Source organism: Onychomys torridus, chromosome 6 (assembly GCF_903995425.1).
Source record: "Onychomys torridus chromosome 6, mOncTor1.1, whole genome shotgun sequence".
In the NCBI taxonomy this organism is placed as follows: domain Eukaryota; kingdom Metazoa; phylum Chordata; class Mammalia; order Rodentia; family Cricetidae; genus Onychomys; species Onychomys torridus.
This window is the reverse complement of record NC_050448.1, coordinates 30461736-30750093: the sequence shown is the minus strand read 5'-3', so window position 1 is coordinate 30750093 and position 288358 is coordinate 30461736. Positions and strand designations below refer to the sequence as shown.

At 42.9% G+C, this 288358-nt stretch overlaps 5 protein-coding genes and 2 non-coding genes across 11 annotated transcripts; 3 read left to right on the top strand and 4 right to left on the bottom strand.

Annotated features, from left to right (window-relative positions):
* Positions 1-8561: 8561 nt before the first annotated feature.
* Naa15 (N-alpha-acetyltransferase 15, NatA auxiliary subunit) lies at positions 8562-79688 on the bottom strand. Its single transcript, XM_036189647.1, has 20 exons — positions 79336-79688; positions 54065-54149; positions 51260-51364; positions 48531-48688; positions 47581-47715; positions 45999-46152; positions 44274-44393; positions 41097-41192; positions 40872-40978; positions 38508-38580; positions 34176-34345; positions 32544-32696; positions 30879-31007; positions 29212-29425; positions 24552-24745; positions 22071-22179; positions 19494-19592; positions 15393-15536; positions 13996-14093; positions 8562-11245 (listed from the first exon to the last, which is right to left on the bottom strand). Exons 1-20 carry the CDS (start codon positions 79387-79389, stop codon positions 11045-11047), a joined length of 2598 nt encoding a protein of 865 aa, XP_036045540.1. The 5' UTR covers positions 79390-79688; the 3' UTR covers positions 8562-11044.
* Positions 79689-79789: 101 nt separating this feature from the next.
* Positions 79790-89555, top strand: Ndufc1 (NADH:ubiquinone oxidoreductase subunit C1). Its single transcript, XM_036189648.1, has 5 exons — positions 79790-80128; positions 85833-86090; positions 86719-86822; positions 87580-87659; positions 89401-89555. Exons 2-4 carry the CDS (start codon positions 86024-86026, stop codon positions 87637-87639), a joined length of 231 nt encoding a protein of 76 aa, XP_036045541.1. The 5' UTR covers positions 79790-80128; positions 85833-86023; the 3' UTR covers positions 87640-87659; positions 89401-89555.
* A 5655-nt stretch (positions 89556-95210) lies between these two features.
* On the top strand, positions 95211-102547 carry LOC118585911 (mitochondria localized glutamic acid rich protein). The gene is made up of 4 exons (XM_036190903.1): positions 95211-95335; positions 99598-99701; positions 100012-100105; positions 101564-102547. Exons 1-4 carry the CDS (start codon positions 95254-95256, stop codon positions 102205-102207), a joined length of 924 nt encoding a protein of 307 aa, XP_036046796.1. The 5' UTR covers positions 95211-95253; the 3' UTR covers positions 102208-102547.
* Positions 102548-142498: 39951 nt separating this feature from the next.
* Trnap-agg lies at positions 142499-142570 on the bottom strand. The gene has a single exon. It is a non-coding gene; the product is annotated as a tRNA-Pro (tRNA).
* Positions 142571-143566: 996 nt separating this feature from the next.
* Positions 143567-143638, bottom strand: Trnap-ugg. Its single transcript has one exon. It is a non-coding gene; the product is annotated as a tRNA-Pro (tRNA).
* Positions 143639-161934: 18296 nt separating this feature from the next.
* On the top strand, positions 161935-249661 carry Elf2 (E74 like ETS transcription factor 2). 5 transcript variants are annotated; one of them, XM_036190413.1, is made up of 10 exons: positions 161935-162131; positions 175171-175257; positions 178299-178533; positions 191842-192007; positions 235997-236110; positions 237898-238035; positions 241177-241263; positions 245303-245495; positions 246917-247261; positions 247965-249661. In XM_036190413.1, exons 3-10 carry the CDS (start codon positions 178462-178464, stop codon positions 248587-248589), a joined length of 1740 nt encoding a protein of 579 aa, XP_036046306.1. In that variant the 5' UTR covers positions 161935-162131; positions 175171-175257; positions 178299-178461; the 3' UTR covers positions 248590-249661. The 5 variants fall into 5 exon arrangements, with proteins under 5 accessions (XP_036046306.1, XP_036046307.1, XP_036046311.1 ...); XM_036190414.1 differs by lacking the exon at positions 161935-162131 and adding an exon at positions 162313-162518; XM_036190418.1 differs by lacking the exons at positions 161935-162131; positions 175171-175257; positions 191842-192007 and having other exon boundaries at positions 178510-178533.
* Positions 249662-253313: 3652 nt separating this feature from the next.
* On the bottom strand, positions 253314-275235 carry Noct (nocturnin). The gene is made up of 3 exons (XM_036191452.1): positions 274633-275235; positions 256748-257017; positions 253314-255254 (listed from the first exon to the last, which is right to left on the bottom strand). Exons 1-3 carry the CDS (start codon positions 274817-274819, stop codon positions 254419-254421), a joined length of 1293 nt encoding a protein of 430 aa, XP_036047345.1. The 5' UTR covers positions 274820-275235; the 3' UTR covers positions 253314-254418.
* Between the last annotated feature and the right edge of the window lie 13123 nt (positions 275236-288358).

The following is a 288358-nucleotide window of genomic DNA, read 5'->3' as shown; positions in this document are numbered from 1 at the left end:
GAGGCGGCGGTGCAGTGGTGGCGGCCAGTGCGGGCAGTTGGGGCCAGGGTATCGGCTGCGCTCGCCACTTCCTCCAGCGTTTGCGGAGCGGGACCGAGTGGGCAGGGGAGTGCGAGGATGCTCAGCCCAGCCTTCCCCGGCGCCACCATGGCCCCTTGAGGTTATCCTGGGATCTTGTCGCCCAAGCCTGGTTTGCTTTAAATACCCCCGATCGCATAGAGCAAGCAGATCACTGTGGGCCTCTTGGGAAGTCCAAACCCTTTACGCAGCTAGGCGTGACAGTCCTAGAACGCCTGCTAGCGGGAGCTGAAGCAGAAGGATGGGAAGTCGGAGTCCTCAGGGAAGGGAGCCTAGTTTTTAATCCGAGCACTCAAAAGGCAGAGACAGGAGAATCTCGGTGAGTTCAAGGCCAGCCTGGGTTACATCGCGAGCTCCAGGACAGCCAAGACTTTAACAGACTCCCACAACTTAGCACAGCTGACACCATGATAGAAGTACCATTCAGACCTTAGAACCCAGCACTTAGGCAGCAACATCTGTCCCCCCCCCCCAAAAAAAAAAAAAAAAAAAAATGAGACCAAAGACCTAATCCATCAACATTCATAGTTCTGGGACAGTTCCTAATCTAGTAACCTTGCTTTTTGGCTTCTGTTTTTCTGCTTCTGGCTAACTGTTCTTGTTAATTGAAGTATGTCAACCTATGTGATGTAATGTGTGTGTGTGTGTGTGTGTGTGTGTGTGTGTGTGTGTGTGTGTGTGTGTGTTTAAAAACTCACCCTGGGAAAGGCTTGGGACTGCACTCGGTCCGAAATAAATATTTACTAGAACCCATGTCCAGTTGGTCTTCTCTGGTGGATGCCTCACAACAAGACTATAGAGACCCTATCTTCAGAAAACAAAAAAACAAACAGGGTTAGGGATGTAGCTCATTTGGTAGAGTGCTCTACTTGCATATAGGAAACCCAGTTTCAAATCCCAGCACCTTAAAAAACAGGTGTACTCAAAAAGTTGACAATCTAGCTTGTCCTGGTGGCAGAAAAACAGATTACTCGGAAGTAGAAAGGAATTACCCAATGATGAAAGGCTGAATTTAGTACGAAGAATAAACTTGTTTAAAACTAATAAAATGGACTTAAAATATATATAGGGAAAAATTTGTAAAATACAGGGCTAGCCTTGGCTATGAGATTCTGCCTCACCAAGTGAGATGGCATACACCTTTAATCCCAGCAGGTGGATCTTGAGTTCAAGGCTAGTCTGGTCTACAGAGCTTGTTGCAGGACTGGCTACCCTGAGAAAGCCTGTTTTGGAAAAACAAACAAAAACAACAACAAAAACCAGAGAGATCCTGTCTTAAAAACAAAAACCACCCACACAGAGAATAAATAATACAAACAAGTATAAATCAATAAAATGACTTTTTGTTTGTTTTGAGACAAAGTCTTTCTCTGTGTAGTACTGGCTGTCCTGGAACTCTGCAGAGACTAGGCTAGCTTTGAACTCCCTGTCTCTACCTCCCCAGTGCTGGGATGAAAAGTGTGCACTACCACGTTCAGCCCAATTTGTTTAAAAAAACAGGTTTGGGCTGGTCCAGGTGGCATAGACCTTTGCTTTAATCTCTGCACTTGGGAGGCAGAGGCAGGAGGATCTCTGTGCATTTCAGACTCTTCTCATCTACATAGAGTTCTAGGACATCCAGGTCTATACAGATGCTGCCTTTAAAAACAAAACAAACCATTTTTCTTCACATCTTTGTCGATTTGGTGATTCATTTCTTCCCTTTTTACTCCTTTTCATGTGTATGTATCTGATGAGTATGTAATACATGTTTGCATAGGTGGTGGGCACATGTATAACTACTCTTTCTCACCTTATTCTGTGAGGCAGGCTCTCTTAGTCAAAGGCAGAACTCACCCATGTAGCTAGTCTTGGTAACTAGCTTGCTCTGGGAATCCTGCCTCCATCTTCCAAATTAAGAGTTACAGAAGCGTTGCCATGCCTGCTCAGCATCGCCCTGAGTTCTAGGGATCCAAATTTGGAGCCTCTTACTTGCTCCGCAAGCAGTTTAACCACTGAGCCTTCTCCTCATGCTCTGATCCCCCACCAAACGGTCTCATATTGTAGCTAAAGCTGGCCAAGAACTCACTATATACCCCAAACTAGTTCTGAACTCTGACTACTAGGGCTACAGATGTGAACACTATGCCTAGCTGAACTTTTCCATTGTCTTCAAACATGCTACAGAAGTTGAGTGTACTAGCATATGCCTATAATCTCAGTTCTGAGAAGACTGGAATAGGAAGATTGTGAGCTCAAGGCCTGTTTGGGCTATGTAATGCTAGAGGTTACATGTAGACTTTTTTAGAGTCAAGAATTCTAAAGGATATGTTAACTTTGTAAGTTAACAAGTTTTGAGCGCCAGTTGATGAACAGGAGACATGAGACTCTTGGGTGAGAAAGGAGGGGCACCTATTACAAGAGGCAGAGTGTCAGCACGTATGCCGCATCCCCAGCGTGATGCCATGAGGCCCCGGGGATGCCTATCCCATGTAAGTCATGGCATTACAGTGGTTGCGCACACCTTTAATCCCAGCACTCAGGAGGCAGAGCCAGGAGGATCTCTGTGATTTCGAGGCCAGCCTGGTCTACAGAGCAAGATCCAGGAAAGGCGCAAAGCTACACAGAGAAACCCTGTCTGGGGGGGGGGGGGGGGGGGGGGAAGAAAACTGGTCTTCATAAGTGGCAGATGAATCTGCCCAGTTTTATCCTGAAGAGTGATAGTGCCTTTTTTTTTTTCATCCTGAAGAGCAAACAAGACTCCCCTTGGAACAAGAAGAAGTAATTATCTTCAGCATACAAAGATGATTGCTATACAGATATCCCTGGGAAAGACAGACCAGGAAAAAAGCTGTTGATCCCTTTGCCTGAACCTGCAGATGTGAGAGAACAACGAGGATTAACCTTCACTAAATGGTTAATGCTTCATGAGATAATGCCACCATCTCTGTTCAGAGTTGGCATCCTCGTTCCTAGAGAACTGAGATTTTCCTCATTCTTTGTATGCTCAGTAATTTGGGGTTACATCCTGGACATTTTGAACATTCTGTTTGGAAGCTTGGGTCCTATTTAAATTCTATTGGAAATGTAGACCTGGATATGGTAGTGCATGTCTTAATTCCAGAACTTAGGATAGTGAAGCAGGCATGTTTGGGCCACCAACCACTCCCAAATAAAGACATAGAGACTTATTATGAATGATCAGCCTTAGCTTAGGCTTGTCCCACTAGCTCTTTTAAGTTAATTTAACCTGTTTCTTTTCATCTACGTTTTGCCTCAGGGCTTTTTACCTTTCATTCTGAATGTACTATTCTCCTGCTTCCTTCATATCTGACTGGCTGGCCCCTGGCATCTCACTCACGTCTCCTCTTCTTTCTTTCCTTCTTTCTACCCCAAGCCTAAATTCCTCCTTCTACTTATTCTCCCTGCCTGGAAATTCCACCCATACTTCCTCCCTCGCTATTGGCCATTCAGCTTTTTATTAGGTCCATCATGGACCTTAAGAAGGCAAGGTAAAATAGCAACACATCTTTACATAATTAAACAAATATTCTGCAACAGAAAATCATGAATTTGAGGTCAGCCTCCCTGCTGTCATAATGATATGGATTAACCCTCTGAAAATGTAAATGTAAGCAAGCCCCCAATTAAATGCTTTATTTTATAAGTTGTCTTGGCCATGGTGTCTCTACACAGCAACAGAACAATAATTAAGACAGAAGCCTTGTCTGTCTCTCTCTAAGGAAATAAGCTTACATTTAACATAATAGATATCCTTTCCCTTGGGTGAGAATGAGTGGACACCAATGTTTGATTAAAAAAAAAATCTCAGAAACTCTTAATTTCATAGCACTTCTGTTAGCTGAGGCATGAGAAAGTGATACAAGGTACTGTTTATAACAGTGTTGGTGTTGCACTGGAATGTCATATGCAGTCTCAAACTTCAGTTTCTAGTTTGACAGGAAAGTGGCAGGATATGAAGGTGTCATAGGCAGAAGCAAATCCTGTAGGATCCCAGTTTAGCTAACTTGATGATGTCAAGGATGATGATGGAGAAGACAAGAGAACATGTTCTCAGCTCCTTTCTCGATAGTTTATACTAAAAGCCTTTTCTTGGAAAAAAAAAAAAAGTACCTGGTCTTTGCCTAGGCATTCCAATTCTGTAAACACTCCTAGATATGCAACTAGATAAAATAGCAAAGGTTTTTTTTTTTTTTTAAACTCATATATGCAACTAGATAAAGTAGCAAAGACATTTTTTAATATCTGCAAAGTCAAGACGGTGGTGGAACACATGCTTAACATATAAAAGGTATGGAGTTCAACACATTGTGTTAAAAAAGAATGTGATAAAGTTTGTCAGCCAGGCTAGGTGGCACATAGCTGGTCCTTGGAAGGGTAAGGCAGGAAGATCCCAAGTTCAAAGTCAACCTGCTGAATTTAATAAGATCTGCTCTAAAATAAACAAACATTACACCTAAGAGTGTCCACACAATAACAGTATACCTAATGTGTCCACATTTTGTCAAATGAAAAACCAATATATATATGAAGAAAATGTTAAATGCCAACACAGAGCCAGGATGTAGCTCAGTATTTAATCCCCAACACTGAAGAAAATGCCTTAAAAATGTCAGCCGTCTTAGAGTAACGTTTGTGAATGACTAAACTTGTTTTCCCACAGTGGATTTGGAGAGTGAAAAAAGTGACTTCTCCAAAATAGGACGATAGGATGGCCGCCAAGCTCTTCCCTCACACCCTCTGGTGGCTACACGGGTTAGATGCTCTATTTTCCCACTGCCATCTTTAGTAACACTAATAGAATTGTAAAGTAATACCGGGCTGAATGGTAGAGCACATGATCCACATGTGTGAGGCACAGAATTATCTCTAGTACCAGAAATAGTTATATTTTTTTTAAAGTCACTAAGTAATTCAAGACACTTACTTGGCTGAGAATGTTGTTCAATCAGTCCAGTGCCTACAAAACATGTCCAAAGCCCTGGGTTCGATTTGTAATCCCAGCCCTTGGGAGGTGGAGTCCGGAGATCAGTCATATAAGACCATCCTCTGAACTCTGCCCTTTCCTGTACCAAGCCCCTTCTCATACTTCTTTCTGGCTGAAACTTCCTTTCATTTACTTGGTATAAGAGAGGTCACAATATCTGTACTTCCAGTTTTTCTTGTTCTTAGAGACAGCACTTCTCTGTGTACTCTTGGCTGCCCTGTAGACCAGGATATCCTCAAACAAGAGATTCACCTGCTTCTGCCTCCTCAGTGCTAGGATTAAAGGCATACACACACACTTGACTGAGACAGTATCTCTTAACTTTGCATGTATTTTAAAATCTCTAGGAAACATCAGGGTCAGGCAACTATCAATACTTATTAATACTAATTGCAGATCATTTTAATCAAGTTTCCTAGTGGGCCTGGGAAACAATAGGTGTTTTCAGATTTCTCCTGGGACTTGAATACAGAACCAGTGTTAAGCTTATATTTTGAAGGGCTGAACTGTCTCCTCCACACAGAGAAAGGCACTGGTGGACTGGAGCTGATGGCTATCATTGACTCTGACTCCGAATCCATAGTTAGAGAAGCTAGAAAATTAAAGAAGCTAGGCCATTAAAAGTCTAGGTGTGTAGTATGTCTGTCACCAATGTCCCTATATTTTTTGAAAGACTAAAAACTGAGTGTCATCCTTTGCCATAAGCCAGTTCCAACAGGCATGGCAGTACCTGGGAGGAGACTGCTAAAGATACAAGATGAGCCCATTCACTGCCAACCAGTATCACACTGATACTGGAGAAAATTAGACGTGGTACTTCCAGCACCTGTGTCCTACAAAACAAAACAAAAGACACAGCCATTTCTGACTAACTACAAAAAAGAGTAAAGATTACATTTGAGGAAAAATACTGATGACATCAACAAATACATATCTGTAATATTTTGAGATGATTACTTATGGCCAACAGATAGGACCAAGATGTACCTTCTATAACCACACACAGACCAGGGATAGGAAATTTGAGATTTTGCAGATGACCGAAGTTCATGGTCATTGCTACTTCCTACATTCTGTGGGGCAATGACATTCACACACCACTCTCAACAAGGATGCATTCCTTTCATCCCTCTGTCTTTTAAGATGATCTGATTTCAGATCCTGGGACCCACTTGGTGGGAGAAGAGAACTGACTCCTGCAAGTTGTCCTCTGGTCTCCAAGTTCATACTCAATATACAAATAAATAAAAACAAATTAAAAATGGACATACAGGGATTTGAGCCAAAGCATGTCATGTAACTTCATGCTACAATTGGACATTTCACTCACACAGTTCGAGCAGGTAAGCTGAAAATACTATGTTCAATAGAGTGCTTAAAACTTTTTCAACTATAATAAAACAAAATAAAACCAACAAGTGAAGCAGTTGGCTTATTCTTAGGTCCTTTTAATGAACTTCTGAACAAGTATAGCCGAATACATGTTCCTAAATATGTCTACTACTCTCACGTTTTTAAAAAACTAAGTTAACCAACAGAAAAGTTACTAGTATTTGGTATTCCAGAATCTAGGAGATAGTCTTTTTACCATCTACTTTAAATGGCAACTTTTTCATTTTAAAAGACACAAAGCAGCAATGATTACTTGAGGGCAGCTAAGTAGAGCTCCTAAGAAAAGCCAGTTTGGAAGAACAATGCAGCCAGGAGCGTGTCCTGAAAACCCTCCAATGACAAAGGAAACAGGTGGCAAATTGATTCAGGAGCAAACAACGGAAACCCCAGGGACAGCACAGAAGGTCCATGTGCCTGTCATGTACAGGTCAACATAGGAGACAAGCACTCCTAGTTGAAACCAACTCTAGATCTACAACACTCTCAAAATCACCTCACTTCTTGTTACTCCTAAATGAGAAGTCAAGTTTGTCCTCAGAAGAGGCCAGACATCTTTACACTACAATGAGATTTTCAACATGTAGAAATATGCCATCTGCATGAAATACAGGTTCTTGCTTGGACTAGAGACCAGGGCCTCACTTATGGGCCTGTGAAATATTCCAGCAGGTGAAGGCGCCATGCAGCCTTGTAACCTGAGTTTGATCCCTGAAACACATGTAGGGTGGAAGGTGAGATTCCTATGCAAGTTGTCTGGCCTCCACAAATGCTCTCACACAAGTATGCCCCCCACCACTCATCATTTTAAGCCTTCATAGTTAGGCATGGTGTTTAATCCCAGCACTGAGGAGGGAGGAGGCAGACCTCTGTTTGAGGCAAGCAATGGTACACAGTGAGATACTGTCTCAAAAATTATGCAGAGCTCAGAATGGTTTTGCTGCACTGCTAGTGACACCCTTACATTTGGTATAAGCAGCCCTGAAACAAAGGCTGGTTTAGGTACATAGAAAACTGAGGTTATAACCTCAATACATGATGGTGCCTCAGTCAAGTGCATGAACTAACAAGCTGGAGACGTTTAGACTCTTTCCTTCTTTTTTTTCTCTTTCCTTCCTTTCTCTCTCTCTCTCTCCCTCCCTCCCTCTCTTTCTTTCCAGACTGGCCCTCAACTCCATCTCCCAAGTGCTGAGATTACAGGCATGCACCCTCACACAAAGCACCCTTTTAGCACCCTTTGCTTATTTTTAGGATTACCATGAGTATGTCTTCATATATCTACTATATGAACTAGAGTATACATAAAAAAATATTCTTTGTTAAATACAGCATTCTCCAGAATCTCCTACACACTACAAAGACGTTCCATACTCAAATCATAGCTGTAGAACAGAAAAGTGAAACTTGATAAATAACCTTTTCCAAACTTTTTATTGCTATAAATTGTAATTTCCATCCAGCAAAAACTGAAACCATTTCTGCTTCCTGTGGTGTGACATAGCTATCTCATAGGGTTTGTCTTAGATTTAACAACTGGTTCATCAAAGCTTAGACAACAGCAAAATGGTATTAAGAATCTTTTAATTAAAAGATCAGGAGCATGAGGCAGAAAAGGAAGACTCCTTCCATCAGGAAGGCTGGTCTGAATTCTCTCACTATCATTATCTTCAGAACTCAAGGACAATAATTATCTAAAAGAAATGCCTACCATGTGCAACACTCTGTTTAAGCTTTCCCCAAAGGGATGCTGCTATGCATGGCAATGGAAATAGTCTTGCCAACTGACCAGAAGGGATTTCTGTTACAACCCACCTGACTCAAGACCAGGGTTCTCTGAGCTCTTCATACAGTCACGGCTTTCATTCCACAGCTCAGGGCAGTAGAGCATCCGATACAGTCATGGTGAAAAAACAGGGCCTGTAAGACCCAGAAAGCTTTCCAGTGACATTGGCACTACTTTTAGTCATGCTATTAGAGATCATTTTATTGTTGTGCATAATAAATACAGAAAAAAGTGAAAATGTATGACTCAACTATCTAGTTAAAGCTAAGTAAACTAAGCTAGTCAAGAGTTTAGCTTTTCAATGAGAAATGACAATAGTGAATATAAAGAAAAACAAAAGGATCTTTACTTTCCTATATTAATTAATACAGGCCGAGGGAACCCCTTCTTATTAAAAGGGTTGGTAACACCAGTTCTTAGCAATAAACATAAGGCACTTGTTTAGATTACAACATCACACTGCATTTTTCCATCTTGTTTATCTAACCCTGTTTTCCCCCACAGTATCACTGGAAATTAACTGAATAGGGATGGGGTAAATGTGAAATGATCCAGTTGATATACTCAAGAGTACAATGTTTTAGGTGAACCCAATCAAGGTTCTTTGACACCAGACAATGTATACACTATCAAGTAAACCTGAAAGAAAATAAAAGATTTATTCAATAGTTCCAGTAAAATTGGGATGGAATACAATATACATGATAGGAATTTAGCTCCTCTCGGGTGGCATCTGCATTAGTTCTGAGTACTTCTGAGTATTCATCCTAAGACAATCTACATCATTTGAACATTGCCAAGACAAAGAGATTTCATTGTGATATACAGTAGAGTTTAAACAAGTCCACACATAAACGCCTACAATATGGCTGGTGCTTCCTCCAACACTAATTAGTGGCAGAGGTAGCACTAGTGTTTTTTCCAAACAATAAGAGCCTCAGTTGCCACTCATAGGAGAAGTTTTTTTAAAGGTTACTTTTTTTTTTTTTTTTTTTTGCCATCTGTTAGATGTTCCTGAGACAGGGCTGGTTAAAGCAAAGCACTGGAGTTCAGACTGTAATTATCTTTGTATCACTAATGTCAGACTGGGGTGTGGAATGCAGATCATGTCTATGAAATAAAAGAATCTGATCTTCTGAAAATTCCCTTTAGCGTATGAACTATCTATAACTAAAATACTACAAAAGTTCAATTTTATATACACTTAATTCATTTTACTTAAACTTAATTGTTCAGACCTTGCAAACATAAAGAGAATATTGAGCCTGAGGCTAGTTCTCAGTGTACAGGTTTGACGTGTTTAAGGCTCGTTTTTCCCAATCAAAATAGTCGTGTTTAGTTTTCCTTTCAGATTATGAATTACATTCACAGGACCTGCCACAATCCTAGCCCTCAGTGAAATATGAACAAAGGAGCAGCATTCTACTTCATTCTTGAACTTTCCTGACACCATCCTCTACTCCACTCTAAAAAGCTCCCCTCTGTGCTAGCCCTACAGTGCATTGCATTGCCTCTGGCTTGCAACCTCTGTTTCCACCTGTGTATTTCACAGAAGCCCAACTCGGATTAGTGGAAATATTCACACAACTGTTTTTCAAAACAATTTATTGCATCATATTTGGTACCTTATGTTTGACAACAAAAAAAGAAATTACATTTGTAACTGCAGGAAAAAGAAGCTGGTCTGTTATTGAAAAAAAAATCTTGGGCCCTTTAAAAATTACAAAGTCTTGGGCTTGCCTGAAACAACTGAGCAAGAACTATATTCTTAGAAATGAAGGGCTTCAAGTATTACAAACCTGTGACACTGTGGAAAAGTTCCAGAGGTATCTAAACTGCAGCACTTTCTCTGCATATCGTGAACAAGGCCTGCTGAGGTTTTTAGCTATTAGTCTCTTGATCAGTCATAGAATGGTAGTCAGGAGTTCTGCTCTTTAACTTCAAGCCATGGTAGATTTTCTTTTTTTCACTCTCGGGTGAAAATTTCATGCTTGCTAATTAGTTGGTGCCACATCACAGTGCATTTGGTTCTTGCATTACAGTTTTAACAAGTTTGGCCAAAACAATGCTAAAGGTTTGCATTGTTATTTTAGTTCTTCAAGTTTTAGAAATTGAGATTGTTCCAACTGGTTCCTTCGGTTAAAAACTGTGGTACAAGAACACCAAACTGATCATGTACAGCAAATTTTGGAAACACAACACGCATACTGAACACCTTCTAGGTTTCATATAATCTGCTTGGTAGCTATGTGTCCCAGGCTCTACAACGTCAAGCATCTGTTGTAGATGGCCCTGTACATAGTGATTCACATTGCATACTTCCTATGGTCAAGAATCAACCCCGTAACAAAATCAGTCAGATGCTAAAGCCCCAACAACTCTTTGTGCTCAGTGAAAGAATCCAGTGCTAAAACAGCATTTATGCTGTCTGAGATATAGTAAAATCTCACAAGACAAATTTAAAGTAATATTTCTGCCACACACCTGCTATGTTAGCTGTAATAGCCTCCAGATTTTATATAAATTAGTTTAAAAACATGGGCAGGGAAGATAGGAGTAGATATGGCATTATTTTAAATCCTTCAATTTTAGCAGCTTTTAATTTTTAAGAAACTGAACCTATATCCTGTAATGTTAGATGTTTTATATATAGTTTTCAGCAGGATACAAAACGTAAAAGACTATTTGAAGGCAAGAACATTTACTCCTCTCATTCTGTGTAAGTTAGAGCAATGCAGCAGGTGCGTGACAAAAATATTATATACTAATATGGTCCAAAGTCATTCCATTTGCTTGTTTAATGATGTTCAAATTTCATTGGCCAGTTCTTCAGTTTCTGCAGAGCTATCTCCATTAACTGTGATCTTCATATCCTCTTCATATCCAGGGGGCATGAAAGCCAAAGCATAAGGGAAAAGCTTATGACAATTTGCTCTATAAGCTTCAGCAGCTTCTTTACAGTCTCCTAGGCTACCATCACACAAGGCTTCCAACACCTCCATGCAAGTCTAAAGAAAAGAAAAGGTCATGTTAGAACTCGACACAAACCAGATCTTAACATGAGACATGATGTTCAACCATTTCCAAAATAAGAACAAAACAGACATTTAAGGAAAACAACAGCATTTCGTCCTACCTATAAATCCCATTAGGATGGTCTTTAAGGCCTAGTTCAACCACTTCTTTAGAAATGGAGGGTTTATACCAAAATTATACAAAGAGAAGTGTATATACATTTGATGAGATACATAAGGGATTAAAAAAGTACTGTGGGTTTTTTTTGTTTGTGTGTGTTGGGGAAGGGGCTTTGAGAAAAAGGGTTTCTCTGTGTATCCCTGCTTATCCTAGAACTCACTCTGTAGACAAGGTTAGCCTCGAACTCACAGACATCTGCCTGCCTCATGAGTGCTGCTATCAAAGGTGCATGCCACCACAGCCCAGCTAAAAAGAGTGTTTTTTAAAGGGGTACTTTGAATAATCACACACCTTATGAAATAACATTGCCTCAGTCTAGTTTGGCCCAATGCTGATTTCTACATGTGGGACATTTTCTTTCCTTCTTTTGGGGAAGCAATGAGCAAGCAAAATCAAATACTGGCCCGGACATGGTGGCCCATATTTAGTCCCAGCACTTGTGAGGCAGAAGCCTGTGGACCTTTATGAGTTCAAGGCCAGTCTGGTCTATGCTACATAGTGAGTTCTAGTCCAGCCAAGGCTACTCTCAACAAACAAACAAAACCAAAATCAAATCCTGTTATTAAACTCCAAATTCAAATTAAGGAACCATGAGGCTGGAGAAATGGCTCAGCAGTTGAGAGCACTTGTTGCTTTTGCAGAGACCTCATAAGAGTTTGGTACTCACCATCCACCTGGTGGTTCACAACCATCCCTAATGAGTTCTAAGTGATCCAATGCCCTCCTCTGCCCTCCAAGAGCACCAAGCATGCATATGGTGCATATCCATACATGCAGGCAAAACACTGACACAAAAGTATTTTTTTAAAAAGCGCAATCCTTGTTGCAGAGAAATCCTACCTCAACCCTCCCCCACAAAATAAATACAAGTAAAAAGGAGCAATCTTAAGGAATGTCCAAGAATTAAGTAAGCAGAAAAATGTCTAGTAAAAAGTGATTAGAAAAACAGGTTCTCTCTTTCACACACACACACACACACACACACACACACACACACACACACACGTCTTTCACTCTCTCCTATATTTGTATCTGCATTTTAAAATGTTTCATGTTATGTGCATTCCTCACATTTTTAAAAAGATTTATTTATTTCTTGTGTATACAATGTTCTGCCTGCATGTATGTCTGCAGGACAGAAGAGGGCACCAGATCTCATTACAGATAGTTATGAGCCACCATGCGGTTGCTGATCTTTGGATGAGCAACCAGTGCTCTTAACTGCTGAGCCACATCTCCAGCTCCCTCACATTTTCTTTTCAGTTAGACAACACTACTTAGTTTCCATATACATAGCACTCCAAAAAATCCTGCCAGGATACAAAATACACTACATTCACACTCTACCCCAATGGTGCATTACTTGACAACCTCAGGTTTCACGACTTTCACTCTTAAGCTGGATTGATGGCTCAGTCCAGATGACTTCACACGTAACAAGACAAATGTCCTGTAAATGCCCAAAACTCCAAACCCATGGGATCTGACACCATCTTCTAGAATGCACACTTTCACAAATGCACAAACACATACAAATAAATCTTTAAAAGAAAAGATATATTGCCTTCATTTGTATTGATAAACACATTAAGCTATTTTTCAGCAAGCACTCTTTTTTTAGACAGGGCCTTACTCTGTAGACTAGGCTGGCCTCCAACTCACAGAAATCTACCTGTCTCTGCCTCCTAAGTGCTGGGATTAATAGCCTGGGCAACACCAATTACTCTCTTTATTGGACCAATCATAATATAATGTAGCTAACTTTTCTTTATAGTTTAAATTAGAATTGACATCATATTCTCATAATATATTACTCTAAAAAATTATTATTTTGTTTTTTCAATTTAGTCTATGCTAAGAACATCTTTTGTTTTTTTTCAAGACAGGGTCTCACCATGCAGCTCTGGCAGTCCTGGAACTCACTATGTTCGCCAGGCTGACCTTGAATTCACGGAGATCTGCCTGCCTTTGCCTCAGCCTCCTGAATGCTGGGATTAAAGTTGTGCACCACTACATTTGGCTCTAAGTACATTTTAAATCTGTCAAAATCCTTGCTGAGAGTAGTGGTTGTGAGATGTATAGATATCCAAAATATAACTGAAATCCAAAACAACCATGTTTATTTTTTAAAATTTCAAAAGGTTTATTAACTTTTAAATAAATGTTTGGATGTACGGATGTTTTATCTTTATGTGTGCTCAGTGTCCAGGGAAGCCAGAAGAGTGTGTTAGATCCTCTAGAACTGATGTTACATCTCTGAGCTGCTATGTGAGTGCCGGAAATTGAATCTAGTTATCCTGCAAGAACATCCAGTGCTCTTAACTGCTGAGCTATCTCTCTAGCCTGAGTACATGTAATTTCATTATAACATATTTCTAAATAAAGTTATTTGAAGTTATATACATGAAACTAGTTACCAAGTACCAACTAACCTGGTACACTTGTGTACAAGAACACAAAGACAAACATATGCACACAGCCCCTCAACACTTTTAGAGAGAAGTGGAAGAGTAGGTAAGTTTCTTAGAGTGATCACTTAAAATCAATAAGTAGACCCCATTACCTGAAGGTTTCTGTTGGTGAGGGACCCATCAAGTGTTGTTGCCAGCTCTATTGCTCGTTTCTGACTAGAAGAATCTAAATAATATACCATTTTGGCAGCTAAATGGGAGGAAAGAGGTGTCTTAGTTTAGAAACCTTGAACCAAGTCTTGGCATCTATTTATTCAGATATAAAATAGAAGGTGTGCTCAAGCAATGCAACATGATACAGCCATGGGAGACACTGTTATTACAACACCCCCCTGAGGGTTGGATTGTCTAAAGTAGGAGAAAAGACTGAGGTACATAAAAGATCCACCCAATGGAATAAAATGTTAGTAAACCACGCATAATAAGAAACATGAAGCAAAACAAATACTCTAATACTAGTCTTGGTGTAATGAGATTGTGAATCATTTTCCTACTAAAATAAATACAATAATTGGTAGCTAAGGGGAAATGGTTCAGTACTTCATGTGGGAAAAGGCAATGAAAGAAACAGTCACGAGACAAAAGCTGGCATTCATGCCACAATGGCATATAAAGCTTCTAAGCCTTAGCCAGGTTTGCCTTGTTTTGTACGAGAGAGAGCTCACTGTGTAGCTCACTGGTCTGGAACTTGCTAGGTAGACCAGGCAGGCCATGAACACACAGAGATCCATCTGCCTCTGCCTCCAGAGTACTGGGATTAATAGTGTGCACCAACAGCCTTAACCAGATATTTTCAAAGCACATGAATAAAGCCCAGACTTTGGTGCATGGTGACTGAGTCTTCTGGCCTCACACTTTCTGAAATGTAAGATGTTTTCAGGTGTTTAGCTTTCCAAGTCTGACAAAACACAAAAGCATGAGAAATCAAAATCACATTAAGAACTTTCTAATCACAATAATGGAAGCACAAGGAGGAGAACACAAGCTCTACCCGCACAGTATTGTAGTGTACACTTAAATGCATTTTGGGGTGGGTGGGGACTAGAGAGAAAACCCCTTAACTCTGATGTGGTTCTGGACGAGGTGCCACATGCCTTCAGTTTCAGCACTTGGAGGCAGAAGCAGGCAGATCTCTGTGAATTAGAGGCTAGCCTTGTCTACATAGTGACTTCCAGGTCAGGTACGGGTACACAGTGAGTCCTTACCTGCGCCCCCCCCCCACATTAAAAAAAAAAAATCAACTGTATTTATTTATTTATAATGTTGGTTCTGAACTAGTAGAAACAATGTATCTGGTTTTACTGTAACAATTCTGTTTCACAAAAATTTTAAATATAGAGGTAACTAAATGATGCCTGTTTTCCTAGTAATAAAAAGTACAGTGCACATTGCCATTTTGAGCAAAATCTATACCATACATTGACAGTGATTCATTAAAGCACTAAAGTTGTTCAAGATGGCTACCAGAAGGACCAAATAAAATGATTACCTGATAATCTATGTGGCAATGAATCCGAATTCCTTTTCAGGAAAGTTTCATTAAAATTCTTTGGATTTGTTGCTCCAAAAAGACGATTCATTTCTTGTTTTAATACTGTTCTAACTGTTTCAGGTAAGTCTTTACTTTCACACACTGTTGAAGAAATTACAAAGACACTCTCTCAGCAGTTAGTTAGATACTCTGATAAAGCTTATAGTAGTTCTTCGTCCTCTAAACCCAAGGAGCATTTACTAGTGAAAGCAAAAATGAAACATGACCAACTTCACCAACCTTAATCTTCAGGAACTGTGGATGGAGCTACTCACGTTAAAATAAACTTGAAAGTGTGTAAGAAGTAACCTAGAAGATTCCTTAAGGAAAAGCTACTGTGTGTCAAAGTTCTAATTATGTACATGGTATTCAATAAATTATACTTATTATTTTACTATACTTTTGAAAACAGTAAGTAGATTTTCCTCAGTTAAAAACTCTGCTGATCGCCGGGCGGTAATGGTGCACACCTTTAATCCCAGCCCTCAGGAGGAAGAGCCAGGCAGATCTCTGAGTTTGAGGCCAGCCTGGTCTACAGAGTGAGATCCAGGACAGCCACCAAAACTGCACAGAGAAACCATGTCTCAAAATAAAACGAAACAAAACAAACAAAAACTGTTGATCAATTTCAATTTTTTACTGCAGCTAAACATTTATGTAACATACATATATCCCATATCCTCAATGTGTGCAATATATACTGACATTTTCTATGTATTTATTTCTATTTGCTTTTCAAGTGGTAGTAATGCATTCCATTAATGAATTATTATCTTAAGTTTGAAAGAAGTGAACACTAAGAAGTTAAGAGCACTGGCTGCTCTTCCAGAGGTCCTGAGTTCAATCCCCAGCAACCACATGGTGCCTCACAACCATCTAGAATGAGATCTGGTGCCCTTTTCTGGCATGCAGGCATACATGGGAGAAGAACATAATAAATAAATAAATCTTAAAAAAAAAAAAAAAGAAAGAAAGAAATAGCCTACACATAATCATAAACCAAATAATTCACTGATAAGCTATTGGTTGGTTAAATAGCATTTATTTTATAAAGCTAAGAGGCTCGATTAAGTTACTAAAAACTTTAATTTACCCTTCATTATAGTTTACTTTTAACACTTTCTTACCATTTATCAAAGCTTATTTTTCAGGAAGGAAGAGCAGAAAAGGAATAAAAGCTATTAAAATAAACTTAGCTAATTTCAACGAATACTATCTTCTGTAAGATAAAAAGTAATTTCTAGCTGGGTGATGGTGTTGAAGGCCTTTAATCCCAGCATTTGGTAGGCAGATAGGCAGATTTCTCTGAGTTAGATGCTAGCCTGGTCTACAAATCAAGTTCCAAGACATCCAGGGTTGTTACACAGAGAGACCTTGCCTTTATATACACACAGAAAGCAACTGTACAGCTTGCATTACTTTTGGAAGGAGGGTTAACTGTTTTCATCATTGTTTTTAACTTATTTTCCCTCAGGGGGGAAAAAAATGGAAGAAAATAAAACACACCATAAAATTTAAAATGTATTATCTGTACACATAAAAAGTACCCTATCTTCAGGCCTGAAAGATAACCTGCTTGTTGCAAAGTTAACAACTTAATGATTTTCAGAGTATACACAGCTCTCACAATTGTCCCCTGGCCTTTGCATGTACACTATGGTGCTGGCACACATGCACATAAATTTTTGAAAGTAAACCCCTAACATGACTAACAGCCATTTGCAAAAACTATCCTCACTTAGTAATCTTAATCTCAATCTCTCTCTCTCTCTCTCTCTCTCTCTCTCTCTCTCTCTCTCTCTCTCTCTCTCTCTCACACACACACACTCACACACACACACACACACACACACACACACACACCAAACAAACAAACCTTGAGGCCTATTCAGTTTTAAAATTAGTAAGCTAGGCGTGGTGGTGGCTAGGAGGCAGAGCTTTTTGAGTTCACGTCCAGCATAGGAAATTTCAGATGAGCCAGAACTACCTAGTAAGACCCTGTCTCACAAAACCGGCAAGGGAAATGAGAAAAACGAAACAAAAAAAAGACTCCTGTATACTGTAGCTGTGTTCTCCACGAAGGTACAATTATCTGGTTCCCTCATGCACCAAACTATGAATAAGCCAAAGGACACAAACTAAAAGCACCAACAGCAACAAAATCCCAGCTACTGAGCAAACTTAAAATGATATTTGGGAGCCAGAGAGATGGCTCTATGGTAAAGCACTCTTAATGTTTTGCAGAGAATATGGGTTCTGTTCTTGGCATCCTCTTCTGGCTTCTATAGGTACCAGGCATGCACAAAATACATATACATACTTATGCATACATACATGCAAAATATTCCACATCAAATATAAATAAATGAGTAAATAAACAAACAAACAAATAAATACAAGTGGCACATGCCTTTAATTATAGGTAGGAGGATTTCTGTGTGTGTTTTAGGCCAGCCTGGTTTACACAATGAGTTCTAGGACAGCAAGAACTATTAATTAATAAAATAAATATTTAAAGCAACAATAACAAAAAATTCTATGAATTCAATGTAATGAAATTTTACCTATATCTTAGGTGAAAGCTCAATCGTTAGGCTTACTACACAATAATTTATTGCTAATGTTTAGTGGACAGAATATATATATAAAACTCTGATTACCTTCCATGGTAGGGCAGTAAATCTCATGAATCAAGGAAAAGTAATCACCAGTAAGATGTCAGGTAAAAACAAAAAGAAACAAACAAACAACTATTTTCTAATGAACTTTGATTTGGTTCCTTTAATATCCTAAAACTGAAATCACACTTGGTTTATACCATTAGCTTCTCAGCAGATGGTAGAATTAAGTATTGGAGCCTCAGGATTGTTGGCAATGTTAATATGGGCAGAGAACATTCATATTTTATGTGGGATTAGTGAGTATTCACTTTAAGGTTGTAGTATAAAATATTAAATGATTACTGTTAAAAAGAGCAAAATAGGGGTTGGGGGTTTAGCTCAATGGTAGAGCACTTGTCTAGCAATCTCAAGGCCCTAGGTTTCATCCTCTGCTCCAAAAAAAAAAAAAGAAAAGAAAAAGAGAAAAGAAAAAAAAGAGCAAAATAAGGCGGTGGTAGTACATACCTTTAATCCCAGCACTCGGGAGGCAGAGCCAGGCAGATCTCTGTTGAGTTTGAGGCTAGCCTGGTCTACAGAGTGAGATACAGGCACCAAAACTACAGAGAAACTTTGTCTTGAAACACGCACGCACGCACGCACGCACGCACACAGAGAGAGGTCCAGTGATAGAGTGCTTGCCCAGCAAGCGCAAGGCCCTGGGTTCGATCCTCAGCTCCACATAGGGGGGCGGGGAGCGGGAGGGGGGGGAGCCAAATAGAGTCAGGCACATCTGGAACCCTAACATTTCTATCCCAGATGGAGGCAAAGAGCTTCAAAAGTATTTTTTTCTATGAATCTAATACACACTGACACTAATGTATTGATCTGATTGTCAAAATAACTGAAAAGCACTTTTTTTTTCAGATGACTATTTTAAAGTAATAAAGTTACTTATACATGGGCTGCAACTCAGTAAAGGGTGCTTTGCCTACCACGCACAAGGTCTAAGTTCAATCCCCACTACAGAAACAGAGAAAGAGAGTAAAAAATAATTGTCAAATACTTGAACCAAACAATTCTATACTAACACTACATAGCATTTAAGGCCTTAAAATAAAGATCTTTATCACAAAAGAACCCCATTTTTCCTCTTAGCTAACTAAATATGTAATACCTTTAAAATGACTTTGAGGTTGTGTTCAGATTCTTTTTACTTTTAATATTTATTATTTGTTTTTACTTATGTATGTGTATACATAGGTGCCACTAGACGCCAAAATATGGCACTGATAGCCCAGAGCTGGAGTTAGAGGTATTTGTCTAATGTGGGTCCTGTAAATCAAACTCAAGTGCTCTGGAGTAACAGCAAAATCTCTGACCCAGTGAACCACCCACTCCCAGTCCTACACTCATTACCAACTACTAGTCAAATATGTGCAGTACAGGAATAAAAACCTACCAGAATTAAAGAGTCGAATCATGCATTCATGAAGCCAGGGATGACTAGAATCAATAGCAAATGCCCGCTTTACTGATTGTAGCATCAAAAGAAACTTTTCTACAAAAAGAAAAAATAGTATTTTGACAATTTGATAAATAAGTTGTCCTTCCTGGAAGGGCCATGGACCTTAGAAACACAAAAAGTGAATTTAGACTCAATCACATTCAAGCTCTAACACCTTTGATGCAAACGCTCTTCTTCCAATTGGCTACATGTCAGTTATGTTCATATGCCATTCTTCAAGTGGCTCCACAAAACAGAACTTACACAACATTCTGTGGTATATGAACTAGCATCAGATAAACAGAGAAACATTTCGTTTCTAGCTTCCTTTAATCAAAACAGACAGACATGATCTGTTACTAAGAAACTCTTGTATCTCCTCCCTTCCTGTGTTCTGAGACACACCGTTCCTTCCACCTGACCATTCCTCTGTCCATCCCTGACTCCTCTGCCACCTCTGGATGCATCTATCTACCCAGGCAGGCTATGTTTTCTAATTGCTCTACACTATCCCTATTCCCATCTGCTTACCTTTCCCAAGTCTCAGCAGTGTCTCCACCTGTTAAACAGAAACTTACACTGAGTCTTCTTAATAGTCACCTCTTTGTTGAGACTTTCCTAATTTGGTATCATGCTTCAAATATCAAAGTATAAAACCCTAAGTTCTTCTAAAACAATTCCTTTCCCATGGCCTCAAAACTCAGAAAACACTAAAATTCCTGCCATGCTCTTTATCATTATCTACTAGATAGCACTGCAAGATGCTGAGGCCCCTTTGAGATTAGAACACAGCCAAGAAGCCAAGTGAACAAAGCCCTTCATTGCCTCTTTGAACATGGCAATTTTAGTGTATCTCGGGGTGCCACCTAAAAACATTTTTGTTTTTTATTTACATTTTAGACACAAGGATCTCACTGTGTTTTGGCTGGCCCAGAACTCATGAGCCTCCTGCTGAGATTACAGGAGTAGTTGCTAGAATGGACTAAGAATTGTATGGACTGACTGACTGATTTTGTGTGTGCTTGTGGAGGTCAGTTTTTTTTTTTTTTTTTTTTTTTTTTTTTTTTTTTTTTTTGCAGGAGGAGTCAGTTTTCTCCTTCTTCCAAATGGGTTCTGAGGTTGGAACTCAATTGTCCAGCTTGGGGGTACCTGGTGAGCCAACTTGCTGGCCCTCCAAGATTAATTTTAAAAAGAACTGGGTTAGCTTGGCATGGTGGTGCACCTCTTTAAGCCTACCAATCAGGAGAAAAAGCCCGTGGGAAGTCTATGAATTACAGGCCAGCCATGGCTCATAGTGAAATCCTATTCCTCCCCCCTCACCTCCTGCAAGGGGGGAGGGGGGGCAGTTTAACTGTTAATTGTGAAAATTACCTATTTGAAAAACTTATTTAAATAGGAAAATAGGAAATATAGTTAAGATAAATTTTAACTACTTAAAAATCTATCAAGAAACAATTGTTATCTTTTGATATATTTCTTCCTATCCATTCTATATTATGTATCTATATAAATATAGTAACAGCTGGGCATGCTGATACAAACTCATGATCCCAGACTCAGGAAGCAAAGGCAGAAGGATTGCTGCCAAGTTCAAGTCTAGCCTCTGATCTACAAACTGAGTTCCAGGCTAGCCAGGGGGAACACAGGGACTTTCTCAAAAAACAAATAAACATTCAACTAATACTAAGTTTTGCATCCTATTCCAAAATAAAAGTTACATTACAGTCTATTTGTTTTATCCACGCTGGCCTTGAACTAATGGGCTATAACTCTCCTGCCTCAACTTCCTAGTAGCTGGGACTACAAGTATGAACCTCATCCAGCTTCATAACAACTACTTTTTGATGTAACAGCCTTACTTTGATCTGACTAATAATCAGTTTCTTTTCACTTCAATTCGTACTACCATAATAAACTTTCCCAATGAACTGAGTTACATAAATTCAACACTGAAATTGTGTGTGTGTGTGTGTGTGTGTGTGTGTGTGTGTGTGTGTGTGTATGTGTACACACATGAGCATTCTAAATGTGAAAGACAAGGCCATTCTCCTGGCCCCTCCAAAAAATACAGATACCAACACTGCTGACACTTTCTAGTGTTTTTAGTGGATACTCTTTCCTTGAGAATCATGAACTATCCTTTAAGATCCAGCTCAGAGACTAGTTTCCATTTATGACGTCAACTCATAATAGCTAAAACTTATTTGCTGCTTAACTGTGTCACCCACTGTTCTTCGCTTTCCATTTTATGAAGTATTTCTATCACAAACTCCTCAGTTCTCTCCTTGAATCACACATGATGATCACTGTCTCTGACTTCATCCTAGGTGTGTATGTGTGTATTGCTGGGCTTTGTGCTCCCTAAGAGGTCAAATATATCACTGCATTTCCCCACAACATTCTGTGTACAGCATGTATTTCTATGAGGAATCTATACTGGCATCTGCCAAAAAAATGCAACAGTGGTGAGTGACACTAACCCTAAGCAATGGAGTGACAGTTTGATCAGGCCACCGTACCCTAATAGCCTACCTTTCCTAAAGTAAATCTCAAAGGCAAAAAGATGAGTTTCTATCTTGTTCTTCACCAAATTCTTCAACGGTGTTAAAAACTTAATAGCTTCTTCCAATGGAGTTTCAACCTACCAAAATAAAAGACATTATAAAAAAGGAAGTAAGATTCTTGAGGAATATGAATTTAATTTAAACTGCTGTTTTCTTTTGCCAAAAGTAAAAAATAAAAAAGGCACTTACCAGTTACCCAGAAATATACTGTCAAATTTTAACCTCCCACACAAAGGTAATTTTCAACTCTAGAACTCTTAATTTTTTTAAAAAATCTTACTATTTTTATGAATATTGGATTTTGTCTGCATGTGTGCCTGTACATCATATGCTGCAGTGCCCTCAGAAGCCAGAAGAGTGTGGGATATCCTGGGACTGGAGTTCAAACTGCTGTAAGCCATTGAATGGGTGATAGTCCTCTAGAAGAGCAGTAAAAATGACTGACTAGGGCTGGAGAGATGGCTCAGTAGTTAAGAGCAATTGCTGTTCTTGTAGAGGACCCAGGTTTGGTTCACAGCACTCACATCAGGGCTTATAACGATGTAGTAACTCTAGTTATAGGGGATCCAATACCACCACCTTCTTATCTCTGCTGACACCAGAAACTTCTGTGGTGCACAGACATACACACACACACACACAAAAATATTCATACACATAAAATAAATCTTAAAGAAATGGTCTACTTATACAGAAAGAACACTACAGTTTGGTGGTCCTTGGAAAGGATGAAGAGAAATACAGTACACGAAGAAATCATGAATACAATTTACCAACCCATGCTAAACTAGAGAAATAATTTAGACTTTTTTTGTTGCTATGCTGGAAGACAGAAAGATATACCCCTATACAGTATGCCTTATGAAGATTAGATTTCAAGGCAATTTATAAATTTGAAGATTTTATGCTGGGTATGGTGGCTCATGCCTGTAATTCTAGCACTTGAGTCTTAGGAAGGAGGATTAGTAGAAGCTTGAAGACAGCCTGTGCTAGAGTGAGCTCCTGCTCAAAAGAAATAAACAAACTTTTATCAAAACTGATTCAGATTTATCCTGAGCTGAATGACTATCAAACTTATTAACTAATCCCATGCCATTTTCCATTTCTCTGTGGGTAGAATTACTGATGATTAAATGGATTTTGTTCTGTTATACATATGATACCTTGAGTTAATCAACACTAAATTTCTGATACACACACACACACACACACACACACACACACACACACACACACGGCACTTTAGGCTATTTGCCCAGATTTGACAGCGATTTTTACAATAACCTTCAAGTTGCAACTAATAATTATGGCTTGCTGTAATCTGACCTTGCCACTACCAGGTAAGTATGAATGCTACTGGATAAGGGCATCTTAAACTAGGAAGAGAGGAGTCTTACGTTCCTAGCAGGTAATAATACTATGAAGTGAGGAACGATCTATGAGAGGGGTTCCTTTTACCATGTTTCTCTCAAACAACGCACGCAGAAACACTCAGTTCTGAAACTCTACAACCCTAACTACTAATAATCATTAGACCATATTGTAATATCTGGTACAAAAACAACACTGCAGTCCAGACTCAGGAAAACCTTCTAAAAAAGGCCTGGTACAGCAGTTCTGCTTTGTAGGGAGCTCAGAAAATGCTGCTCCTTCCCAGTAGTTACATACTGTAAAAGCATGCAAATATTCCCATGGAAGAGTCAAACCACATTGTTCTTTCTTATAGCACTTTTGCTACATCTAAGAGAAGGTACTGACCACTTGCACTGTATAATTCTAAATGTAGGGGCTGGAGAGATAACTCAAGAGGTTAGGAGCACTAGCTGCTCTTCCAGAGGACCTGGGTTCAGTTCCCAGCAACCACAGTGGCTCACAACCATCTAGAATGAGATCTGGTGCCCTCTTCTGGCATACCTGCAGGAGGAACACTGTATACATAATAAATAAATAGACAAATAAATCATTAAAAATAATTCTAAATGTATTCTCTAACTGTTCCTTTCATATCCTAATTATCTTACATAAGGCAGTGAAAAAAATGATTTCAGATTTCAAGTGATTAGTGATGCTAAAACGTGCTTATTCTATTCATTTAACACAATGAGTTATACAATTACTACCCCCATGGAATATTAATCCTCTGGTCAAAAGTAGGTTATTAATCAAAATAACTCATGTGATAATAAGTATCTAGGTTTGGGCTCAATGGTTAAAATTCACAAATAAGAACCTGGTTTTTTTGTTTTCAGACAGGGTCTTGGTTAGGTAGCCTAGCTGAGCCTGACTCCAAGTTGTCCTCTAACAGTCTCTCCCCCCCCCCCCCCCCACACACACACACACCCTGCACAAAACAAACAAACACAATGAACACATAATGATAACTAAATCTTCAATGCCAAAAGCCTGCCGTGGCACGCACTCACTTGAGCTGCGCACGACTATGAAATACCTTGGCCAGTTTCTCTGGGATAAGTTCTTCTTTGGGGCCTCCAATTTCCTCATCGTCATCGTCCTTTTTCTTTTTCTGATTTCTCTGCTGCTTTTCTTTTTCTGCATTTTTTTTCTCTTCTTCTATCTGGGCTTTCTTTTGAGCTCTTCTTTGTTTATTACGTAGTTTCTTTAACTCTTTGTCAGACATGTTTGCTGTGTTAACAGAATTATAAGCACATTAACTAAGTAAGTCATTTTAACTACCTTAGAAATGTTCACAATTTAATTTTATGGGTATAGGTGTGGTGGTTCCAGTAAGAATGGCCCCCGCAGGCGCATATATTTGAATGCTTAGTTATCAGAGTGGAACATTTGAGAAGGATTAGGAGGTAAGGCCTTATTGAAGGAAATACATCACTAGGGTGAGCTTTGTGGTTTCAAAAGCCCATCCCAGTACTAACCTCCCCTCTCTCTGCCTGCAACCTAAGTATCAGGATATATCTCTCAACTATTTCATGACTATGCCTACCACCATACTCCCCGCCATGATGATAATAGAGTAAAATTGGAAGCAAGCTCTCTTAAATGTTTCTTTTAAAACAGTTATCTTGGCCATGGGGTCTCCTCACAGAAATAAAACAATGACTAAGATAGGATATATTGTCTATATTTATGTTATGTGTATAACCAATGCCCTCGGAGGACAGAAGAGAGCATTGTAGCCCCTAAAACAGGAGTGGAAATAGGAACCAATCTCTGATCTTATGCAGGAGTAGAAAGCACTCTTAACTGCTGAGCTACCTCACCAGGGTCTAATAACTATTTATTTAAAATATATGTATGTGGAGGGGGTGGAATGTATGTCAATGTAATTCCTACAAAGGTCAAAAGACAATGTCAGACACCCTGGAGCCAGACAATTGTGAGCTACCCAACATGGGCGTTGGCAAGCCAACTTGAGTCCTCTCTAAGAGCAGCACATGAGCTTAACCGCTCCCTGCTCTTAATTATTTTATTTATTCTAAATCAACTTTATTTTGTGACAGTAATATTGTTTACATATTAAATAACACTATACTAGAATGATCTGACAAATTTTTGGTTTTTTCTTTTGTTGTTGTTGTTTCTTTTTTTGAGCAGAGGGTGGTGGCACATGCCTGTAATCCTAGCACTTGGAAGACAGAAGAAGCAGGAATCTCTGTAAATTCAAGACTAGCCTGGTCTATACAGTGAGCCAAGCTAGCAAGGGCTATATAGTGAGACTCATATTTAAAAAAAAAAAAAAAAAAAAGACAGAAAGAAAAAGAAAAGAATAAGAAGGAAGGGGTAGAGAGAAAGAGAAATAAAGGGCCTCAAGGAAAAGCAGGCTTAAGTGAACATGGTGGGAAGCTTTTCAATACTGCTACAAAACATATCAAATAAACTAAGTGACCTAGCTAAAGTGATTTCTAATCAAAACACTGAGTATAACACCTGCTTCTTCTTGCTGTCCTAGAGAATTTGAGAAAAAGAATCTAAAGTACCAGGGAGCCAAAACAAAAGCAGAAGGTTGGGACATTAAAATCCAGAACTCAGAGAGTACCTAAGAGGACCACTCACCCTGAAGAATACAACAAAAAAGATGGTAAAGGTATGTGTGGACTTCAACAACAACATTTACACAAGTAGCCACCATGTTCTGAATAGAACTATATAGGCAGACTCACACTGAATCAGAACCCAAAAGAAAAGAAACCCTGTAAAATAAAGAGATCTTTAGATTTCCATATTTTTTGTTTATTTTTGTGTTGGTGATTTCAAGACAGGGTTTCTCTGTGTAGCTCTGGCTGTCCTGAAATTTGCTCTGTAGACCAGGCTGGCCTAGAACTCAAGAGATTCGCCAGCCTCTCTATCTCCCAAGTGCTGGGATTAAAGGCATGTGCCACCACTGCCCCGCTAGACTCTCATACTTTTACTAGCAGAAGAAAGATGGTGAAACCATTTAGTTGCAAATAGATGCTGTTTGTTTATATGGGAATTTGTTTTTTCCTTCTCTCCAAACAATCTCGCTTTGCAGCCTAAAACAGATATTTTTGTGAGTTCCAGGATAGCCTGGGCTAATGAGTGAGATCTATCTCAAAAAAACCAAAAATAATAAAAAATTATGTTTGATACATGTAGACTTTTTCCTTTGCCTGCAATCCCTAAATAAAAAAACTATTCACAGTACATCAGAAATGAATCATCATACAAGGTACTACAAGGTAATCCAAAGATAATTTAAACCAAGTGAATGGGTTTTATGCAAATACTATGCCATTTAATATAAGGTATTTAAAATATTAAGGACACAGTAGTAAAAGAGGGCCTTGAAACAATCCTGACAATATGGACAGACATTAGAAAACTAAGGATCTGGAGATTTTGGGGAGGTAAGGGAGTTAAAGAGACAATGAAAGACAAAGCAAGGATTGAGGCCTACTTCAGGCTGACTCTAGACTCTTAAGATTTTCAATGATGCTGTACATACAAGCTATAGATAATACTATGCTAAGATCAGCACATTTTTCAGGCAGTAGGCAAGATACCAAGTATTTTCAGTTTTGTAAGTAAAGCTCTCATAACTAACCAGCTGAAACATGAAAGCAGCACAGATGACATTAAAAAGAACAGATTTCAGCGCCGGGTGGTGGTGGCGCACGCCTTTAATCCCAGCACTCAGGAGGCAGAGGCAGGTGGATCTCTGTGAGTTCGAGGCTAGCCTGGTCTCCAAAGCGAGTTCTAGGACAGGCGCAAAGCTACACAGAGAAACCTTGTCTTGGAAAGAAAAACAAAACAAAAAAACAAAAAACAAAAAACAAACAAACAAGAATAATTTCATTATGCTCTAATAACATTTTATGAAAGCCAGATCACTATGTAGATTTGACAGATGGGACTACATTTTTTGGACTATATTTTTATAGTGCCTTAAATATGCTCGAAAAGAAATCTATCAACTGAGCTATGATCCACTTTTGGCTCTTCTGGCACAGGGTCTATGTGTGGTGGTTTGAATAAAAATGGCCCCAACAGGCCCATGGGGAATGGCACTACTAGGAGGTGTGGCCTTATTGGAAGAAGCCAGTCACTGGGGGTGGGCTTTGACATCTCAGAAGCTCAAAGTAGGCCTAGTGGCTCACTGTCTCTTCTTGCTACCTAGGAAACCAGATAGAGAACTCTCAGGTCTTCTCCATCACTATGTCTGCCTGCATGCCACAATGCTTCCTGCCGTGACAATAATGGACTAAACCTCTGAACTGTAAGCCAACCACAATTCAATGTTTTCCTTGTAAGAGTTACCTTGGTCATGGTGTCTCTTCACAGCAAAGGAAACCCTAACTAAGACACAATGTAATCTAAGCAATCCTTGAGCATGCTATAAACTAGCCTTGAAATCCAAATTCTCTTTTCTGTCTCCATGCCTGGTTGTAGCCATATGTATCTGCCATTATCTTAAAAGGACTCATGTCAATTCATACAGTAAAACTGTCATAAGTTAAAAATATTTATACATATAATAAATATCATATATGAAAGAGTACTTTTACTTTGAGATGGGATGACTTCTCCCTAGAAATCTTGATAACTAACTAAACAAAAAGGAGTGAAAAGGATGAGTCACAATTTTTCTAGGCTTCATTTTTTTTTAAATCTTATTTTTTTTTTCACCGGGTGGAGGTAGCACACACCTTTAATTCCAGCACTCAGATAGCAGAGGCAAACAGATCTCCGAGTTCAAGGCTAGCCTGGTCTTCAGAGTGAGTTCTAGGACAGCTGGGACTGTTACACAGAAAAATCCTGTCTCGAAAAAACAAAACAAAAATCTTATTTTTTTTTTTTTCAAGACAGGTTCTTATTCTATAGCCCAGACTGACCTTGAACTCCCTAAGACTTTCTTCCTAAGTCCTTAGATTGCAGGTGTGAGCCATCTTTCCTGAGAATTTTTTCTAGTTTAATTCTAAACTGGACTTTAATGTTCACGCAAAATGTATCTTTCACTGGGTCAATTACAAACTGCTACTCAAAAAGGAATGACTAGATCAAGTGAGGTAGCTCAGTGGGTAAGAGAACTTGTGCCAAGTCTTATAACTCACATGGTAGAAAGACAGAATCAACGCACACACAAATGCATGGACCAAATTAATAACTGGATTGTTTATTTTTTTTAAGGAGTACCAAGTTATACTAAAGAGTCAACACGAATGTAGAGTTTCCACTCTAATTATATGGCCAGCAATTATAGTATTATAGTTATCTGAGTAAATCTGATATTAAATGTGAAACTTAGGCAATTCAAGCTTGTTAGATAAAAACATCTAATCATAAATTAAATGCCTGGCTGAGGAAGAAGCTCAGTAATAGATGCCTGATAGGAAAAGGCACTGGATTAGATCCTTAGTTGCCCCTCAAATACCAAAACAAAACTCTAAAAGCAAACACCAAATTAAGTCTATGCCTAACTTATTTTGGAAGCATAAAAGTGGTATTTTCCTTCTATTGCTTAGACAAATTAACAAAATACCCATCGTTTTCTAGTCTTGGATAACAACTTCCCACCAAGATACTTAATCAAATCTCTGGGGATGGGAGGAACTACATTATTCATGAACATAAGTTCCCATAAACAGTAAATAATGATAAATCTTTGAATGTTATACCTGTATCAGCTTCGTGTTCTTTATTTTCATCTGTAAGAGGGTTGTCATGAAGCTTCAAATAGATCTCAATAGCAATTCTTGCTGCTTTGAAGTAAAATGGATGCTGCCGAAGTACATCTTCTAGTTTTAATAAGTCCACATATGATCTAAGGGTAATCTTCCTCATACAGTATGTATGAAAATCAAACTGGTCATCGGTGATTTCTATAAAATGCTAACAAAATTATCTTTTTATTATCATACTGGAGTATAGCATTGTCTAAGAAAACAGTAAAAGCAAAACCTTGGAATTACTTGCTTCATTAAAATGAAAATTTAATAAAAAATATAAAAATTACAATAATTTAACATAAAATAAAAAAAGAGCTGGCAGGGGTTGGAGAAATGACTCAGTGGATAAGAACACTGGCTGGTTCAATTCCCAAAACCCACATGGCGGCTCACAACTGTCTGTAAACCTAATTCCAGAGGATCCAATATCCTCACATAGACATACATGCTGGCCAAACACCAATGAACATAAAATTTAAAAAAATAATAAATAAACAATTCACTAAAAAAATAAGTTGGCTACCACTTAGCAAAGAACATACCAGAGGAACTGAATAATTTAAATAAAAGGGGATAACACTTTAACTATATTCATATTTATTTCCTCCTTAATCATACTTAAGTAAAACTATTCTGACAAACTACCCACTAATTGGTATATATGATGAGGCTATATAGTTTGCTATAGAGATTTTATTTAGAAAACTTATGGCAGGGATTACAGCACATAGTATTTTGTAATTTTTTTTTGAGTCTCTAAATCTGAACTCTATGTAGTATGCTGTTTCTATGTAAATGAAAAAATCCAGTAGCCAATAAGTCAAGAAATCAGCAACCTCAGAGTTCAACCAAGCACTGATAATCTGCACTTGATATTGCAAATGTCAACTTAATAATAGAGCCTATCTACAAAAACCACACACACACACACACACACACACACACACACACACACACACACACAAACTCATGGAAATGAATATCTACAGTGAAGACTAACAACAAAATGACTTTTATTTGGGAGGTGGTGGTGTAGAGTTCAGACAGGGTCTCATGTAGCCCAGGCTGACCTCAGACACAGGGTGGTAGGAGGCCTTGAACTCTACATCTTCCTGCATCTACCTCCCAAGTGCTGGGATTACAAGTACATATTACCATACCCAGGTTGAAAAACAATGACTTTATAAAAAAATTATTAACTGTACTCTAGAGAAACACAAGAAAAAAGCTTCAAAGCTCAAATATTTATCAAGGGTAGACAGCATGAATTAAAACACAACAAACAGGACTCGGCAATCAATGAGCTTTTATGTATTAGGGAATAAGCAGCAGCAATCCAAAAGTTCAAACTTCACTAAAAACATCACCAGGACACAAAAGTTTCCTCAAGTCTTTGAAAATGGTTCTTAAATAAAAGATAATACAGAGGATGGCTAGAAATACAGTGCATAATATTTTCATTTTTAGAATCTGAAATATGGTATTTCTCATTCTAAAACCACATGCTGTGAATTATAAATGCATGTATGTGGGGGGCGGGGGGAGATCATAGATTTCCCAAAGGATTCCAGATCTAACCAAACAACATGAGAAGTTCACATATGTAAGATACTTACTCTCTCAATTTCGTGACACTTTTTAAGTGCTTCACCGAATCTGTTCATGGCTCTGTATGCCTGGGCACACTCTGTTTGGAACCACATGCACTGCATTTCATTCAGGTTCTCCACTGCTGATGTTCCTTCCTAATGAAAACCACACAGTGACTCCAGACGATCCCCACCAAAGACAGCACGGTATTGTAAGATTTAAAAAGGAGTACTAGTCAATTCATCACATTTCTGAAATAATTTTCCAAGACAGGGGTTTCTCTGTGTAGTCCTGGCTCTCCTGCTATTTGTACTATAGACCAGGCTGGCCTCAAATTCAGAAATCTGCCTGCCTCTGCATCCTGAATGCCAGGATTAAAGGCATGAGCCACTACTATCTGGCTCTCTTTGTAAGCACTAGAGATAATAATTTTGCAAATGACTCCACAAAAGGTATACAATAACTGGCTGGCAGGGACTAACATAATAAATAACAGCATATGGCAGATAATAACTACTAGTCCCCTTAACCCCTAAAACATTCTTCTCAACAGTTTTTTGGTTTTGTTTGTTTGTTTTAGTTTTTCGAGACAGGGCTTCTCTATGTAACCCTGGCTGTCCTAGAACTCCCTCTGTAGGCCAGACTGGCCTTCAACACAGAGATCTGCCTGCCCCTGTCTCCTAAGAGTGCTAGGATTCCAGGTGTGCAATACCATACCTGGCTTTTCTTTTCTTTTGGCATCTTGAGAAAGGGTTCCCTGTATAACTAGAGGCCTCACTCTGTAGACCACGCTGGCCTCAAACTCAGAGATCTGCATGCCTCTGCCTCTGGAGTGCTGAGCCTAAAGGCGTTTGCCACCACAGCCAACTACAAACCAGTTTTAAAAATCATTGTCCAGTACAGAGAGTGGTGGTGCACACCTTTTTTTTTTTTTTTTTTTAAAGATTTATTTATTATTATGTTTACAGTATTCTGTCTGCATGTGTATCTGCAGGTCAGAAGAAGGTGCCAGATATGATTACAGATGGTTCTGAGCCACCATGTGGTTGCTGGGATTGAACTCAGGACCTGTGGAAGAGCAGTCAGTGCTCTTAACCACTGAGCCACCTCTCCAGCCCCAGGTGGTGCACACCTTTAATCCCAGCACTTGGGAGGCAAAGGCAGGTGAATCTCAGTGAGTTCAAGACCAGTCTGGTTTGCAAATCGAGTTCCAGAACAACCAGAACTGTTACACAGAAACCCTGTCTCAAAAAAAAAAACAAAAAAAAAAAAACAGCAAACAAACAAACAAAAATCATTGTCCAACAATATAAAAAGAAAGTATTTCATCAAATGTTGACTATTCTTTCCTAATACAGTAATTTAATAGCTGGACAACTTTGATACTGACAACAAACTTCAGGGGCTGGAAAAATGTCTCAGTGGTTAAGAGACCTGAGTGCTCTTCCAGAAGACTCAGATTTAATTCTCACCACTGACATGGCTGCTCATGACTGTCTCTAATTCTAGTTCAAGAAAATGCAATACCCACTTCTGGCCTTGGTAGGAACCAAGCACACACACAGGGTTTACAGACACATATGCAGGTAAAACATCTATCCACTTAAAAGAACTAACTTTGAAAGAGAGAAAGGTATGAGTACAAAGTCAACTATGTTCTGTTTACACTCCAGAACATTAGCCATACAAACCCTTGTAAACTTGGAGCACATTTCTTCAGCCTCTTTAATCAGATTGGCTTTTAACATGTATTTTGCACACTTGGAATTAATAAATCTGTCTGCTGTGTCCAGGGCCTGGGCTTCATCCATCCACCTGGCAGCTTCTTTAATATTCCCAGCATGCTTGAAGATACAAAAACAAAATTAACTAGTAAATGTGATAATTTTACTGTGTTAAGGTCATTGTTGACCTATAAATAATTAAAATAAACAAATGAAAGAAAGGGTATTCTTCTGAATCCAGACCTGGGTTCGGATCCCAGCATCCATGTAAAAAGCCAGTTGTGGTAGCTTGAGTCTCTGATCCTATTACTGGGAGAGTTCAAGACAGAAACATTTCTAGAACTCACCAGCCAGTTAGCCTCGCAGAACTGGCAAGCCACAGGTCCGAAAGCTATTATGGACATTCCTCCACTATCCTAACTATAATTCATTTATCTAATACATCTGGTAAATCCACAAAACTGAGTAAAACTTGGCAATAAAATATTTGGGTAGCAAACTAGATGGCTCATTCAGCAGGTAAAGAGAAACTGCCGCCAAGTCTGATGACCTGTTCAAACCTTTCTACCCATATGGTAGAAAGAGAATACGCTCAATAAGTTGCCCTTTGACTTACATGTACATGCTATAGTATAGAACACATATGCTGCCTCCATCAAAATAAATAAATGTTATTTTATAAAATTTCTTAAAAGTTCTGGGACACAGAAAGGTGGTATACACTGGTAATTCCAGCACTAGCAGGCCGAGGCAGGAAAAGGTCCACTTTTGAGGCCAGCCTAGACTACAAAGACCATGCCTCACATAAAATAACAAAACCTGCAGGTGGGTGCAACTCAGTATTAATGTCTATATAGTATGTATGAAGCTTTGGATTCAATACTCAGTATAGTTAAAAAAAAAAAAAGGGGGGGGGAGCTTGCTTTGAAATACTATTTAATTCCATTATTCTCCCCCCCCCCCTTTGAGCTGAGGATCGAACCCAGGGCCTTGGGCTTGCTAGGCAAGCGCTCTACCACTGAGCTAAATCCCTAACCCTATTTTCTTACTAAATATATTATTAGTTTACAATAACTCCTTTAAAAGGCCTGATTACTGGATATACTGGCAAATAAGACAGAGAAGAGGCAACTTTAAGATGTCAGAACACATAACAGAAAATTCTTATGCATTCATGCTCAGGAATTGAGTCAAAAGATGGTAACATGTACATTTAAAATAAATTTCCGTTTCACTTCATTTATCAGATACTTACATGTGATCATTTTCAAGTATTAGCAGAAACACGCATTACAGTAAATAACTATAAACAGAATTATACATATAGTGATAATGGGAGCACAAGTGTGCGTGCGTAAGCGCATGCATACACACACACACACACACACACACACACACACACACACACACACACACACGTATTGTTTATATAGTTATTGAATAATGACCAAAAAAAACCATGACCATGACAGCTCCAAGAATAAATCAAACTGGTATTTCTCGTAGAATGTTATTTTACTTACTCTACCTAGAAGCTAAAACAACAAAAATTATGACTAATATCATTACAAAAAAGGGGGGGGGGGTAAAGGTTTTTACCTTATAGATTTTAGCTTTTACAAGAAAGAGTTCTATCAATGTTGGTGTACTTTCAATAGCAGTATTTATATATTCCAGAGCAATAGATGGCTGACCAATTTTATCATAATGTTGCGCCAAATAGTATTGGACCCAAAGTAATGTGGTTGGTGGCTCCTCCTTTCCATCATCTTGAAAGGGAAAAATGAAGAAATCAAGATTAGATATTACAAATATTAAGAGAATATCCACTCCCCCATATTGGTCCCTCCATTTATAAGAAAAATAGCTTTAAACTAGTTTATGTATCTAAATATAATCTACAGCTAAGCACATTAAAACCTACCAAAGCATGTTTCCTATTCTGTATCTTAAGTGCACTTTAGCATAATACCTTGCATATATTAAGATTTTAAAAAGAAAAGCGTGACCACCTAATTAAATTTCTAAATAATTTACTAACCCACATATATATTTGTGATGTGGACATTTTATTTTGGTGACATTTTTAGGTCTTAATATTATGTTGAATATGTAAAGATCAATTTCATAGACTGAATAAAAGCTAATATCCAAAGAAAGACAAAAAAAGTATTTTTTCTATTTTAGTTCAAGATGTAAATTTTTCAAGAAGTAATTTTAATGTAACAATATGTGAAAGTTAAACACACAATTCACAGAAAATTCTGCCCTTAAATATAAATTTCTATGACCTGAGATCTCTATTTGCTCATTTTCCCCTAATAAAAACAGGGTAGCTTAGTGGACGAATAACAGGAGTGGAACTCACCAACTCCCCATCTAGATCTGCAACAAAAGTGCTGCATATTTGTGGGCATGTCACTGAGCCTCTTCCACATTTGTAAACTATGTAGAAAAATGCTGATAATCAAAGGAATATCATGACAATTAACCAATGAAACCATGGTATGCCTTTTTAAATGTACTGTAAAATTACTCTGAGACCTAGAAACAATGGCCAGCTTACTAGCAATGTGCACCCCAGGTCCCACGGTGGGCTATTCCACTATTGAAGCCAGAACTCTGTGGGAAAAATGATTCCAGATCTTCAGTGGTAGTGCACAAGATAAGTGCTCAAGATCTTGTCAGCGAGTAAGTTATCACCTACCACCACAGCACTTGAAAGATGGAGCCACGTGAAATTAAATAAATAAGTATCAGGCATGCTTAAATAGAAATGATTCTCTTTTAAAACATTTATTATATTTATTTGTTGTGAGTGTATGTGTCTGGGTGTATGCCTGCCACAGTGCACATGCAGAGGTCAGAGGACAACTTATTCAAGCAAGTACAGTTCTCTATCTACCATGTGGGATCTGGAACTAAACTCAAGAGTCAACAGGCCCTGAATTCATCTTTTTAACTAAAACTACTTGCCAAGTTTAAGGATGCAATGAACCAGTCCAATCTTTTGAAAACTGGAAAAGAACCAAAGTATAGCATAGGGAAAACAAATGTGTTTTTCTCCATACAAACAGAAACTTTTGGAAATCACGTAGTAAGTGAAATAAAATTTAGCTTTTATTGTTTTTTTATTTTTCCAGAGCTGAGGACCGAACCCAGGGCCTTGCACTTGCTAGGCAAGCGCTCCACCACTGAGCTAAATCCCCAACCCCAAAATCGAGCTTTTAAAATAGCAGTATCTGCCTACTAATAGAAGAAAATCATTTTGGCTCACTCAGTTTATGTTTTAAAAAGACAAAGAAAAAAGAAAGCCATATAATCAATCTTCACCAAAGGATTAGCTAGAACCTGTGCATTAGAAGGTTCTGCAGCAAGAGGTAAGTTTCTCTACATGCCCTGTTCAGCAGAACAGACATTAGCTATATACATGTGGCTACTGACCACCATTTGAACTGTACTGTAACTAAAGAATTAGACCAGCAGTTCTCAAGCTGTGGGTCACAACCCCTTTGGGGTTCAAATGACCCTTTCACAAGGGTTGCCTAAGACCATTAAGAAAGAGAAATATTTACATTACTATTCATAACAATAGCAAAATTATAGTTATGAAGTAGCAACAAAATAATTTCATGGATTGATTGGGGCCACCACAACATGAGGAGCTGTGTTAAAGGGTCTTTAGGAAAGTTGCGAACTACTGACATACTTCTTCTATGTAGCTAATGGTAAGCAGAGAAGACAATCTATTTCTACATCTAACTACCAATTTAAAAAAAATTTCTAAGGGCAGAAAAATAGTATACCTAACAATATATTCATCAGAGTCTAGACTAAGAAAATTCATTCGCCAATAAATAAATCACAGGTTCAAGAGATGATAGGGAAACATGAATTAAAACAGACATAAAAGACAACAACCAAATTCTGTAAGTAACATGGAACTTCAAACAAAAGGAAAGGGCTGGGTGTGGTACAATCCAAGCACTTGGAAGACTACAGAAGGAGTACTGCTGAGCTGGCTAGTTTTATGCCAACTTGACACAAACTGAGTGATTTGGGAAGAGGAAGCCTCAAGTGAGAATACCCCCCACCAGGCTGGCCTGTTGGCAGGACTATAGTGCATTTTTTTAAATTAGTGATTGATGTGGAAGGGCCCAGACCACTGTCTGTGGCGCTACTCCCAGGAAGGTGATCCAGAGGTGCAGAAGACATCAGGCTGAGCCCTAGGAAACAGGCCAGTAAGCAGCACTGCTCCCTGACCTCTGCTTCAGGTCCTGCCTCCACACTGCTTGCTACCTTATTCCTGACTTCCCCCAGTGATGGAGGGTGAACTAAGAGCCTGTAAACTGCAATAAACCCTTTTCTCCAGAAGTTCTTTTTGGTCATGGTATTTACCACAGCAACAAAAATCCTAACTAAGACAACTGTCATGAGTTCAAGAACATCTTAAATTATAAGGTTAAGCCCCTAATCTCAAAAATCTGGAAGAAGGAAAAAGGAAAAAAAAGGAAAAGGATGGAGAAAAAAGAGGGAAAGGAGAAAGGAAGGGAAGGATGAAGGGATTGAGTTAGAAGGGAGGAAGACAGAACTCAATACAACTGAAAATGTGACTGTCAGCTGGTTATTAAGAATTAAAGACGTATTTGTTCTGTGTACATGTGCACCTATTTGTGTGACCCAGCAGCGCACATGTACGTGGAGGACAGAGGACAACATCAAGTGTCATTTCTCGGTTGCAATGGATCGATCTCTCTCTGGGATCAGAGGCTTGCTCCCTAGCAAATAAATCCTCCCCAGCACAGGGAATATAAACACATCCCACAAGGCCTTGCTTCCCCCCCCCCCTAAATGTGAGCATTGAAATCAAACTTGGGGGTCTTTACACTTGCCAACAAAAATGTTACAGACTGAGCTAATCTGTAAGCATAATGATGGTATCATCCTGGTTTGTACGTCTGTATGTAGGGATTTTTTTGGGGGGAGGGGGCATGGAATACTTGAGATTGAACTCTACGTCCTGGCAAGATACACCAAGCAAATACTCTACCACTCAGCTGTATCAGCAACCCTCTTTATCTTTCTTTTTTAAAATTTTGAAATAGGTTCTCACTTGCCCAGAGGCTTTGAACTCCTTAAAATTCTCCTTCCTCAAATACACAGAGTAGATGGGATTACAAATCCATGCTTTGCTTGAAATGAAGTACTTCACTTAAGATATGTTGAAAAATTCATGAAATAATAATTAAAGCTTGGAATTTAAGAATAGAGGGAAAGCCAGGTATGATGGCCCACACCTTTAATCCTAGTACTCATGAGGCAGAGGCAGAGGCAGAGGCAGGTGGATCTCTGGGAGTTTGAGGCCAGTCTGATCTATAGATCGAGTTCCAGGACAGCCAGGGCTACACAGAAACACTGTTTTGAAGAACTAAAAAGGAAAAAGAAAAGTAAAAAACAGAGGGAATTAGTTAAGGCTATGATTAAATGTTTGGATACAAATTTAAAATTATTGCAGCCAAGTGATGAGTAAATGGAGGATCATTTTATTACTAAATCAAGTTTTACTGATCCTTTAAACATGACAGCTTTCTTTCCAATAAATTGATATGAATCTTTTTTCAAAAAAGATTTATTTATTTATTATGTTTACAGCACGTATGACTGCACACCAGAAGAGGGCACCAGATCTCGTTGCAGATAGTTGTGAGCCACCATGTGGTTGCTGGGAATTGAACTCAGGACCTCTGGAAGAGCAGTCAGTGCTCTTAACCCCTGAGCCATCTCTCCAGCCCCCATGATTCTTAATAAAACATTATCATGACACTGTAATTAATGGATCATCATAATAGGAAAAGAAGTTAAATGCACCATATCAAAATAATGAAGACTAACCTGAATAATTTCATAATCTATTAAAACATGTGTACTTACCATTGGGGTTAAATAAGCGACAGCTTTTTAGAGAGGTTTCATAACCAACTACTAGTTCTTCTACGATTGCCACCTAAAGGACAAATATGAGCACATTAATGAAACCAAGTTACTGCTCTTGTGCAAAATGTGTTCCTTATATAAAAGACTAAACAAAGATTCCAACACATATCCCCTCCCTTTATGAGTATTTTAACCTCTGGACAAAAACCTAAAAAGTCTCAGCCAGGTAGTGGTGGCATACCAATTTAATCTAAGCCTTCACGACGCAGAAGCAAGTGGATCTTTGTGAGTTTAACGCCAGCCTGTTATACAGATTGAGGTCCAGGAAAGCTAAAGCTATACTGAGAAACCTTGTCTTTAAAAGTAAGACAAGGGGTTGGGGATTTAGCTCAACGGTAGAGTGCTTGCCTGGCAAGTACAAGGCCCTGGGTTTGATCCTCAGCTCCAGAAAAAAAATCTAAAAATGAAGGTCCATATTGATACTCAGTCTCCTAAAGCCTTACTTTACTGCTAAGTTCCTTTCCCTGACAGAAAATCAAGCATCTATTAAAGCAGCAGTCAGTGAATGTGGGATAAAAGCAATGATACAGATAACTTACATCTAAATTAACTTTTGATCTTAAAACATATAAAGGATGCCAACAGTTTTCATCTGTTACGATCAAGAACTAAGTGCCATAACCTAGCATGGTAGCACATGCATGTAAATGCCAGCATGTAGGAGGGGAAGGCAGAAGGATCTGAGTTTGATCAAGGTCAGCCCAACTATGCAGCAAGCCTGAAACTTGAGACATGAAGTCTGGCCTCAAATAAATAACAAGAATTAAATGCTATGTGAAAGGGGCATTTTCCTAATTGTCTGGTAAATGAACTCTTCACAAAATCCAGGAGAAACATCACTACCCTGAAGCCCAGCAAAGTGGAGTGCTTAAAGTCCAGGAAAATACCTGTCTGACCAGGTTGTACTTTATCCTAAACTTTAACTACTTCCTCAGAGGCATGAAGTACTTCTATTTCATTAATTCCCTAATTTAAGCAGAGCACAGTGGCAGATGTCTGTAGTCCTATTCATGTGTTTGAGGCAAGAGGATCAAATGAGCCCCGAAATTCTAGCCAGCTTGGGCAACATAGCGCACGCAATACCCACACCAAATCTAAAAACAAAATTAAACAAAAAACAAAAAAAAAACAGGATTTATTTATTTGATTTTCATTACTAAAGAGACTCTCTTAAATAGCCCACAGATTATTGCTGTTCTCCTTGTGAGTGGACTACAAGCATGGAAGGGTCACAGCTAGGTCATTCTAGTATACCTGTGCTCTCCTCCCAAGTTAGTATATACACTTGTACCAAGATGCAATGTCATCCCCAAACTGTTTGAATTAGGTGCATTTAATAACAAATGAACTATCATAATGCAGAATTTAATCCAATATTAGATAAACTTAGTAAAAGTAAAAATTTATTTCTGTAAGTTGGATGCTAATAAAAGACTAGAAGAAAATTGTAAAAATATAGGGCTGTATACTTAAGACTGCTTCGCAAACAATTCTCACTACTCCAAAACTAGAATAGGTTAGATTTTATGGATGTGCCTTATGGTAAGAAAAAAAAGAAAAGAGTGGCAATTACATGTACATTATATGTTATGCATGCTTAGTTTCTTTCACCTTTCTAGTACTTTCCAATGTCTTTCATGTTTTTAACTCAATATATCTTCTTAAAAAATAATTTATTTACATAGAGAAACCCTGTCTAGAAAAACAAAAACAAATTAATAATTTATTTAATTTTATGTGCACTGGTGCCAGGGTGTCAGATCCCTGGAACAGAAGTTACAGACAGTTGTAAGCTGCCATGTGGGTGCTGGGAATTGAACCTGGGTCCTCTGTGGTGGGGTGGCGGCACACGCCTTTAATGCCAGCAGGGACAGGTGGATCTCTGAGAGTTAGAGGCCAGACTGGTTTACAGAATGAGTTCCAGGATAGATAGCCAGAGCTGTTACAAAGAGAAACCCTGTTTAGAAAAACCAAAAGGAAAAGAAAAAGAAAAAAACATTCTTCTGAAGAACTGAATAAATATGGTGGGTTACAAGGTTAAAATTTAGTTTCAAGAAAAAGAAAGAAAAAAATCACTTCTGACAATAAAAATGGGTTAGGAAAAAAGTTAGAATGAGCTAAAAGGAAGAAAAGAAAGCAAATACTGAAGTCACTAAAGCACCAAAGAGCAAACAGATTACAAAGGAAGAAGATCTAGAAGCATGCCCATTGCAGGCCAAGAGACTAACAGGTTCACAAGACAGGTAGTACTGGGCCCAGGTAATGAATGGAGAGCACAGAGGACATCGTGGTTGACTTTACCTTCTCTTTATCTCTGTATAACGACCTCAAAGTATTGAAGACAGGTGGACAACCCTTACTGAAATTCATCCTTAAGAATCTATCCAAACACTCCTTAAACTTCTCTCCTGGAAGAGAAAATTCTGTTGACAACTCTTAACAATGCATACATTAGCCTTCATAAACATATGTATTCATACTTAAATCACGAAAGCATTTTCTTTCCTTTGCAATTACTCTACTTACCAGACAAAAAGTTTAACGGCAGCCTTCTTGGCACCAGTCCTCTGGGATATTTAGTCCAGGCCTCCTCATATATTTTTAGCCGTTCTAACATATTAGCTGTAGACAAAAAAAAAAAAAGAGAGAGAGAGAGAGAAAAAAAACTTTCTATTTGTAATTACAAACTGCATATTTCTACCCAATTACATGTTTTCTAAATAAAAATTACAATTGGCTGGGTGTGATAACACACACCCTTAATGCGTCAAGAGTCAGGTGGATCTCTGTGAGTTTGAGGCCAGCCTGGTCTAACAGCAAATTTAAAGCCAATCACAGCTACATAGCAAGACTGGTCTCAATCAGAAAAATAAAAGGGAAAGTTGTACAAGAAAATATGTGTAACCTTGTCAATTAAATATAACAACTGGGCTGGAGAGATGGCTCAGCCGTTAAAAGCTAGGCTCACAACCAAAAATACAAATATAACAATCATTTTTTCTGTATTTCCAATGTTTTCATACTTTAAATACTCACTAATTTTAAAGTAAAGAACTTAAACTCTGAGGACCTGGCTGTAAGAACCTGGCTTGAGCTCCTCCTGTGATTTATTTGGAGCATGTGCACCTGCCCCATGGCCATGTCTTCAGACTTTACGTCTCCTTTACTCTCCGCACGAAGCCAGTCGGCAGTTTAATCTGCCATGACCCTAATTTCCCTTTGTCTCATGCGCTCTCTGTCCTCTGTTCAGATCTGTATTTCAGGAACAAAGGGATGGTCTGAGATCTACAAATCTCCAAATTGAGATCCCAGCACCCACTTAGGCTGCTATGTGTCATGGCTCTAATTCCCTCTGTCTTCAATCCCTCCATTATCTAACACGGAATGATGATGTTCCTATGAAAGTATAAGTTCCCAGTTAGAGTTACCACCAGCAAGGTTTCTCCTGAATGCATCAGTAACATCAGAAATGGCCTACTATACCAGCCTTAAGAGGAACTGAGTCAAACCAGATTGTGTACGTGAAGTTTTCTGATGTGGTATTTGTTTGTTTTTCAAGACAAGGTTTCTCTGGGTAGCCCTGTTTGTCACTCTGTAGACCCGGCTGGCCTTAAACTCAGATTCACCTGCCTCTTCCTTCTAAAATGTAGGATTAAAGACATGCACTACCATACTCAGCTCATGTTTTCTATCTCATTATCATTTCTATGTTCAGTATTTAGAACAACTGGTTCTCAATTACCTGTACCCAATAGTACATGCTGAAGTTACCCAGCTGGCAGTTTAAATGCCTCTACACCTTTCTCCTTTTTGTACTTTTTAGAATTTACCTGTTCTCTTCCCTGTGTGTCAGCTTCTGCTTTAAGGAGTGTAGGTTATGCAAAGCTGTTGCTGATGTAGTAATTTGTTTAGCCCATTCATGGGAAAGAGCAAGAGATGGAAATTTAACACATCTTCTCACAAAACCATGCTGCATGTGAAGCATGCCAACATTTATACGGATGTAGGAGCTGCCCTGCCTGCTACAGCCACAGCTGACCGGAGATTCTGCTTGTCTCTTTCCTCAGAGATAGGTCCATTACAGTAAGGACAAATTTACACTTCCCTTTTATGATTTCAAAGCTACTATACATTTATCATTTTTTTTTTCTGAAGTTATTTCTGGCTGGGTATGATGGTGCATGCCTTTAATATCAGTGCTTGGAATGCAGGGGCAGGTGATCCCTGAAACTGAGGCCAGCCAAGGAGACACAGTAAGATCTTTTTCAAAAAGTTATTTCAAATCATTTCTTTCTTTCTTTCTTTCTTTGAAGACAAGGCCTCACTATGTCACCCTTGCTAGCCTAAAAAAAAAATCACAGTGTAGACAGCCTATCCTCAATTTCACATAGGTCTGTCTGCCTCTGCCTCCTAAATACCAGGATTAAAGGTATGTGTTACTGGGCCTGGCAGTTTTTTTTTTTTTTTTAAGATTTATTTATTTTTTATGTACACAGAAGAGGGTGCCAGATCTCTCATTCCAGATGGTTGTGAGACACCATGTGGGTGCTGGGAATTGAACTCAGGACCTCTGGAAGAATAGTCAGTGCTCTTAACCTCTGAGCCATCTCTCCAGTCCAGTTTTTTTCTTTTTTTAAACTAAAAAAATTTATGGAGCTGGAGAATGGCTCTATGGTTGAGAGCACTGGATTATCTTCCAGAAGACCTGACCTTGATTTCAAGCAAGCTCACAGCCATTTGTAATCCCAGTCCAAGAGGGCCTGATGACTTCTGGCCACCATGGATATCAGACATGATAAAAGTGGTGCACATACATGCATGTAGGCAAATCACTCTTATACATAAAAACTTATATAGCATTTACTTATTTGAGTGTGGTATAGTGTGTGTTGGGGGTGGGGACACACACATGCATTTGCATTCCACTGTATACAGTTTGAGGTCACAGGTTGGAAGTCAAGTCTCTTCTTCTATCATGTGCGTCCCAGGTATCAAGCTCAGATCACATTCAGCTTGATGGTAAGTACCTTCACCCACTGAGTCATCTCACTGGCCATTTTCAAACAATTCTATCATCTTGTAAAAGTAGATTTCAGAATATTCTCAATCTTTTATATGACTGAGAAGTATACTTATACATTTAGATTTTGGACCTACTGTTTCATTGTTATTTCTGGGTATCAATATATAAAATCTGATCTTGAAACTACTTTTTCAACCCAGGCTTGCTTCAAACTCAAAATTCTCCTGCCTCATCCTCTCAAGTACAGAGGTTGTAAGCATGAACTAACAAAATCTAGCATGTTAGACTTGAACCAATTTCTGCTTCTTTTTGTTTGTTTAGTTTTCTTGAGACAGTCTCACTATGTAGCCCTGGAATTCACTTCCTAGGTGCCGATTACAGAACTGTCTGGCTGCAGATTCTGTACAGCCTTACCCACTGTTTTTTTGGTTGCATTTTACAAAATGTTAATAAAACATACATTAAGAAAAGGATGAAGTAAAAAAAAAAAGCTGGGCTGTGGTGGTGCATGCCTTTAATCTCAGCACTCAGGAAGCAGAGGCAGAAAGATGTCTGTGAGTTTAAGGTCAGCCTGGTCTATAGAGTGAGTTCCAGGACAGCCAGGACAACACAGAGAAACTCTGTCTCAAAAAAGAAAAAAGAAAAGAAAAGAATAAAAACAGTGACTATGAGGACACTACCTGGCTTCAGTGCTTTCTCTAAGCCTTTGTAATAGGCCCAGTTTTCAGGGTTACGTTCTTGTAATCCTCTATAAACATCAGCAGCATCTTCCAAACGACACAGCTGCAACAGAAGTTCCCCTATTTAACAAAAAGACAGTAATTAAAATACCCAAGGAAATTTTCCCACAAAAATTCTCTTTAAAGTCTGGTTTTGAATTAATATTTTTGACAGTGGACAGTCTCCTGAATTCCCATCGTCCCTATCCTGCTTCAAATGATCAAATAAGTCACTACTATTTTCAGTATTTTAAAGCAGACATAACTTAAGTAAATTTGTGAAGGGTCTTTCAGAGTGTTGTAAAAATTAAGACTTTGAACCTCAACATGTGGCTGGGTTCTCAAGGTACATCTGACAATAATTAAAGACATTTTGTTTGCTCTTCTAACAAGACAAAACTCTGAATACTATAAAAAATACCGCACAAGGCACACAAGAGACATTCAGTCTTAAGAAGCCAGGCCAGAACACCAACAGAACAGCTGGAAAGGCTAACCTATCACAACATAAATGGACTTGGTCTCAAATCAATCAATCAATCACTCAATCACTCACTCACTCACTCAATCAATCAATCAATCAATCAATCAACCAAAAAACCAACCAACCAACCAACCAACTAACAAATGAGTAAGAACTATAAAGCTCTCTTTTTCTCGGCCTAGGAATAAATGGTAGCATTTGGAGACATTTATTTAAGGACCTACCTCTTCTATCACAAAAGAATCCAAATCGAGTTCCTTTGCATCTAGAATTTATGGTTTTTCTATTCTTTCAAAGAAATTCAGATAAACCATAGAGATGTGGAAATTCTTTCTCTTTTAGTTTATTTTTGTTGTTGAATTTTGTTTTTGGGATTTTGTTTTTGTTTTTGTTTTTGTAGGGAGCAGGGGGTCCAGTTGAAACAGGATCTTGCTCTAGAATCCAGGCTAGCCTCAAACTCCTGACCCTGCCTTAGTCCCTTCAGTGTAGGATTGTAGGAGTGCACCACTACATCCAGCTTCCTCTACATATTTTAGTAAGGACTAACTAATTTATAAATATATACTACTGGTAATAAAATCTGGCATACAGTACTTACACTGTAATTTTTCCAATGAGTTATTTCTAAAATAGTTAATCTTGTTTTATAAAATTACAACTGTCTCCTGTGTTTTGACTAAATCCTGTAGTGATTTCTTTTCCTTTTTTTGCAGTACTGGGAATTCAAACTCAAGGCCTCATACATGCTAGGCTAGTACTCTACATCTGAGCTATATCCCCAGCCCTGTATATCAATACAAGGGTTCTTTACAGAGTGAATACAGTGAAGGGTTCTTCACTGGGTGCTAGCTTAACCTAACCCTGTAGTCTCAATTACTCCCAGCTAGAGAATGAGGACCACTAAGCCCAGGGTTTGAGACCAGCCAAGAGGACAATGCACAGCCCCCTTAAAGACAATGAAAAATCAAAAACAAAAACACTTTACCAAAGTCATTTTATTAAATGAATTGTTGTGGATTTTTCTCCTCAATCAACAATGTTCATCATTTAATGTATATTTTCCTACATCACAAATTATTCAAAATGCATGAATGATACACTATTTCCCCATCAACAAACTGAATTATATGCAACTGTCAGCAACAACTATGAATTTTCAGCCCACTCTTGGCTCTAATTAAAAGTTACAGTTTTTAAAATACCTTTGGTTTCTTCTACAGCAAGTTTATCACAAATCTGCTTTTCATATGTACAAAGATGTTCCAAGGCTTCTCTATAGAGACCTGCTTCCCGAAGAACTTGATTTTGATATAAAAGGAGTTCACTATACTCATAATCCACTTTATCAGGAGATGTCTGCATGTAGATACAAGGAATGCTAACAATAAGAATTTTATTTTTTACATTAGAAAATTATTTACACACCCCAAACAAAAAGATAATACCTTGTTAACAGCAATACTTTTACAATTCCTAAATATCTGTTTATGAAATGTTAATAAAAGCTTATAATAAATTGAATATAATAACCCACAAGTTAAGATATACAATAAATAAATGGAAAGAGGGAAATCTGTTAGCAAGAGGATGCAAATAAAAAATCTAGAAAAAAAATGGTGCAGAGAATCCCTACTTAATAGCTACAATTTTAACAGCTGAGTCACGCAGTGAATACTAAGGCTAGTGGTCAAAATCTGATGACAGATGAGCTGTTTGGTCTTAGGTTGTTCGTAAATAAAAAGTAAAACAAGTTTACAGTTACAAATACCATCCTAACAGCAATAAAATGGAGTAGATAAATTAGAGAGCAGTTGATGTGCTGAACTGAGAAGCAACCATCTTCTCTGTGGATTTCTGTGAGAAGTGCAGGTTTAACTAACAGTAAGGGAAGGCAAACAATCCAAACTAAGGAACGTTCCAAAACATTACTGTATGCTCAGCAAAATAATTAATAGCAGAAAATACAAATCCTTTTTATTTATTTATTTGTATTATGTGCACTGGTGTTTTGCTATGGTGTTGGATCCCCAGGAACTAGAATTACAGACAAGTGTGAGCTGTAATGTGGATGCTGGGAATTGAACCCAGCTCCTCTGGAAGAGCAGTCAGTGCTCTTAACCACTGAGGCATCTCTCCAGCCTCAGAAAATACAAATTATTTAAAATTATTTCATATAAACTCCAGAGAAATGATCACTACATGACAGTTATGCCTCCAAACCAGACAATGGAATTGAAAAAAAATTGTTAGAAAGAAAGAAATTAAGACCATTTTCACTATGTACCACAGCTTAAAAATAACTCTAATTTTGATAATCTGTGATACTATCTGCAGTTATAATAATTACAATAATTCTTAGGAGCACTGTGAAGTATGTAGAGAGTATGTCTGTAATCAATAAGCACAGATATTAACCGTAAACATTTTAAAGTACATGTACCACACATGTTTACCATTAAATACAGGTGGCTCCTGTAGCTTTTTCTGCTACTCTCTTTTTTGTTGTTGTTGTTTTTTAAGATTTATTTGTTATGTATACAGAAGAGGGCGCCAGATCTCACTGCAGATGGTTGTGAGCCACCATGTGGGTGCTGGGAATTGAACTCAGGACCTCTGGAAGAGCAGTCAGTGCTCTTAACCTCTGAGCCATCTCTCCAGCCCCTCTACTACTCTTTTAATTGTGAAGTTTGAAGCTATTTCCAAATAAAATGTTAGCTAAACTATATAAATTTCTTTCTTTTAGTTATACTTAAAATCAGACACAATAAACTGGCTTGTTATTACCTGCTGTGTTTTCCTAAATTCTTCTAAAATTTTTGCTGCCATTTCATAGTCTTCTAATAAATGGTAAGCAATAGCATAACCAATCCATGATGCTCTCTGTGCAGGTCGAAGCTGAAGCAACTGGTATCTTGTTTCCTTCACAGGGTAGAAAAAACAAAACTCATACTCAGGTTTACAGTTAAAGCAAATGCTTCTCCACTGACTAGCACACAAGGCCCTGAATTTAATCCTCAGGGCCTAAGAAAACAAAAAGTCATATTAATTTGCTTCACAATTATTCCTTCTGTTAACATAATTCTGTTAACTATTTTAGAAAAATTTCAACATCTAATATTATATAGCTGTATAGGAACAAATAAATACTTTGAAGCCTCCAGTTCTAATCTTATGGTATTTTTCTTAACTTGATACCAGATATCCTTCTTTATTTCCTGATCTCCTCAACAAAAGCAGCAAATGAAATTCTTTAGAAAGTTCACCCCAAATGTTTAATTAAAGCATGTAAAGAAAGCAGCTTGGCAAGCACTATCATGAAGAAATAGAATATTAAAGAGGAAATAATAAACCTACTACTGATTTAAGGGTTAAACAGAAGCTACTAAACTGTATTAAATCTCAATGAATATAGAGACAAACAAAAAAATTAACTTACTTTACAAAAAATAACAAAAGACTATAGTTATAAAATATTAATAGCAACATTCTACCTGAGTATCAATGTTTAACAAAGTAAGTAACAACGTACATAGTACTCCTACTCTATCTCAAAACAAAATGATTGGTTTTTAAGATCTAACCGTTCCAATCACTGGTGTAATCACTAAGGGGGGCAGTTAGTTCAATTTCTTTCAAAAAATGGAAAGAAAAATTTCTTTACCAGAATATATTAAATATTCTAAGTGACAAGATTTTTCTCTTGTGATAAAGACAAAAATAACTATTTTACTTACCCTATAACCCTCAAGATCTCGCATTTGAATCTGAAGTAGGGAAAGATCTCTTAAGATCTGAAGATTGTCCTTGTCCCATTTCAGTGCATTTCGGTAGCACTTAATGGCTTCATCATATTTCTTGTCTGACCTCTGAAGAAGGCCATAAACATGCCAACCTAAAGGAACTTAGTTAAGGATATATCTACATGTCAAGAAATACTATTTCCAGACAGGTGTGAAAGCACATGCCTTAAATTTCAGCACTCAGGAAACAGAGAGACAAACAGACTTCTGTTGAGTTTTAGGACAGCCAGGGGCACACAGTGAAACCTTCTTTCAAACAAAAAAAGAAAAAAAGAAAAAAAAGTTTTTACACATATATACCAAACAATATCCCAAGAAATCTGAAAAGCTAACATTTGTAAATTTCTGAATGTAAACGGGGACACTGGGAAAGAATACACAGATAAAGGAGAATTTAACAAACAAAAAAAGAACACAGCATTTGAAGCCAGATAATTAGGTCTAACCTACTTTATTAACACTATAACCTCAAAGAAATTAGCTTTAGTTTGTTTCTCATTTACAAAATGTAAATAAAAATATCTACACAGCTGAGGAAAACAAGGATAACTAACTGATATAATATTCATGAAAGTACTCACTGGCTGACACAAAGCAAATACCAAGTAAATGTAAAGAACAATCTTTAGCATTAAAAGGGAAGAACTAGCCCAAGATGTATACTTATATGATATCCTGAAGGGCTTTCCTTTGGCTAAAAGGTCTTTAGGACAAGGCACAAAGTTCCCAAAACTCAATCACATATAAAACCAAAATACTAACTTAAAAAAGAATTGATAAAAATTCTCAATAATTAGGGTTTATTTCCTATATTCAGAGATCTTATAATTTACTAAAGGAAATAGATAAGCAAGGAAATTGACAATTGGTTATAAGAATATTATATAGCCAGGCATGATGATACATGCCTTTAATTCCAGCATTCAGAAAGCAGAGGTAGGCAGATCTCTGAGTTCAAGGACAGCCTGGCCTACAGAGTTGCAGCAGAGCCGGGGCTACACAGAGAAACCCTATTGAGAGAGAGAGACAGAGAGACAGAGATAGAGAAAGAGACAGAGACAGAGAGACACAGAGAGAGCTCCTCTAGCATAAGCCCTTTTTACTGTATCACTATAGTCGCTCAATCCTACTACCCCTTTGATCTTTTTTATTCTATCCTCTACTCTTTTAAAACCCAAAAAATAAAAACCAAAATAATGTGTCTTTAATCCTTTCTCCTAAACAGCCTATCATCTTCAAAGAGTTAAACTTTCCTAGAAAGTTCATCAGAGAACTAGAGAGGCAGCTCAGTGATTCAGAGCACTTGTTGATCTTGCAGTGGACCTGGGTTCATTTCCCAGCACCTATGTAACTCCAGTTCCAGAAGATCTGACACCTTCTTCTGGCTCCCAAGGGCACCAGGCAGCCATGTGGTATAAATGCATACATGCAGGCAAAAGACACATAAACATAAAAATTAATCTAAAAAACAGTAATTTAAGCAAGTTACATCAACTGTGAGTAAGTAAACCCAGAGCAGAATGGAAGGGCATCTACAACTGCACAGCTGAGCCCTGGCTTACCTTTCTAGTCCCCACCACTCTTCTTGACACGCTTCTGCTTTGCAGGACTAGCGGTACTTCTTTGAATAAGCCATGTTTTATATACACTCAAAATGTTCTAGTTAGGTATCTAGTACTTTCCTTCAACAGACTATTTAGTTCACCTGTACTATACTAATAGACCTCTAAACATTTGAAAATGTGCTAAATGACTCAGCTCTTAAATTATGCTAGCCCACAAAACAAGTACAGGAATCCTTACTAGAGACTGAAAACTACCAAAGTACATTTTTTCCCCTCTGTTTTCCCTCATACATTTCTACTCAAATACAGCTCTTATCAACCCCTTAACACAAATTTTGTTATATATTTCAACATTAAGTCACCACACCAGTAGAGTATGAATATCCCCATTTCACAAATGAGAAAATTGAGTCCTAATATAACAGAAGAGGCTGAGTAGGGCTTTGGTCTAAGTGAAGTTCGTCACACGCTAAACCTATACTTCACTGCCTCTGCTCTTACTCAATATAGTATAGGTTCTTTAATATTCCTTATACTATAGCCTTTCTAAAATTATCATCAGGGGTGAATGAAATCACTGTCTTGGACCATTTAGTCTGCTATAACAAAATACTTACTTAAACTGGGTAATTTATAAACAGAAGAAATCTGCTGTTCATACTACTTCTGAATATCCATTATCTAGTGACTCTTGCTCTCTCCTTCATAGATGGCATATACTAATTGTATCCTCATGTGGCAAAGGAGTTTTTATATGAAAGTACACACTACTCACTTTTTAAACAACCCTACCTCCTAATACCATCATTCTAGTGACTAGGCTTCAACATGTGAATTTAGAGGAATATAAATATTCAAGCCATAGCAATGGCCCCTCCCAAAATAAAAAGAGCTTCCACAAATACAGTTTATCTAACAAGTATTGTTAAAATGCAGTGGTTATATGAAAAAAGCTCCCTGAATCATGACAGTTGTTTTCAGTTTAAGAAAAAAAAACACTTCCTCATGGTAAGAGGGATCTCCATTTCTTGACTCAGTCAGTTTGTTTTCTTATATCAAAACAGCCACTCAATCTCTCAATACTTTTCAAAAGGATACACACATGACTCTTCAAGTCATTTCTCAAACCTCTGCGAACCAATTCATAAGCTTCTTCCTTCTTTCCCAGACAGTTCAATGTTAATCCTTTCATAGCCAGAGTTTCTGGTTTAATAACAAAGAAAAAAAAAAAGAAGGTAGAAGAAAATAATCAATAAGAAATAGCTATAATCTAAAAAACAACCAGCACAAACATTTCAAGATTAATAAGATGTTTCCAGGCTTGTACAGAATTAAAATATTTTCAAAAACCAACAAGGCAACTAAGCAAAAACCTCTAGATTCTGCTCTTGCAGGTTCTCACCAATTTGTTTTTTAAATGAATAAATGTAAGATAAAACCTAACCAGGTATGGTGGCATTTGTCTTTAATCCCAACACTTAGAAGGCAGAAGTAGACAGACCTCTTGTAAGTTTGAGGCCAGGACATACACCTACATATAAAATTTTCTGGTTGGCTAGAACAACACAGTGAAATCCTGTCTCAGGGGGAAAAAAAAGATAAGAACACAAAATGCACCAACATCGGACTAGGCAGACTATCTAGTAATAATCACTCTGCTAGCATTCTTAGGGAAATTCATGAGATTGACTATATACTTATTCCTGTAAAATAGGAAATACTATCTTGAAAACAGACTTCATTTTTATGAATCTAAGCTGTATGAAGGCTAAATCAATTATTCATTAAGACACACATAAAAATTATCTACAGTTCTGATTTTGTGTGTTTATGACTTGTGTATGTGTATGTGTTTGTATGAAGGCACTTGCATGCACCAGCACATGTGTTGAGGTCAGAAGAGAACCTTGGGTTTCTGTCTTTGCTTTCAATCTTTTTTGAAGCAAAGCCTTACTGTTATTTGCAACTGTGTATGCCAAAATAGTTGGTCTCTCAGCTTCCTGAGATTCTCCTGTCTTTGATTCTTATTTCCCATAAGTGTACTGGGATTACAAGGGTGCACACTGCCTTGTCTAGCTTTTCTTGTGGTTTAGAGGAATTTCAACTCAGATGTCCATGTTTGCTTAGCAAGTACATTACCACTGCCACTTACACATCCCCTACATCTCTGATTTTCAGAAATTTATTATTGAGTCTTTAGGATTACTATGACAAACACAGTTAAAGACGTCAGAAGCTCACCATTTCAAATCACCAGTTTGAGAGCACAGGCAGGGAAAGAGGGGCTGGTGAGATGGCTCAGTGGCACTGACTGCTCTTCCAAAGGACCCAGGTTCAATTCCCAGCACCCACAAGACAGCTCACACCTGTCTGTAACTCCAGTCCGAGAGCTTCTGACACCCTCACGCACGTAATATACATGTAGGCAAAATGCCAATGCACATAAAGTAAAAATAAATTTTAAAAAATAGATTTAAAAAAAGAGTATTGTGGGAAATAGTAACTCTTCAAACAAGAAAAGGTATTCCAAATTTTTATGATGCATAATCCTATGAATTAAAAACAAATACTGTGATTTTTAAGATTGAATTTTAGAACTACAGCGGGTGGTGGTGGCACATGCCTTTAACCCTAACAGAGGCAGGCTGATCTCTTTGCGTTCAAGGCCAGCTTGGTCTACAAAGCAAATTTCAGAATGGCCGGGGTTACACAGAGAAACCCTGTCTCAAAAAAAAACAAAAAAGAAACAAAATTGGAACTATATCTAGGAAGGAAAGAATAAAGATATATGTGGGACCAGATGTCGTGTGCACCCGTAACCCTTGCTCCTAGATGAAGATGGCAGCACGGCCATGGATCACAAACCAGCACGAGTTCTGCTCTCACAAACTAACAAAATAAAGCCCTAAGGTATCATCTGTCTAAAGTATCTCCAGTGAAGTTGTGATACTTCATATTCAACCTAATTTCAGTCTGTTAAACTATTTCTTCCTAAAATGTTTTAGATAAAAAGAGGGAAAAACTACTCTAAAATTATGAGCTATTACACTTTCTGATAATGAAACTATCATGATTAAATTAGAAGCTCCATTACCAGAATGCCTATTTCAGCAATGGAATAAAAAAAAACCTACTATCCAGATAACAACTGAAGAAGGTTTTCAAGGAAAGGAAATCAGTGTAAGTCTTTTGACTTACTGCTTCCATCTCCAGACTGCAGCATGGTAAAAGTCCAAGCATAGGGAATCATAATACATGAAGAGAAGGAAGGATGAAAACTTCATAGTGAACTGTCAATCTCACCTCCTCAACACACAAGTCAATTCATTACTAATGAGTCATGGTTCCCAAAGCTATTGATATCAGACCCACAAAATGTTATTTTCCTTTTATTCTTTCAAGTTTAGTCACATACTCATCAACCATTCTACAAATATCTAATCACCACCATTATCTAGGCAAAAGCTATACATCTGACTTTAAATACAAATGTCTTAACTATGACTCAGTGGTGATGAGCTAATTAAGATACAATATAAACAAGAAAATAAATGGTCATCTTCTGACAAACTTATGGTAAAGAATAAAGTTCTTCCAGCTCAAAGTTCTAAAGTAAAATTTTCTTATAAACACATTAATTAAAACAAGCATCCGGCCTAAATGGGCTCTTCTGCCTTTCCATTAGCACTAGTAAAAGAGCTAATACTGAAAATAAGAAGAAACCAAAACTTCAATTGAGTGTGCTATCATTTTCTTGGTATTTAACCCAAAATCCATTATTAAATTTTATCTTCTCATAAAGAGTTAATGGTCTACAGCTGAATACCAGAGCAAAATAAAGGAAGCCAGACAGTCATTCAATAATGCCAAATCTAGTTAAAGGTGCATAGTATTTGTCCTTACCTCCATGCTCTGCAAATTTGGGATTGGAAAGGATTTGTTTACAGAACTTCAATCCATTTCTATACTGTTTATGTTCATAACATCTCTGTCAAAAAAAAAAAAAAAAGTATGTTAGTTTGCCAATAAATGCAGAAATTTTCCAAGTTCATTATTAAGTTTTTAGGCTATTAAGCAGAATGTTATCCTCAGATTCTTCTAAGTCCCACTAAATGGTCACCAAAAGAGGATGAAAATGTAATCTAGTGGCAGAGCACTTGCCTACCACACCCAAAGCTCTATCACCAAAAGTTGAAAGGTTTAAATACAATACAAAAAAGTAAAAGCAGGACAAAGTGAAAGATAGATCTGAAAAAGTATAAGCTCATTTTTTAAAAATCTAATAACTGAGTCAAAGGAAAAGTAAGTATGATTTAAAAGGGACAGACCAGGCATGGTGGTGTACGCCTTTAATCCCAGCACTCAAGAGGCAAAAGCAGATGGGTTCTGTGAGTTTGAGGCCAGCCTAGTCTACATACTGAGACTGTATCAAAACACTGTACAAACAACAACAAAGAAAGAAAGGGAGAGGGAGGGAGGGAGGGAGGGAGGGAGGAAGGGAGGGAAGGAGGAATCGAGGGAGAGAAGGAAACAGGAATTATGTTTTTATATTACACTTTCTAACCTAGGTAGTCTTTTAAGCTAAGTGGACCAAATAAGTACATGCCAAAAGACTGAAAAGCAGAACCTGCACCACAGCATATTGGGGTGTCATAGAGAAAGGGAGCGGAAGAAAGAAAAACGGGAAAGGGGCAGGAGAGAGGTGAAGAAGAAAAAAAAATCACAAGAAAAGGACTTTGATTCTAAGTCTGTTTTGTCAGAAATAAATACTGCTACACCTGCTTGATTTCTAGTTCCATTTCTTGAAATATCTTTTTCTGGCCGGGTGGTGATGGCCAATACCTTTATTCCCAGCAATCAGGAGGCAGAGGTAGACAGATCTACTATCCAGAGAAACTTTGATTTGAAACCTCCCCCTCAAAAAAAGAAGTATCTTTTCCCATCTTTCATACTAAGACAGTGTGATTCTCCTCCAGTGAGATTTCTCTTAGACAACAAACAGATGGATTCTGTCTTGTAACCTGGTCTGCTAATCTGTGCCTTTTAGTAAGAAACTGAAACCATAAACATTCAGAGATATGTATTCATACCTGCCACTGTGTTATGTTTGTATTGATATTTTCTTAATCCTTATATTTACGTTCTAGCAACACTTTATCCTTCTTGTGTCCTCCAGGATGTGCTTATCTTTCTCTCCAATGTTTAGGATTCCTTTAAATATTTTCTGTGGTGCCACTAAATGGTCTTAAGTAAATTCCTTTAGTTTATGTTTATAATAGAAAGTGTTATTTTTTTCCCTTCAATTATGAAGGATGACTTTGCTAGATCAGCAGGTATTGTCTTTCAGACTTTGATATATATTGGTTTGTTGTGCCCTCTGGATTTTCAGAGCTTCTGTTGAGAAATCCACTGTTATTCTGATAGATTTGCCTTTATGGATGACTTGAAGCCTGTCTCTTGCAGCTTGCAAGCTTTTTTTTTTTTTTTTTTTTTTTATTATTATTTTTTTCCTGGCTTTGAGATAGGGTTTCTCTGTGTAGCCCTCTCTGCTCTGGAACTCACTCTATAGACCAGGCTGGTCTCTGCCTCCTGAGTGCTAGGATTAAAGGCATGAGCCACCAGCACCATGCTAGTTTTCAACCTCTGTTCTGTGTGCTTACACTATATTGTAAGGAGGCTCTTCTCACATCTTTTCTGCTGAGGTGACTCTTACTCTCTGACCAGCTCTTCCCTGGGTTTTGTACATTTCCTGCTGTGACTTCACTGGATGTGTGCTCTATGCCTTTAACTTGACTCTCTCTCATCTACGCCCACGGTGCCCAGATGCCCACACATCTAATATTCCCACACTCTATTTTATTCCCACTGTCTGACTGTTCTAACTCCTCTCCCTTGTCTTTAAGCCCTCATAGTCTTTCATTTTGCTTTGCTTTTTCAGACAAGGTTTTTCTATGTAGTCCTGGGTGTCGTGGAACTTACTATGGAGGCCTCAAACTCAGAGATCCACCTGCCTCTGCTCCTGAGTGCTGAGATTAAAGGCATGGGACACCACACCTGGTATGTCCTCATAGTCTAAAGTTATTTACTCTGTAAGTGAAGCTTTCTAGAATTTTTTTACTCAATTTACCTTTTCACTCCCAAAACTCCAATTTTTCTAGTATTTATGTTCAATTCCACTTTCAGATTGTACTGGTGCCCTTATCTGTCTGCTTCTGTTCTCTTTGAATTGATTCAGAAATCTGTGTACTCTGATTTTACTGTCTGGTCTTATAATCGTCCTTTTCAATTATTCAGTATTCTACCTTACTCTCACAGAGTATACTCCTGTAGAATTAGTAATTGTGAAGTCTTATGTTCTTATTTTCCATTTTTCATGTGACTCTATAGTGAGATTTGGTGGTTGGCTGGATTTTTTACTTAATCACGCTGTTGTTTCAGTAGAAACATTTGCAATACTCAAGAGGGACTAGATTATAGTAAGGCAGAGTTCCTCCCCACTGAACTGGAGGTGCAGCTCACAACAAGCCCTCAGCTCACAATCAATGCACTAGGCTTGCTCCCAAGTATTTCTTTGAGAATACAATATCATTTCTGACATAAACACAACAACTATGGAAATACAATAAACATTAAAATCCATCCCTTCAACTCCAATCATTTGGAAGGGAAGTAAAGGACAAAAAACAAGATAATGCATGCTAAGATAAAAAACAGAAGACCAGCAATTAAACAAAATGGGGAGTAACAAAAAGAGGAAAGGTGTGACTAGAAAGATGGCTCAGGGAGGCTGGAGAGATGGCTCAGTGGTTAAGAGCACTGGTTGTTCTCCCAGAAGACCCAGGTTCAATTCCCAGCACCCACATGGCAACTCACAACTGTCTGAAGCCCCAGTTTCAGGGGATCTGACACCTAACAACGGACATATATGCGACAAAACACCAATGCACAGAAAATGAAAGTAAATAAATCATGTTTTTAAAAAGGAAGATGGCTCAGTGGTTAAGAGCACTTATTCTTATATAGGATCCAGGTTTGACTCCCAGAACCCACAGGACAGTTAACAACTATCTCTAATTCCAGTTCCCAGGAACCAATACCCTCTTCTGATCCCTGCAGGCACCAGAACCCATGTGGTACACACATATATGTATAGGCAAAATATACACATAAAGTATTTTTTAAATCTAAAAAAAAAATTAAGAAAAAAATGCATAGAATAATAAAGAGGAAGGAAGAAAATAAGGTAGATCCAGCTAAAGAATAAAAAGAGAAAGGCTGGAGAGACGGTTCAGTGGTTCAGAGCTCATATTGAACTTGTAGAGAACCTGAGTTAGGTTCCCAGCATCTCCACTGGGTGGCCCATAAGCACCTATAAACCCAGCTCCAGAGGTATCCAATGTCTGGCTTCCACAGGCACCTGCACTCACCTCTCCCTCTCCAACCCTCCCCCAAAAATATTAATAAAAAACAAACATAAAAAGCCAGGTGTGCCGGGCGGTGGTGGCACACACCTTTAAACCCAGCCACTTGGAGCCAGATGCAGGCGGATCTCTGCAAGTTCAAGACCAGTCTGATCTACAGAGCAGATCCAGGACAGGCAACACCAAAACTACATGGAGAAACCCTGTCTGAAAAACCAAAAACCAAAAACTAAACAAATGAATGAATGAATAATAAAAATTTTTTAAAGCCAGGTGTGAGCCGGGCAGTTGTGGCATCTTTAATCCCAGCACTCGGGAGGCAGAGGCAAGTAGATCTCTTTGAGTTCAAGGCCAGCCAGGGCTATTTCACAGAGAAACCTTGTCTTGAAAAAAAACAAACAACCCAACAAAAAGCCAGGCTTGGAGGTATACTTTAATTCCAGCACTTGGGAGTCAGAGGCGGGCAGATCTCTGTGAGTTTGAACCAGCATGATTTATATTGTGAGCTCCATTTGAGCCAAGGGTTATTTGGTGAGACCTTGTCTCAAAAACATAAAACAAAACAAAAATCTTAAAAACAAGTCAGAAAGAGTGGAGGGGAGGGGAGATAAAGGAAATATAACCAAACAACCTTAAATGATCTCAGCACTCAGCAGGGAGACCCATTCCCAGTTCCAGGATAATCTGTGTTTGGGGCAGGACAAAACCAGTTCATTAAATTGAAGCTGGATATTAAATAAAGCTGCCTGGCACAAGATGTACAAGATTAAGCCAGTCAGCACTTTAGCATGGAGAGGAAAGGGATTTACCAAGCCCCACATCTAGCTGAGAAGCAAACTAAACACCACTAGGGGGCCCATGATAGACTATGTTCCAGTGTACAGGAGAGCACTAAGTGGATTCAGTCGGTTAAGAGAGAAAAGAGAAAGGGGGGGTGGAGGAGGAAGAAGAAGAGAAGGAGGGGGAGAGAGGAGGAAGAAAGAGGAGAGAGGAGGGAAAGAGAGAAGAGCAGAGGAGGGAGGAGGAAGAGAGAGGAAGGAAGGGGGGAGGGGAGAGACTGAGACTGAGACTGTGATAACCACAGGAAAGTGGGGATAGAGGGAGATACAGGACAAATTGAAGGAGTTGCTGAGGGAATATGCATGATCTAAATATATTAGATCATTGTAACATATAAAGTTAGCAAAGAAAGAATAACTTTTTTAAAGAAGGAAAAGAGAATGAGGTACTGCACAACAATCTCTGTGGTCTTTGCCTGAGCCTGGTGGTTAGGTCATCTTCCACACAGCCAGTCCTGCCTCTGGGCTCGGGGGTTGGTGGTGGCGGTGGTGGTAAAAGTGTGCCTCCTCTCCAGTCCCTTGTCAGGGAGCAGCATGAGTAGATCCTATTCCGTGTAGTCAACAGGGAGCCAAGACCATCCTATCTCTTTCCAGTTCCCCACTTAGGCAGGGCAGACCCTAAGCCTGTCTTTGTCCCAATCCTCTGGTAAACAGGGTACAAATGGTAACAATCTCTGTGGTCCACCCAGGTCTATAGCTCAGACCAGGCTTCTACTTCTTGGGCCACTGTACAGTTCTCAAAAGCTATTCCCCTTTCTTTACCCAGAGACATTTTATAGACCAGGTCTTAAGGTGTCCACGACACCTGCTCTGCCTTCTCAGACATGCAGCGAGAGCCTTCTGGTTCTAAGTCACTACATAAGAAACATCTGTTAGCAGCTGTTGGACAGCAAACAGCACAGACTGTGGTCTAGGAAGGAGGTAAATGCCCTTTCCTGCCTAGGGCATTTTATTTTTCTGACTGCAGCTTAGGGTGGAAAAGCTTTCAGCAGTGTCACAGTCTGAGCAGCAATAGAGTGAGAAACTGCTTAACAGCTAGACTCTCAGGAAGGGTAGCACACAGAGGTCAACAGACACAAGCTTGAGAAATGTCCTTAAGAATCTTTGCAAGGCCACACCTCACTTAAGCCATGGAAAGGACAACTCCAAAGCAGTACAAGCCTACAAAGCCTAACTGTCTACCAAGAAACCTTGCCTCAAAATAAATAAATAAATAAATAAAGCATAAAAAAATAAAGACGATCATGAAAAGAATAAGCTAATGCATACCCTCCCCGCCCCCAAAAAAAACCTGCCTGCCAAAACAAAATCCTCTTACTAAAGGCAACAGGATGCACACAGTCACCTGACTGTCCATCGCACCTAAAGTTATGAAGGGAAGGAAGGCAGCACTACTAGAAACAGAAGTACTAAAAAAGTGACCCAGAGCCTGCAAGAGTAACAATCAATGGCATCACACTCAGAAATAATGGTGAAGGCAGCAAAGACTTGCAAAGAAGTTTCTATTATATAATACCTAAGAATTAAAGAAAACCTGGACATTTCAGAAAATAAAAAAACTTCAATAGGAAAATGGAAATCCTAGAATGAAAACTACAAAAAATAGTTACTTATAGAAACTAAAAATATTAGACATCACAGTGATGAAGCCACTGTGATTATAAAAACACTACAGAAACTGAAGCCACAGTAATAGAAACCATCTAAATGGAAGCTTTCAATAGTTGAAAGTAAATGAAAAATAGCATTCCAACAACCTGTGGGAACAATATCAAGTATAACTCATGTGCAGAGAAAATAAAGACCAAATTAATGAAAAAACAACGAAACTTTCTCTCTCTCAAAAAAAAAAAAAAAAAAAAAGCAACAACCTTTCAATATTAAAACACTTAATATTAAAGCTAAGTGCACAGAACCAAGAATCTTAACCATTTTCAGGCCAAGAAAAAAAAAAAAAGAAAAAGAAAAAGCAAACTAAAGTTCTATCACAATCCCACTGCTGGAAAGGAAAGACAAAAAGTTGCAAAAGCACTGGCTATGGGAGCACATACCTTTCATACAGATCTCTGAGTTCGAGGCCAGCCTGGTCTACATAGTAAACTGTAGACTAGCCAGGGCTATATAATGAGACCTTGTCTGGAGAAAAAGAAAAAAAGGAAGGCAGGAAGCAAGCAAGCCAAAGAAAATAATAAAGGTCTACAGAGTGAGTTCCAGGACAGCCAGAGCTACACAGAGAAATTCTGTCTCAAAACAATTGTAAAAGCAATCAGAGAGGAAAAAGCCTATTACTAAAAGTCTTACTTATCTCAGTTTATACTTTAAGAAATTAGAAGAATAAAAGCAAACTAAACACAGAAAGCTTAGTGTAGTGGTTGCACACCTTTAGTCCCAGCACTCAGGAGGCAGAGATGGGTAGATCTCTGTGAGTTCGAGGTCAGTCTTGTCTACATAGTAAATTCTAGACCAGCAAGGGCTACATGAGACCCTGTCTTGAGGAAAAAGAAAAAAGAAAAAAAGGAAGGCAAGAAGCAAGCAAGCCAAAGAAAATAATAAAGGCAATGCAGTCAATAAAATGAAAAGGGAAATTATCAGAAACCAAAAGCTACTTCAATAACAAAAGAAATGAATTAACCTCTGGCCAGAAGCAGTCTCAAAAAGTACACCATACTGTAGACTAATTAAAGCCCAAGCTCTCTAGTCAGAGAGTGAAAAGAAGCATCAACAATTCAGAAAGAACATACAAAAGAACTGGGAAAAGCAACCATACAAAGTTGTTTATGAACTTGTAGGCTTACTCCTAAACTCTGCATGCCTGGATCTGATCCTATTCACGTTGAAGAATTTGAGTTGGAAGAACAGTATGACCATGAGGCAAGGAGGGGCATATGAGGGAGAGACCCCAGCAGAAACACGAGGGTTTTCAAAATGAACTGACATTAGAATCACATCCCATTAAGAGTTAGGCCTTGCAGTTTGAACCTAACTGATCTGCTAACAAAATCAACGTTCTCCACCAAACTCCAACAAGACTCAGCGGGAAAAGCAACATTCAAACAGGAAAATCTTAACTTGGTTATAAAAAGGTAGTAAAAAGAAACCATGTAGAAGTGAGACATCAAATTAAGAATTACTCACAAAGGGTGCCCACAATCTTTTATGCCACGACTGAACAAAACAGCAGTATGGTGCCTTGAAAACAGGGCATCAAAACCCACAATGTGGGCTGGAAAAATGGCTCAGTGGGTAAGATACTTCCTGCTCTCACAGAAGATTTCAATTCAGTTCCCTATACAACCCATATGTAACCCCAGTTTCAGAAGATCTGAAGTTCCTTTTCTGGCCTCCATGGGCACTGCACACACTTACATACATTCAGACAAAGCACTCCTACATATACAATCAAAATAAGTCTTAAAAGCCAGGCACAAAAGCTCACCTCTTTGATACTAGCACTTGGGAGGCAGAGGCAGGCAGATCTCTGTAAATATGAAGCCAGTCTGGTCTCAAAGTTCCAGGACAGCCAGAGCTGTTACACAGAGAAACCCTGACTCAAGGGGTGGGGGTGGGGGAACTTAGGCTAGGTATGCTGGTGCATGCCTTTAATCTCAGCACTCAAGAGACAGAGGAAGGCAGATTTCCCCAAATTCCAGGCCACCCACAGCCACATAGTGAGACCTTGCCCCAAAAAAGAAAAGACCCACTGAAGTAAGATTAACAAATCAAGACTATTTTACAGTATTACTTTAATCTGAAGAGACCTTAAATCCCAGCTGCTGGAAGTGACCACAGCTCCTGCCTGATGCCAGCATTTAGCAAAATAACTTTAGGAACTGATCTAAACTATACCTTTTAACCTCACATTTGAGTCTATCTCTGTAAGATTTGAGTTTCTCCTCTCTTACTCTGCTTATTTCAACCAAAACATCTTTGTTCTTTTAGCTGTTCCTTATATGAAAGCATCTCTCCTTAATTCTCTGAATCACTCTCCGAGGCTGACACAAAGTTCCCATATTTTAAAAAGCCTTATCAAATTTCAAAAGAAAACTGAAGAACTGAAATAACATCTTCTAATTTTTTCTTTCTTTTTTTAAAAAATTATTATGTACACAGAAGAGGGTGCCAGATCTCATTGCAGATGGTTGTGAGCCACCATGTGGGTGCTGGGAATTGAACTCAGGACCTCTGGAAGAACAGTCAGTGCTCTTAACCTCTGAGCCATCTCTCCAGCCCAATCTTCTAATTTTTCTAAGTATAGTTTATAAAAACGTTACTAGTATTTCATAAAATAAAATGCATCTTAAAATACCATATTTCTTAAAGATTTATTTATTAATTATGTATTCAGTATCCTGCAGGCCAGAAGAGAGCCCAGATCTCATGACAGATAGTTGTGAGCCACCATGTGGTTGCTGGGAACTGAACTTGGGACCTCCAGAATCACAGCCGGCACAGTAACCACTGAGCCATCTCTTCAGCCCCCAAAATATCATATTTTTGGAGAGAGTCTCACTATGGAGCTGGCCTAGAACTCAATATTTAGAGCCACCTGCCTCTGCTTCTCCAGCCCTGGGATTAGGTGTGCAACACTGTCTTGATATTTCTAAAGCAACAAGTATATAGTCCCAGAATAATATAGAAGGATCTGTGGGAATTTTACACCAATACTTTCGTAGAATGATGGCATTAGGGAGTCTCTTTTTTTTTTTTTTTTCTTTTTAGTCTCTGTAGGTTTGGAGCTCGAAAGTGAAAAACTACATTCAATCTTACTAGCAGCAGAACTGAGGGCTACAGCTGTCATGGGCTTTTTGGCACTACATTCCTTCTCATGTATCATAGAACATGCCAGATTTCACCAGGCCTTTATTTTTTTAATTTGGCCTTAAATTATGTTAACTGGAAGAAGAGTCAAAAGAATACAAAAGCCGGGTGGTGGTGGCGCACGCCTGTAATCCCAGCACTAGGGAGGCAGAGGCAGGTAGATCTCTGTGAGTTCGAGGCCAACCTGGTCTACAAAGTGAGTTCCAGGACAGCCTCCAAAGCTACACAGAGAAACCCTGACTTGAAAAAAACCAAAAACAAAAGAATACAAAAGAAGGAGGAGGTGGCGGTGGTGTGGAGGAAGAGGTTGGAGGCTCAGCAGTTAAGAGCACTGGCTACTCTTCCAAAAGTCCTGAGTTCAATTCTCAGCACTCAACTCATATGGTGGCTCATAACTGTCTATAATTTTAGTCCCACAGGACCAGATGCCCTCTTCTGGTGTGCAGATGTACATGCAGACAAAACACCCATATGCATACAGAACATAAATAAATAAATCTAAAAAAAAAAAAAAGAAAAAGTAGGGGCTGGAGAGATAGCTCAGTGGATAAGAGCACTGGCTGTTCTTCCAGAGGACCCAGGTTCAATTCTCAGTACCCAAATGGCAGCTCACAACTGTCTGAAACTCCAGTTCCAGGGGATCTGACACCTTCACAACAGACATATATGCGAGTAGAACACCAATGCACATAAAATAAAAATAAATTATTTTTTTAAAAAAGAAAGAAAAGAAAAAGTAATTTAAAAACAAAACAAACACGCCAGGTGTCCTGTAGTCATAAGTATGGGAAAGCCATTCCTGACCTCACCAGCTGCAACACCTGCACCTTGCCAGGGTGGCACAATAGGGCCAACATGGTTAGCACAGGTATAGGTGAAGCAGCCCCAAAATTGTAACCATGGGAGAGCTGTCCCCATTTCCCATCTGGCAGACCTTCAGCTGCCGAGGCCCAGACCCAGGGTTATGACTTGGCCTGTCCCAGCATCCACCCCATCTATGATCTGCTGAAGCCCGTGAAGGGATCTGACCCACAGACCCAAAGCTGAAGGATCTCCACAACAAAGGATGCCAATGGCTGGATGTCCAGGAAGAGTCCTAGTGGGGGCCCAGTATAGAATGTGTAGTGGAGACCAGGGGCCTCAAACCAGACCAACGACTCTTTGTAATGAACACCTGCAAGTAGAGATGTCTGGACAAAGGAGTATAGAAAATGATTGTTGGGTCGCACTGCAGCTTCTATGATGAGATTTTTAATTCCTGCATATTGGCCATTCGATTCTTCATTAGACCATCAGGTGTTTTAGACAGGCAAAGTATCACAGCTTCAAGCCGGGCGGCGCTAGCACATGCCTGTAATCCCAGCACTTGGGAGGCAGAGGCAGGTGGAGTTCTCTGTGAGTTCGAGGCCAGCCTGGTCTACAGAGCTAGTCCAAGACAGGATCCAAAGCTACAAAGAAACCCTGTCTCGAAAAAATAAAAAATAAAAAGTATCACAGCTTCACAGAGTTGAATAAATACAACATAAACAAACAAAAAAACAACCACAACTTAAAATAATACTCCCCAACATTTCCCTTTTTTTATTTTTCTCATTTTATTTTCTTCTCTTGAATTTTGTTTTATGGGGGGGGGGTGCAGGGACAAAGGGCAAATTCAGAGGGACTGGGAATGAATGGGATCAAGATACATGATATGAAAAACATATAGAATAAAGAAAGAGAGAGAGAGAAAGCAAGCAAGCAAGAAAGCAAGCCTGGTGTGGTGGTGCAGCCTTTATCCCAGCAGAGGCAGGCTGATCTCGAAGTCCCAGACCAGCCTGGTCTACACACAGAGTTCGTGAGTTCTAGGACAGGCAGGGCTACTCAGAGAAACTCTGTCTCAAAAAACCAAAAAAGGGGAAGGGAGGGAGGCAGAGGGGGAAAGAAAGGGAAAAGGGAAAGGGAAAGGCGAGCCAAACACAGTAAGTGACTTAGAAGGCTAAGGAGTAATAAAAGTGAATTCAAGGCCTGATTCAGCTTCAAAATGAGTTCAAGGCCAATCTAGAAAAGAAACTGAGAATGGCGGGCGGGCGGGCGGGCAAGAGGGCTAGCTAGCTAAAATGGGACTGAGGATTTCTGCATAATATTAGTATTACCTACAAAACTCAGAGTATGATTGAAAGTCAACCACATAACAAAACTTAATAATTACATGAAACTTTTGCAAAAACGGTGTGAAGAACAGAGGACACAAAATCATAAATACAACCAACAATTCAGTTATATATAGAGACCGTGAATTAAAGATTATTTTAAAGCCAACAGCACTGTTTTTAGGCAAAACATACAATAAAGATGAAGTCTAAGAAAATTTTTACCTTCTAATAAACACTCCATAAATCCTCAAAAAGAACTGTCCAGGTAGAGGCTGGACAAAAGCTCAAGGTTAAAAAGAGCTTACTGTTCTTGTCAGAATACAGCTCCAAATCCCAGAACCTACATCAGACAGCTGCTCACAACTGACCATAACTTCACCTGTACACACATGACATATATAAATTCATTCAGGTATACATATATCCTTGCATACACATAAATAGAAATTAAAATAAATCTTTTTAAAAACTAGGCCCAGAAAGAACAAATGCAATCAACCACATGTTGTGGAATAATCTTTTTGTACACTGTGAAGATGTATCACTTGAAAACTGGTTTAATAAAAAGCTGAACAGCCAATAGCTAGGCAGGATTTTTCAGGGTAGAGAAGATGCTGTGAAGAAAGGGGGAGATGCCAAGACCAGAGCAAGCAGCATGGACATTACAAAGTAAAGAGCCATGTAAAAAAATGTAGATTAGGGTTGGGGGTTTAACTCAGTGGTAGAGCGCTTGCCTAGCAAGGCCCTGGGTTCGATCCTCAGCTCCAAAAAAAAAAAAGAATGTAGATTAAAAGAAATGAGTTAATTTAAGTTATAAGAGCTTGTTAGAAACATGCCTAAGCTATCGGCCAAGATTTCATAATTAGTAAGTTTCCCTGTGGTTATTTGGGAGCTAAAGGCAGGACAGAAGAAAGATTCAGTACAACCACAGCTGATCATACAACATAAATAAAACAACTAAAAACCTGAATTTTTCAGGTAAGTGTATATATACCTAAGACAAAGAAGCTTCAATGGCAACTGTCCAAAGAATAATACAGCAGGGTCCTACACATACTGCACCTATAATAGCACCTGAAATTTGCCCTCAAAAAGAGAGGTCCCCTATCAGAGAGAAAGAATGGACAGCAGATCTGACACACAATAGTGTTAGCTTTGGCTACTGGGGAGTCATAAAGGGCTTTGAGCATGTGCTAAAATAAAGGTTACAGCTTTTTAGCAACACATAGCTTCAGAGAGAAAAGGAGGTGCCTTACTTAAAAGGAAGGCTTGGGGGGGTGAGCCACCACAACTGCCTTTGAACCCAGCACTCAAGAGGTGGAGGCAGAGGCATGCAAATCTTTGAGTTCAAGGCTAGCCTGGTGCTACAGAGCAAGTTCCAGGATAGCCAGGACTACATAGTGAGACCCTGTCTCAGAAATATATAAATAAATGAACAAGCAAGCAAGCAAGCAAAGAGACACATACAATTTTTTAAAAGCCACATGTAAAGAAGAAAGGGGGAACTGGCCCTCAGGGGCAACCCACTTTGGACCTTCTATAGGAGCACCTCTTGCCTGCCTTTCACTTAAGCTTTCAACTATAAGAAAACTCCTTCCAAGCCAGGCAGTAGTGGCACATGCCTTTGATCTGAGGACTCAGGTGGCAGAAACAGGCAGATTCTCTAAGAGTTCAAGGCCAGAGCCTGGTCTACAGAGTGAGTTCCAGGACAGCCAGAGCTATACAGAAAAACCCTGTCTCGAAAAAGAAAAAGAAAAAAAGAAATGAAAAACTCCTACCTAAAACTCAGAAGAAGAGAAGGAGTATTGCTTTATCATACATTGGCAGTAGCAACTAAAATAACAAAGACCATGATGACGGTGCCTCCTGTGCTACTTATAAGAGGGCAAAGGCCGAGCTTAGACAGAAGAGCCCACACAAAAGCTATGGTCTCTACAATGTTCTTAGGCAGGGAACAGCAAACTCCAAACTCTATAGTAATGTTTGTTTTGCATATACACATTTGCTCCACTAGAATTAATATATTAGGGGATATTTTAATATCTTCAAATTTTGTGTTTGCTTTAGTGGGATTTCAACTGCCAGAAAACTAAGTGAACACAGAAAACAGCCAGCTGAAACAAGTCCTGTGGGCACACATAGCACACTGCTGCAAAAAACATCAAACATCTACCAGCCACCTCAGTTCACCCTGTGTGATCTGAGCCAAACTATGCCACATGTACCCACATCTGATGCTACCTTGTATCAGATTTCAAAAAACCTACCACTGCAGAGTAATAGGCAAACTATGATCCTTTGGATGCACCACTTACATTACAGTATTTATGTATCTGTTAATTATTTTACATATGTAAATCGGTGCTACTTTGGGGGGGGGGGGAGCTGAGGATCGACCCAGGGCCTTGCACTTGATAGTCAAGCGCTCTAACACTGAGCTAAATCCCCAACCCCACTACTTTTTAAAAAGATTTATTTTCATGTGTGTAAGGTCTTGTATGATTGTTGTATGGTTCCTTGGAGTTAGAGACAATTTGTTAGCTACCTGAAGTGGGTGCCTGGATGTTAATTCAGGTCCTGTGATAGAATAAGCGTCTTAACACTGAGCACCTCTTCAGTTCCCATGTTTATCATTTTTATTAAAGTCCTATTTTGCTGTTACTGGGGACTTGATTTTTGAGATAAGGTCTTTCTATGTAGCACAGGCTAGTCTGGAACTTGGCTTCCAGAGTAGATTGCTGACATTATAGACATGTACTGCCTTGCTTATATTTGTGATGCTGTGCCAGACCCATTTTCCCCACACACCTTGTAGTTTTTAATTCCAAACTTGCACAATGCAATGTCTTTTAGGAATGTGCATGCCCTGATATAGATAGAACATATACAAAGCAATGAGAAAGATACTTTTAACAATGCAATTGCAAGAATTACCTATCTTAAAAATTTCAAAGAAATGTTACAAAGTTTAGACTCATTAACATATAAAAAGAAAAACAAGGGGATGGAGAGATGGTTCAGTGGTTAAGAGCACCAACTGCTTTTCCAGAGGACTCAAGTTCAAATCCCAGCACCCACATGACAGCTCACATCTATCTATAACTCCAGTTTCAGGGGACACGACACCCAAGGCAAAATACCAATGCATGTAAGTAAAATAATATTAAAAAAGAAAAATGAAAAAAAAAAAAAAACGTATCACTCTGGTTCAAAGGAGATAGTCAATGAATACTTCACTCTTCATTTTGAGGCAGTCCTCAACTGACAATCAAAGGAGGTCTTGTAAGAGCCAACGAAATCTCTCTGAAAAACAAACAGTACCACTTGAAGTGGACCCTATCTATTATCAAGAAGGGAACAAAGATTGCTATTTGGTTACTTGGTACAACAACGTGTTTGAAAGTAAAAACAACCCATCCTAAGAGTATGTTCCCCTACCCTTAAAAAAAAGCAAACATTCATTTCTCCTTTTATCCAAAGATAAAACCTCAAAACACTCAAACACCCTTATAGTTTCCTCAGGAAATCTAACAGATATCCCAAATTACCTCAACTAAAGTTTTGTTTACTTTATACTTAATAAAAGATAATCACAGTAGAGAATATGGGAGGGGTAGCCTTAGTCAGGCATAATGGCAAACACCTATAACTCCAGCACTCAGAAAGATGAAGCTGGACGGTTGCTGCAAATCTGATGCTAGCCTGGGCTAAATGCTAGTTCCAGATCAGCATGAGCTATAGAAGACAGTCTCAAAAACCAAATTCAGCAGCTAGGAACACTGGCTTTGACTGCACAAGACCAAGGTTCTTCAATCAACTCCCAGCATCCACACAGTAGATTACAAATATCTACAGCTGCAGTTCTGGGGAATCCAATGCCCTCTTCTTGTTTGCATAAGCACTAGGCATGCATGCACATGGTACACATACATATATGTACACAAAACACTCATACATTTGAAATAAATTTTTTTAATCAAAACCAAAATTTAGAAAACACCAGGTCCATCATTTATTTCTGCACAACTTTTGTTTTACTTTAAAATAGGAAAAAAGGTCTGGGCATGTGACACATGCCTTTATTCATAGCACTCAAGAGGCAGAGGCAGGCAGATTTCTAAGTTTGAGCAAGTCTGATCCACATTGTGAGTTCTAGGCCAGCCGGAACTACATAGTGAGGCCTTACATAAGAAAAAATAATAATTTTTAAAAAGTTTTTGTTTGTTTGTTTTTTAGTTTTCTCGAGACAGGGTTTCTCTGTAGCTTTGGAGCCTGTCCTGGACACCTGCCTCTGCCTCCCGAGTGCTGGGATTACAGACGTGTGCCACCACCGCCCGGCTAATATTTTAAACTTTTTTTTTTTTTTTTTTTTTTTTGCCAGAGCTGAGGACCGAACCCAGGGCCTCTAGCAAGCGCTCTACCACTGAGCTAAATCCCCAACCCCCTGAAAAAAGTTTTAAAAGTTAAAAAAGTTGTTTTAAAAGAAGAGGTATAAATCTCCGGGGGGGGGGGGGGGGGGGGGTCGAGACAGGGTTTCTCTGGGTAGCCTGTCCTATCCTGGAACTCACTCACACAGATCCACTTGCCTCTGTCTCCCAAGACTGGGATTACAGGCATACACCATCACCACCAGTTATAATCCACATCTTAACAAGAAGGGAAGAACTATACACAACAAATTAAACTAGGTTTTGCTTCTGGTTTGGTGTTTTGTTTGTTTCTTTTTTGACAGAGGATGAGGAGGTAGTGCTAGATACTGAAACCATGACACTGGAAATGTGAGGTAAATTCTCTAACACTGAGTAACATCCCTAACCTTTGTGTTCTTGAGACAGGATCTCACTAAGTTAGATGACTAATTCATCAGACACCTAACAACAAACTCCTTTAAGTTTTTTTTTCCCTCTCTACTATTAAAACAAGCAAAAATCAAACAATGACAAAGATTTCCTTTTATTATGCTCTTATAATAGGCCACGTAAATGAACTATGATTCATTCGTTCATAAATGCATTCATAAATGCAATTTCCAAGGTCTTACCAAATAAATAATACAGGCTCTGCCCAATATCCTATAATTACCCTGTATAATAATACAGTCTACAATGCTAAGGGACCAGCACAACTATCTTTTCCAAAAATACTCATGCAAACACAATCCAAAGAACCTTTTCTCTTGATCTGGAAATACTATCTTAACACCTGTCTTATGCCACATTTATTTAGCATATTATAGTACTATATACATTACCCAATATGAACATAACAATTAACAAAACAAAGTCCCTATCATAAAACCCACATTTTAATTACAAGGACAAATTAATTGCTAAAGATATGTGATAAATATACAGCTAAGTATATCAAATGTCATGATTATATAAGAGAAAAATAAAACCATAAAGGAAAAAAGAAATAGGTTGAAAAATAAATATTCCTGATCAAATAAGGCTCGAACATTTAGAGGACTCCATCTAAACACAGGCCCAAGAAAAATGTGACAGATCCATGCAGTTTCCTAGAAGACAAACTTCCCAACACCCAGTTTTTTGTGTATGCTCTCGTACAACGTGGACTTTTATGCACATTTTTATGAACAGAAAATATATATTTGAATCAATCCTCTGTCATACATCCATTCTCAGAAGCAGAAATAGTAAAAGTAAGATGGCACACTAAGTTGAGATCACTTAGTCAGCAGCACTCCAGACCTCCTCCAATCCTGCAGGGTGCCAAGTGCTCCCCTCTGGAAAACTCTAGGCAGTGCTTCCCAATAGCTGGGATGGTAGTTCTATTATCAATGAGTCTATGTGAGCACCCCAAATGACCCTAAACTGTATGGCTTTGCAGTATCTATGAAATGTAACTGTAAGTTCAGTTCCTATAAAGCTTTTGTCTGCTTCTGTAAGAATGCAATATTGTCTATTAGTATTGAAAACTGAGCTGGGCGGTGGTGGCACACACCTTTATCCCTGCACTCAGCAGGCAGAGACAGGCAGATCTCTGTGAGTTCGAGGCCAGCCTGGTCTACAAAGTGAGTTCTAGGACAGCCAAGGCTGTTATACAATGAAACCCTGGGGGAGAGGTGGGGTAAGCAGGGGAAATCAGTCAAGATTTAATTGTTCTTGTAAAAATAAACAAGCACATCCATCTTATTAGTGTATGTCTTAATTTCATTTCTTGTTGCTGTAATAATATATATCATGACAAAAGCAACTTAGGAGAGGTTGAACTCACAATTCACGGTTATAGTGCATTACTGCGGGGAAGTCACAGCAAGAGCTGTCTTAGGGTATCTACTGCTGTGAGGAAACACCATGACAAGAAACAACTTGGGGAGGAAAGGGTCTATTTCATCTTCTTTCCCTGACTAATATCCATTTATGACACAGGAAGTTAGGACCGGAACTTGGAGGCAGGAACAGATGCATAGTCCGGGAAGGAGAGGCACTTTCTGGCTTGTCCCTTCTGGCCTGGTTTGCTTAGCCTGCTTCCTGATGTCACCCAGGACCACCTGCTTATGGGTAGCGCTGCTCCAGGGAACCAGGTCTCTCACATCAATCATTAATCAAGAAAACATACCACAGGACTGCCCACAGGCCAATCTGGTAGGGGCATTTTTCTCAACTGAGATTCTCTCTTCCACAATGACTCTAGCTTGGGTCAAGCTGACAGAGACCTAGCAAGCACAAGAGTACTGGTGACAATACACCCATAAACAGGAACAGAGCAAATGAATTAGTTTTCATGTTTGCACTGGGTTGGAGTTACCCTGCCTAGGGAATGATGCCACCCAGTTTGGGCAGACATTCCCATCTCAATTATCATAATCAAGATAATCTCCCACTAGCTGCCCACAAACCAACTTCATCTAAACAGTCCCGCCCCCCTCGTTTGTTTGTTTTTCAAGACAGGTTTTCTCTCGCTGTCCTTAGAACTCTTGTAGACTAGGCTGGCCTCAAACTCAGAGATCAACCTGCCTCAGCCTCCCAAGTGCTGGGACTACACAATTTCTCATTAAGACTCGTTTCCCAGGTGATTGTAGATTGTCATGTTCACAATTAAAACCAGCCATCACAGTTTACAAGCTACTTTCTTCTTTACTAACTTGTAAAGTTAATGTGTACCTAATTTTCTTGACTGGCATTGGTGGTGCATGCCTCTAATACTAGCACAAAGACAGGTGGATCCCTGTGAGTATGCATACCAAGTTCTAGACTTTCATAAGAGACCTTGTCTCAAAAACAAAACCAACCAACCAACCAAACAAACAAACAAAAACAACCTTAGGGCCACATCAAGCCAGAAGGCCTGAACTGGAACCTTGGGACCCACATAGTAAAAGAATACACACCTGAAAGTTGTCCTCTGGCTCCACATAAGTATTGTACTATGCGCCCCAAACATGCAAAATAAATAAATGTAAAATTTTGTTTTAGATATTTCTTAAATTGTTTTAATGGATCCATTACCTTGTGTAACTAACACATGTTAATAAAGACATCAAATTTTTTAATAAATGTCTTTATGATCAGCTAGTATCTGATCTGAATATCTACTTTATGTATCTCCATTAAGAGGTTATATAAAATTTCTTAGACAAAAGGAGGTCACAGGTGGACAAGGTTTAAGCAGCCCTGCTTTACATGCATGAAGTGCAGGCAGAAATACATTAAAACAAATTTCAAAAAGCAAAAGGGAACCAATTTCAAAGTCACTGTCTATACTCACGTACAAAACTAGAATAATGTCATACTGAAACTTAAATAATAGCTGAGTCTGGCATGGATGTACCATGGGTTTGATTTCCAACTTGGGTAAATGTAATATAAAAAAGGCAGGTGATCTTTCCTGTGAATATGGAAATCTACTTGTTAATAATTCCTAATATGAATTTTATCAGCAACTAAAACTAACCTAATCGTCACTAGTTATAAGAACTCTTTCTTTCCTTTCCCTCCCCTCCCCAACTTCCTCCTCTCACATCTCTCCTTCAAATAGTAAACACTAGATAAACATGATTTAATTGCCCTGAAAAAGTGAAGTCTGACTCCTGACTTCTAGCTCTAGGTGGGCACCCTAATTTAACTTCAGTCTGTTTGCTTAATAAAAACATCTGCCTGAGGCCAGGATAGCTCAGTGGGTAAAGCTGCTTGCTGCCAAGCCCGATGACCTGAGTTTGATCCCCAGAACCCACACGGTGGAAGTGGAGAACCAGCTTCCACAAACTGCCTCTGATCACCACATTCACTGCAGCATGTGTATGTGGGCATGCATGTGCAAGCGTACACAAAATAAATAAATATGTAAGTGAAAAGTCTGCTCTGCAAGCTTCTGAGATTAAGAAAGAACTCTCAAAAGGGCACTGCAGAGAAAGTCATGGTGGCACACACCCACAATCTAGTACTCAAAAACTGGAGGATACTCTGAAAGGTCCAGAGCAGAGCCTGGGAAATGGAAGGTGTTCAGTAACTCACAAAGTGTCACCAAGCTGTCACCATTCTCCCAACTCTTTTCTCATCTTTCTGGTTGTAGGTCTAACCTTCAATAGCTGAGCCATCTCTCTAGCCCACTATACCTTTAGTTTGGTTTTGGTTTTGTTTGTTTTTTAAGACAGGGTTTCTCTGTGTAGCCCTGGCTGTCTTGGAACTCACTCTGTAGACCAGGCTGTCCTCGAACTCAGAGATCCAACTGCCTCTGCCACCCAAGTACTGGGATTACTCTGCCAGCTCCTAACCTTTTTCTAAGAAATATTCTGTCCTTGGAACTTAAATCACTCAAACCAAAGTTCAAAGCAACATTTATAACTTATTTTATTTCATGTGCATTGGTGTTTTGCCTGCATGTATGTCTGTGTGAGGGGGTTAGATCCCCTGGAACTGAAGTTACAGACAGTTGTGAGCTGCCATGTGGGTGCTGGGAATTGAACTTGGGACCTCTTGAAGACCAGTCAGTACTCTTAACTGCTGAGCCATCTCTCCAGCCTCAAAACATTTAGTAACAGCAGTAAGTATTCCCAACTTGGATTTTATATTCTTATGACTCACATTAATATATAAAGAGCAAAAGAGAGGGAAGCAGCAGTACCAACAACCAGCTTGGTGATTTTAGGCATTAAGGAGGTTCCACTTTTCAAGCAGGCTAAAATCTGAAAGGTGTTGAGTTTTGGCCACACCTTTCAAGCACATCTTCCTTACCATAAATCCAAATCCCAAGAAAGTGTTGTAAAGCTGGGCATTGGTGGATCACATCTTTAATCCCAGCACTCGAGAGGCAGTGGCAGGCAGATCTCTGGGTTTGAAGCCAGCCTGGTCTACAGAGTGAGTTCTAGGACAGGCTACACAAAGAAACCCTGTCTCAAACCAAAGAGAGTGATGTAAAGCTCTAAGGCAATCCTCAAACTTTTTCAGTGTTTCTCAACCTGTGGGTCACAACCCCTTTGGGGGTTGAATGACCCTTTCACAGAGGTTGCATAAGACCATCAGAAAACACAGATATTTATATTACAATTCACAACAACAGCAAAATTAGAGTTATGAAGTAGCAACAAAAACAATTTTATAGCTGGGGATCACCACACATGAAGAATTGAAGCATGAGGAAGATTGAGAACCACTGATCTAGATGAGCAAACACCACAAAAGGTATACAGAGGCCACAATTTTCTAATGACTTTAACTAAATATTAAATATTATTTAATCTAAAATATTAAAATAACATGAAATTTTAAAAGAACTAGTAAGCAATCAAGCAAAATCTCACATAATACAATATACATATATTTGTAACATCAAATTTACCTTCTCTCTAGATGAACTAGAGACAAGATATTTTTATCAATTGATAACAATACTTAGAAAACACAGCAATGTGGAGAAAGGGAGTGGGCAAATACACAACAAATGTTACTGCAGGTATCAAACAAACTAAACTAAGCCAGGTAAATCCACTGTAGAAATTATGAAATTGTGCAAAGTCATACTTACACTAGTTTCCACTAAAATAGTGAGCCAGAAACATTTCATCATTCTCAAATTAAGGATAAAAGTTCCTGTGCAATATGAACTGGCCTGTATAAGTTTACTAAGTATGGAACACCACAACAAAAGCAGTGTTGCTGTCACCAACCTACCAGCACGGATTTTAGCACTAAAGTGTGCCCAACTTTCCCTTTACCAGACAGGAAAACAGAGAGGAGAGAAAGCTTAAAAATCAAGAGTATTCCCCAACATGGTGGCACATGCCTTTAGTCCCATCACTTCAGAGGCAGAAGCAGGTTGATCTCTGTAAGGTTGAGGTCAGTCTGGTCTACACAGTGAGTTCCAAGACAGTCACAACTATGTGAGACACCCCATCCCACTCCTATCCTGTCTCAGAAAAAAAAGCGAGAGCTAACACTATAAAAGCTGAAACAGATGCAATTCTGAAACAAACTATTATTTTGATTGGTAACATTTTCTTCATTCCTAATGCCTGTCAACAATAAAAACATTGTATCTCCTTTTCTTCTTTCACTTAGTGATTTACACATTTTCTTGTTTAGGGGTCTTATCACAATAAATCCTTTACTGGGCTAGCAAAATGGCTCTGGTGAGTAAAAGTGTTTGCCACCTAAAGACCTGAATTTCATCCCTGGGACCCCCTTGGTGGAAAAAGAACCAATTCCAGAAAACTGTTCTCTGACCTATACATGTGTGCGTTGTCATGAGGCACACAAACACATTCTCTCTCTGTCTCTCTGTCTTTGTCTGTCTCTCTGTCTCTGTCTCTGTCTCTGTCTCTCTCTCTCTCTCTCTCACACACACACACACACACACACACACTAAAATATTTTAAAATAATAAATCCTTTTGCACTGACTTTAGTTAAAGGTTTTTGTCCCACCACCACAACCAAGAACTGCAATTCTATAAATGGTAAAATCAACTCTACTAACTTTACATTGTGGATTATTACTTTGCAATCAAGTAGAACAGACTACTGATACAAGTGAAAACTTAGATAAACCACAAGGAAATTCTCCTGCACTGAAGAAATGCCAATCTGTAAATTACATACTTTATGACTATCTTTAGTAAATACTCTTTAAAAATTACTCCAATAGGAGACACACTAGTCATGGCTGCTGGAGGATGAGAGGAGAGAGAGGATGAGAAGGATATAGGTGGATGTGGGTCTAAATGGGCAACACATGGCTCCTTTGTGTTGACATAGAATTGTCATATCTACACGTATAATAGCACTGCATAGAACTAAACACACACACTACACTACAAGTAAAACTTGGTAAATATGAATAAAATTGGTAGACATTATCAATATTACAATCAACTATAAGATTGACAAGATATTAATATTTGGAAAAGCAGGTAAATTATACAAAAAATCTCAAGCTATGTATAACTTTATGGCTCTCTCAAAGTAAAAAGAACAATTTTTAGGGGAGGAGATATGTACTCCTCAGTGGTAAAGAGTATTTACCTAGCATGTGCCACGCCCTGGAATCAAAACCAACATGTGCATATACACAGGCACACAATTGATTTTGTCCAACATGGTGGCTTGCACCTGCTATCCAAGTACTGGAAGGCCGAGGCAGGAGGAATACTAAGAAATAGAGGCCTGCCTGAACTACAGATTAAGACTCAAAAGAAAAACAAACCAATAAAAAGGTGTCACTAACAGCTGGAAAACTTGAATATTACAAAAAAAAAAAACTATTAATGGTATTACAACTATACAGGGCAATGGCTTTATTCCTAAGGAATGAAGCATAAGTATACAGTTTTCTTTTGTTTCAGCATATGTACAGAAAAAGAAAGTAATCTTGGCAATATGTTAAAGACTTAAAGTGTATTTCTGGTACTCTCGATTTTTCAGTTTTTCCCCCTAGTCAGTATAAACAGGGAGAAAGGGTTGGGAGCATAGCTCTACTTGTATTTAACACAGGGTCCAACCTCCAGCATTATAAAAATAAGAAGGAAAAATAAAGGGACAAGGGGGTGGGTGGGTAAACATTGCAAGAAAACTGTGCTATAGTTCTACCTACACATCAACTAGTCTTAAAATAATTGAGTGTAGCTCAGTGGTAGATCACCTGCTTTGAATGCACAAGCCCTGGGATAGATCTCCAACACAGAAATAACAACAGCAACTAATCTTCAGCTGATGAGATGGCACAGTGAGTAAAAACACTTGCTGCCAAATCTGTTTTTATTTTGTTTGTGTTTTTGTTTTTCAGACAGGGAGAGGTCTCACAACACAGAAAAATTAAAAAAAAAAAAACGAAACAACTATGCTACAATCCTACTTCAAACGGTCTGAAAACAAAATATCATTAAGTAGTATGGGACTATCTAATATGTTTTTCAACACAAGTTGATTAATCTATAACATAACATGGGTATTTCTGTAAAATCAGTTACCTCGACATAAATGGTTATTTAGGATTTATGTATTTTATGTGTTCTATTTGCATGTATGCCTACAAGCCAGAAGAGGGCATGAGATCCCATTATAGATGGTTGTGAGCCACCATGTGGTTGCTGGGCATTAAACTCAAGACCTCTGGAAGAGCAGCCCAAGTGCTCTAAACCGCTGAGTTATTTGGAAACAACAAAACAGAACAGAACAAATAAAAAACCTAGATCTCCCTATTTCTTTGTCAAGCAAGTGAATTGTAACTGCAAGCTGTAAGGCTAACACCAGCATACACGCTCCAAAATTCAAGTTCAAGTCAGTCTCTCCCTCTTGCCCGCTCTTCCCCTGGGTTTCAAGACAGCGTTTCTCTGGGTAGCCCTGGCTGTCCTCAAACAGAGATGCGCCGGCCTCTGTCCTTCGAGTGCTGGGATTAAAGGCATGCACCACCACCGCAATTCAAGTCTTAAATTTGGCAAATACAGTTAATTCTTTCACAAAGAAACGTTTGTGTAAAAGAAGCGACCCATACACTAAATACCAAACAACAGAAAAAGTGCTACAATGTATTAATGACAGCTTCAAGACTCCTGGGCACAGTTTACAATGTAAACAGGTTCAATCCAGTACCTCGACAAGTAGCAATGCATGCCGTTTTTATGCAAACTGCAAACATCTGAAACACAGCGTCAACAAGATCCATCTCAGAAATTTCTTATTTAGTTATCTTCTACTAAGTTTTTGCATCGGTGTTTTAAAAACTTCACAGTATAAGCAAAGTCTGTACTAGAACTTCCTACCGGACCGCCCCCTAGAAATGAGTCCCACCTCCGGAGAAGGGTGGCGGGGTGGGGCTGTTTTGCTCTCAAACTAAGAAATGGGGTTCCCCCACACACACACTCCCAAAAAAGACACCCAGGGGCTGCAGAGTCAAGTGTTGCAAGTGACTACATGGAGGTGACATACTGCAAAGCTCCCTTCCCTATTCCATCCTTCCCCCCCCCCCCCCCCCCGTCTCGAGTCACACAGTGACCCCGGCCGGGCGGGGACAGGTGAATCTCAGGTGGGGAGGGAGAGGGAGGGACGGGCCGCGAAGGGAGAAGCGCGTTCAAGCAATGAATGAGTCGTGCCTCAGCCACACCACCTGTTCCCTCCGGAGGGTGCCACCCCGACCAGTCAGCAGGATCCCCGACCCGAGCGGGCCGCGACTCCCAGCCCGGACGGCCCGCTGTCCCGCTCAAGGCCAGGCTGCTCCTCCCTTCGCTCTAGGAGGGTAAAAGGCAGCCGTGTGGAAGCCGGGGAGTCGGGGCCTAGTCCGGAACCCAGGCCTCCGAAGCCCGCGGCCCGCGGCGCGCGGACCGAGCTGGGCGCCACTGGGGCGAGACGAAGGGGTGCGCTCAGCCGGCCAGCACTACCAAGGCGGGGTCCCCGCGGGGTGGCCCGGTGCCCGCCCGCCCGCCCGCCCGCCCGCCCGGGCTTGGGAGTGACAGGCCCAGCTCCCAGCGAGACGCTCCCCGCCGCCCGCCCGCAGCCTCGTACTCACCAAGATGCGCTTGAAGAGCGCGTTCTCCTTGGGCGGGAGGCTCACGGCCGGCATGGTTCCGGCTCCTCCCGCGGCTCCCGCCACCGCCCGGCTCGGTCAGTCCGTTTGTCCGCCCGCCGCCGCTGCCGTTCCCAAGCTCGCTTCAGCCTTGAATCCTCCGCTCGGCCGCCACTAGGCCTCGGGTGTCGCCGCGCCGCCCTGTCCTGACACCCCTTTCTCCTCCCTTTTCTTTTCCCCCCTTTTTTCTTTTTCCCCTTGCTCACTTAACGCTGCCGCCACCTCCCCCCTCACGGGTCTCCGTCGGCGGTTCACGTGGTAACTGAAAAGACCGACAGAGGCAGCCAAAATGGCGGACGCCGAGGGCTTTCCCACCCGGGTCACACCTCCCAGCGCGCAGGCGCGGTGACCCGCTCTCCCCACCCTCCCTGCACCGGAGCCTGCCGGGAACGCGGAGGCCGGCGCGGCCCGCGGAACCGCCGAGTCTGGGTTGGCTCTGCCGGTCCTTCCAGTGCCGAGCGCCTGGGGAGGGCCGCCAACGGCGCTGCCGCCGCCGCCTCGCCGCAAACAGCCTTTCTGCTCCTTCTCGCTAGACCGGCCTTTCACTCATTGGGGTAGACTCGCCCGCGTGGTGTAATCGTAGCTTGAGCAGCGAGTGCCAAAATGCTGGTGGCGGTGTGTTGAGAAGAGATGTGTGTAGTCGTTCAAGGTCCAGGTGCCTAAATTGTGAGCAGAGGCGAAGGGTAAGATGAGAAAACCTTCGCCTCCGTGGGGACTTGTGAACCGATCCGAAGAGGTGAGGGCTTAAGCGTCTTTGAAAAGCGTCGAAGAGCTTGACCTATGAAATGGGCTTGGCTGGCTAGGGCATCTGTAATTTTGTTGACTGTGGTTAAGATAGCCCGGATAGGTCGTTAGCCAGATCCGAAGTGGCATATTTGTACTGCCAAAGGAGCCTCTGAAGGTTGAAGTCATATAATGCAGGGTTGAGGAACAGGCTCTGTGAGTCACCTTGATGAAGTGGAGTTGAGGGTCGAAACTCCTGGAGTTGGCTTCTAGCTTGTGCTTAGGATTGTAACTGTCGAACTGCCTGTTGCCAGAAATCCTCAAACCTTAGAGGCCGAACGCACTGAGCAAGATCAGACCTGTGAGTGGAGACGATCCCTTCCACCTGCCGACAGTTCATAACAGTTGACAATAAAACCTTTACAAAGTGACATGCTATTGAGTCACAAGAGTCATTTTATCCTTGGTTATCTCGTGCAGGCCTTGTAGTAGTCTGTGCATCATGAATCATAAAGATGTGCGGGAGTTTGCCTTTTTTGAGTCTTTTTTTTTTTTTTTTAACAGATACTTTGTAATTTTCAAATTGTTCTTTAACTTCCCTGGTCTACAGAATGAGTTCCAGGACAGCCAGAGCTACACAGAGAAACCCTGTCTTGGAAAACCAAAAAGAGAAGGATTATAGCAAACCCTAGGGTCTCCTTGAATACTGTAATCTCTGTAAATTTAGGAACATTAGGTCGGTGAGATGGCACAGTGGGCAAAGGCCCTTACTATGCAAGCCTGGCAACCTGAATTTGATTCCAGAAATCACATAAAGACAAAAAGAAAAGGGCTCCACAAAGTAGTACTCTGCCCTCCATGTTGACACACATAAATAATAAGGGAAGGGATGGGGCAGGAGAAATGGCTCATTGAGTAAGAGCCCTGTTGCTCTTGCAGAGGACCTGGGTTGGGCCCCCAGCACCTCTGAAGGCAGCAGGTGTGCACAGGGTGCACATGCATACATGCAGACAAAACGCTCATACAGACAAAATAAAAGAAATTCCAACACATACAAAGACACAAGTAAATAGCTTTTCTGCGAGTGTATGCTGTTGGAGCTCTAACGTGGTGCCTCCTGCCTGCCAGACAAACGCTTCTACCATTGAGTGGGCTACACCCACAGCACTCGATACCAACTCCTGTTTTTGAGATTCTACACATAATTTTAAAAATTGTAATGTTTTCTTAGCATGTTAATTATACACAATAATGGTTCCTGTCATTTTTCATATATGTACATAACATATTGCAATCTTACATACATACCTTTTTCCTCTCTTGTCTCCCTCTACTACTGTTAATCCCCTCTTCTCACTAAATAGCAATTTTGCTTGTTTGTTGGTCTTGCTAAGTAGCCCAGGCTTACCCTGAACTCACTTCCTCCTTCTCTGCTTCCCAGATGCTGAGCTTGCAGACATAGTACCCCATCCAAGTCTGAGCAGCGGGGTAGGGCGGGGAGCTTTCATTTGTTTTTTATGAAAATCTTGATGTTGCCAGGCCCAGTGGGCACACCTTTAATCCCAGCACCAGGGAGGCAGAGGCAGGCGGATCTCTGAGTTCTAGGCCAGCCTGGTCTACAGAGCGAGATCCAGGACCAGCACCAAAACCACACAGAGAAACTCTGTCTCAAAAAACTTTAATGTTTATGTGTGTGTGTGTGTGTGTGTGTGTGTGTGTGTGTGTGTGTGGCGTGCGCATGCGCACGCAGATACTAGTACCCATAGAGGTCAGAAGAGAGTGTCAGATACCTTGAAGCTGGAGTGAAGTAATTGAAAGCCACCCAGGTCCTCTGGAAGAGCAGTCAGTTCTCTTAGCTGCTCAACCATCTCTCCAGGCCCAAACAGCAGTTTTTAAGGTTCAGTGAATACTGGCCTGGTTGCAACCCTGATTCATTTCTGAGTTAAAATGCACCTACAGATAATAGTCTGACCATAGTCAATGACATGATCGCCTGAACTCAGTAATAAACCGTGGACTCTGATCACACTACGTGACAAATAGAAAGTGAACTGGAGCTGTGCTTTGAGTGCTCCTTGTATTTCCAGGAAGTCACAGCCAAGTCTGTATAGCACTGCAGCTGCTGAGGACCTTGCAGCTTCCCCGTCATTGTGGTTAAAGGGTTTCCTCCAGCTGGGTCTAATGGTGTACACATGTAATCTCAGTACCGGGGAGACTAAGGCAGAAGGACTTCAAGATCGTGATAAGCCCAGCACTTAGGAAAACTGTCTTGAATGAGAGACTAGAGGCCAGTCTGTACTTGCATTTGATAGAAAAGTGACATTAAAAAAGCCTATCACCCACACTTAACAAAACAACAAATAGTCACATTTTAGGATGTTTAATAAAAACGTATGTACATAAGAAGCCATCCTTCAGGTCCTGAATTTGATCTATGAACTTAAATATCTGTGGTTTTTAGGTTTTTTTCTTCTTTCAATTCTTGTTCTTTACCCTCTCCCTTGGACATATCAGTCAAATAAGATGTTTCTTCATGGGAAAATCCAGGGCTAAAACTTGTTTTCTAGCTGCTAACTCAAATTGCCCTTCACCTAGGTCACAGATAAGGTTTTCAGCATTTAAACTCAGAACATGGTATAAATGGATGTTTAAAAAGACATCTACCAAACTATAATAGCTGTTAGCTCTTGGCTGGGTTCTTTTCAAAATGAGTTTCATCTACAGCTGCCTCCTCCAACTATAGGGGTCCAGTGAGCTCCAATATGCTGAGAATGGTATACCCACACTTCATTGCTTCCCAAATTATACACCAGTAAAAGGACACAGGGATCAGCTTTCCGAAAAGGCACAAAATGGACTTTCCCAGTGTAGATCCTGAAGTCAGTGATACGCTTACTGGCTCTGCACACTCTGACAAACCATGGCTTCTGTTTCAACTTGTCGAGGGCTCGCAAAAGCTGTGTCAGGACAAGCTCTGGCGGCGTGGTGTAGAAAGAGTATACAACTGACGGTTTGCTGAGTGGACCAGAAGCCAGGAAGTTGAGAGCCAGCGACTGACTCAGCGCATTAGTAGGCTGGTTTGCTTACTTGAGCATGAGTCCAGGAGGCTCAAACTAGGTTACAAACCGAAGTAACTCACACTTTTAGTAATATGTTTAACCACCATTTGTGTTTTAAAGTGAGCCACAAGCACAATATAGTTATTTTACCTTTCGTCGGTATTATCTTTTCCCCTCTTGCTCTTTTTTAATACATGTCTTATGTAGTTAGTGTGAGTGGATGGATATTTGTGCACACATGTGTGCTTGTTGGAGCACCCATCTGGAGGTCAGAAGAAAACTAGAAGAAGGCTGTCCTCTCCTTCCAGCAAATGGGACGTGGCAATTAAGCCGAAGTCTTGAGGCCTAACAGGAAGTGCCTTTCCTCGGGGTTAACTTTCTGCTCCCACCTTTTTTCCTTCTTTTCTAAGAGGGTTTCTTATACTAGCCCAGGCTGGTGTGGGACTCTTTGAAACTCAAACTACTCTCAAAATTAAGGCTCTCCTGCCTCAGCTTACCAAGAGCTGGGATTAGACATGAGCCACCACACTCTGTTAATGACTTTTTGTTCTAATAAAAAGATTTTAAAATAATATTGCTAAAATAACATAGAAAAATCCTAATACTTATTTTGTTATTGAAGTGGACCTAAACAGCTTCAGGTTTTAACAGATGACTTTTAAGGTAGGTTTCAGGCTGGAGAGACGGCTCAACTGTAAGAGCATACATACCCAACAAAGACCTGGGCTTGGTTCCCAGCACCCACTTCAGTTGGCTCACAGACACTTAGAACTCCAGCTCCAAAGAATGCAATGCTCTCTTCTGATCTCCAAGCCAGCTTCATTAGTCTACCACACCACCATATGCACACAGAATTAAAAATAATAAAATCTTTACAATGTAAAAAGAATGTATTATCTGTTACTTCTACTTTTTCAAATTTTATTTCTTTATTTACTCACTTGTTTTTTCAAGACAGGGTCTCTCCATGTAGTTTTGGTGCCTGTTCTGGATCTCGCTCTGTAGATCAGGCTGGCCTTGAAGTCACAGAGATCCACCTGGCTCTGCCTCCCGAAGTGGAGGATTAAAGGAGTGAGCCACCACTGCCTGGCTACCTATACTTTTTAAGAACATGGTCTTTGAACACCAGGTAGAATTAAGAATCCAGTGAAACAGAATCTCAGTCAATTCTGCAACATAAAAACCAGCTGATGATGGATTGGAGAGATGGCTCAGCAAGGAAGAGTTCTTGATGCTCTTGCAGAGGACCCGGGTTTGTTTCCTAGCACCCAGAGCCCACTGGACAACCCAGAGCTGCCTGGAAGTACAGACCCTGAGGGAATCCAGCACCCTCTTCTAGCCCCGGATGTTTGCAGTTACTGTCAAGCACTTGACAAACAGGCACAAACACAGACATAAAAAGGAAAACGTTTAAAGCAGCTGATCCGCCAGGGTGATCCAATGGCTCTGACCTTCACTGTCACCGTCCAAGCCCCTGTACACATATACATGTCACAATGTGAGCCTACACACACAAACTATAAAGGAAACATTAAAAAACAGAACAACCAATTAGTACAAAGTCTTGCATAGACCAACAGGGTATTTGCTACTCCCAGATAATTCCTAAGCTTCCAACAACCCTACAGGATAGGTTTTATGCTACAGATGTAAAACTGTGGTAAAGATTAAGGAACAACTATCATAGTATTGAGATGTGGTGGACACAACTGCTACCTGAGCCATGACAGCTTGGGTCCTGTTCTGCATGGACACATGTGCAGTCCCACCTTGTTAGGTGGGCTAACAGGACCACTATATCTGGAGTCTGAGAATCACACACTGGTTCCCTTTGCCGTCTGGATGCCCTTCCTGAACCAGTCAGAGTCTTTCATGTAACAACTACAAGAATTCCATCAGGGAGCTGGAGAGATGGCTCAGAGGTTAAGAGCACTGACTGTTCTTCCAGAGGTCATAAGTTCAATTCCCAGCAGCCACATGGTGGCTCACAACCATCTGTAATGAGATCTGATACCCTCTTCTGGTCATACATGCTGTGTACAGAATAAATAGGGGTTGGGGATTTAGCTCAGTGGTAGAGCTCTTGCCTAGCAAGCACAAGGCCCTGGGTTCGATCCTCAGTTCCAAAAATAAAAAATAATAAATAAATAAATCTTTAAAAAAAAAAAAAAAGGAATTCTATCAGGGCTGATCTTATAATTCCAGCTTCTCAAGAGGCTGAGGCAGGAGGATCAAGCTCATGGCCACCTGGGCAACTTAGTGAGACCCTATCTCAAAAAGTGAAAAAGCAATGTGGGGTTATGTAGCTCAGTGGTAGGGCACTTGACTAGGATATAGGAAGCCCTGTATTCCTTCCCTAGTGAATAACAGATCTTGAGAGTCAAGTAATCTTGAATATAAATAGATTTTAGGAACTGTTAAGAGGTCTTTGCAAATATTAAGTTCCCTTAGTCGACAAGTTTGTCTTTGAGACCATCTGTTAATTGATGCTAATAATCACAGCACGTCCTGTAGCCAATGTAGTGATAAAATAGTAAACCTCACCATAAATTAACTCACTGTCCCTGAAACACTTAATTAACCCCAATTTTATTCTTCAGCAAAACACTTCCCTGGGAGTGGACAAACTGCTTTCACCCTTTCACCCTTGTTTTACAGACAGACCCCAGAATCCGGGTTCTAGGAAACCTTGTCCTGAAGCTGGGACTCGGGCGCACCTGCGAGTCCCGCTTCTGCTGCCAGGAGGCGCTGCGGTCCGCCGCCCCTGCCGGAGATGCGCGCGCAGGGAGAAGGCGGTGCCCGCCCGACGAGACGCGCACGCCGAGAAGAGGCGGAGCCTGTGGGGCAAGATGGCGCCGTCCTCGGTCCTGCGCCCGTTCTCTCGGCTGCTGGCCCCTGCCCGGCTGCCGAGCTGCTGTGAGTGTCTCTTCAGGCCCTTTCGGCCCTCGGCCTACTCCCCCTCAGCACGAGTCTTCCTGGAACCTCCGTAGGAGGAGGAGGGTGCGGCGCAGGCCGTCCTGCAGTGACCTTCACCGGCCGCGGTCCGAGGTCCCCACTCCGCATCATCGGCCGTCCGCCCGCCTCCAAACTACCACTTGGCCTCCGAGTGGATTTCGGGTCTTTATACCCCCGGCTCTACAAATGTGCCCAGGAAATAACAAACGGGGACTGGCTCTTATCTTCCCCCTCCCGAGCCTATGAGGGCCGGAGACACCTTAACGAGGCTTGGAAGGTGTCCTGAGTCCCAAGGACGGCCGCGTGGCTCTGCTGGTGGCCCCGGACGAGTTACCTCAGTTCTCTGGACTATGATCCCTTGACTGTTTAGATTGGGGCGGGCAGACAGAGTATAAACGACAATTTTAAAAGCCAGGAATGGTGGGGCTCGCCTGGAATCCCAACCCTGGGGAGGCGGAGACAGGCGATCAGCGTGGTCTACAAGAACCCCATCTCAGAAGAGAGTTTCTTGCAATAGTACGTACACTAGTAAATGTTAAGTTTTCCTCGCTGCAAGTCAATAAGGTATACATTCTCTCTCCTTTTTCAGCTTCAACACGGTCCAAGTTCTATGTCCGGGAGCCGGAAAATGCCAAACCTAACTGGCCGAAAGTTGGGCTGGCCTTGGGCACCTCGGTTTTCCTGTGGGTTTATGTGAGTAGCCTACCCATTGGATCCCCTGGAGCTGGAGTTGCAGACATTTGTGAGCTGGCTATTGTTGGTCCTGGAAACCAAGCTTGGGTGCTTTGTTAGCAGTACATGCTCTTAACTGCAAAGCCATGCCCACAGCCCCAGTCTCGTACTCATTCTTGAAAATTTTTCCTGATGGAAGGCTCAATAGCTGCCGAGAGCAGTAAGGATTGAAATTAGGTCTGAGTCCCATGAATGTCATCGTGTATCAATCATTGTTTCAGTTACATACGTCTATCAGACAGCGGCTCTGAGAAAGTAGCTGTTCTCTGACTTCTAGTTAACACACAGAGACATGAGGGATGGGGTGGGTCATTCACTCACAGTGTCAGGCCTCAAAGCTTGGAAATACATCCTGCACAGTCCGATAAAGTGGACCTATGCCCTCTACAGGAGCATATACAAACAAAGACAACTATACATAGACACACATACAGGTATACTCTGACACATTTGACAACTAGAGTGTCATTATTTTATAATTCTCTGTCATCATATGACTCCCATTGTATCATTCTCAAATTTAATGTCAGGTTGTGGTCAAGAAATCTACTCCACTAATGATTTTTGAATTTGAATTTCTTAGCTTTTTATTTCTAGTAAAATAGTAATTGTTTTAATCTACCCTATTTCTTTTATGAAACCTAAGGATCTTTACTTGGTTTCCTCCTCTTTAAGCCACCAGGAAGATTACATTTCTACTTTTAACCATTAATTGTAGCTCATCCAACAACATAATGAAGACGTTTTGGAGTATAAAAGAAGAAATGGATTGGAATAAACTTTGGCAATGTTAATATAGTAAGTATGTTTCTAGAGTAGATAGATTATGTAAGCTAATTTATCTGTTTGTGGCTGTGACGGGGTCTCACCACTGGGCATGCCTTTTTTAGTGCCAGCATTAGGGTGACAGAGAGGTAGGAAGATCTCTATGCGCCTAGCCTGGCCTACATAGTGAGTTCTGGGATATCCAGGGCTAAGTAGAGAGACCTTGTCTCAAAAAAGAGAGAGATGGGGTCTTACTGTATATCCTTGAGGTCTCTATGTAGACAGGATCCACCTGCCCCTACCTGTGCCTCCTAAGTGCTGGGATTTAAGGAGCAGGCCAGCACTCCTGGCCTGCAGCGTAACTCAGTGCTGGATAAGGTCATACGTACTATAATGCCAATACTGTAGAGATTGTGGCAAGGAGATAGTCTGAGGCTAGCCTGGTCTGCACAGCAAAACCCAGTCCCAAAGAGAGAAAGAAGGAAAAAACAGTAAAACCAAAAGTCACCCTAAATCATACCTTCTTTACGAGTACTTTCCACATTGTGTTCAAAGCACTGAGGACAAATTGGCATAATTTGTATGAGTTTGCCATGTCTTGTACCTAAGTGTGAATTCTGTAATGGCAGAACTCTCATCTATTATATTAATGTTATGTTCTCAACAGTGCACTGAATACCCAGCCAATCTAGGAGTGTAATGTTGCAGAATGAATGAATGTATAGAATGAATGAATGTATAAAAGTGGTGGATTCTGAATTCTTTTTCTGCTTAGTCATTTCATTACGATTGCCACTATAGCTAGCATCCAATTGAGGAATTCAGATAAAGCCTAATATTAATGAGATATTTTACATGCTCTAATTTAAGAGAGAGAAGACTTGTATGTGTGTGCGCGCATGTGTCACACACACAGACATGCATATAATATGTATATTACACAAGTATATGTAATGTATATGCTTTATTTCTGAAAATTATTTGGAAGAAATCCTTTACCCTTTATAAAGTAAAAAATCCCTCATTAAAACCCCTTAGCCTCTGGGCTGGGAGATAGCTCAGTGGTTAAAGGAACTACCACACAAGCATGAGAGGCAGAGCTCAGATCCCCAGAACCCTTGTAGAGGCTGGCTTGGCAACCACTTGTAATTCCCAAACTTTGAAGGTGAGCAGAGGATCCCCAGAATAAGATGACTAATTAGCCACTGGTAACTTCTGGGGTCAATTGAGAAACCTTACCTCAGTGAAAAAGGTGGAAAGCCATTGACGGAGACTCCCAGCATCAGCATGCATACATACCATACACAAAATACTTGTTTCCATGGATTAAATCTGCTAGATAATAAACATAGTGATTACAAAACATATTCAAGAATTCTCAAATGTAACACTTTAGGGTTTATTGTCCAAATCTTTTGCCTCTTTTTTCCTATTAATGCCACTTTGTCCATTTCTATGTTTTTGTTACAAACTTAAAATCAAGTACTGATTCTATTTAATAGATAAGTTTTCTAGATTTTTTTTTTTTCTGGTGCTCTAAGGTGAATTATTCAGAGAAGTCTGACTTTTTTTTTTTTTAAGATTTATTTTGAATACAGTGTTCTTCATGCACTCCAGAAGAGGGCACCAGATCTCATTAAAGATGGTTGTGAGCCACCATGTGGTTGCTGGGAATTGAACTCAGGACCTCTGGAAGAACAGCCCCGAGAAGTCCGATTTTAACATTATCTGATCAATGAGTGCATTGGATTGAATTTTTTCCTCTTCCTTGTAGGTCTGCTTCAGATGATGATCATGGTCGTTCCGCTGGATTCACCCATCTGTTGAGTTATGGGTATGAGGGGAAAAGTTATATATGAATGTGTATCAGTTAACATGTGCATTTTACATTATTGAACAAATAAAAATACTTAATGTTCTTCACATGTAGAGATGAATTTACTAATCACTGCTGGTGGACTCATTCAGCTTTTAACTGTTTGGTTTTTTGTGTTTGTGTGAGTGCTTATATATATGTAAGTGTACCATGTACGTGCGGTGCTCATAGAAGCCCAAGCTGGAGCTGTGCGTGGTTAACAAGGGTCTTGGGAACCGAACTTGGGTCCTCTGCAAAAGCACCAAGTGCTTCTAACTGCTGGGCCCCTCTCGTCCCTTTCCTTCCTTCCTTCCTTCCTTCCTTCCTTCCTTCCTTCTCCTCTTGTCCTCCTCCTCCTCCTCCTCCTCCTCCTCCTCCTCCTTCTTTTTCTCCCTCCCTCCCTCCCTCTTTCTTTCTTTCTTTCTTTCTTTCTTTTCTTTTGATTCAGGGTCTCACTGTGGCTTTCTGGCTGTTCTAGAATTTACTGTGTAGTACAAATTGGCCTTGAACTGACCCCCCTGTCTATCTGTCCTGAGAGCACCATTGTGCCCTGCCCTTGTCAACTCTTTTTCAAAATATTTAGATGCCAAAGTACTCAAAATACAAGAGAGCCCAAGTAATAGTTTGTTGATGAAGAGGTGATAAGTCAAATAGTAAAGATAAACCATGTTATCAGAGTTGCCTCTGTCTCCATTTACTTGAATTTGAATGGATTTTATTGACATGACTGGGTGTTTGTTTAATGTGAATGAAGAGTGTTTGTCTGCACGTGTGTGCACACCATCTGCACTCTTAGTGCCCTGGAAGGTCAGAAGAGGGCACCAAACCCCCTGGAACTGGATTTACAGATGTTTGTGAGCCTCCGTGTGGGTGATGGGAACCGAACCCCAGCCCTCTAGAGCAGTCAGTGCTCCTAACTGCCAGGCCATCCAGCCCCATAGTGACTTTCTACTCACGTTTATGGCCCCGTGGAGTTTTTCCACTGGCATTCATCCAAGTTACAGCAAGCTATAGGGTTTGTCTGTTGGGGTTTTGTTGTTGTTTGGTTGGGGTTTTGTTTTGTTTTTCCGAGACAGGGTTTCTCTGTGTAGCCTTGGCTGTCTTGGAACTCTCTGTAGACCAGGCTGACCTTGAACTCACAGACATCTCCTGCCTCTGCCTCCTAAGTGCTGGGATTACAGGCGCTCGTCCTCGCCGCCACCTCCACCACCACTACCACCATCACCAGCAGCAGCAAACCATAGGTTTTTAAAGAAGGGGACTAAGCTGTAAGAGTCTCAGTGGGGAAACGACTTTCTGGCCTGACAACCAGCAAGGATCTCTAGAATCCTCAAAAAGGTAGAAGAGAGTTGATTTGACCTGATTGTCCACGGACCACACGTACATAGTAGAAATAAACTAAAAATGAGTACAGGTGAGGGCGCTACATGGTGGCCTTGAAACTAGACTACATCACAAGATCCTGTCTCCAAAAGCTGGAGACAGCACAGTAATGAAACCCTTGCCTAGCATTCTTGAAGCCCTGGGTTTAATCACAAGTATCATGAAAATGTTAAGAAGGGAAGAGAGTTAGATATGGTTTAAAATTATCTCTGCTGTCAAGTCTATTATAATTGGTATTGCATGTGTTTGGGGGCTGGAAAAAGCATGGCCTAGTGTCTTTCCATGACACTCTGGACAAGAAAAATTCTTAACTATAGTCTTTGAGAATAATTACACAGATGCTATGAAGAGTCAAATATAATAGTAACCTAGCTTGTATGGGTTTGGATTCCTGCTAGAGTGGGGACACTTGGGAGATTGTAGACCAATTTCATGCAAATGCAGTACCAGAAGGGCAGTCTGTCAGGAAGGAAGTCCAACAAAGTCGTGTCCTCCCTGGAGCACGTGGATATGTTAGACTCCATGCCAAAGGGGGGGTTAAAATTGCAGCTGGAATTAGGGTTGCCAGTAGGACAACTCCAGGTGAAATTACCCTGGAGTATCCAGTTGGGCCCAGAGTCATCACAAGGGTCTTCACAAGAGGCTTGTGAAATCCAACCCACTATTGCTGGGGTATGTGTTCCCTGTAGTGTGTGAGTGACAGATCTGGAGCCTTGCACCTGCCACTCAAGCCCCCTGTAGCTGCACCCTTCCTGGGTTTGAAGTAGAAGGAGGCTAAGAGCTAAGGAATGTCAAGAAAAAAAGTGAATGCTCTTGTTGAATGTAAGCCCAGTGAGACACACCCACAAAGCTTCAAGTTAATAAATGGGTGGTGTTTCAGGTTGCTTCATTTGTTAATACACCTATAGGAAACTGGTGCTGTCACATAAAAATTGAGGCCCAAAAGTCAACTCCATATTAATAGCACTTGTCACAAAACAAAACAAAACACCTCATACCTCTACAGAGTCCAGAAAACAATAGAGTCTGCACCTACTTTGTATGAACCTCTCTCTTGAGTATATCCATTTTAACTCTAGTAGGAGCCCTTCCTGATAACCTGGACTGTGTGTGGTGGGGCAGGGTGGGGGGGCGCTATTTCGAGACAGGGTTTCTCTGTGTAGCTTTGTGCCTTTCCTGGATCTACCTCGGTAGCCCAGGCTGGCTTTGAACTCACAGAGATCCATCCGCCTGGCTCTGCCTCCCAAGTGCTGGGATTAAAGGTGTGGGCCGCCGCCGCCGCCGCCGCCGCCGCCGCCGCCGCCACCACCTAGAAAAAAAACTCTTAATGTTAGCTGTGCTAACTATGTGTCTGCATCATTGCTCAGAGCTACCCCACCCCACCCCACCCGCATGGTAAGGAGAAGCAAATAGTGCCAGGATTTACACCTCAAGTCAAGGGCTGATGGGCGGAGCAAGAATCATTTCATTTTGATTCTAGATTCCCAAAAGAACTTAGATCAAAGGATTTTTTTTTTTTTTTTTTTAGCTGAGGATCGAACCCAGGGCCTTGCGCTTGCAAGGCAAACGCTCTTCCACTGAGCTAAATCCCCTACCCCTAAAGGATTTTTTAAAAGACAGACTCTCTTACTGTGTAGCTCTAATTCTGGCTGGCCTGGAACTCCCTGTGTAGACCAGGCTGGCCTTGCACTCCCAGATCCCACTGTGATAATTATGGGCATCTACAAGCCAAAGGTCATTGGGAGACAGCAAAAACTAGAAAATGCAGGGCGTGGCTCCCCCGAACTGTGCTTTCAGACATCTGGTCTCAAAAAAAATGGTTTCCTCCTCCCCAAAATTTCTTCACTTGTTTCTAGCCCCCTCCCCTGTGGCTGCTGCTGCTGCTGTGTGTGTGTGTGTGTGTGTGTGTGTGTGTGTGTGTGTGTTCGGGAGAGACTGTAAATTACCTGATGTTAGCTTTTTTTTTTTTTTTTTTTAAGAATTCTTTATTATATATACAAGTGTTCTTTCTACCTGCATGTATGCAGGCAGGCCAGAAGAGGGCACCAGGTATAATTACAGATGGTTGTGAGCCACCATGTGGTTACTGGGAGTTGAACTCAGGACCTCTGGAAGAGTAGCCACTGCTCTTAACCTCTGAGCCATCTCTCCAGCCCAGATGTTAGCTTTTTTTTTTTTTTTTTTTTTTTAATGTTTATGTGTGTGCATGTGTGTTCAGGAGAGATTGTAAACTACCTGATGTTAGCTTTTGTTTAATGTGTATGTGTGTGTATGTGTGTTCAGGAGAGACTGTAAATACCCGACATGGGTTCTGGGAACTGGAAGATCAACATGCACTTGTCCACTAAGCCGTTTGGGAAATGATTCTTTTTCTGCAGTACATGTGTTTTGGTGGGGGTATGTGTTTGCGTGCACATGCCATGGATGTGCATGTGGAGACCAGAAGATGACCTCCCAGGGTCAGTCCTTTCCTTCCCATCATGAGTGCAGGGATCCAACTCACGTCATCAAGCTTGCCAGCCCAAGGCTTGCCCATCTGCCTGCCTGGCATTCTTTCAAAAATGATTTTTTTTCCCATTTCTTTTTGAGACAGGGTCTAGGTATGTAGTATGTAGACCAAGCTGGGCTTGAACTCACAAGAAAAAATGCCTTGCCTCTCCCTCCCAAGAGCTGGAATTAAAAGTGTGCGCCATCACACAGGGAGCTGAAATACTTTAAAATTACCCAGCACCTAAGTCATAGAATAATAATTATTGTTGGCACTGGACCCTTGCAATGTTTTCAAAATTAGTGTCTTTGTCAACGACCAAAGATTCGCTGGAGGTCATCTGAGTTAAGCCAATATATCTGTGACCCAAGATGTTTTCCTGAACAGACCAGAAAAATGTCAAGGATTCTCTCGAGGGCAGTGAAGAATCTGAGCCTTCAGTCAGCCACAGCAAGAACTGACCTTAAAATGCACAGGGGTTCTGGGGAACCAGCGGGAAAATTCAGCAAATTTGACAACCAAAGGGCAAGGGTTTTTGGAGTTTTTGTTTTGTTTGTTTTTGAAAATAGCTCATTAAAATATGAAAAGAACCCATCGAAGCTCTCAGAGTGGAAGAGCAAGAGAACATTCCTTTGCCCTGAGACTTGAGCCTTTAGGAAAAGCGTCTAGAGGAGGTGTACTTTGTCACAGTACTGTCTCTCCCAATTGGGATGGCCATGCTCGGCTGATACAACCAACATTGTCATATACCAGACTGAAGGGTGCGGAGGAATCGTGAGCTTCAAGCAAGCACTGCCCCTTCCATCTGGCTGAGCACATTTCACATCTACTCTGATTCAGAGCTCTCCTCAGCCACTTTGCTCAGTCCTGCAACATTTACAACTCTGACCCCAGTGGTGGTGGCTCACATCTTTAATTCCAGGCAGAGGCAGGTGGATCTCTGCATTTGAGGCCAGCTTGGTCTACAGAACGAGTTCCAGGACAGCCAGAGCTACACAGAGAAACCCTGTCACGTAAAAGCAAGATTCACAACTCTGACGGGAGAGAGGGCTTGGTGTTCAAAAGCGCTTGCTACTCCAGGGTATCTTTTACCTAATTGTCCTGTAAGTGGTTTTGTTTGTTTTGTTTTGTTTTGTTTCAGCCTAATGCTCTTAGTTTTTTGTTTTGTTTTTGTTTGTTTTTTAGACAGAGTCTCGCATACCCTACGGTGTCCTAGCTATGTTGCCAAAGATCTTGAACTCCTGATCCTCCTGCCTCCTCCTCCTGAGTGCTGGGATTATCTGCTTGCTCCAGCACGCCTGGTTTTATAGCTGCTACATCCCATGCTAGGTAAGCACTTGACCTGGTATTTAAGGTCTCGGAAACAGTGGCTAGCTTAGAACTCAGCCATCGCCAGGGGGAAACCTTTCGCAGCCTTTAGTCATAAGCCTGTGGCTTGTAAAGTTTCACCCGCTACCTTTTCCTAGGAAAGCTAACGCAGTGGGTGGGATAAAGTGGCCTTCCACCTGGAGGATACACCGCGTCTGCACAAGGAGTCCTGAAACTGGTGCGATTCCCTAAGCGTGTCCAGTGTGTTCCGGAGCAGAGTTACTCCATGAAACAGAGCGGGTCAGGCACGTAACAGCCTCTTCTAAGTCCCCTATCCCTTCTGAGATGCAACCTGTAAGCGGCTGCCCGGGGTGCGGCCAAAAAAAAAAAAAAAAAGCACTACTAGAGCAGGTTAAGGGGACAAGATGCTGGCGACTAACTCAGACCCCCACGCACCCCCCCCCCCCCCCCCGCGTGCCCCGGACCCGGGAGGCTCGGGGTCTGAAACCCCACCCCGGGGCGGGGCGCTCCTGAGGCTCCGCCCCCTGAGCCTGGGTTGCTAGCTTCGCGGCTGCATCCCTGTGCGTCGGGCGATGTATCTCCGAAGGGCTGTGTCCAAGACTCTGGCGCTGCCCCGGAGGGCGCCCCCCGGCCCGGCGCCACTGGGGAAGGACGGTGAGTGCCCCGCACATCTCTGTGGGTCCAGGCTGGAACCAGCGCCCCGAACCCGCCAGCACCCAGTCACAGAAGCCTGGGCCAGGGGTGAAGGAAGCGAGGGAGGGTCTCAGGCAAGCGCTCCGAAGTTCTTGGAAACTTTGCAAATAGGGAACTTTTCCAGGTTGACCCTCTGAATCCAAATTAGACTTCCTGGGTTCCAGCGCTTATCTCCGCCAAGTAATATTTCTTCATTTTTTTCAAGTGAGGTCCACGGTGGCTGTGAGTTGTAACAGATGTGGAGTGAAAAATCACTTCAAAGAGGGTCGGGCTCACTCCTAGATTATTCAGTGAACCTCTAGGCTCCCAGAAGAGGTAAAGAAACGGATAGGTAGGTGGACATGGGGTGTCCACACGCTAGCAGGTGGGCTCCAGGCGCGGTCCGGTTCAGTGAACACTGGTGGCGCTGAACCCCGGGATCTCTCGGCCCTGAGAATCCCTTCGAAGGGGGTGGCCTCGGGTCATTCTTCTGACGTTGCTGAGAAGCTCACAGCTCCATCACCTTTGGGTTAGGGAATGCGTGAGGAAAGGGCTCTTGAAATTTTTCTAAAGAAGAAAGCACCGAGTAACGCCGCCTAGAACAAAGTAGTTGCTTGATAGATGTCGCGCCGTGCATCTGGACAGGTTTGCAGTTCCTCTCCGAGCTGCCTTTCCAGACTCTCACCACCACCAACAAGCTGCCCCCCACCCCTCACCCCCGCCCCTGGTCCATCACTCTCTGAAGCACAGCTCTTGAACTTACTTCACCCGACTCCCTGAGGCATCCGAGGCAGCTTCCAGAGTGAGGATTTAAGCGAGAGAGACAGAAAAACGCCTGCAGACAATTCCGTGAGCCACAGCGTCATTTGGTTTGGTTTGTCCACTTGTTTCCACAGCTTTGAAGTCCCCCCACATGTATTAAGCTGCCTTCCCTCTTTCTGTGTACATCCTAAGATGGCAATTTTCATCACTAGTGAGGTAGGGAGAAGCCGTTTAATGTAAACCGAAGATAATGGGGCTGTTCTGATGTTCAGCAAAGGAGAAAGATGAGTCCAGTGACCACACACACACACACACACACACACACACACACACACACACACACACACACAGAGCCCGCATGGGTTCAGAGGACAGCTTGAAGGAGTCAGTGGGTCCCAGGGACTGAACCAGGTCTTCAGGCTTGGCTGCAGACACTTTCTCCTCTAAGGTCTGTCATCTACACCACACACCACACCTTTTACATCCACTGTCCCCTACCCACATCAAAATCAAGGCAGTGTTAACATTCTAAACTGCAGTTAGAAGTCCTGGGTGTAAGGGTCCTAACAACTTGGCTTTTTTAATGGAGCTCAGGATGGAATCCAAGGCCCGACATTTTACTAGGCAAGCCTGCTTCCAATGAGTGTTGAGCTACAGCCACAGCCATAATTCTACTTTTGTTTGTTTGTGTTCTTTATTGTTTATTTATTTTCTGAGACAAGTTTCTCTGTGTAGCCCTGATTGTCCTGGAACTCTCTCTGTGGACCAGGCTGGCCTTGAACTCAGAGATCCTCCTGCCTCTGCCTCCCAGTTCTGAGATTAAAGGCCAGCGCCAGCAGTCCCGCATTGACTGGAATCATAAATTTGTCTTCCTTTGTGGGCATTGATTGATATCTTATTGATACTTCCTACTCTGGTTAAAAAAAAAATACGTTTGTTTCAGTTTGTTTTTGGAAGACACATTTTAACTTTTTTTTTTTTTTTTTTTTTTTTTTTTGGTTTTTGGAGACAGGGTTTCTCTTGTGTAGCTTTGCCCAGTTCCTGGAACTCACTTTGTAGAACTTCTTGCCGGGCAGTGGTGGCACATGCCTATAACCCCAGCACTCAGGAGGCAGAGCCAGGTAGATCTCTGTGAGTTCCAGGCCAGCCTGGTCTACAGAGTGAGATCCAGGACAGGCACCAAAGCTACACACAAAAACCCTGTCTCCAAAAACCAAAAATGTAACTTTTTTAATGAATAGGCTTAAAATAGTTCATTGAGAAAGTATCAGAAAGGCAAAATATAATATAAAAATCACTTATCATTAATAAATAAATGATAAATAAATCACTTATAAAAATCAGTAAATATCATTGTTTATGGTTAGTCTACTTAGTTTTAGAAATTTTTATTGTTTTTGCTTTATGGAAACAAGGTGTAGCTACCCAGACTGGTCTGAAACACTTAATCCCTCTGCTTCACCCTCCCAAGTGCTGGCATTGCTGTGTGCACCAGCATATGCAACAACTACAGGTCTTTTTCTCTTATATGTGAGGTCTTCTGCCACAGGGTGGATTGTTATGGAGTTTCACAGAACGTGTGGTAGACCTTTCTCAGCAGTTCAGAACACTCCTTGCTCCTGCAGAGGATCTGGGTTCAATTCCCAGTACCCACAAATGGCTCTGTAACTCCAGTACCAGGGAGCCTGAGGCCCGCCTTGACCTTCGAGGGCACCAGGCATGCACATGGTGCATATACATACATGCAGGCAAAACACTCAGACACATAAAATAATAAATACATCTAGAACAATAAAATGTTTTCTCATATAAGTAAATCCTAATCCTCACATTGTATAAGTCTACTAAAATATATTTAATTAATTCCTATTGGAATAGTTCTTATTGCTATTTTAAATAACTCAGCTGAAATAGTCTTTAAGTGTACTTGTATTCCTGAAGTTTTCTCTTTTTTCCTTTTTTTTTTTTTTGTTGTTGTTTTGTTTGTTTGTTTGTTTGTTTGGTTTGGTTTGGTTTGGTTGGTTTCTCTGTGTAGCCCTGGCTGTCCTGAAACTCCCCCTATAGACCAGGCTGGCCTTGAACCCAGAGATCTGCTTGCCTCTCCCTCCCAAATGCTGGGATTAAAGGCCTGGGCCACTACATCTCATTGCTGATAATTTCTTTATTTCTTCTTATTTAATAAGATCTTTCTGGAGTACTCGAGATGTATCTTACCCAGAAGGCAGGAACCCCTGGGTCTGACTTCTATTAGTTAAAAAAACAAAACAAACAAATAAACAAAACCCTGTATCAAATAAGTGTCAAAAGGTTGTGAGGGTTTTGTTTTGTTTTGTTTGGGTTTGGTTTGTTTGATTTATTTATTTTTGGTGCTGAGGATGGAACTCAGGCCTCCTGCATATTAGACACACATTCTACCATAGGTGGGGTGGGGTCTGGGGGGAGAGTTGTTTGTTTTAGCAATGCTGTTTGGGTCAGTGAGTTGGCTCAGCAGATACAGGAGCTCATCATCATCCACCCTGATGACCCAGAGTCTTATCTCCAGGACCCACACAGTGGAAGGAGAAAACTAACTCCCATAAGTTGTCCTCTGACCTCCACACACGCTAGATAAAATTTAAGAAGTGAGATTTTCATTATGGGATACAGGCAGATTCCAGACGTCCTCCTGTCACAGACTCCTAAGCAGCTGAGACTAGGAAATGCACAGCCAGGTCACAGATCTGTTTGTAAGCCAACAAAAGCGTCACTGAAACCGGCCCCGCAGCTGTAAGCCCAGTGTTCAGGAGGCCGAGACAAGAATGGCCAAGGGCTTGACTGGCCTCAGCTCAGGAGTGGGATCTCGTCTCGAAAAGCTGAGGGTCTAGTGCACTTTAAGCATGTGTTCTACCTGTCCTTAACTGCAAACTTTATCTTTAGGTATAAGTGTGCTTAATTAATTTTTTTGTTATTTTGCTACACCCCCCCCCCCCCCAGCTGAGGACAGAACACAGGGCCTTGCACTTGCTAGGCAAGCGCTCTACCACTGAGCTAAATCCTCAACCCCTATGCTTAATTAATTTTTAAAGCAATCATTTCTTTCTTTCTCAAATGGACAGCTGAAAAAAGAACAGAAAAAAGAAAAGTAATTATTTTTGATCATATCTGTTTTGGATATATATGGAGGACTGTATTTCTTTTGCATCTCATTTGGCTGTTAACCTGGTTTAGTTTGTCTGTCATTTCTCCTCATCCACATCTGCCCTTTCCTGATGCCTAACATCAAGATGGCAAGCTCCACAAGCAGTCCTCAAATCAGACCCGAGGCTGTTGGGTGGAATTACTACCTCACCCTGACTCCCGCCTCTAACACTGTGTTCGCTGAACTGAAAATCCACTGTGTTAATAGGTTCCAAATTCACCGAGAAGAAAATGCCTAAAAAAATGTATTCTTTATGATGCCTGTACTGTGGTGAAGGTGACCACGATTAAATTTGTTTTCCTAGCATCTCTTCGCCGAGTGTCATCCAGCAAGTTCCCGGGAACATCTGGGTCCAATATGATTTATTACCTGGTTGTAGGCGTGACAGTCAGCGCTGGTGGATATTATGTAAGTGCTTAAAGACCTATTAAAGAATTCATGTGCCCGGCTCGATAGCTCACGCCTTTAATCCGAGTGCTCTGAGTCCAAGGTCAGTCTGGTCTGCATTCCAAGTGCCAGGACAACAAAGGTCCCTGATGGAGATGGGTCCTGTCTCTAAAAAGGGGGGTTGGCTCAAGCAGTGGGCAGGCATTGATTCCCTCCTCTTCTGTGCTGCCCTGAAATTGTTCTCGAAACGTCTAGTGGTGATTGCGTAGAGAATTAAACGCGATGAATCTTAGAGAGGGCTGAAGAAAGCTAAGCACGTCTTTTCTTTCAGACTTACAAGGCTGTCACATCCAAGTCAGTCAGACATCCAGAACATGTAACGGATGGGAAAGAACAAAGGAAAGCAGAGGTACAGCCTCTTCCGGGTAAAGTGAATTTCTTACTTTGTTTATTTATTAGAGACAAGGTCTCAGGAATCGCGCAGGCAGGATGAGCCTAAACCTGTGGTTCTCCTGCCTCCTTCTTGAGCCTGGTTACAGACGGGCACCACCACACTGGCTTCTTTGTTTTTTTAGTAATTGAATCAAGAATGGCTATGTGGAAGAGTCCACTCAGGAAGGAAGACCGCAGTAACCTGGAGTTGCTAGTTTTAGATGAGCGCGTTTGATAACTGAGCGAGTTTTCCATGTGCACCGCTGAGAGGTGGTTTTAATTCCTTTTTGTGATAATATTATTTCCACTGCTCAGACAGCCGTTCATGCAAACAGAATTTTAGTGTCTGTCTCAGCAGTTTGGCCTCTCGTTTCCCTATTACGGTTTTAAATTATAAGCTTTTTTTTTTTTTTTTTAAGTTTTGGCAAGCACCACCCCTGTGTCGTTCTCAAAAGTATACTTCACATGAGTTGAATCAGTCAGGCATCTTGAGTTCATGAGCCTGGAAAATGGTCACTGTGGGAACAGAAACTTTACAATTTCACCCTAACATCATCTTGCCTTAAACAGTTTACTTTAACTTTTTAAAGATTATTTTATTTTATGTGTATGTGTTGCCTGCATGTAGATAAGTATACTGCATGTGAATACCTGGTTGTCATAGTGTCCCATCCATCCTCTGTGTCTCCTCTCCTGCTGTCTCTACCCCACTCCTGACCCCCTCCCCCACCTCCCTACCTCACACCCTCCTGCGGTCAGGTCAGAAGAGGGATCCCTGAGATCAGAATTTACCGAGGTTTGTGAGCCACCACATCTGCGCTGGGCAGCAAATCCTGGTCCTCTGTAAGCCCCAAGCTAATTACTTTAAATGATACTTTTTTTCTATCTCAACCATAATGTTAGTATCAATTACTGTGATCACTATTTAGGAACAGGGATATTAGCAGCTCAGGAGTCAGGTTTTGCTTTGTGGTTTTGTTTGTTTTGTTTGGGGGGAAGGTTGTTTTGGTTTGGTTTGGGTTTTTTTTTGTTATTGTTTGAGTTTTTGTTTTGTTTTATGTAGGTATTTTTTTTTTTAACAGAATCTCACTGTGTAGGCCAGGATGGTCCTGAACTCACAAACATTTATTTACCTCCACCTCTGGAATGCTGGAACTAACAAGTGCGCACCTCAGGGCCATGCGGACATCCCGTTTTAACTTTTTGTTATGACACTAGGAAACACGGCTCTGGAGGGTAAAGGTAATCACATTACTTGCAAAATGAAGCTGGAGGATCAGGAGTTCGAGGCCATCCCAGGTTACATAGCAGATTCATGGCTAACCTAGGCTGTAGTAAATGTCTCAAAAATGTTTCCCTTCAAATTAAAGTAAAACAAATTGATTGCATTACTCCACTTTATTCCCATGTTCTTTCCATTAATATTTTGGTTAATGAACCAAATTTTAAAGGCGAAAAGGAGCATGTGGCAGAAGCTGAAAAACCATGTTCAGAGGCTGGAGAAATTTCTGTAAAGGAAGCAGAATCGGTACATGCTGAGGAAGTCCCAGAGGCCGCAGCTGGGCCTCCAGAAGAGTCTCCACAGGTCCCTGCAGAGGCTGCCCTAGTGGAGACATCTGCATTGAGCGAGGAGCCTGAGCTGCAGATCACCGAGGCTTCACCAGGAGAGACCACTGAGGGAGTCCCTGAACCCGCAGCAGAGGTGGAGAGCGCAGCTCCTGAACCTGCAGCAGAGGAGGAGAGCGCAGCTCCTGAACCCGCGGTAGAGGAGGAGAGCGCAGCTCCTGAACCTGCAGCAGAGGTGGAGAGCGCAGCTCTGGAACCCGCGGTAGAGGAGGAGAGCGCAGCTCTGGAACCCGCGGTAGAGGTGGAGAGCGCAGCTCCTGAACCCGCGGTAGAGGTGGAGAGCGCAGCTCCGGACCAGGCTGACGGGGCTAGTACCAGCAAGGAGGGGGAGGGTACCCCTGGGAAGCAGAGCTGCCAGGAGAGTGCTGAACTAGAAGAAAGCCCTCCCTTAGGCTCAGAACCCTCTGCCCAGCAGGAATCACGAGAAGAAACCGAGGTCACAGCAGAAGCAGCCTCACCCCAAGGCTGATCTGCGAAATTCCATAGTTGCTTTTGTATTTTTAGCAACCTTAGACCTTCTTTCTAGAATTTAATATACCTTAAAGAATCTGGCTTTTACTAATAGATGTGTGGATTGGGATTTGGTAATTTACATGTCTTAATAGTTTTCTACCCACTAAGATCAAGCTGTGTAAAGAGCTTAAATAGTATTAACTTGGCATTTAAATTTTAACGTTTTAGAAATTGAGTTACTCATGCATCTTGTATTCTCTTTGATTTTTGCTCTGCCTTTCTCTTACTATATTATATGTAAGACTGGATTACTGAGTTTGATGTGAACTCATTTAAATAAAATTAAAAAATCTTAAGTGTCTCTATTCTTTCTTGATGTGGGGGAAGGGAACTTGCGGTTGGGATAAGGATGACTATGGCCCAGGCTGACCTAGAGCTCACCACTTAGCCTAGGCTGGCAGCCTTGCTCTGTCCTGGGCTTATAGATGTTAGCCACGATCACACCAGGCCTAGGGGTTCTGTTCTTACAGTGCACATGTCGAAATACACTGTATTACACATTACCACGCATGCATACATCCTCATAATGTTAGTGAAGGAAGAGCAGCACTCTGGAGAGCTCTGTCCTTGCCGGGATTGTTATATAAGAGAGGGTGACAAGCTTTTCTGGTTCAGTTCAGTGTTTGCTGAGGATTGACACTTCCTGCCAGGAATCATTCATGCACGTATGCATGCAACAAATGTTGCAGCCTACCAGCCACGGTTTTAAGTAATCCTCAGTTCAGAGTAGAACTAGATAATACGACAAATAAAGTTATATGTGAGGATTAGGTAGAGTTTGTAAGTGTCAGTTGGGAGTAAAATTGTCATTTTATATATGACAGTAAAACCAAGTCTTATTTTATTTTATAAAGACAGTCCTTGCCTCAAACTCGCTACATAGCCCCAAGGCTAGCCTTCAGCTCCTAATCCCCCTGACTCAGTGTTCCAAATCCTAGATTTATAGATGTGTGCCACCATACCCAACCAGAGCAAGCCTTTTTACGAAGGTGTCTTTTAATAAAGACGGATGACGCTGGGAGGAAGCCCTGCCAGGTGAGGGAACAGAAAAGCACAAATGATCGACAGCCAAAGCATGCTGGGAAATTCCAGAATTTTGAGGTAGCCAGTATGAGAGAACAACCGGAGGTGTCTCAGGAAAGAAAGGGAGTGGGTGAAGCCAGGCACAATGATGCACGCGTGTTTTATCCAGCACTCAGAAACTGAGGGCAGAAGTTCTCGAGTTCAAGGTCAGCTTTAGCTGCGTACACAGAAGAACCTTGTTTCAAGAGAGCAGGCGGGTGGGGTGGGGGAGATGGCCTAGATAACATGGAGTTATGCAAGATTTGGGGCATTACTGTAGTTAAATGTGGCCGCTGATGACGTTCTGTTTTGATCCCCTTAACTGGGAACATTTGCTCCCAGCTGCTATGACTGTTCACATCCTTGCCCAGCCCCCATCCTGCCTGGCCCTCTCTCCAGGCAGCTCACAACCAGTGACTGACAGTCATTGCAGTGGGGTTACCTGAAGTACAGTGCTCCAGGCTCTGCCGGTTCAGGACTGAAGCTGGCCCCTGGGAGAGACCACATCCTGCCCTTTCCTCCTCCATTCTCTAGAGAACATTCCTCCAGTAACAGTACTCAGGAACCTCTGCGCCTAGGCAATTTTACCTAGGATGATTGGCAGTGGGTGTGTCTAGATGAGGAAGGAATAGATGGATGAAATCGGCAGATGGGCCAGCTAATGCCCCTGGGATCTGCGAGGACCCGGGGCTTAATCATGACTCTGAGGACAGACTGACACCTTGTATCTGCCTCTAATTTGTCTCGGTATCGTTGTTTATGAGATCCACAAATCTAAGACCTGAGCCTGGATAAGAGGTGTTCATTCACTGAATCCTCCAAGATGAAACAGATACACTCCTTAGTGCACTCACACACAGACACACTCCTTAGTGCACTCACACACAGACACAATCCTTAGTGCACTCACACACAGATACACTCACTCCTTGGTATACACACACACACACACACACACACACACACACACACACAGAAATACTACAGATACTATATCTGTCATTTTTATTTTGTAATTAATTTATTTTTTATTATTATTGGGGTTTTTTTGTTTGTTTGTTTTGGTTTTTGTTTTTTGTTGTTGTTTTTTTTTTTTTTGAGTCAGTGTTTCTCTGTGTAGTCCTGGCTGTTCTGGAACTCACTCTGTAGACTAGGCTGGTCTTGAACTCAGAGATCCTCGGGCCTCCATCTCTGGAGTGCTGGGATTAAAGGCCACCACTGCTCAGCTCTTTGTCACTATTTTAGTTAGGATCGTTTCTGCTGCAAAAAAGAGACACTAATTGATGATTCAGGGACAGAGGGAGTCGTCACATAAAGGAGGCCTCCAGGGCTGGTTCTGTGACTCAGTCATCAAGAGCTGGGATGTTTATCATCATGCTTTCAATCAAGAATGTTTGTCCGCTGGGCCTGCAGAGATGGCTCAATGGTGAAGAGCACACATTGTTCTTGCAGAGGACCTGAATTCTATTCTGGCAGCACACAACTACCTATAACTTCAGCTTCAGAGGATCTGACATCCCTCTGTCCTCACTCATATGCAGACAGATACACATAAATAAATGAAAACAATAAAATATAAATGAGTGGTGGTGGCCCATGCCTTTAATCCCAGCATCTGGGAGGCAGAGGCAGGCAGATCTCTATAAATCTGAGACCAGCCTTGTCTACAGAGTGAGTTCCAAGGGCAGACTGGGCTACACAGAGAAACCCTGTCTCAAAACAAACAAAACAAACAAACAAAAAAAACAAAAAACAATACAAAAACAAAAACAAAAAACAAAAACAAATAAGTAAATAAAATATAAAAAAAGAACATTTGGCAAGCCAGGCACGGGGGCTCACGCCTTTAATCCCAGCACTCGGGAGGCAGAGGCTGCAGGATCTCTGAGTTCAAGGCTAGCCTGATCTACAAAGCGAGTTCCAGGCCAGCCAGTGCTTTATGCATAGCAAGTTTTCCTCCTAGTCACGGGGACACATCACCAAAGTGCTACAGATGCTATTCACAAAAAGAAGCTCTCTTAGAAAGCAAACTCTAAATGCAGACTTCTCTTTTCGATACTATGTTGTAGAAAAACCTGAGACAAAAGTGGAACAGTGTAATAAAACTTCCTGTGCCCCACACGAGATTTCCCACTGTAAACTGTGGTAAGCCTTCAGTTCATACTTGCCCTATTGCGTTCAACCACCCTGTCTTAGCTAGGATGAAAGTGGTTCTGCAGGCACATGTATAAAACGAAACCTACTATGTGAAATGGTAATGATCACGTGGCTGGGAATGCCTGTAGTCAGTCCCCAGCACTGCACAGACCAAGAGCGGCAATTACATGCAGGTCCATTGAGGCTCATTCCCAGAGACCCACTTCCTCCAGAGAGGCTACATAGCCTCCCACACAGCACCAGCAACAGAGACCAAGTGTACAAATGGACGCTTCTAAGAGACAATTCACAAGCTGAAACCCGTCATCGATTCACTGAGAGATTCGATCACTGATGAGATAAATACTAACACTAACACATTGTTATATTATTATTTGCAGCGTTTGGCAATCAAACCCACAGCCTTGCTTCTGCTAGGCCAGCTCTCTTCTTACTGAGCCACACTGCCAGGCATAAAGGCAAACATTCCTGTGAATATCCACTGACCTTTATATATGTACTGCAACACACACATACACACACAAAATGTGTGAAGGTCAGACACAACGTTTAAGAGTCAGTTCTCTTAATCCATATTTGGATGCTGGGGATTGAACTCAGGTCATAGGTTGTGGTCACAAACACCCTTACCTACTAAGTTATCTAGCCCAGAACGTCTCTTCACATGTTAGAAATGTTTTCACTCATTCACTGGAACAGAAAATTTGATTAAGGTGTGGTCAAATCTATCTCAAGCAGAAACCAACTAGATGGACCAGTTAACCTGATGGTTAAGTTTGGTTTGAGCCGAGATGGGCAGTGACTGATTCAGTCTTGCAGTGACTGTATTGTGTTATTAAGATGTTTAAGGGGCTGGAGAGATGGCTTAGCAGTGGGGAGCACTGGCTGCTCCTGCTCACTGGCTCACACACCGTGTGTGTGTGTGTGTGTGTGTGTGTGTGTGTGTGTGTGTGTGTGTATGTGGTGTGTGTGTGTGGTGTGTGTGTATGTGTGGTGTGTGAGGGTGTGTGTGTGTATGTGGTGTGTGTGTATGTGTGGTGTGTGTGGTGTGTGTGTGTATGTGTGGTGTGTGTGTGTGTATGTGTGGGGTGTGTGTATATGTGGTGTGTGAGGGGGTGTGTGTGTATGTGGTGTATATGTGTGGTGTGTGTGTATGTGTGGGGTGTGTGTATATGTGGTGTGTGTGTGTGTGGTGTGGGGTGTGGGTGTGTGTGGGGGCTGTGTGTATGTGGTGTGTGTGTATGTGTGGTGTGTGTGGTGTGTGTGTGTATGTGTGGTGTGTGTATATGTGGTGTGTGTGGTGTGTGTGTGTATGTGTGGTGTGTGTGTATGTGGTGTGTGTGGTGTGTGTGTTTGGTGTGTGTATGTGGTGTGTGTGTGTGGTGTGTGTGTATGTGTGGTGTGTGTATGTGGTATGTGTGTGTATATGGTGTGTGTGTGTGTGGTGTGTATGTGCATGTGGTGTGTGTCTGTGTGTGTGTGGTGTGTGTGGGGGTATGTGTGTGGTGTGTGTATGTGTGGTGTGTGTGTGTGACTGTGTGTGTGTATGTGGTGTGTGGTGTGTGTGTGTGTGTGTGTGTGTGTGTGGTGTGGGGGGGTATGTGTGTGGTGTATGTATGTGTGGTGTGTATGTGCATGTGGTGTGTGTGTGTGTGTGGTGTGTGTGGGGGTATGTGTGTGGTGTGTGTATGTGTGGTGTGTGTGTGACTGTGTGTGTGTATGTGGTGTGTGTGGTGTGTGTGTGTGTGTGTGTGTGTGTGTGGTGTGGGGGGGTATGTGTGTGGTGTGTGAGTGTGTGTGTATGTGGTGTGTGTGGTGTGTGTGGGGGGGGGTGGGGGGGGCTGTGTGTATGTGGTGTGTGTGTATGTGTGGTGTGTGTGGTGTGTGTGGTGTGTGTGTGTGAGTGTGTGTGGTGTGTGTATGTGTGGTGTGTGTGGTGTGTGTGTGAGTGTGTGTGTGTATGTGGTGTGTGTGTATGGTGTGTGTATGTGTGGGGTGTGTGTGTGAGTGTGTGTGGTGTGTGTATGTGTGGTGTGTGTGTGAGTGTGTGTGTGTATGTGGTGTGTGGTGTGTGTGTGTGTGTGTGTGGTGTGTGTGTATGTGGTGTGTGTGGTGTGTGTGTGTGTGTGTGGTGTGGGGGGGGTATGTGTGTGGTGTGTGTATGTGTGGTGTATGTGTATGTGGTGTGTGTGTGGTGTGTGTGTATGTGTGGTGTGTGTATGTGGTATGTGTGTGTATATGGTGTGTGTGTGTGGTATGTGTGTGCATGTGGTGTGTGTATGTGTATATATGGTGTGTGTGTGTGTGTATGTGGTGTGTGTGTGTGTGTGTGTGTGTGTGTGTGTGTGTGTGGTGTTGCTTCCTGGCTGCATATACAATGTGACCAGCCACCTCAAGCTCTTGCTTCCTGATTTCCCTAACACCCAGGCTGTAATCTCAAACCCTGAGTCAAAACAGCCCTTCTCTCCTTATGCTGCATCTGTAACTTTGTCAGAACTACAAGGAAAGTAACTAATATTAAAAGAATTAGGCCGTGCCTGTAATCCCAGCACCCAAGAGGCAGAGGCAAGTGCATCTCTGCCAGTAGTTTGAGGCCAGCCTGGTCTACAAATCGAGTTCCAGGATAGCAGAGCTGTTATTACACAGAGAAACCCTGTTTCAAAACAACAACACAAAATAAATTTTAACTATATATTAAAGCAACTAATACTTCCTAAAGTGTGGAGCTGCCCATCTACCTCCCAGCTAAAACCTCACTTCCCTTCCTTGCTATGTGACTGAAACATTACAATTCTGTGGCATTCAGGCTCCATACCTATTTAGTAAGCACTGGAAATATTATCTGAGCCAGCAAGGTAACTGAGTGAGTAAATGGGCTTGCTGAGCAAGCCTGGTCACCTAAGGCCATACCAGGAAGCCATGAAAAGGTAGGAGAGAAATGACTCCACAAAGTTGTCTTCTGATCTCCACACATGCACCCCTCAGCAGTCACACACACACACACACACACACACACACACACACACACACACACACAAGGTAAATAAAGCCTCTTGTTGTGGCCACTGTGTTTTCCTGCTGTCCTCAGCTACTTCCCTTCCCCACGATGCAGACATCCTAAATGATCTCACATTAGTTCTTCCAACTGGCACCCTGTTTATGCCTCAACGACTATCATATGTGGGGGCTGGAAAGACACTCCATGGTTTCTTGATTGCTAATTGACATGGGAGGGCCCAGGCCACTGTGGGTGATGCCACCCCAGGTCGGTGGGCCTGTATAAGAAAGCTTGCTGATGTTCTACAGAGTGAATTCCAGGACTGCCAAGGCTACACAGAGAAACCCTGTCTCAACAAAACAAAACAAGCCAGGCAGGTGGTAGTGGCACATGCCTTTAATCCCAGCACTCAAGAGGCAGAAACAGGTGGATCTCTGTGAGTTCCAGGCCAGACTGGTCTACAGAGTGAGTTCCTGGACAGGCTCCAAAGCACCAGAGAAACCGTGTCGCAAAAAAACTGAAGAAGAAGAAGGAGAAGGGGAAGGAGGAGGAGAAGGAAAAGGAAGAGGAGGAAGAGGAGGGGGGGAGAAAGAGGGGGAGGGGGAGGGGGAGGGGGAGGAGGAGGAGGAGGAGGAGGAGGAGGAGGAGGAGGAGGAGGAGGAGAAGAAGAAGAAGAAGAAGAAGAAGAAGAAGAAGAAGAAGAAGAAGAAGAAGAAGAGGAAGAAAGTTTGCTGAAAGCCAGGCTTGATGGCACTTGGGAGGCAGAGGCAGGCAGATCTCTGAGTTCGAGGCCAGTCTGGTCTACAGAATGAGTTCCAGGACAGCCAGGGTTACACAGAGAAATCCTGTCTTGAAAAACCAAAAGAAAAACAAAACAAAACAAAACAAAAAAAAACAGGAGAAGCAGCAGCACCCTGGAGTCGAGCCAGAAAGGAGGGTTCCTCTGTGGTTTCTGCCTCAGTCCCTGCCTCTAGGTTCTTGCCTTGAGTTCTTTGGCTTCCCTAGATGATGGACTATAACCTGCACACTAAATGAACAGTTTTCTCCCCCAGCTGCTTTTTGTTCAGAGTGTTTTATCACCACAACAGAAACCAATCAGCTAGCCACCCTCTGCTTTGCAAAGCCTTTCTTCCCTGCATAGCCAAATCAGCCACATCTCTTTTGTGCCATCTTATACTCAGCTCTACCACTGTATCTGTCATTCTGCTGTGCAGTTACTTATACTTTGGGATTCCTCACTGAAATGGAAATTGCTCAAGAAGAAAGACATATTAAGGCCCTCAGAAATGATTGTTGAGGGCACATAAGCTGGCTCATGGAGTAAAGATACTTGCCTCTAAGCCCTGTGACCTGAGTTCAATCCCCAGAACCCACACCATGGAGAAAGAGAACTGACCCCTGTAAGTTGTCCTCTGACCTCTACACACATGTTATGACATATGTGTAAGAACACATCCACACAGACATGGAAACACAAATAAAAAAATGTGTTAAATTGGGGCATGATGGCCCATACCTGTAATCTCAGCCCAGGGAAACCCCTGCATCTGAGGCCAGCATGGGCTACATTGTGAGATTTTTGTTTCCAAACAAGTAAACAACAAAATTAACCCAAAACAAAACCTCAAGAAAATAAAAAGTTTGTTAAATGAAATTAGGAGGCTTAGTTTGGAATTGTGGTCTGCTATAGAGAGCTGAATAATGTTATCATTTATTTCCTACAAAATCAGAACTTCCATAGCATCCAACATAAATCTGTTTGAAAGAGGTAAAGTTTGAAAAAAATGACCACTAAAATAATTATAACTTCCTACATAAACTTTCCTCATATTATACAAGTACTCAACTAAAAAATTCTCAAAAACAAATACAAATGTTTTTCCTAAAGAAGTGAGCCTGGGGCTGGAGAGAAGGCTCCAGTTAAGTGCATGGACTGCTCTTCCAGAGGACCCGGGTTCAATTCCCAGCACTCACATGGCAGCTCACAACTGTTTGTAGCTCCGGTACCAGGAAATCTGGCACCCTCAGAACAGACAAGCATGCAGGCAAAACACCAATACACATAAAATAAAAATAAACGAATCTTTCAGAAGAAAGAAGAGAGCCTGCATTTTCCCTCAGAGCAAAGCCCACTTGCTATTCTAAGCGGGATTTTCAGGAAGCATGGTATTTATTGGTGTATGATTCTCTTCTCCCCCTAGTCCACTGCTCTTCATGTCTCTTCACTAAACCAGAGAGGGCAGATGCAGGGCGTGGGCTCAGCTCTGAACGGTCCATCAAGCAGCTCAACCTAATCAGCTTACATAAGAACCGCCGCAGGCCGCGGGCGCAGGCCAGGCGCATCCCAGTGTGAATACATCTGCCGCTTCGAATTAGTTTGGCTTCACTGTCCCTCAAGAGATGTTCCCAGCTATTTCCAAAACTGACTCTTCATATCAGAGTGACCAGCTCTCTCCTAAGCTGAATGCTGAACAAACACCCTGCGTCGTAGTATTATCTTCAAACTCACTCAAGAAAAATCAGTAAAATAAAGTTACTGTGAGAACTTACATAAGTTCTCGCAAGGACACTGGTTTTTGTCCAGTGATAGGCGTTTCAAAAGAGGATTTCGTGAGGACAGTAATGAGGCCTGGTTTCTAAGGCTGTCTTTCTTGCCTGCTGACTGTTTTCGGCTACAGGGGTATTTCCTGCTTTTCTCTAAAACTTAATTTCCTGTTTCCTTGCAGGTATTAATCGGAAGCAGAATTTCTCCTGTTTTTTTTTTTTCCCCCAGCACTCAAACTTGGCCATCATCTCAACTGTCTGCAAATTTTTTTCCTGTGGGAGAATTTTCTAGCTAAAAAATACATGGGCAAACATAATAGGGCCGATGAGACAGCCCAGCAGAGGAGGGCACTTGCCGCCGCCATGATTAAGGACCTGAATTTGATCCCTGGGACCCCTACAGTGGGAGGAAAGTTGCCCTCTGACCTCCACACATGCATGCATACAAATAAATAAGTGCAGTTAGAATTTAAAAACTAAATAAAAGTATGCTGGTAGGCGTCAGCACTTTTCACCGCTTTCCTTCCTAAGCCATCATTTATTTGTTGACCCATAGTCTATACTTCCAGTGGGTGTTCGTTGTTTCATTTGGGGACAGGAATGATAAGAATCGAATTCATGACCTTGCACATGCTACATGTATGTTCTACCTCTGATCTATACCTCCAGCCTACTTCCTTAGTTTCTCTTTCTTTCTTCTTCTTCTTTTTTTTTTTTCCGAAAAAGTTTCATGTAGCCCAGGCTAGCCTTTAACACCCTGTGCAGCTGATTGATGGCCTTGAACACCTGCTCCTGCCTTCACTTCCCACGGGCGGTGCTTTAGTCTCTCTCTGTAGCCGCCATTTCCTCCCACGGTCTCTCGATCCCCTCCCTCTTTCCTCTTGGCCTTTTCCAGAGGATGTTCTGAATATTTGAAAGTAAGCTACTCTTCTAGTGTCATCTAGTTCTGTTCTTCTTTCATTATTATCCCCCAGATAAATAAAAGAAACTTGCATTGTATAATTATCATACATTGCTTTAGTTATTTATTAAATTTTAAAGCATTTGTTTGTTAGGGGTGTGTGTGTGTGTGTGTGTGTGTGTGTGTGTGTGTGTGTGTGTGTGCCAAAGCATAAGTATGCAAAAAGTGTAGAGGTCAGAAGGACAACCCGTGGATATGTATTCCCTCTCTCTCTCTCTTTTCCCAGGGTCTTACTCTGTAGCTATGGCTGTCTAGAATTTGCTATGTTGACCAGGCTGGCCTCCAACTCAGCTATCTGACTGCCTGTGCCTCCTGAGTGCCTGTGCCACCCCCACTAACAGCCCCAGGACACCCCATCCACCCCTCATTCTCCGTTCTCACCACGTGGGTCCTAAGGAGTGAATGCAGGTCATCAGGCGTGGCAGCAACGGCCTGACCTACTGAGCTGTCTCATGGCCACATCATGTATTTATTGACTGAACTGGTAAGCATCTTCTGACTTCCGCTCAAGTTTTAATATTAAAAGTGCTTCGGGGATGGTGAGGTGGTTCCAAGGGTAGAAAAATTTGCTGCCCAAGCCTGACAACCCAAGTTCAATGCCAAGAACTCAGGAAGGAGAGGAAAACTGACTCTTAAATATTGTCCTCTGATCCCCACACCTGCACGTGCAAACCCACCCCATACACACAACCATAAGTTAAATTAAAAAATAATAAAGGGGTTGGGGATTTAGCTCAGAGGTAGAGCGCTTGCCTAGCAAGCACAAGACCCTGGGTTCCATCCTCAGCTCTGGCAAAAAAAAAAAAAAAAAAAAAAAAAAAGGTCTCCCTGCTGGGCAGTGGTGACACACACCTTTAATCCCAGCATTCGGGATGCAGAGCCAGGTGGATCTCTGTGAGTTCGAGGCCAGCCTGGGCTACCAAGTAAGTCCCAGGAAAGGCACAAAACTACACAGAGAAACCCTGTCTCGAAAAACCAAAATAATAATAATAATAATAATAATAATAATAATAATAATAATAAAGGAGCATGCATTTCTTTATCATGGTAAAGAAATACCCAGTGAGGATTCCTTCAATCAAAAGGAGAATGAGTCACAGCTACCACATTCTAAAATTGTAGGACTTAGTAAAAGTTACAAAGTGGACTGGATGTGGATTTTTATTTTGGTTTGGTTTTGGTTTTTCAAGATAGGATTTCTCTGTGTAGCCCCGGCTATCCTAGAATCACTCTATAGACCAGGCTGGCCTCAAACTCACAGAGATCCACCTACTTCTACTTCCAGACTGGTAGTCCAAGCTTTTAATCCCAGCATTCAGGAGACAGAGACAGGCAGAGCTCTATAAATCCAGGACACCCAAGCACTACATAGTGAGGTCATCTCAATAAGAAAAAAATCATTAAGAGAATCCTTTTCTGACTCAGAGAGAGAGAAACACACATACACACACACACACACACACACACACACACACACACACACATACACACACAGAGAGAGAGAGAGAGAGAGAGAGAGAGAGAGAGAGAGAGAGAGAGACAGAGAGAGAGAGAGAGAGACAGAGACAGAGAGGAGAGATTTAATGCATTTCACTTCCCTACTGTACTCCCCACACCCAGGAAAGACTAAGGCACAAGGCTTGCCTCCAGTCAGCATGGGTGTGTGGAAGCAGAATGTGACAGCTAAAGTCGACTTCAAAGCCTGTCCAGAGAAATGAAGAAACTGGGCCTGGCGTTGCAGGCTTGCCAACCCACTCAGGAGACTGAGGCAAGAGGATTCTAAGTTCAAGGCAAGCCTGAACAATTTAGTAAGACTATGACCTAGAGTTAAAAGCAAATGGAGAGCTGGGGCTGTGTTCAGTAGTAGGGCACTTTCCCAGCAAGCAAGCATGGGGTTCTTCTTCTCTTCTTCTTCTTCTTCTTCTTCTTCTTCTTCTTCTTCTTCTTCTTCTTCTTCTTCTTCTTCTTCTTCTTCAAGATTCACTTATTTATTATGTACACAGTGTTCTGCCCACATGTATGCCTGCAGGCCAGAAGAGGGATTCAGATCTCATTACAGATGGTTGTGAGCCACCATGTGGTTGCTGGGAATTGAACTCAGGAACTCTGGAAAAGCAGTCAATGTTCTTAACCTCTGAGCCATCTCTCCAGCCCCCAAGCATAGGGTTCTAAGTTCAGCCCTGCTCTTCTTTCTCTTAAGAAGAAAACAAAACAAAACAAAACAAAACAAAACACAGAAGCAAGCAAGCAAACAAACAAAAAATCCAAATAAAATAAAGACCACAGGAAGCCATCAACTTTCCCTCTTACTGGTCCCCTGGACACTGGAGGTCAGAGGAAGCCCAGTTGTTCTCCCAGATAGAATAATAACTAGTTCTGAAAGGTGTCCAGACAGGATAGTGTGGGTAGTTGAACAGTAACTATTTCCTTTCCCCTCCTTGTTTGAGTTTTTAAGAAACAGATATTACTTGACTTTATTCCCCCTTTGGCCAATTTTAATTAACTTTAAAAAAACCCACACACACAACAAATTCCATTCCTTTGAATGGTTTGAACATATTTTCTTTTATTCCAAGGATTTCCTTGAAGTGATTTCCTGTTTTATTATCAGGAATGTAAAATATGGGCTAGGGATAAAGTGTTTTGGACAAGTAATACTCTTGCGTCTTAGTTTCTGTTGTGTGTTCTTTCATTTTTATTTTTATTTATATATTTAAAATTTTTCAACTTTTATTTTATGTATATGGGTATTTTGCCTGTATGCATGTCTTTGTACCAAAGGTCTGCCTGGTGGCTCCACAGCCCAAAGAGAGGGCATTGTATCTTCTGGAACTGTATTCACAGAAGATTGTGAGTTGCTATTGGCGTACTGGGAACGGAGCTCAGTCCTCTGGAAGAGCAGCCAGTGCTCATAACCACTACACCATCTCTCCAGGCCCTAATTTATTTTATGTGTCTGGGTGTTTTATCAGCATGTATGTTAGTGCACTACTTGTGTGCCTTGTAGAGGCCAGAAGAGGGCATTGGATCCTCTGAAACTGGAGTTGCAGATGGTTGTGAGCCACCACACAGGTGCTGGAAACTAGACTTTCGTCCTCTGCAAGAGGAATAAGTGCCCTTAACTGCTGAAGTATTTCGCGCGCGCGCACACACACACACACACACTTTTTTTTTTTTTTTTTTAAAGCATTAAGTAGTCCTGGAGCTGGACAGGTGGTTCAGCACTTATGAGCACTGGCCGCTCTTCCAGAGGACCTGGTTTCAATTCCCTGCACCCACACAAGCAGGTCACAACTGTCTGTAACTCCAGTTGCAGGAGATCAGACACCCTCTTCTGCCTTTCTTGGGCACCAGGCACGCACGTGGTGCACGGACCCCTGCAGGCCAAACACACACAAAAAAGCAAATCAGTAAATTAAAAAAAAAAAAAAAAAAAAATCAAGACAGAAGAGTAAGCCCTGATCGGAGACCACCGCCTTCCCGACCTCTCGGCCCTGCCTTTTGGACCCCAGTGGCTTTCCCTTTCTTCAGAACATCGGTGTGTTGCCCATGTGCTTTGAACATGAAGTGTCGCTGTAGGCTCACGGGGCGGGGCGGGGCAGTGGGGTCAGAGCCACCTCCTCAAGGTAAGAGGAAGGTCCTGCTGAAGACAAATCGGTAGTCTAATCCCACAGTTCTCGGAGCCTTACCTCCCCTGAGGTGAGGGAGTGCCCTCCCCCGGGTCACTGCGTCACTCCATTTCAACGTAATTGAAGCTTATTTAATGCTTCATATCGTTCACTCATGTCAGTTGCACACTTCACTGTCTTATACATTTATATTCACAGTTTTACACGTGCAACCATCACTGTACATCAGTTTTAGGGCATTTTCATCACTCACTAAGATTCCTCGAGAGCGTGTACTGGGGACCCCAGTCCCCGGGCCTCTAGTCCTTCCAACTGCCAATTTGCTTTACGTCTGTGCAGTTTTGTCATCGCTGGATGTTTCCTGTAAACAAAATCACACAATATATGATCTCTTATATCCCCCTCTTTCACTCGGCAATGATACACTATATTTAGAGAGAAATGTGTATGCATGGGGAATGGACTATTTAAAAATGATCTTTCATAATAAGAAATAGAGTAGAACTTCTACCCAGTGCTACTATTACAGAAGAAGCTAACACCAGTTAGTTATAGAACACATTGCAAATCTAGAGAAGGCATCTGAAATTTTTGGCGTTCCACTCTTCCCCCTAGTGGCCAGAACTAAATTGCTAAAATAGATTTTTAATGTTCTCTCTTTAAAAAAGTAGGCAAGGTAAATAGCTTGATTGACTCTTTCTACCAAGTCATTACAGATAAAAACACACATTAGCCCCCATATGCATACACAAATAATATTTTACAATTAAAAAGAAGTAAATTATTTTACTTTACTTGTTTTTTTAAGACAGGGTTTTGGCACAGCCATATCTGAATGGAATGGAGACGTCATGAAGCCAGCAGAGCTGCTTGACAAAGATCCAGCAGAGCTGAGCCCCATGTTGGCTGCCATGCCACCTTTGGTTTTCATCTCCACCCGTTGCATACTTGGGACGCTTTTAATATTTGTACAATTTGAGGATATTGGATTGATGGAATTTCTTATGAATCATGTATGCCTTCTCCAAGGAATGTTGCTTCTAACCTTCCCCAGAAAAGTTCTGAACATACCATCCCCCCCCCCCCATCCCCACAATCCCACCTCCAACCCCCCTACCTACTCCCCCCCACCTCCCTCACCCCCTCACCCCCCCACCCCCACCACCCCACCCCCGCTTTCAGGAAGACATCCTGATCTACTTGAAGATCTTCCTTACTCCTTAGAGGTTGTAACAATAAAGAAGCCAGAGGTCTCTTCATGAGGCTATGAGACATTCTGGAAACATCTGTCCTTGTACTTACACAGGAACAAGATACTCAAAGTGAACTCAAAAAGGTCAATAAGATTCAGTAGGCTAGAGGACTTGGCCATAGTTCAGATTACAAGGCTCTTCCCACTGTACACTCAGACAATTACATGGCATACAACTCTGCCCTACATAGAGACATCTTGATGAGCAAAGTATGGAGTGGAAAGATGATGAAAGCATGAGGTGTCAGGACCTCCCTCTCTTAGAAGTTAGCTCATGTAGAGCCACTATAATGTCATATGACCAAGGAACAACAGAATGCCAGGGTTAGACATACAGACCAATTCTATAAAGATTGTACATTGTACATTGATTGTATTATGCCAGAATTTGAATAAAAACTGCAGCAGCTAGGCCAGGCAGTGGTGGTGCACGCCTTTAATCCCAGCATTTGGGAGGCAGAGCCAGGTGGATCTCTGTGAGTTTGAGGCCAGCCTGGTCTACAGAGAGAGATCCAGGAAAGGCTACACAGAGAAACCCTGTCTCGAAAAAACAAACAAACAAACAAACAAAACTGCAGAAGCTTTAGCCTGAAGATTTTTCCTGGGCACTCTGACCTCTAATAGTTAATAATATACTACTTGAGACATGGCAAAATGCCCAGGGTGGTTGAAGATTTTGTTTTGGTCTAGTGTCCTTGAAGCAACCAAAGCTACCAGCCTGAGCACAGGCTGTCATATGCCTCTAGATTCTCTAAAATTGGGTTATGGGGTTAATGAGTAAGAATGACAACTGTGTTTATTAATGAGTTCAAAACTTGAGGGAAAATGATTGGAAATGATAACTCTGTTCTGTTATAGTTTATTAATGATGACTAAAACATGAGCAAGAAGTGAAACACATGTCCCAAACCAAAAATGATATGATCTCTGTTTTGGAACATCATGAATATATCTCTGCTTACTAAATTCTGTATAAATAAAGAGACACTCTGGCTGCTAGGCAGTCAGGCTGCAAGATTCTCCAGACCACCATGGCCTGGCTCACTTCCTTCCCCAGCTGACTCCTGACATCCTCTGCAGGACTCATCTACTGCCAGGGATGGCTCCTGGCAGGGTTTCTCTGTGTAGCTCTTACTGTCCTGGAACTCACTCTGTAGACCAGATTCACTCCCAGAGTGCTGGGATTAAAGGCCCACGCCACCTTGCAGCTTTCCTTTTCTGTTTTTTTTTTTTGTTGTTGTTGTTGTTTTTTTTTTTTTTTTTTGAGATTTATTTGTTTATTATGTATATGGTGTTCTGTCTGCATGTATCCTTGCAGGCCAGAAGAAGACACTAGAACTCATTACAGATGGTTGTGAGCCACCATGTGGTTGCTGGGAATTGAACTCAGGACCTTTGGAAGACCAAGCAGTGCTCTTAACCTCTGAGCCATCTCTCCAGCCCTCCTTTTCTATTTATTGGAGGTCTTTTATAAGGTAGGTTTCTTGGGGAGTATAATTTGTCATTACCTGTAATTCTTCTATCACTAAAATCTACCAACATCTCTGTGCAAAGTTCGTTAATGCAGTGGCCATACTCCAGGAGTGTGGCATTCAATTTCTTGTTTAAATCTTAGCTGTTCTGGTTTAATTATGGGGCTTGAGGTAAGTTATCCTTTCAACAGTGATGATTACAGGACCTGTCTAGGAGGTTGTTTTGCTTGTTTGTTTTGTTGTGCTTTTTTGTTTTTGAAATAAGATATGTATCCAAGGCTGGCCTCAAACACTGTGTAGAAGAGGATGACCATGAACTTCTGATCTTCTTGCTTCCACATCCTGAGTGCTGAGGGACACCACACCTGGTTTATGTGATGCTAGAGATCAAACTCTGAGCTTCATGCATGCTTCTCAAGCACTCAAATCCTATCTCACAGCCCTCCTAATAAATAAATATTATTTTGTTTGGTTGGTTCTTGAAATAGGATTTCTCTGTGTAACTGTGGCTGGCCTCAAACTCAGAGATCTGCCTGCCTCTGCCTCTGCCTCTGCCTTTAGCATTTAGTATTTATTGTTGGGACTAAATGTGTGCAGCACCACTGCCTGATTTAAATAAATATTATTAAATGCAGGGATCTCTGTGGCCTCTGTGGCCAGCAGAGTGATGATCCACTGAAGGCAGGAATGAAGTTCGATTCAACAGGACTCAGTAGCCAGTGTTGGTACAAACTTTGGGAGTCTGACCTGAGTCACTTATTTTAGGCCTAATCAAGCACAGCACAATTTGGTTAAAACTTATTCTGGTGATAATTAGCTCCATCCTAGGTTCACAACAAAGCATACATAAATCTCTTTGGGGAACCAAGAAAGCTAAATACAGAACAGACATGACTACATTGAAACCCTTTGTAAAGTCCATAAAGATGGGTTCTGTAGACTCTGGGAGAAATAAATTTTCAGGAAGGTTCTCGGGAAGGATCTGGTGCTAGAAAAGTCCCCAGCCACTCGGGTAGAGCAGAGGTCATCAGGCTAGAGAGCACATCCACTCCCAGCCTTCTGGGCAGATCACATGTATTGCCTTCCTCCCCTTGAAGGAATAACCCCGAGTGTTTAAGGTTCCCCTAGTGCTTATCTGTGAGCACTGAGATGGCCATGCCTCCTACACCTAAACATGGTGAAAGATATATGCATAAGAGTGTTTATCTCAGTGTTGCTTTTGTAGATGTGAGAGTTACAATGACAACAGTATCCTACTGTGGTGGTGGGGGTGCACGTCATTAATCCTAGCACTCAGAAGGCAGAGGTCGGTAGATCTCTGTGATCCAGGCTGGTCTACAGAGTGAGTTCCAGGACAACCAGGACTATATAGTGAGACCCTGTCTTAAACAAACAAAATTGCCTTTAGGGCCTGGAGAGATGGCTCAGCGTCTAAGAGCACCTGGACTTGTTTCCTAGCACACACGGGATAACTCACAACGGTCTGTAACTCCAGTTCTAGATGATCTAATGCCCTCTTCTGGCCACCACAGACACTGCATGCACCTGGTACACAGACATACAGGCAGGCAAAAGACATTTATAAAATAAAAATAAAAATTTTAAAATTCATTGCATATGCCTAACCCACAGTGAAGGCTATTCTTGGTTCTCAACTTGACTGTATCTGGAATGAACTATAACCCAGAAAGGGAGGGCACACTTGTGATCCAGATCTTGAAGCCAGACAACATGCTTTTGATCTGGATCTCGAGGCTGGAAGGCACACCTTCAATCTGGGTCAGGCCTTCTGCTGGAAGCCTATAGAAGGACAATGGGAGAAGGAAGAGTGTGTTCATTCTTGCCCTGCTTGCCCTCGCCTTGTGAGCACATCCATTCCAGCTGAGACACCCTGCCTTGCGGGTCTGAGCAGCTACTAGATTCTTGGACTTTCCATTCCCAACAGCCGTTGTTGGACTGTGCAGCCTGTAAGTTATTCCAATAAATCCCCTTATCCATATTTATTCCATAGGTTCTGTGACTCAAGACAACCCCGACTAACACACCCACCAACCTCATAGTTTGTAACACAACATGCTTCAGAGCATCATTCGTTCACGTTGATCTCACGCTGCCCGAGAGCTGCCACTCAGCTTAGTGAAGCAGCACCATCACAAAGGCTGGTGCTGAGTTTGGATGCTCAGTGCCCTGGAGGGTCCATGTAGTAAAGGCTTTGTCTCTAACTTGGTGCTGCTGAGAAGCAGTGGAGACTTTAAGAGGTGGGAATTAAGCAATGGGGCCTTTTGGTTAGTGTGCGTGAGCTTGAAGGGGAAAAAGAAACCGAGCCCCTCTTCCTTTCTTCTCTTCCCATCACGAAGAGGTTGGCTCTGCATGCTCACCTTGCTGCAAGCCCAAATCGAGATGTCCTAATCAGACGTGGGCTGAAACCTCCAGAATTGTGAACCAAAAATGAGACTTCTGTGTACATTGATATAAATGTATATAACTCGTGTCTTCTGTTACAGTAGCAGAAACCTAACATGATTTACAATCACAACACCATCCCAGACTAGTCAGGAAGCTCTCACACCTGGGAAAAAGATCAAAATTCAGAAGTGGTTTCTATTGAAAGTGCATTGCCTTTGTACCATCAGATAGCTGAACCATGGGTTGAGGATAATGCATATTAGTACCTGTAATAGTTGCTTTCTGTTGCAGTAACAAACACTTGGACCAGCAGAAACTACAGAAAGGAAAGGGTTTATTTCAGCTCACAGGTTACAGTCCATCACTGAGGGAAATCAAGCAAAACTCAAGCAGGAACTTGAAACAAAAACCACAGAAAATTCTGCTTGCTCACTCAGGCTTAGCTAACTTTCTTCTACAATTCAGGTCAACTGCCCAAGGAATGATGCTGCCCACAATGAGCTGGGCCCTCTTGCATTATTTAACAATCAAGACAATCCTTTATAGACATTCCCACAGGCTAGTCTGGTCTAGGCAATCCCTTAATTGACACTCCCTTCTCCGGTGACTCTAGGCTGTGTAAAGCTGGGTCAGTACCATCACAGATAGGCAACAAACAGAACTGAGTAAATGAATTATTGTGGTGATATTTTATTTGTACTCTAACAAATAAAGCTTGCCTGGGGATCAGAGGAAAAAGCCAGCCACTATATTAAACATACCGGTCAGGCAGTGGTAGCACACATCTTTAATCCCAGCATTTGGGAGGCAGAGACTAATTCAGATCTCTGTGAGTTCAAGGCCACACTGGGAACAAAGCCAGGCATGGTGGCACACACCTTTAATCCCAGCACTAACTAACCAAAGAGTTCTGGAGGTCTGTACAGACAGACAGGAACTGATGTAGCTGGGCAGAGAGAGGACATAAGATGGCAAGGCACAGAAAGGTATAAAGGCATGAGTATACAGGAAGTATCACTCTTGGACTGAGGATTTCCTAGTGGTAAGAACTTGTGGCTGGGGCTTGTTCTATTCCTCTGATCTCTCTGCTTTCACCCCAACATTTGGATCCAAGTTTTTTTTATTAATAGGACTGTTTAGGAATTCATGTTACAAATTATAATACATATATTCAGAATTATATTGTTAAACACTTTTAATGACCATGTTCCTCCATATTTATTGATTTGGCATAATTCATGCTGTGCTTGATTACAATAGGTTACAGAATGAAATCATGAATTTATTTATATAAAATCATTTTCATATATCTATGATTAGCACAATGTCTGGGTAATAAGACTAGATGACCTTTATTTTGAATTTTGTGCTTTTTTTTTTCTGCATTCAAATTTGTTAAAATGGGCACATATCATCCCAGGAAGCCATTATTAAGTATAAATGCTTAAATAAATTCCAAGCATCCTTTGTTATTTCCATTCTTCATGGGCTCCGTTAATAAAGAAGTCTGAAAAATGTCTGTAGCTGTAAGACATTCAGCTGTAAGCTGAAACCGAGCCAACTCTAAAGCAAAGGCATGGGATCTTCTTTTAAAAATAATTTATTTAATTTTATTTTATGTGCATTGGTGTGAGGGTGTCAGATCCCCTGGAACTAGAGTCACAGACAGTTGTGAGCTGCCGTGTGGGTGCTGAAAATTGAGCCGGGGTCCTCTGAAAGAGCAGCCAGTGCTCTTAACCTCTGAGTCATCTCTCCAACCCCAGTTTCTTCTTTTGTGAGTAGTTGGGCCTCTGTAGAATGTCGCAGGACTTTAGCACATGGAAAAAATGAGTCTTCTTTGGGCTGCAAAGTTGGTTCTGGGGCTGAGAGATTTTCTAGAGTGTTTGAGTTCAGTTCCCAGCATCCATGTCAGCCAGTTTACAACTACCTGTAACTTCAGCTCCAGGGAATCCAATGCCCACATCCTCTTTTTTTTTTTTTTTTTTTTTTTTTTAAGATTTATTTATTTATTATGCACACAGAAGAGGGCACAGGATTTCATTACAGATGGTTGTGAGCCACCATATGGTTGCTGGGGATTGAACTCAAGACCTCCGGAAGAGCAGTTGGTGCTTTTAACCTCTGAGCCATCTCTCCAGCCTCCAATACCCCCCTTTGGCCTCTGGTAGCACCTGCATTCTCATGAGCTAACACAGACACCTACACATAAGGACAAGGAGATGCCCAGGTATGCCCTGATGGTCTGCCCTGGGAGCAGAGGAGAAAACACGGGCAATTGTTAACTATTATGATAATCAAATATATGTGTGAGAGAGAAAGAGACAGAATGGTTCTTGTCCTGTGGAGAGAGTCATATGTGAAAGGGTGAAAGCAGCGAGGAGCCGACTGAGGTGGGTGGCTTGCTTGCCACTCAGGGCCATGGTGATTTTTGGGCATGGGCTGCTACCAAGGCCCATGTCTGGGTTCATGGCCCTGCTGCATGTCTGTGTTGATGTCCCTGGCTCCTGATACAACCTGAAGCTGAGAGAATAGGGCTGTACAAAGTTGGTCCCTCCCCTCACTTTCTGCCACATTAGGGGGAACTAGCCCTGCTCCTAACCAGCTGCAACACTGCAGAGAGATGGTCTTACACCTCACCTAGACAGCACAACAGAGCTGACTCTGTTCAAGGGGGAATGGGCGAGCTGGCCCTGAGGGTGTGAATATAGGAGAGTGGGTCCCACCTCCCTTATCTGCTGTGTGGTGGCAGGGGTGAGGAAAAGATGCCTCCCCCAAGTCCTCCACCCACCCACCATCTGTGGCAGGCAGGGGAGCTGACCCTGCCCCTCACATGCTGCAACACTTGGGAGAGCAGGCCCTGCACTTCACCTGGGCAGCACAGTAGTGCTGACCCAGTTGTCTGGAGCAGGAGTGAGCTGCCAGAGAATGTGAGCATGGGAGATATGGCCCCGCCCCTCATCTGCCATATGGTGGCGAGGGCTAGAGAGAGATGCCCTCCCCACCACCATCCTGATCCTAGCAGCCTGTGGCAGTTGGGAGAGCTGGCCCTGAGGTCATAAGGGAAGGAGAGCTGTCCTTGTTCCTCACCAACTGCAGCACTTGGGAGAGTGGCCCCGGCACCTCTACAGGGCAACACAGTAGAGCTGACCCTGGTGAGGTAGGTATGTGGATAGACCCACCCTGAGGGCATGAAAGCAGGAGAACCACCCTCACCCCTTGTTCCTTACTACATGGGGTGAACTAGCCTGGGGCAACGCTGGAGAGCTCCCCCTGGTGGTAAGGACAAGGGAGAGTTGGTGGGCTGACCAACCACAGAACTACTCAGGCCCAGAACCAGGGCTTTGAGTTGGCCCACTCCAACATCCACCCCATCTGTGATCTGCTGGAGCACATAAGGGGCAGATCCTGCAGATCAAAGCTTCAGGGTCTCCATGACACCCAAGAAGAGTCCCAGTGAGGGCCCAGCATCGATAGTGTAGCAGAAACCAGAGGCCTTGAACCAGACCAATGATTCTTTGCAATAAACACTTGCAAGTAAAGATATATGAACTAAAGGGTGCACTATGTGACTCACAGTGTCACACTACAGCTTCCATGACAAGATTTTTCTTTCTTTTTTTTAATCTTAAATTTTATTTTATTTTATTTTGTTGCAGGGAGGTTTTAAGGACAGAGGGTAGATACAAAGGGATGGGGGAGATGAATGGGATTGAGATGCATGAGGTGAAAGACACAAAGAATAAATAAATAAATAAAAATTTAAATAAATAAATAAATCTTTAAAAAATTAAGTCTATGGGCCTGAAGAGATGGCTCAGAGGGTAAGAGCATTCATTGACTGCTCTTTCAGAGGCCCTGAGTTCAATTCCCAGAAACTACACAGTGGCTCATAACAATCTATAATGAGATTTGGTGCCTTCTTCTGGTGTGCAGGCAAACAAGCAGACAGAACACTGTGTACATAATAAATACATAAATGTTTCACTGCTGCCACTGGGCATTAGAAAGCATCTATAGTTGAAGCATCACTCAGTGACCTCGGGAGGCTTTGATACTCTGTATCAAGGAATTCTCAGCCCCTCTATCAAGATGACCCCCACTTGCCTTTTTTTTTTTTCAGTACCCTACAGCTCATTTGATGCTTCCCAGTTTGTTGTCAGGAAGTCATCCCTGTCTTTCCAGGACCCTGCAGCAAGGGATTGCTTCCACCAGGGCTCAGGCAGCATATCAAATGCAGAAAACTCAAATGCAGAAAAAAACTTTTCCATTTGTGAAGTTTGGGTGTGTGTGTGTTTACTTTTTGGGAGCCCACCAAATAAATACATAGGGATTTATTCTTGCTTATGAATGCCTGGCCTTAACTTGGCTTGATTCTAGCCAGCTTTTCTAACTTAAATTATCCCATTTCTCTTTATATTTTGCCTCTGGGTTTTTTGGCACTATTCTTTTTTAAAATTTATTTATTTTTATGTTTATTGGTGTCAGGTCCCTTGGAACCAGGGTTACAGACAGTTGTAAGCTTCCATGTGGCAGATGTGATGTACCTGTTTAACACAAAAAATAGCGGTAGCCTCTTTACTGGAGCCTATGGCCTACCTAGCCACAAGTTTTTGCCCTCACATACAGTATCAAGTTTCCTCCTTTGGAGGGACCTTAAGTAAAATCAGAAAGCACTTGGTTGAGGTCACCATGCTCAAGCTACTAATCAGTGGGCTTATCTTGCTTGGAATGGTGGTAGTTGTGTTGGCCAGCTTTAGTTCAACTTAACACAGGAAGACAGATTCTTATTTGAGAAAATGCCTCCATAAGATCTGCCTAGAGACAAATCTGTAGGGCATTTTCTTAATTAGTGATTGCCTTGGGTAGACCCAGTCCATTTCAGCTGGTGCCACTCTGGCACAGATGGTGCAGGGACATATAAGAAAGCAGGTTGAGCAAACCAGGAGGAGCAACCAAGTAAGCAACACCCCTCCATGACCTCTGTATCAGTTCCTGCTTTGAGTTCCTGCTCTGACTTCCCTGGATGAACTACAAGCTGTAAGATGAAATAAACCCTTTCCTCCAACTTCTGATACTAGTATTTTTCATTCAATAACATTATGGCTTCCAGGAGTGCCTTCTTTTAAAAACTACTTTTGTCTAGGGGTGGTGAGATGGTTCAACAGTTAAGAGTGCATACTGATCTTGCATACCTTTCATGCTAGCTCTGGAGAGGCAGAGACAAGTAGTCTCCAGTTCAAGGGCAGCCTGATCTATATAGTTAGTTCCAGGCCAGCCAGGGCTATATAGTAAGACCCTGCTCCTCCCACAAAAAAGGTCTTAGGTGTCTTAGATCTTAGATAGGCTCCAACAGGTTGCTCTTCTTTATGTTTTAAAAGAAAGAATTCTCCATTAAGAGCTAACAGCAATCTCCATAGCTGTCACACCACCCAGTGAAGGAGTAGAGGATGATAATGTACTTTTTGGAATTTGTCTAAGATGACTACAGCAGTTTTAGCTGCATCAAGCCCTTTCTAAAGCAAAAACTCTTGATGTAACTGCATCAAACTTAAGACTGCCTTATCTTTATCATTAACATTAACAGGTTATAATTCTAACATAAATATTGGTATACATAATTACAATTCTCTATAAACTTACATCCAAACTAAACTCTTAATAGAACCATTTTAATTTCTTGCTAACAAAACATAGGATAAACTTGTTTTTGTTTTTGGAGACAGAGTTTCTCTGTGTAGCTTTGTGCCTTTCCTGGAACTCACTCTGTAGTTCAGGCTGGCCTTGAACTCACAGAGATCCACCTGCCTCTGCCTCCTGAGTGCTGTGATTAAAGGCATGCACCACCACCACCTGGCTGAAATAAACTTTTGATGTATTCACATCAAACTTAAATACTTCTTTAAATTCACCAAACCATGGTGGATCAATATCAATAGGTTAATATACTAACTTTAACATAAACATTACTATACACAGTTATAATTCCTACAAACCTACATTCAAAAGCAATATTCTGAATATAACCATTAACACTTTCCTACAAACCTACATTCAAAAGCAATTTAATAGAACTATACAAAACATAACATTAATCCACTCAAGTAACAAGAAAATATTTTTTAAATTGATAGACTAAGAAATATTAACTCCAGGGCTAGAGAGACGGCTCAGAGGTTAAGGGCACTGCTTGTTCTTCCAAAGGTCCTGAGTTCAATTCCCAGCAACCACATGGTGGCTCACAACCATCTGCAATGTGATCTGATGCTCTCTTCTGGCCTGCAGGGATATGTGCAGACAGAACACTGTATACATAATAAATAAATCTTTTTAAAAGAGAAATATTAACTCCTCCTTTTCTTTGTAATTTTTAAAACTAAATCTTGAACCTAGTTAGAAAAAAAACCCTCAAACTTTTCTATTTAAACAGTTCCATTTTTAACACAAAACCAGGTCCATAAGCAGTTCATAAATCATCACTGTTGATAGAGTCTATATGCATAAATAAATTCAAATAGTCCCATTGTAATGAAATTATTAGTAATTAGTACTGTCCATTTCATTTCTTAAGTTCAAAAAGAGTTCTGATATCATTCCTAAAAGTTCCTCTGAGTGCTCGAAATTGAAATTAGGGCCTGGCTTGTCAGATGCCTTTAAATCTTTGTATAGCTGTCAGAGTTATAATGACTCTGAAGCAAACAGCTCCAAATATGAGGAGTCCCATAATCGAAACTTTTTCCAAGCAAGCCTCTCTGAAACTTCTGTTTGGGATCTTACAGCTTTTGCAGTCCTGGTATGTCTGTGCCTCCCATAACCAAGCTATTCCTGGACACCTGTCCTGAGGCCAGAGAGCCTCTAATCACCTCACAGCCACCTGGACTCAAGGCTCTTTCAGCTGCTGTGAGTTTAACCATAGTTCTCCCACAGCAACCCTGGCTCTGGGAGAATCCCATTACCTGCTTCACTGATGGTCCAGTGTTCAGTACCCTGGGTCCCAGAAATCATCCATATGCTGTCCTGTTGCACCACTGGATGTAGCCACAGGGCAACTCCATGGTTCCAGCCACACCTTGCTGCTGGGGGCTCAACTGTGTCTCAGCAGTTCCTGCAGAGATCCAGTCTGGCTGCTTATCCTGGAACACTCAGCAGGTCCTGCAGAGCCCCAGTCTGGCTGTTTAGCACAGAGCATAGCTCCAACCTCCACAGCTTCCTGGGCTCCTGGGTGTCTCAGCTGGTTGTCAGGTGCTAACACTGCTCTGCTCTTGGCCTCTGGAAGCAATCTAGTCTCTGCAGCCTCCATTGCTCATCACTGCTCAATGTTCACCTTTCCAGAGATGAGTCAAGGCACTGGGCTCTCCAAGCTGCTGCCTGCTGTTTGCCTTTCTCATCGCATAGCATCTCAAAGGTTGCAGAACCTCACTGCTTTCATTGTCTCAGGGGTCTCAGCTGCACATGTTCTGCTGCTGTTTTCTGAAGCTGGCAGTCTCTGAAGCTGATTTTTGTTGTTATTAGTGGCTTTTGGAACTGCCAAGTGTGCAGTCTGCTATGGACACTGTTTTCTGCATCCCATGTTCCTTCACCATATAATCCCTCTATTAAACATTTACCATGTGCCTGGACCTAAAGCTATATCCTTATGCCTAAAGCTTATGCTACCCTAAACCTATATTTCTCAAACTAAATTTATGAATTACTTTAAAAACCTTACCCAAGTCTTACTTAAGCCAACACAATAAACTTACATTCTATAGGTCTACTTTATAAACCTTAACTTCTAGAAGTGATCTCTTAGCTATTATTACTTTACATATTACAGAATTAACTTAACACTAGAGCAAACATCTATAAGAGATTTTGTAACACCTAGAAAAGATTTAACACTTAGAAAAGATTTTTTTTTTTAGCTAAACTATTAACAAGACCAGAAGTACACAAATCATTTCTAAAGTTCAGAGTTTATAGTGAAGTTCAGAGCTTATAGTCTCCTGACAGTTTGAAACAAGATTTGTCAATGGCTCTCTCAACCCTGGTTTAGTGAGTGCTGTCATTATGGGGTTGTAACACTTGTTGCTAGGGAACTGTAACGCTCTCAGGACAATGCCACTCCCCAAACTCCCCTTTCCCGCTGAGTTCTCTCAGCCATTCACAACCAGCAGAGATGCTCAATGGCAGATGGTTTCCTTTTTTATTTTTTATTTTTTCCCCCAAGACAGGGTTTCTCTGGGTAGTTTTGGTGCCCATCTGGATCTCATTCTGTAGACCAGGCTACCCTTGAACTCATAGAGATCTGCCTGCCTCTGCCTCCCAAGTGCTGGGATTAAAAGTGTGTGCCACCACCACACAGCCAGCAGATGGTTTCTAACTAGAGGCTGTTCCTTTACCCAAATACATAACAGCTCCCCTGAGTGCTTCAATTCAGTTTTTTACGTCACTCAGTTGCCACAGAAGCCTCACCTCAGAGCAAGGATGAAATTCCCATACTGAATTGCCATAAAGCTCTTAGCAAAAACTCTTGTGTGGCTATTAAGCAATATAAGGCACTGTTTCAAACCTTCATTGATAATACATTTCCCAGGCTGACTTTTGGGTAAGCTAGCAAACTTCCTGTTACAGTGTTAGATTTCATGGTTTCACTTTGGCAACAGGAAATTTTTCTTCCCTAAGCTTGCTTTACGATGCATGTGCCATGGCATAACAGGTATACCTCTCCAATTAGATCTTTCACCTGACCCATTCCTGATCAGATTGTGTCCGTTTGTCTGCACGCACTCAGATGGCAGCTTATTGCCAGAGGAAAAAACCCTTCAAAGCTTCACTCTCTGTCCTCACCAGGGGAGTGAGGGAAACCAAAAGCACTTGAAACAGCTTTTTTTTTTCCAGAAAGGTCTTTTCCCTGATAGAAAAGAGAGCTTTTCTCCTGGATGGTTTTCCATTCTGTCCTGGCTCGGGTCTTCCCCCAGATAGTGTCCCTGACATGACAGCACAGCTGCAGTCTCAGGCTCCATTGCTTTCTCCATCCAAAAATTATATGCCATTCTGATGGGGTTAATGGATTTTTTGGAACCTCGCAACATAGTTACTGATTCTCAGTATGCTGAAAGAGTGGTCTTACATATTGCAACTGCAGAATTTATCCCTGATGAGTCAGAATTAATTTTGTTATTTATTCAGTTACAAGAATTAATCAGAGGCAAGACCTCGAGCTCAGTGGTAGAGCGCTCGCCTAGCAAGCGTAAGGCCCTGGGTTCGATCCTCAGCTCAAAAAAAAAAAATTAGGGGCTGGAGAGATGGCTCAGAGGTTAAGAGCCCTGACTGCTCTTCCAGAGGTCCTGAGTTCAATTCCCAGCAACCACATGGTGGCTCACAACCATCTGTAATAACAGTCTGGTGCCCTCTTCTGGTTGGTCATACATGCTGTATACATAATAAATAAATAAATCTTAAAAAAAAAAAAAAGAATTAATCAGGAATAAGAATCATCCCTTATATGTAACTCATATCTAGCCCCATTAGGGTCCACCAGGCCCTCTAGCACAAGGTAATGACAGGATTGATAAACTATTTAGGAAATGTGTTGGAGGCTTCAGAATTTCATAAAAAACATCATGTCAATAGTAAGGATTTAAAAAAAGGATTTTCCCATAACCTGGCAATAAGCCAAGGAAATTGTAAGGAAATGTCCTACTTGTTCTTTTTACAATCAAACTCCACTACCAGCAGGATGTAACCCAAAGGGTTCTCAGAGGAATGAAATCTGGCCAATGGATGTGTTTCATTTTGTAGAATTTAGAAAATTGAAATATGTACACCATACCATTGATACCTATTCAGAATTTCAATGGGTAACTGCTCTGAGTTCCAAAAAGGCTGATTCTGTAATCCTGCATTTGCTAGAAGTTATGGCCATCATGGGTATACCTGTGCAAATTAAAACTGACAATGCTCCAGCATATGTCTCTGGTAAAAATGAAACAGTTTTTTGCTTATTACAATATAAAGCATATTACAGGTATATCACATAATCCTACATGCCAAGCAGTTATAGAATGATCAAACAGAACTCTAAAGTATATGCTAACTAAACAGAAAGGGGTAACAAAAAAACCCCAGAAATAGATTATATAATGCTCTGTTAATTTTGAATTTTCTCAGTGCTAATGAGTAAGGTACAACAGCTGTGGAGAGACATTGGATAATAGAAAAAAAAAAAAAAAAACTAGAGAATTAAATCAGCCTGTATACTTTAAAGATGTGCTAACCTCAGAATAGAAACCAGGATATGTGTTATGTTGGGGATGGGTTTTTGCTTTTGTTTCTACAGGAGAAGAAAACTATGGATACCATCAAAATTGATAAAGGTTTGATTTGAACAAGAGAGACCTCTTAATTAGAAGAGGTGATAATTCATTAACCACCATGACCATTCAATGTAAATTAACTTATACCACTAACAAATGCTTTTCATTTAATCAGATATAACTTGTCAAAAGGGAACATCCCCAAAGTTATGGTTGGAGAAGGGTTTTTGTTTTTGTCTGTCAGGAGAACGGAGGCTAAGGAATCTGAAGAACACTGGACAAATGAGACAACTGAAGAAAAAGGACAAAAATCCATCCAGAATAAATGTCCTAAGAAAAAGAGCAAATTGGCCTATTGGTATAACACATTTAGAATTTCATAAGTCTTCCTAAATATTTGTTTCTGCTGTTCTGTACAGACATATAACTCAAATAGTTTTTTTAAATGATTTATTTATTTATTATGTACACAGTGTTCTGCCTGTGTGGCAGAAGAGGGTGCCAGATCTCATTGCAGGTGGTTGTGAGCCACCATGTGGTTGCTGGGAATTGAACTCAGGACCTCTGGAAAAGCAACCAGTGCTCTTAACCTCTGAGCCATCTCTCCAGCCCTCAAATAGTCTTTATGTAGTCCCAGTTCAATTAAAAATTAAAGCTGACTTTGGAGTTGGAGCATGGCTCTCTCCTTCTATAAACCCAAGCATGCTTGTTAAAAGAAAATTCAAAACCTCTGTATCATGCCAGAAGAACCATTTGATATGGGACAGAAAAAAAAATTAAGTGACTATTCTGTAGCCACTAATCTCATAATTCTTTGGTTTTATTTTGACTCTTTAAAACTTTTCGGCTGGGTGGTGGTGGTGCATGCCTTTAATCCCAGCACTTGAAAGGCAGAGGCAGGTGGATCTCTGTGAATTCGAGGCCAGCTTGGGCTACAGAGTGAATTCCAGGAAAAGCACCAAACCTACACAGAGAAACCCTGTCTTGAAAAAAACAACAAAAAAAAAAAAAAACAAAAAAAAAAAAAGAAGGGGTTGGGAATTTAGCTCAGTGGTAGATCGCTTGCCTAGCAAGCACAAGGCCCTGGGTTCAGTCCTCAGCTCTGGAAAAAAAGGAAAAGGGAAAAAAAAGAAAACTTTTCTTAATGTATGAATTTTATATCAAAATTTATAAGATTTATATATATATATACATATAACTTTTATCATGATATTCATGGTTATAAAGAGAACTAACTAATTCTAGAAAAAAGACTTCAGCTAGCTTCCTGTACATGTTTTTTTGTTTGTTTGTTTGTTTGTTTGTTTGAGTCTCTATCAGTTTTCTGCAGGGAATCATGACCAGGTCTAACAGCAAATTTGAAGTCTCCAAAAAGATGATGGGGTCCCACAACAATGATTTCATCAGGACGATGATAACACCACTAAGCTGACAAACATCACCCAAAGATTAATTTTGGACTACAAACTGCTTAGGACAATCTTGAGATGGCTGGCTGAGATGATCCAGCCTCACAGACTACTTGAACAAGGACTTGAGATAAGCCCTGCACTTTCACATCATGCAAAGACTGGACAACAAATAATACAGCTACCTCTCCCAGGACCTGACAATAAACTCAAAATTTTTCTTTTTAGGATCCCCTAAAGATATCTTCATCCTGGGGCTGGAGAGATGGCTCAGAGGTTAAGAGCATCGACTGCTCTTCCAGAGGTCCTGAGTTCAATTCCCAGCAACCACATGGTGGCTCACAACCATCTTTAATGAGATCTGGTGCCCTCTTCTGTATACATGATAAATAAATAAATCTTAAAAAACAACAACAAAAAAACTTCATCCACAAACAGCAGGAAGTGATTTTAAGAACACAACACCCACATTCCCAAGAGGTGGTGTGGGTGGTTTTTGGTCATTCAGTGGGTTATGGATAATTGTCATTGTTTAGGATTGTTGGTTATAAGTTGTTAATTGTTAATGGTCAGGAAAAAGTTAAACAAAGGAAATTAGATTCAGGGTCCTTGTTTGGAAAAAAAAAAAAAAGAGGTTATAGATAAGAGGTAGATTAGTGAATCTACTCTGAAAAGAAAAAAAGGGGAAGATATAAATATGATTAGATAAAAAGACAGATTATTGAATCTACTTTTAGAAGGCAACTACTAGTTTTAAATATCTTACATTGTATTGGTTTTTGTATATTGTATACAAATTTTGTATATTGATATAAATTTTAGATTGATTTTGTTAGAAAATACTGTACATATATTTCTAATCTTGTTCAGGGTATTTTACCTATACAATTCATTTAACAATGCAATACAGTTTTCTAGTCCTTGAAAATTATTACCAACTATTTAGGATAATAAAAAAATGCAGGTTAGTAGTTAGTCATTACAATTGAACTTGTAGTCACATTAGGTATGTTTTCAAGTTCAAGCAGAGATATATTCTAGATAGATAGGTCATCTTCAATCACTTCAGAGATCTACATAATATAACATTTAAGATGTTTTAATAACATAGTTGTTTTTTTTTTCTTTCATTTTTTAATGACAAGGAGACATGCCTGCTCCTGGCAGCATCAATCTACTTCAGAGAAGATATGGGAATTGAAGGAACTCCATATGGAGTTACTTTGTTTGTGGCAAAAGTTAGCCACTAGGCAAGAAAGTGCCCTCGCATCAACTGCTGACAGTATGCTGTCAAAAATGGACAAGTAGGGCACAAAACAAAGGACTGCTGATCCTTGCCAAGACAAGGAGAGCCCTTCAAAATATCCTGCTTCACAGATGAGTCTGTCCAATATACTAGGCCTGTAGGCTGAAGATGGGTGCTGCAACATTGCAGAGAAACCTTGGGTGACTGTGCAGGCAGCCAGTTGTTTCTGTCATTCCTCACATTTTTGGAAGTTGCTTGTTTGCACTTCCTGTTTAACTAGGTAATATTATTCCCTTCTCAGGTCTCTGAGGGAGTTGAAGATTAGATAGTTATAGTTTCCTTGTTAACAATTTCAGAAAAGAAACTCACTAATGAGGTGTAAAGTGTATAAGTTTGTAAGACATCAAAAGATAACTTTGGTAATACAAGTTAGGATAGAAGGTGATTTAGATACATTTTGGATTCACCAAGATAGGATAGATAATGGAATATTTTTTCTCAATTTGTCAAATGCAAACGGACTAGACATCGTTGATGTATTTATTGCCTGTATATATTGTATATAGTTATTTTACTTATGTATATAGGGTTTTTATTTATTTTATACTTCTATTTATTTTAGACAAATGTGGTGATATTTTATTTGTGCACTCCAATAAAGCTTATCTGGGGGTCAGAGAACAGAACAGCTACTATATTAAACATAGAGGTTAGGCAGTCGTAGCACACACCTTTAATCCTAGCATTCCAGAGGCAGAGATCCATCTGTATCTCTGTGAGTTCAAGGCCACACTGGGAACAGAGCCAGGTATGGTGGCACAGGCCTTTAATCCTAGCACTAGTTAACCATAGAGGTCTGGACAGACAGACAGGAAGTGATCTGTAGCTGGATGGAGAGGAAGTAAGATGGCAGAGCATAGAAAGGTATATAATGTGTGAGTATACAGGAAGTAGCTCTCTTGGGCTGAGGATTTCCTAGCAGTAAGAACGTGGCTGTCTTATTGCTGTTTCTCTGATCTTTCAGCTTTCAGCCCAATATCTGGCTCCAGGTTTTTTTTTTTTTTTTGTTTTTTTTTTATTAATAAGACCGTTTAGCAATTTGTCTTACAATGAGCCTTCTCTAGCCCCAGGGACTCTTGCCTTTAATTCCAGCATCCAGGAGTCAAAGGCAGGTGGATCTTTGCAACTTTGAAGCCAGCCTGGTCTATAAAGAGAGTTTTGGGCTAGCCAGGACTACATAGTGAGAGCTTGTCTCAAAAAAAAACAAAAACAAAACCAAAAAAAATTATTTATTTATTTTCGTGTTTCTGTATGAGTGTGGACAGCAGAGGACAACTTGTAAGAGTCAGTTCTCTCCCTCTGTCATGTGGCTCCTGGGGGGTCCCACTCAGGTCATCAGGCCTACTGACAAGTGTTCTAAACCCTGAATCATCTCACCAGCCCCGAGGAGTGCCTGTTCCCTCCTGTGCAGGATACCTTTGTTCACACTCTAGTTGTTGGGTGTTAAAAAATATTTCTTTATAGCTGGGTGGTGGTGTACACCTTCAATCCCAGCGGAGTCCGGAGGATCTCTCTATGAGTTTGAGCCTAGCCTGGTCTACAAAGTGAGGACTAGAACAGCCAGCGCTTTTACACAGAGAAATCCTGTCCAGAAAAACTAAAATAAATAAGTAAAATAAAAATAAACATATTTATTTGTTTAATGTGTGTGTGTGCCTGAGTATGTATGTACCTGTGCCTTCAGTATCTGCACAGGTCAGATGAAGGCACTGGACCCATGGACGTGCAGTTACAAGCAGTTGTGAGCTGCTTGAGTTTTGCCTTGGTTTTGCATGAACTGCATTGGTTTCGTGAAGTGACCCAGGTTCTCTAAAAGAACAGCAAGTGCCCTTAATCACTGAGCAATCTGGCCCTGATTAACCTCTGTTTCAATTACCCATTATTTATTCCAATCAACATAGCCTTGTAAAAAATAAATGGAAGTAGAATGAGTCCTGATGCCCTTAACTCAGTTCTTTGCCCAGGGATTGTGAAATGAGTGCCCCTAACAGTTATCAATTCTCTGCGGGTGGGCAGTGTCTGTATGTAATACTGATTTGGATGTGACACAACCTACTTCACCCACTGGTTACTTGCACAACAAATAAGTAAAAAAGGTTCAATGGGCTTGTGTCAGTGTCCACAGGTGAGCACATATTTGCATCCTTACTGGCATGTGCAGGCCGTGTATAGTCTCTCAACGTTGTAATTTGGAACATGCCTCGCATTTTTGGTGGCTATGCAGAATATCAGAATATTTTGTGGGAATGTTCGTAGCTTTAGCTACTTTCCAGCCTGTGTTGGCTCCCTGTGGCCAGTAAAGCGGAGATTTAACAAGGCAACTCCACGTAGTTTATCTGGCAGTTAAAAGGTTTATTTCGGGGTAACTTACAACTAGTGAAAGAGTTGTTTACAGGGTCTGGGAGAGGTGAGGTGCAGTCCAGCGTGGTTCTCTGGAGAACTCTGACTTGGTCTCCGATCCAGCATCCAGGATCAAGAGGAACCAAGAGGGCCGGCTTGGACAAATCAGGTCTTAAGAGATCCCATCTCGGCCACGACCCAGGGGCAGATCATAGGTAGGCGTGGCAGTTACCAGCTGCCTCACTGGAGAGGTGCTTCAAGGTCAAAGCTGGAACAGCTACCCACTACAGGCCAGACTTTAGATAAAGAGCCTCCAGTGGTCTCTGGGCGAAGATGGTTTGTATTTTGGTAAGCGCATCTGCTTCCTGATTTCCAAAACTCAATGAGCTATGTATGGGCTGCCATATGGAAAACTACAGACTCTGGTTGAACTCCATAATACGCTTCCTCCAATATCTGCTGTCCCCATGGTGGTGGAACCAGCACCAGCCGGTTCTCTTCTCACTGGACCATCCATAAAGTCAGACCTCTGATTACAGCCCAGCAACTGTCAACAGAGATTGTCACGGGGTAGATCTCATGCATCGGTACTGTCCACACTGCTCTTATCTCAGCCCACTGGCTACGCTTTCCTTCTTCTCTCTCCAGCCACATGGTGTCAGTGTTCCTTTGCATTTCGACAGTCACCCGGTCCTGTCTGGTGCCCTTACTTATGCCATCCATGTAGCAGGCATCTATAGGCAGATGGTGTTTTTCTTAGCACTTTATCTGTCTTAGCTTTTGGGTCAATTACTGGGAGAGGTTCCGAAGCTTGAAAGGACGCTGGTCCTAGCACAGCCTGCCCGGCATCAGCGTCAGGACTTGCAAACACCACACCCACACTACTGTAAATATGCGTGCCACCTTCGGCAAGTTTGAGTCTATGCCGCTGGAGAAGAGTTGTGGCCTGCCGTCGGATCAGCAGCCTTCACTGTTGTTGAGGTGCCGGGTCCCACCTTTTGGAATGTTCCACCTTCATCAGCAATTGCTCTTCTAGCACTGTGTACTGCTTCCTTCCCTTTCCATGACTGGGACCCAAACCCTATTAGAACTGTTTGCTTAGGTTGGTTTTTTTCCCGTAGTCCTCCTGAACGTCTGGTGATTTTTAACACAAATGATCCTGCAAGGATCTTAGCTTATTCAGTAGCCTCTTGAGCCATTTATTTATTTTGGTGCCAACCACACAGTTGTTGGGTGTGACATGCATTTTGCTGGAAGAAGAAAAAAAACAACTCCTGCTAAGAATTTCCCAGCTGAGCTTGGCCCTGTGCATTGTGCGGGCTGACTGCCCATCCTGGTTCCTTGAGTGCGCACCTGTAAGTCCTCCAGCGATTAGTCCTATGTACAGTGAGAATTTTCACAAAGAGGAGGAAGCAAGAGAAGAAAACAAGGTCCTGGGCCTCCTTCCCTGGCCAAATAGACAGTGTAAGTTAGCCTTGCTCATGAGTACTCCGAAGCAAAGTGGCCTTGGGAATTCAGCAACCAAGAGAATAAAAAAAGAAAAAAAAAAAAGATGTATTAGCAAGGTCCAGCACAACACGAAAAGATCCCAGGACTTCTGTCAAAAGAGCAATGTTGGGCACAGTGGTGGAGATGGAGGTGACTACCTGATTTATCTCTCTAGCCACAGCCTTCTCCAGGAGCTGTCTGTCATCTCCACAGGCCACATACCAAGCTGTAGAGAGGCCTTTGGGTTGGGCGGATAACCTCTAATCTTTCCAGCTCTTAAATTCTGCAGTTTCAGCATAGACTTCCAAGCAGTCAATACTACTTGATGTTTATAGGTCTACGGGGGCAGGAACTTCACAGGCTCCTTACGGTCTTGCTCATTCACAAATGACTGCCTTTACATTTTACTCTGAGACGAAACTCTGCAATGGTAGTTTGCAGGGTATACCCCAGCAGTAGCGTCCACCCTCAGTATATTCTCTTGCAGAGAATTTAAAAAAAAAAAAATCTGCTTGTAAGGCAATTTCTTATCTTTTTTTCTCTCTTTGAGACAGGGTTTCTCTGTGTAGCCCTGGCAGTCCTGGAACTCCCTCTACAGACCAGGCTGGCCTCGAACTCACAGAGATCCGCCTGCCTCTGCCTCCTGAGTGCTGGGATTAAAGGCGTGCGCCACCGCTGCCTGGCACGTAAGGCATTTTCTTAATTAGTTATTGATGGGGAAGGCTGGCAAGCCAGTAAGCAGCACCCCTCCATGGCCTCTGCATCAGCTCCTGTTTCCCTGTGTGAGTTCTTGCCCTGACTTCCTTCAATGATGAACAGTGCTGTGGGAGTGTAAACCGAATAAACCCTTTCCTCCCCAACTTGCTTTTTTTCACCTGGCATTTCGTCACGGCAATAGAACACTAACTAAGACTCACACTTAGTTCTCTTCACTTTGCACCATTTGATCCCCATCAGTTGCTGCTATTGCTCTTGGTGCTTTGGAGTTGCTATCATGTTCCAGAAGCCACCGAAGCCTGAGCCTTCATGAGTAAGGAACCAATAAACCTGCAATTTAACGCGGAGCCTCTACTCACCGCGTGGGCCCTGTGGCAGGCAGCCGCGATCGCTAAATCGAAAGAACAGTGGGGACGGTTCCTTTCTCGATAAAGGGGGTGCAGCAGGGTTCACCTGTGACATCTTCCACTCCTTGTCCCCTTCTCCAGTTGTCATAACTTTCTGTCGCGGGCCACTGTTGAGGGTCCCATACGTGCTGAATCGCCCATTTCCCCTTCCGCCGAGGGCTATGTTTAATCACTTCTCCCACACCCTTCCCGTCACCATCCGATGCATCCCTTGGCTTCTGCACTAGTCGTTTGTCTTGTTGCTATGACCAAACACATGACAAGAAGCAACTTAAGGAAGAGGCATGGTGGCAGAAGCATAGGGCGGCTGCTCACACAGCAACCGGGAGGCGGAGAAAGAACAGGAAACGGGGCTGGACTACGGAACCTCAAGGCCCGCCCCCAGAGCCCTGCTACCTAAAGGTTCCGCAACCTTCCCACACAGCGCCACCAGCTGGAGACAAGCGTTCAAGCAGGTGATCCTATCGGGAGGGAGGAGTTCACACAGAAGTCACAATAGGTTGCAAGGTTTTAGATCCTGAGGAGATCTCTTTAGCATAGGTCTAATTTGTGATCTCTGTCTTTTTTGGGGTGGGGTGGGTTTTGAGACAGGGTTTCTCTGTGTAGACTCGGCTAACCCAGAACTCACTCTGTAGATCTGTCTGCCTCTGCCTTCCAAGTGCTGGGATTAAGCCTGGCTTGTTATCTCTCTGTTTTTGTTGTTTTGTTTGTTTGCTTGCTTTATGTCTTTTACGTCCTCTGGAGTTATAAGAGACAGAAAGCCAGTACCCCGTACTATACTTTTTAATCTATTTTTCCGATTTTCCTGCCGAATAAGAGGCTAACACAGAGAATAGCACTGGCAGGTCTTTCCCATTCTATTCCTCCTATACACAGGCAAGTTTGCTGTGGGCTTCACTTGAGTCCCAGTCATGTGTCTTTCTACTCACACCAACAGCCATGCCACAGCTACCCCTATTTGCTGTGTTTAGAGACTTCAATATAGCTGCTGGTCATCAGCCATCTGTGGGGCATCCATGAACTTGTCTGGTAGATCCCATCCATCCAGGAGACATGCCATCCCACACCACTGGAAGGAAGAGAGCCACTCTGGCCTTCTGTCCCAGAAGCCCCAGGCAACTTTGGTTGCCTATCTCCTCACCCACAGCGGGAGACCAAGGGCGGCTCCCCTCAAGCTCACCTTTAGTTCTGTTGGTCTCTGGGCACCTACTGTGTTTGCATGCGTAAACAATTACCTATTTAAACAAGACAAGGTACCAAAGACAGGCCGAAGAAAATATTTCATCCGAGGCTAGAGGTTTTTTTTTTTTGGGGGGGGATTATATACAGGAAAACAGGTGAGGGGTTACAGGAGAAAGAGAGCCTCAGGCAGATGTGTCACTCAAAAGCATCTCAGCTCAGGTGATGTCCACTGAAGCACTTCCTTACACAAGTTCCTTACACAATCAAGCAACTCTGCAGAAGAGCCCTTCCCCTCAATTATTTACTCCTTGATAAATCTGAGGCAGGGCTTCACTTGAGATTAGTCTGTGAGCTTCCTGAGCCTCCTAGGTTTTCTGTTTGCAGAGTCTTAGGACTCCCCTCCCCTCTGGAATGTTTCAATCCAGAGGAAACAGCTAGGGAACGGATAGCAAGGGGACTGGCACCTGCAGATCATCTTTCCTCGAAGCCCAGCACGGTGCTTCAAACTCCAACTTGACATCACTCCCTTGCAGAGTCAGCTCCAGGTTAGGCAGCCTGTGCAGTCACAAAGGGTCTTCATGCTTGGGAAGGCTCACTGATTGGCTTAATACTCTGTTGTGGCTGAAAACTCCTAAAAGGTTGGAGAGATGGTTCAGTGGTTAAGAACTCTCGCTGCCCTTCCAGAGGATCTGAGTTCAGTTTGTAGCACCATTGTTGGGTGACTCATAACCACTTGTAAAACCAGCTCCAGGGTATCAGGCCAGCCTCTTCTGGCTTCTGGGGCTACCAGCACTCATGTGGACACACACCTTGGCAGATACACACAAGTAAATGAAAATAACTCTTTAAAGAAATAAACAAATAAGGCAAGCATGATGGAGCACGCCTTTAATCCCAGCACTCCAGTGGCAGAGGCAGGTGGATCTCTGTGAGTTCGTGTAGCTTGGTCTACAAAGTGAGTTCCAGGACAGCCAGGGCTACTCAGAGAAACCCTGTCATGAGAATTCTAAAGTCAAAACAAAACATTTTTCTAATAATCTCTATATCATTTTCATTTTACACCAAGCCTTATAAATTACATAGCTAGAGCACTGGGTGAAAGCTTTGCCCTCCAAAGAATCTTTACTTCTCTCAAGAAAATATAAATTAATGATTTATTAGTTAATCACTTTTCTGGCTCCCAAATGTGCCAGGTGATATTTCAACATACTATTTAAAAAATAAGGCCTGAGTGTAGTGACACCCCTTGAATCCCAGCACTCGGGAGGCAGACGCAGGTAGATCTGTGAGTTTGAGGCCAGCCTGCTCTACAGAGCGAGTATCAGGTCACCCAGGGCTACACAGAGAAACCCTGTATCTAAAAACAAGAAAAATAAATAAAACAAACAAAACAGGGCCTTTGGGATGGCTCTGTGGTTAGAGGCATTTGCTGCCAGTCGTGAGGGAGTTCAATCCCCAGACCTCACATGGTGGACCGGAAAGAGAGCACCAATTCCTGAAAGTTGTCCACTGACTTCCACACATACACGTACACATACACCTACATGCACACATATATACACACGCGCGAGCGCGCGCGCGCGCACACACACACACACACACACACACACACATTCATATACACACACGCATGCACGTGCGTGCACTTTGCGGGCACAAGATAAATAAATGTAATTAAAAAGAAAAAAGAAAAAAAACCTGCCGGGCGTTGGTGGCGCACATCTTCAATTCCAGCACTCGGGAGGCAGAGGCAGGCGGATCTCTCTGAGTTCGAGGCCAGCCTGGTCTACAGAGTGAGTTCCAGGAAAGGTGCAAGGCTACACAGAGAAACTCTGTCTCGAAAAACAAAACAAAACAAAACAACAACAACAAAAAAAAAAAAAAAAAAAGAAAGAAAGAAAGAAAGAAAGGAAGGAAGAAAGGAAGAAAAAGGGAAAAAAAAACTGCTGGAGGAAGTAGAGCTTGAGCAGCTCACTTGAGCTCCTAGATGCAATGTCTGGTAGCAGCAAAATAAACAAACGCAACCAATGAGCTTTCCCCAGCCCTTTTTCCCCTCTGTGGCTAAACCTAAATAACTCTCTTGTGGGGCTGGAGCCCTGGACTCCGGCGTTCTAACACGCTGCTCCTTCTATGCAGGATCCAGGCTCCCTTCATCAACTGCCTCCCTGGGAGGACTACCTGAGTTCCAAAACAAACAAACAAAAAAACGTTAAGCCAGGCAGCGGTGTCGCACGCCTTTGATCCCAGCACTTGAGAGGCAGAGGTGGACGCATCTCTGTGAGTTTGAGGACAGCCTGGACTACAAAGTGAGTTCCAGGTCAGCCAGGACTGTGATACCGAGAAACCCTGGTTAGAAAAACAAACAAACAGACAAACAAAAAACATTTTAGAACTCTGGCTTCCTGAGCGAAGTGCTGTGTGTGTGAGCCTAAACTGAATGACCAGTCACTCTAGTCTTTTTGCTCCCTCTGCCTCCCAAGGGCTGGTATTAAAGGTCTGCGCCACCACTGCCTGTCAAGACTTTTCTAACTTTTCTAACAAGTATCAGAGGGTAGCAGAGTTTTGGTCTTTAAAACGTTCTGTCTCCGGACTACGATTTATTGTTGTATGGACTATAAATTTGGGCTCGTCCGGGATTTGAACCCGGGACCTCTCGCACCCTAAGCGAGAATCATACCCCTAGACCAACGAGCCATGTAGAACTACTCGCCTGGTCCATTTTATGACCGTTGAGGCGTCTTAGGGCGGGACCTGAAGGTCTGGGCTGGAAGGAGAGTCGGATTTCAGACCCGCCCTGAAAGGGTGAATTCAGTCTATGGTAGCCGAGGGATTCCATCGTTCTGATCCCTCTCCATCACGCGCCAAGTGAGGATCCCTCGTCCGCCCGTGCGGCTTGCCCTTGATCTTGGCCCGCGGATGCTACTCGGTACTCGGCAGGCGATTCGCGCTGCCCACGTGGCAGCCCGCGCTCTGGAGGTCACAGTCGCCGAGCAGGACAGACGGTCCTCCCGAGATCCCGGCCGCGGTTGCGTGGAGGCTCCTAGAACTGCAGATCGGCCACGCAGCCGGCGGTGAGGCACCCTGGGGTGTAGCGAGCCGGTGCACCACTTCCCGCTTGTGTGTTCTGCCTCGGCCACCAGCGAGGCCAAAACCTAGCTGAGAGCCGGCGACTGCCGGTGTGGACCAGAGGCAGGTGCTGAGAGCCCCAGCCTGCCCGCTGGACCAGCCGCACGTCGCACGCGTGGCCTCAGGCCGGAAGAAAGGGTGCACACAGGTGGTGCAGGTGGACCACCCCGCAGATCGCACCCCAAGACCCCGCCTGCGATGCCCCTCCCTCCCCCGGGACAGTCGCTGGGTCCTAGCCTCCTCGGGGGAGCCAGGGACTCTGCCCAGAGTTGGGAATCCCTCTCCGATGCAGATGCAGGTTTCGTTGACTTCGGAGTACCCAGCAGATCTGGGCGCACCGGTCTCTGGATTCTGTAGATCAAAGCCACCAGGACTTCTCTATGGAGAAGTTCCTAGGACATGGGTGGCGAGAAACAGAGACCTCCACCCAGCCAATCCACATGGAAGAGCTATCCGCTCTTCTCTTTTCTCGCTGTTTTCTGGGGCTTTAACAGAAGGAACTTCACAACTACTTCCAGATGATGGAAAATAGAAAAAGAGAGAGAGGAAAAAATAAAAAGAACTGGGCTCGTCCGGGATTTGAACCCGGGACCTCTCGCACCCAAAGCGAGAATCATACCCCTAGACCAACGAGCCACTTGGCTGGGAGGTGCCTCTGCCCCCCTCAGTGAGATAAATGGACTACCATTCCAATTGTCCTGTTAGCTCAGTGGTCAGTACAGCTTCCACAATTCATGTTGGATTTCTAGGGTGTGTTAATCTGGCTGCATAAACGAACGAGCTGCTGACCCCACGATTTTTCCATTCTCTAATGGCCTACCTACTGTATAGTACAGATGGTCGGACGACGTGGCAGTAAGCAGTAAGCAGAAAGCAGACTTTCCAGGCTTGATTATGTTAGGACGCACAAAGGAAGTGCAGGAATTACACACTTTTCTTTTCCTTCCTTCCTTCCTCCCTCCGTCCCTCCCTCCCTTCCTCCATCTCTCCTTCCCTCCCTCCGTCTCCCCCCCCCCCCCCCCGCCCCGTTTCTTTTCCTTCAGGACAGGGTTTCTCTGTGTATCCTTGGCTGTCCTGGATCTCGCTTTGTAGACCAGGCTGGCCTCAGAGATCCACCTGCTTTCGCCTCCCAAGTGCTGGGATTAAAGACACGAGCCACCACCGCCGGCTCGCTTTTTAAAATGATGAATGGGTATCCAAAGTACATCAAGGACCTAAAACTACCTTAGCTATGTAGAATTAAAAAAAAAAAATCTTTTAAAAATGTAAGGTTTTGAGGGGGCGGGAAAGAAGGGTCCGATGCTAAACACGCTTGTGTAGCGCTCCTGAAGACTTTGAGTTCGAAACCTGGAATCCAGAGTGGAAGCGATCGCTGACTCCAGAAGGTTTTTCTCTGAAACACACACACACACACACACACACACACACACACACACACACAACCACACCACACCACACCACACCACACCACACACATTATTACATGCCCATTCTCCCACACACACTCACACTAATTATTATTAGAAAAAAACTTTTTTTTTTTGTGGGGGAGGGACATGGTTTCTCTGTGTAACAGTTCTGGCACTCACTTTGTAAACTAGGCTGGCCTCGAAATTACTGAGATCTGCCTCTGCTTCCCACGTGCTGGGATTAAAGGCCTGCGCCACCACCACCCGGCTAGAAAATTTTCAAAATAAAATATGTATGAGGCTTGTGACCGGCATGGTGGCACTTGGGAAGTCGAACAAGGAGGCCCTGGGACGTCAAGGTCATCCTCTGTTTCATTGCCTCCCTGGAACACATATATGGTACATAGCGCATATGGTAGTGTGGGTGTCTGAAAGCTGGCACGGTGAAGGACAGGAGGTAGCCACGCCCATCAGGGACACCAAGGAGGCAAAGGAAACCTGCTCCTCACCTGCACCCCTGCCTCCCATTCATCCTGTTTTCACAGGAAGGCAGTCAAGGGCCGAATCCAGCTCACCAGCTGCTGGCCCTTTGCTGAATAAGGACTGCATTCCGCAGGCTTCCCGGAACCAAAAGTATTCTCACCCAAAACATGAGGTGAGATGGCTTGGGGGGGAGGGGTGCGGAGGGGGCGAGCACATGCCACCAAGCCCGAGTTAGATTCCCGGGACTCCCATTGAGAAAGGACAGAACTGACTCCCACAAGCTCTTCTTTGACTTCCACACACAAGCTGTGGCACACAGTCACACCCCACCATCAAAAACACAAACAAACAAATAAACAAATAAATGTAAAAGATGCCAGCAGTTACGTAACAAAACAGGTGCTGTGCTCTAATTAGAAAGCAAGCAAACCTGGTTGTTGTTTGTTTGTTGTTGTTGTTTTCTTTTCTCCTGACCTATACAAGGTGTTGAGGGCTAGAGAGATGGCTTCATGGGTAAAGTGCTGAGTGCACAAACGTAAGGCTCCACCCTCAGCCCCCAGCATCTGCATAAAGGCCAGGCATAGCTGAATACACCTGAACTCCAGTGCTTGGGGCGGGAGCTGGAGACAGCAGATAATCCTCCAGCCTCCGTGGCCAGCCAGTCTAGCCAAATCAGCAAGTTTCAGGGTCAGTGACAGACCGACCGTGGAAGATAAGCTACCGAAACCTTATTGTGGAAGACCCCTGATGTCAGCCTCTGGTCTCCATGTGCCCTGCATGGAGAGGGCACCTGTGTATATCTCTCTCTGCCTCTCTTTGTGTGTGTCTCTCTGTCTCTGTCTCTGCCTCTGCCTTTCTCACACAATGATATTCCCTAAATCAGGAATATTGGGAATTTTAAAGGCGTTAAGGTAATCCTAGCATTCAGGAGGCTGAAGCCAGCCTGGCCAATGTAATGCTTCTTATCCAGTTCTTTATAAGTAAATGAGGGAGGTCCCATTACTATCCTCCCTGTGCAGATGAGAACACTGAGGCACAGACATGGCAAGTAACACCAGCTCACATCTCCTGAGCATCCACACATGCATGAAGTGTGTGTGTGTGTGTGTGTGTGTGTGTGTGTGTGTATACACCTTTAACTTTCATTCCAAATAGAAAGGGTGTGGCAACACATGGTACAAGGCTATGAATGTCAGCACTCAGAGGCTTACTGAAAATCTGAGGTCAGCTTGAGTGGGCTACAGGCTGAGTTCCAGGCTACAGCCAGGGATACAGAACAAAAACAACCTCACTACCAACAAAAGACAGCAGCCGCAGAAGAGGCTTAGAGGGTAAGTACTATGATTTTACAGACTAACTGTATCCTTAACTTGGCCTTATTATTATTCCCTTTTTGTAGACATAATGGAGATGGAAAAAAAAAGGTACTCAGCAAGGCACTTAATCTTAATGTACATCTTAGTAAGTGGTGGAGCCGGGAATCGAACTACTTAGTTTATCGTCAGCGTCTGTGTCTTAATCACTCTTAAATCTACTTTAGGTACTGTGAAATCCCATTGTAAGTGCTTTTAGAATATGTGGGTTCAACTGCATTCTGGAGGAGAAGGGGAGAAGAATTGAAATGGATCAGCAATCGTATCCTGTGTCTGAGACTAAGGTGCATTGGGCCCTGCGACTCTGCCTTGAAGATTTTGCAGTTAATATGTTAGGGTCCCTCCATGCAGTTGGATCTTAATTATTTAATTACTATATATAATTTATGTATATGAGTGTTTTGTCTGTCCATCACGTATGTGCCTGATGCCTAAGGAGGTCAGAAGAGCATGTTCAGTCCTCTGGAACTAGAGTGACAGGCAGGTGTGAGCCATTACGTGGGTGCTGGGAACCCACCCAGATCCTCTTCAAGAGCAATGGGGGTTCTTAAATACTAAGCCATCTCACCAGGCCTCTTGAGTCAGATCCTTTCATGTGGGCCGTGACAGGAGTGCCTTCAATCCTGCAGGAGAGTGTGGTACCTTAATTTAGTACCTTCTGAAAACATTTCTACTAACTGCCTTGAACATATCCCATCCACCCCACCCCCGTGCTTGCTGACTTTGGAGTCTGAGATTTAAGGTTGCTGATCACAACAATTAAAAACTAAGGTAAAACACAGTGCTGGGGAGGAAGCAAAACCCAAAAGCTGTGGTGAGTCCCAGGGATGTTGAGGGATGCGTTGGGAAAGCAGAAAGGGCAAGGGCGAGAATTTTGGTAGGAAGACCTTCCACAAGGGCAGTAGGGTGGGGAGGTCCAAGATCTGACCAATGAGGAGCCATTTGTGCCTAGACTCCATTAAAGAAAGTCTTGGGGGTTGGAGAGATGGCTCAGCGGACTTCAACGGCCAGCAGCACCCACATGGTGGCTCATTATTACAGCCTGTAACTCTAGTTCCGGAGGCTCTGCTATCTTCTATGGTCTCCGTGGGCACCAGGCACACTAGTGGTGCAGACAAAACACCCATACATATAATAATAATAATAATAATAATAATAATAATAATAATAATAATAATAAATAGTAACAGTAATAATAAAAAGAAAAGCTTTGGGGCAGCATGGAGGTACTCTAGTTACTACCCAGAGCACTGCTCTTCTATGCTGTACTCAATAAACTGTTTAAAAAAAAAAAGGAAAAGAAAAGAAAGTGGTAGCAGCCGCTTTTTTATTTTTAAAGATACTATTTATGCATGTGTGCCTGCATCACATTCATGCAGTACCCATAGAGGCCAGAAGAGGGGGCTGGAGTCTCCAGAACTGGAGTTACAATTACAAGCAGCCATGTGGACAGTGGGATCTGAAACCTGGTTCTCTTCCAGAGCAGCCAGAGCTCTTAACTACCGAACCATCTCTCCAGCCCAGAAGCTTCCACTTTTAATCTCAGCACTCGGGAGGCAAAGGCAGACAGACACACTCTGAGTTCAAGGCTAGCCAGTGCTACATAGTGAGAACCTCAAAAAGGAGAGGAAAAAGAGGAAGGAAGGGAGGCAGGAAGAGAAGAAAGAAAAGTCTTGGGAGGTCTGTCTGGAAGGTTGGGGCTGACTTGGACTGTGTGTAGAGGTCTCCAGTGGCAGGATCAGCTCATACTAAGGCATCCTGCTATGATGTTTCTTGGAAAGAATCTGTGTCTGCAAAGGCCGACTGTTGAGATCTGCACTAACCTGGGGAGGTTGGAATGCTGCAGGTCCAGAACCTAACTACTATTTATCTTGTGCTATATTTAGGCTCCCTAAATAGCCCTCCTTGCCCACCTCTGTGTTGGACCTAACATCCTGTGGCTAACCTAACCTAAAAACCGTTTGGAATGTGTTCGGTTAGCAGACACTAGCGTCTACCAAACTAAAAGCTGAGAATGTTCTCAGATAGCACCTGAGGCTTAGAGCTGAGATTTCTCTGTGGTGTGCCTACTTCATGTTTCTGCCGAAGTATTTAAAAGGTGTTTAGGGGCTGGAGAGATGGCTCTGCAGTTAAGAGAATGTACTGCTCTTGTAGAGGACCAGGGATTGGTTCTAGCACCCATATGGCAGTAAACAAAGGTTTCTACTCCGGTTCCAGGGGATTCAGTGCTTTATTCTGACCTCTAGGGGCTCTCATAACCACACAGGCACACATGCACATAAATAAGAAATACAGAGTCGAGTGGTGGTGGCACAAAGCCTTTAATCCCAGCACTCAGGAGGCAGAGCCAGGCGGATCTCTGTGAGTTGGAGGCCAGCCTGGTCTACAGAGCGAGAACCAGGACAGGCACCAAAACTACACAGAGAAAGCCTGTCTCGGAAACAACAACAACAAAAGAAATACAAAGTCAGACTGGAGAGATGGCGCATCAGTTAAGAGCACTTTTTGATCTTGGAGAGAAAGGAGCTAGATTTGATACCCAGCACCCATAGTGGTTCATACCCATCTGTACCTCCAGTTAAAGCCCTCTTCTGATCTCTGTGGGCACCAAGCATGAAGGGACAAACACAGGAAACATACACAGGGAAAGACTCACACTCTAATTTTTAAAAAAGTTAACAGTTTATTTTGTTTTGTTTTTGTTTGCCTGTTTGTTTTTTAAGTGTCTTGATGTCTAAGTTTGTTTTGTTACAAAAACAAAAACAAAAACAAAAAACAAACAAACAAACAAAAAACCTTCCTGAAATTGCTTCCATGTTGAAACATGGAATTTGGGGTAACTTAAATTCCATGGCCATAGTCATTCATATTTGGCTCCAAAATACACTATCTTTTATCCCCTTTGAGGTGAGAATTGTGTTTTTGCATTCATTCTGAGAATAACATCATCCATTACATCCATACCCAGATGTATGGGCGTGTATCTAAGTATGGGCACCACAGCAAGAGTTAGACCAGGGACAGGTGGTTAGAAAAAGGAAGAGTCACGGCCTTGGTGGTGGCGCACGCCTTTAATCCCATCACTCTGGAGGCAGGTGAATCTCTGTGAGTTCGAGGCCAGCCTAGTCTATAAAATGAGCTCTAGGACAGCTAGAACTGTTACACAGGGAAACCTTGTCACAAACAAAGAGTCACAGTTTATTGAGAAACAGAAAATACTGAGAACGGGAGTTGGCTAGTGAGCTAAAAGAAAAGCTTAAATAGTAGTTGGCCATGAGGCCCACGATTGGATACAAACCGTTCCATAGCAACCCCTTCCCCTGAGGTTGTAGGATGCAGGCTTTGTTGAACATCTCTTTGTTCTATGAAGCACAGGTGCAGAAGGCTTCCAGTCTATTCTGTCAGAGGTTCTAATGCATCTACAAACACTATCTACTCCTGATTTGAATGAGACACTTTGGGTTGTGAGGGGTGGGAACCGTCTAAACTAAGGGGGAAATGACAGAATAGTACAGGAAAGTGATGTAGAGAACCCTTGGGGGGCAGGTGAATCTCAGATCGGTGAACTTGAACATCAAGGCCTCTCGAACTGATGGCATTAGGGAAGGAGTGGGCTCTTGGAATCTATCTACTCAAGTGGCCAAGTGTTTTCATAAACTGTAAAGTAAGACATTTTAATACGCACAGTGGATTTCGATCTCCATCTCTCTAGTTGTACATTCCTGAAGTCTGTGCAAGATGGTACACTGCAGTATAGCTTTTTCTAATAGGTATAGCATGGGCATCCCATTGCCATTCTGGAGCATAAGATTACCTTGTAATCTGAGCAGTGAAATAAACACATCAAGGGAGATAGGTAAGTTTGTGACAATGCTAAGGAGCTATTGACATTCTTTCGTTAGGAGGGGAGAGGAATGTTCACAGGTTTGGAATCTGGAATTCCAAACATTACAGCCCTACCCCCTTCCCACCACCTCCCGATCTCCCACCTCTTGCCAACTGCAGGGGATCCTGAGAGACTCCAGCAGTTATAAAGGAAGGTGAAGGTTAACTGAAAAGGGTCCTTAGTGATGCAACTTCCCAGAGGTCTCCATTAAGATGGTGACACAGTTGCTCTGGGGTCACTCATGAGGCTCTAAGTAAACCCTTACTCATGCTTATTAAGCAAACCCACTAAACTAATTGGTTGCCGAGTTGGACTTTGGTGGAATCATTACCTTGAGCAGGTTCCCTAACTGGTATTAACAGATACTTGTTGACTCATTCCCAGGAAGGCTTAATTAACATCATACACAGAGTTTTCTGTCTTTCTTTCTTTCCTCTTGGGAGGGAGTTTGCAGTGAGAAAATCTGTCTCCACAATGTTTGAGGTTTTAGGTTATTTCAGTATTTTGCACCAGAGTTGCAGTCTAGACTGCAACATTTCATCATATAGGGAAGCTCCTTAAGCAGGAAGGTAAATAACTCAAAAGAGCTTCAGGAAGTCCCTGAAACTCACCAGATTTACTAGGTCCCTCCCTGTCAGAGTAGGAAATAAAAGCCCATAGTCCCTCTCAGAAGAGCAAAGCCAAACTGCAGGGGTGACTCTTGACACCAGACCAGCTGCTTGGAAGAAACAGAACTGAGCAGCTTGGAAGAGGTTAGACCAACTGAGGCACTGGAAAGGACATCCTCCAACCTGTTGAGCTGTGTGCAGACTGTACAGCATGCTCCAGGTTACCAGCTTTTGTCACTCATTCTGGGATGGGCTTTGGTGATGCAGCTGTCTTTGAGTCATTTCTGCTCCTGTAAGTAACCCCTCACCCATATTCCTGTAAGTTACCCCAATACAACTCAATGGTTCACCAAGGTGGACTCTGGCTGGTGTCACATGAGTTTAATCCCAGCACTGTGGAGGGAGGCAGAGGCAGGTAGATCTCTAAGTTAGAGGCCAGCCTGGTCTACAGAGCAAGTTCCAGGACAGCCAGGGCTACACAGAGAAACCCTGTCTTGAAAAACAAAAATAACAACAGCAAAAAGATTTTTAAAATTTGTGTGTGTGTGTGTGTGTGTGTGTGTGTATTTGTGTCTGTGTAGGGATAATGTTGTATGCATGCAGATGCCCTAAAGGCTAGATTAGGGCACCAGAGTCTTTAAAACTGGAGTTATAGATAGTTGTGTGAATCGAACCCGGGTCCTCTTGAAGAGCAGCCAGTGATCTCCATTTCACCAGCCCCCAAAATATTTCTATATGAAAGAAATGTGACCGAGGTTTCCTTAAATCAAAGGCAAACGTAAGAGTTCATAAGACATTATTGATTACAAATTGTGAGGCTGATACAAACTTTTCTAGATCAACAATAACAGAAAACAAATTTTAATCTATGCGAAAGGCAAAATTAGCTATAGTCTATCTAGGAAATACTGCTGCACAATCATCACACAATTGGGCTTGAAAAATGGCTCCGCAGTTGTTACTTTGATAAAGGACCTGAGTTCAATTCCCAGAATCGACCTGGTGACTCCCAACTACCTGTAGCTCCAATTCCAGAGAATCGGACACTCTCTTTTGACTTCTGTGGGTACCAGGCACATACATGCATCTGTCTGTCTGTCTGTCTATCTATCTATCTATCTATCTATCTATCTATCATCTGTCTGTTTATTCATCTATCTTTTTCTGTTTGTTTATTTTTCAAGACAGGGTTTCTCTCTGTAGCTCTAGCTGTCCTGGAACTACCTCTGTAGACCAGGCTGTCTCAAACTCACAGACATCCACCTGCCTCTGCCTCCTGAGTGCTGGGATTAAAGAAAGGCGTGTGCCACCATCGCCCACTCTATTTATTTTGTGTGTGAGTAGGGGAGTTTATGACACAGTTCACCTATGGAGGTCGGCGTATAATTGGTTCTCTCTTTCCAACATGTGGGTCGCAGGTCCTCTGGCTTGGTGGCAAGTGCCTTTATCTGCTGAGCTGCCCTCTTTAGAGTTTCCAACTCTCAAGCCTTCTTCCCATTTCTTCCAGCTGTTTCTGGTGGGTCTTCCTGTTTCATCCCGGGCCACCTGTGAGCACATTAGCCTCCAGTTGGCTTATCTTGACTCTCCCTGCCCCTCTTCCTCCTCCCCATCTCCTTAGTAACAGTTAACCAGCAGTTACAGAAAAGAGACAGTGTGCTCAGATAGGAAGGGAGGAAGGCAGAGCAGGCTGAAGCCACGGGCTGAGGCAGAGGGATCTGTTGGCAAGCCATGGTGTACAGATGTCTGGCGCTAGGGAGCCTGGCCTCTGCGGTAGAGCTTGGTTTATCTGGCAGAGTAGGCAGGCAAGGCAGAAGTGAGTCGGTAGCACCATTCATGAATTTGGGAGTGTGGAATACAGTGCTGCCTTCAAGGCTGGAGCAGAGGATGGTACTTTTTGTCCTTGGTGATTGACACGAGCAGATAAAATAAGCCTGTAATCCCAGGACTCCGGAGGGAGGCCGGGGTAGGAAGATTGCCAAGAGTCTGAGGCCAGCCACCCTGGGCTGCGTTGTGAGTTCAGGACAGCCTGGGATGTAGAGTAAAATTATGTCTCAAAAAACCAAAGGGGCCAGGCAATGGTGGCACACACCTTTAATCCCAGCATTCTGGAGGCAGAGCCAGGCAGATTTCGGTGAGTTCAAGATCAGCCTGGCCTACAGAGTGAGTTCCAGGACAGCCAGGGAGGTTACACAGAGAAACCCTGTCTCAAAACAAACAAACAAACAAACAAACAAAAAACAAAGGGGAAGGGGAAAATTTATATATGTACATATGTATGTATATATTATATTGCATATTATATAAAATTATAGATAATATATAAAAATGTTATATATCAAGAACCCTGGGGTTGGGGATTTAGCTCAGTGGTAGAGTGCTTGCCTAGCAAGCACAAGGCCCTGGGTTCGGTCCTCAGCTCCGGGGGAGAAAAAAAAAAACCCAAAAAACCCAAGAACACGAATTGTGAAATGACAGCCTGTTGTAGTAGAAAACATTATGTGGACAAAATCATGAGGAACTAACTTCTTTTGTGCTTTGAAAACTTTATACTTTCTGCTTATTTTATCTGATTTCATTTGATGGTACAAATTTCATCCTCAAAGATCACTTCAGTGGGAGCCAGCTGTGGTGGCACACGCCTTTGTTCCAGCACTTAGGGAGGTAGAGGCAGGAGGATCTCTGTGAACAGGAGGAGCCTGGTTTGCACAGGAAACTCCAGGTTGGCCACAGCTACGAACAAACTAACAAAAATCCCTTCATGAAGGTCAGTGAGATGGTTCAGCAAGTCAAGGCATTTGCTGTCAAGTCTGATGACTTAGTTCAATCCGAGGATCCCACAGGGTGGAAGGAGAGGACTGATTCTCTCAAGCTGTCCTCTGGTCTCCTCAAGTGTGTCCTGGCCTCTGTTTGTACACAACAGGCACACACAATAAGTACATGTAAAAAATATTTTTCTTCCTTGTAGTCTAGAAATTTAACATGACCTCTCAAAAGCAATTTTGTTTTGTTATTCTCTAAGATGGCTCTTTTGTTGTTGTTGTTTTCTGTTTTGCTTTGTTTGTTTGTTTGTTTTTGAGACAGGGTTTCTCTCTGTAGCTTTGCGCCCTTCCTGGAACTCACTTGGTAGCCCAGACTGGCTTCGAACTCACAGAGATCTGCCTGGCTCTGCCTCCCGAGTGCTGGGATTAAAGGTGTGTGCCTCCACCACCCAGCAGACAGCTTTTTCTTTCCTAATTTGATCCCTACACAGGTTTTAAAAGATTCTGCTTTATAAATGATAAAGGATTAGAGATGACTCCAGCAGGTAAGAGCACTGGCTACCACAAATAACATAAAATACCCTGGGATAACACTAACTAAACAAGTGAAGGACCTGTATGACAAGAACTTTAAATCTCTAAAGAAAGAAATCGAAGGAGATATCAGAAAATGGAAGGATCTCCCATGCTCAATGGATAGGTAGGATTAACATAGTAAAAATGGCAATCTTTCCAAGAGCAATCTACAGATTCAGTGCAATCCCCATCAAAATCCCAACACAATTCTTCACAGACTTGGAAAGAAAAATACTCAACTTCATATGGAAAAAACAAAAGACCCAGGATAACTAAAAGAATCCTGTACAATAAAGCAACCTCTGGAGGCATCACCATCCCTGAGCTCAAGCTCTACTATAGAGCTATAGTAATAAAAACAGCTTGGTACTGGTATAAAAACCGATATACAGACCAATGGAATAGAATTGAAGACCCCGACATTAATCCATGCACGTATGAACACCTGATTTTTGACAAAGAAGCCAATGGAAAAAAGAAAGTATCTTCAACAAATGGTGCTGGCACAACTGGATGTCAACATGTAAAAGATTACAAATATCTGTCACCGTGCACAAAACTAAAGTCCAAGTGGATCAAAGACCTCAACATAAATCCAGTTACACTGAACTTGATAGAAGAGAAAGTAGGAAGTACTCTTGAACACATTGGCACTGGAGATCACTTTCTAAACATAACACCAGCAGCACAGACACTGAGCACAACAATTAATAAATGGAACCTCTTGAAACTGAGAAGCTTTTGTAGGGCAAAAGACACAGTCAATAAGTAAAAAAGACAGCCTATAGAATGGGAAAAGATCTTCACCAACCCCACATCTGACAGAGGACTGGTCTCCAAAGTATATAAAGAACTCAAGAAACTAGACATCAAAATACTGAACAATCCAATTAAAAAATGGGCTAAAGATCTAAACAGAGAATTCTCAAAGAAGAATCACAAATGGCTGAAAGACACTTCAAGAAATGCTCAACATCCTCAATCATCAGAGAAATGCACATCGAAACGACTCTGAGACACCACCTTAAAAACACTAATGACATTCAATGTTGGAGAGGATGTGGAGCAAGGGGAACACTCCTCCACTGTTGGTGGGAGTGCAAACTTGTACAACCACTGTGGAAGTCAGTATGGCGGTTTCTCAGAAAATTGGGAATCGATCTACCTCAAGACCCAGCCATACCACTCTTAGGCATATACCCAAGGAATGCTCAATCATACCACAAAGATACATGCTCAACTATGTTCATAGCAGCATTATTCATAATAGCCAGAACCTGGAAACAACCTAGATGCCCATCAACTGAAGAATGGATTAAGAAAATGTGGCACATATATACAATGGAATACTACTCAGCAGAGAAAAACAATGACATCATGAAATTTGCAGGCAAATGGATGGAACTAGAAAATATCATCCTGAATGAGGTAACCCAAACCCAGAAGGACAAACATAGTATGTACTCACTCATAAGTGGATTCTAGATATAAAGCAAAGAACAATCAGACTGCAACCCACAGAATCAGGGAGGCTATATAGCAGGGGGACCCTAGGATGACTGTGGCTTATAATAAGTTTTGGTTTTACTCAGTTACTGGGCAAGTCTCAATCAAACATTTCACTATCAGAATAAGAATTTATACTGTATCAAGCTGATAATAGAAAAATAAATAAGTTAGTTAAAAAAGAGCACTGGCTACTCTTCTAGAGGACCTAGGTTCAATTCCCAGAACCCACATGGTAGCTCACAACTGTCTGTAACTCCAGCCTCAGGGGTTCTGATGCATTCATTCTCTGGCCTCCTTGGGCAACAGGCATGCAGATGGTACACAGGCATACATGGAGGCAAAACACTCTTACGCATTAAAAAAAAGTCAGAGGATACCCAAACCAAAAAGTGAGCTCAGGGACTGAGTTCCTTTATAGCACCAGAGTAGCAGCATGGATTACCTCCTCTGCAGGAGCTCAGGAAGGAGGGTGGGAAGGGTAGTGAGCCTGGTCCATAGATAGACAAGGTAGGTCAACACCAGAATTCAAATGGCTGGTCGCTCAGAATCACTTGTTTAAGTGGGGGGTAGGGAGGGGGTCAAAGAAAAGTTTTTTCTGGTTGATCTCCTAAAGTGTGTATGGTCATTGACAGCCAGGAATATCCCAGCCTGAGATGAAAGAATCATGAGTTTAAGTACTAGTTAGTCACCCACTGTTGTGAGCATGGTCCCTGACCACTCAGCTTTTCGGATTAATACCTCTGAGTAGTGGTTTCCCACACTGAACTCGATCACTAACTGAATGTGTCAGAGCGATGGTGTGTGAGTTCCTAGGCAAGGTCATGGATGACTGACTTTCAAGATTATAAAGGAATACGGGTTTATTTAATTAAGAAATAACTAATCATCTTAAAGCAAATATCCTGGTTAGTAGAGGGAACTAGTTTATTGGCCAACTCAAGTTTCCTCTTGTGTTTCCATGACTGCTCCCACCCCCACCCCCATTGGGCGCTAAGAGTCCCTCTCCCATTCCACAGGCTGATATCAAAGCAGGAAAGCCTCTTCCTTTGCTCAGCTTGTCCCACCGGAGACAGGCTAAAATTTAAAAAGACTTTGTGTGTAATTAAAGAGAACACAGGGGGAAGTAAACACAGAGAAAAGATGTATAAAAATATTCCACCAACACACATTATATAACCCTGTGTATATTTAATTTGCCTTCGCATATGCATATGTATATATGTGCACATAACACATCTGAAACCTGGGGCTGGAGCCATGGCTCATGTGTGAAGAGCACTTTTTACCCTTGCAGAGGACCCAGGTACATGCTAACTATTTTTATGGGTACCTAAGAAAGAGGGGAAGTGTGGAATGGCTGGAAAAGCATGGCTAAGTTTAGAGGGACTTGGATTCAACCTTTGTGAGTGTGTGTGTGTGTGTGTGTGTGTGTGTGTGTGTACATGCACGTGCAGCCACCCAGAGGTCAACCTCAGGTGTTTGTCCTCAGGAGGCCTAGACCAGGTCTTGACCTGACCTGTGCTGGAGTTACAAGTCACCACGTCTGGTTTGTGTTTTGTTTGTTTGGATAGCATCTCACTAGGGAGCCTTGGCTGGCCTGTAGTTTAATATGTAGACAGGCTGGCCTTGAATTTACAGAGGTTTTACTGCCTCTGCCTCCCAAGGCCTGGGATTAAAGGCATATGCCTCCATGCCTAGTTCATGACTGGCTCTAAAAAAAAAAAAAAAGTTAGATTCCGGGGGTGGGGGTGGGGTGGAAGGGTGGGGGGGGGGGGGGGGGGGGAGTGGTGTGATGGCCTGCTCATCAGTTAAGAGCACTGGCTGCTCTTCTGGAGGACCTGGGTTCAAGTCCCAGCACCCACATGGCAGCTCACACATGTCTATAATTCCAGGGCTTCCGACATGCATGCAGGCAAAACACCAATGATAATAAAATTAAAAAACAAACACAAAAACTAACATGGATTCTGGGGCTCAAACTCAGTTCCTCAGGCTTACATGGTAAGTACTTTAAGAAGTGAAGTATCTCCTCAGACTTGGATTCCTTTTCCTTTTTTTTTTTTTTTCTTTTTTGGTTTCTTTGAGACAGAGTTTCTCTGTGTAGCCCTAGTTGTCCTGTAACTCGATCTGTAGACCAGGTTGGCCCCAAACTCACAGTTTAAAGGGATGTGCCAGGTTCAGACTTGGATCCTTAATATCTTTACTTCATAGTATTTGGAAAACGATGATGGCAATATATTAATGGCTCACATGTAGAATTAAGAAATGAATTGTGATATAAAAATTAAAATCAGCCGGGTGGTGGTGGCGCACGCCTTTAATCCCAGTACTCGAGAGGCAGAGGCAGGTGGACTTCTGTGAGTTCGAGGCCAGCCTGGTCTACAGAGTGAGTTCCAGGAAAGGCATCAAAACTACATGGAGAAACCCTGTATGGAACCATCCCCTCCCAACAAACAAACAAACAAATAAGTAAATAAAATAATAAATAATAAAATAAAATAAATGCAGTTATAGTATAGATAATCTGTTACATGATCCTTAGACCTTTCCTCCCGACCCTTGGGTCTTGAAGACACTTTGTGGCAAGCCTTTCTGGTTTCTTACTAGGCTTCTCTCTACAAGGGATGTGTCTTCTGAAGTCCTGCTTCCAAGGAGCTCTCCCGGAGACCCTCCTTCTTCCCTATGTTAGCTAATTCAAAGAGAGCAGATCATTTCATATGGGAGGCAGACGTACTCGAAATGCAGGACAGAAAGCAGTGGTGTTGCTGGGCATCCCTATAATCCTAGGCCTCAGTGCTGAGGCTGGGGAATTTTGTGTTGGAGGCCAGGCTAAGAAACACAGCCCGGAGGACCCTGTCAAACCAACCAACCAACCAACCAACCAACCAACCAACCAACCCAGACTTATATTCTTCTGTGTCATGTGACAGAACTTTTTCTGGGGAGACTCAGCACACTATCTATTCACTCCTATAGAGAACCCACACAGACCAAAGTATAGACACCACCACAGTCCAACTTAGTGAACCAACGTGTTTTAAGGGGGTTACTTACAGGGGTGTGACTCAAAGACAGCTGCATCACCTAAGCCCCCTCCAGCAGGGATGACAGCTCAGAAAGCTGGGAACCTGGAACACACTGCACAGCCTGCAGGCAGCTCAGCAGGTCAGAGGGTGTCCTCTCCAGGTACCTCCATCGTGTGAACCTCTTCCAGGTAGTGAGGCTGATTTCTGCTTGTGCCAGGCAGCTCCTCTGGTGTCAGAGTCTTCTTTGCAGCTTGGCTTTGCTCTTGTGACCGGGATTCTCAGCTTTGATTGCTTACTCTGGCAGGAGGGGGCCTAGCGAATCTGGTGACTTCTTGAAGCTCTTTTGAGTTGTTTATCTTCCTGCTTAAGGAGCTTCCCTGCAGTATGGAATCTTTCAATCTTGGAAGAAACTGTTGCACAACATCCTGGCTTTAAGTTAGGTAGGATTGGTTCCAGGCCTGTTCCCAGTGTGTGTGTGTGTGTGTGTGTGTGTGTGTGTGTGTGTGTGTGTGTGTGATCTTTCTTGGACCAGCAGACTCCCCAGACATGTTCTTTAAATTGTGTAAGCCAGGAGAGCTAGGGAGGCGAGCAGAAACATGCACTACCTCTTGAGGCCAGGACCTTCAGAGTCTTTACCCTGTAACTTCTGTCCATGTTGCTTTGGCCAGAAGCAAATAATATTATCTGAGTTCAACATCAACAGGGTGGAGGGATGTTCTAACTCTGAGTTATGACAGATCTACATTTCCTTTTTTAAAGCATTGTTTTATTATTTTATGTGTGTGAGTGTTTTGCCTACATGTATTTCTTTGCACCATGTGCATGCCTGCTACCCACAGAAGCCAGAAAAAAATGGCATTGTATACGCTGGAACTGGAGTTACAGATGGTTGTGAGTCATAATGTGGATGCTGGGACTCAAACCCAGGTCTTCTGGAAAATCAGTACGTACTGCTGAGCCATCTCTTCAGCTCTCAGATCTACATTTCAAAGTGTATGCATGCATGGAACAGTGAAAAAAACAACAACAAAAAAACCAACTACCGGGAGTAGCAAGGTTTTTTTGCCTGGGACTTTCCAGCTTACTTTGGTTGGGAAATGGGAGAAACATTTCTTCTCAAAGTAGCTAATAGGAACAGGATGTTCCTGCATTTAAGATTTGTCTTTAATGAAAGCAACCAAGCTCCTGCCATGTGGGAGATGCAGTATTCTTACTCAGAAAGTATCAAAGTGGGCAGTGGTTCTCATAAGTGATAATTTATTTGATCAGAAACAGGAGATAAACATCGTCCCCTAGAAAGGATGCCGTGTGTGCAGTATCCTATTATATATTAAGGTCTGAAAGTTACTGATACTTCGTACATGTAGTTCAGAGGGGTGACAATAATCACCAAGTCTTTGAACTCAAGACTGAAAACTTCTCTTGAGTTAAGAGGATAGTTGATTAATCACTCTGCTAATTCAGGTTTCTACCACATTTCAGAGTGAGAATGTCGTTTTAAAAAGTTGCCTTTTAAGATATGAAAGAATCACTTCCAACTAGGCACTAGCAGCTTTTAAAAATGAGGTTAAATTCTCATGTTCATCAGGGACTTAAAACACAGCAGCCTCCCATTTGTCTCCAACATTTGAGCCCTAGTCTAGGGTCATTTCCACGTTTCCCACGTTCATTTAAACTGCTATCAAACCGCTCAGGATTTCTTTTTCGTAAAAACTGATTGAAGAGCATCAAAAACGGGCCGGTGGGAGCCCAGAAATTAACCTGGTGGATACTGTTTCCAAGAGCCGAGTCTCCCGCAGGGAGGCTGCGAGAGTCTGAGCACAGCAGGATCGGCCCCCGCGCGCACCGGGACAGCCGCCGGTGCTCTTTGTTAAAGAAACGGATACAAGCCGCGCCGGCGGGGAATGGTGGTGGTAGGGGAAGAGACCCGGGCGTTTGCATGCATAACTGCGCCTAAGAAAGACCACTAGCGAGCCGCTGCAAACGCAGGACATCCCGGGCACCGTGTCATTGGCTTTTGTGCCCTGGAAGGCGCGTGAGAGTGCCCTGCTCAGAGGCTCCCCTTTGTGTGAAAGTGTGCAAACCAGAAGCCTGCAGCTCCCGCTGGCTTCCTTTTTTTTTTTTTTTCCTTTTCTTTTTCTCCCCCGATTCGCAGACACTTGGAACAAGATACTCTTGCTCCACTCACACGCGCTCCTTCACCCCGGCCCCGAAGATCCCGGGACTTGAGTTACTTCTCGGCGGCGGACGGAGCGAGGAGCGACAAAGGCTGGGGCGGGCGGTCGCGGCTCCTCGGGACCCCCCCGAACGGGGGCCGCCCGCCGCGCTCCGCAGCTGCGCGCTGGGCCGCCCGCCCGCCCGCCCGCCGGCCACCGCGGGCACCAACCGCCGCGCAGCCCGGCCGTTGGGCGGTGGTAATTTCTGGGAACGGGGCGGGGTCCGCTGTGGACGAGCTGGGAGGCGGAGCGGGCGGCGCCCCCGGTCGCCGAGCGGGCGGGGCGGGGCGCCACGTGCGTCAGTGGCCGGGTGGGGCGGGCCGCGCGCTTCGGCCCGCCCGCCCGCGCCACCACCATCCACCGAGCCCGGAGACGCGCGCGGGGACTCTTGAACACCCGCGCCGACAAGAGTTTCATTTTCCAAACCCTCACTTCACTAACGCCTCGTCCTAGTGCGGAGCGGTCCCTCGGAGACCTGGGGAGGGGAAGCCCGAGTTGGGAAGGGGGATGAGGGGTGACAGCAGGGACCCGAGAGTGGCCCGAGGGGTGCGCGTGTCGTCCCGGCCGGGCTGCAGGTGCACGCGCGTCCCTGCCGTCCCCACGCTCCCGTCCCGCGGCCGCAGCGCAGCGCGCGACGTGGAGTGTGGGGGGGGGGCAGAAATGTGGGGAGGGAGAAGCCCCGGGGACGCGGAGCGGGACGAGTGGCGAGCGTCTTCACCTGAGCGGGCGGGTTCGGGCGAAGTTGGGCGCGGAGGAGAGGGCGGGATTCGAGAGCGCAGGAGGCGGGCTGCGGGGGGCCCGAGGGCGGCGGGGAGTATAAATAGCCGGCCCGGTTTGACAGGCGCTGCGGTGACTGGCGGTGTCGCCTCCCCGGCGGCGCGCGGGGAGGGAGGAGCGCGCGGAGCGGCCGGGTGGGGGAGGCGGACTCCAGTGTCCTGGTGGCGGCGGCAGGAGGCCGAGGGGGAGGAGTCGAGGCGGGTGCGGAGGGCGGGGGCCGGCCGCAGCTTCCCCGCGCCCGGGCTGTGTCGCCTCCGTCGCCTCGGCGGTTGGGGGGTCTGTGGGGCGGTGCGCGCGGTGGAGGGGGGCAGTGGGTGCGCAGCGCGGGGCGGCGCAGCGCGGTTTTGTCTCGTCCTGGGGTGCGGAGCGGCTCGCGCGGTGGCCCGGGGAGGCCCCCTCGGCTTCCCGCAGGACGCCCGGCCAACGGCGGGCGGCTGCGGCGTCTCAAGCAGGACTGTGGCCCTGGAAGGGAAGGGCAAGGGCCACGGCGACGTGGAGGGAGAGCAGGTAAGAGCGCGGGGGGGACGGCCGAGGCCGGCGGGAGCGAGCGGGAGGGAGAGGGAGGGCGCGGCGACCCAGCCGGGCCGTCCCGAGTGTCGCCTCCTCCCGGGCGCCCCCGCCCCGCGCCTGTGTTGTTTGCTCCGGCGGCCGCGGAGGGGCTTTCCGGAGGCTTGGGGCGGTGACACCGGCGGAGCTGGGGGCAGGGCGGGAGCCCGCACCGGAGCGGCCCGGGGCAACGGTCGTGGCGCCCAGGGACCGCGCGCGGCGCGCGCTGTTTACCTCGCGGCGCCAGTCATCGCCGGGCGGCCGGGCTGCGGGGGAAGCGCGTCCCGGGCGGCAGTTTCCGTCGCCGTCGGGCCTGCTCACCGCCGCCCGGGCGGCCGGGCACGACAGGTTGTACCCCGCTGTTCTTTTATTCTCACTCTCCGCGGGCCCTCTGCCGCCGCTGCCGCCTCCTGGTCCCCCCCCTCCCCCCGACCCCCGGGAGGAGCGGGGCTGCGATCGCAAGCTGCGTTTGCAACAAAACAACAACAACAACAACAAAAAACCTCGGGGCTCTTCGGAGCGCCCTGGTCCGGTGTCCGCCTCCCGGGTCCCCTGCCCGCGGAGCTGGCCCGGGGGAGACGTCGCCGCGAGTGTCGTGGGCGCTCCGCGCGCCTCGGTACCCACTGTGCCCCAGCGGCGCTCCGCTCGCGGCGGCCGGACCCACTCAAAGGCTGCAGTGGGACATTTTCACTCTGTCAGCAAAGGACAGAAAAATAACCCACGGGACCGAGAGTCAGCCCCCCCGGGGCAGTTTCCGATGCCCCTCAGGGGCCACCTTGCTGGGCTGTCCGCAGAGGCGCCGCGTTCCCAACAGAATAGCCTTTAAGTTCTTCGTAGTCTAGCAAGTGAGAGTAAGATGGGGCCCGCGTCACTGTGACCCTGGGACATCTTTGCCGTGTTGATGACACCACTCTGTGGTTTCTGTTTTAATCGGGCAGTGAGAAACTATACTAGAGATCGCTCCTTTGATCTTGAGATTTTTTTTTTTTTTTTTGCTTTTCTTTTTCTCCGAGTCTCTAAGATGGGCAAATTACTCACTTTCTCTAAATGCCGGGATCGGAACAATGTCCGTCCGGGCCTTAGTGAGATAAGGTTGTATGGGTTACAGTTTCTTCAGAGAGTTGAATGACTTCGTGTGAGACTGGAAACTGTTGGATTTCATGTTTAATGGGATTTAGGAATAAGGTTTATAGAAGGCAGTGCAGTTTACAGAGTTCATTCATGTGGCTGTAGTTGATACACCCAGTAAATAGGAGAAGTAGAAATGTGAAGTGTCTTCAACATTTAAAGTTTCAGTATTTAATGTTACCTCTTCCTCCACCCCGTCTCCCCGAGTCAGGATAGGGTCTGTCTGTAGCCTTGGTAGTTCGTGAATTTGCACTGTAGACCAGGCTGGCCTCAAACTCAGAAATCCGCCTGCCTCTGCCTCCTAAGTGCTGGGAGTAAAGGCGTGCAATATTATCTTATTTTAAACTTGATTACTTGGATTAATCATTGTAATTAGAGGGCATAAATAGTTACAAACTACCTAGAGTATGTTTGGAAAGAATTTGAAAGTTTGGGGTTTTTCTATCCTAAGTCTCTTTAGTGGTTGTGATGGGCCTACCAAATCAGGGTTGATTGTTTTACCTGTTCACAGGTTGTGTATCCGTGTGTGTGTGTGTGTGTGTGTGTGTGTGTGTGTGTGTGTGAGAATGGGTCAGGGTGGGGAAAAGTAGAAGCATTATTGAAATACTAACCACATTGATTATAAATGTACAAGTTCAATGGAGATTTTAAGGTATATTCAGAGTTGCACAATTACTGTACTCAAATTTAAAGTATGTTCTTTACCCCCCCCAAAAATCATATGGGTCATCAATGTAGCCCGGTGCTATATAGTGTTTGCTTTGCATGGGGGAGGCCCCCATGGAGTTCAATCCCGAGTAACAGCAATCAAGAATCAGCCAGCCAGCCATCACAAGCATTAGCAGTCACTCATTTTCGGCCATCCTTCTGGCCTTGGTAACCACTCATCGACTTTGAATCTCTCCGCCTTTGTCAGTACTTCACCAGTACACGAGTACAAAGTGTAGTCTTCTGTGATTGGCTCTTTCTCACAGCATGACGTTTTTAAAATGTGTGCATGTTATAGCCTGTGTCAGTACTTTATTGTTGTTATTTTGCTGAGTAATGCTCCTTCTCAGGGATACACTTGCTTTTGTTTATCCATTCATCAGCTGATAGGTACTTGAGCTCCCATTTCTTGGCTATTATGAGTAATATTTTTGTGCAAGCTTTTGTGTGGACTTGCTTTCATTTCTTCTTGGAGTGGTATTTTTAAAGAAATCAGTCTTTTGGCTCAATATCAAAAAGAATTCATCCATTTTGAGTGTATAATCCAGTATTTCTACCCCCCACCCCCAGTATTTCTTAATAACTGTATAGGATTGAGAGTATCCTATGCTTTCTTTAGACTAAGTTTTATGCCCACCCCCAATATTTTTCTGCAGCCTGTCTATGGTTGGTCTTCAGTCCCCAAAGTCCCCAGCCCTGTTAGGCAGCAGTCTGTTCGGTCCCCCATGTCTGCTTCCTCTGGCCATTTGGCATAATGGAATCAATCATATGTATGTATTTAGGTTTGACATCTTTCCCTTAGCACACTTTTGAGACTTTTCTATATTGTAGCATGTATGAGGACTTTATTCCTTTTTATTGCTAATAAGTACTATATATTTTATGGATAGACCACATTTGTCACTCAACCAGTTGATAGGTATCTGGACTGCTTCTATTTTCAGACTATTTAAAAGGATACACCTTGCATGTTTGATTACAGGTCTTATGTGGATGTTTGGTTTCCTTTTTATGAGTAAGCACTAGGGAATAGAATTACTGTGTCTTGTTTATCTTTCAGAGAAACTTCCAGACTATTTCTCCAGTACCATGTTGTATGCTCATCAGTCATGTACTCGAGAAGTCTAGTTTTCTTCATGTCCTGTCAACACATTATTATTATTACTATTATTATTATCATTATTATTTTTAGAGCTGTGTAGCTTTGGAGCCTGTCCTGGAACTCACTCTATAGACCAGGATGGCCTGGAACTCACAGAGATCCACCTGCCTCTGCTGGGATTAAAGGCGTGCCCATCACAACCTGGCTCAACATTTATTATTATTTTTTTAAATTTATTTTTATTTTACGTGCATTGGTGTTTTGCCATGTGTCGGGTCCCCAGGAACTAGAGTTATAGTATGAGCTGCCATGTGGGTGCTGGGAATTGACCAGGGTCCTCTGGGAGAGCAGTCAGTGCTCTTAACTGCTGAGCCATCTCTCCAGCCCCTTGTCAGCACTTATTACTGTCTGTCCTTTTCAATTAAATGAATACGACGTGGTCATGTTAGTGTATATGAAGTGGCTAGCTCATTGAAGTTTTGAGTTTCCCTTATGATTCATAGTGTTCTTTTTTAAAAATTTCATTTAACTTTATTTTATGTGCATTGGTGTGAAGGTGTCAGATCTCCTAGAAGTGAAGTAACAGACAGTTGTGAGCTACCATGTGGGTGCTGGGACTTGAACCTAGTCCTCTGGAAGAGCAGCCGGTGCTCTTAACCGCTGAGCCATCTTTCCAGCCATTATTTTCTTTTCATATACTCAGTAACTATAATTGTCCTCTACTGTCTTTCTCATGGTGTTAGTTAACCATGCTAAACAAGCATTCGGCCACCGAGTTATATTTACAGCCCATTCATATACCCACTTTATTTATTTGTTCATTTATTGATTTATCTGTCCATCCACATATGGATGTGCCCATCCATCTATTTATTTATTTGTTTGTTTGTTTATTTATTTATTTAGAGACAAGGGGGTTCTCTGTGTAGTCCTGGCTCTCCTGGAACTCACTCTGTAGACCAGGCTGGCCTCTAACAGAGATCCACTTGCCGTTGCCTCCTGAGTGCTGGGATTAAAGATGTGTGCCACCACCACCCGGCCCATTTTTATATTTTTTATAAATAATTTTAGGGATGTCTGCATCTGAAATAAGGCCACTTGAGTTTTGGTAGAGATTATTTTGAATCTACATCAATTTGGGAAGAATTCCTATCTTATCACATTGAATGTGAGAATTTCATTTACTGATCTAAAGCATTCACTTAGAATTTTATGTTCTTCAGTGAATAAACCCTACATTTTAAAAAAGAAGCTGTAAGCCGGGCGGTAGTGGCACACATCTTTATTCCCAGCACTCAGGAGGCAGAAACAGGCCGATGTCTTGAGTTCGAGGCTAGCCTAGTCTACAGAGTGAGTTCCAGGACAGCTGGGACTACACAGGCTTCCCTGTCTCAAAAAACCGGGGGGGGGGGGGGGGGGGGAAGAAGCTGTATTTAAGTGTTTAATATAGTATTGTTTACTATGGTCAAAATGTGTCATAGTACATCTCTAAATTTGTTCATTTTGTACAACTGAAACTTTATGTCCTTTCACGGTTAGTTAGGCATTGCCCTCTTAAGCCATCCTGGTGACCCCTGTTCGCTTCTTCTCTGAGTTTGGCTATTTTAGGTAACTCATATGTGAGTGTACTTACCTTTCTGTGTCTGCCTTATTTCACTTAGCATAATGTTCTTAAGTTTCATCCATATTGCAAATAGCAGAATTTGCTTATTTTTAAAGACTCAGTAGTATTCCGCATATTTATATGAAAAATGTATATGGAACACACACACACACACACACACACACACACACACACACACCAAATTTATACCTCTTTTTCACTTTATTTTCTGAGTATTTTATTCTTTTTGATGATACTGTGAATGGAATTGTCTTAATTTTTTTTCTTTACATTTGTTCAGTGTGTATGCACATGTCATGGTATTCTGTATGTGTGGAGGCCAGAGGACAACTTTTGGGAGTAAGTTCTCTCCTTGCCCCATGTGGATGCTAGGGATGGAACATGGGGAGTCAGGTTTGGAAGCAAGTGCCTTTACTCTTGAGCCGTCTCACGGGTCCGTGGGTGCAGTTGTCTTGTAAAATGTTGTGCCAGTTTTGTTGCTGGTGTATAGAAGCTGCATTGATTTATTTGCAGATTGGTCCTGTATACTTTTCTCTCTCAATAATTATTCTTCCAGTGTTTTGGGTGAACTCTGCAGTATTTTTCACATACAGTACCATAACCTGTGAGTGAAGGTAGCTTTGCGTTGTACTCATCAGAATACATTTCTCATTTTCTCTCTTTTCTTTTCTTCTTTTGGGCAGAACCACCAAGGCAGTGCAAGGCTGGTTGGAAGTGGGCAGGAGCCTTCAGGTGGCAGGAAAGAGCCCATGGGTCTCTGTCTCTGGGCACAGTGCTGGCTGCAGCTGCTTTTGTAGCTGGTGCCCATCTGTTGTGTGGTTTCTAAACGTGCATGGGTATCGGACCCGTCCCTGATCTTTCTGTGTCATTTGGCATCCCTGGCTGTGACAGTTTACCTGGGACTGCCCTTGTTTAGCGTTGAAAGTCTTACATCTTGGGAAGTCTTTGAGTCCTGCCCAGATAAGTGTGTTTGGTCACTATAAGGTAATATGGTTTGTCCTTTATTCCAGTAATATACTATGTCATGTCACTTGACATTTCAGGGATGAAGCAGATTCCAAGGATAAATCTCTCTTGGTTAATGCAGACAATTATATGCTGCTGGATTTTGATTTGGTGATATTTGACTTATTTTTATGTCTGTGTTTATCAGGGATATTGGCTTACATTTCTTGTTAGGTATATTTTTATTACTTTTATTACTATATATACTTGATTTAATTTTAGCTGAAAGGATAAATGATGTCCCCTCTGGTTTAGTTCTAGAGTAACCCTAACCTTGAGGGATGTTTTGAGTATTTCTGCATCTTGTGTTCTCTGAGGGTTTGTGAAGGACTGGTATTATTCTTTGAATACATTTGATAAACTTTATCAGTGAAGGCGTCTGGCCTGGGTTTTTCTCTTTGGGAATTAATTTGAGGACTGGTCTTACTCTGTTACAGTTCATCATGGAGGAAAGCCAAGGCAGGAACCTGAAGCAGAAATCCTAGAGGAATGCTCTTACAGGCCATCCGCTGGCTGTCTCCTAGACCACGCCACTGCCACTGTTATTTTTACTTGTTTTTTTCTTTGTTTTTTGTTTTTCAAGACAGGGTTTCTCTGTAGCTTTGGAGCCTGTTCTGGACTAGCTCTGTAGACCAGGCTGGCCTCGAACTCACAGAGATCCACCTGCCTCTGCCTCCTGAGTGCTGGCATTAAAGGTGTGCACCACTGCACGACAAGAACAGTTTTTACTCTTAACTGCTATGCTATCTCTAGCCCCTTGATAGCTTTTTTTGTTTTTGTTTTTCGAGACAGGGTTTCTCTGTGTAGCCTTGGCTATCCTGGAACTCTCTCTGTAGATCAGGCTGGCCACGAACTCATTGGAATTGGCCTGCTTCTGCCTCCTGAGTGCTGGGATTAAAGGCTTGTGGTCATCACTGCCTGGCTCTAGATAGCTTTTTTATGCTGTCTAGAACTACCTGCATGAGAAATTGTTTCACCTTGAATGGGTAGTGAATATCTATCTATCTATCTATCTATCTATCTATCTATCTATCAATATCTGTGCATGTGTGGGTGCACCTATGCTACAGAGCACATGTGATCAGGACAGTCTCCTTTATACCTCACAGACTTCCCAGTGTGCTCTTGGAACTCCTTTTCCTATGTTATTTGTTTTCTGTTTTAAAGACTGTCCTGTTGCTCACCATGTAACCCAGGCTGGCTTTGAATTCATCACAATCCTCCTGCCTCAATGTGCTGAGTGCTGATACTTCAAGTATGTGCCACCATATGCAGCAGTATAATCTTTAATTTATTATAATCTATTTTAGATCAAGAACAACTTCAGGGGCTAGAGAGATGGCTCAGAAGTTAAGAGCACTGTCTGCTCTTCCAGAGGTCCCGAGTTCAGTTCCCAGCAACCACATGGTGGCTCACAACCATCTGTAGTGAGATCTCATGCCCTCTTCTGGCATGCAAGCATACATGCCTGCAGAATACTGTATACATAATAAATAAATAAATAAATAAATAAATAAATAAATAAATAAATAAATCTTAAAAACAAACAAACCAACAAAAAAAAAGGACTTCATTGTGATATAGAAACTTGGCTTCAGTCTGGATGCAGCCCTCCCATCCTGTCTGTTAGCAGTAGTTGTGTCCAGTAGTACAACCTTCTGTGTTTATTTTCCCTCTGCTGTCTGGAGTTGGGACCGAGCTGTGGGGCCTGTGTTAGTCTGGAACTGTTGCACGTGATCCTCAAGGTCCTCCTGCGCAGCTGAGCCTGCAGTTGGGCGGCACCAGCTCCGTCCTCCTCCTCAGGACTTCTGCTTTCTCTTTCCAGTTGAATGTCCTCTCAAAGAGCATTTGGTACTTACTGTGTGTCGATTTCTTTGTGAAGCTTTATATCTGTTTGTACACATGCCTGTTCATGGACTTGAGTTGTTCAGCTGGAAGAAATTCCGTTTTCTTTTCTTCGCTCTCTGTCTCTGTCTTTCTCTATCTTTGTCTCTGTCATTCTTTCTATTTTTGAGACAAGCTTTCTCTGTAGCTCTGGCTGACCTGGAACTTGCTCTATAGACCAGGCTGGCCTTGAACTCACAGAGATCGGCCTGCCTCTGCCTCCGGAGTGCTGGGACTAAAGGCGTGTGCCACCACGCCTGACATGAACTTTTAATTTTAGTGTACTGCTTTTCAGTGTCAGAGTTTCCATTTGGTTCATTTTTATAACTTGAGTACCTCTACTGAGATTGTCCAATAATGATGCACAGCTGTCTTACTCTGCTTTGACTGTCTAAACGTGGATGTTATCTATTTGGAAATGAGACTGAATTTTCTTTCCTTTTTTGTTTTTGAGACTGAGTTTCTCTGTATATCTCTGCCTGTCCCAGATGTAGCTCTGTAGACCAGGCTGGCCTCAAATTCAAGAGATCCACCTGCCTCTGCACGCTGAGTGCTGGGATTAAAGGTGTGCACCACCACTACCTGGCTCATGTGATAGTTTTAAAGAGTTTTCAACTTTTATATAATTACTAATGGTTGTTGGTAGATAGGAGCAGCATATATATTTAACACATTAACTAGAGTTTTAGTTGCATTTCTTTATTTTGATTGATGTGGAAGCCAAAGAACAACTTGCAGGAATTGCTTCTCTCTTTCTACTGTGCAGTTCCTGGGGATCGGACTCAGTAAGCCAGGCTTGGCAGCTAACTTCTGCCTACTGAGACATGTCCAGTCCTAAGAATCAGTATAGATTTAAAAAATTTATCAGGGACCTGGAGAGATGGCTCAGCTGTTATGAGCGTTTGTGGCTCTGAAATGCACCCAGGTTTAGTTCTCAGCATCCACATGATGGCTCAGTCATTCTTAACTCTACGGGATCTGATGACCTCTTTTGATCTCTGTGGGCACCAGGCACTCATGGATGTGGTGCACAAACATCATTTCAGGCAAAACAAAAAGATGGGTCGTTTTGCAATCTCATCGGTCTTCGAACTGGAAATGAGTATAGCTAGTTACTTAACTTCCTGTGGTTGCCCAGTCCCTCGTGGAAGGTAGACACAACAAAACCAAAGGAACAGTAAGACTGAAGGCGCTCAGGCGCACAGTGTGAGTGGGCGGGGCTCTACAGTGTCAGATCTCCCCAGCCTTCCTAGGGCTGTTGTAGAGGACCCCACACCCACATGGGGCAGGGCTGGTGCGGGTGGGGTCCATCACCCCCTTCTTGGCTCAGGTATCTGCTTGTGGCACATACACATAACAAAAATAAAACAAACCTTAAACAAAACAGCATTTTAAGTTTTCTGTAAGACACAGTAGACAGAGTAACTGCTATTTCACTGTTCTCAAGGGTTTTAAACATTCAAACGAGGTCATTGTAGAGAGTGATAAACAGCGAACGAATATAGCAGGGTACTACGATTTTAAATAGGGGATGATAAGAGGACTGTGTGCAAATGAAATGTGATTTGGGGGGAGGGGCCTCGGGAGAAGGTTGGAAGGGAAGGAATGCCTCTGAAGGAATGTTGTCCATCCTGTTGACAACGTGGAAGGGACTGCTAGGCTGGGGAGCAAGAGCGCCAAGGACCCAGTGCTTGTAGTGTGTTGTGCCTGGATCAGCCAGCCCAGGTAGGAGAGAAGTGGGAGGTCAGAGGTCAGCTGGCTGGAGGAGGAAGATCATAGAGGCACACACTAAGGAACATTCATGGGTTTGTTTCTTTTTTCCAAATGGGGAGAAAGCCACAGGAAAAGTGGTGTAGCAACTTTCATTCCAGGCTAGAGAATTAATTCACAGCATTGTTTTTCCTTTTCTCTTTAATAGAGGGGTAAATGTTATATATACTTCATGCAAATGGTGTTTGGTCTTATAGGGAATAACAGGAAAAATAAGTTTTTCCCTGAAAATTTCTTCCTTGAAGTTTATCCAAACACCAAATACCATTATGTATAAAACTTTAGTTTTGCTGGGTGATGGTGGACTTTAATCCCAGCACTCAGGAGACAGAGGCAGACAAACCTGAGTTCTAGGTCAACCTGGTCTACAGAGTGAATTCCAGGACAGTCAGGGTTACAGAGAGAGTCTGTCTTGAAAAAACCAAAACAAACGAACAAATGCAAACCTTCTAATACAGTCACAGGTGCCTTCTCCGTTATTTTTCTGACTCTTAGCCTCCCTGTCCCAGTGTGAGCATGTGTGGAATGCTGGGAGGCTGAGAGCCCCAGAGCGGTTCCATCTTGAGCTCTGATGGTAACGCTGGCAGCCGTGTCACGTTAATTTTGTCCTCTTGTCTCTGTGCTCAGTCAGTCTTTAAAGTAAGCAACAGGGTTGTAGTGGTTAGTAATAAAGAGATACTTCTGTAATTTTCCGTCCTATTCTCTATACAGCCCCAGGATTTTTGGCCCTCATTTTTTTTTTTTGTATCATTGTTTCCTTTATATGTAATTGATTTTTCTTTTTAGTAGGGTTTTTAAATTTCTTATTTCCTGTTATATCCTGTAGCTATTTTCTTTGTATTTGCTCTTGGAATTAAATTTACTAACCTGCAGTAACACTGTTTGAACACTGATTTGAATTTTGGCAGTGTGATTTTTTTTTTTTTTTTTTTTTTTTTTTTTAATATAAAAACTACTTCTCCAGGGCTGGCGAGATGGCTCAGCTGTTAAGAGCACTGGCTGTTCCTCTGAAGGACTTGGGTTCAATTCCCAGCACCCACATGGCAGCTCACACCTGTCTGTAACTTCAAGATCTGACACTCTCACACAGACATAGATGCAGTCAAAACACCAATGTACATAAAATAAAAACAAAATGAAAACTAAAGCCCTCTACTTCTGGGCTGATGATATAGCTACTCAGTGGTATGCCTTGTCCATAGAACCCTGTGTTCAGTCTCTAACAGCAGAAAAACAAAAACTCCTTTATGATCCCCCATCTCTCTGATGTCATCAGCCTCTGCCTTCATGCATGTGTGCCCCCAAACAAACTACTGCTTAAAATGAATTTTCTCATTAAATAAAAAAGAAAACCTGTGGTTCAATGAAATTTATATTAATATGTTGGCTTTTAGACACAAAATGTCTTGAACAAGTATTTTAGTTCCTTAAAGCACACAGAAAAACAAAAGTGAATAAAAACCATTTCTAGCTGCATTTCACTGCCGCCCAGGCTCTGCTCGCTGTGTTCTGCCCTGACTTCTTCACAGAGGCCCAGGGTCCTCCTCCATCTGGTTGGCTCATTGGAGCAGTTCCTGAAGTGTGGCCCAGCTTACTCGTGATGAGCTGTTTGACTTGTCTGACGATGTCTTCTCGCCGTCTCTGAAGGACAGGTCTGAAGGGTACAGGGTGCTTTGTTGACAGTCTGTTTTCTTTTAGTTCTTTGAATATATATGTCAGAATTCTAACCACAAAATCTGATGACATATTTCCTGGTAATCTTTTGAGGATCCCTCATGTGTGACAAATCATTTCTCTTGTTTGCAAGTTTCCTTGTCCTTAATTTTTAAAGGTTTATTATTTATTTATTTATTTAATTAATTAATTTATTTTTTATTATTTTTTCCGAGACAGGGTTTCACTGTGTAGTTCTAGCTGTCTTGGAACACACTTTTATAGACCAGGCTTGCCTTGAACTCACAAAGATCTGTCTGCCTCTGCCTCCTGAGTGCTGGGATTAAAGGTGTGGGCCACCACCGCCGGACTAGGGTTTATTGTTTTTAAGTTTAAATGTATGAATGTTGGCCTGTATGTATGGGCAACGTGTCTATGCAGTGCCTGAGAATGCCAGAAGATGATGTTGGATCCCTGGAACTGTAGTTACACCTTCTTGTGAGTTGCCATGGAGGTGTTGGAAGCTGAGCCTTGGTTCTCAACCACTGAGCCATCTTTCCAGCCCTGTCCATAGTTTTAAAAGTATGATTAGATTGTGTGTCTCGTTGAGTTCGGTTTACTTGGGTTCATTGACTTTATTGAATTTTTTTTTTCTCTGTTTCTGAGAAAGGGTCTGAACTACATAGACCAGGCTGGCTCCTGGATGCTGGGATTAAAGGCATGGGCTACTGCAGAGTGGTGGTAGTGCACGCCTTTAATCCCAGCACTCGTGAGGCAGAGGTAGGCAGATCTCTGAGCTCTAGGCCAGCCTGGTCTAAAGAGCGAGTTTCAGGACAACCAAGGTTACACATAGAAACCCTGTCTTCCAAAATCAAAATCAAACAAACAAACAAACAAACAAACAGACACGTGTCACTATACCCATCCTTTTAAAAACAATTCTTTATTTCCTGTCTGTCTGTCTATATCTATCCATCCATCCATCCATCCATCCATCCATCCATCCATGGTAGAGTATGAGCGGTATAGTCCTGGCTGGCTTCAGACTCAGAGCTCTGCCTGCTTCTGGCTGGACCTTAGGGTTTTTTTTTAATTCATTTATTTTACTTTTTTTTTTTTTTTTTTTTATGTGTGTAGGTGTTTTGCCTGCATGTATGTCTGTATGAGGGTGTCAGATCTTGGAGTTACAGACAGTTGTGAGCTGCCATGTGGCTGCTGGGATTTGAACTTAGGTGCTCTGGAAGAGCAGTCAGTGCTCTTACCAGCTGAGTCATCTCTCCAGCTCCCTAGTTATATTTTTTAAATTTTATTTCTTACTTCTGAAGGAGGGATGTCTTTGTTAGGGTTTCTGTTTCTGTGATGAAACACCTTGACCAAAAAGCAAGTTGGGGAGGACAAGGTTTATTTGGCTTGTACTTCGTATCACTGTTCATCATTGAAGGAAGTCAGGACAGGAACCTGGAGGCAGGAGCTGATGCAGAGACATGGATGGGTGCTGCTTACTGGCTTGCTTCCCATGGCTTGCTCAGCCTGCTCTCTTACAGAACCCAGGACCACCAGCCCAGGGATTGGCACACTCCACATCAGTCACTCATTAAGGAAATACTCTACAGGCCGACCCAGATCTGGGTGAGGCTCCTGCCTCTCCAGTGACTCTAGCTTGTGTCAAGTCGACATAAAAGTAGTCAGCACAAGGAGTTGCACTGCCAGCTTGCTCAGACAGCCTTTGGGTTGGTGCTTCAGAGATGGTTAAGCAGTTGAGAGTTTTTCCCGACGACCTATGTTTGACTCCTAGCACACATGTGATGATGCCTCACATTGTGCCTTCTTTAACCCCAGTTTCAGGGGATGCACCCTCCCCTCCCTTTTTATGATTAATAATAATAGCCTTTTGATTGATTGTAATATACTCCATAATATGGAGCATAGGCTATGTATGTTGGATGTGACCTTGCTTAGTCATCTAGAAATAGTGATTTTACATTTGCATAAATATGTGCTATTAGCCTTTGGAGATGATTTGTGTTATTATTTACTGTTTGAGTCATACCTATTTAGGGCAAAATGTTTTTTTGTTTTGTTTTAATTAGAATTGTGTTAACACTTTCTCTTTTCCTTTCCACTAGTAGTTCCAGAGAACTGCTGGTTTAGACTTTAGCTCTTGACGAGCTGTGAAACAGTGAAGGATGCTTAGACTACCTAACATTCAAATTGTAAGTAAAGTTTATTTCTGTTTTTATGTTTGGAAAACAGATTTTAGAAATAGTAACAGGGAGCTTTAATGTGATGGCATTGTGGAGTTTTCTTCAATTTTCTTTTTTTTTAATTTATTTATTGTGTGTACACTACTGTTCTTCCTGCATGCAGAAGAGGGTGCTAGATCTCATCACAGATGGTTGTGAGCCATTATGTGGGTGCTGGGAACTGAATCTCTGGAGAGCAGCCAGTGCTCTTAACCTTTGAGCCATCTCTCCAGCCCCTTTTAATATTCTTAAGATATAAACATTCCTTATTTAACTTTCTGTCTAAGGTGCAAAGTCCTGGAGAGATAGTCCAGTGGCTAAGAGCACTTGCTGCTCTTTCAGAAGACCTGGCTGGGTTCACTTCTTAGCACCCTCATCCGGCCGCAGGTAGCCTGTACTCCAGTTCCAGGGGATCTGCCTCCCTCTTCTGGCCTCTGCGTGCACTTGCACATACATGGTACTCATACATATTCTCAGGTGCACATACATTCACATTAAATCATAAACAAATAAATATGTGTAAGGTGAAGTTTCACTTATTTTTTTCAAGGTACTTCTGTTTTTCGAGACAGAGTTTCTCTGTAGTTTTGGTGCCTGTCCTGGATTTTGCTCTGTAGACCAGGCTGGCCTGGAACTCAGAGATCTGCCTGGCTCTGCCTCCTGAGTGCTGGGATTAATGGTGTAGGTCACCACCGCCCTGCTCAGGTACATCATTTTATAGTAAACCTTTACAAGAATTTCTTATTATTTATTCCTATTCAGTATGAGGCAATAGCCAAAGTTAGTATGAGAATAAGATTAATGGAGTAATTTATTAGAAGTATAGATTTTCAGCTGGAGAGATGGCTCAGTGATTAAGAGCACAGGCGGCTCTTCCAGAGGACCCAGGTTCAATTCTCAGCATGGCAGCTCATGAATTGTCTATAATTCCTGTTCTGTGAGATCTGACACCCTCACACAGACATACATGCAGGCAAAACACCAATGTACATAAAATACAAATAAAGTACAGATTTCTTTAAATCTGTTTAAATTTTCTGCATTGTTTAATTTTGACATAGAAAAATCTTGTCAGAAACCTTTATATTTTCTCTATATGAAAAACATAATAGAAAATCAAATTAAAGGTAACTTAAGGGAGCCGGGCAGTGGTGGCGCACGCCTTTAATCCCAGCACTTGGGAGGCAGAGGTCGGTGGATGTCTGTGAGTTCGAGGCCAGCCTGGTCTACAGAGCGAGTTCCAGGACAGACTCCGAAGCTACAGAGAAACCCTGCCTCAAAAAAAGAAAAAAAACAAAAAACAAAACCAAACAAACAAAAAGTAACTTAAGGATTAAATCCAGATAAGACACATTTTGATATTCATCTTTGTAAGGAGAGAGAGGTGTTGGAAAGATGGCTCGGTGGTTAAGAGCACTGGCTTCTCTTCCAAAGGACCCCGGTTCAATTCCCAGCATTCACACAGCAGCTCACAACTGTGGGTAACTCTAGTTCCAGGAATTATGACACCTCACACAGACATACATGCAGGCTAAACACTAATACACATGAAATAAAGATAGATACATTTTAAGAAAGGAGGAGGATCAGGAGGAAGAGGAAGAAAAGACTTAAGAAGCCCCTCTAGGGAGATGGCTCTGTCTGTAAAAGCAGAAGCTGAGTAAGCCCAGACAGTCCAAGTTTAGCCTCAGTGTGTTCAGTGCTTAAAAGAGTTTAAAAGGACTCATTTTGGGCTGGAGAGATGGCTCAGAGGTTAAGAGCACTGGCTGCTCTTCTAGAGGTCCTGAGTTCAATTTCCATCAACTATATGGTGGCTGACAACCATCTGTAATGAGATCTGGTGCCCTCTTCTGGCCTGCAGGCATACATACAGATAGAACACTGTATACATAATAAATAAAACTTTTTTTTTTTTTTTTTTGAGACAGGGTTTCTCTGTGTAGCTTTGGAGCCTGTCCTGGAACTCACTTTGTAGATCAGGCTGGCCTCGAACTCACAGAGATCCGCCTACCTCTGCCTCCCAAGTGCTGGGATTAAAGGTGTGCGCCTCCACCATCCGGCATAAATAAATCTTATAAAAAAAATTATGTGTGTGTTTGTATGTGAGTATGTGATGTGGTCACAGGTGTTAGTGGAAGGGAGAGAGCATTGCATCTGCCTCCCAGTGCTGGGGTCAAAGGTATGCGCCATCACTGCCTGGCTGAACTCATTACTTTTAACCAATGAGCTCTATCTCCAGCCCAGATTAAAATAAAAATCTGGCCAGGCAGTGGTGGTGCACACCTTTAATTTCAGCACTCAGGTGGCAGAGGCAGGCAGATCTCAATGAGTTTGAGACAGCCTAGTCTACAGAGAGAGTTCCAGGACAAGCAGAGAAACCTTGTCTCAAAAAAAACCAAAACCAAACAACAACAACAACAAAATCTGTAAAAATACTCCAGATATAATATTATATCTATATAAAAGAAAGAAGTACTAACATTATGTGTATAGGTGATTTGCCTGCATGTATATCTGCATACCATGTGTGTGCATGGTGTGGAGGCCAGAGGACACTGGATCCCCTGGAACTGTAGTTGTAGATGGTTATGAGCCATCATGTGGGTGCTGGGAACTGAACCTGGGTCCTATGAAAGAAAAGCCAGTTCTCTTGACTGCTGAGAAATCTCTCCAGCCCAAGGAAGTTTTAGCATTGTCTTTTATAATACAATATCCATATACAATAGCTTGGTAAAATATTGTTCCATAAGTTAATGAATTTGAATATTAAATTCTCAAGTAGAGTACTATTTACTTCCTTCTTTTTTTTTTTTTTTTGAGCTGAGGATTGAACCCAGGGCCTTGTGCTTGCTAGGTAAGCACTCTACCACTGAGCTAAATCCCCAACCCCTACTTCCTTCTTTTGACATAGATGTAGAAGCCTGTATCCTTTTTAATTAAACAATGTTAAACATTAAACATTGCTTTTTATCTTTCCTATGTATTTTTACCAATTTCAATTCTCTTTTTAGACCCTCTGGTTAATCATCTTTAGAAGACTGGACTTCTGGATGTCTAATCTACTCTGTCTCTACTGAATTAAACCATGAAAATGAAACCTATAACCATGGCCATCATCTATGAGCCCTGATCACATTGACTCAGAGCACTTGAAACTTTCCCAGGGAGTAAGCAATGTCATCGGCAGTGGTTGACAGTGGAGGTTCTGTTCTGGAGCTTCCCAGCAATGGAGTAGAAAATCAAGAGGTTAGGCTTTTAATATATTCATCTCTGCTTTGTTATAGAAATCAATACATGAGTTAATCTTAAAATCAATGACAGACCAGGTATTTGAGAGTAGAAATGTACAGTGCATAAAATTGTACATGTATTTTCATGTAATTTAGTAATAGGATGAGAAGGGTACTCACCTGAATGGTGCAAGATGTGTATGCTAGGATGAATTTGGAGGAAGGAAAGAGATGGAAAGAATGATCTTACATTAGTTTAGAGAAAAATTAAGTTTCTGCTCGGGTGGTAGTGACACATGCCTTTAATCCCAGCATTTGGGAGGCAAAGGCAGGTGGATCTCTGTGACTTTGAGGCCAGGCTGGTCTACAGAGAGAGTTGTAGAACAACCAGAGCTGTTACACAAAGAAACCCTGTCTGGAAAAAATAAAAAAGAAAAAAAATTTTCTGATAATATCTAATTTCTTAGATTATGGAGAATGAGAAATACATTGTATCTAAATACCTAAATTGCAGTCATCGTAAGTTAAGCTTATCTTTGCTTTCTGTATCATCTTTATTTCTTAGTTATTCTGTTACGTGCAGTTACTTCTATAATTAGAAAATGAAGTTTTGAGTTTCATGCATAGGATTTTTGAGTCTGTAATGTATTTGGTCATTTTCCTGTTACAGAAAGAAAGCACTGAAGAACATGAGGTGGGAGCAGGAAACAGATTTTCTTTCTGGTCCTGGTTCCTGATCCCACCATTGGTTAGAGACTGGGTGTGGAAACAAGACAGAATGGAAACAGTGCCGTCGTGCAGATGTTTAGGTGTGTAGATGTTTGGGAAAATGCACAGTTTCAGTATCATGAAAGTCTCTTCTCTCTGTGAAAGAAGCTGCTTGGTGCCAGGGTAATGGACAGTGCCGTGCCTGATGACAGTGAGGACTCACTGGTGTGTGTTCTGTAGTCTGGATTCTTTTCCCTGCTTGCTTGGTGTCTGCTCAGTCTGTAAGTCCCAGATCTGCTGTGGACAGACTTATGGGACAGTGGATTTGCTAATTCCTACATGTTCTCTTTGTATTTAAGACTGCTTCTAAAGTGGATGTAGAGTCCATTAGAAGAAGCCCAGGTTAACTTCTTCCTTTAAGATCACTTTCTGAGCTGGGTGATGGAGCATGCCTTTAATTCCAGCATTTGAGAGACAGAGGAAGGCAGATCTCTGAGTTTGAGGCCAGCCTAGTCTGTAAAGGGAGTTTCAGGAAGCCCTGACTGTTGCACAGAGAAACCCCATCTCAAAAACAGAACAAAACAACAAAAAATCCCACCTCCCTACCCCCGACAAAAAAAATTCACTTTCCATTTAACATCTTCAGATATAAGTCAGCAGAGACCCAGGACCCAGGTTGGGCTCTCTTCTCTTCTGGTCTCACCTAGCACATGCTGCTTCTCTTTCTAATGATTGTTCTGTGCTCTGTAGCTGTGTAGTGTCGGTGTTTTACCATGTGAGGAGAGCTGCCATCAACAGTGTATTTATAGAGTCTATTTACATTTTACCGATTAAGAAAGAACAGTATGGGGAGAAGAGGACCAAAGTCTGTTTCTGGAAGCCTTCTTTAGTTTTTCCTCATTTACATGGAATCACAGGGATTCCTGGTTAGAACTTAACATGGAGGGAAAAATTATGAATTTATCAAGTTGTTATTGACTAATGATTTATGTGGTATAGCAGTGGAGTTATATTCTATGGAAGGAGGTCAGAAGAAGCCAGTATGCTTAGTGGGTATTTGAAGTGCTGTGGTATCAGTGTGGGAACAACTTTCTGTTCAAATCCCACATCTATTCATCTGTGCTTTTAACAAATGTTAATCAACTACTTAATATGTCAAATACTGTGTTTTCCCCCTGTCTTTCTCCCCTGTCCCCCCCAAAAAAGGGTTTCTATGTGTAACATCTCTGGTTGTCTTGGAACTCACTTTGTAGACCAGGCTGGCTTCGAACTCACAGAGGTCCTCCTGCCTCTGCCTCCTGAGGACTGGGATTAAAGGTGTAAGCCACCACCACCTGGCCAGTGTGTGATCTTAACTACTGAGCAATTTCTCTGGTCCTGAGAGAAGATTCTTAGTGAAATGGGATTTTATAAAATTTCCTATCTATTTTTGATAAAATCTCTTACTTTATAAATGTGATATCTTGTAATCACCCACACACACCCATACACACACCCCACATATAACTAAATAAATGTAATTTAAAAATCTGAAAATTAAAAAGCATAGTGTTCCCATGTAGATCAGTCTGGCCTTGATCTTGATATGTAGCCAAGAATAATCTTGAACTTCTGATTCTTCTGTCTCTACTTCCCAAATGCTGAGATAACAGGCATGTATCACCACTTGTGGTATTGAACTCAGGGCTTACTGCATACCTAAAAACTGAGTCATGTCCTCAGCTCCAGCATCTGAGGATTTTTTATTTCATGTGTATGAATGTTTTGTCTGCATGTATGTATATGCACCATACATGCAGATACCAGAAGAGGGCATCCAATCCCCAGGACTGGAGTTACAGACAATTGTGAGGTGCTGGATTTGAACCAGGGTTCTTTGCAAGGTTCTTAACCACCGAGCCAACTCTTTAACCCCTGAGTTTTGAAAATTTGAATGAGAGCCTTTATAAGGAATATGTGTGCTATTTAGTTTGCATTCTGTAGTGTGGAGAGGCAGGAATAGAGACAGGTAAATTCTGGGGAAAAATGAAATCAAGTTTTGTGCAGCTGACTGCCTTCTTCAGTGGCCGGGCTGAGAGCAGCTGTGCTTCCCCCAGGGCTGCCTTCACCGAGCCGTGCTGGTAGTTTGCGGTTGTTCATGGTGAAAGTACTTATGCTTATGTGGTTAAGTCATTTTTAAAAACTGTGACTAGAACTTTCTAAGATGACTTTCTGCTTCTAGAGAAACAAATTGAGAGTGTTTCCATTTAGGATTGTGGTGGAACAGTGGAGACCAGACTGCCAGCATAAACAAACAGGAAAACAGAGCATATGATGACATTGTGCTCCCTGAAAGACCAGAGGGCATTTCTGAGACTGCCCTGGTCGGCTGCTTGGAGCTGGTTTACTTAGGAAAAAGGAACGGAAAGAGACAAGGTAGCTGTCCCCTTGAATCAAGGAAACAAATCTTGGGGAGGTTCAAATGAACCCCTGAAGGATATAGTATCCAAAAGGCAAGGAAACGCCATTCTCAAAGAAAGAGCTGCATGCCTTGCTGGGGCTCCCATTGTCTCTGGCTGGAACATTCCAGCATGGCAGACTCCATGAAGCCATGAAAGGACTGGCCAGGGAGTCACAAACTCAGTTCTTGTGCTGGGAGATGCTGGCCTTCCAGTTAGCCAAGTGCAAGAGTCCTTGTTGAAAGCATTCATTAACAACCCCCATAAGGGTCATGTCTTACATAGTGGGGCTAAACTAGCTCTAGAATTAAGGATGGTTGAAGTGTACCAGGAAAAGATTTAAAAACAAGTCTTAAAATTGATGCAGGGCCTAGAGGTGTAGTTGTCTAGCCAGTCCAAGACCATGCTAGATCCCTGTTAGTGCTCACCTCCCTGAAAAAGTCAATCTTTACATACTCACTTTTGTTTATTTTTTGTTTGTTTATTTTTGGGGCAGTCTTACTATGTAGCCCTGGCTCGCCTTGAACTCATAGAGATCTGCTTGTCTCAGCCTCCCGAGTGCTGGGATTAAACACCACCCAACCCTAGAAAGACTCTTAAGAGCAGCCAGCGGTGAAGCTCAGTCAGTACAGAATGAAGACTAGCATTGCAGATGCTTTAGTTGGAACCTTTTAAGTCAGAGGGCACAGTGCCTTCAAAATGCTGGGGAAATGCTCGGGCTAAGAGCTCTGGCTGCTCCTGCAGAGGACCTGAGTGTGGTTCCTAGCCACCTGTGTGGTGGCTCATAAGCATCCATAACTACAGTCCCACAGAATCAATTGCCCTCTTCTGATATCCCAGGACACATAACGTACATTCAAGCAAAACCCACATACACATAAAGTTTTATATATATTTGGTTTTTCAAGATAAGGTTTCTCGGTGTAGCTTTGGTGCCTGTCCTGGATCTTGCTCTGTAGACCAGGATGGCCTCAAACTCACAGAGATCCACCTGGCTCTGCTTCCTGAGTGCTGGGATTAAAGGAGTGCACCACCACTGGCTGGCCGTAAAAATAAATCTTTTTTTAAAAAAAAAGTCAGGCAGTGGTGGCACACACCTTCAAATGAGCACTTAGGAGGCAGAGGCAGGAGGATCTCTATGAGTTCGAGACCAGCCTGGTTTACAGAGTGAGTTCCAAGACAGCCAGGTTTACACAGAGGAACCCTGTGTGAAAGAAAAGAGGAAAAAAGGCCCAGAGGGTAAAAGTCTCAGTTTTTAGTTACACATCCAGTAAAAAAAACAAAACAAAAACAAAAACAAAAAACCCTTGTGTTGGCTCTGTGGCTCATTGGGTCACTAAACCTGATGGCCTGGGTTCAGTTCCTGGGACCCACAGAGTGCAAGGAAAGAACCAACTTCTGCAGACTGTGCCTCTGCACCCTGGGTGCATACACGCACACAGTAATGTCATAATAAAAACTTTAAAATGAGTTTTCCCCCCAGACAAAGGCTGAGAGAATTCATCACCAATATGCCTGAACTGTAAGAAATATTACAAATACATTTTTTTAAAAAAAGATTTATTGATTATGTATACAGCATGTATGCCTGCAGGCCAGAAGAGGGCACCAGATCTCATTACAGATGGGTGTGAGCCACCATGTGGTTGCTGGGAATTGAACTCAGGACCTCTGGAAGAGCAAGTCAGTGCTTTTAACCTCTGAGCCATCTCTCCAGCCCACAAATACATTTTTTAGGCAGAAAGTTAATTATTCCATCTGGAAACTTGGTTTTGAGTGAAGAGGCCTGGAGAAATGGTTACTGTATGGTAAATATAATTTTGTTTTTTAAAAGTAAAGCTTATTGTAAACAATATGTAACATATTTAGGTATATAAATTTTTGGGGTTTTTCTTGTTTTTGTTTTTGTTTTTGAGACAAGGTCTGACTGCATTCCCTGGCTGGCCTTGAACTCACAAAGATCCACCTGCCTCCGGAGTGCTGGGAGTAAAGGGGTGTGTTATTATACCCAACATGTAAAATCATTTTAAAAGTTACTCAGCAGAAATAAAAATTATTGTGCAGTTTATAACGTAAAGTAAATGCATGGCAGCAGAATGAAGTGGAGAATTAGAATAATACTGTTATAAGATCCTTATTAAACATAGAGCCATATAGCATAGATTGACAAAATTAAAAAGCATGGTGTAAGATGTAAAGCAATTAAGTAAAAACATGTGTCTGATGAAACAATAAAATTGGAACTTAAAATATTCAGGACAGTAAGCAAAGAACAATATGATATTTTAAACCTAATTTCATTGGTATTAAATGTGCCACAGATACTCAATAAATAATAAATAGATAAATATGTGTAAAAACAATAAAAATAGAAACTTATGGATATGATATGGCTGATATTAAATCTCTTGGGAATCTGAGCCAAGAGAATCATTAGTTTAGGGATAGTGTGGGTCACATAGTGTGACTCTGTCTCAACAAAACCTTTACTAAATTTGGCAACCTAGCCTATAGAGAATAAGGTAGGTCATATAAAGACCCATTGATTTTGAGTTTTATCTATTTTAATTTTGCATACTTTAGTGACTTGAGTAAACTAATCCTAAGAAGGTAGTGGATGTGTTAATTACTGCTCTTCCTCATCTTTCTGCATATCTATATGAGGTGCCTCTGTTCTCCATCATCTGTTGGCACAGAACTCATAAGGTTACTTGGGTCAGATGCTATGTGTTCAGCGTGTGAATAACTGCCAAAGGCAGAGTCTATTGTGCTCTGTTCTGAACTCATCGACAAGTACTTCTACGTGACGTGTGCATCTTCAAGGACTTGTGTAATTTTTGCTATCTAATAATTTCACTGTCCAGTCAAGGATTTGGATCTGTAATTATAATAGAATGCCTTAAATAGCATTAATGTAGGCAAACAACTTGTGTCAGAAGGACTTGGAATAGAAAAAGCCTGCCCGTTGGGGATTAAAAAAGACTCCCTAGAATGGGATGAAAGGCCTCTAGTAGAGGAAGAGGATTTGGACAGATGAGGAGGCTACAAAATGCCATGAGTAGAAGTCCTGGGAAGGTTTATGTACAGGAACTAAGTCACACAGCTTGTGTGCAGTGATGTAGCAGAGACGCTGGTAAAGGTGGTGGGTTAGTTTGGTGGGGCTGCTCTCGAAAACATCCCATAAACTGAGCAGTTTCACAGAACCAAATGATAGTCTCACAGTTCTAGAATCCAGAATTCTGCACTTACTACGGTATTGGCTGTGTTGTCGTCTTCTGAGAGCCGTGGGAATCTGCCTTGTGCCCGGCAGCTCGTGCAGATTCACACTCGGCCCGTCGTGGGGGTCGAATTCTCCCGTGTCTTCAGTGGTTCCCTCCACCACCACCTGAGGGTCCGGGCTGTTCTTATTTGTAAAGACTGATCAGATTGGGTGAGGGCTCATCTACTGATCCTATCTCAACTCTCCAAAGACCCATTTCCAAATAAGGTCACAGCCACAGGCAGTGGGGTGAAAAACATACATCAACACTTCAGAAGACATAATTCAACCCATAGCAAGTGTGAAAATCATAGTTTTGTGTTTTAACCTGTGTATAGACAAATACAGGATCGGTAAAGGTTTTTGTGCAAAGGAAGAAGTGACAGGCAGTTCTGACTGTAACGTGACGAGGTGCCTCCGAGTAGATATGAAGACCAGCACTGCCGCTGTAGAGAGATGGCAGCCGCTGGCAACTGACTCTCCTGTGATATGCACTGGGCCAAGTGCTTTGTGCGTGCTTGGTTTTCAAGACATTTATGACATAGTACTATGACTTATTTTCTAAATATGAAGGACAGGTTTAGAGAAAAACAAAATGGGAGAACAGGAAGAGCTATTGATAATGTATTTCAAAAATTTTAGTGTTGTATCTTGTGGTAAGTTGAAAATTGAAGTTGAGCATATGGTTGATGAAGGACAGGACTTGACAGTGCTCATCAGTACAGAGGTGCCAGTGAACCGAGAAAGGGTGGTCTTGCTCAGGAGGGGGGCTGGGCAGTGGCGATGCTGGAAGACAGCTTTGAGCTGGGCAGTGTATTCAGTGGTGGTGAAGGAGGAGTCGGGGCGAGCCTGAGTAGTAAGGAAGGGTGGAAGGGAGTTAGAAGAGGAGGTACTGGTTGATGGTTAAGAGCACAGACAGGGCCACATGGTAGACTATGTGCCCTGTTACATGGTGTGCTTGCCTTGTTTAAAGATTCATTCTCAATGAAAAGATGTGTGTGTATGTGTGTGGGTGTGGGCGCACACGCGTGTGTGTTTGTGAAACCTGTGCAAGTGCTGTGGAGATTGGAAGAAGACTTCATTCAGATCCTGGAGCTGGATTACAGTTGGTTATAAACTGCCTGATGTGGGTGCTGGGAACTGAACTTGGGTCCCCTGCGAGAAGGTTATTATTCCTGCTGATTCATCTCTCCAGCTCACTTGACTACATTTCTTAACACAACTCTGCCAAGAGGGCCTGAAAAGATAAGTGTGTCTGTGTGTGCATGTGTGAGTGTCTGTGTGTGCATGTGTGAGTGTCTGTGTGCATGTGTGAGTGTCTGTGTGTGCATGTGTGAGTGTCTGTGTGTGCATGTGTGAGTGTCTGTGTGTGCTTGTGTGAGTGTCTGTGTGTGCATGTGTGAGTGTCTGTGTGCATGTGTGAGTGTCTGTGTGTGCATGTGTGAGTGTCTGTGTGTGCATGTGTGAGTGTCTGTGTGTGCATGTGTGAGTGTCTGTGTGCATGTGTGAGTGTCTGTGTGTGCTTGTGTGAGTGTCTGTGTGTGCATGTGTGAGTGTCTGTGTGCATGTGTGAGTGTCTGTGTGTGCATGTGTGAGTGTCTGTGTGTGCATGTGTGAGTGTCTGTGTGTGCTTGTGTGAGTGTCTGTGTGTGCATGTGTGAGTGTCTGTGTGTGAGGTAAAATGGCCTGATTCAGTCAGTGCAGTAGACATTTTCAGGCTCGTTGAATACTATCTGTTTGAGATTTAAAATTTTAAAATTGTAATCCAGACATGCTGGAATATATCTGTAATCCCAGCACTTGAGGTACTGAGGCAGTGGGATTGCTGCAAAGTTGAAGTTGCATGTGAGGGGCCCAGTAAGGAAACTGCCGGCATGGCTACATCAGGGAAGAGAAGAGAGACCGTCCAGAGCAGAGGGAAAAGGAAGAGGTCTTTTCATGGCCAGGGCTGGGGAAGTGGGAGAGCGGGAGACAGTGTGGCTGGGGAGAGTAGTGGAGATAGAAAGAAACAGAATAGCTAGAGAGGGGAGAGGGGAGAGGGGAGAGGGGAGAGGGGAGAGGGGAGAGGGGAGAGGGGAGAGGGGGAGGGAGGGAGGGAGGGAGAGAGAGAGAGAGAGAGAGAGAGAGAGAGAGAGAGAGAGAGAAGCAAGAGCTGGGCCGAGTGTGGGACAAGTAGAGAGCAGCAGATTATAAAGACGGTTAGTAGCTTCAGGGAGGGTAGGGCCAGGAGATTATTGTGGGCTTTGAAATGCAGAACAGTATTTGTGAGTAGGGACTGCCTGCCTGTGCCTGGAGGCTGGCGTGGGCTTTGATATGCAACCACGAATAGGCATCCGATGTTCCATCTGCCAGAGGTAAGGGAACTGACTCCTTCTGGCAGACGGGAACCAGTTTCTCAAGTTCCTGAGGAGTGCTGGCTTTTCTCTAACTCCAGAAGTCCTCCCATAGTCCATCTGGAGCTCATTTCCAGGCATGCGGATGTCCTGAGACCTAGCAGGTCATCCTGAGCCACCTAGTGAGTTCAAAGCCAGCCCGTGGCACATGGAGATGCCCTATCTCAAAAAGAGAACAACAGAGATCTGGCAAGAGATTGCATAATAGCTGGGCTCACCTGTATTTACTGTGCTTGTACCGTCAAGGTATTATGTAGACTCCACAGAGTCTCATTCTACAGATACTTGAGAATCTGCTTTATGAAGTAACAAAGTAGTATATGGAACTATATACTAACTAACATTATAAAGCTGTTTTGGTGGACATGATCAATAAAACACAAGAGAAAAAGTAGAAAGTAAAGAAATTAAAAATTGTAACCACAAATTGTAGAGGCAATGAATGATTTAGGGACAAGTGTGTGGCAGAGTATGGTTAGAGGAGACAGATAATTAAAATGAGACTTGAAGGCAAAAAGTTGTTTCAAGGGTGAGGCAAATTGATTTTTATAGGCAGAGCAGAATGTATAAAAGCCTTGAGATAAGATGTAATTTTGCCAAAAAGGGGAGGTATGTGCAGAGAGGCAGTACAGAATGATGAAAACAAGAAATTGTTCATTATTGATATTTTGAAGGACCTTTTGGTAAGGTGGTGGAATCCCGATGAGTCAGGAGTTAAAGTGTTTTTTGTTTTAGACAGTTTTCTGTTTTAGTTACTTTGTAGCCCTGACTGCCCTGGAACTCAGCTATGTAGCCCAGGGTGGCCTGGAGCTCCGAAAGACCTGCCAGTCTCTGCCTTCTGAGTGCTGGGAATAATGGTGACCAGCACACCTGCCCCATTAGAGTGTCTTTTTGAGAAATATAAAAAGTAAAGATGGGGCTGGAAAGATGGCTCAGTGGTTGGGAGTGCTGGCTACTCTCCCAGAGGACCCAAGTTCAAATCCCAGTACCTGCATGGCAACTTACAACTGTCTATAACTCCTGTTCCTCATAGACATACATGCAGGCAGAACACCAATGTACATAAAACACAAATAAATAAATAAATGAATGAATGAATGAATGAATGAATGAATAAATAAATAAAATATCAGCTAAAGTTTAGCTTTTGTTTAAAATTTCATTTGCCTTTCTGAGACTGGTTTTTTTTGTGTAATAGCCCTAGTTGTCCTGGAACTCACTGTAGACCAGGCTAGCCTCGAACTCACAGAGGTCTGCCTGCCTCTGCCTCCCAAGTGCTGGGATTAAAGGTGCATGCTACTATGTCCACTAGTCACTAATCTAGGTAAGACTTGAGGGCGGGGCTCGATCCTGACTGGGAAGAGTGTCCATAGAGGAATTTTACGTTATGTAGGATTCTAGTCCTTGAGTGTTTTCATACTATGACAAGTATGAACTCTTCTTTTCCCTGGGATGGGTTGATGGGAATCCTTCAGTATGAAGCCATGTGGTGCTAAATTTGCTTCTAAAATACAGTATAGTTGAGACCATGGCATGTACTACTCGAAGGAGGATTGCCTGAGTCCAGGAGTTTGAGACCAGCCTGAGCAACATAGTGAGACTGTTCCCTGAATGAAAAAAAAAAGTGAAAATGTGGAGGAAGGAAGCAGTTTATACTTCATCGTCTAAATAACCAGTGCGTGGGTCAGCATCGGTTCAGTGCTGCTTAGCAAGCGCTCCTCAGTGCCGTGACCAGAGCACGGGTCTTCACTTGGCGCCTGCGTCTCGGTAGCAGCTGCTTTACAGTTAGGGGTGTTGCTGTGCTTGAGCAGCTGCCAGGGCAGGAGATACAGCTGTTAGTGTGCCCAGATGTGTTGCGGCAGTTTGCTCTGTCTGCCCTCCACACCTTGATGTTAAAAGGCTGGACTCTTCTTTGTCTCCTCTGAAATAGAGAAATAGTTAGCAAAAAAAATTATTTTACAGTGTATTTTGCAAATTGAATCTTTGGTGAAATGTTTTATAGACAAGCACATATAAAGTACATACATATTTAAAGAATTATTAGGGTTGGGGATTTAGCTCAGTGGTAGAGCGCATACCTAGCAAGCGCAAGGCCCTGAGTTCGATCCTCAGCTCAAAAAAAAAAAAAAAAAGAATAATTAGAAAGCCGGGCGGTGGTAGTGCACGCCTTTAATCCCAGCACTTGGGAGGCAGAGCCTGACAGATCTCTGTGAGTTCAAGGCAGCCTGGTCTACAGAGCGAGTTCCAGGACAGCCAGGGCTACACAGAGAAACCCTGTCTCAAAAACCAAAAACATAAACCACATTACTTATCATTTGGGTTGAGATGGAGTAATTGCTAGCATTCCATTTCTATTTATTTATTTATTTATTTATTTATTCATTCATTCATTCATTCATTCATTCATTTATTCATTTATTCATTATTTATCTGCTTATGATCCTAGGGCAGTCCTGATGGGCTGAAATTTCAAGTGTTTTAGAATACAACTGTACCCCTCTCCTATATCCCATCTTGTTTTCAGAGCTGCATCCTCACATACGTTGTTATTTTTATACCTTTCTTTACAGTTTATCATTTATGAAAATACTCTTCAGCAGTGAGTTATTATCTTGTAAAATGTGACTCAGTGTCAGGCTGAGTTACGTCCCACAGGCCCTCTGGGAGAAGTGGCTGATAGAGCTGCTCAGGTCCTTGGGTCATCTGAGTTCTTGGGGAAGCCTTCCGCATGGACCTGCTGTTGCCTGTGCTGCAGACACGTGGTCCGACAGCGGGTCTGTCCGCTTGTTTCTGTGCTTGGGATCCTGGTGATTTTCTCAGCCCAGAAAATCTGATCACTAATGAGTACTTTGTCAAGGCGAGGCAAATGTGGGTAACGGTCTGGAACAGGCTTTCCCTGGTGTTGTGTTCAGGAAGAACGTCACTGTTTGTGCTGGTGTTAACAGCTCATCCTGTCTCAGGAGATGCTTTACATTTTACACAGTTCACCTTTCCAGTCTTTGACAGGAGCATCCTGTCAGATAGCAAGGTATGACAGAGCAGAACTGTTTGTCTCTTGGTGGCCAGGAAGCAGAGGCGTTTCAGACAGCAGCCAGGACTAAGGTGTCTCCAGTGACACACTTCCTCTGCTAGGCCCAACCTCCAGTTCTTCTGTAGTCTGTTCAAAGTGTGAATCCACCAAAGGGTTAAGAATGTGCCAGAGAGCGGCTGGAGAGATGGCTCAGAGGTTAAGAGCACTGGCTCCTCTTCCAGAGGATCCGGGTTCAATTCCTAGCACCCACGCGGCAGATCACAACTGTCTGTAACTCCAATTCCAGGGGATCTGACACCTTCATACCAATGCACATAAAATAAAGTTAAATAAATTATAAAAAAAAAACCCCTAATTTATTTAAAAAAAAAAAAAAAAAAAGAATGTGCCAGAGCCCTCATGATCAAACTGTTTCTGGAAATACCCTCACGGACACAGACACAGTAGGGATGAGCTTTATTAATAGTCTTTTATTTATTTATTTAAAAATTTTAACAAGTTTTTAAAAAAGATTTTCTTATTTATGTATGAGTGCTCTAGCTGCACGTACTCCTTTACACCAGAAGAGGGCATCAGATTCCTCTAATAGGTGGCTGTGAGCCACCATGTGGTTGCTGGGAATTGAACTCAGGACCTCTGGAAGAGTAGACAGTGCTCTTAATGGCTGAGCCATCTCTCCAGCCCCAGTTGATTTTTAAGTCCTAGCACAGTGGACATCCTGGAGATTGTCTTCTCTGTCTTATATCTCACACTCTTTCTTAAGTTAATGTTTGGTTTTTTTGAGACAGGGCTTCTCTGTGTAACTGCTCTGCCTGTCTTGGATCTCACTCTGTAGAACAGGCTGGCCTTGAACTCACAGAGATCAGCCTGCTTCTGCCTCTCAAGTGCTGAGATTAAAGGCCTGCGCCACCACTGCCCAGCATGTATTCTTTTTTTTTTAATAACCCAATGTTGTGAGTTTTATCGTGGCACTCTAATAAAACAAAAGAAAAACTTCTCATCTGACTTTGATTGCCTCACCGTGCCTTTTCCGGCATCTGGAGATGCTCTTTTGTTTGAACTCTTCCTTGTCTGAAGTGTCTGTGCGCTGTCCTATTCTAGGGCTCTCACTTATTTGCTCTTAGGCTGTGATTTGGCTTTCTTGGGTCTGCGAACCCATCTGATCCCTGTTCACACACCTCGTTCTTCTCAGGGTGTGCTGTCTTGTCTCTTTGGTTTGGTCTTCCTTAGCATGAAACATAGAATAGTCTCTTACCTTTGTTTTAGTGAGCTTTCACATGTTTTTAATCCAGGAGCCCTGATTCCTTCCTCTTTCTCTGAAGACTTGAAGATGATCACAGTCAGCCCTTCCATTCCCTTGCCGAATACATTCATATATGTAACACATGAAAGGCACTGTGTGGACTGAAGGGGATTTTGTGAACCCAGCAATTCAGAACGAAATCTAGAATTTTCCAATGAAAAGCTTGATTGTTCTTTAAATTTGCTTTTGTAGGGAGGTGACAAGGTCCCTGAATATCCAGCAGTGATTGTGGAGCCAGTCCCCAGTGCACGATTAGAGCAGGGCTACGCTGCCCAGGTTCTGGTGTATGACGAGGAGACTTACATGATGCAGGATGTGGCGGAAGAACAAGAAGTTGAGACCGAGAATTCGGAAACAGGTAGACATTGCAAAAGTGGTTTATTTTGCCTACAACTCTTATTTTAAAAAATTATTTTACGTGTAAAGGTGTTTTACCTGCAAACATAGCTGCACTGTATGTGTGTAGTGCCCACGGCGGCCAGGAGAGGGTGACGGATCCTCTGGAACCAGAGATACAGGTGGCTGTGTACTGCCAAGTGGGTGCTGGGAACCAAACCCAGGTCCTCTGGTTGAGCATCTGGTGCTCTTGACTGCTGAGCCATTTCTCTGGCCCCAGAATCTCTTTGTAAGCTTCAGTATTGCTATTGCTGGGGACTCTTATACCAAAGAACAGATTTTAAAATGTTGTTTATCATAGTTGGAAACTGGTATCAAATCTTTGTTTAAGAGACTTTATATAAATATAATAGAGTCCTTACATTATAATTCTTTGGTATATGGCCATCATAAAAGTTGTTTTATTCTTTTTTCTGGGACTATAAATATTCACTAGTTATTATTTACTTATAGAAGTTAGCAAGTTAGTGTACACAAAAATGATATTTTCTAATTAAAAAAAGCATTCCCCCTCTGTAACAGATTGAGCCCTCCTTTGAATCAGCATTGCTGGAGCAGTATCATTTTTTTCCTCTTCAATTTGAAGCATCTTTGCCTGTCAGATTCCTCTTCTTTTCTGTGTTCTTTGACATCCTGGTGTCTCCATCAGTTTATATTTTGTTAGTTATATGTGTACTTGGGGATTAGTGTGTGTAATTCTTTTTTTTTTTTTTTTTGCTATGACTATGAAGAAATATTTTCCCTATATCATTTTAGTGACTTCCATAGTAATAAAAATTTTATTATAATCTGTTAATATTTAAAAATATTATTATTGGTTTGCAATCCTAGTGAGATTTCTTTGTGTGTGTGTGTGTGTGTGTGTGTGTGTAGGTAGGTCAGAGGACAACTTGTGGGAATCAGTTCTCTCTTTCCACCGTGTGGGTCTTGGGGGTGGGGGGGGAACGACTCACTTGGTCATTGGTGCTTTTACATACTGAACCATCTCACCTGCTGGAAATTTCTTAAATATATTTTTGCAAACACTCCCAACTGCGTTTTGGGGTTTGGTTCTTTTGGCTCCACGAGGCCTGGTGACGTCTTCTAAGTATTGCTAGCTTCCAGACTCACTTGGCCCTTCAGTTTCATCTTTTTATTGAGTTCGAGATTGGAAGCTGCCTTGCTTTTCCGAGCAAGATGCCGTGGCAGCAGAGCTCAGGTGAAGTGTGCATCGCTTCGCCTGACTTCATGACTGCTCTCTGGAGTGGGCCTTGTTCTGGTCGGTAGCGCTGCTCCTGCATGTGAGTTTTCAAGGCTGAAGGCAGAAGTTCAGGGACGACTTTCATTAAAAAAATGTTGTTATGATTTAGTTGTATGTGTAGGGTGCTTTGCCTGCAAGTGTGTTTGTGCACCACATGTGCTTGGTGCCCGCAGGGGCCAGAGGCGGGAGCGCACTGGATGCCTTGGAACTCATGGGTGCCCACATTACAGATAGTTGTGAGCTGTTATGTGAGTCCTGGGACTTCGGCCTGCGTCTCCTGGAAGAGCAGGCAGCACACTGTCATCTCTCCAGACCCGAGTCTTCTCCTTGAGGTTTAAGAACTAAAAAGTAAATACAGTGACAGTTTGGAGTAGATATTGTAATGATTCTATTATGCCACTATCGCCAGATAAAAGAGGAACTACACTAAAAATTATGACAGCTTAAGCTGGAAGCACACAAGGAGAACGTGTTTGAGATTTCTAGATAGATTTGGGGGTAGGCATGGTGGCGCACACTTTTAATCCCAGCACTTGGGGCAGAGGCAGGTGGATCTGTGAGTTTGAGGCCAGCCTGGTCTACATATCAAATTGCAGGCCATCCAGGACTACAGAGAGAGACCCTGTCTCAAAAGAAAAAGCAACAAAATGAAACAAAACGAAAAACAACCAAAAATGATTGGTTTTTGGCATCAAGTTGAAAACTTAAAGAAATAAAAACAGCAGTGCAGGATTTGCATAATTAGATACTTTAGAGTATATAGTGTATTAGAATCCAGAGCAGGCTGACAAATGTTGTTGTCTGATGAAAAGTCTTCACTAATTTCAATTAACTCATGTAGAACAATTGGAATAAGAAATGAATGTAACCCAGTTAAGGAATCGAGAGGATTCCATTCACAGGACAGAGATGTGAATTGTGATATTAAAAAAGAGGACTGGAGCTGGGTGTGGTGCAGAGGTATAACTGGACTACTCCAGAGCCTGAGCCTCCAGAGGCTGTGGGTTTGAGGCCAGCTTGGGCCTAGTATGACCCATTCGGAGAAAAGCCAGTTTCTTTTGTATTGTAATGATTCCGTTTTACCTCTATAATCAGATATTGTAATTGTTTTTGACAAATGGTTTTTTAAAATATTTAATGCTATTTTGAGAGTCTCTCTGGGGCCCTCGGCAGGCCTTGAACTTGGTACTGCCTTCTTGCTTCTGCATCCTGAGAGCTGGGATGACCCACATGCTCTACCATACCCAGTCTTGGCCATGAATTTTAATGACTTTACAAGGATAATTGGTGGCCGTAGGTTAACTTTTGTGCTATGCACCCACCACACTCCTCCACATAGTTACATGAGCGAATCTGAGCCTTATTTTGTTTCTTTTTTTTTTTGTTGTTGTTGTTTCTTGATTTTTATCGAACCACACACTTTAAGTGGATTTCCTTCTGATATTTAGAATGTGTTTCCATTCAGTAATGGGTCAGAATGGGAGGGTCATTCCTTGTGATGTTACAAGTTTGTAACTGAAATTCTAAACTTGTTTAAAAAGAGGTTTAGACAGAAAATGACTGAGAAGAAGCAGAAAGGAATACAAAGTCTCAGTTTTTATTTGGTGAATTGAGGGAATTAAGACTATTGTGTAAGGGCTGTTGAGATGGCTCAGTGGTTACTGGGGCTTGTTTGCAAGCCTGGCGACCTAGCAACAGGACCTCTGTTGCCTTGGAAGGAAAGAACTGGCTCCACACAGTTGTCCTCTGACCTCCAGATGTGCATCCTGGCATGTTAACACATGCACATACACATCATGAACACATGAAATTAAAAAAATGTATACAATAGGATTTCCTTGTAGAAGTTTAGGAAAAACTTCCTAGACTTCCTTTAAAGTATGATTGTGTGTGTGTGTGTGTGTGTGCGTGAGAGAGAGAGAGAGAGACAGAGGGGGGGGAGGGAGGGGGAGGGAGGGAGGGGGGGGCTTTTTGTTTTTTGAGACAGGGTCTTTCTGTGTAGCCCTGGCTGTCCTGGAACTTGGTATGTAGACCACTTGGCCTTGAAGACAGATCTGCCGGCTTCTGCCTCCCGAGTGTTATGATTAAAGTTGTGTGATACTACACCTGGCTTATGATATTTTACCAGCCTAAAATAATAGTTTAACTTGTTCTTTAAGCTCTGGTGGTCACATTGAAGTTTTTCTTCTTTTAGTTCTCTGTACCCACATCCACGCCAGAAACACTACCCTAGTTGTTAAGCATGTCGAGTGCTAGGGTCCTAGCCCTTCATTCCCTTGTGTGTACAAGGGTTCTCAGTTTGGCAGTAACTATTGTGTGTCTATTTGGCTGACCCTTTCTTTTAGAAGTCTACATTTTCCTCTCAGAGCTTAGGGGTGAACTAACATCCTCTTAAATGTGGGAAACACTAGGTTCTGTAAAACTTTTCAAGAGGTGCGTTCATCTAAGCTGCTAAGAAGCTGCCGTGAGGTTCTTCAGGTTAGTGATCCCAGAGAGCCTTTCAGAGCAGCAGTAAGCAGGTGTGGAGTAAGCTGTGGAGGCTGGCCTTGTCTCTGGAGGCCTGAGATAACTCACAGGGCCTGCTGACCGGTGGGTGTGATGAGAGGCAGGAGTTTCTTGGATTCTCTACAGAGATTTGACAATATAGTTCTTAATGTTCACATTAAATATATAGATAGGAAATAAATTTTATTGAATATCAAGAGTTAGTAATTAAGCAGATAAAACAGGCACAAGACTTGGAGGCTTTTCTGGAGGAAGCACGGCTGTGGACTGGGCATCTCTGGGTAGAGGATGGATTCTAAATATAGGCTGGGATGTGGCCTAGTGGGAAAGTGCTTACCTACTATGCAAGGCCTTATGTTCAGTCTCAAGTAGTATACATAAATAAATAGAATTCAAATATCAATTGTTGGGACAAGAGGCAGGAAGACTGGCCTGAAGTTGAACTGTGACTTAAGAAATATTAACGTAATGGCCGTAGGAACAGAGAGCTACATAAATATCATCCCACGTCAGTTCTAACCTGGAGACAAGGGAGGGGCACACTCACGAAAAGTGTCACCCTGTGATAATAAGAGTCAGTGACATCCTGCAGAGATTTGTGGAAGGAAAGACTGTCTTGAGAAGCCGATGATTTTGTTAATAGTCACATTGATTGTGAGTTGAAATAAAGTATCCAAGAAGGAATATTTAGGTATTTACAGATGCATAGAGGAATTACCAGGGTTCTGGCAAAGGAATGGCATACTCAAATTAGGCTAATTTGTGGGAAGTTTTAGGAAAGGAAAGCAAGCCCAATGCGAAGGAGGGGGCGGGGAGCAGTGTTCCAGTGCTCTACAACAGAGCTATTTCTGTTCTTGGCTCCAGAGCTCAGAGCAGGGACTACTCAGCTACTCAGATGCAAAGCAGTTGCCCTGGCAAAGGAATCACCTTGGGAAAACCTGGGGCCTTGGTCACAGGATGCACCTGGCTGATGGTAGTGCCATAGTGAAGGAGCCAGGGAGTAAGTCCTCTAGTCTCTCCTCCTCTGGTCCCCTGCCCGCCTCTTCATTGAACAAGGCCAGGCTGAAGCTGTGTGAGCCCTGATGATGCAGCTACTCTCCTGGGATGGACAGTAGGGTGGAAAGAGTGAGTCCCAGATAGAAGCTGCTGGGTCTAACTGCAGCACAGTAACGACAGGGAAGAGGCAGGTTGGGGAGTCTTCCTCATGTGATGCTGTGGAAATAAGCTAGACCTAGACCTAGGGAAAAGGTAATGGCCCCATGGGGGTGGGTTTTCATGGCTGCATTTGTGCTGGTAAGAAAATTATACAGAAGTAAAGTTAGTTTTAGAAATGTTTGTATTTTGAAAAACATGAAGAATTGTAGAAGCAAATCTGAGAGAGCATCCTGGGTGACTGAGTTTCACTTTCTCCTTTTAGCCTTTCAAATATCTTTGTGTGGCAGGAAAGAGCATTGCCTTCGTTTGGCCGGCTCTGCCTTCAGTTTTTCTCCATAGCACTTACTTGGCAATATTTCAGCTTTTCAGAGTGTTTATTCAGGGTTGTCAGAACGTCATGAAAGAAATACTTGAAGTACAGTTCTTGAGCAAGTCTCCCCTTGACTTCATCAGCAGCTTTCTGTAGGCTTCCAAGTTTGACAGGTCTGTAGTGCATTGAGTCAGAACATTGAACTCTGTTTACATCTGTTGTGTTTTTGTTTCATCTCCATGTGAAAAAGGAAAAAACCAAATCACAGCAAATACGTGCATTCAGCAAGCAGTTTTTCCTTGTCCTTTCTTAGCTCAGTGTGTGTGTCAGTCAGTCCACAGCTCAGTGTGTGTGTGTCAGTCAGTCAGTCCACAGCGCACTGTGTGTCAGTCAGTCCACAGCACACTGTGTGTGTCAGTCAGTCCACAGCTCACTGTGTGTGTCAGTCAGTCCACAGCGCAGTGTGTGTCAGTCAGTCCACAGCTCAGTGTGTGTCAGTCAGTCCACAGCTCAGTGTGTGTGTGTGTCAGTCAGTCCACAGCTCACTGTGTGTCAGTCAGTCCACAGCGCACTGCACCTGTCAGCCCTCTGTTTGCTAGGTTTCAAAGGCCACTCTCCTGGCAAGCTCAGTGGCGTTTGAGCCATCCAGAAGTAGATCCTTCATGATCTGGCCTTTCCTGTGGAAACTACTCTCCCAGCTCTTTCCCTTCCTCCTTTCACAAGGACTTTTCAAGATGAACTGAGCTTCCTCTCCGCCCCTCAGCTGTAATGTGCTCAGCACTGTTTGCTATAGGCCCAGGTAGCTGAGGCTTCTCCAGCCATCACGGCCAGCATTCGTCCCTTGTCTGACCTTCCAGTGTCTGTCTGGACTGCGTTGCTTTCTTACGGTGTTCTCACATGCACCCTTTTTCTTTGCAGGGAGGACTAAAGTAACTTTGAAATCGTGTGTGTGTGTGTGTGTGTGTGTGTGTGTGTGTGTGTGTGTGTGTGTGTTTCCTTTTGTGTTGAACGTGTGGTAGGTGGTGTGGAAATACAAACCAGACTAATAGAATTTGAAGTCACTATTTTAGTTAATCAAGAACCATTTCATGTTCAGGTGTGGTGACACATGCCTGCAATCTCAGTACGTGGGAAGCTGAGGCAGGAGGATGGTGAGTGAGCCAGCCTGGGCTACATGGAGCCAGACCCGGTTTCAGACAAACAAATGAAGGAAAGAAAGGAAGAGATGGAAGGATGTCATTTACATAAAGTCTTCAGCATTTCTTCATTGAATAACCTACTAGTACTCAGAATTTTGAAAGTCATCTAAAAATACCCGAACACGGTCATATATAAAGTATTATAGCAAGTCTGTAATGTCACATGTAGATGAGCTGTTTCATAGACTGTTGATTTTAATAATTTTTGATCATACTTAAGTTTGATTTTTTTCTAACAATAAAAGTAATATCTGATGGGAAGTATTATAAAGAATAAACAAACTGGGAGTCATCACTATCACTGAGATTCTACTTTTAAAAATCCAAATAACACACATTTGGTATTGACATGTTTTAATCTTTTCAGATTAGTAGTATTATTTGGTACAAGTCTTACATGCTGCCAGGTTGGCCCTAACCATGGGCTCAAGCTGTTTTCCGGCCCAGCTTCCACGCAGCTGGTAACTGGCCTGCGCTGCCATGCTCCTTGTAGCTGCCTGGTCATCTTCTTCTGGTCGTTCTTAGACTGCATCACAAATAGCTGTGTCGCTCTTCGGGCTTTAAGATTCCTGCATCTCTTCTGAGGGGCCATGGCGTGACTTTGCTTTGCACACAGCCACCGGGGCATGAAAGGTTATCCTTGTACTTAATTACCAAGACAACTTGAAAATTCTGTGTTTATGGGCTGCCACGGTGGCTCAGTGGGTAAAAGTGCTTGCCCCCATAGGCCTGATGACCTGATTTGATCCTTGGGACCCACATGGTGGGGTGAGAGAATAACTCTGGAAGGTTGGCCTCTGATTTCCAGTCACTTGTCCTGGCATGCGAGTGCCCGAATACACACACACTCACAATGTACGATAGGTAAAAATGTAAAAGATATTTAAAACTGTTTTAGTGAGCGACAAAAATTGTATTGAAAGGTTAGTTGAAAGTTATATAATTCAATAAGAAAGCAATGGTTACTTTTTAATAAATGAAAGTTGAGATTTATAAACATAGTTTGAAAAAAATAAAGTCAGATTTCTTTACTGAGATCTCAGAAGCTGGATTTGTGTCTTGAAGACTCTCAGGAGGAGTCTGACTTTCTGATGAGCTGTGATAACTTCTGTATTTGTTATACCATCAGAAATCCTCCCTGTGGCACAAAAGAACTCTTTTAATTAGAAAATATTGTTGCCACAGGGAGGTAGAAGATCGACTTGAGAAATGGGGACCTGAAAAAGAGCCCCAGTCGTAGGATCACCAGAAGGTGACAGAGTGAGCCAGGAGGAAGACAGTGCTGGTAGGTTGGCTTTTCATTTACTAAGAATGTTTATGGTGCTATGTTTTGTTACAGTTATTTCATCTACTTATGTCATATTTTTATTTAAAGAATGACAGACTCCTCCTTAAGAAGAAAACCATAAAGTAGTACCTTCACCTAAGCAGCTTCCTTCCTGCCCAAGTTGTCCCCCACCCTGCCCTGGTAATTCCTCCGTCTTTGGGGAAAGCTCCAGGGCTGCCTGAGCCTGAGATGCCTTGAAGCTGCACTCACAACATCTTCTCCTTACCCTTCTGTTCCCTCTTCCAATACAGATGTTTTTCCAAACCTTTTAAAAATGTTTTCTTTTCATTGTCTGTTTTCTTGGGGTTGGTCGTAGAAATGGCAAAATATGAACCCCAAAGTTAATTGAGTTTTCTTTCTGGAATAACTGAATTATAATTGTACTTTGACTAAAAGATCTAGCAAGCATTATTGGAGACCGTCTTTTAATATTTTAATATCGAAGTTTCATTTAGCCTGAGGCCATCAGCGGTTAAAAACTATAACTTTTATACCAGGGTAGGAGAAAGATGCTTCCAATTACACACAGTAAGAGATCGTCAATTATAAGACATATCCCAATTTCAGAGATGTTGAATGTGAAAAACTGTATCTTAGAATTAATGAAATTATAACATGTTATAATTATGAATCTTCCCCCAACCCCCAATTCCCATTTACTTGGAATTAGACATTAAAATGTCCAGTTTATGAACAACGGGGGCAAGCTGCAGTGTGGAGGTCGTTATGTGTGCTTATTCAGCTTTCAGACTTCTTCACTGTCTTTTAAGACAAGATACTAAAACCCAAAACATTTGCTGAGTGCGATGGCTCATGCCTGTGATTCCAGCACTTGTGAGGCTGAGACAGGAGGATCATTAGTTCAAGGCCACCATGAGTTGTGTACTCACACACTTCCTTAGAAACAATCCGGATGGGCTGGGGAAATGCTCTGTGGATAGAGCCCTTGCTGCTCCTGCAAAGGACAAGCTGGGTTCCCAGCACCCACATGAGGTGCTCATAACCATCTGTCACTTGAGCTCCAGATCACCTAAAGCCTTAGTTCTGGCCTGTGTAGTACCCACAAGTACACACACATACAGACGCACATAGGGAAAATGGCCCAAAGCAAGTCATTGCTCTGCCAGTTGACAAGCAGAAATGAGAAAGGAGTTATTCAAGTACTATTTATATAAACACCTGTTACAGAGAGGAAGAATGAAGAGCACGTTAGCAAATAGTCACTAGAAAAGAGTTGTTTGTTGTTTGTTTCAGAACTGTGTCAATTCTTTTGTACTCAAGAATTTTTTGTTGTTTTTAAAAAAAGAGACACTGGTTAAGGGGCTGGAGAGGTGGTTCATGGGACATAAAACAGCAGAGATTTCGTCTCAAAACAGGATAGAAGGTGAGGACCACACCTGAAGTTGTCTTCTGACTGCACACACACTCTGGTACACATACACACACATGAATGTGCCTACGCACATACATCATATCATACACATCATACACAGACGAAGATGTTACTAAAGATAAAACTGTTAAAAACACTTCAAATCTCACTATAAAATAGTATATCTGTTTATTACAAATTTTATTAATTTGATTGAAGAGAGGCTTTAATCTGAATTATCCACACTCTAAAATTTGTTGCCTATGTTTGAAGTTTACAACCTGATGCTATGAAATCCATACACTGTGGGTTGGAAAACAGTTACTGTACTGGAGTGGACTAATACAGCTGTCGTCTCAGACATGCCTTCTTGTGACAAGAAAAACTCAAAGCTAAAATCTGCTTGTTTCACAGAAGTCCTGATACACGTCAGTTTTATTAACGTTAGTTCTTAGCACAGATCACACTTTGAAGCCTGTATTCTCTTTCATCTTTCATCGGGCCAGCTAACTCACAGCCCTAGACGACGCCCCGGAAGACCAGCTGCAGTGACCTGGGTGACTGAGGAGACTTTATCAAAACATATTTGTAGGCAGGTCCATTTAGCTGTTTGCCCACACGCGCTGAGGACTTGCTGTGTGCCAGCCCAGAACTGACTTTCCACGTGCAGACAGGAGCCTTTGCTCTCACTGGGCCTTCAGCTTTGTCGAAAGATTAAACAAGTTAGTGTGGTTTATGGCGATATAAAATGTGGGAATTGCAGGCAGGTCAGAGAACGAACGCCTGCCCGAGAAAGTGATTTGTGAAGGGTTTGGAGTAACCAGCCGGGTAGAAACGGCAAGGTCTGGAGGAACGTGCCTTCTCTGAGTTGCAGAAGGAGATTCAGTGTGGGGAGAAAGAGGAGTAAAGGGCCTTTAAAGCTTTATATCCACATGCTGAGCTTCACTAAAGGGAAATAGAGAACTGCCTGTAAGTTTGAAGCCAATTAGACAACACAGATTTAGTTGTTTGCAAAATCTTGAGTGCTATCAATGAAAAGAGAGTAAGACAAAGAAGCACCTCCCTAAGTCTTCTGCCTCTGCAGATTTGGGCCACAGTTGGAGGTCCGTGAGCATGGTAGCAACTAAGATGGATGGTTGGCTAGGTATCCTTATCTTTGGAGTGAAGAAGGTGGGTGCGGGGCTTTGTACAGGCTGATGCAGAGGAGGGACACCTGCCCCTCATCTGTTCTTGCATACTGCTGAATGTAGTTCTTACTGTGGCCTGGGTGAGACACAGTATCCGGCCTGATTGAATGCTACTCTGTTTGTTGAATTGGCAGGATTATGTAGGGCTGGTGGCCTCTATGTTGCATAATAGGAACATTATTTTAATCATTTGGGCTAGGAAGCCTAAGTTAATCTTTTGGTTCTGGTATCTGTAAATAAAAGTTATCTTGAGATGCTTTTCGTATTTTTTAGCACTTTATACAAATAACCACGCGCTGACATTTTCACCGACTTCCATCTTCATCCTGGAGAGTCTGTTCTGGGCCCTGTGGCAGACGACATGCAGTAAGCACAATTATAATGGAAAGGCTGTGCTGGAGGCCACCTGTACCATAAAATGTATGCAGAAATGTTGAGTGGAGTTTTTAAAAAGTGTAACATATAATATTTAAAACATGGACAGAATTATTAACACGTGCCCCTGACTTGCTGTGGAGTTAGTAAACCCTGGCATGCTTGTGAGTGAACCCAAGTGGTGTACTCCCCTGTCCACTCTTGTTCTGTGGTTCTCGTGGGAACCGTGGGGTGGAGTCTCAGCACCAGTGTGAGATTTTACATGGCCATTTTAGTTGCCAAAAAGAAATGAGCTTTTAGTTCAACAGCAATTTCTTAGTGATGGAAAAACCATGATTTATTAACATAATCGTACATGCAGCAGCTTGAAGCAACTGATTAGATGTATGCTAAGCAACATACATGCATATTAAGAACCGTGTTTACTAAAACATATAGGAAATTGAGTTTATTGTATCACTTCTTTTTATAGGACTTAGATATATGTGATAAAAATTATAGACTTGAAGCAGGGCAAACCAAAATGAACAGGGAATTGTGACATCTCACCACTATGGAAGTGTCAATAAGCATGGCTGTGTTTGTATTTATTTTTTCTCCCAGCTAGAACACTGTTCTATGTTAATGAAGGGCCAATTATCCTAGTATCCAGGCTTTTTTAACTTCATGTTAGTTTTATTTCCTGGCATGTGCAGATGTCATTAACATCTGACTTACATATGTGTGTCTTTGCTCATAACAGATACTGGTCTCCAAATGAGGCATGAGCCTGTCATACTGTTTGGGGAGAGGCTAAGGACTTAAGTCTGTTCTCTGTTGATGGTTAGAGGTTTCATTTTATCTTGGCACCTGAAAAATTCGTTTTTGTTCTTGTTTTTTTTTTAAAGATTTATTTATTTATTATGTATACAGGAGAGGGTGCCAGATCTCATTACAGATGGTTGTGAGCCACCATGTGGGTGCTGGGAATTGAACTCAGGACCTCTGGAAGAGCAGCCGGTGCTCTTAATCTCTGAGCCATCTCTCCAGCCCCAAGAATTCATTTTATTACTGATTTGGGGTAGCTTTTTCTTCCATTATTCCAGTGACAATTTCTCTGGCTGTAAATTTTTCAAACTTAATAATTTTTTCTTCCTTGTCTTGAGAGAGAGAGAGAGAGAGAGAGAGAGAGACAGACAGACAGACAGACAGACAGAAATAGTTGGTACATAAAGTGCTCACTAGAAAAAATAACAGTAGTAAATTAGCAGTGGCAGATTAGCTCAGCGGTAGTGTTCTTGCCTGTGTGTGCTAGGCTTGTTTGGATGCTTCCTGTGGTGTTCTAAGTGACAAAGACTCCCATAGGCTCACTTATTTGAATACTTGGTACCCAGTTGGTGGAACTGCTTGGGAAGGGTTAGGAGGTGTGGCCTTGGAAAAGGTGTCACTGGTGATGCTTTGAGGTTTCAAAAGGACTGCCACCATTCTGGGTCTGTCTGCCTTGTGGTTCTGTCTCACAATTTGAGTGCTCAGCTACTCTTGAGCCATGCCTGCCTGCCTGCCACCACGATGGCTGTGAGCTCCAATTCTCTGAAACCATACACCCCAAATACATGCTTTTTTAATAAGTTGTCTTGGTCCCACTGTCTTATTTCAGCAATCGGAGAGTAATTAAGGCAGTTCCCTAATGCTGTTAGCTTTTGCAGTGGGTACCAGCACCCATGACAGATGTTTCCCATCGTGTTTGTCTTTCAATAAAGAAGAGCGGCTGTGATGCTTCGCGTTTCAGCCACTCCGTTCGTCAGTGTTACTGAACCGGCTGCAGGTCCTGGGCATGAGGCCTGCCTGCCTGTTTGACCCTATTATGTTTAGTAAAATGTTCAGATTGACTATGAATAGCCCATCCTACTCATTTGTGAGTCTTCTGGGACCTTCCTTAAGGGAGCAGTTCTCACTTCCGTGGCCTCTCACTCTTGCGCAGACACTCATCTGTAATAAACCCGAGCTTGTTTACAGGCTGGTCTCACTCTGTTCCCTCTGTATTTGCTGTACCTCTTTTCTCTCTCTCACCTTGCCCTGGTGTTTTGGGGAATGCTTATTAGTCTTTAGAATTCCTTGAATTATTTTTATTATTTTTTTATATATGTGTGTTTGTATGTATGTAATTTGAGTCTGGGTCTTGGCTACATAGCTCAGTCTGACTATCACAGGACTCACCAGACTAGAGTTTGGACCCTGTGATGGCCTACTTCTGTTTGTTGTAGAACATTGCTTCGGAACCTGAGCATTTATTCTTTTTCAGTAGATTTCTATAAAACAGTTTAAAATTGAATGCCATTAAGCTGACATGTTGCTTGGCTCCATCTGTAGAGTCAGGAGCATGTGGTGTACAGGAAGCAGAGACAGGAACAAGATACCAGGAAGATTCCACTCCCCACTCCCCCAGTTCCCCCAGCTAGGTCCCGCCTCCTAAAGTTTCCAAAATGAACTGTATGATGATGTATTCCTGGAATCCCACCAGTTGAGAGGCTGAGGCAGGAGGATTGCAAGTTTGAGGTCAGCCTGAGCAAGATCCTGCTTCAAAAATCTAAAGAGTAATGGTGTTGAGGTGCATGTCTTTAATCCCAGCACTTGGGAGGCAGCGGCTGGTGGGTCTCTGAGTTCCAGGCTAGCCTCGGCTACTTAGTAAGAGTATCGCAACAACACTAAGCAAGGCACCAGAAAAGAAAAGGCAAAGGGGGGAAGAAAGAATTACTACCAGCTAAAGTTTCCGGAATTTTCCCAGAACAGTTCTATCTAGCATCCTTGGACCAAGCATTCAGCATAAGAATATGTGTGTGGGACATTTCAGATCCAAATCATAATGGAATGTATTAACTTTGTAACATCCATAGATTTCTAAATTTAAGATACCCAGTGGTTCTGAAAGAAGACTAAGAAACTTAGAACTCTATTGGCTGTAGTGTTGAGGCCACTCCACATAGGTAAAGGAGGTTGATTCTGTGGGGTGACTTACAAGGGAAGGGATAGGGAACAGGGTCTGGGAAAGGTGAGGCGCAGTCCGGCGGTGTTCCCTGGAGAACTCTGCTCAGTCTACCTCCAGGATCCAGGAACCAGGAGAGCCTGTGCATCCATATCTCAGGTCTTAAGGACTCCTGTCACACCCCTGCCTTGTAGGCCTGACAGTTCCTGAAGCCTTAATGGGGGTAGTAACTCTGCTTAGTTATTGAAAGATGCTTTTACTGCAACCCTCCAAAATGTGAAAGTTCCCAGTGGAATGGTGAAAATGTTTCTCTCTTCATTTATAGCTGTCAACTAGCAGGTAATTACTAATATGCTTAATGTTGTGTTTTATTTTTAACAGACTTTTTTTTTTTTTTTGGTTTTTGAGACTGGGTTTCTCTGTGTGGCTTTGCACCTGTCCTGGATCTCACTCTGTAGACCAGGCTGGCCTTGAACTCACAGAGACCTGTCTGGCTCTGCCTCCCAAGTGCTGGGATTAAAGGTGTGTGCCACCACTGTTTGGCTAACAGACTCTTTTAAAACCCAATATCTTGTAAGGTTGGTTGCTAAGAGGTGGGTTGGGAGCATCTGTGATTGTCTCTCTGTGCAAATGTTTCTTCAGGTTGGTAAAGGAGCGCTTCCTGGGACTGTTGGCACTCTGCTTAACATCTGTGAGGGGTTCAGTCTTCTTGTGTGTGGGGCTTGCTGGCCATAGGGTGAAGCCTCTGAATCTTCTTTAGAATGTTTGAAATCTAAATAGCTAGCACTGCAGAGGAGGTCCATTTACTAAGGCGAGTCTCCATTGTGGTGTCAGGGCACACACTTCTCTGTTAGCACATTCAAGCCTGGGAAGATCAGTTTTATTGCTCTCCTTACAAAGTAATACTGACTGTAACTTCTGCTTTGGGATATCAATAACAAATGCAGCATAGTGTGAAAATGCACATTTATTATTGGTCAAGAAGTCACAAATACTGTAAAAATACCGTGGTTTATGCTTGAGTTTAAAAGTCGACACAGTAAATTTCATTTAGAAGCCAGGTGTAGCTGAAGTTTTCTCTGGTCCTGCCCAGTCCCATGGACCTCGTATCTGCTTATAAAATAATCACTGAGAAGCTTATACTAATTAAAACTGCTCAGCCATTAGCTCAGGCCTACCACTGACTAACTAGCTCTTACATTAAACTCAGCCCATTTCTGTTAATCTGTATGTTGCCATGTGTTCCGTGGCTTTACCTGTGTGTCATTACATGCTGCTCCCTGGACGGAGGGCTGGTGTCTCCTGACTCAGCCTTCCTCCTCCCACAATTCTCCTTGTCTTGTTTATCCCGCCTATACTTCCTGTCTTGCTACTGGCCAGTCAGCATTTTATTAAATGCTGTGTACAAAGGCATTATCCCACAGCAGCCAGGTAGTTCTCATCCATGTATTTAGTTTTTTTAAATTTCATTTATTTATTTTTGAATATGATCATAGGTGTGTGCACATGCACACACTATGGTGCACATGTGAAGATCAGCAGACTCTGTTTTCATCATGTAAGTCTGGGTAGGATCAACTCAGGTTCTCAGGCTTTGTGTTGGGCCTTTATCCACCAGCCCCCTCGCTGGCCCCATTGGCTATGTAACGGTCACTCATCTTTCCATCATACCCTCTTCTTCCATACCAGTGCTTCCCAACCTGTGGGGCACGACCCTCATAGAGTGTTGAATGACCCTTTCAGCCTAAGACCATCGAAAACATACTTACACTACAACTCACAACAGTAGCCAAAATACAGTTATGAAATAGCAGAGAAAGTAATTTTATGGTTGGGGGTCACCACAGAAAGAGGAAGTGTATTAAAGTGTCACAGGATTAGGAAGGTTGAGAACCACTGCTCTGCATTCTGCTCTGTGTCTATTTTCTTTCCCCTAATAACACTCTAGGGATCTGAAAGTCATTTAAAATATGCCTATAGGGGCTGGAGAGATGCCCAGTGGTTAAGAGCATGGCTACCCTTCCCAGCACCCACCTGGTGGCTGACAACTATTTGTAACTCCAGTTCCAGGGCCTCCAGTGCTGTCCTCTGGCATCCATGGGCACTGCACACATGTGGTGCACAGACATACATGCAGGCAGAATACCCACACACGTAAAATAATCATTAAAAATGTGTCAGATGTAAAATAAAAATAAACATTGAAAATGTAGTATGTACTAAGTTTAAATGTGCCATATATTAATTATACATTAAATGCAGCTTTATGATGCCTAACCTAGGCTTTTTGTCTACACACAACCGTGTGTGCATGTGTGTGTGTGTGTGTGTGTGTGTGTGTGTGTGTGTGTGTGTGTGTGAAGGATAAAGGACAACTTGTAGGCATCAGTTCTTTTATTCCACCATGTGGGTTCCAGGGTCAAACTCTGGCTTGCTGGTAAGTACCTTTATCCCATACCTAAGCCATCACTCTGCCGTCCTATACTTTATTACTATTGTGTGTCTGTGGTAGGTATGTGTGAGCACACATGTGCCATGATGCAAGTGTGGAAAGTGCAGGAGTCAGCTCTCTCCTACTATGTATGGGTGCTGGGGATCAGACTTGGAGAGGCTTGCCTGTATGGCAAGTACTTTTTACCCACTGAACCATCTTCCGGCCCATGTCCGTCCTTCCTTCCTTCCTTCCTTCCTTCCTTCCTTCCTTCCTTCCTTCCTTCCTTCCTTCCTTTCTCCCTCCCTCCCTCCCTCCCTCCCTCCCTCCCTCCCTTTTCTGTGCAGTACTTGCACAGAATTGCACTGAGGGTCTCATGCATCTAAGGAAGGGTCCTACTCACAACTCCCAGCTCCCAGCTCTACTTTGTTTTAAGGGGGTAGGGGTGGGGACCAACCTCTCAAACCTTTTGTAGTTTTTCATGTCTTCGGTTTCATTTAATATTTTATTATTGGTTTGAGATTTGTTCAATCTGTATGACAAAACATCTTTTATCTCAATTGCTTTTCAGATCTGAGCATACAGTAGACTTTATTTGAAAAGCTTATAAAAATACAGAGTCCTGGGACAGAGTTTGTTTCATTTGATGAGCTCTTGTTATGTTTGTTACTTAGGCTGGTTTCTACCTTTTGAGGTCCAGTGAGCCTCCTGCCTCAGCCTTCCTTGTACATAGGGCTACAGCTGCTCCGCACTATACCTGGTGGGTCATGCTTTTAATTTAGTGGGTGTGTGGTTTGACTTGACAGTCTACTGAGTCTCCAGGTGATACATACCAGTGTGGTTGGTCACAGGACATTCTTTGATAGCCTCCTTTACTGCTGGGGACCATTATGGGAAACCAGAGCTGCTATTTTCCTAAAAACCAATGTCGGCTGCAGTTTCTTACTGTTTTCATTACCACAATAGTTACGGGGCAGGGGGAAAAGGATACATTATTACCCTCAATTAATTCCTGAACCAGGGCTGTTGAGAGCTCAGTGATGAAGATGTGAGTTTAAGAGTTTGGGCCCTGGAACTCACATGGTGGAAGGAAAGAAATGTCCCTGAAAGTTGTCTTCTGACGCCCCCACTCACACTGTGGCATGGGCACACCCTTCCAACATACAATAGAGATCTGTAAAGTAATTAGTGAACATCTGTGGATCGCTTACTGTTTGTCACATACTATTTAAGGCATAGGCGACAAGATAGGCAGTCTGCATCTTGGGACGTGTGTGTTCATCCTACTTCAAAGCTTCTTGTTCTAAATCAGATTACATAAGAACTGAAGCTGGGTGGTCGCGGTGCAGAGGCAGGTGGATCTCTGTGAGTTTGAGGCCAGCCTGGTCTACAGAGATAGTTCCAGGACAGGCTCCAAAAGTACACAGAAACCTTGTCTCAAAAAAACAAACAAAAACAAAAATAAACAACAAAACAAATAAACAAAAAGGCACTGAAAATCTTTGGAGATAACATCTAGAAACAGACTGAAGTGAACTGGGATCAGTCTTCTCAAGCAGTGGAGGGAGGCACAGGTGCCCTTTTCCATTTCCCTTATAGTTGAGATGCTGGTATTCTTAATGTAGGTCGTATTTACGTTTCATCATCAAAGCCAGGCATGGTGGTGCACGCCTCTAATCCCAGTGTTTGGAAGACAGACTCAGGTGGATATCTGTGAGTTAGAGGCTACCGTGGTCTAAAAACAAGTTCCAGGACATTTAGAGCTATATGAAAGAGGAAAAAAAAGTCTCAGGGGAAAAAAAAGAATAAATTTCATCATTGAGAATGTGGTTGACAGTTAACGGTGTTAGGGGCAGAGGAACTAGCAAGTCACATGGAATAAACATTCCTAAATGTCGTGGTGTGTGTGTGTGTGTGTGTGTGTGTGTGTGTGTGTGTGTGATGGAAACGATTCATCTCTGCATCTTTCTCTTTTTCTTCTCCCCTCCTTTTTCTCTCTCTCCCCCTCTTCTGCCCTTAAAATCTTTCAAGTGAGTTCTATTGCACACAGGATGAAGTTCAGTAGATTATTGTTTTTTCTTTGCGATGTTTGAACCATACTCAGGCCCTTGCAGATGCTGTGTGAGCATTCTGCAGCTGAGCCACTCCCCCACACCCCCTTTTGGGCAGATTCCCTCTTGCTTTGGTTTCTGCCTTTCAAGTGCCGGGGTTTTAGATGTGGGTTACTATGCCTGGGATGACGTTGTGAGCTCCAGACACCGAAATTTACCTCCTTTCATATACTTATAAGTAGTAAAGGCAAACAAACCAAAAGCAACAACAAAAATAAAGAACAAAACCTTTCTGACATTCGAAGTTTCATTAATATATTGCTAGGAATAGTTCTGAGGGTTTTATGTATTAACATCATTTACTCTCAGGAACACCAGGCTAAATAATTTTCCAAGTGTAGAAGCAGGTATTTAAGCAGGTATTGGAGAGTTAGTGGTGCAAGAGCACACCTTCAAGCATCACACTAACAAATTGTGTCATATTCCTCCTCTGCACACACAAACACACACTCACTCTTAACTGTTTCTGTTAACCCAAATTCTGTTGGGTGTTGGGCTGGAGAGGTGGCTCAGTGGTTAAGATCACTGGCTGTTCTTCCAGCAGACCCAGGTTTGATTTTCAACACCTGTATGGTGGCTCAAACATCTTAACACCAGTTCCAGGGCATCTAGTACTCTTTTCTGACCTCCACAGGCACTGCTTGAAGGTGATGCATAGATAGACATCCATGTGGACAAAACCACGCACACTCATGAAATTTATATATATATATATATGTATGTATGTATGCAAGCTTTTAAAAACTTTTGTTGGGTCTTGACATATGCTAGTTTCTTTTTCTTTTCTTTCTTTCTTTCTTTCTTTCTTTCTTTCTTTCTTTCTTTCTTTCCTTCCTTCCTTCCTTCCTTCCTTCCTTCCTTCCTTCCTTCCTTCCTTCTTTCTTTCCTTTCCTTTCCTTTCCTTTCCTTTCCTTTCCTTTCCTTTCCTTTCTTTCTTTCTTTCTTTTCTTTCCTTTTTTTGTGACTGGACCTCTCTGTGTATTTCTGGCTGTACGGGAACTCGCTCTGTAGACCAGGCTGGCCTCTGCCTGAGTGCTGAGATTAAAGGCATGTGCCACCACTTTCTGGCACTAGTTCCTTTGTAAAAGTATTTGTTTTTGTTTTGTGTATGAGTGTAAGCTTCATGTGAGCAGGTTAATTTGGAGGCCAGAAGATGGAATGGGATCTCCTGGAGCTGGAGGTACAGATGGTTGTGAGCTACCTGAATCAGTGTGTGCTGGGAACCAATGTGAGGGTCCTTTGGAAGAACAGGGATTGCCCTTAATGGCAGAGCCGTTTATTCATCTGTTTACTTTCTGGAACAGATTGCTTCCATTTTTCACTTTGTTTCAGCATTTTTATCATAGGCTAGCACCTACAGCTTTGAGAAAAACTAGGATAATACATGAGACAGTAAATACTTTCCAACAGTTCCAACCATGAGAGATGGCTTGACTTTTTGGAAAGGTGGTATTAATGTAAATTGAACTGACTTGGGTCATTTGTGTATCGTGAGAACAGTACAGAGAAGGTGAATGGGCGTGGCAGCGAGAGGAATGTGTGCATGTGTGTGATGCCTTCTACAAGTTGCTCTAAGTCAGCCAAATTGGTTCCAGTCTGGCTGTGGTTTGGTGCCATCTGGTGGTGCTTATGTGCTTGTGTGGGCATTCTTTGATTACAAGAATAGCAGATGAGAAACAGTTTTTTCTCATTTTGTTCTTCCTGAGCCAAAGTCCCATGTAGCTCAGGCTGACCTTGGACTTTTAGTGTAGTAGAGGATTATTTAAACTCCTCACCCTCCCTGCTTTTCCCTTCTCAAGTGTGGGATCACAAGCAAGTGCTACCTTGCCCAACTGTTTGATGCATTGATTCTAGGACCCTCTCTCCCTCAATACCAACTTCTATGGGTGAAGCTGTAATGCCTGTTCTTGGGAGGCTGAGGCAGAAGGATTCTGAGTTCAAGACCAGTCTGGGCTACATAGTGAGAGCTTGTCTTGGAGAACAGCCCTCGCTGCCATTCAGTTCCCTGCACAGAGGCAGAGTTTCTGAATAACCTTCGCATACGCTCTTATGTACCATAGATCATGCCATTCTAATATGTAGTACAGCATAGATGGTCTGTAAATGGTTGTTACACAGGAAAAGGACTGTCTGTCAGGACCAGTGCAGTCCCCTCTCGAGTGTTTTCAGACGGGTGGTTGAATTTAAGGATGTGGAACTCGGATTCAAAGGGAACAGTTGACTTACGTGAAGAAGTCATGTTTTCATGAAGTTTTACCTAGTGTATTATGTTTGCATTTATTTGATTAAATTTGTATGACATGCTCCATAAAATCACAATAGATTATCTGTAATGTATTGAGGAGACATCATGAACCAGAACACAGCACTAAGAAATTGGTGGTTTATTTAGACACTGACAAGCGATGCAGAGGCAGTTCAGCCACTTCAGCCGCTGCAGTAGGTGTGGTTAGAGAGAAGCCGGAAGGGATTTAAACCATACAGTGTGAGTGTGGCAGAAGCAGCTTTGACACCGAGTGTGGTAGCACATGCCTGTGGTCCTCTCCATCAGGAGGTTGAGCAGTGTGGGCTACAACACGAGATCATGTCTCTAAACAAAACATAAACCAAGAAACAAAGCTTGTAAAATACTAAGTTGAGGGTTTGATAAGGGAATAAATTAGACTTCATCCAACCTACCAACTGTGGAAAATGATGGATATCAGAATCGTAAATCAGGATAATAAAAGTCCCAAACATGTCAAATTAATGACATGAATTTAACACTATTTATTTATCTATTTATTTATTTTTAAAGATTTATTTATTTATTATGTATGCAGTGTTCTGCCTGCATGTATGCCTGCAGACCAGAAGGCAGCACCAGATCTCATTATGGGTGGTTGTGAGCCACCATGTGGTTGTTGGGAGTTGAACTCAGAACCTCTGGAAGAGCAGCCAGTGCTCTTAATCTCTGAGCCATCTCTCCAGCCCCCACATCTGCTATTTATAATAGATTCAACAAAAATAGACCAAATAGAAGAAACAGGAGACAAATAACAGGAAAAAAGCCACAATAAATTTATTAAATGAAAAAACATTTCACCAGAAAAATATTAACTGAAGAAAATGGCAGTAATAAAAATAATTCATCATGAATATCTTCAATTAGGACAAGGATTTTAAAGACGGGAGAGGAACAGTTCTGAAATAGAATCATTAGCTTACGTACATCTAAAAACAGAGCTATGAAATAGAAAGAACAAAACCAAGTTGTAAGCAAGGTGCTTTAACAGGACTATGGGGCTGGAGAGGCAGTCCAGCTGGTTAGGAGCACTTGCTGCTTTCTCCAGAGGACCTGAGTTCAGTTTCCAGCATGGGTCCATATCAGGTGGCTCCCAGCTGCCTGTAACCCCTGCTCTAGGGGATCTGACACCTTCTTCTGGCCTCAACAGAAACCCATACCATACTCCTACAGCATATACTCCCACAGACAGATGAATTTAAAAGACAAAAATCTGACCAGGTGTGGTGGTGTATACCTTTACTCCCAGCACTCAGGACACAAAGGCAGGTGGATCTCTGAGTTCGAGGCCAGCCTGGTCTACAGAATAAATTCCAAGACAGCCAGGGTTACACAGAGGGACCATTTCTCCAAAAGAGGAAAAAAAAAGAGAAAGAGAAAAAAGACAAAATTTTAAAAATAAAAGAATTGGGGCTGGATGGTTGTGGTGCACGCCTTTAATCTCAGCACTTGGGAGGCAGAGGCAGGTGGATCTCTGTGAGTTCGAGGCCAGCCTGGTCTACAGAGTGAGTTCCAGGGCAGGCACCAAAACTACAGAGAGAAACCCTGTCTCAAAAACAAAACAAAACAAAACAAAACACAAAAAAACCAAAAAAACCCCACCAAAACCAAAAAAAAGAATTAGGGTCTGTTGAGATGGTTACTGGTAAAGGTACTTGGCATCAAGCCTGGTAACCTGGGTTTGATCCCCAGGACCCACATGGTGGAAGGAGAACCCCTGCAAGATGACACCCTCAAGTTGACCCCTGACCTCCACAGGTAGACATTGGCATGAGCATGGTCACATGAGTACATACAAACCCAATAAAGTGAATATAATAAAAAGACAACATGCTGGAGAACACCAAAGCTCTGAATACAGGTCTGGGGTCAGGGATGGTTCATCCTTAAAAGCTCGTGTTGTTGGTGCAGGAGAGCAGGGTTCAGTTCCTAGCTCCCAGGTGGAGACTTACAGCTGCCATCCAGGACTCCCGTTCCAGGGCATCTGATGCCCTTTTGACCTCAGCAAGGCCCAGGCATGCGAGTGGCTCATGTGCATGCATGCACATAATGCACATAGAAATAAAACAACTAAAATATTTTTTGAAAATAAAGATTCGTATGATGAGCTTATGTCCATACTTAGATGCTAATAAAGAACTAATAGAATAAATCCAAATAAAGTAACCAATGGGAACCAACTACAGGTTTGTTTGTTTTTCCTCCTTCCCCCTTTGTTCTCTTGGAGATGGGGTCTCATGTAGCCTAGGCTGGCCTCAAGCTTTTTGTGTGATTGAGGCTGACTTTGAACTCCTGATCTCCCCTGCCTTCCATCTTTTTTTAAGTGCGGGGATTACAAAATGAAGGCTAACATATTTTATATGTGAAACCTTCAAACTAAATAAAGAGAAAAGCAACAACATCAAAATTAACGAAAGAGAAAATACCAGGAAAAAAAATGGTTGAAGCGCTCTAAAATGTAAGGAAAAGGAAGCAGTAGGAATAGAAGTATACGGTGGAGACTTAAAAAAAAGAATCACAAGTTCCCTTTTGGAGTGGCACTGTGGTCTAACTCTGATGTTATTTCAAGCTCATTTCTTTCTCCTCTAGTAAACTGCTTTCCTCCCTGTAACAAATCATAAGTCAGAAGAACATTATGAACAAGCGACTGCTAAGGAATTTGAAAATTTATTAGATAATGCTAAAAATATATGAAATTGCGGGGGCAGGAAGGAGGATTAACCATAACAAAAGGCATATGAAAAAAAGCTGTATGTAAACTACTATCTTGTAACCTAAATATCACTAAAGAAAAGACTGTCCTGCATGGCCGACTGCTGCCCCTAGAGCCTTGGTTCACTAAACAGAAGTCACTAGTCAGGTGTGGATTCGGAGTGAGCTGCAGGTTAGGACCCCAGAGTCCCTGAAACGAAACTGGCTCTTGCCCCTCCTCTTGCCTATGCACCTGAACTAGGTGCTAAGACCCTGTTGCTGCAGACTGTATACTTTGGGTAGAAGAACTAGAGAAGAGCTGGCACCGAGTAAGGAACTTCCTCTCTGCTGCCGAGCTCTCGGAGTGCTGGACAGCACCATGCAGGCTGCTGTGGGGAAAAGGCACCGATAGTTTTACATAGATATGAATGCTAGGAACTTCCAAACCAACCTGCTAGGCAAGGTGTGTCCACTTGTCTCTGCTTGGATTTGAGGCTGGTGACACAGGAGGGGACCCATGCATGGTACTTTAAACCTCATCAGAAACACATGGCTGGGGAAGGGAGCGGGAGCATCTTACCGTTTTTTAAATCCCTTATGAGTGTCTAGGCTTCTACCCAAATGTTACCCTTCCTCTCTGCCGAGAAGAGTGGCGAATGCAGACTCACGGCTGCTCTAGGTGCTGAGAATAAGCGATGGATGAGTGTTCAGCCAACAGTACATTGCTATCACCACCTCCGAGGCTCAGGAGACACTTCAGAATTTGAGGTAGGAAGAATGTCAGAGCTGGAAGATAAGGAGAAGGGCTGTGTGCAAAATGCCACCTTGGGCAGGACACAGCCATTGATGTCTTAAGCTCACAAAAGATGCAGTTACCTGTGTTAGGAGCTGCATGTCATTAGATTCATCAACAGGAGGTTGAGGATGGGAGATGGGCTCATGGGTCCCTATCCTCCAGGTTGAACTGCTGGCTGCTGAAACATTTTAGGAGGGGGAGTCATTGCTCTGAGTTGTTCCCCACCACGATCCAGTGGACAGTTCAAACCCACAGTCACACAGATGGCCCTGGTTAAACTCAGTGGGCCACAGAACAAAACACATTAATGTGAGAGAGGTTTCTAGGGAGAAGGGGATAACAGGAGTGAAAAGGGAGAGCAATTAAAATGCAGTCTATCCATGGATGGCATGTTGACAAATAAAATACCTGTTAGAAGTTTTTGAAGCGAATGTTCAGCAGGTAACCTGAACATGGTGGAGCTTAGCAGCCTGCGTTCACTCCCAGAGTCCTATGCAGCAGGAGGAGGGAGCTCAGTTCCTCTGGTCATTCCCTGACCTCTCCATGTGTGCTGTGGCACGTGCCTGGCTCTCTCCACAGCACATTTTTTGTTTTTTAAGATTTCTTTATTATGTAAACAGTATTCCCTGCAGGCCAGAAGAGGGCATCAGGTCTCGTAAATTACAAGTGGTTGTGAGCCACCACGTGGTTGCTGGGAATTGAACTCAGGACCTTTGGAAGAGCAGTCAGTGCTCTTAACCTCTGAGCCATCTCTCCAGCCCCACAGTACATTTTTAAAATGTGATAAGAAGCATAAAATTTCCGGTGAAAACTTGATCATAGGTTGAAGGAAAACCTGCCCATGTAACAATTCCAGTAGACCCAACACTCATTTGTTAAAATTTGATGTGTACTAAGGATAAAGACTTAGTTGGGACCTCGGAAGGGACATTACTAAACATGAACAGTGAAGTGGGTATGGTGGCTCGTGAATGTCATTTCAGCACTTGGGGAAGTAGGTCTCCAACTCACAGTAAATCACATTTACTGGAGAGAAAGGATGCCAGCTACCGCCTTCACGCACTGGCATTGCTGCAGGAACATGGAAAGGTGCCTTGTGTGGCTTTGTGGTCGTGTGATACAACACATCGACCACAGCCAAAAGCAACTTGTGTAGGAAAGGGCTGATCTCAGCTTAGACTGCGCGGTAGTAACACTGTCACTGAGGGAAGAGGGGGCAAGGACTCAAGGAGGGCAGGAACCTGGAGGCAGGATCTGGAGCAGAGCCATGGAGGAGCTCTGCCTTCTGTCCTGCTTCCTGTGGTTTACTCAGATAGTTTTTTCACACACCTCAGGACCGCCTGTCCACCGGTGGCACGCATACAGTGGGCTGGGCCCTCCCACATCAGTCACTAATTAAGAAAATGTCCTACAGGCCTGTCCACAGGCCAGTCTGGTGAGGGCATTTTCTCAGTCGATCTCTCTTCCTGGATGACTCTGGCCTGTGTTAATAACTTGATGCTAAAGCTAGCCAGCAGAGGAGGAAAGTTGTTTTTTTTTTTTTTTTTTTTTTTTTGGTTTTTCGAGACAGGGTTTCTTTGTAGCTTTGGAGCCTGTCCTGGACTAGCTCTGTAGACCAGGCTGGCCTGGAACTCACAGAGATCCACCTGCCTCTGCCTCCCAAGTGCTGGGATTACAGGCGTGCGCCACCAACGCCCAGCAGCCACTGGTTCTTAACATATAGGTCGAGACCCCTCCGACAACCCTCTATCCCCCAAAATATTTGCATTACAATTTGTAACAGTAGCAAAACGACAGTTATAAAATAGCAAAGAAAATAATTTTATGGTTGGGGGTCGCCACCACATGAGGAACTGTATTAAAGGGTAGCAGTCTTAGAATCACGGCCCTAGACCATTCTGTGAAAGAACAAAGAGCTGTGTACTTGTCCTGTCCACAAAGATTGATTCCTGGCCAGGAGCAAGGGTGTGTGCTTAGTATACAGAAGGCCCTGGATTAACCCCTCGAAGGAAAGGGTCAGGGAGAAAAGTATCTGCAGCTGTAAAAATAGGAAGTACAGCTTTGGCGGGGTATACTGATAATTTCAGTACTTGGGAGGCCAAGGCAAGTTCAAGACTAAGAGCTGTATAGAGAGCAAGCAGTGGTTCCCAACCTTCCTAAAGCTGCAACCCTTTAACACAGTTCCTCATGTTCTGGTGGCCCCCAACCAAAGAATTCTTTTTGTTACTACTTCCTAACTGCAATTTTGCTACTGTTAGAATTGTAAATACCTGCTATGTAGGACATCTAATATGTGACCCCGGTGAAAGAGCTGCTGGATCCCCTAAAGGGGCTACGCCTCATAGGTTGAGAACTGCTGATAGGTTTCTGTCTAAGAAGAGAGAAGAGAAGAGCTGGAGAGGTGGCTCAGCAGTTAAGAGCACTGGCTGCTCTTCCAGAGGACCGGGGCTCCATTCCCAACATTCACATGGTGGTTCCCCATGATCTGTAACTCCAGTTCCAGGGGATCCAACACCCTCTTCTGGGGTATGCGGATACCAGGCATGCATGTGGTATACAAAACACTTATACATATAAAATTTAAAAATAACATAATTAAAATTTTTTTTTTCCCCAGAAAATAAATCAGGCCTGGTGGTGGTGGCAGAGGTGGAAGCAGAGGCAGGTGGATCTCTGAGTTGAGGCCAGCCTGGTTTACAGACTGAGTTCCAGGATGGCCAGGGCTACACTGAGAAACCCTATCTTGGAAAACCAAAAAATAGAAATTTATTACATTTTAATTAATTTATTTAATTAAAAAAATCAGTTGACAGAACTGCAGTGATGACGTGTTATTATCACAAAAAGATCCATAGAACAGAGTAGAGAGCCTAGAAACAGACCCACACAGCTACATACAGTCAGGGATTTAAAAACAGACAAGAGGCTGAGTGGTGCTGCATGCACTCTGTGAGGAGTTCAAGGCCAGCCAGGGCTACACAGAAACCCTGTCTCAAAAAACCAAACTTAAACCCAACCAAACAAGTGAGAAGAAGATAGAGGAGGAGAAAAGGCACAGAAAAAGAATTAACTGTGCAGCAGGGAAATAATAGTTAATAGATAGAGCGAGGGTCTAGAAACAGTGTACACCGTACCTGCTACTTAGTAGACATACATTTGAAAACAGAACTAAAGGCGGACTATTTATTAAAGCATATATACACACACACACATAATTATAGGAACAGAGAAATATAAAGTTGGATTTATTTTACACTTCTTTAAGGTGATTTATTCCTTATTATCTTTCATATATATCAGTTCTTTGTGTCTAGCTCCTATGTGAGCATCCAATTTAATTTGATTAGTGTATTTTTATGTTTATACCTGATTATATACGTGTATACAATGAGTTTCCTATATTTTTTAGTAAACACTTAATATGCACACATGTTGCTAGGCGTACATCTAATCAGTTACTTCAAGCTGCTGCATATGTGCTTGTTATGATAAGTCATGTTCTCCTCCTTTATGAATACGGTCAATGTTGACCTCATAGCAACCTCAGTTGAATGTCCCTGACATTGTTCTTTGTTCTGTCTTAGGGAAGTCTTTAACGTTTGCACGTGGATTCATATATGATTTTATTTTCTCACATCTTCCTTAAGTAGTTTTAGAATCAAGATTATACTGGGCTCAAAAATAATACAGAAGGCTTTCATGTATTTTTCCCATTTTCAGCAACAAATTCTCTAGTCATTAAAATTGGTGAGAATTTTGTAGTACCTGAAAAGGTATTCAAGTCTGGAAATTTTCTGAGTAGAGAAGGTTTTGGCAACACTTTAGGTTCTTCACCATTTATGTTTTTGAAATTTGCCATCTCAGGTTTATCCGTGTATATGTTTTCTGTTGATTTATATACTGTTCAGGTGCCACATTTATTAGCATAAAGTTTCATAAAAACAGGTGTTGTACTGGTGGGTATCTGTTCAGTATTCTGCATACACACACACACACACACACACACACACACACACACACACACATATATATATATATATATATATATATATATATATATATATATATACACACACACAATCAGTACATATTATATTTTTTTCCTCTTATGATCCTTGCTGAGTCTTTCCAAAATCATCCTTTGGCTTTATGAATTTTCTCTTTTTAAAAAATTCTGTTCAAAGTTGAATTATTTCATTTTTCCTGTTATTTCCTTTCTCTTTCTTTGATTTACTCCTTTTTTTCTTTCTTTCTTTCTGAATTGAATGCTTAGTTTATTTATTCTTGGTTTTTTGAGACAGTGTCTCTCTATATAGCTCTAGCTGTCCTGAAGCTCACTATGTATGCCAGGCTGGGCTCAAACTCCCAAGGATCTGCCGGCCTTGGCCCTCCAGTGCTGTGGCTAAACTGTGCACCACAAGGCCCTGCAGCTTATTCATTTGTTTATTTTTGAGCCTATTTCCTAACAGCTCGGTACTGTTTCAGGTGTGTGTGTTCTGGCCTTTATCAAATTTTTGCCAGCCTCTAAATATTTCTTAATTCTTCTGTAATTTACTTTTTATCTGAAATATTATTTAGTATATCTTCTATGGGAAAATAGGTCTAATTTGACATCAAACATTGAACTTCTATAGGATGACCAGTTTGAGCAGGCTGACGGAAGAGATCTGAAACGTGTGTTGCAATCTAGAATATGTTAGCATTTTACAGACCAGAAAAGACAGCACAGACTACCCAGCTAGCTCCAGGCCACTGACAGGGCTTGTCTCCAAATTAAAAAGGGAGACTCTTGAGGGAAAAGCCCTCAAGTTGACTCCCTGCCCCCCACTTACGCCTGTAATTCCAGTGCTCAGAAGTGGAGGCAGGAGAGGGAGTTCAAGGTCATCCTAAACTACAGAGCAAGTTTGTAGCTAGCCCCGCCCACCTGGCCTCAGAGCAGGATAAAACTGAGTGGCAGAGAGCTTCATTAGCATGTGTGAGGCTTCAGATTCACTCACCAACACTGAAAGACAAACAAAGAAAAAGCAAAATCCCCAAACAAATACAAAACCTTCTTTCGGAAGGAAACTGGACTAGAGTGATGGCTCAGTAGTTGAGTGTGTCCCGCTCTTCTGGAGGTTACAAGTTCAGTCCCTAGAAATCATGTTAGGTGTTTGTGCCCACCAGTAACTCCACTTCCTCAGGTCCCTTTGAGCACCGACAGTCATGTGCACCTACTACACACAGACATAATTTAAAATAATACAAAGAAAGAAAAAATTTTAATGGAGGAACAGTTTAGTCTAACAAAGGAATTTGATGAATACAGTTGGGTAATTCATGCACTGAAAAGTTTTTTGAATTTACAAAGCATATGGCTATATTTACTTATATTAGCAAGGATTGAGTGTAGCTCCTTTATGAAAAAAGTATATGTAATATAGTGACATTTATCTAACCAGAGAATACGAAACAATATGTGTGGAGAGCCACAGAGGTTTCCTAGTGAGAACTTATTCAGGGTCAGAGAATCTGGGCTTGCTTTGTTACCCAGCAGGGCTGCATAAGAGGATGATCTGGGTGTGATTACCAGGTGTTGGGAAGGGTCTGCACTTGGCTGTGCGGTGTGCTTTGATCTTGTAATGGTGATGTCTTTTGCCCCGCCCCTTGGCATTGTTATAAAAAGCCCTTTTCAATGAACGAAGTGGCTGTTGGGTATTGACCCAGGCCCTCCTGAAGCTGTTCTGTGTTTCTGTCTGTCTTTTCGTCATCTAGGTCTCTCTATCAGATATTTCCTCATTCCTCTCTCCTCCACCTAAGAACCCTTCAAGAGGTGAGAGCTGGACTCCCACAAATGTGCAACTCAAGTATGTTCACACAAACACATAAATATATCCATGCAGCAGTATAAAGGCTTGATTTGAAGATAAGTGTCATATTTGAAGAATATAATGGTTTTAACCCACCTATTCCACTATTTTTTTCAAAGATTTATTTATTGATTATGTATAGTGTTCTGCCTGCATGTGTCCCCGCATGCCAAAAGAGGGTACCAGATCTCATTATGGGTGGTTGTGAGCCACCATGTGGTTGTTGGGAATTGAATTTAGGACCTCTGGAAGAGCAGCCAGTGCTCTTAACCGCAGAGTCTTTTCTCCATCCCCCTCTTTCTACTATTTTTAATTAATTTACAAACTCTCCCCCCCCCAATTTAGCATTTTAAAATACCAAATATCTACCATCCCACATAGTAGTTGAAGTTAAAGGTTAGAGTGTGGCTTAGATGCATGGCCCTGGCTCTGGGTCTTTGATGAGGCTGCTTGCAGTCTTTTCAGTTGGGTTAGCCATCTCAAGACTTGCTTAGGGCTGGAGAGCATCTCCCTGATAGCTCACTTTACAGTTGTTGGTAGGATGCCATTGTTCTGCCCACTGTTTTGGCTTCACAGGCTTGTTGAGGTTATTTATGAGTGGTATTTGGCTTCCTTCGAGGGTTTGTGACCTAGGCCCTTGAGCTTTATTCTGTTTATTAGCAGTAAGGAATTAAGTCCAGTGAGAGGAAGCCTAGGCTACACCTCTTTAAGGAGGAGCTATAAGAAAGAAATGGTAATGAGAAAATTGGTGTGACAGATAAGTAGGGATGTTACTTTCATTCCTGGCCAGTGGTGGAGAGGAAGGGCACCGGATTCAACTTCTGGCCCTTTTATAACCAACTAGAACTTTAAGCAAGGACCCTTAGATCCTTCTCAATGAAGTGAACATAATAGTAATCTGTTGTATAGAGATGTGGACATAATACGTGGAAAGAAATGAAGGTAAAGTAATTAGTATGCAGGCTTTTATTTAGTAAGCAGTAAGATCTGATATTTACCCTCCCCTCCTCTGTTGGGACGTATAAGTAATTTTTATATAGTATTGTCTTTCTGTATTTTATTAGCAGAATTGAGTTTATTTTAGGGTATCTCCCATCAAAGCCTATGTATTCAAACTTATAACTGTTTGATCTTGGAGACTTGAAAACTGCAGATAAATGTTTGTATACACACACAGGTATACATAGCAGATGCTTGATAAACACCATAATATGCCACTTTGGGCCAGTACACATTCTAGTAGCAGCCTATCCTACTTATTATTCTCAGGAAAGCATTGGTGGCTTTTGAATGTCTGTTTAAGGCAAGGCAGAAGCGCACTAAAGTTGGAAATTCTCCTTTTATACATTCCAAATGTATAGGAATGTTGTGTTTCCACAGAAAATGATTTGCATTATTTTCTGTGTATGTGTTAAGTGTATAAATTATTATGCAAGGTTGTATACAGCTTCTATTCTCTTGGTGTTTCAAATGTAAGCCAGACATGGATGCATGTAATGAGGTGTCCACCCAGCAAAGCACACACGTGGCGTACACACACATAAGCAGATATATCTGAAATACAGTGAGGTGAGAGTGGGGCCCACTTGAGACTGAGCCTTTATTGAGAATCCTGTTGTACTGTTTTTAAGCCACATTGACTTGTCATCTACACACATACACACACACACACACACACACACACACACACACACACACCCCTTTGGTTTCCATTTCCACACTAAATAGAATACATGGAAAATGTGTTACTGGAGTAGAAAATTCTGATTTGTTACCAGTTTCAATGATCTGCCTCAAGTCAGCAAATTACTCTTTGGTATTCTTTATCTTTCTTGATACAGGAAACTGTTAAAGATGCTGCCTATCAGTGGGAGATCCTTATTTCAAATTGATAGCAATGAAAAGTAAAAGCTATCTGTTAGCTGGTTCCTTTTATCCTATGCATGGCAGTCCTAAATAAACCCATCTGATGCTGTAGTGGTGTTGGGTAAACTTATAAAACCATATTGTATTATGTTACTGTGGAACATAACTTTATAAGCAGCCAACTCAGATAAAATTTGTAATCCTACAATACAGGCGATTATTTATTTATTCAATAATTTTTTTATCAAACACATAATCTACTGGAGATGCATTTTACATAAATTGTGTGGCGAACAACTTCAGGGTAATGTTTTGTTTCAGTTTTTATTTACGTTAAATTCTGAAGCAAGCAAGGCATTTTGATTAGGTCTTGTTTGGCATTTTATTTGGTCTGATCCCCTGTATTTCCACTAATTTACAGCCACTAATTGGCCACATAATTCCCTTTCCTGTTGTAGTATGTGTTTGTAAGGTCAGTTTCTAGCTGACGGATTTTTCTAAAAGATGACTTCAGATAAGAACGAATATGTTCATTTGTCCACGTGAACCAAAGTGAGGGTACACGAATTTCCTGACCAGTAAGCCGAGTGGCTCTAATCCAGTCTCCCTGAGGCTGGCCGGCTGCTCTGCTGTTTACTAATTACCTCTCTAGTGTACTCTGACTTCTGTGGAGAAGAGGACCGAGTCGTCTTTGGAAGTAGTTGGAGACTCCTGACTTCCCTAGTGATGTTTTTAGAATATTTTCTGGGTATGACTTCTCAACTGAACTGATTGTATGTTGCATAAGCTCTGGAGGGGCCAAAACAAGTTAAAAAGCCACCTTCATGCACAGCCGCGGGACTAGGTATTAGGTCGCTTCTAGGAAGAAAAATTTGATTCATGGCTCTTTTCCAGAGGGGACATTTGCAGACTTCGCTTCCGCAGAACGTGAAGCGCGCCTCTTCCTGCCGAGGCCCGCGTCCCCGAGGGCGGCCTGCGGCTCCCCAGCCTCAGGTGTCCGTGCGGCCGCTAGCTGCCGGCGCCCGGGACTTCCTGTCTGGGCGCGGGGCGGAAGGATCGCGTTGCCAGCCGGGGCCGCCGCCGCCCCTGCCGTTAGGTGGTGGGGCTGCTCAGCCCGGCGGCGGGAGGCGGGCCGGCCGCCGCTTCCTGTCGGAGGACGCGCAAGGATCCGGGCGTCGGAGTGTGTGCGAGTGCGTGAGTGTGTGCCGCCCGCACGGCGTGTGTCTCCGGCCGCGGGTTCCGCCTTCTCCCCTGTCGCCGCTGCTCAGGGTGTAAGTCAATGTGAAGCAGCAGTTCCAGCCCCGGGATAAACATGGCGACGTCTCTGCATGAGGGACCCACGAACCAGCTGGATCTGCTCATCCGGGCCGGTAAGCGCAGGGGAACTTTTCTCCGGTGCATCGGTGCAGCGGGCGAGGGGGCGCCCGGCAGGCGGGCAGCGTCCCCCGGGGCGGTCAGCGCCCGGGTCCGGTGTCCGCCTCCGTCAGCGGGGCGGCCGCGGAGAGGGGGGAGTGAATGAAGTAATGGAGGCGACAAATCAGGAAGTGATCACCTTGGAGAGTAACCTGCCTCGGATCCCGGCTGTCGCCCCGGGCAGCGCGGCAGCGGCGGGGGCCGGGCACGGAGCCGCGGCTAAGTTGGGGAGTCGGCGCGGGCGAGTTGCGCGCTTCACCCCAGTTGCCGGGGAACCAGGAAGTGAGCGGGGCTGTTGTCCCCGCCGCCTGCCACGCTGTCCGGCCGAGAGGCTGCCCCTGCCCGCGGCTGGGGGCGCTGGCCGCCCGCCGCCCTCGCCTCACACTTCACACAGCCGCCACTTCCGCATGGACGCCGCGGCCCCGGGAGCTACCCGCCAAAACGCGCCCGGCCGGCCTCCTGCCTCAGCCCTCACGGAGCAGCGCCGGAGTAACGGTCTTGAGGCCACTTCCCCGGGCTGAGCGGGACGCCGACCCGGCGCCTCCCTGGCCCCGGCTAACGGCGGCGGTGCAGAAACTAGGCTGCTGCCCTTCCTTCCCTCGTGGGGCGGGTGTTTCAGGGGGACGGGAAGGACACGGGGTGTATTCCGTGCAGCCGACCCGGGGCTTTGGGACAGCGAGGGAGAACGTTTATTTTTGTCAACAGTGGGTGAAAGCGAGGTGCAGGGCGGGCGGGAGGGCGTCCTGGCCCCAGGGAAGTCTCGGCTCGGAATTGCCCCCTTTCCCCTCCCCCCCAAACCTCCCACCATAGCGGAAGCGCCTGGGAGAGGACAGAACGCGCGCGATTGACAGGCCCGCCGTTCCAATCTGCGCTCCGAGATGTTCCAAATAAGAACGTTGATTTCTGGGGGCGGGACCATGGGCCCGAGCCGGGCCAATGAAGATTGGGCGGGAGTGAAGCTGACAATGTACGCATGGAATTGGAGGGAAGAGGAGTGTAAACACGGAAGTGGCCGCGGGGGTGGGGGATGTGCTGCGCCACTGCTGCAGCGGAAGGGCACGGACTTAAGTTACATAGAAAAAGCAGCTTTCCTTGCTAGCAGACAGCGCAGCGAGGGCCCCAGGTCGATGTGGCACTGCTTGAACACTGTTGCTTACTGAAATAATAAGCGCACGCGGTCCTCTCTCTGGTCCTGGTTCATGTCATCCTTGTGGAATTGGAAGATGAGAAATAGTCACCAAACAGTACTGCTGTAAAAGATCTGAAGTCTCCTTCTATTGTTGTTAGATAGGGATCTTGAAATCGGTAGTTTGGCTAACAAAGCTGACCCAAATTCGATTGGGAAGAAAAATCAACATATGTTTATCCCTAAATTTAACAAAACTTGAAATTCAAATAAAATCTGGACTAATAGAAGCATATGTACTATATAACACATAACGGTGAGTGTGTTTAGTCTGTGGCATATTTTACACATTTCAAAAATCCCTGTGGAAAGCACAATTTATTGAGCAGCGTTTGAATACCTTTTTTGGATAAAAACTTATGTTGAATGAGAGGCAGAACACTGAGAACTTCGATCCTTCAGTCCATTGATCAGTGTGAATTAGTGTACATTTTCATGTCTGGTTGGTGGTGTGTTGAGTGTGTACTCTCTTAGAGATGATTGCATTTCTGGGCCAGAGAAGTGCTCATGGGTGAAGACCACTTGTTGCTCTTGCACAGGACCTGGGTTTGGTTTTCAGCACCCACGTTCACAACCATCTGAAACTCCAGTTCCAGGGGATACAACCCCGCTTCTAAACTTCATGGACACTAGGTACACATATGGTGCATATAAGTACAGGCTAGTTTAATTAGTTTAATAACTAAACCTAATGATATTATTTCCAGTGCATGTGAATACTTGAGAGAACTATAACACAGTTTCCTCCGTCAGAACCCTGAGAAAAACTGTCAATATAGAGAACTTAATTCTGCAAGTGGAAGGTTTCTTGCTGTGAGCTTTTGGAATTACCAGGAAAACTGAATGTGGCCTGTAGGTATTTTGCTAGGAGTGCATATTATATTACATAGTCTTCGGAAATAAGTGTTTTTATCTTTTCCTAGGCGGTCCTGTTTTGTGGTGCCAGGGATCTGAGCCAGGGCCTTAGGCAAATGCTCACCATGGAGCTACACCACCTCCGATGCTGGCTTTCTAAGGCTTTAGACACCATTTTCCAGATCTTGATTTTTGAGTACTACTTACAGAAATCTTACAACTGAAGGTTTTAAAATCACACTGTGCTATGAAAGACTGCCTTATACATAATTGTTTTATTTCTCCCTTCACGTTCATGTAATCTGAAGGTCCCCATAGGCTTTTAGAAGGAAACTTAAGAGGATTTGCTGATATGTTCAAGAGTTAGTTCAGTGAGTTCAAAGCTGGAGAAGGAAATATGGATTTAAAAAATTTACGATTTTTATGTTTCCAAATTTTTTATTGCTGACAGTTTTTAATTCACATGCTTTCAAAGTTTTGTTAGTTTTTGTTTTTGAGACAAAAGTCTCATGTACCTCAGACTGACCTCATACTGTCCATGTAGCTGAGGCTAGTCTTGATCCCTTGCCCTCCACCTGCTGAATGCTAGTGGTAGAGGTGTGTGCTTGGGGATTCAGCATGCACTCTGCCAACTGAGCTACATCCCCAAACCCAGTGTCTGCACGTTTTATGAGTAAATGGATGTAATGATCTCTTTATCTCGTTGAAAGAAGTCGCCAGAGACAGGCAAGCACCTGAAAATCTATATAATACACAAATGAAAAGTAGCTATAATGATTACAGTAATTTCCTGATGATTATGTAAAATGACTGATAGTTGGGAAGAATTTAGCGAATAAGCAAGCTTTGAATTGAATATTAGTATAACTTGCTTCTAAGCAACTATAGATCACTTAATAAGATCACTGCTATATCACTACAGGATATATTGCTTTTACCTTCCCTATTTACAACTAAAGTTTTACACATATAGTCCTTTAGTTATTAATATTTATACTATTAGGAGTTTAAGTGGATGAAATAAATAAACTCGTATCAAATTGGTGTCATTTTAAAATTAAAATATTTTGTAGTCAAGACTCAAAATATTCTTATTAAATTTGCATTTGGCTGGCATATGGTGATGCCTTCCTTAATCCTAGCACAGAGAAGGCAGAGGTAGGCAGCCTAGCCAGGACTACAAACTCACAAACTTGCTTCAGGAACCATGGAATCGAGGGTTGAGGTTCTCTAGTTAGCTCTCAGTAAAACTATGTCCTAGTAACCTTAATCTTAACCTCCTACCCTCTTTAGCACATGTCTAGGTGAGCGACCTCTGAGGACTTTCAAAGCTCTAAAATTATGAGTGGTCCAACACATTTAATACAAAGGTAAAGATGTAGGACTTGCTTTTAAAAGAAATTGTAGAAAATACACTATGTGAGTATATCATAGATGTTAATTTCTTTTAGCCAACCTTTGAAAACTTACAGTATTTGGTGTAGTTTAATACATGAGGCTCAGTTCCAGTATGAGTGAGTGTGTATGTGTATAGCGGTTAATAAGGGAAAAACGATGGTCTGACATTGTTGCTTTCCTAATTATTTATGTGAACATATAATGAATGCACTGTTTTGATTTGAGAGAAGATTTTCAGTGGAAAAGATTCTACTTTCTTTTCTGAAGTGCGCAATCCTTGACCTCCTCCTCCTCCTCCTCCTCCTTCTCCTCTTCTTCCATCCTTTCCGCCTTTTTTTTTTTTTTTTTTTTTGTTTTGTTTTAAGACAAGGTCTCACTATGTAGCTGAGGCTGTCCTGGAATTTAGTATGTAGACATGGCTGGCCTCACACTCAACAGGGATCCACTTGCCTTTGCCTCCTGAGTGCTGACATTAATTTCCTTTCTCTTTTGAGAAGGGAGGTCATCAGAGTGTACTCTACAGTCCCCCCCCCCCCCCCCCCCCACCCCCAGGGTTTCTCTGTGTAGTCCGGGCTGTCCTGGAACTCACTCTGTAGACCAGGCTGGCATTGAAGTCAGATATGGGACTGCCTCTGCCTCCTGAGTGCTGTGATTAAAGGCGTGTGCCATGACAACCTGGCTGCAGTGCAGTTCTTAAATGAAGAGGAAATGTGTCTGTGGAAATACAGGATAGTCTGTGTGTGTGTGCATTCATGTACGTATGGAAACCAGAGGTTGACAGTGGGCATCTTCTTAGTCACTGCCTTATTTTTTTTGAGACAGAACTTCTCATTGAGCTTGCAGACTGGCTGTCCAAGAAGTCTTTGAGATCCTCCTGTCTCTGCTTCCCCTCTGGGATTATAGTTGCTTGTAACACTGACAGGGTACTGGAGATTGAGCACCAGTTCTTTATTTGGGTGTTGGGTATCAAATTGAGATCTTCCTTCTTTCGTGGTTCAGCACTAGTTATCTCATGGACAGAACAATGTATATATTTGGTCAGTGTTCATCTCGAAATTTAAAACTGAAGAAATCTCATTTCTGAATATCTAGTAAATGTCGGTTATCTCTTACCATACTACTTCTGACAGAAGTGTTTCACTTACCAAGTCTTCTAGATTTTGGAATATCAGCATATGCAAACTCCAAAGCATTTCAAAAGTTCAGATTTGGATATTGCTGTGTCAGTCTTGAAAAAAATGATTAAAAGTAGCATTATATGAAAAAGTAGGGCCAGCCGTTGGTGGCATATGTCTTTAAGCCTAGCTTCTGCAAGTAGATGTCTGTAAGTTCAAGGCCAGCCTGGTCTACAGAGAGAGTGTTCCAGGATAGCAAAGGCTACACAGAGAAACTCTGTTTTGAAAAAACCAGAGAGAGAGAGAAGGGAAAAGCAGGTGACATGTATTGAAATAAAAATAAAAGAATGGCATTAGTTTTTTTTTTCTTTCTTTCTTTCTTTCTTTTTTTTGCTGTTGGCCGGATGACTGAGTGGTGGTAAAGGTGCTTGCCAGGCAAGCCTGGAGGCTGAGTTCAGTCTCCAGGAACCAGATGCAGGTAGATGAAGATAAAATGACTCCAGAGTTGTTCTCTGACCTACACACACCACATGTGTGTGTCCCAGTACATGTTTGTGTACACACACGTTAAAAGTGACATCTGAGGGTGGAGTGTATGACTCAGTAGTAAGGCCCTGGATATGATCTCCAGTAAAGGAAAAAAAATTCATTTGGAAGATTTATCAGAGAAATTACCTGTTGAATTCTTTGTAATATCAGTACTAATTAATATTATATATCATTGAGTTACAAAGTCATGTCAGGGTATAAGGTCAATCAGTAATTCAACAAAGCAGTTTTCTTTAGAAACAAATAATGGGCAGGGTGGGGGTCTTGCACACCTTTTATCCCAGTAGTCAGGATGCACAGGCAAGTGAATCTCATGAGTTTGAGGCTAGTATGGCCTACAGAGTGAGTTCTAGGGCAGCCAGGGTTATGCAGAGAAACCCTGTCATGAAAAACCAAGTGGGGGGAAAAGGAAAAGGAAGAAACAAAAAAATGTTAGAGAAGGGCGGACAGCATACTGATCTAGAGATTCTGGGAGGCTGTCGGGGTCTAGCAGGTCAAAATATTTTTCATGATATTGAAAGATAATACTTAAACCTTTCAGTTTTACAAGTGTATAGAAAAAATATAATTTTAAAAATATATATACATATACATACATACATACATACACACACACATATATGAAGCATGCTGGACTTAGTGGCATATGTCTGTCTGTAATCCCAGCTACTCTGGAGACTGAGGCAGGATCATTGCAAGCTCATGTCTTAAATAGGCTATGTAGTGAATTCAAAGCTAGCCTGGGCAAACTAAATAACACCCTGTCTGAAACAAAAGTGAATGAATGAATGAATGAAGAGGGCTGAGGATATAGTGTAGCTGAAGTTTTCCTGGGTCCTGCCTGGCCTGAGGTTGGGACACATCTCTCAACCACTGTCCTACAAGTAACACACAGAGGTTTATGTTAATTAAAACTGCTTGGCCCCTAGCTCAGGCTTACCGCTGACTAGCTCTTACATTAAACTCAGCCCATTTCTGTTCATCTGTATGTTGCCACGTGTTCCATGGCTTTACCTGTGTGCCAGCACATGCTGCTCCCTGGATGGCTGGCGTCTCCTGACTCAGCCTTCCTCTTCTAGCATTCTTGTCTGCTTATCCTGCCTATACTTCCTGCCTTGCTACTGGCCAGTCAATGTTTTTATTAAACCAGTGTACAAAAGCATTATCCCACGGCATTATAGCATAGTAGTAGACTGCTTGCCCAGTATATATGAGGCCCTAGGTTCAATCTGTCATGAACCCCCACCTCCAACACATACATATATGTCTAATACATACATACGTGTATACATAACATATACACACTTGTAAAGCCATTGAGTTATTTTAGTTATTTTTCATAACATATATTTGTATTTAAGTAGCATGTATACGATTATAAATAAGTAAATATTCTTGAAGTTAAAGGTTTGTTTGCTTTTTTATTTATTGTGCTAGCCCATGCTGGCTATATTAAAGCTCCTAAATGTTGGGCTTTCAGGCATGAAGTCATAATGCCTGGCTAAGTTTTATTTTTCTACAATAATTATCTGTAGATAAGACTTATTTTCACCCGAAGTCTTTTTGAGATTCTCAACAATTTGAATGCAAAAGTGTCTTCTGACCAAAGTTAATTTTAAGAATGGGCTGTCATTTGGTGTAATGGCCACTAGCCACCTGTGGGTATAGAGTACTTGAGATCTGGCTGGAAAATTCAAATTTGAAAGTTCTTTATATTGATTACATGCTGACATAGCAGTATTTTGGATGTATTATGTTAAACAAAAGGTATTACTTTCAGTTGGAGATGTAGTTCAGTGATTGACCTCTCCCCCATAAAAAGGTATTAATACTACCTTTGTACTTTTTAAAATGTGGCTATGAGAAGATTTTAAATTATGGCTTGAATTTAATTGGCGAACACTGGCTTAGAAAGTCATTCTAATTGTCTTTATACTTACAAAGCTATGTTGATTGAAGGTCAAGGGAGACAGATGTTAAGGTCAGCAGTCCCAGATCTCTTCTTCATTGTAGTGGTTTGCGGCTTGCTCGGTCCCTGCTGGAGCTCTGAGTATTAGAGGATGTGGTCAGTTGGCGCAGAACTTGAGTGATGACCTTGGAAATACTAGTTTGTGGCTCGTGTTTAGGAGAAAACCACTAACACCTAATGAAGGATTTCTCATTTTCCATTGCTCTCAAACTCCACTGCTAGTAAAGTTTATTTCTGACTAGAGAACATTGTTATGAACTCGATCCATTGCCAGCATTCTCTCATGCAAAGCAGAGAGGTATGCCTCTTGTCAGACTTAATTACCAAGTTTGGTATTTTACAACAGCTGTTGCGAGTCTGGAGCAGTGTACTACAAACACCAGCTGATTAGAGATGGAGCTGGAGCGGGCATATTTACCCATAGTAAATGGCAGCACAACCATGCTTATTGATGGGGTGTGCTCGGAATTAAATCGCCCTGAAATATATTTGGTTTGATACATTACTTGAAGGAGGCTTGACCGGGAGTTTAACCGCTAGAAAATGAGACCTGTCCAGTGACGTCCTCGCTTGTTTCTGTTTTTAAACTGAGTAGCTTCTTTTCTACCATAAATTTCATACATGTCTAGAAAGTAGTAAGAAGGAGTTTTATTTGCAGATATTGCTTTTAGTTTGCCTGCTTTGGTTGCAAGGCACTGTTAAATTTATACTTGTATCTTTAGAAATATGCAGGTGTGTGTGTGTGTGTGTTTTTTTTTTTTTTTTTTTTTTTTTGTTTTTTTGAGACAGGGTTTCTCAGTGTAGCCCTGGCTGCCCTGGATCTCACTCTGTAGACCAGGCTGGCCTTGAACTCACAGAGATCTGTCTGGCTCTGCCTCCCCAGTGCTGGGATTAAAGGCGTGTGCCACCACCGCCTGGCTGCAGTTTTAATTTTTTAATTATTGAGCTGAAGAAAATAGCATTGAAGTTTTTAAAAGTACAGAACTAGAGAGATATTAAATTTCTGGTATCAAAGATTGTTTTAGAAAATCACCTGTTGACTTAGGTCAACAAAGTCTAGATACTCCTCCCTTTATAAAATGGGTAAAATATTCTGGAACTGCTCATCTGACACCAGACTTTTAGGTTTTTATTAGCATGGAGCTGCAGATGAACACGGTAAGCTTCTAAAGTAGAAAGTACCACTCTGTTCAGCAACTGTTCAGTTCCAGAGTTATGCGATTACTTTACATTTGCATTGGGTTTTGACAGTACTCTGAACGTGCAGCTGCAGGAGGCAGAGGCTCTGTTGAGACACAGAACTCAGATTTGTAGCCAGCACTCGGCGGTGCCTGAGAAACGGTCAGGTGATGCAGGCTGGTTGTACTTATCAGTTCTGGCTATTTAAAGTACTAGTCAAATATTTCTGGGTTATAATTTGTTAAATTTTAGGGGGAAGAGAAGTTTGGGGTCAGAAGTAGAGACAAGAGAATACACTTTAAAGACCTAATTGGAATTGGGTGTGGTAGTACACCCTTGTAATGTCAGCATTTAGAGAGCAAAGGCGGGATTGGGGTTTCAAGATTTCTGCCATGTCTAGAGTTCTAGGCCAGCTTAGGCTGCATGACACTCCATCTCAAGAAACAAACCAGAACAGAAGAGAATCAAGATGAATTTGTAGTAACATGAACTTAACATGAATTAATGATTTTGAAAATGCACTCCAAGCTACCTAAGAATTTAGGGCACACTATATATAACTGTTAGGCAAGTATTTTTGTAGTTGTTATTTATAACTTAAATATTTTAAAATCTGTAGTTTTATTGCCCTCTGATTATTAAATACTTGAAACTATAATTGTAGTACTATACAGTTTTTAGAGTATATCTTCATAATATTACATAAGGAATTAGCTTACCCAGGATAGTTTATTAATAGCTCCTAAGACAACAGCTAAATTACAACACCAATCCTGCTTTAAAGAGAATGGCTCCCGGGTTGATGTTTAAAACCTGAGGATTCGCTTCCAGAGGGTTGTTAGTCTCTGTGAGTCTTAGAGGAGGCCCTGTGAAAAACATCCTCAAGATTGGCCGTGTCTTCTACACTAAGTTTTCAAAGCTGGACTGGTAGCTGAGTGAACCCTTTGCCTCACGGAAGCTGCAGATAAGAGTAAGCAGGGTCACCTAAAGATAGATTTACTTAGAGGTTTGGCTGCCTCTCTGCGTCCATTTAGCTTGGAGCAGATTTCCATAAATGGAAAGAGCAGCTGGAGAGACTCAAGTACCTAGCTTGAGAGTGTGGACGGTGTGGAACAGGTGCTAAAAGAGGCCTGAAGTTTTCAAACAAGTGCTCCCCAAATGACTGCCTTTTTAAAGACTGGGGTTTTAGCATTTGGTGAGTTTGGAGGCTCTAAACAATTTTCTTTTTACGATTCAAGTTTCTTTAGAAGATTCATGTCTGGACTTGTGAATTTGGCATGGCTTTATGAAACCAGGAACAGTCACAGCAGCTCCTTAGGAGAACATCTTCAGAAAAACAGTCAGATTAAAATTTATTATTTATGTTTCAGAACCTCTAATCACATAAATTATTCAGTATATAAATAAGTCAGAGTGTGAAATAAATGTATGACTAAGATAATGTATTCTTGACAGTCCTCCTGTAAGATCATGGGATTGTTTTTTACTTGATACATAAAAGAAATGCACGTGTTATATGGAAAATCTAGGGCTAGATACACTGCTTAGAGGTGGAGCACTTGTCTAGCAATGTGGGAGGTGCTGGGTTTGATCCTCAACACCTGAAAACTAAACAAAACCAGTTGTGAATGCAAAGCTCACCGTTTTACAGGAATGAGAGGTCATCAGACTGAATTCCCATTTTATGCCAGGCACTGTTTGTGGTTTTCACAGCTTGTCCTGCTCTGTCAAAGCAGAAACTTAGGCATCGGAGAGTAGTGGATTGCCTTAGTGGCAGAGTCTAAGAACCCTGCTGTTAAACCTGCAAGTGCAGACCTCTGTCTGAGTACCTCATTGTTCCACCAGTCATTTGATAAGAGACCATGAAAGACATGTAAGAGAGATAGGAAGAGCCATTGAATCGGGACCGTCTTCCGGGTAAGATCATCTGTCTCTGTCCATCCACCCACACATGTACATTTCTTAGGGAAAACCCAGCGAAGCCCACTGACCTTCTGAAAAGAAAAATGTTACTGTGAAAAAAGTTAGGAAGTGTTGTGACAGTGAAATTAATAGCTTGCCTGGTGATTGTCCACTCCAGGAGACTATTAAAAATTGAGGCAATTCTTTAGGCTGCTTGGAACAGAAGTGCTTCTAACTGGTTTCTGTTGGCAATCATATTACCCCAGCTTAGAGACAACACATCAGATGACATAACTGACCTACAGGGTGGTGGTTCTCTCCCTGTTCCCCAGCCCCTGTGGATGATTCTCCCTGTTGATTTTGTTCTAAAATGGATGCAAATTTTGTATTTCAAGGTTCTTTCTTTGTTTTCTTTTGGTTAAGATCCAGGAACTTCTCACTAATTCTAATTAGCTTCATTGGGTTTTTGGTTTTGAGATAGGGTCTGCTTATATATAGCCCATGGTGGCCTCTGCCCGAACCTTCCAAGTACTGGGATTATGAGAATGTGACACTATTACCTGGCTTATTGGTTGCTTTTAAAATCAACACTCACTCTACACAGCGTAGACGTTAACTTTAGTATTCTTCATTACTTTAGTAAGTAGTTAGTGAGTACTCCTTGGCGTGTGTAGAATTGTGATATTCAGTAATGATATTAAGTGGTTGGTGTCTGTTTTCCACAGTGGAAGCGTCCGTTCATGGCAGTAATGCACACTGTACAGACAAGACAATCGAAGCTGCTGAAGCCCTGCTTCATATGGAGTCTCCTACCTGCTTGAGGGATTCCAGAAGTCCTGGTATGTGAGCTGTCCAGTTTATACTAAATGACACATTGTTTCCATTAGAATGAAGACTGAGATCAGTAATTGATGGGGAAGGCTCTAGAATCTTTTTTTGGGGGGTGGGAGAGTTTCAAGACAGGGTTTCTCTGTGTAGCTTTGGTGCCTGTCCTGGTTGAACTACAGAGATCCGCCTGGCTTTGCCTCCTGGGTGCTGGGATTAAAGGCGTGTGCCACCACCGCCTGGCGAAGGCTCTAAAATCTTAAATGCTGTACTTAATGTCCTAATAAGTAATGCAGAAAATGCTCACAAATTTTTATTAAGCAGCTGTGTATGTTGTCATGTTTATTTTCTTGATTCTGAGTAAATTGTAGGTAGTTGTAGTCCTTAAGAGCAGGACAGGTTGGACCATTTGCTTCCTGTAGCCTTTCAATCCTTGACTCACTCATCAACAGGCAGTAACTGACTACATGGAACTGGCCATGGGAGAGGGAAAGGAATTTATTTCATATTCCTTCCAGCTTATGAAATAAGGTTCTTTTTTCCCTTGCGGATTGATTTTAATAGTAGTGTTGTACCTATTTGATTTTGTCTTAATTTAAACTCATTGTACAAGAAGTACAGTTAGTTGCTAACAGCAGCCATCTTTAAAAGGTTATTTTGTGTGTATGGGTGTTTGCCTGCATGCATTTCTGCACTCTGTGCATGCCTGATACCCATGGGTGCCAGAGGAGGGGTCCGATCCTTTGGGACTGGAGTTGCAGATGGTTGTGAGCTGCCATGTGGGTGCTGGGAATTGTATTCCAGTTCTGAAAGGGTATCAGTGCTCTTAAACACCGAACAATATTTCATTTTTCCTGCAACCATCTTTTTAATTGCATTAGGATCCAATTCATTCTTCAAGGACATGAGAAGTAAGTGGTAGCATTATTGGGTAGCATATTGATCCATGTTAGAATACAGTATCTGGATCTACTAATTTGAAATAGAAGTGTGGTATCCAGGTTACTCATGCATATGTGAGGGAAGTTGAAGCAACATTATTGTATGTAATCTATTGTATGTATGTATTGATAGCAATCTGTATGTACTATTTTAGTGACTTAAAATGATATTTGTCCTAAAGTGAACAATTAGTCCCTTTCTCTTATTTTAAAGTAAAAAAAAAAATTGTACTTTGTACTGAACTTAATAAATTTTTAAATTTTGTATCACGACCTTGTATTTCCCAGTTAATGAATGATAGATATGTACAATGAAAATAATTATTAAAGGACCATTATTTTTTAATTTTCTCTGTCAAAATCATGTAAAATGTTGCTGCAATTAACCTAGATGTTTCAAGGGAGTTATGGAAAGATCGCTCAGGAGTTAAGGGCCCTGTGCACTTTTGCAGAGGACCTGGGTTTGGTTTCTACACCACACGGTAGCTCCAGTTCTAGAGGAGCTGATGCCCTCTTCTGGCTTCTGGAGGCGATAGGCACACAAGTGTATAAACATGTTGGCAAAACCTCCAGACACACAAAGTAAAAACAAAACCTTCTTACAAAAGGACCTCAAGGTATGAAAAAGAGGCTGACTTCTTAACTGTAGAATGGTTGTCCTTCGTTTTAGATCGTTTGGGATCTCAGTAACTTGACTTCTTCGGGCACAAGTTCTTACCTTGCTTTGGACAAATCTGTAAACCTCGCCTCTTCTAAATATTGACCTGTCCACATAGGAAACTATAATAGGGGTGGGAAATTTTAATTTTTCAACTTTTTTTTAGTGGAAGTGTTTGTCCCTCCTTGTCTATCAACTCCAGAGTTTATCCACGCGGCGATGCGGCCAGACGTCATTACGGAGACTGTAGTGGAGGTGTCAACAGAAGAGTCGGAACCAATGGATGCCTCGCCTGTTCCCACTTCACCAGACAGCCACGAACCAATGAGAAAGAAAAAAGGTCGGGGATATTGATAAATTTGAGAAATCTTTCCCATCTTATCTTTTATTTATTTATTTATTTATTTATTTATTTATTTATTCATTCATTTATTCATTTATTAATTCATCCATCCATCCATCCATCCATCCATCCATTCATTCATTCACTCATTTATTTATTTATTTATTTATTGGTTGTTGTTTTGTTTTGTTTTTCGAGACAGGGTTTCTCTGTGTAGCCCTGGTTGTCCTAGAACTCACAGAGATATGCCTGCCTCTGCATCCTCAGTACTGGGATTAGTACTGAGTACTACTGCCTGGCGGATTGATGTTATCTTAACTAGACTCAGAAATACAGCAAATGGAGATGTAAAGATTGTGCTTTAGGGATGAGAGGGGGATCTATAGTTGGTATGTAAAATGGATAAAAAATTTCTCAATAAAAAAATGACACAAGGGAGGAAAAAAAAGATTATGCTTTAAAGCCAAGCAGTGGTGGCGCACACCTTTAATCCTAGCACTTGGGAGGCAGAGGCAGGCGGATCTCTGAGTTCCAGGATGGCCAGGACTGCTTCACAGAGAAATCCTGCCTTGAAGAAAAAAATAAAAAAGATTGGGCTTTAATATTAATATTGTTTAAAGATGTTTATAGTCAGGCCTGGTGATGCTGACTGAAGCAGGAGGATTTAGTATTGAAGGCCAGTGGGCAAATAAATCTAGTATTTATTTAAAATAAAAATAATTCCCCCAATTGCTGATATATATCATGATGATAGGGCACTTGCCTGGCATGTTCCATCCCCTGTACTGCTTGCCACACACACCCTCCAAAAGATGTTTGCGCCAGGTGGTAGTGGCGCAGGCCTGCAATCCCAGCACTCGGGAGGCAGAGGCAGAGGCAGGCGGATATTTGTGAGTCCGAGGCCAGCCTGGTCTACCAAGTGAGATCCAGGAAAGGCGCAAAGCTACACAGAGAAACTCTGTCTTGAAAAACAAAAACAAACCCAAATAAAACAACAACAAAAAAAAGAGTTGTAAACTCTTTAGAGGAACTTGCTTGTTACATTCAAACTTGCTTTTTATTTTTCCAGATCCTCCCTTCCTCCCTACCAACCCAATGTCATTCCCCTTTTCTCTTTGCCCAAGAGCCCTGCCTACCCCTCCTCTGTCTAGCTATTGGCCATTCATCTTTTTATTATACCAGTCAGGTGCCTTTGGCAGGCAAGGTCTTTATGTGGTTAAAAAATACAGCATGAACACAAGCAGCGCATCTTCACATAGTTAAAGAAATAATTCTGTTCCACAACAGTGAAAGACACTGACCACAGCAGCTCTTCCATCAGAAGGCAACGGGAAGTAATCTCAGATACTGGGTGGTATCTTGAGCATAGGAAACCTCAAAAGCTTGCCCCCATGGTGACACACTTCCTCCAACAAAGCCACACCTCCTAACAGTACCACTCCCTATGAGCTTATGGGGGCCAATTACATTCAGACCACCAGAGTGTGTGTATACATATATATGTACATGACATTTGTACACACACACCAGAATATTTAGCCATGAAAAAGAAGGGAATCGTGTTTGCAGAAAAATGAGTGGAGCCAAGCAAAATAAACTAGACTTAGGAAAACAAACATTGTTTTCTCTTAGGGAACCAAAGTTGAAGAAAACCAAGTGTGATAAAGTAGTGTGAGGTGACATATACTTGTAATCTGAGGCAGGAGGATAATCAGTTTTAGGCAGGCTGGATCATGGAAGTAGAAGGAGGACAATTTGGGGAAAGGAAAAAGACCCTGGCCTGGAAGGAGGCCAGAAAGAGTAGTGTGGATCAGTCGTATACTGTATGTATGAAAATGTGATAAGGAAACCTTGTGCAGTCAATGTATACTAATCAGACATTAAAAATACACACAATTCTGTGTTTATTGCTGTCTGCGAGACAAAGTCAGAATGTCATTACCTGTGTTTTTGTTACTATGTGCATTTGAACATACAGTCTTTGTATGTTTTTAAGGTGTTTTATTGTGTATGATGTGTGTGCCGGGGTGCACATACAGAGCTTAGAGGAAACTGCTTTGGTCCTCCTTTATGTGAATTCTGGGGATTGGGCTCAGGTTGTTGGGCTCCATGGACTGGCCGAGCCACCTTGCCAGCACCCTAACCTTACTTGTCCCAGGACCCAGTGGAACTCATTTCCCACATGCCCTTAGTGTGTTGAAGCCGAGCCCTTGCTTACCTGGCTTTGCCTTCTGGCAGAAATAAGGACAAACATGAATGGTACATGCATTTATTAGACATAATCACTTGGAAGAGTGTGCTGTTTGCTTTTTTCAACATTTACACTCGAGTTGACAAGGGAAAATTTTAACACTTCAGCTTAAAGTTTTGGTGAACTGTCTGGCTCATGATATAAGTGGTGTTAATGTTCTGTTTGTTTGAGCTTGGAGGGCTTCCCATGATCAGCTCCTCTGCAGTGAGTAGGTGAAATTGTTTCTAACTGTATGAAGCGATGGAGAGTGTGATCAAAATATACTTCCTATGCATGTATGAAGCTCTTAAAGAATATAAATAAATATACTACAAACAAACCAACAAACCATACTGAATAACTTTCTAGCAGCTGGGTGTGGTGGTGCACCCCTTTGCTCCCAGGCAGAGGCAGTAGTATCTCTGAGCTCAAAGCCAGCCTGGTCTGCATAGTGAGCTCTAGGACTGCAGTCTGAAAAGGTAGCCGATTGAGGCTGTCTCTGACCATATAATAGAAGTTAGAGAAGTTACTGACTTGTACAGTCAGGTTTCTGCTCACGGTTTAAATCGCAGGAGTGTTTAATGCTCCATTTACAAGTAACTTTCATACACACCAAGTCTTCTTGAGTGAGAAGACTGTGCTAGGGATTGAACCCAGGGCTTCATGCTTGCTGGGCAAGTGCTCTACTACTGAGCTACACTGAGCAGGCTGGCCTTTAAACTCACTCTGTGATGCAGGCTGATTTCAGAGTCTTCCTTCTCAGCTTTTCATAAGTGTGTGCCACCCCTCCTTGGCAGTGACTGTTGTAATCTGCACATTAGTGTCTAGTTTAGTGAGGAATGTGTTTTTAGAGAGTCTGGTAATTATTTCTGTTTTCAGTTTATGGTTTCATTATCTTATTTTTCCAGTTGGCCGCAAACCAAAGACCCAGCAGTCACCAGTTTCCAATGGGTCTCCTGAGTTAGGAATCAAGAAGAAAGCCAGAGAAGGAAAAGGTAATTTGTGGCAGGTCATTTGGGGAATAAGATTGTTTTTGGTGACATTTTTTGCAGTTGTAAGAAGGATTATTTCTAGTAGATGTACAAATGGGAGTACCATCTCTCAGTATGTCTTAATCAGGTGTGGGTCAGCATTATGGGGAACTTTCCAAATAGCTATGTCTCAAAGAGATGGATAGTAGTAGTGTCCACACGACAGTGCAAACCACATTGTTTTTAGGGACCATTGTTTGGGGACATTTCTGTAATAGCACTTATTCTCATGTTGAGCCACTTCAGTTCATTGGTTTGGGTGGGTGTGACAGTCGGTGACAGTCTGTGAGAGCCAGCAGCTCTGTATTGTGTGCTCCTGGTCATCAGTCTTGGCAACAAGCTCTGACATTTAAGCTACCTCTGGCCTTTAAGCTACCTCTGGCCTTCTGATACATACTTCTTTTCTTTTTTTCAAGACAGGGTTTCTCTGTTGTAGCCCTGGCTGTTCTGGAACTCAGAGATCACCTGGCTTTGCCTCCTAAGTGCTGCAATTAAAGGTGTGCATCACACACCCAACTCTTTTTTTTTTTTTTTTTTTTTAACATTTCCTGGAGTTGGAGTTACAAGCAGTTATGGGTACTAGGAACTGAACACAGGTCTTCTCCAAAAGCAGTCAGAGTTCTTAGCCACTCAACCATCCCTTCAGACCCTCTGCTTTATTATTTGGTGTGTTTGATGACCATAAACAAAAATTATCTCTGGTTAATAAGTAAATGTCTTTAGATTGATAGTCTTAATTTTTTAATTAATATGCTTAAATTTGTCTATTTTTAATAGGTTTATTATGTAAGTCTAGTGAAAACTACATAATAAGTCCACAGGGATATTTGGTATTAGTTATATCCAAGAGGAAGAAAGAACAAACTCCAATTTCATTGATCTTTTCTTAGTTTGGGACAGGTTTCTGACGTTCACTTCCTTGTCTGCTCCTGGTCATCTGCATTTCCAGTGGGCTAGGTTTTTGTTTTTCAATGTATATTGAAAAGCTAAGTGATGTATTGCAGCCAATAGGAAGACTTGCCTCGTAGACACCTAGTATACACGTTCTCCAGCATTAAGTGGCCCTGTAGTGCACACCTGTAATCCTAACCAGAGGATCAAAGATTCAGGGTCATCCTTGGCTACCTAGAGAGCTTGCGGTCAGTTGGGGTTACCATTAGACCTTCCTCCCAATTGCAGTATTGCAAACATTAAAGTTACACTGTAATAGTAAATTTGTCACTAGTAAATGCAAAGTCAAGCTGTAAATGTGCAATTCTTTCTGGTTGGTTTGCTTTGTGGTGGTATTGTAACTGAAGGCCTTGCACACACTAAGCAGGCACTCTGTTTCTGAGCCACATCCTCAACTCCTCGTCACTTTCACTTAAAACTTAGTGTAAGCTTGAGGCTGATGTTTTTGATATGGTTAAAGTTACAGTTGAACTGTGTTCAAACTCTAGCCATTGTTCTGCAAACTCAAGATAAAGTGTCTGTCATAGGCAGTAGTCCTGTGAAAGCTTCCATGTCTGGATTCTGCTTTCCTTAAAATTACTAAGTTAGGAATGAGAACTTGGACAGAGTAAAGATAACCTTACAGATGTTGATGAGTCTACTTAATTCAACAAACAGAATAATTTAAATTCTTGATAAATCTCTGTTCACTTTTCCTGGTCTAGTCACAGGATCTAATAACCCCCTGCTTGTAAAGGAGTGCCCCAGCTGCATGTTCTGATGTGGTTGAATGATGTGCATGGGTCAAGAGCTGCTAGGTACTGATGGGGATGCAGTGCTGCTTCAGAGATGATGAGGTGGTGCTGAGGAGGCGGGCCTTTCTTGGCCAAGGGATGCATACTGTGATCAGCTGTGAGCTATTAATGAGTTTGTTGACTTTGAAGGGAGTTCTGAATGGAAATGAAGTGCCAGTGTTTGAGTTGAAGATGGGACTGCAGTGGGTTAGGTTCGGTTTGGAAGCCTCTCTTGAAGGTCTGCATTCCAGGATATAGTGAGGGATTGTTAGTAGAGGCATCTTGGACTGGATAGGAGTAAGTGTCTTGTTGCCTTCTCAGTCTTCTTTCATCTTGCTCCTAGAGGTTCTGCAGGAAGAAAAAGGAAAACAGATGGCAAAGTGCTGGTTCTCTCCCCATTTCCAAGGGAAACAAATAAATAAGAAAATCTTAGCTGGGCAGTGATGGTGCACGTTTTTAATCCCAGCACTTGGGAGGCAGAGGCAGGTGGATCTCTGTGAGTTCAAAGCGAGCCTGGTCTACAGAGTGAGTTCCAGGAAAGGCACAAAGCTACACAGAGAAACCCTGTCTCAAAGAACCCCCCCCCCAATCCTTTTCTTCCTTTTGGGATTAAGTTATTTATTGTACTTGCTAGATCCCCCCTTTACACATATTTTAACTGTCTTCCACGATGTACCATTCCTGAAATGTTAATCGCTATTTCTTGATTCCTTTGAGCCCTTGTGATCTGTCTTACATTGTTTCCGGCTGACGATGCATCGTTGTCTATCTATCTATCTATCTTCTCATCTACTCCCGTCCCCAAATTGTCAATTTCTCAAGGCAGAGATCCCATCTTCTCTATTTGGGTTGATAGATACATGTAGATGCTGTAGCTGAAGTTGTCCTGTGCCCCGGCCTGCTGGCAGTCAGGACAAATCTCTCCCACTAGCGTCCCCCAAGTAAACACACAGAGACTTATATTACTTAGAAACTGTATGGCGATGGCAGGCTTCTTGCTAACCATTCTTATATCTTAAATTAACCCATTTCTATTAGTCTATAAGTTGCCACGTAGCTTGTGGCTTACCGGTATCTTAACATCTGCTTCTCTTCATGGTGGCTGGCAGCAGCTCCCTGCCTCAGCCTTCCACTTCCCAGAATTCTCTCTCCTTGTCCCGCCTATACTTCCTGCCTGGCTACTGGCCAATCAGCACTTTATTTATCAATCAATCACCCACAGCAAGATGCTATTTTTATTTTTTATTCATGTGTGTAATGTCTGTAGGTATGTGCATGTCAGTGCGGGTGCCCATGGAGGCCAGAGGTATCAGTCTCTCAGAGCATAAGTATGTGCCTAGTTGAGTGGTCCATCCTCCTACTCCTGTTCCTATTCAGGAACACGTGTCTTAGGACTGGAGCATAAGCATATCTAACAGACATGTTTACATATGCTGAAGTGAGTTAATCTAGTATATTCACAGTACTGGGGACACTGTGTAGAAAGATGAAATATTAAAAAAAATGGTTAAAACACAGTAAATCATATGGTAGTCCAATCTATGTTTACTAGCAGTTCAGAGATCCTAAGAGGTCTTCGAAGATTGGGGGAGCCTGTAGCCACCTGCCCTACAGTTAAGGCCTACTGGTTAATCAAAGAACAGTATTTCTTACAAAGAGATCCTGATTGATGTGCCAGTCATTGGGGCCCATGCTTGCTGTCCCTGTCCTGGGGAGGGGAGGTCAGTAGTCCAAGGCCAGCCTGGGTTCCGGGACCCTCCCTTAGCACTAGTAACAGCAAAGCTGGCTAGTGCTTCTGATGAGTTTGAAGGGGTAGAATATAGAACACACAGATTATTATATTCAGAGTTCAGACCTGTATAAATTAAGAAATTAGATTCTGTTTAATTCAGGCTAGCATTACATTATACTAAGCATCATGCTATTGCTTTCCTGAGCCGGAAGCCTTGGGTACAGGACACACGGCAGTATGGAATCTAGGGCCTCTACCAGCTTCCTTGTGGAAGAGCATACATTTTGAAGAACAGACACACAGTCTGGGCATAGTGCAGGCCTTGAATCCCAGCACTCGGGAAGCAGAGGTCTTGATTCGAGCTCAGCTTGTTCTACATAGCAAGTTTCAGGTTTGGCTGGACTGCATAATGAGACCTTGTCCCAAAAAGAAATAGCAAATAAGTATCTTTAGGATTTTATTGTAAATAAGGATATTTTATTTGCAATGAATCATATTAATGGATTTTAAATTAATGCCTGTCATTGTTTTTGCTTTGTTTTTAAAGGAAACACAACCTATCTATGGGAGTTCCTTTTAGATCTACTTCAAGATAAAAATACTTGTCCCAGGTACATTAAATGGACTCAGAGAGAAAAGGGCATATTCAAACTTGTGGACTCAAAGGCTGTCTCGAAGCTTTGGGGAAAGCATAAGAACAAACCAGATATGAACTATGAAACTATGGGCCGAGCTTTGAGGTGAGAATGAACTTGGGCTGGTTTTTAAATAGAATTTACATGTCTGTGTAGATTGTCTGTTAATTGTTAAAGTCCTTTAAAGGAAAGCTTTTAAAAAAAAATCTTACTGTGACTTCTAATTTTGGTGAACAATCTAGGATTTCTTAGATTTGGAAATAGATGGGGAAAGAGAAGTTTGGTCTCCATGCAGAATTTCAGTGTCGGAACATCCATATTTATTGAAATGGGTTCTGCATTTAAGAGGGTTCTGGAATAGAAATTGTTACATTGTAGATCTTTTAAAACATCCAACACAGACATATGTCTTGCAGTCTCTACTGTTTGGTAATTGAAGACAGGAAGATAAGAAGTTCAAAGTCATTTTCCTTTACATAGTAAGTTTGAAGCCAGCCTGGACTACAGTGAGATCCTATAAGAAACCCTAAATGAAATGCATTTTCCAAAGTTGATTTGCTTTTAGTTCCTGTAAATGTTGTAAATGACTTTATCTTGATAATGAAAATTTTTGTTGAGTTGGGCAGTATGAGAAATCCATTAAATTCCCAGTGTGCACATTATTGCATTTATTTATTTGAGACAGGCCTTGCCTGTAGCCCAGGCTGGCCTGGGGCTTATGTAATCAGGCTGACTTTGAACTTGCATCTGTTCTCCTACCTTGAGGCAGGAGTCACTCCTACATCATGGTTTGTTATTTGGGGGGGGGGGGCAGCGTGGACATGTTCCACAGATTGCATCTTTACTAAACATGGCTGAGGTGATCAGTCCATATAAAGTCGGATTGTTTTTATAACAGAGTTCCTTGTAGTATCATTAGTGTCCTGTGTTTAGGCTAAGCTTTTCTAAAGAGAGACAGACTGCGATCTCATCACTTGGGAGGTGGAGGAAGGAGGATCAGTCTAGAGTTGAAGCTAGCCTGCTCCGTGTAAATAGAGGTAGTGTGGTGCGGTGCTGGAGATGAAGCCCTTTCCTCTTAGTAGTGAGTCTCTGGGTTCAGTCCTCGATGCCACAACATCTTGGAACACATCTCGGTTACAGAGAGAGCTGCATCAGCCACTTGTCACTGCTGTGACCAAAGCAGCTTAGAGAGCGGGTCACTGACCGTGGGAGGACAGGCATCGCCTCCCTCCACAGCCAGGCACAGGTGCATGCGGGCGCAGTGCCTGCCTCTCCTTTCCAGTGGGTCGTCCATGCCCCACTGTTCCATGGCCCACTTTAGCTACCCAGACCCAGAGAAACCGTGAGTTCGTGCTTAAGTCCCTCTAGGTCTGGTCAAATGGACAGTCAGCATTAACCATACGGGCCTGTGGCACGACATAGCAGCCTCATTTCCTCACCTGATCTGTAGTCTTAGAAGTAAATGTTTGTCAGTGTTGGCTTTATCGTAATGGCGATAGTGGGATTGACTCTTTTTCCCCTCACAGATACTACTACCAAAGGGGGATTCTTGCCAAGGTTGAAGGACAGAGGCTTGTCTATCAGTTCAAGGATATGCCCAAAAACATAGTGGTCATCGACGACGACAAAAGTGAAGCCTGTGGTGAAGACCTGGCCGCAGCCGCTGACGAAAAGTCCTTAGAACGAGTGTCATTGTCTGCCGAGAGCCTCCTGAAAGCGGCAACTTCGGTTCGCGCCGGGAAAAACTCATCTCTGAACTGCTCCAGAGCCGAGAAGGGTGTGGCTAGAGTCGTGAATCTCACTTCCCCTGCTCACGACGCTTCCTCCAGGTCTCCTCCCACCACAGCGTCTGTGGCGGCAGCAGCTCCCAGGTGAGGGAGGCAGTTAACTGGAACGCGGTGCTTTGTGTTTGAAATGCTCCTTGGAACAGAGGAAAAGTGCTTGTTTAATCTCTATTAGCCAACGCTGGATGAACACTTGAAAACATGCATCTTAGGGCTGGAGAGATGGTCATTGGGAAGAGCACTGGTTGCTCTTCCAGGACCTTCGTTCAATTCCCATCGCCCACATGGCACCTCACAACTGTCTGTAATTCCAGTTCCAGGGGGATCCAACACCCTCACACACACATGTATGTAGACAAAACCAAAGACCAATGCACATAAAATTTAAAAAAATTTTTTAAAGCGCTGGATTTTTAAAAATAGACTTCTAGCTATACATAGTGGAACGCATCTATAGTCCTAGGTTCTGTGGAGGCTGAGGCAGAATCAGAGTTCAAGGCCTGCCTGTGCTACACAGTGAGTTCTAAGCTAGCAGTGAGTTAGCAGGACCTTGCCTCAAAAAGCTGGGGCTGTAGCTCAGTAGTAGGACACTTGATTAGCACGCAGGAGATGCCAGGTCCAGTCCCCAGTAGGGAGCGGGGGAGATTTTTTCCTCAACTTTTCTACAACTGTAAAAGTTGGAAGCACTGGTTTTAAGCCTTTGGATTTGTGTTTACTTTTAACCAGGAGACTCATTTTTTTTTTAATTTAGTATTGAGCATAAGCAATTTGTTTGTTTTTTACCCACCAGGACAGTTCGTGTGGCGATGCAGGTTCCTGTGGTAATGACATCTCTGGGTCAGAAGATTTCCACTGTGGCAGTTCAGTCAGTCAATGCAGGCACACCGTTAATAACCAGCACCAGTCCAACGACAGCCACCTCTCCAAAAGTAGTCATTCAGACAATCCCAACTGTGATGCCAGCCTCTGCTGAGAGCGGAGACAAAATCACCATGCAGCCCGCCAAAATCATCACCATCCCCGCTGCTCAGCTCACACAGTGTCAGCTGCAGACCAAGTCGAACCTGACTGGGTCAGGAAGCATTAACATTGTTGGAACCCCTGTGGCCGTGAGGGCACTTACCCCCGTCTCAATAGCCCACGGTACCCCTGTAATGAGACTGTCGGTGCCTGCCCAACAGGCTTCCGGCCAGACTCCTCCTCGAGTTATTAGTGCGGTCATAAAAGGACCAGAGGTTAAATCGGAAGCAGTGGCCAAAAAGCAGGAGCATGACGTGAAAACTTTGCAGCTGGTAGAAGAAAAGGGCGCGGATGGGAATAAGACAGTGACCCACGTCGTGGTGGTCAGCGCGCCCTCCGCTATCGCCCTTCCTGTGACTATGAAAACGGAAGGACTGGTGGCCTGTGACAAGTGAAGTGTTAGTGTCGGGAGGGTCATCGAGAGAACGGAGGAGAACTGGGAACAGTTGTGCTTAGACAAAGCAATTGGACTTCCTGGAATATTACCTCTCCCATGTTTCAGTGGGAAGTGAACTACACGTTGAGATGCTGACAGAAAACTGCCTCTTGAAATAGGAACAACTGAACCCTCCTTAAGAAAAGACTGAAGGGACCAAGCAGCCCACTACACTATCAAGTTACACTAAGAGTTGGAACACTAACACCTGTAAGAGGCTACATAGTTTTCAGTGGGGCGGGGTGGGGATGGGTGATCTCATTGTTACATAGAGCGATTTTTGATGCATTTTATATGCATACCAGCAATTCTTACTGTGTTTGCACAGTGCTCACTTAACTGGTGCTATGTGAAGACTCTGCTAATGTAGGTATTCTAGAGTATGAACTGAGTGGATCCAGAAGCTCCAGAAGAGGATAGCAAAAAGATCTAGTGCGTTTTCTTGTTTCAGTTTTTGTTTTTGAATATATATATCATATAGCTTAAGCTGTTTTAAAACAAAGGCCTTAGACTAATTTTCAGTTTTCTTTCTTGAAATAAGCTAATGGCTTGTTTGTGTAAAGCTTTTTTATTAAAGGAAAAAATTTTAAAAATCTTGTACCTAGCACAGTATTGTTATAGAATTTACATGTAACATTTTATATGGTAGTTTAAGTCTGTTGGTTTCTTAATTGTGAAGAAATTGACTGTTGGCTCTGGCCCTTTACTGTAACATACCGCGTCGTTCAGTTCAGCCCTGGCGTCTTGCAGACTCCTCAGTATCAACCCTATCATTCTGAAATTCAGGCTCCGCATGAACTCATCAGGTAGCACTAATACCTGCTCTGTTTCCTTTCTCATCCTTTCCCTTCTTTCCTCCTCCTCCTCTTCTTTCTTCTTTTTTTAGTTGATGTTTAAGAGGGAAAGTACCAGTGTTCAGATTTGAACTATAATAGTTTGTATATTCAACATTTGAAGTATATTCTATTTTGTTGTACTCTTGTTTCAAAGTGTATTCAAGTAGGTTTTCTGAAATATAGAAGTGAAATTTATCTTGTGGTTTCAGTCTCTGGTGATATTTCTCACAATCCTCAAGCCAGTACAGTGTGTTGTTTTAGTTAAGCAATAGGTGTTTTCTGAATTACTGCATCATGAAATGCTGCTCTGGTTTGTCCCATTGCACACTCCCATTTCCTTTATGATTGGCTCCTTAACAAATGCAGTGTTTTAGTTGGCCATACTTAGGGATTTCTATGCGTGAAGCCTTTTCAACAGAGTGGCAGAGTGCTTGCCTGGCGTGTGCCAGCCCCTGGATTTGTCCTGGCACCTCACCTACACAGTGAGTCACCTCCAGTCATACCATTTGTTTCCATCAGACCATTTTATGGGTAGAAACTAAGGTCCAGCCTTTCCAGGTGAAGGCTGAGGCACCAGAGGATCACACAAATGACTTAGTGTCACACATAATTAGGACCTCCTCGGCATCTTAGTTTTTCTTCCACAAATAAAAAGTTGTCTATATTTTTAGGAATTTAGATGAACTGTTCAATATTTTTTGGCCTTTGTATATTTAACATAATGCTACTTATATCAGCAAAGATTTTTATAAAAGTTCCGTTTCTAACCTTTTTTTTTTTTAAACTAAATTGATTTAAAAAAATGATGCGTATGAGTGTTTTGTCTGCATGTGTATGGCTGTGTACACTTATCACTGTGCTGATGCCCCAGGAGGCCAGAAGAGGGCATCAGATCCCCTGCAGCTGAAGTTGTAGATGGTTGTGAGCCACCCTTTGGGTTTTGAACCTGGTCCTTTGGAAGAGCAGCCAGCACTCTTAAATGCTGAGCCATCTCTCCTGACCACATCCCCCTTTTGAATCCACAAACTTATCTAATGGTACTTTTAAAAATAAGGAGTCTAAGTCAATTTCTTATCCCATTGAGAGTTAACCTCAAAATCTACTTCTTAAAGTATTTCCTAAATATTTCATCTTTCAAAAGCAATACCATGCAGTTAACTTTTGGTCAAATCTCTATAAACTCATTTTTCAAAAGGCTGTACGTGCCTGGACCCAAGTCCTTGAGCCACAGAACAGACAGATTTTGGTTACTAGTGCTAAGGGTCTTGACAGCTAAATTGTAACAGATACTTTCTTCTGTGATTTGAACTCTATGCTAAAAGCAACAGGAAAAAGTTTCAGGTAAACATCTAAAACCTAAACTTGCAGATTTAACTACAGCTTCTTAGCTCTGTCTTTGAACTATGAGTCAATATAATGAGGTTACACTTTGGTCCCCAGCACTTTTGGAGAAAAGCCACAAAACCATAGCTTGATGGCACTGCATCTTCCAAACTCCAGCCTTTGCCCTGTGGTGAACAGCCTGTGTTTATTCCTTAGATCACTGTCCAGGAGCAGTTCCAGACTTTAGTCACCACCCTTCTCTCCAGATAACCAAGAGACCTCTCCAGAGACCCCTTGGCTGGACCCTTTGCTACAGGATCTCACTCCAGCAAACATCCTTGTCTGTTTCAAGGAGATGCCTCCTGTTCATAAGCATCACTTTCCCTTCACACACCCTTCGTCTAATAGTTAACAGTTGATCGTTCAGTATCTCTCCTCAGACCATTGATTTTTCAGTGGGGATCCTGCAGTGCTCACTGAAGTTCACCAATAGCCCAGCTTCCAAACCAAACAGTTTACTTGAACGATCGGAGAACAAGTTGCAGAAGTCAGTTACGCCTTCCACCATGTGGGTCCTCAGGATAGAACTCAAGTCGTGAGGTTTAGTCGTAAGCACCTTTACCTGTTTATCAAGCCATCTCAACATCTATGTATGTGTGCCACATGTATGCAGGGGCTCTGGAGACCGAAGAGGAAGCTGGAGCCCCTGGAACTGGCGTTAACCGCTGTGAGCTGCCATGTCGGTGCCGGGAATCAAACCTGGGTCCTCTGGAAGAACAGCCAACGCTCTTAACCTGTGAGCCTTCTGTTCAGCCCCTTACTTCAACGCCCTGTTCCCCATCTCTTCTTCGTTTGCTTTTCAGAGTCAATTTGGTTTTCCATGACGTGCCTAACGGCTCCTCTCTTGATCTGGCTTTGACTTCCAACAAAGGTTTTCTCTGTGGGGCTCATAAGAGTTGGTGGAATGAAAGTTCAAGTCTGAAATACAAGCAGACACTACCGAATGCTTATCGAGGTGATTTCATTGTAACAGCTGTTCTTCAGTTAGTTGTCATGTTTTTTTTTCTACCAAATCTTGGTCTAGACTAGATTTTCACTCTAAATCTTAGACCACTTGAATTGCCGAATCACAGCTCTTCCCGACTGCTGTATTTTCCTGTCCCCTTTACTATTAATAGCTCATAGCTTCTCCCAGGGGTCAGTAACTGCCTCGGATACCTCGTCGTTCCCATCCAGACGCACTCCAAGTCCTGTTGATGGTGTCTTCTGTAGGCCTTACCTCTGATAAGGCCTAGCTGTGTCGGCCAGGTTGTCAGAAAACTAACCATCCTGCTTGTGGAATGCTGAGATTTCAGGAAGCTAGAGTCAGGTCAGCCTAGGCCAGAAAGCCCACGTAAGTAATGTGGGATTCAATCCGCCATTGCCATTACTTTAAATTCAGTGGCATCTTCTTGAAAGGCCACCTACCCAAGCCCGTTCCTTTGCTAGAGCTATCCAGGCACGCGGTTCCCAGTAAGCCATTCTGTCCATGGCATCGCCTCCTCCTCCACCTTGTTTTTAGTTTCCTTATTTATTGGGCTGGAATTAAGAAACACCAAAGCAAAAATTCCTGAAGTGGGCTCTTGGAAGCCTTACTCAGGTGGAGAAAGGTCTACTCTGACAGGCTGAGGACTGGGAAGTACTGAGGCTTGCTGGGAAGGGGAGCTAGAAAGAACCGTGTTCTTAGAGATTCGGGAGAGGTGACAGAACTTCACTGGACAGCGAGGCGGAAGCACCACTGCAAACGAGGCTGCCATGGGCGACAGAGCAAGTGTCTCAAAGAAGGTGGAGGTAAGGGAAGGAGAATGCAGCAAACAGGACAAGGACAATATTAGTGGCTGAACTACTTATTTTGGCTCTTAAAAGTTTCAAATTTCCTAGGCTGGCCTTGAACTTGCTTTGTAGTTGAAAATGACTATGAACTCCTGATCCTACCTCTACTTCCCCAGGGCACTACCATGTCCTGCTCGTGGTTGTTTCTATCCTGGTGCTGGAGATAAACCTGGAGCCTTATGTATGCTAGAACAGTGCTCCACCCCCGAGCTACCCCCAGCTCCTAAACTGCCCTGAACTCTTCAGTTACTCCAGGTCCCCTATGGTTGTGACTTTACTGTGTCCCCCATTAATCAATGCCTATTCTATAAGAGCTTCCGAGACTGTGAAGTCAGGCCTTGTAGTGAAGTACTGTTGGCCCTTGGTGTCTACATCAAGCCTTCCAACACCTCTGACTACAATGGAGAGACTAACCTGGTACTCGCACTCACTCACTTGTGGATCTGGAGGTGGAATGCTGGGGAAGCCATTTTGGAGCACTCCCTCTTTGCACCAATACTCCTAGCAGCTTGAATAAGTTCTGTTAAGTGTCAAAATTCAGTGTGGAAATGAATAGTGAGCCACATAATATTAAAAGATACAAACTGACTCCCAGATACCTTTTGGATTAAAAACAAAAACAAACCACACACACAAAACAAACAAACCAAGATTAAACACTTTTATAAGTCCATTTATTAATCTTAAATAATATTTAGAACTCAGATATTAAAACATTTACCATTTTACCACCAGTAGGTTATTTTGTTTGGAAGAGGCTTCCAGGTCATTGTTTCTACTCTTACATTCTTTGAGAAATTTTGAACCCAGTCATCTGGCTGTCTTTTTTTTTTTTTTGAGAAAGGGTCTTGATATATATATATATAGCCCAAGCTATCCTCCAATACACAGATTTTGATCACACCTGACCACTCAATAGGATTTCTGGAGTCCTCATCTCAAAAGGAATTATTACTATATTCTTAGCCACTGTCCCAGGACTATTCCTAAAGCTACTTGTAAAAAGCACATTCCAGAAGTGATGGAGTAATCATCACATGTATACCAATGTCATCACAACAAAAAAGTACAAATACTTAACAATGACTAAATAGTGAACATTAATTCATGGAAAACGGACTGGAATTTCTTCAAGGAACACCATAAGCTGAAGGTAACGCAAACAGCAGGGGTTATCTGTGAAGAATGTACTTAAAAGTCCCAGCTCCCTCGGGGCTAAATAGAGTTCCTTAGTGTGCAGTCTGTAGATCACCAAATAAAAACAATTGGAAGTTTTAAGGAAATTATGTCTATTCCTGCAAGGTTCTAAAATATCTACAATGCTATATAATCCACTTAGTTTTACATGAAGATATAAAAAAATAAATATTGCCATGCATTTCTTGCTGACATTTAAAAATCCCACAAATAAATAACTTGAAATGCTGTCTAGAAAACTTCCTACCTCTTATTTAGTTCTGAGGGGCTTACACAGAGTTTTGTACACCCTCAGCTTCCACAGTCTAATTAATGCCTTCAAATGGTGGAGAACGATATGGAAAATTAACATTACAAGCCCAAACTGGAGCACAAACACCTTTTTGCTGCATGTCTGAATTGGAAAGGTTTGTGAACAAATTCTTTTCCAAGGGCATGCTGGAAACAATGGGGAGTCAGTGGCAGAAACTAGTGTCCTTTTTCAGGCAACTTCTTCTTGTCATATTTCAGTTTCCCAAACATCCCTGGTTAAGACTCTCATGATTAAAATGATAGCGTGCTCACAAAAGTTCATCAGGCCCCTCATTGAAGCTGAAATCACACACTAGAGACAGGTGGTCTGAAGGATAATGAAAGGATGGGAGCCGGTTGGGCCCAATCTGTTCTTCAGTGAGGAGATCCAGAGCAGAGGTGACATTCAGAGCATGTCTGGAGTACCAGATGTAGTCCAGGGTGTGGCGACACTCCCCTGAGGTCCGGATCTTCCAGGTCGTGTATGGAGGCTCCGACTGTCCATCAGGACTTAGCAACTTGTAGGCGCTGTTAAGATTGAGGCTGGAGGAAGCGAAGTGTTTGTAGACCTCTTCAGTGGGTTCTGCGTTGAAGTCCCCGCAGACAATCAGGGGGATCTTGGCTCCCTGTGTGATGTTCTGCAGGTTCTGGAGAAGGTCGCAGCCCTGAGCTGACCGGAAGCGCTCCCAGCCAGTGCGTGCTTTTAAGTGGGTGACAGCAATGCAGAACTGTCTGCCGGACTCCTTGCACTCCAGGGTCTGTGCAATGGCAACCTGGTTGGTTTTCAGGGTCATGGCTGTCAGCCTAATATTGGTGCTGTTGATGAGCTTGAAACGGTTTTGGAGGAAAAATAAAGCACAGCCATCTGGTCCATTGTTGTGTTCAACATCGAGACATGGTGACCAGGGCTTGGGAAAAAATGTGCCTTGGTAGCCCAGTCTACTGAGGAGTGGTTGGAAGGTGTCAAAATAGTGGTCCACTTCTTGGAGGCACAAGATATCTGGTTGGTAAGCCAAGATTTCCTCCAGAATAAGGCATTTCCTTTCTTCCCACTTGAGTGCTTCAACAGGGCACTGTACAAAGTTGTCTTTGCCTTCTCCGAGAGCTGAAACGAAAGAGCATCTGTCAGCTACCAGAGAACCATGACCTCAAAGAAAATGGGAAGCCTGGTGCGGTGATGCAGTCCTGGAAAGGCAGAGCTCCATGAGTTCATTATGGGCTACATAATTGAGCACCAGCCCAGCTAAAGCTGCATACTGAGCCCTGTCTCATAAATGAATAAACAAAGCTCGGGTGGGGGCCTGGAGGTCGACATCTGCCTCAGATGCTGGGGCGGTTCTCAGCTGTGTTAAGCCACCCAGACAAAAATAACCTCATACTATCTGCTGAAGCAAGATATATACTAAAACAATTTCATAGAACTGTATTCTAGGATTAAGACCTTTGCCTTTAGGTTTAGAGAAGCTTTGTAGGCCTGGGGATATATCAATTTAAATAAACACTAGTTTTAACACTCACTATAAAATAGCCATGTAAACTGGGATACTATTCAGAATGAATGGGACAAATGAATAGCTTTTTCTCTTTATGAATGAACACCGGGAAACAGACTCAAAGATGGCCATATGTTTGTGGGGTGGAAGTGGGTGGAAATAAACAACATACATGGTAATATGTAGGCAACTGTCAGAGAACGAACAAAAATACTTTTTAAGATTGGTAAGCCAGAGATACATAAACACATGAAAATGCCTTTTTTTTTTTTTCTCTCCCCCCTGAGACAAGGTTTCTCTGTGTAGCTTTACCCCTTTCCTGGATCTCACTCTGTAGCCTGGGCTGGCCTTGAACTCACAGATATCCGCCTGCCTCTGCCTCCCAAGTGCTGGGATTAAATACGTGCACCACCACCTCGTTTTAAACATTTTTATTATATTTAATTATGTTTATGGGGGAAGGGGAGTGTGCATGTAAGTGCAGGTGCCTGCAGAGGCTGGAGGTGTTGGGTCCCCTGGAACCACGTGGTGTGGGTGCTGGGAATCAAACTCAGGTCCTCGGGAAAAGTCGTACCTGCTCTTAACCACCTGAGCTCTCTCTTCATCCCCAAAGATGCCTTTCCTTACAACTTTAACTACTACATAAAAGGTATTACCACATAAGAACGATGGATAAATCTATTTTTAATTCAGCAACTATAGTAAAAGGGGTCCTTTACTGCCACAATATTTTTAAGTAACTTTATTTAAATGCTAAGAGTTGGTTTTATTGTTTTGAGACAAGGCCTCACTCCACAGCTCAAGTTGGCATCCAACTCTGGCAGGCCCTGTGCCTCAGCTTTTGAGTGCTGAGATTACAAGTCCTTGTGGGCCACCAAGACCAGCCGAGACCAGTCTCAAGTCCTGCTCCACCGTCCACACCACCCATGCAGTTTGTTCCCTGTAAATGTGGTCACAGTGCTAAGACTCAACAACAGAAGGTCTAAGGTTATCCCAGTGAGCTGCTGAAAAGACCACTCTCCCAGTTCTGTCCCTCCACAGAGCACACAGGAGCTCTGGGAAGGCACAAGCAGAAGGAAGCCACAGGAGACTTCACCAGGCATACCTTGGGCAAGGATGTTCCACTGCATAACTCTAATGGGAGGGTGGCTACTGGGGCAATCTGCCCTTAGGTCCACGAAATCCCTCTGGTAGCGAGGTGGCCGAGTGTGCAGAACAGCCCTGCATTCCTCCAGGAGTTCCTGAGGATCGATGGGTTCCAGGTGATCTGGGTCAGCCGACACCAAATATTCGGGGTGCTGAGCGGCCGCACTGCTGTTGAGTGTCTTGGTGAGAACACTGTAGAGTCTGCTCGGGCCGGTTCCCATGGAACTCCCTGCGGGAAGAAGCGGATACACAGCCAGCTGTGAGCACTCACTGTGAAGAATGGCTTCCTGTCAGGACAGGTCAAGTACTGCATTCACCAATCTCGTAACAAAAGCAAACTTGTTCATCTAACCTCACTAACCTTAGTTGTCTGTATATACCCGCCCAGTCTTAAACAGGCAGCACTTGACAAAATACACAGTCTTCTTCCAAGTGGTGTTTTTTGTTTTTTTGTTTTTTTTGAGATGGGGTTTTTCTGAGTAACAGCCCTAGCTGTCCTGGAAGTTGCTTTGTAGACTAGGGACCCACCTGCCCCTGCCTCTCAAGTGCTGGGATTAAAGGCATGCGCAAATTTTTTCTTTTTTTCTTTTTGAGCTGAGGATCGAATCCAGGGCCTTGCGCTTGCTAGGCAAGTGCTCTACCACTGAGCTAAATCCCCAACCCCCAATTTTTTTCTTTAAGAGTGGTTTTGAGGGGTGAACTGTAGAAAGCTGTGGATCTAGCTGTGGTGTTTGTACAGGTCCCTTGGTTTCAGATGTTAAGTGTCCATCTTGGAGAATCCTGTGATCAGCACTGAATACATACTCTTCAAAAAATACAGGGCATGTTCTGGGGAGTGGAGGAGATACCTGGTTCTGCTCAGTTGGCCCATCTAAGCGCTTTCTTTTCCTGACTCGCTACACTTCCTAGAACCCTAAAGACAGACAAAAGTGCCTGGAAAGAAGTGCTCTCCAGGGCACAGGCTTTCAATTTGGTGTGTGGTGTGGTGAGGTATGTGTGGTGTGTGGTGTGGTGTGTATGGTGTGGTGTGTGGAATGTGTGTGTGGTATGTGTATGTGTGTTGTGTGTGTTATATGGTGAGGTATGTGTGTTGTGTGTGTTATATGGTGAGGTATGTGTGGTGTGTATGGTGTGGTGTGTGTGTTGTGGTGTGGTGAGAGGTATGTGTGGTGTATGGTGTTGTGTGTATGGTGTGGTGTGTGTGGTATGTGTGTGTTGTGTTGTGTGGTGTGGTGTGGTGTGGTGAGGTATGTGTGTTGTGGTGTGTGTTTGTGTCTACTGCTCTGAATGAGAATTGTCCCTCAGAGGCTCCTGTATTTGAACACTTGGCTCCCGGCTGGTGGTCCTGTTTGGGAAGGTGGGATTTGAAGTTTTACGGCCTGGACTCACTTTCCATCCTGCTTCCTGTGTGTGGAAGAAATGATCAGCCAGCTTCCAGCTCCTGACGTACATACTTTCTTTCCTTGCTCTCCCTGTCATGATGGCCTCTGTCCCTGGGGAACTGTAGGCCAAAATAAACCCCTTCCTAAGTAGCTTTCACCTGGTATTCTATCACAGAAAGGGGTGGGGGTGGGAAAGCAGACGGTGTTCAAGTGTACATGTGGAGGCTAGGGGGCATCAGATGTCTTTGCCTTGATCACTTTCTACTTTAGTTTCTGAGACAGGCTGGCCAGGGAGTGGTTAGGATTATGGGCAAGGGCAACCATGCCTGACTTCTCTGTGAGTGCCAGGGATCTGATCCTGGATCCTCACGGGGTAGGCAATTTACTATCTCAGCCGTTTTTCTCTCCAGCCCCCTAACTTCACTTTTAACAGATTGTAACCCCTAAAAACAGATCTTAACAAACAAAACGAAAGCAGCCAAAGAATCTCGATTTCTTTTCTATATCTGACATCTTGTCCTCTCAATTTTAATTTTAGTTGAGCGTGTACCAGTGTGTGCAGGTACCTGAGGTCAGAAGAGGGCACTGCTCCCTTGGAACTTAAGTGACAGTGATCTGTGACTGTGACCTCACGTGGGTCCTCTGTAACAACCTGCACTCGTACCTGCAAAGCCGCTGTTTCTCAACCTGTGGATCCTGACCCCCACAGGGGTTGCATACCCATTTACATTTATATTGACATTACCATCATAGAAGTAGTGAAATTACAGTTATAAAATAGCAATGAAAATAATTTTATGGTTGGGGGTCGCCATTAACATGAACTGATGAACTGTATTAAAGGGTCGTAGCTTAGGAAGGGTGAGAAGGCTTCCCACTGCAGACAGGGTTTCTCTGTGTACTCCTGGCTGTCCTGGAACTCACTTTGTAGACCGGGCTGGCCTCAAACTCATGGAGATCCTCCTGCCTCTACCTCCTGAGTGCTGGCATTAACGACTGCGCCACCATGCCCGCTCAAGCACCTTCTCTTCGTTAATTTTTCTCAACTCAAGCTGCTCCTCCCCACCTAGAAATTCAAGACTAAAAGAGGCTTAGAATTCTCTGTGCAATGGCTACACCACCCAGCGACAACTATATCAGGATTTGGCACAGCCAAAAGGAGGGCAGAAAAAAGAAAGCATTCAGTTTCAAAAGCAGAGGTGGCGAGATGGCTCAGTGGGTAAAAGAACCGGCTGTCAAAGTTACATTCTGGCTTCCATGCATGCACACACATACACGAAAAACACAGAAACGGTGTACACCAGCAGTGGTGGCGCACGACTTTAATCCCAGCACTGAGATGCAGAGGCAGGCAGATCTCTGTGAGTTTGGGGCCAGCCTGGGCTATGGAGAGTTCCAAGACAGCCAAGGCTGCACCAAGAAACCCTGTCTTTAAAAAATAAAAGTTTAAAAAACAACTCATAACTCTTCAGTCACCAGTTAGTTGTGGCTATATTTCTTATAAATGCCAGCTTGTCACACACTAACAAACAGCATGTGTTTACTTAACTTACCATCTGGTCTCTAAGAGACCAATGGTGGTTTCCCAAATGGCTCTGCAGTGAAGACTATTTGGCTTCTTTCAGAGGTCCTGGGTTTGGGACCCAGCACCCATATGATAGCTAACAACTGTCCACGAGTACTCTGGTCCCAAGAGATCAGACACCCTCTTCTGGCCTCTGTGAGCACTGAACATACATATGTGCAGGCAAACCCATCCAATTAATAATCAATCATAAAAAAAGAAAGCTGAGATTTAGTAAAAAGGAAGAGGGCCATCCTGCAGCCTTTGGAAAATGTGTTCAGATTAGAACAGGTGGAAACGGCTTACCTGCTTGTGGGCTCTTCATGTACAGTGTTTGATACGTGACTGAGAAAATCTGGGTGATTTAATTTAATTCATGAGCTGGCATCTCATATTATAGCCTACACTGGTCTAGACAGCCTACTTTTGGTCCAGGCTGGCTTTAAGTTCGTGGCAATCCTGCTTCAGCCTCTCAAATAGAATCACTTATGGGCATCTAGTACCATGCTGAGCCCAGAATGACTTTCCTCACTGTCCTAGAACAGCGTGTTAATATTACTCAGACTTGAAACAGTGCACTACAGTATGCTTTTAAAAATGTCCTGTAAGAGAGGGAGAGGAGGAAGAAATGGTTCCACTACCAGACCTGCTGCCTTTTCTTTGTGGGTTACTTCACACCTGAGAAAAGGCCTTTGGTTAAACCTGAACAGGAGTCCAGAAGGAGCTGCCAGTGTCTCTGCTCTGCTTCGATCTTACATCAGGACAGATGTTGGAACCGTTAAGGACCGCTGTCCTGGAACAGGCATCCATACGTGCACGTGTGTGCCTGCCGGTGATGTATCAATCTAGTCTACTGCCTAGGCAGCATAAGATGAGGAGGGCAGCCAGACAGGCAGTGCTGGCAGCTAGTTCCACTCATTCCCAACTTCAAGTGCCTAGTGTAGGGCCTCACCACCTCAGCGTATGCCCTCAGCGAGACCTTCACTGGCGAACCTCAATCTTGTTCCTCTAACCTAAGCCCAGTCCTCGAGGACAGTCTTTTGTAGTATGTTAACTTTTTACATCCTTATTCTCCTATCCCTTGAGGTTTGGGATAGGCACATTACAAAATAGGTTATGATCCCTTCCTTCAAAAAGTTAGCAAGTCTTTATTGAAAGAGACAAGGTAAATGTTAACTACTGAGGATGAGCCAGGGTACAGTATGGACTAAAACAATTGGGATGGCAGGCCCCAGGAATAAGAGCAATTAAGAGGTGGAGGCAGGAGGTTCAGGAGTTCAAGGACAGTCTTAGTTACATTATGAGTTTGAGGCCAGCCTGGGTTACCTGAGATCCTACCTTAGAAAGCCAAGAATAACCAGAAAAAGTCCTTAAAGAGACGAGCATGGTTGAGCATGCCTTTTATCCCAGGCTTAGAGGGTACAGGCAGAGTTCTGTGAGTTCCAGGCTAGCCTGATTTACACAGCAAGTTCCAGACCAGCCAGAGCTACACAGTGAGACCCTATCTCAAAAATAAACAGCTGGAAGATGGTGGTGCACGCCTTTAATACCAGCACTTGGGAGGCAGAGGCAGGCAGATTTCTGTGAGTTCGAGGCTAACCTGGTCTACAGAGTGAATTCCAGGACAGTTACACAGAGAAATCTTGTCTTGAAAAACCCAAACCCACCTTTCTCCCGAAACCAAACCAAAACCCCAACAACAAAAAAACTTCAAAGAAGGACTTGGATACAGAACTCACTTGTGATTACATACACCACCTAGTGAGCCCATCACAGTAACCACCATGAGCCCTGGCCTCACTCCTTCAAGTGCACCCACACCTGCAAACGAACACCCTCACCCAGTGTTTCAGTGTCCACTGGGTACCAGACAAACTCTAGCTGCCTGCAGACGCTCCAGTGACCAAACACACCAAAATCCTTGTTGGCAGGCAGCGAATTTTGTAGTGGGAAGACCACATGGCTTGTATTTGGTGAGAAGTGTTATGGAGCAAAGCAGGGGAAAGGTGAGCTAGGGATTGTGGGTGGCAGGGTTAGGACCGGCTTGTTTGTCCGTGCTGGTCAGGATGCACCCGGCGCTCTGACAGCTGAGACAAAATGAAAGAAGCGCGGAGCTGGACTCAGCAACACAGAGACTCTGGCGACAACAGAAATGTCTTATTGTGGGTGGCAGTGACGGGAGGAGGGAGAGAATAAGCCACAAGTTATTTTGAGAAAATTTTTCCGAAAAAGGAGAGAAATGTACAAGTAGTCTGAGCATTTCGTTTTTGAGATAGAATGTTTGAGAGTGGGGTGCCAGAGTTTATACTGAAGAAATGTATTTTTCTGGCTTCTGGTAGGACAGCTGAGGAAGCTTATAAAACTCCACCCGTCTCTCCTCCAAGACTCCCCAAACTTCCAACAAATATGAGCTTTTATTCAAGTTCAGGTGGGGAAGTGGTGGGCAGTCTTCACAGGGCAGCAAAGCCAACAAAAAGTTCCCACACCTAACAGTCCTGAAGGCTTCACTATGAATTGTATTATTTCTATGTGCAGCTGACTATTATGAAGAGCAGCTCGGTGGGGCTTATATATATGTAAATTAAATATAGGCTTCCTTTACAGCCACCTCTAGGTAATTTACTTAACTGAAACTAAATTCTTTTGAAAATACTGCTTTCATACAAAATACAGTATGTGAACAGTTAAACAGTTGAATGCCCATAAAGTAGAACATTAGGTAGAAAGGAAATGAGCTGAGTCTTGAGAGCTGACTCGTCCATGCCCTCTCTCAGTGAAAGAAGCCAAGTCCTACAAGTCAGACTACAACTGCCCTGAGGAGCACAGGAAAGGAAAGAGACCAGAGTTTGCAGGAGTGCTGGCTGCTGGGCAGCGCAGGGAACTCCTAGGGCAGTTCTGGGCAGTGGGAGAGCGCGGGTGCATGGCTGTGCATGGCTGTGCATGGCTGTGCATGGCTGTGCATGGCTGTGCATGGCTGTGCGCTGAAGGAGAGCTGAAGGAGAGCGGCATGCAAAGCCTCCTGTTTGAATACTAGGTTCCCAGTTGGTGGAACTGGGAAGTGCGGCCTTGTTGGAAGAGGTATGTCATGGGGGGGTGGGGGTGGGGGGCTCTAAAGTTAAAAAAAAATTCCCAGTGTGCCCTGTCTGTCTCTTGCTTAAGGTTTTAAATTCTCAGCTGTTCTGCGTCCATGCCTCTGCTCCTCGACCACGAATTCCAGCCCTTTGAAACTGTAAACCCAGTTAAACACTCCTTTATAAAGTTGTTTTGGCCATGGTGTTTTATCACAGGAACAGAAAGAAGGACTGCACAGAGAAACACTGTGAGGGAGGGAGGGAGGGAGGGAGTGGGGACAGTTCTGCATGTCAAAGTCCACAGGAATAGCCATGAAGAATGAATTGGACACATGCAAATGTAAGTATTAACTGGAGGTTGGAGACTTCAAAATCACTTCAACAGAGGACTCCGACTACAAGAAGTCCAGAAAAAAAGAAGTTGTGATCTATGTATCCTTGGAAAACAATGTGTTTCAACAGCAAAGTCCAGGGATTAATTAAGAACTAGTTACCTGCTTTACTTGGTAAAGTCCTTTCTCCTGGGGCAGGACATATTAATCCAGAAATGGAAAGGTGGGTGAAAGCGGGAGTGTCTCTAGTTAGAGGACATTCTAGGTAAAGGAAGAGATGGAAAGGGATGCTGTGGTAACACAGACAGACAGACAGACACACAGAGACAGACACACACACACAGATGGGAGTGGGGGTGTGGGGGGAGGGGGGATAGGTGGGAAATCATTACCTTCCTATGATGTACATGTCCAGACATGGATGTAACTACTGTGTGTGTGTGTGTGTGTGTGTGTGTGTGTGTGTGTGTGTGTACACACACAAACGTGCACTCCTGAGTGCTAAGACACATCGGCATATAGCACTCTGGCACCCATATCTTGGTGTCTAATGTTGATCCCCCAAATCCAACCTGGGGTGTGGAGTATGTAGTGTTGGAGAGATGGCGCTTCAGTTCAGATTAGCTGTTGCTCTTGGAAAGGACCTGGGTTTAGTTCCCAGCACCCATATGGTGATTCCAGTTCCAGGGGATCTGACAACCTTTGCTGACCTCCATGGGCACCAGGCACACACGTGGTGCACATACAACATACAGGCAAAGCACTCATACACATAGAATAAAAAATATAGCTCAGTGGTAACTACTTATCTAGCTAGCATGCATGTCCAAAGCCCCGGGTTCAATCCCCCAGCACAACAAGACAAACAACTCAACTGAGCAGCGACTATTACACTGTAGCCCACACTGCCCAGAACTAGTCTCCCAGGGCTGCTGTTACCGGTGAGAGCCATCTGTTCGGCTAAAAACTGTACTTCTAACAAGAGTGCAGCAGAAAACCTTGTAAGTTAGACTGAGTTCTTATGCACAGCACTCAGAAGCATGAGCCATAAAAGAGACCAATTGGGGCCAATACCTATGGACGGTATATTTATATTGTTTGATGCAAATTTAAAATGCTATTTTGAAAATAGTCTGTTGTTATTTTAAAAAGTGAAAAGCAGGTTAGCACAATAGTTTTACTTTCAAGCATGTATTCAAGAGAATGAAAACTCACCAACACTCCAAGATTAAACCACTATCTCAGATTCAGCCTCTGAATGCAGGGTAAGTATGTCACAGGTGTTATGTAATGCAGACTATTCTGTTTATAGGTTGGGGGTTGAAACTGCTAGGCCACTGCTGTACTGCTGAGCCACACCCCAAGGAATGTGAAGGGCTGCATGCAGGTAGATGGTATTGCTTTTATTTAAACCGGGAAGCATACTCTGCCAATTTCTCCCTTGGATTAAAAATAAACACTTTTAGCAGCCGTGTGCCATCCATCTACTGCTGAAATTATGACAGTCAAAAGTGAACAACAGGGAAATCTTACAGTTTCAGCTCAGCTCTTAGGTTGGCTTACCATGAAAGGAAAATACTAGGTTTTCAGTCATGAACTAGCACAATGGAGAAGCAGCCTGACTTTAAGGAGCCCAGTGCACGTGAGTGACCCGACAGTGCCATTCCTTGCAATGAGTAAGCATCCAAGCACCTTACACCTTAAAGCAGCACATCCCTGGCCCCACACACTAACACACCTGAGCAAACCACCTAGAATCAGAGGTAATGGATGACTCCCCAGCCTGGCTCACCAGCACTGGGAGCTTCAGAAATATCCCCTGCTGTTAGCCCTGAACTTCTGATACAACCCAAGAGTGTGGACAAGCTCAGGGGGCATCTAGAACTCTTCACAGTACAGGAAAGGCTGAGAGCGACCAATACATAAGAACTTGAAGAACTTCTGCCCTTTCTCCTACTGAAGACGGGATTTCTCAACTAGCTAAGGGCAACCAATTTTTGTTTTGTTTTGGAGTCAGGGTTTCTCTGTGTAGCTTTGCAGCCTGTTCTAGAACTCACTCTGTAGACCAGGCTGGCCTCTAACTCACAGAGATCCACCTGCCTTTGCCTCTCGAGTGCTGGGATTAAAGGTGTGTGCCACCACCACCTGGCAAGGACAACCAATTTCACAGACGTTTTCAAACTGCTGTCTGTCAACAGGTAATTTACTTTACACTACCATCTCATTGCATTTTCCATGCTACATCTTTATAAGTTCAGGATCATTAGGAAGACTCTTTTAAAAATGACACAGATCTAAACCATTTTTGCAAAAACAATGCCTAAAAATTTCTTTACATTTTCTTGGGGTGGGGGGGGGGGGGCGCAGGGTGGATGGAATTCAAGGTTGCCTTGATGCTCCATCTAATTAGTCCTCAGAAGACGCAGCATTCCCAGCAGTGAACATTTAAGTTCAACCCCATTTTGTATTCGTGGATATGAGTTCAAAGACAACTTGGGCTGTCTCAAAGATACTCAGAGAATAAAAGGTGAACTTTGTTGTTGTTTGAAACAGAGTCCTGGGGTCTCTAGTAGCCCACGCTGGACAGAGTCTGGCCTCAAATTCCTAATATTCCTGCCTCCACCTCCGAGTGCTGGGATTAAAGGCATGCACCACTCTATCCTGCTAAGGGAATTTAATAAAGTTTGTATCACTGGACATGTTAGTACAGACTTTGGTCCTAGCACCTGAGCCAGGGGTAAGAAGATGGCTTCAAGTCCAAGGTCAACCTGGTCATACTGTACCAGGTCAGCCAGGGTTACCATGCTGCCAGCCCCCCACATTAAACAAGAGAAGACTATATCGAGCTTTATCTAGTCCTTTCTCTTCAGAGATAGATTGCCAGGACTTTGTATCTGACTAAGCTGTGACAGCCACTGGCTGTGTCTAAGAGGAAGGTGGCTTAAACAAGACAGCTTTTCATTTCTAACTAGGTCTTTGGAGGCAATCTCAATAGTTGAGACCCAAACTGACTGGTCCTACCTAGTTCCCAAGCAGTCCGAAGAGCAAATCAACAGAAGACACCTCCTCCTCACCACGCTCTAGTTATCCAGAAACTACTCTCCATGCCCAACTGACCAGGCAGTGGATAATGTTTCTCAGTTTGAGTTTAGGATCTCCAGGGTGACCCAACTAAAAAAAAGACTAAAAGGTAAAGAACGAGCAAAATCCAGGATAGTCTTAGGCACACACCTAAGGGGATTTGGGAGCTGATCAAACTTGGGCCCAAGGAAACCTGGAACACAACCCTGTAAGTATAAATGACAAATACCAGCAGCCCAATGCTGCCATCTGCTGGCCATGCGCTGAACTACCTCAAAAAGTGAAGAGGGAATTTGGTAGGGCGTTTTCTCATTAGGCTGATTAGATTCTAGAGTAAATGTGGCCACCGTTCAGGGCAAGTAGGTGAAATTTCACACAAAATACCATCCAGGGGTGTTGACTATACTGTATACTTAATATATTTTTAAGGAATCCAATAATCAAGCACCCATATCTAGGTCTATGCCCACATGTTACTGGCTTTGCTGTTTTTTGGTTTTCTGAGACAAAGTTTCTCCATATAACAGCCTTGCTGTCCTGGAACTTGCTCTGTAGACTAGACCGGCCTTGAACTCACACAGATTGCCTGCCTCTGCCTCCCAAATGCTGGGATTAAAGGTGCATGCCACGACTGCCTGGCTCCTACCAGATGTTTTAAAACTGCAGCTGTCCTGGATATCTGAACCATTTTTCTTCTCACACCCAGGTGCTAAGATTAGCAGTGACACACCATCATGGAAAAGCTATCACAAGGGCAGGGGCAGTACACAGTATGGTGCTTTAGGAAATGTTAATAGGGCTGCAGATGTATGGTGGCAGAGCATTTACCCAGTATGGCAAAATAAAAAATTAAGTTTTCATTAAAAAAGAGGGGTGTGTGGGGGGGGGAGGAAGTGGCAAAGTGCTGGCAAGACCCCGAGTTCAATCTTTAGCACTCTGCTTCAATAAATCAGCTCTGTAAGACTGTGAACAGATGTATGTGGCACATCTGAATGGTTGGCTTACTGTTAGCAAGTCTCTGATGTTTAAGGAAACACACACACTCTGGGGCTTAAAGAGCAGGCTGTTAGAAGTGCCAGCTTACTCCTGTGTCCCCAGCTACTCTTCCCAGCACTCTTGTAAACCACCACTCCAGACGTGGAGACTGACGTCAGATCGCAGTTTGGGCCCTAGAGCGAGTTACCTGCACCTTGGACTGTGAGCCTCAGCATTTCCAACAGTGCTGGCTCCTACGGCAGGGCCAGGCACACAAAGAGCCCACTTTCTATGCCAGGAGTCAGCAGAGGTCAAGTTTCACCTCCTCCATCTGCAGACGTCACTGCCATTAAGGCACACACGCTGGTACAGCACAAAGTGTACAAAGCAGTGTCATGACCTGAGTGGCATTTCCAGAGATATCCAGTGAAGGTCATAACTCTCAATCTAATGTGTCTAAAAATACACGACCTAGACACAGTGTCACAATCCAAGAACAGCAGGCAGCAAGTCAGAGAGTAGATGAGAAAGCCAAAGTATGTTCCAGAAAAGGCTGAGCCATATTCTCAGTTGTGACAGACGAATTAATTAGAAACATATCTCTAAACAAATCCTTTTAAATACAGTTTTACACTCTCTCTGGTAGCATTCCATCCCTAACATTAATACCTGAGATGCTTTGAAGAATGACCCAAAGGGATGTTCTGGTGATAGCAGAGCTCTTTACAACAGGGCCCATAAACTCTGCTCCAAACCTGCTGTTCCCCTGGCATTGTGTTGCTGCTAATATCTATGAACCACCTTTACGTTCTTCTATAGTGGTAAGTAGTTGAGAAAGAATGAACAGTAATATACCAGGACATGTGAAAAGGACATGGAATTCAAATTTCCAAGTCCATAGGTTAGGTTTATATATTACATACTATCTGTGGAATCTCACGTATTGCAACTGCAAGGTTTAGACATGGGCAGAGAAGCCTAACACATTTGGCTCTTCACACAAAGTTTGCCAACTCATGTTTCAACTTTTATTAAAATGAAACTGTAGCTGGGAATGGTTGCTCATACCTTTAATCTGGTGGAGCAGGTAGAGCTCTGTGAGTTCAAGGCTGGGCTGGTCTAGCTAGTGAATTACAGGCCAGACAGTACTATATAGTAAGCTCTTGTCTGTCTGTCGTCTGTCTCTTCACTCCCCCATCCCCAGAGTTTACAGACATAGGATAAAACCAGCCAAGTTTTCTGTCTCTTAAACAACAAGGAAAAAACAATTTCCATACAAGAACTTCCAGAGCCTTCTGGGAGCGGCAGCACACAGCTGTAATCACTTGGGAGGTTAAGCTCGAGGACAAGAGGTTCACACCCAATCTTTAGTACATATTGAGTGGGAAGCTGGCCTAGGCACACAAGTGGGTTCCACTGTGCTAGTCAATGAGACCTGTCACAAACAAGAAAGCACAGCTAAAGTGAAATTGTAAGTTTTTTTTTTTTTTTTTTTTTTTTAATGGAAATTCGTTATCTCATACACCACAAATGAGCCACTGGGCCTGTTGGTTCGAGATCAAGGTAGCAATATGAACACACACACACACACACACACACACACACACACACATACACACACACACTTTCTTTATATTTATTATTTATATTTACTTTCTTTCCTTCCTAAGATCTTCCAAAAATAAAGAAAGCACCTACATTCCCAAAAACAGCTGCAGAGCTGTCTCTGTGATTAAGAGTGCTTACTGCTCTTGCAGAGGACCTGGGTTTGGTTCCCGGCTCATAGTCAATGACTCACAGGCATCTGTAACTCTAGCTCCAGCAGTTGACACCTCTTTTGACTTCCCAGGGTTACCAGGCACACATGTTACACATACGTATATTCAGGCAAACCATTCACATATAAATAAATATAAAAAAGTAAAAGAATGGATCAGTATCAGAAAGCCAGAATTTTGCCATCAATAAGCCAAATGCTTGGCACCATATTGGGCTGCTCAAACCTCCTGTAGCTCCAGTTCCATATGACCCAATACCCTCTTATGACCTCCTCAGGAACCTACACGTGTGTACAGACACATACACATGAGAAAACAACAATATATTTAAATAGAGACCGTAAACAGCTGCACTAGGTTCAGCATGCCCTTCTCAGAGGGTCACAGGCATGGGCCGAACAAGCAGATTGTCCCCAAATGCCCCAACTTGTCCCAAAGGCCTTGAAGGAGCCGGAAGCTCCTCCACCTCGTGTGAGGAGCGGTAGTTAAGTCCCCCCCACTCTGAGACTCTAAGTTGCATCCTGCAATTGGATGTACTCAGGGGATGAGCACAGCCCCTCCCAGTTACCACATACTGTATGTACTGTATGGGCTTAAAGGGGAGCCTGGGGGTGAGCTCAGCAGCCAGTTTGCTTTCCTCTCTACAGCAAAGACAGCATCCCGCAATGAGGCAGCGGTTGCCACAGTTACTGTGCTGCAGACTCATCTGTGGGCTTGGAAATGCTGTTCTCCAGATCCCTCCTCCTCGGTTCGTGAAGAGTTGGCTGTACCGGTGTTCTCCACCACTGGAACACGGTGCTTTTTTTCTTGGTTCAATTTTAAAGGCAAATAGCAGTTGAGAAGGCAGCTTTATTTAGTAGGCCCCTCAGCTATGTGAGTAAGCTGTTTATGAGAAAGAAGAAATGGGAGGGCTTGTAATTATCAAGCTTCTACATAATAAAACGCTTTTCCTTATGGAGAACTGAGGTATCATTTTCCTGTAGTATTCAATGGTAAGTTTAAATACAGGCTGGGACTCTTTCGAGACAGGGTTTCTCTGTGTAGCTTTGGAGCCTGTCCTGGAACTCACTCTGTAGCCCAGGGTGGCCTCAAACTCAGAGATCCACCTGCCTCTGCTTCCCGAGTGCTGGGATTAAAGGCGTGCACCACCACTGCCTGGCCCAGACTGGGACTCTTAACAACCACGCTCTAGAATCAAAATCAGTGCATGGCCATTTGCAAATCCTTTAACCTTGCTTGCCTGTCTTAATGGCAGACGCCATCTACAAGAGAGAACACATCAGCGGACAGCACGCTATCCACAGTGTACCTCTGTTCCACATGCTAATTACAGCAGGAGTTGAGAACAGTCGGTGTGACGGGGTTTGTTAGGGAGACCTTGGAAGAGGAAGAAGGGAGTGCACACGGGGTGGTAGTGGGCCAGAGAGAACAGCTTCATGGAAATGCACTTCTTTGTGTCTGATACACAGTTACAGAGTGATTTCTCAAAAGAGAAACCGATAGTTCTGTTCAGGAGTGCCTCTGCTGCTTCTGCAGGGTTGGGAATATTTTATGAGCTTGACCCTACCTTTCCAAAGGGGCTCTTTTTTTGCTCCCTAATTTCAATTTATGTTTGTGGGTATTTTGCTCAAATATGTCTGTGCACCATATATGTGCCTGGGGCCTGAGGAGATCAGAAGAAGATATTGGATTCCCTGGAACTGGAGTTACTGGGTGGCTGTAAGCCACTCTAGGTCCTGGGAAGGGCAGCAAGTACTCTTAACTGCTCAGCCTTATCTTCAGTCCCAGCTGCTACTTAGAAGTTTGAGGTGTCATGGAGAAGGAAGGCTGCAGGAGAAGAAGGAAGGTGTTGTCCTGGTGCCTTGGAGAGAGGAGGAAGAAGGGAGATTGGCAGCCACCTGTTAGGGGTTACCTCTGCCTCAGAACTTCCAGGGCTTCCGTAGCCTTTTAAATAGTGGTTATCATACTTCAGGAAGTACTTAGAACTTGAGGCCAGCCTGGGAGGCATAGATCCTGTCTTAAAAAGTATATAACACACTAAAGTCAGAGAATGGAACCCATTACAGATCTTCGTTCAGTCTTCAGAACCAGCCAGAAGTGTTACAGTGACGTGTCTGGGAAGTCCCTTACTTCTAGAACACAGCTTCTCAGTCTCCCTGCGTCTCCCTTCTTATCTGCCCTTCCTACAACTCTTTTTAAACCCAGTGCTGGGCAGAGTCCTGAGCCTCTTGCATGCAGGGTGAACACTGCCACTCAGCGACATTCCCAGTTTGCATGGCTCAAAGCGGGAAGTGGCCGTTAGGCCTCTGTGTAGAGAACGAGGGAGCTAGTGGAGAACTCTCTACGCCAAAGGTAAGGCAGCTGCCTTCTGTGTTCTCCATCATAAGTCTTCATTTCCCTGCTCAGAAATACCCTTGAAAAGTGAGCTGGATGGTACAAGCTTGTGTGCCAGCCCTCAAGAGGCTGAGGCCAGAGGATGTCAAGTTTGAAGCCTGCCTAGTCTGCATAATGAGGTCCTGTCTCCAAAACAACAGCATCAACAAAAATGGGGGGGGGGGGATCTAAATAAACATGCCGGGGATGTTTGTTCATAGGTTGCTCTGTTTCAGTCTGAGGACGGGCATCCTTGCAAGACCTAAGATGTGCCAGCCACTTTTCTTTAGGGCTTTATCTGATTCTGTCCAGCAAGCACAGTTTAAGGTCAGCCCGGACACGAGACCCTTTCTCAAAAAGAAAAAAAAATCTGCTTAATACCAGCAAGGGTCTAGGTTAATCCTCAGAGAGAAAAGCGAAGGTGGAGGGTTAGGGATGGCTCAGTAGCCAAGAGTGCTGCTGCTCTTCCAGGATCTCCCAGGGTCTCCCAGTGCCAGGCGGGTGCACACATCCCTAACTCAACCCCAGGATCTGATGCCCTCTTCTGGTCTCCTCAGGTACTCCCACACACGTGGCATTAAAAAAAACACACACAAAGATTTTTAAAATGAGTATTTAAAACATGAGGAATAAAGGAACTTGGGGTCTTGTTATTTCTCCTCAATAATATGGAACCTGGGTGCCACCATTCAATTAACTAGTTCAATAATCTGAGTTCTTAAAAATCAAACGTTGTTTCTAAGATACTTTGGAAAACACTGCCCACTCTGCAAAATGTTTCTTCTCTCACCCTTCTTTAATTCCTTTCCTCTTTTCTGCTTTCCCTCACAAAATGTTTCACACTCAACCCTTTCAATCCTAGCCATATTTTCAAAGTCGGGCTCGAGCGCCTGCCACCTTCTGGGTCCTCAAAGTATCAAGGACTTGCCCCTACTCTCTGACTCTACAAACTTAACCATGACAATAAGGTGCTTCACTCAATTAAACAAACCTTTTCGGAAACCTGCTCCCTTAAGGATGATCACTTACAGTACACACAGTACTGGAACTCATTGCTGCCAGCCCAGGCTGGCCGTGAATTCAAGAACTGCTCCAGGCCAAGCAACACCTTCAGTCCCAATACATGGATGCAGAGTTCCAGGACAGTGAAGGCTACATTGAGACCCTATCTCAAAAACAAAAAACAAAAAAGAAATGCTCCAGCCGGAGTCCCACATCTACTTCAATCTCACCTGTTTGCAAATTACTCTTTGTTGGACATGTGTGTAGGCACATGTGGATGCCAGAGGACACCTTGAAGGAGTCAGTCCTCTTTTTCCATCATGGGGATCCCTGGAATTGAACTCGGGTCTTCAGGCGTGGTGGGTAGCAAGCACCTTTACCACCTGAGCCATCTCCTTGGCCCCAAATCTCACCTCTTCATGGAAAGAAAGCTCTTCTGAACAGCCTAAAGCGTAGACACTTCAGTATGACGTATTACAGACTCTCACCTGTGGTGAGTGACATTGTGTAAGATCTTGAATGAGCAATGAATCAGCGACTGTATCCTCCCCTAGAAAGGAAAGCTGCCTACACCCTGCACTGTCTGAAATAAGTTAAGCACCACAAAACCTTACAAGTTCCTTCTCTGTTGCCAGAGATTGAATTTAAGGCCTGGTGCATGTTAAAGCCCACACTGCCCTACCCCTACCCCATGTCCCCTTTTACCTATGGGTAAAGACTCGGAAAATCAAGGATTTCCACCCCCCCCCCCCCCCCCCCCAGAGTTTCTCTGTGTATCCCTGGCTGTCCTGAAACTCACTCTGTAGACCAGGCTGGCCTCCCCTGCCTTTACCTCCTGATTAAAGGTGTGCATTAGACATCTGTCAGAAGCCTCACACTGCAAACACTCTTTAACCACTGACTCCATTATCCCAGCTGTACTTGATCTGCATTATACAAGCTACCTGTACTCACAAGATGTGCTTAAGGGCAAACAATGGTTTCTGAAGGAGCTGGGGCTTTTGGGGTGGGGTTAAAATGTGAGCTGGTACCAGACCTTCCTACCCTCAAACCTAGCGATGTTCCTCCTGAAAACAACCAACAGGAAAACAACAAAAACCAGTGATTGGTGATATCCATCCCAACAGTTAGTTCATGACGTGCCAAACCTCTAAAGACCCAGAGGTGGGGGCATGGCTCTGGATTTTCAAAAGTTCACCATTTCTAAAGCAAAACAGCCTCTCTAGAGACCAGTTCCACACTCTAATTTTTACTTTTGTACTGGAGTGGGAGGGCACTCCAAATCCTGATCCTCCTGCTGAGTGCTGGGATTACAGGTGTATGCCACCACACCCATTTTAACACCTTAATTAAAAAAAGCATCGCAGTCTAAATGTCTGCCAATAATGTGATGATGGTTTAAGGTTTTGACTTCAATCAACTGGGCAGTGGTGGCAGCCCTCCTTTGATCCCATTGCTAGGGAGGCAGAGGCAGGCACATCTCTGGAAGTTCGAGCCCAGCCTGGTCTACATAATTCAGTTCAAGGACAGCCAGAGCCACATGTCGAGAGAGAACCTGTCTTGAGAAGACAAGAAAGCCTCAATGAACTTATATTTTCTGGTGTGCAATCTGTCCTTTAATCCAAAACTACCAAAATTTACCCTAGTAAAATAAGAATGGTTATACAAATGTGTCAGACAGCAACAACCCAGTTTGAGGTAACAACCAAATTACTTTCTAGACAAGTATTACAAAATAAATGCTAGTTTTGAAGGAGGGACTACATGAAATAACTGCTTTGATTTGAGGGAGAAACTACTAATTTAAAAACCATACTTAATTTGTATGTAGTTTGGGGTCGTCGCAATCTGTCCTTAGGCAGAGAGAGGACACTCAAAACACAAGGGTGATGGAAAGGCTGATGTACAATTTCTTCACCCAGGAATTTAAGAGTCCCCCAACCCCCTGCCAAAAAGAACAAACAAAACCCAAAAACGTAAAGAGAGTCAACATGTACTAACGCGGCTTGAGGAAGATTCAGAGCCCCTAGGCCCTGCAAACGCACGATCAAGCGTCATTTTTAGATTTTTAGATCCATAAAGCAGTCAGGGCAACAACCTAAGCGTAAGCGCCCTGCATCCGGGGTGGGTACCACGAGGCAAACCCTGTGACCATTTGGGGGAGGGGAGGGGTGTCACTGTGGCCTCCCGGGCTTCAGGATGATGAGATGCGAAAACCGAAGCCGGCACCCCGCTTCCTCCCGCCGCGGCCGCCGGCCGCCCCATTCATTCGGCGCTCGCACTCACCTGTTCGGGGACGCGACCTCGCGGCGCCCGAGGCCGCCGCCGCCTGCAGTCGCGGGGACGCGGGCCGGGGCCGGAGCGCGGGCGGCGGGGCGAGCGTGCGGCGCGGGCCGGGCGCGAGCGTGCGGCGCAGGCCGGGGGCGTCCCTGAGCAGCAGGGCCGAGCAGAGCCGCCGCGGGCTCTGATACATGCCGGGCGCCGCCGCCTCCTCCTCCGCCGCGCTGACGAGCCGGGCCGAGCGGAGCGGGAGCGGTGGGGTGAGGAGGGCGCGGGAGCCGGGGCGCTGCGGCGCTCCTGCCTCCACGTCCCTCGGTGCGCGGAGCGGGCGAGCGCAGGCGGCAGGCGGACGCGGCGGCTTCAGTGAGGCGCGCGGGCCGAGAGCCGCCCGGCAAGCCGGCGGGCGGCGGCGGGGACGGCGGGGCGGGCGCTACCACGCGGCGGGCTGCAGGGGTTCCGCTCGCACGAGCCGGGCGCAGCCGGGTGGGGACGGCTTCTGCCGGGGATGGATCCGCTGGGCCGAGGGAGAGAGAGAGCGAGCCAGCGTATCGGTCCCAAGGTGGAGAAGGCGGGACGGCTGAGGTCCCGGGAATTCGTTAGAGAGGCGGAGCCGGCGCGCCCCTCCCGCTGGCTGCCATGGGAGCGTCCGCAGGCAGGGGATCCCGGGTTGGTTCCAGGGCTGCGTGTGTGCAGGCGCGTGTTCGGTGGGAACGCCCGGCGAAGGCGGTCTTCTCCACGCTCCCCGAAGCAGGGATGTAAATTAGTCACCCAGTCACCGTAGAGCGCTTGCATCCTGACTTCGGTGGCGGCTGCAAGAGCATCCTAGGGCGCGAGATGCAGACGCTGGCAGCGGGCGTCAGTCCACCAGGCTGGCAGAAAGTCTGCTAGAATGGGTATTGGAGACGAGCCTCGATTGGAGGGCTCGAATTCACACCTAGGGAAACAGCTCTTTAGTTAGGGGAAATGAAGACTAGGGAATTCGGAAGAAACTGCTTGGGCTGGTGCATTCCGGAGGCAGATTAGACCGGAGGAGTGTTAACCGAATTTAGAGGGGGGTCACAACTCGTGTCCCAAGCCAGGGCGGCTCACCCATCCAGTAAACCACTGGGAAAAAAAAAGTGGAAAGCAGTGCGTGGTGGTCTTCGTGGTGGTGGCACATGCCTTTAATTCCAGCACTCTGGAGGCAGAGGCAGGAGGATCTCCAGCATGGTCTACATAGAGTCCCAGGCCCTCAGTGAAGCTCTGTCTCAAAAGTTAAAAACAAACAAATGAAAAACGGTGAAAAGGAGAAAAAGGAGATTTACTTAATGTGGCCACATTGGGAAGAGGGACAAAGAGACAATTAACTCCAGCGAGTCTTCTTCTTTCTCATAACAACACAGAGACTTACTAATTATGAAAGCTTGGCCTTAGCTTAGGCTTGTCCCAATAGTTCCTATAACTTAAATTAACCCATTTTTAAAAAATTATTCTATGTTCTACCATGTAGCTTTTATCTCTCTCCCATTTTGTACCGCCTGTTTGCATGTCTGGCTGGCAACTCCAACTTTCCTATTCCCAGAGTCCTCTCTGTCCCCAGAAGTCCCGCCTAGCCTTTTCCTGCCTAGCTGTTGGCCATTCGGCTCTTTATTAAGCCAGTTACAGTGACACATCTCATACAGTGAGTAACCCACAATAGTTAAGCTTGTCAGAAGAGGCTCTTTGGGGTCCTGAAGTGAGATTCAAGCTTAACAGAGGGGCACACACATCTAAGCAGTCCAGCTCACGTGCTCCTGCCCACCATTCACCCAGATTGGGCTCCAATCCTGTAAGGTGACCTGACTAGATAGAGCTGTATGAAACCTCTATCTGGGAGACAAATTCCGCCTCAAGTTGAGGCCCTTTCCCTTTCCCATCAGGAGTTTCCTGCGGGAAATTCCCATTTCTTTGAGGCGGGGGAGGGCGTCCATTGTTTCAATAGTCTACGAGTGAGATACACACACACACACACACACACACACCCCTCTTTAGAATACCCCTATTTCTGCCAGGTCTGTTGAATAGGTGCAAGGATACAGTCAGAGCTGTGTTTTAATTGGGTAGCCTGTGTTTCAGGAAAAGGGAGGGAAGGGTTGGGGGTGTTCCTCAGCGATAGGGCACTTACAGAGCACGTGAGGGACCCTGGGTACACTCTTCAGTACCTAAGAGTTCGAAGAGACGGAGGGGGGGGGGGCTCGGGAGTAGCATAGAGAATAGAGGGGACTGTTAACTTCAAAAGAATGAGTTGGAAAAAACGTCTCAGGTAGATTGTGTAAGGAATGACTAACCAGGACTGGGAAGGAAACCTTGGAGGAGTATCATCACCAAGGATTCAAATGTTTTTCAGACCTGGATTATAAATCTAACACCCACGGGCTGTGGATGAATCAGCTGACAGGTTGATGACTTGATGATGGCTTCTGGGAGAGGAACACCTTGGCTGTTCATAGAATCTGAGTCTCGGTGTTCTTATCTATGCATTGATCATAGCTGAGTCATTAGGTGAGGCAAAGGGCAAAAGGTAGCAAATGTTTTGCAGATATAACAAAATATAACAAAACTGTTGATTTACAATTTAGGTAATGGATATTTAAGTGTTGACTCCCTTCCTTCCCCCCAACCCTCTCTCCCTCCTCCCTTACTTCCACAAGCAAAGTTTATTTATTTATTTTTTTAAATAGGCAAGAAAATGAAATCATAGTGAAGGAAGCAGAGAGGGTCACCCAACCAAAACTAGTAATGAATGAAAGAGCCGAAGGAAACTAGATACTCGACTGGAGCTAATTAACAACATTTTAAAAGAAATTTGAGGGGAATTATCCTGTGTGGGTAGATAAAGCTGCCCCCAAAGCCATAGGTTATCAGAACTTCCAGTGCCAGCCATGAACTCCTGTACACATTGTTGGCTAGGGAGGCTCCTGAAACCACGAAAACAGTATGAGCAATTGCCACTGCTCTTGGTTGCCTACCAGAAATAATCCTCTTGGACACTGTAAAGATTTGTCACTCAAATTGGTTTAATAAAATGCTGATTGGCCAGTAGCCAAGCAGGAAGTATAGGTGGAGTGACCAAACTAAGCATGATGGAAAGGAGAAAGGTGGGCGGAGTCAGAGGGTCACCAGCCAGATGCAGACGGAGCAGGAGATGAATGCGCCACGCTAATAAAGGTGCTGGTGCTGCCATGGGGCAGACCTTATGTAAGGAATATGGGTTAACTTAAAATGTAAGAGCTAGTTAGTAACAAGCCTGAGCTATTGGCCAAGCATTTATAATTAATACAAGCCTCTGTGTGTTAATTTGGGACGTGGCTGCCCGGTATTTGGGAACAGGCGGTAGGGACAGGAAATGTCTGTTTATAGTAAGACTCTCAAGTCATCACATATGTTGCTCGCAGAACATGGAGAAATCCAACTGGAACTGGGCTGGAAGCTCCCTCTCAGTCAGCCCTCACAAGGCATTATGCTGCTGGAGGAGGATTGTCATCAACAGCCATACTCAGCCATAGACGTGTGTGCAACAATACCAGGGAACAGCCTCTTGGTGCAGTCCTGCCCACTCTATTATGGGGATAACCAACCACATTCTCATTAGTTGAGGCCTGGTCTATAGGAAGAAATTTACTTCTGGTGTTTTAAACCTGGTCAAAAGCCTGAGGTAGGAGAGACCATAGACCCTAGTAGGAAAGCTACTTCTGATGTTTTGATAAGTGGACATGATGTGCCTTTCAAAACACCTTCTAAATGACTGTGTACCTGCCCGTTATGGCGGCCGTCAGCTTTGGTCGAGAAGGTTCTTTTGGCAGAAGTCAACGGTGAGTGCAGAGACTCACAGATAGTCAAAGTTCAGAGAAGACTTGCCCAGTCATAAACAGGACATCAGTGTCACCCATCCCCTCCAAGGTTCAGGGGACATTGTAGAAGGTGATAGAAAGCCAGAGGAGCTGGACATGATGGGGAATGCCTTTAATCCCCACGCAGAGGCCGGCCTCGTCTACAAATCAAGTTCCAGGACAGCCAGGGCTTTAGACAGAGAAACTCTGTCTCAAAAACAACAGCAACAAAACAAAGGAAAAGAAAAAGAAAAAGAAAAGAAAGCTTCAGGAAAGGGGAGGGCCATGTGGAACGCTCCTTGAGTAGTTGTTGCATTTGGGAACTGACTTTTGCAGAAGATGGGGCCAGTCAGCACTGTCATGGAGAGAGCAGGGCCTTTGGGGCCCTACTCCTCCTTGAGGATTGATATTCAGATAGCATCTGAGCCAATGGCTGAGACTTTCTAGTCTTTCTGTGACCCACTTACTTTGATGTTCCCACCATCGCATTGAAAAATGTCTTGATTTATAATTCCCTTTGTTTGTTTTGTTCCTATAAAACTTCATGGGTCTGTTACCACATTAGAACATGGAAAATGTGGGGTAACCTAAATCTGTGTCCTAAATATGTTCACTTATATTTGGCTCCAGAATAAACTCTCTCTTATCCCCTCTGAGATGAGAATTGTGTTTTTAGGTTGACAAGAGTCACTATTTAATGAATTTAGATGTGCCGTGGTGGTGCATGCCTTTAATTCCAGTAATTTAATGCCAGTACTTGGAGAGAGAGATGTAGGTAGAGTCCTGTGAGTTGAAGGCAGTCTGGCCTACTAAGCAAATTCCAGGCCATCCAAGGCTACCTAGTGAGACCCTGTCTCAATAAACAAATACATAAATATAAAACATATATTTAGCATGCATAAGGCACTAGATTTGATGCCCCAGCATGCTCTCCCACAAACAAAGCAATTCAAAGAGGATGGCATCCTGAAGGTAGTACTAAACACTGAGCGCTCTAAGCTATCAGAAAGCTAGAAATTAAAGCTTATACACTTCAAAAATTTATTCAGGAACTGGGAAGAAGAGGAATGACGGGATTCCTTGCTTCTCTAACATGTTGTAAGACTAAGTTTGACCCATAAACACACACACACACACACACACACACACACACACACACACACATTTACACACAAATCAGCAATCATTTTCTCTGACCATATGCTCCTCATACCATGTTACTGCATGTGAAAAATGAATTGAACAAATCTGTTACTGGCTTAGTAGGAAAGAAAAAAACATTATATAAATACAGTATTTGTTTTTGTTGTAGTTTATCACAAATAGTTTCATTTATCTGATAACTGCAGAATCACGGAATAGAGAAAGTGTCTCAGGAGCAAAAGAGGAAGTACTTAATTGGCTGGAGACACCAGCAGAGGCTTCATGTACATTTGGAGTGGAAGGGACCAGGGAGGGTATTCCTGGAAAGAGAACAGAGGAAGGCAGGTGTGGTGTTTCAGGACTGAGTACCTGACACTGATAAGACTTGAGGAGAGAGTGTCCATGGGGAGTGTCAGAAGGTGAAAACTGTAAGAAGTGTGAGGATTGCAGCCATAACTGGGGGGCAGAGCCTAGGTTTAGTGTGCACAAAGCCTTGGGTTCTTCAGCAGGAGTGTGGGAGAGCCTGAGAAGCGGAATTGACTGAAGATGAAGGCTTTAAGGGGAATTCGGAGAGGCGGTAATTCCAGAGTTCAGAGCTGCTGTGTGGCTGGCCTGGAACTCTCTATGTACATCAGGCTAGCCTCCAAGTCATAGAGCTCTGCCAGCCTCTGCTTCCCGAGTGCCACCAAACCTGGCTCACAGTTGCATTTTTGAAACATCATCTAGTAAGACCTGAAACTTTGAAACTGGTAGAAGACACTTCAAGCTATAGGAGCCTGGATGTGTAGCTCAGCAGCAAGTGTGTGGAAATAACAATGGCTAGGCATGTTGCTCAGTGGTAGACTGGCTAATACATGCCACATGTTCCAAGGCACGGGTGTGGGAAGGTATAGTTGCTATGCCTTTAACCAGTCCTGTGTTTGAGCTTTGATGACCTACATAAGTTCCTGGCCAGCAGGAGTTACATAGTGAGACCTTGTGTCTTGGGCAAAGGGTACAGAAATAATGTCCAGAGTAATCTACTCAGTTGGCTGTTTTGGAGGAAAATTGGGAGGTGAAATGAGGAAGGCTTCTTTTCTCTCTCCTCCCTATCTTTCCCCTAATCTTTTATTTATTCTGTCTTCCTTTCAGTCCTCAGTCTAATATTTTTTGTTTACTGTGGGTTTTTTTTTTTTTTTGGTGGGGGAACGGGGAGACCCTTCTCGCTCTGTAGTTTTGGCTGGCCTGGAACTCATTATGTAGACCAAGTTAACCTTGGAGGCAGAGACGGCGGATCCCCCGTCTCTGCTTCTGAAATGTTTCAGTTAAAGGCAGATGCTACCACACCTGTTCCCTAGTCCTTTAGTGATCTGTGCTTTTCACTGATGTCCTCTGTAAAGTCCTCTCCTGTCCACATGAAAGAGTTTATCTGAAAAGAAGATGGAGATTCAGATGGGTTCCCAGAAGAGGAAATGGCTTCTAGGTTAAAAAAGGCCTGCAGTCCAACCATTACCTCACTCAGGAAGCAGAGGCTGGAGGATTAAGAGCTCAAGGAGATTCTTCACCAACAGTTCAAGGTCAGCCAGGGCCATAAAAGACCGAGTCTATAAACTTAAGTCTGATGAGCTGGCGCAGGCAGAATGATCTGAGTTTGAGGTGAGTTCCAGGCCAACACTGGCTACAGAGGAAGACTCTAACTTAAAAATTAAACAACAGAGAAGAGAGCTCAGTTGGTGTTGGTCCTGTGAGGGGCACAGCTGACATCCTGTGCAGTGACTTCCTTAAACTGCTGAAGCCCGCAGCAGCCCCAGAGGAGGGCGGGACAGCCGGATTCGCTCCTAAACTATGGCTTTATATGGTGTCTAGTTTTAGTACCCTCACTAATCAGCTACACTCAGACATCCCTCCCTTCTACACTCAAATGCCCCTTCCCACTAACGTCTCTAAAAGTAAGGAATCTCCTAGGTTCTGGGGGTTGTTATTGGGTCTCCTAGCCCAGCTTCCACAACTTTAAGTAGCCCGCATTGCTAAAGGATACTTCCCCTTTAAACGCATCTCAGGCATCTCTCTATCAGACCTGGAAAGAATGTGTTATTTAAAAATTTGGAATGCTTGCCTAACATGCACAAGTGTTGGGTTCTGTCCCTAGCACCGCTTAAACCAGGTGTGGTGATACTTGACTGTAATCCCTGCACTTAGGAGGTGGAGACGAGAGGCCCAAAGTTCAAGGCCATACTTGGCTATATAGGAAGTTTAAGGCCAGCCTAGGCTACATAAAAACCTTGTCTCCAAAAACCTAACAATAAAAATGGGCTGAAGGCTGTCTGGACCTAAGCAGCATCCATCTATGCTACAGGTTGTGAACTTCCTCTTCCAGTTTACAGCTATTTCTCCAGCCAGGACTTTGGGTTGGAGAATTTGGCACTTTGCGGTGGCTTGGCTCCGGGCAGAATGACGGATGTTGTTTGCAGCGATGGTGTGGGGAAGAAAGTTCTCATAAAATGCAGCGTGGATGACATCACTGAGGACTTGAAGAAACTGGGACCCACTGGAACAAACTTGTTCTTAAGAAGTGGTATGCAATTTTGAAGGCCTGTGAGTCCCTGGGACACTGTGACTCTGGGAGTCTACGAAACCCATGATGGGATGAGCCTGGGGCTTAATTACTAATAGGCCTCCTTCTCCTCCTCTGCTGCCACCTCCCACCCTCTCCTGTCATGCCCCTGGGATGCCTGCTTTGAGTGATTCACATGAATCACAACTTAGATGCTAAAAGCAACAAAAATGTACCTATGAATAAAGAGAAGAAATAACAATGGGTAGGAAAGTTGCTCAGTGGTAGACTGGCTATTACATACCACATGTTCCAAGGCTGTGGCTTCCATCAGTATTGGAAGAGGAAAGAAAGGAAGGGAAAAATGTTGGAAAAAAAACCCAACCACTTAGTTTCTTATCTCAAAGGTTTAATCTGTAGTCATGTGTTAGTGACCATGGCCAGGGCGAATAGGTTCAGGTTGCCCCAAATACCATGTTCCAATGTGGTATGAAAGCTTTTATAATAAAAAACAGAATAAAAGAAAAGAAAAAATCATGAATCAAGGTACCTCCCACCCCAAAGACAGGGCTTCTCTGTGTAGCCCTGGCTGTCTTGGAAAGTTCTCTATAGACTAGGCTGGCATCCAATTCAGAGATCCACCTGCCTCTGCTCAAGTGCTGGGATTTAAGACACTGTTAGGACGTAACTGAATTAGTAGTGCCTATCTAGCATAGTCCAACTCTGGGTACCATCCCCAGCACCACATAAAACTGGTCTTTGTGGAACATACAGTCCTGTCACTGGGGAGCTGGGCCAGGAGGATAGAGCTTCAAGGTCATCCTCTACAAAGTGAGTTCAAGGCTGGCCTGGCCACAGGAGACCCTGTTTTAAAAATAAAAAGTAAGGGGAGAGGAGATCTCACTCAGTAGTTAAGAATTCTGGCTGCTCTTCTATAGGCTCCAGATTTAATTCCTAGTACCTACATGGCAGCTCACAACTGTCTATAATTTCATTTCCAGTTCCCTCTCTGGCCTCCTCAGGCACCAGGCACACGTGTGATACACAGTCATACATGTAAGCAAAAAATCCATTAATGTATAAACATTTAAAAAGTAAGCAATCGAGCACACTGGTGGACAAGGCAGGAAGGTGGGTTGTGTAATGTGGGAATCTCTGCTACAGATCTCAGATGTTATCGGATGATATTCAGTCTTCAGGTTGGTGGAAATTAGGAGCTATTGTTTGTGCATTCCAGAAAGATTACCTGATAGTCAAAAGGATGGATGCTAGCTAGGTGGTGGCGTATGCCTCTAATCGAGAGGCAGAGGCAGGCAGATCTCTGTGAGTTCTGGGCCTGGTTTACAAAGTGAGTTCCAGGATGTCCAGGGCTGTTACACCGAGAAACCCTGAAGGATGGATGTTGGGTCAAGCACAGAGGAGCAATGAATGGTTATGTTGACTTTGTAATGCAGGGACACCTTTTTTTTTCCCTCCTTGGAACGTCAGCTCACCAAAGAAAGTTCTATAGTCAGTCCTCAGCGGCAGGGGTTTCTTGGGCTGAGGTTTATATAGCTCAGTGGGTAGCATGTCACCTAGCTTGCACAAGGCCCCTGGTCCTCAGCACCACATAAATGGTTTGGTGCCTGTAATTGCAGTACTTGGGAGGGAGGTGGAGGCAGGAGGATCAGGAGTTCAAGGCCATGCTCAGCTCCATAATAAGTTTGAGAACAGTCAAGGCTACATGAGACCCTGTCTTGAAAAAGCAAAAGAACTGAGGGCAGAGAGATGACTAATTGGTTAAGAGTACTTCCTACTCTTCCAGAGGACCTGAGTTTGGTTCCCAGCTCCCTTGTCCCAGTGCTAACAACTTCCGGGAACTCCATCCAGCTCCAGGGGATCTTCTCACCTTAACAACTATACCCCCCTATGTGACATACACTTATGCACATACATTTTTTTTAACATGGCAACTACATTTTATTTATTTATTTTTCTATTATCAGCTTGATACAATATAAATTCTTTTTCTTTTCTTTTCTTTTTTTTTTAGCTGAGGATCGAACCCAGGGCCTTGTGCTTGCTAGGCAAAGTGCTCTACCACTGAGCTAAATCCCCAACCCACAGTGTAAATTCTTATCCTAATAGTGAAATGTTTCATTGAGGCTTGCCCAGTAATTGAGTAAAACCAAAACTTATTATAAGCCACAGTCATCCTAGGGTCCCCCCTGCTATATATATAGTCTCCATGGTTCTGTGGGTTGCAGTCTGATTGTTCTTTGCTTTATATCTAGTATCCACTTATGAGTGAGTACATACCATGCTTGTCCTTCTGGGTTTGGGTTTCCTCACTCAGGATGATATTTTCTAGTTCCATCCATTTGCCTGCAAATTTCATGATGTCATTGTTTTTTTCTGCTGAGTAGTACTCCATTGTGTATATGTACCACATTTTCTTAATCCATTCTTCAGTTGATGGGCATCTAGGTTGTTTCCAGGTTCTGGCTATTATGAATAATGCTGCTATGAACATAGTTGAGCATGTATCTTTGTGGTATGATTGAGCATTCCTTGGGTATATGCTTAAGAGTGGTATGGCTGGGTCTTGAGGTAAATCGATTCCCAATTTTCTGAGAAACCGCCATACTGATTTCCACAGTGGTTGTACAAGTTTGCACTCCCACCAACAGTGGAGGAGTGTTTCCTTTGCTCCCCATCCTCTCCAACATTGAATGTCATTAGTGTTTTTAAGGTGGTGTCTCAGAGTCATTTCAATTTGCATTTCTCTGATGATTGAGGATGTTGAGCATTTCCTTAAATGTCTTTCAGCCATTTGTGATTCTTCTTTTGAGAGTTCTCTGTTTAGCTCTTTAGCCCATTTTTAATTGTATTGTTCAGTATTTTGATGTCTAGTTTCTTGAGTTCTTTATATACTTTGGAGATCAGTCCTCTGTCAGATGTGGGGTTGGTGAAGATCTTTTCCCATTATGGAGGCTATTTTTTTTTTTTTTTTTTTTGTCTTCTTGACTGTGTCTTTTGCCCTACAAAAGCTTCTCAGTTTCAAGAGGTTCCATTTATTAATTGTTGTGCTCAGTGTCTGTGCTGCTGGTGTTATATTTAGAAAGTGATCTCCAGTGCCAATGTGTTCAAGAGTACTTCCTACTTTCTCTTCTATCAAGTTCAGTGTAACTGGATTTATGTTGAAGTCTTTGATCCACTTGGACTTGAGTTTTGTGCATGGAGACAGATATGGCTGTATTTGTAGTCTTTTACATGTTGACATCCAGTTATGCCAGCACCATTTGTTGAAGACTCTTTCTTCCTTCCTTCCCTCCCTCCTTCCCTCCTTCCTTCCTTCCTTCCTTCCTTCCTTCCTTCCTTCCCTCCCTCCCTCCCTCCCTCCCTCCCTCCCTCCTTCCTTCCTTCCTTCCTTCCTTCCCTCTCTTTCTTCCTCCCTCCCTTCCTTCCTTCCTTCCTTCCTTCCTTCCTTCCTTCCTTCCTTCCTTTCTTTTTCTTTTTTTCCCTGAGACAAGATTTTATTGTGTAGCTTTGTGCCTTTCCTGGAACTTGCTTTGGAGACCAGGCTGGCCTCAAACTCACAGAGATCTGCCTGCCTCTGCCTCCAGAGTGCTGGGATTAAAGGTGTGCACCACCACTGCCCGGCCTCCAAGGCATTTTGTATTATTTGTGGCTATCGTAAAGGGTGATGTTTCTCTGATGTTTTAAAATCAAAAAAATTTTTAAAAAATCTATTTGCTTTTTTGAGACTGAGTTTTTCTGTGTAGCCCTGGCTCTCCTGGAACTCACTATGATGGCCAGGCTGGCCTCAAACTCAGAGATCCCCCTTCATCTGACTCTCAAGCGTTGGGATTAAAGGCTTGTGCTACTAATGTCTTGGCAAAATTCTATTTTCTTATTTAGGCTAGTTTTCACATGGACTAAAGGAGCCATCAGCTGTGGGGGGACCCAAACCAGCTTGACCACACAGCTGCCATGATAGGCTTAGGGGCCCAGACACAGCTGCCATTACTGGCAGACCATACATGTATCCAGGAAAAGCCATAAGCTGACATCACCCAGACCACCCAGGGATCCACCTTGAGATGGGCCAGCATCTGAGGGGAAGTACCTGATATCCCAAACATTCCAACCATTAGACAAGATTTCCAGATATCCCTGAGCCTAGCACATACCTATTTCCCCTTTTGGCCAAGATATCCCTAGACAAATGTCAGCCAATCAGGGTCCTGAACCCTGGAAATCCCCTCACCCAACCCCCGCTATGATACCCCCACCCCTCAGAGCTCAGGGCTCTCTGATCTTACTGCTGTGTTGGACAGACAGAGAGACCAAGCTCAAGCTTGAATAAAGGCTCTTTGCTTTTATATATGGGATTCAGATTCTGTGGTGGTCTTTTGTGGGTGATCTGGGCATAACCATACTCTCCAAATACCCAAGACTCTGCTCCCATGCCTTCCCCACCAGGATGGAGTATACTCTCAAGCTGTGAGTCACAATAAATCCCTCCTTTGAGCTGCTTTTGACAAGTGTTCTGTCATTGTGAGAACAATAGCCAATGTGACAGGCAGCAGGAACCACAGGAAATAGAGAAGAAAGCTGGGGATGGTGGCTCTCTCTTATAATCCCTGTACTCAATCTACGTTGTCAACTTGGGGCCAGGTCTACCTAGCAAGACCTACTCTGTCTCAAACACCAAAGTTTGTATCGTCTGCACCACCCTGTTATTATGTCGTATTTCTTTCTCTCTCGTTTGCTCCCTCTTTCTTTTTGTTGAAGCAGGTCTCGGCCTGTAGCCTATGGCAGCCTTAAACTCCTATAGTCCTCCCTGTAGTCCTCCAGCAGCAGCCTCTGGAGTGCTGGCTCACAGGTGTGCACTACTGTGACTGCCCAAACCACACCAGTTTTTTAAAATTTATTATTTATTTATTTATTTATTTATTTATTTATTTATTTATTTGCAGGGTCTCATGTAGCCTACACCAGTAGGCTGGTTTGGGAGGAGATTTTTAATTTTTTTACTTTAAATGTATGGGTATTTTGATTACATGTTTGTCTGTGTACCACATGCATATTTGGTATTCAGGGAGGCCAGGAGATGGCATTGGATCCCCTGGGACTGGAGTTACAGGTGGTTGTGAGCAGCTGTGTGGGAGTTGGGCATCCATCCTGGGCCCTCTGCAAGAGCAGTCAGTGCTCTTAATTGCTGAGCCATCTCTCCAAAGTGGTATTTACTTGTTTATTTATCTATTTTAGTTCTTATTTGGGTGTGTACATGGGTGTATATGTGCATATGTGCATGCATGGGGTGGCCACTCATCTAAATGCATATGGATAAGCTACAGCTCAACTTCAGGCATGTTCTTCTGTGCTCTCAATTTTGTGGTTCGAGACTGGATCTCTCACTGAACTTGGAGCTTGATGTTTTAGCTAAACAGGCTTCCCAGCATCCCCTGGGATCCACCTGTTACTGCCGGTAGTGGTTTGAATAAAAATGGTCCTCATAGACCCGTGGGGAGTTGCACTCTGAAGAGGTGTGGCCTTGTTGGAGGTAGTGTGTCACTAGGGGTGGGTTTTGAGGTCTCAAACCTCTTCCTGTTGCCTCAGGATCTAGATATAGAACTCTCAGTTCCTTCTCCAGAACTATGCCTGCCTGCCTGCCACCATGCTTCCTGTCATGATCATAAGGGACTAAACCTCTTAAGCCAGCTACAATTTAATGGTTTCCTTTGTAAGAGTTACCACGCTCATGGTACCTCTTCACAGCAATAGAAACCCCAAAGACACTGCCTCCCCAGAACTGAGATTATAGCTGTGCCCTGCTGGCTTTTCATAGAGGTGCTGAGAAGTCAGGCTCAGATCCTTGTGTAACAAACACTTTACACATTGAGCCAACTTCCCGGTCCCCTGTCATACCATTTTGCAAGAAATTACCACAGGGGGAAATTGGGCAAAAGGTACTTGGGATCACTCTGTAGTGTTTCTTTTTTTAAATGTGTGATAGTCTTACACTTGCCGGTAAATCTACAGTTAGCTCAAAACATTCAGTTAAAAAAGAAACCCAAACCAAAAACAACAGACTAAGCCTGACTGCTTTAGCTTCTTGGCAGTATCTTGAATGGTCTAGCAGCCTTTTTTTTTCTCCCCTCTCTCTCTGAAGTCCAGGAAGCATGTCAGTTCACCACAGGTGTTTCTGAGGAGACTCTAAATG

Coding starts and splice junctions, on each gene's coding strand:
- Naa15 (XM_036189647.1), bottom strand. CDS start 79,389: ATGCCGGCCGTGAGCCTCCCGCCCAAGGAGAACGCGCTCTTCAAGCGC. Junction 46,153..47,580: donor AATTTAGGAAAACACAGCAG/GTAATAACAAGC, acceptor ATCTACATGCAG/ACATCTCCTGATAAAGTGGA. Junction 34,346..38,507: donor TCGCTTATTTAACCCCAATG/GTAAGTACACAT, acceptor TTCCCTTTCAAG/ATGATGGAAAGGAGGAGCCA.
- Ndufc1 (XM_036189648.1), top strand. CDS start 86,024: ATGGCGCCGTCCTCGGTCCTGCGCCCGTTCTCTCGGCTGCTGGCCCCT. Junction 86,091..86,718: donor TGCCCGGCTGCCGAGCTGCT/GTGAGTGTCTCT, acceptor CTCCTTTTTCAG/CTTCAACACGGTCCAAGTTC. Junction 86,823..87,579: donor CGGTTTTCCTGTGGGTTTAT/GTGAGTAGCCTA, acceptor CATTAATTGTAG/CTCATCCAACAACATAATGA.
- LOC118585911 (XM_036190903.1), top strand. CDS start 95,254: ATGTATCTCCGAAGGGCTGTGTCCAAGACTCTGGCGCTGCCCCGGAGG. Junction 95,336..99,597: donor GGCGCCACTGGGGAAGGACG/GTGAGTGCCCCG, acceptor TTGTTTTCCTAG/CATCTCTTCGCCGAGTGTCA. Junction 99,702..100,011: donor TCAGCGCTGGTGGATATTAT/GTAAGTGCTTAA, acceptor CTTTTCTTTCAG/ACTTACAAGGCTGTCACATC.
- Elf2 (XM_036190413.1), top strand. CDS start 178,462: ATGTCATCGGCAGTGGTTGACAGTGGAGGTTCTGTTCTGGAGCTTCCC. Junction 238,036..241,176: donor ACCAATGAGAAAGAAAAAAG/GTCGGGGATATT, acceptor TTATTTTTCCAG/TTGGCCGCAAACCAAAGACC. Junction 241,264..245,302: donor GAAAGCCAGAGAAGGAAAAG/GTAATTTGTGGC, acceptor TTGTTTTTAAAG/GAAACACAACCTATCTATGG.
- Noct (XM_036191452.1), bottom strand. CDS start 274,819: ATGTATCAGAGCCCGCGGCGGCTCTGCTCGGCCCTGCTGCTCAGGGAC. Junction 257,018..274,632: donor GAGGTCGCGTCCCCGAACAG/GTGAGTGCGAGC, acceptor TTCTTCCCGCAG/GGAGTTCCATGGGAACCGGC. Junction 255,255..256,747: donor GTGGAACATCCTTGCCCAAG/GTATGCCTGGTG, acceptor CTTTCGTTTCAG/CTCTCGGAGAAGGCAAAGAC.